Source organism: Amblyomma maculatum, chromosome 4, assembly GCF_055883805.1.
Source record: "Amblyomma maculatum isolate TAMU_Amacu chromosome 4, ASM5588380v1, whole genome shotgun sequence".
NCBI classification, from domain to species: Eukaryota; Metazoa; Arthropoda; class Arachnida; order Ixodida; family Ixodidae; genus Amblyomma; species Amblyomma maculatum.
Window position 1 is genome coordinate 168137628 of NC_139347.1, and position 288358 is coordinate 168425985.

At 47.0% G+C, this 288358-nt stretch overlaps 3 protein-coding genes and 2 long non-coding RNA genes across 9 annotated transcripts; 3 read left to right on the plus strand and 2 right to left on the minus strand.

Annotated features, from left to right (window-relative positions):
• Window positions 1–18679: 18679 nt before the first annotated feature.
• On the minus strand, window positions 18680–145851 carry LOC146193454 (uncharacterized). Its single transcript, XM_084600555.1, has 39 exons — window positions 145751–145851; window positions 144651–144775; window positions 141572–141822; window positions 131000–131234; window positions 130003–130047; window positions 128798–128906; window positions 126513–126616; window positions 121134–121282; window positions 120423–120542; window positions 118253–118466; window positions 115928–116051; window positions 113837–113921; window positions 113019–113109; window positions 107293–107354; window positions 105107–105238; window positions 102959–103049; window positions 102777–102866; window positions 97221–97352; window positions 90567–90726; window positions 83774–83996; window positions 81715–81816; window positions 78263–78465; window positions 77946–78040; window positions 74387–74604; window positions 74172–74295; window positions 73725–73878; window positions 71646–71720; window positions 65333–65583; window positions 62373–62430; window positions 60311–60345; window positions 56655–56719; window positions 54749–54937; window positions 40071–40182; window positions 39019–39089; window positions 30822–31353; window positions 27853–30270; window positions 23541–23588; window positions 22554–22692; window positions 18680–20004 (listed from the first exon to the last, which is right to left on the minus strand). Exons 2-39 carry the CDS (start codon window positions 144769–144771, stop codon window positions 19785–19787), a joined length of 7647 nt encoding a protein of 2548 aa, XP_084456681.1. The 5' UTR covers window positions 144772–144775; window positions 145751–145851; the 3' UTR covers window positions 18680–19784.
• On the plus strand, window positions 44895–48574 carry LOC146193455 (uncharacterized). Its single transcript, XR_014706839.1, has 3 exons — window positions 44895–45208; window positions 45291–45451; window positions 47019–48574. It is a non-coding gene; the product is annotated as an uncharacterized LOC146193455 (long non-coding RNA).
• Window positions 145852–145919: 68 nt separating the features above from the next.
• LOC146193456 (uncharacterized) lies at window positions 145920–154716 on the plus strand. Its single transcript, XR_014706838.1, has 3 exons — window positions 145920–146112; window positions 146850–146957; window positions 154582–154716. It is a non-coding gene; the product is annotated as an uncharacterized LOC146193456 (long non-coding RNA).
• A 12861-nt stretch (window positions 154717–167577) lies between these two features.
• LOC146193457 (neurotactin-like) lies at window positions 167578–202134 on the plus strand. Of its 4 annotated transcripts, none has more exons than XM_084602761.1 (9): window positions 167578–167904; window positions 183847–183888; window positions 184563–184868; window positions 185756–186773; window positions 189933–190096; window positions 191636–191784; window positions 194079–194150; window positions 197814–197995; window positions 199825–202134. In XM_084602761.1, exons 3-9 carry the CDS (start codon window positions 184564–184566, stop codon window positions 200260–200262), a joined length of 2328 nt encoding a protein of 775 aa, XP_084458887.1. In that variant the 5' UTR covers window positions 167578–167904; window positions 183847–183888; window position 184563; the 3' UTR covers window positions 200263–202134. The 4 variants fall into 4 exon arrangements, with proteins under 4 accessions (XP_084458887.1, XP_084458886.1, XP_084458889.1 ...); XM_084602763.1 differs by lacking the exon at window positions 167578–167904 and adding an exon at window positions 182408–182755; XM_084602760.1 differs by lacking the exon at window positions 183847–183888 and having other exon boundaries at window positions 167579–167904.
• Window positions 202135–203752: 1618 nt separating this feature from the next.
• Window positions 203753–234232, minus strand: Tsen2 (tRNA splicing endonuclease subunit 2). Of its 2 annotated transcripts, XM_084602764.1 has the most exons (9): window positions 233862–234232; window positions 232915–233009; window positions 227435–227982; window positions 225736–226082; window positions 219163–219216; window positions 215573–215708; window positions 210954–211108; window positions 208994–209074; window positions 203753–205335 (listed from the first exon to the last, which is right to left on the minus strand). In XM_084602764.1, the coding sequence occupies exons 1-9, from the start codon at window positions 234054–234056 to the stop codon at window positions 205273–205275; spliced, it is 1674 nt and encodes a 557-aa protein (XP_084458890.1). In that variant the 5' UTR covers window positions 234057–234232; the 3' UTR covers window positions 203753–205272. The 2 variants fall into 2 exon arrangements, with proteins under 2 accessions (XP_084458890.1, XP_084458891.1); XM_084602765.1 differs by lacking the exons at window positions 203753–205335; window positions 208994–209074; window positions 210954–211108 and adding an exon at window positions 213783–214058.
• Window positions 234233–288358: the final 54126 nt, after the last annotated feature.

The following is a 288358-nucleotide window of genomic DNA, read 5'->3' on the forward strand; positions in this document are numbered from 1 at the left end:
GGTCAAACGAACTCGGTACTTATCGTCTCCGACGGTAGCAAAGTCCCATATTGGGTTAGCTACAGGAGCACCCTGTACCGGTGCCGCGTTTTCAGAAAAAAGATCGAAGCATGCACGATTTGTCGTACACGCGGCAACCGTGCAGACGTCTGCCCAAACCCTCAAGTTCTCAAATCCTCGAGCTGTGGTATTGACGACCCTACCGACGACCACAAATGTGATCCCATTTGCGCAATATGCTCCGGCCCGCACGTTACTTCATCTACTGAATGCAAGCAGCGATTCCAGACGCCAGCGTCCCGTCAACAACACCAAAAGCAGAAGCCACAAACGACACAAAACGCCAACGCCGGTGACCGCGGAGACCGCTCTCGGACTAGATTCAACCTTGGCAGCCGGTCTGAAAGCCGCTCGGTCTCCCGAGGACGCCAGAATACAGGGAACCGAAACCGCTCCCGGTCTCAGTCCTTCCCGCCCCTGGAGAGCCATCCGGATTCAAAAGCCATCCTTTCACCGGGGGAGAAACAGGTGAGCTGGGCACAGAAGGCCTCCCGCAACACGCACAGTGACAACACATTAACTAGCACGCAGAGTGCAGAGCTGTAGGCTCTAAGGGAGGAAATACATCGCCTTAAACAACTCACTCAGCAACAACAACAGGAAATCGCTACCCTAAAATCACAAACTAAATCCTCCCCAACGGAGACCCCGCATGCACCCTCCCCCTCCACAAAGGATGAAGTACCGGGTGATCCCTTACCCCCCAAACGTAAAGCGCTGCCGACATCTAGTACTACGCCTACTCCCACCGAAGTATAGGAACCCTCAAAACCGCATTCGCGAAACTGACACAACAAACACAACTTCAGGTGCAGCAAATACAGCAGGAAACACAGCAACAAACCCAGCAGTTCCTACAGCAGTTGCAGCAATTAGTACAGCCAATTTCACAGCAAATACAACAACTGTGCTCGCGGTTAGATGGCCTAGAAACTAAGGTCCCTACTCTCGAGAAAAGAGGTTCAACACTTACTCTCGTCCAGGAGACTAGAGCGAAGCCATATACGACCGACCGCCGGCCTCAACACCAGCGAAATCGCTGTTGAACCCCGCTACACTTGACTATGGCTCCCCGCCAAACGTATAAAATCTGGCAATGGAACTGCAGGCGATATTGCCGGAAACGGGGGAACCTCCAGCAGTTCATTCAAGCATCCTCCGCTCCTCCGGATATAATAGCCCTACAGGAGACTCATGGCGCAACAAAACTTCCAGGATAAAAGGCCTATGCACCATCGGGCGCTATGAATTTCAGCACTACCCTCCTAATTCAACGTAATCTTACGGCGATCCAACATACAATCGAAGGCTCATAGAGCTATTACCACAAAAACGTGACCACCAAAGCATTTTTATCCTAAACTTATATAGCCCCCCACGAGAACAACAACGCAGATTTGGCACCCTCTTTTCAAGAACTCTTAAACTCGTACAGCACAACGGCCTAATTATAGTAGGATATTTTAACGCGCCCCACACAGCCTGGGGCTATTACAGCCCCAAAGGAAGGGATTTATGGCTACATTCGCAACAACTAGGCCTCACACTCGTTACTGACCTCCATACCCCGACTCGACTAGGTAACAGTGTCTCAGTAGATACAACCCCAGACTTAACTTTCTGCAGGCATGTAGACGTACAGCAATGGAGCAATACAGGGGAAAACCTGGGTAGTGATCACTTCCTTATATCTACTATCTTCACCTCTGGATTGTATCGAAGGAAAGGTAAACGAACTCTTCTGACTGACTGGGATAAATTCCGCACTTTTCGTGGCCAAACAGCCCCACCCAAAATCGAAAATCTCGATTAGTGGGTTTCCACCCTTCGTGAGGATATTGGCCACCACACTGAGGAGACCCCAGAAGAAATAAACCGCACAACGCCAGACAAACACCTCCTGCATCTGTGGCAGGCCCGAAAGTCAATCCAAACACGTTGGAAATCACAAAGGCATAACAGCGCGCTGAAACTGAAATTTCAGCAGCTTGATCAACGCATTGAGGATTACATCCTAAAACTAGCTCACCAGCAATGGGGACGAACTTCCTGCGGTACCTCCTAGACCCAGCCAACTGCAAAGCTACCCAATTTGATAGTCTGGCAAAGGTAATACACAAATACCCGGGAACCGACGCAGACCTCCTACGAGATTTACAAACTTTATATATCAGCTCCCATCCCTCGACCACCCTTCCGACGTATGCTGGGCCTGCGAATCCCGAACTTGATGCCAACATCATGGAGGCCAAAGTACGACTATCCATGACGCAGCTTCGCGTAAACTCCGCCCCTGGAGCAGATGGTGTCACCAACAAATTTCTCCGAAACTTAGACGATATATCCATCACAGCATTTACAGCTTTTATGAATGAATGTTGGGCGGAAGGCCGAATCCCGGAAGCATGGAAGCATGCGAAGGTCACATTCATACCTAAAACGGGTAAACGGCTATCCATTGAAAACCTAAGGCCAATTTCTTTAACATCATGCATGGGAAAATTAATGGAGCATGTTGTCCTCAACCGACTCCACGCCTATGTCGAGGATAACCACATCATGCCACCCACTATGCTTGGCTTCCGTTCTCGACTCTCAGCGCAAGATGTGATGCTGCAACTTTCCCATCGTGTTATACAACGCCCAATTGGCTCAGGTACCAAGGCTATTCTAGGTCTAGACTTAGCCAAGGCGTTTGACAATGTAGCACATGAGGCTATACTTACCAACCTCCACTCAATAAATCCCGGTCCTAGGACCTTCAACTACATTCGGGATTTTCTTACGGGCCGAACGGCCGAACTAAATTTTGGAGCCATCAAATCTCACACTATAACACTTGGCAGTCGCGGCACCCCACAGGGGTCCGTGGTGTGTCCCTTTCTCTTTAACTTGCCCCTCTTACCACTCCCAAACAAACTCAACCGTATACCAAATCTGTCCCATACGTTATACGCCGATGATAAAACACTCTGGGTGTCATCCAGTAATGACGGAGAAATTGAAGAAACTTTACAACTAGCTGTGGACACTGTTACGGAATGCGTAAAGAGTGCGGGCCTCTCCTGCTCCCCCACAAAATCTTAACTTCTTCTCAAGCGTGGCAAACCAGGCGCTGAGGGTTATCCCCAAATCCGGGTGTACGCTAAGGGACAACCTATACCAGAGGTATCTTCTATGCGGGTTCTTGGAATTAACATCCAGAACAACGGCCGAAACACAGAGTCCCTCAATCGCCTCAAGGGCACTGTCTCACAGACAGTGCGCCTTATACGCCGAATCGCCAACCGATACTCGGGCATGAAAGAAACAGATCTCCTCCGTCTGGTCCAGGCATTCGTCATTAGTAGAATTACTTACACACTACCCTACCTTAGCGCAACAGAAACACAACGTGTCGATTCCCTAATCAGATAGGCGTACAAGTCCGCACTCGGCCTCCCCATAAATACCCCAACGGAGCGCTTCAACGCGCTGGAAGTACACAACACCCTCAGTGAGCTAGCAGAGGCCCACCTCACTTGTCAGTACGAACGGCTAACCCACACACCGTCAGGACGCTTTATTGGTTACCCCGCAGCAAGGCAGGACAAAAATCCCTACCCAAGAACCTGTGAGCTCAATTGAAGATTCCACCTCTCCCGAAGAATATGCACCCTGAATTTCATTCAGACAGGCGAGTACAGAGAGCCAAAAACCTACACAAGCAATACCACTCCAAACAAGACACTGTCTATGTCGATGCAGCCGAACATGCGGACCGCAGTGCCTTCACGATTGTGGCTGTAAATTTCCAAGGTCAACTGCTCACGGCCGGCTCGGTCGCTACAAATGACCCGGAGGAAGCGGAGGAAGCGGCAATCGCCCTTGCGGTAAGCTCGACCTCAGCCTTACATATTATTAGCGACTCGAAAACCGCAATAAGGAACTACAGCAAAGGCAGAATCTCCCCTTAATCACTAAAATTGCTGCTTGCCTCTCAGACGACAAACCGTCCCATTCAGCTGATCTGGACACCAGCACATTCCTGCCTTCCGGGAAATGAGGCTGCCCACAATTTCGCCCGAGGACTCGTCAGCCGGGCAGTGGGACAACCCCTCATGAGGTCGGCGAGAGACCGTATGGCTTCATATCAAGAAATTACCCAATACTTTCGACAAACACGTAGCTTATACCCTGCGGGACACAAATCGCTCTCGAAGGCGCAGGAGGTAACCTGGCGGAAATTACAGACACATTCCTTCCCAAATCCTGTCACCTACGCCCATGCATATCCTGCATTATACACCCCATATTGTAAATTATGCCAACAGAGGGCCAACCTAGACCACATACCGTGGGCCTGTCCACGAGATAGCCCTCCGCGGGATCTGCAGCTCTCCACATGCGAGCAGTGGGAGGCCGCTATGCTCAGTTCTGACCCGCAAATCCAACTCCGGGCCATCGAGCGTGCAACCCAGGTCGCCAGAGCCCAATGACTCCTGGCCACCTAGAGCGGTAGCTATTGCTGCCTGACTTCTTCCTCGTCAAATAAATGTTTATCCTCCTCCTCATTTAAGGCTAGACCCAATGGCTCATGCTGTTGTTGTTGTGGCTGTAGGAAGAAGGAAAAGAAAATGCACGGGCCTGCTACTGGCTCTGTAGCTGAGCCACCTCCGCTGCCTCGTGTGGACAGAAGAAAAAATATAGAAGAAAGAAAAAGAATTGGGAGAGAAAGACGCGCGCTGCAACAGCCTGAAATTCGCCGAAAAGCGTCTGGCCCAGGCCGCGCTGCCGCGGCTGCCTCCTCCGCCCGGCAGCTGACGCCGTCTCCGAGCCGAGGAGCCCTTCCGGAGAATATGGCCGCTCTGCAAGCTCAGCGAGGCTACGATCCCGAGACTATGGCCTGGTCCACGGTCCCGGTTGCCCCAACCGAAGAGCTTCCGCCAGGATCAGCTCTTCCCTTCCAGCGACGAGCCAAGATAGCGTCCTCCGCCGCGTCAGCGGAGTCAGCGCTCTCAAATCAGCAAAATGGCGTCCAGCGCGCGGAGGCGTCCCAAGGCGGTTCAGCTCATAAGCCGACACCGAAGTGGAAACCCAGACCACTTCCAAGATTCCATCCGGATGACTATCAAGTCGTCCTCAAACCCAGCACACCGGTGGCCCTCCGGGATTTGTACCAATGCGGTCAGTTGGGAGAAGCTTTCAAGGCCCTACTGGGTGCGTCGGCAGCAGCTACTCTCACTCTGCTTCCTTCATGGGAGCAAAATCTCGTTGTCACGGGCACCCCGGTTGCCGACGTGGCAGATCGCCTCATTGGCGAATTTCAACTTACCTCTCCGAAAGGCTCCATTGCCATGCGGGGCCATCTTACCCAAACCGACAATGTTTCTAAAGGTGTCATCACCGTAGCGAGCTGCGAGACCACTGCGTCCCTGCAACAAAAAATTCAATGGCGAGCCGGAGAGATCGTCGACATCCGAAAATACGGCACCTCCAACGCGGCCCAGCTCACCTTCGCCGGGAAGACTGTGCCTCGGTATGTGCATTACAACTCAGAAATTGCCCTGGTCCGGGCATACAAAAGAACAATTCCGGCATGTGTGAAGTGCGGCACAGTTGGACACCGGGCGAACACATGTCCCAACCCGAATGGTGAAAACTGCGGCCTGTGTGGCCAAAAAGTGCCGGCAGTGGAGGGGGTGCGGGCTCCTCACGACTGTCAGCCGAAATGTGCCACATGTGGGTACGGGCAGCCAACAAACTCTCCTGAGTGCGCGGGGAAATTCCGCTCGCCCTCTAAGGCCAAGCGCTCGGGGCCTGCAGCAACACGGCATTCTGACGGGAAGCCAAAACACTCCGGCGCCACAACCAAAGACATCGCAAAACGTCAGACCAACGTCACAGCGAAAAAGCAGCAAGAGTCCCCGGGGCAGACGCCTCCGCCACCACCGAATGGGGGAAAGGGCCACAAAGCTCATACTAACAAGACGGATGGCACAGCTGACGCTTGGGCCCGTGCCATGAAAAATGACAAACAGGTGAGTGGCATGGGTGGGGTTGCCTCCTCTCCTACCCCTCCCTCCCTTTCTCACGTTGATATCGAGCTCCAAAAACAGATGGCAGCCATCCGGGCCCAAAATGAGGTGCTGCTTACCAAAATTCAAGCTTTAAAAACCAGATTGGCTTCTAGTCCTCCCAGCCCTCCTAGCCCGGAGAACATGGAGAGCGAGCCGGTGGCATCATCACCAGCCTTCGCGGCGGTCCTCGCTGAGATGGAGGCCCGCCTGACTATGAAACTGACCTCAATGATCAGTGCAGCAATGGAGCAGGTCCTGACCAAGGTCATGGAGACTGTTGACTGTTCCGGCTATGATTTCAAAACATGTCGGTGAAAATGCCCGCCTTCTCCGACGATCGGGACCCCTTCGGGTTGTCCTCTCGACTTCCCAAAACAAGCCGTCGAGTCATAGACTCGGACACCGAGGAAGCTGCACCTCACCCGGGGACCGAGATCCATGCCTTTGGGTGCTGGCTCTGAGGTAGTCGCTCCCTCCAAATTTATATTTAATCCTAATGATGGCGGGGCTCCCTAAAAGTAGGCGTTCTCCACCTTCAAACTCGGCTTCCCCATTTACAATAACACAGTGGAACTGCAGAAGTTTCCGTGCTCGCTGTAAGCGGGCCAACTTCCGTCTTTACCTCGCCACTTTTGAATGCTTACCAGCCGTGGTAGCCCTCCAAGAGCCAGGGATGGGCGCCGCACTCACAAGCTATACGACATTCCAACAAGACCCCTCGACTTGTCTTTGTGTCCACAATAATTATACAGGTAATCCTGTCGACCTCGACCTCCAAATTGTATATTCCTACGTGATGGTGACTCTCCTCCCTCTCCGCAAGCAGGACCCACCACTTCACATTCTCAATGTATACTGTCCTCCTAAACTGCAACACATTTCTTTTGCAGACCTCTTCAGCCGAGCGCTGAGAGTCGCGGGTCGAGACCCCCTCCTGATTGTAGGCGACTTTAACGCCCCCAGTCGGCTTTGGGGCTACCACCGTGAAGAAAAGCGAGGGCGCAGGTTGGCGGAGCTTGCGTCCACGCTGGGCCTCACTCTTCACACTGACCCCGTCCGCCTAACCCGACTTGGTAACTCCGTAACAAGGGACACCTGTCCGGACCTCACCTTTACTTATAACATCCAACATGCAGACTGGGTCAACACCGAGGAAACCCTCGGCAGCGACCACTGCATTATCAATACCACAATCAGAACTCGTCCACTCTCTAAACCCACAACACAAGCCCGTCTCCCAGATTGGACGAAATTCAGGCAAAATTTCGACAACACAACATCCATTACAGAGCAAGGGTACACCTCATGGTCCCAGCATTTGGTTTCACACCTTCGCTCCACCGAAACTCAGATTCAGCTTTCAGAGGTGGTAGCGGATGTGGACAACCGCCTACTCCACCTCTGGGAAGCTCGGCACGGCCTCGTCCGCCGATGGCGCCGGCAGAAACATAACAGAAACCTTAAAGCTCGAATTGCCGAGCTCACCCAGCGAGCGGCTGAGTACGCGGCCCAGCTCGCCGACTCTAACTAGGTGGATATATGCGCAACACGGCAGCGCGTCAAATATCCAGCCGAAACACATGGCGCCTCTTTCGCGCCCTCATTGATCCAACTCAGACCCGTAGAGAAACACAAAAACATCTTCAGCATGTAATCCACACCTTCTCTGGTAATACTGCACAACTCGCGCGCAAACTCAGGGACCGATATTTGTGCAACATACAGGACACCCGTGGACAGGTGTACTCTTATGCAGGCTCTGAGAACGCTGAGCTTGATCAGCCGTTTAAGCTCCACGACTTACGGGCAGCCCTGGGCAAAATGAAACGTGGTACTGCACCTGGCCGGGACAAAATCACTGTTAAATTACTAGCTAACCTTCCCGACTCAGCTTATACAACTTTATTGGACTACATCAGTGCAATATGGCGAGGAGATACGCCACTCCCCATTGTTTGGAAAACCGCTGTGGTCACATTCATACCAAAGGCCGGCAAAGCAATAAACACGGACAACCTTCGCCCCATCTCTCTTACCTCTTGTGTGGGTAAACTTATGGAGACGATGGTGCGGGACCGGTTGTCTGAGTACCTTGAGACACAACATGTCTTCGCGGACACCATGTACGGATTTCGCCCACACAGATCCGCATAGGATGTCTTGCTTCAACTACATCGGGAAGTCCTTGACCCCCTCGAGTGCCCGCATAACGACAGGGTCGTACTCGCCCTGGATCTTAAGGGGGCTTTCGACAATGTAACGCATGATATTATTCTCACTCATTTAAGTCAAACCAACTGTGGCCACCGTGCCTTCCAATATATCCGCCAATTCATCACAGACCGCCAATCTTACATCCGCATTCAGGATAACGAACACGGCCCCTTCCCTCTAGGTACCAGGGGAACGCCGCAAGGCGCAGTGCTTTCTCCCCTGCTATTCAATTTGGCCATGATGCGCCTGCCGGCCCAGCTGGGTGCTGTCGAGGGCGTGCAGCATGCTCTGTACGCCGACGACATCACCCTGTGGGCTACACAGGGCTCACTTGGAGACATTGAGGCCAGCCTGCAGCAGGCGGCGACTATAGTAGACCGCTATGCTAGCCTCTGCGGCCTTCAATGCTCCCCACAGAAATCGGAATTTGTGCACATCCGCCCCTCTCCAAAATGCACTACTAAAATTCAACTTACTCTTCAATCAGGTCCAATTCCAGAAACACAAGAAGTCCGAGTACTGGGACTCTTCATTCACCAACACCGCAAGCCACATTGGCTAAACTCCGCAAGGTGGGGGACCAGGTGGGCCGCATGGTCCGCCGGGTTTCCAATAAACGCGGGGGGTTACGAAGCAAGGATGCCTTGCGGCTGGCAAACGCCTTCGTAACCAGTCGAATCCTGTATTCGACTCCATATCTCCACCTGCGGAAGCAAGATGAGGATGCCCTCGAGGTCATTCTCCGCAAAATCATTAAGCGGGCCCTCGATATTCCGGTGAATACCTCAAACCAGCGCCTCATGGCGCTGGGAATGGTGAACACCTTCAGGGAATTGAGGGAAGCGCACCTCACAAATCAATATACGCGTTTGTTGCAGATGCAGTCGGGCCGCCGCCTTCTTGCCCGGCTCCACATCCAACATACGACACTTATGGAAGAACGAGCACGCATTCCAGCGCCGTGGAGATGCGCCCTCCGCGTACGCCCTCTTCCCGCCAAAATGGCACGCGAAGACCATGATGGCAGACGCCTGGCGCGGGCGGAAGCCCTGGCACACCATTATGGTTCTAAACCCGGCGTTTTTTATGTGGACGCCTCTGGCCCGCACCATGGGGGGTGGTACACGGCCGCAGTCGTCCACGAGGCGAAAACAGTCAACGGTCTTAGCTTCAGGGCCCGCAACATAACTCATGTGGAGGAGGTCGCCATAGCATTGGCTGCTTCCCACTCTATATATATATATAATTTCCGACTCGCGAGGGGCCTGTCGGAACGTCGAACAGGGCAGGACCCCTTATCTAGCCTACCGAATACTTCAACATAGCTCCTACATTGGGGACCCCGCTACCCGATATATTATTTGGGCTTCTGCTCATCAGGGGCTGGCTGGAAACGAGGCTGCCGATGCCGCCGCCCGCGCGCTCTCTCTCCGGGAAGTTTCTTCCTCCTCCCCCTCCGACCAGGACGCTGATCCTAATCCGGCTTATACATTCAAAGATATCGTAAATTACTACCAATCTAGCCACAGTCTTTACCCCCGCCCATGTAAAGGCCTTTCAAAGGCGGATGAGCGGCTCTTACTCCGCCTCTATACCAACACACTGCTGTGCCCGGCAGCTCTAAAACACTTCGACCCTGCTTTCCCTGGCAGCTGCCCGCACTGTGGGGTGGTGTCTTCGGACATCTACCACATGGTGTGGGCCTGCCCCTCAAATCTGGCTATCCCCCCTCACCCCAACCCAACCCGGGAGGACTGGGAGACGACCCTGCTCGGCTGCTCTGACCTGAAGGCCCACCGGGCCTTAGTTGGGCGAGCCCGAGCGGCGGCAGACGCCACTGGGGTCCCGAACTAGGGACCTCCACCTAGTGTTTGTGAGGGTTGACCCCTTTAGGGTCAGCTCATGCATAACCTCCTGTATTTGCATCCTATATAAATGTTTTCCACCACCACCACCAACAGCCGTCGTCCATCGCCGAAGCGGTGACGGGTGCAATGACGGCCTACAACAGATAAAAACTCGGTAGCTGTCTAGCCCCCGCCGCAAGCGGCGTTGACCTACCGTCCCAGCCCCGTAAGGCCAGGAAAAGCCACCGGCAATTGCCATCGTGGACAAAAAGTGTCCGCTTTTGTGGCGTTCTGATTGGCCGAGGCATGATGGCGTCATAGAGGTCTCGACCAATCTCAGAGCACCATCACAGTATGCGCGAATGCGTGCCTTATATGGTCATATGTCAATTAATGCCCAATTACTAATTAATGAACTAACTGTAGCGTCGCACCGACGCTCGGTGACTGTCGTAACGAAGACGAGCGTATGTCGAAAGACGCGTGCTAACAAATAAGACGTCAGATAAAGAAGACGACGCAAGATGCTCGCTTGCTAGTTTAAACGTCCGACCAGAACACCGACCTGAGATTGAACGTACCCTTCCTTACATTCAATTGTTGACTAACTAAGCGGTTCATTAATTAACCAACAATGATTAAATAATTAAGTACTTAAGTAAGTAATTACTCAATTACTAATTATGTAATTACTAATCAGTGCCAGGTGCGTAGCATAATGCGGCATTCAAGCTTTCACCTTTCACTACTTTAGTCACTAAAGCCCCTCTTAATTTTTGAGCGCCGCATCACACACAGCATAGGCAACCTGCAGTGGCCAGGCGGCGCTAGTGGAGCGTTTAGTGGAGCGCAGCGTTCAGCGCCGCCAACGGCAGTGCCGAGTAATCTGAGTAGGCCGGCGCGGTCGGGTTGCGTTCGCGTTGTACGGCTGGAAGCATCTCGGCTCTCATTTTCTGCGGTTTTAAGGCAATCGAATGTCCTCAGAGCTACTTCCGAAAACCAATACTGACGAAAGGACACCGCCTGTGCGAGAATGCTCATGTTTAAAACGTGGACGGTGTCGAAGTCACCGCGAAGCGTGCGCCGCTCTCGACGGAACACCCGCGCACACAGCTTTGAATTTCGTGTGAGTAGACGGAAATTTTTTTTTAGCGAAATTTATTCTCTCAGGGCATTAGTCGGATATGTGATGATGAATTAAGAAATAATTAAATGAATGAAAAATGTTGTAAACGTAGCTTTTCATTTACCTATTGCGTTCACACCTCATACCGAAACATTGAAAGTGCAGAGAGAACCTGAGAAGAGATTGATCGCCGTTTCTTCTTTTTTTTCTTCTTGCTGTTTGATTACACAGCATAATAATTTCGTCGCGGTTTTGCTTTACAGTTTAATACCATGACGAACACGTTCGTGGTGCACCTTTCGACAGTGCCGCGGAAGTTACAGGAGGCATGGTGCGGTACCCGCTACGGATATCGTGGCGATTGCAAGCACTGTGCGGTTGTAGCGTGCGTCATCAACGAAAACTGTGCGTGCCGGGGGTGGGGAGTAGGGGGTCTCCTACACCGTTAGAAAAATAAAGCTCTTAACAACAACTGGCATGGATTTTGTACCTCCGTACCTCAATCTTGGGGAAAGCCGGCGGGTATAATGCTGGCACTCAACGGCACAGCTTTCGTAAAGGAGGTCGTTAAGAGTTAGAATTTTTTACTGTTGCTACTAATGATGAAATAGTCTATAGCGTCTGGGACAAGAGACTCTTGAGCAGTCGGTGAAAGAAATATTTGGTGCGGAACGATAGAACGAAGTTCCATATTCTCAGCGTACGCAGCCACTTCGACTTTTTCAGCCCCTTAAGAACTAATTTACAGATAAATATGCTTATTGAAATCTGTAATTGGAAGTTTTGAAGATATTTTGGCTTTGTGGTTCCGAATAGACATCGCATTAGAAATCCGGTTCACAGATCCACGAACATTTTTTTTTATTTCGCCTCCGTTGAAATGCGGCTGGAATACGATGCTGCGGCTGCGCGGCTTTGTTGCTTTTCTGGACGTATACCACTCGATCTTGCACGCACAGCATATACCAGTACACGCCAAATTTTACAGCGCGTACTGAGTACGTGCCCCAACCTGCGTGCGACTTCCCGAGTCAAAAGTTGATACCGTTTCCTCCGCTCACGGGCAATCGTCTTATTTTAGCTTCTTGGCGCCTGTACGCCAATGGCCCCATAACAAAACGAATTTCAGTTACATTACTCTCTCGAAGTCAATATCTCCTCTCATCATTCTCCCCAGGTTCTCCCAGCAAGCGGTACGCTTAGGTTTCTTTCGTGATTGTGGCAGTCTTTCTCGCCGCCCTTGCGCTTATTTCTATTCTTGTTCACATCCGTAGTAGTCGAAGCATCGCACGAGACCACTGAAGTCACTAAATGAGTAAATCACACTCACTGGGATGACAAAACGCGAACGCAGAAGGAACACAGCGGCCGCAACATATACGGCGTCAGCTTCTGCGCCGCCTCAGTATTAGCTCCCGTCGGCCGCCAGGTGGCGCCACATGTCTCAGCAAACTCCATATGCTGTGCGGTGCGTCTGCTTCGATGCAGACGCAGTAAAGCAGGAATCAGCGGCTTTTGAAATTGGCTAAAAGGAAAGAAAATGACCGTATCTGTCACACTTCTTCGCCAACAACAACATATAGAAATGACGAGTCTCGAAGTATATCACGGATAACTTGGTCGAACCAAACACAAACAGCATCGTTGTGCATCAATCCTACACGAGAGTGGAATCTGCCCTAATTTTTTTCACTAGTTGTCTTTTGACGCGTTGAATGCCGCGCTCTACTCGCGCTACACACATTAGGGCCGTTTGTTTAACGTACACCTACACCAGTGTACAATAAATTTGGTCTAGGTTAAACAAATGACCCTATTATTAAGCTTATTAAACGTCTAGCAGTTTTGTACAGCTGGTGCTGCCATCTCGCGAAACCTCACAAATACTCAGTCGTCATGCACATATATCCTCCGAGATCCGAAACGATTTGCTTTTAGTAGGCGCGTTGAGCCACCACGGTCGAACGAGGTGCCGTCGCTCGTTTACTTTGACTGTAGCGGTGACGAAAATTCCTAAAACCCATCTTCAGTTTTTCATGAAAACAGTAACACGGATGACCAGTCGACACAATCATGTTATACTTATAAATATAACGTGTAATGTTTGTGCGGTGGCTGTGTGGTAGAGCTCCTGACTGTGCTTCTGTAAGTTGGTGGTTCGACTCCCACTTTATTTGTAATCCCCTTGGCGATGGGTGCGTGTTGCTCCGTGAAGCGCTTGCATCCTAATTTAGATAGGGGTACATAAGTAGTGTCCTTCCTAAAACATACGATGAGCGCCTTAATGCTCAGCGGTTACCTGGGGAAGGAAACATTTTGTTATTATGCATGTCGGTCTTTCTTGCCACTGCAAAGCTTGTTGCGCATCTCCAGCGTCTGCGTTTTGTACATCTTCCCCTTCATCGTCCGTTCCGAGATTATTTGTTTTCTAGGAGTGGTTCTCCGAAAGAAATGTCGCGTGTTGACATGTACAGTCAGGGACAAAAATTAGCGGGGCATGTGATTGGTTCACTTTGATCATAGCCAAAAGGCCGAGAACGTGTAAAAATATTTGTGACTGGGTAAATATAGTGAATGAATGCCGGATCATGAGGGGTCATGCACGCCCCATTCAGAGGAAAAATATTTCAGGAGAATCTAGGCGAGGCAACGAAGAAAAAAAATGTTTTTGAAATTTTTGTCTCCGACTGTACTTCCGTGCTATTTATGGTAACTGACGCGCACGTGGAGTCACACTCTGCTGTGATGTGCACGACAGCGGAGAGATGGACATCTGTAGCAACGAAATATTAGAGCAATATGTTACATTTTTGCTTCAATTGAACGCTGTTTTGTTGTTGTTAATGTCCTTTTCTCCTAATATTTTAGCAGCGTTACATATAAAGGTTGTTATAATTGTCTCGTAAGCATTTACACAATTCCCAGTAAAAAAAAAAAAAAAAATCAATGGGTCCAGTTGGGATGACCAGTCAGATTGAATTGCTTCTGCCAATCCGAAATGGTTTGTCCAATGGGTCCTGTCCAACCCAACTGGTTTCTTCACTCCCATTTAGGAAGCCCAATGGGTTTCTTCAATCCCAATTGGGATGCCCAGCTGGTTTTTTCACTCCCAATTGGGAGTGAAAACCAATTGGGAAAGTCATCAGTGCAATCCTTCACTGAGATATGCACATATATACATACATACCTCTATGAAGAGACAACAATGAAATATTTAAGTTCTTGTAAAAAGTATATGACAGTTAATCTTAATTGATTTTATTGTGTCCACTGTAAGTACAAGCATAAATAAATAAGTTAACTCTAAATAACAAACAACTGTCACTGGTCCCAGCAGCACTGTTCAACGAAAGGAGTATACAAGTTTCTGCAAAGTATCCTGTGCATATATACATTGAAACTGTGTTAGTTCCGTGTGTATGATGCATGCTTCTCTCTCATGATTTCTGTAAAAACTCACAATTTCAGTCCACTCGTATAAAAGTCTGTTCCCCTGTAGCTCCTCGGCAGAAAACACTGAAATTGCATCGCCATTCTTTTTTCAGCTATGCAATTTCAAACCATTTGGGCTCAATGGTAATGCCATTTCGAGTTCAGTTGATGAACCATTTGGTTTTCATGGGTGACCAATTATTCATATCAAATGGTCAGGCTTAATGGGTGACGAAAACACAACTGGTTTTTGGACCAATTGGAAAATTCCCGACTGGACCAATTGAATTTTTTTGACTGGGTTGGAATCTAACATGTATGCAATATAATTGTTGGTTTGTTTGGTTTATGGGGTTTAACGTCCCAAAGCAACTCAGGCTATGAGAGACGCCGTAGTGGAGGACTCCGGTAATTTCGACCACCTGGGGTTCTTTAACGTGCACCGACATCGCACAGCACACGGGCGCCTTGCTTTCCGCCTCCATCGAAAAGCTGCCGCCGAGGCCGGGATTCGATCCCGCGTCCTTGGGAACAGTAGTCGAGCGCCGTAACCACTGCGCCACTCCGGCGGGGTGCAATATAATTGTAACATTCATGAAAATGTAGAGCAACCTTACACGAGCATGTAGGCCCACTGCTCGTGATGGTACACAGCTTGCCCACTTTGCAAAGACCACAATACAGTACAATTCCATAATACAGCACAACTCCTGTATACTCACCTCTTTCTTGGTTGGTTGGTTGCGACTGTAAGAAGAATGAAGAGTGCCTCGTGTGGACAGAAGAGATTAAAGAAAGATAAAACCTTTCACAAATATCAGAGTCAAGCTTTTATATCCATCGCTGACAAGAGTTATAATGGCGAATGAATAATAAGCAAAAAATTCTAACAGAATATTAGGGTTGTGCTTGCATTCTACGGCGGGCATCATCTCAAAGCTCTAGTTGCAAATAAGTGTTATTGAAGAAGCATGGTTACTGGAAGAAAAAGGGCAAAAGTGCTGGGACTTAGTATTTGAAATATATATGCTATGTTGCTTTATAGTTATGACTGAAATGTTGCTTTTACGTTCAGAACACAATATTGAAACAATATTTATTTTTAACATTAAAATAATGTTTATGATGCCACATAAAACATATAACAACATTCAAGAGTCAATATTAGTATAATGTCTCCTTGAATGTTCTACTAATGTTTTTATGTAATAATACAGGCAACCTTGACAACTTAGATAACAATGATCGGTGCTATGTGGGTATATCTAGGTCTGCTTCATGCAATGCAGCAAAATGAATACACTATAGTCACCGAGGGCCCCACATATTAGCACAGAAGCAAGGGGGAACGTCCTTCTGGTCAATCTGAGTAAGCGCATTAGGTAACATTTGCTTTGGCCTGTAAAAATTTCAGGGGTGGCACACCATGCGCTCATCCCTTCTCAGTACTGCGAGTGATTTGTGCGCACGTTCGCCGGTAACCCCGGGGATGTGCCCACTGTCGTGAAAATGAAATTCTCTGATTGATCAGTATAATGTAACGTCAAAGGCTGCGACTAAATTTATTCAACCACAGTTGCGAAGGTCTTTCTAAGAAAAGAATAAGTGGTCGAGCAAGAATTGAACTATTAGAGGCCCTATGCGAATGCATCAACCTTTGAGTGGACAGCAATCACACGATTTGGCAACACTTTGTTAAAAACAAGTCCACTAATTAGAATCACTCATGTTTACTAATCAACTCTAATAAGTAGTCCTACTAACCACTAATGTAATCAAGTCCATTGCGTAGCGTCCATATGACAATGATAAACATCCCAGTCATCCGTACTCGAGTGCCTGTGCCAGCACTTTTCTGCTGCGACTTCCCACCATTCACAATCATAATCGCCATCATTAAATAAGGAGTATCATTTTGCGCAGAATTTGGTCAATATTTTTTTAATGAACTTTCCTTTAATACTCTAGCAAACTACATTTTTGGTTTGGCAAGCAATAAAAACTAAGATATTTTCACAAGTTTAGTAGCTCAAAGCATCTCCAGGTAGACAGTAAACAGACCAAACTTCTTTTCACATAACAGGGACACAAATATGGAAAACTAATATACTTCATACTAGCCTTATACATGAGACAACACTGCTTGAATTAAGCTTTCAAGCAAGCTGAAAGGTGGAGTGGCACATAAAAAAAAAAAAAAATCCAGAGCCCAGAAAAAAAAATAAAGTTAACTGAGCAAGGCTTTAGACTATAACACTGGCCCAGCTTTCAAAGTGAATTTTGGATGCTTTCGGCAGTCAGTGCCACTCAATTGTCTGCTACCAAATAAGTTTGACTTGTGCACCTCTTGTGAACGAGTCCTCAGGCATTTGGAAGTGCAATAAAGCTGCTCAAGTTTTTGGTCCCTTTAAAATAGAAATTCATTTAATTGTTCGGCTAAAACCGAGTAGACTTTGCAGTGTGTTATGAATTTCACTGTCGATCGGCAAAATCTTTTTTTGCTCTGTAGCAGTGAATGCATATTCTGCTGGTTGATCCGGATTGGGCTTGTGAGTTCCACTCATTATGGCAAAGTGATCTCTCTTGATCTGCCAAGCAGTGCTGGACTTAGCCACTACTCCAAGGGTATGGTGCCACCACTTCTGGAATGGCCAGACTGCGTTCTGCTTTTACCACAGCTAGACATTGTAGGTTAAATTTGAGCGTTTGACATTTCGACACCTTCTACTGTATTCCTGGAGGAGCTACCTTTGGCAGTTATGCTATAGTGTGCTATTGTTTCATCCCTTCCTCTTCTAGTTCAGAAGGCAGTTGAAGGTACTGTGAAAACCAGCACAAGTGATGATGGCAAAATACATGTCTGCTTAGAGGTATTTAATAAAGCAGTGTTTCTGAATGGCTCATAAATGAGCGAAGAATCACTCACTGCATGGATGCCGTAATGTGCAGCCGTAGGTCTGTTCAGTTTGGCTGCACTTGCTGCACCAGGCACATCAAGTTCTGCGGCAGTGTTTCAAGCATGCAGCACTATTTCCAGCAGTTCAAGTGAAGCATCGACACTGGCTGCTTCCTAAATGAATGGTAGAGTGCAGGCCTCGCCGTCTGCTAGCCTTGACATTACCAACACATGGCTGTGTGCTGCTCACTTTAACTGGTGCCAACATCCCCAATTGTGTGCAAATTTTCAAGTAGCACATCACAATGAAGTGTCCCCATGAATTGGACTCTATGCATGTGTATTTAGTGGCAGCTGGCGTGAAAGCACACATCTTTTACTGACGACCACTACTAAGTGTCCGCTTGCATAACGCCACATACAAGTTTACTTTTTAGACGTGGTGTGAAGCATGCGCTGCCATTTCATGGGCAAACTCGAGGTACCATTTTCATTGACGAGTGGATGAGCTCGAGTTCCTTCGTCGTCTATTACAATGCTCAAGCCATCATCGCAAAGTTGTCGTCTGCTTCCATATGATTTTTTCGTAAACTGAACCGTCGTTGAACTTTTTGAAATGAATGGAGTCATGCAGAGGGCACCATATTGCGCCACTGAAATGGTGAGATGCAGCACTGGAAAAACCAGTTCAGGTAGTGTGGCTTTTTGAACGGACCTTCTTTAGACAAAGCCGTATGCATACATATGCAGAAAATGCACTCACAGCCATTGTGCTGCAGCTCCAGTTGTCATTGATTGTGTACTGAAAAATGCAGCACCATGACTAGACATCAAGTGAGAATGTCTGTACGAACGCCAGACTTCCAAAATCAATGGCATATGGAAGCTTCCATCGAGTTTCGTGCATGTTTGTGTTTAGCTGATCAAGGCAGGTTCAGTCGCTGGTGCGAATTCAGCACCTTGCACCAAACTGACCAGTAGAAATTGCCACTACTGTAGCTTTGAAAGTATGATATATATAGGTATACAATGAAACCAGGTTCCACATGGTGATATCAACAGAATTTATTACATATGTACATCAAATTTTATCAAATTTCATGCGAGAATAGGCAAACAGCTTTATTGCCACACCTTCCAGGTTTTTGCCTCTCAGCTTGTAAGCACTATTTCTTAAAAACTAAAAGTGAAAAAATGAAGGTGACATTTAAAGTAGGAAAAAAAATCTCCACCAATATCAAAATGCCATGTTTGCCTGTACTAACCCTGCCATCAATCACAGCACCCCCTTCTTGTTAGAATGATTTTGTCACGTGCAGTCACTACGACAACCATGTACAACTCACAAACACACAAAAACTAAGAGCATCTCATCACGATTTGATGGCACGCAAATAAGCATCACAAAGTGCAGCGGCGGTGTGAAAAGCAGTAATAACAAAACCAGGTAAGGACGAAGGTACACAGCTCTGAAGAGAGAAAGCAGTGCAATAAACAAGGAAAGTTAAGAAGAACAACAAAACAAGCCCTTGTTCTTGCTTACTATGCTGCTTTCTCCCTTTAAAGAAAAATGAGCCAAACAGTTCTAACTGCTAACCCTGAAAACAGCTTCCTCAGTACCTGCTTCGGTAACTCTCAATGGCAACACACCCCTTGAAAGTGATGCCTCCCACTCGTCACTTCAAGCAGCCCCAACCTAGGGGCAGACACTTCTATGTTCAGTTTCCAGCTGTGTGTGAAGCGTGGTGCAACTAACTGCTCGGTGCCCAACTGCCATGTTCGGCCCTAACAGGGTCCTGAAACCAATGTCTAAAAAACCCAGCTCCCACTGAGCCTGCCTTGGCATTCACTGAGACACAAATGCCGGGAAAACAACCTGAAACGTGGAGTTCCATAACTAAGTACACTGCTTGAACGGCGAAATTTTTTTTTTTGCAATGAGGAGTAAGTAGGGCTGTGTTGATTTTGCATTTAAAAGCAAATGATCTACGTACATTTAAAATCCGTTCGCGAATCAAAGCCTTTTTTTACAAGAGAGCACTCAAGGCCATACACAGGCTGCATGTCTACAATATGCTCCTGCTGTAGCCTAATTTGGTCCACGAGTATGTGGCAGCAATCTGCAAGATTCTCAAAATAAAATGGTCACACTATTCATCCTCTTTTGTTCTCTTAGTCCTAGAAGTCCTGGTGGATGGTGAGGAGGTCGCTCGGTAAACTGGAACTGTTGGCTGCTTCAGCTTGAGCTTGTAACGAACCACTGGCTGCCTGGGCGTCCTTGGGAATTTTGTGCTGCTTGCAGCCGCTCTTCTGCCGGTGTTGGGCGTCCGCGAGAGCACGGGCACTATCACGACGCGCCTCTGCTGCTTCCTGCAATAGGCCGTCCAAGTCTGTAGCCCATTTGTCCGGCACAAACAGCACACAACAACGCTCAACGCCTGTGTTCAATGCACATGCATGCAGTGCAGACATGAGGTCAAGTGCATTCCAGTCAAGGGCTTCTGGCAACAATGTCAAGACGGGCCAGGTTGGGTCGGAGGGCAAATACTGCAGCAGAAAGCAAAAGAAGGGTTACTTATGATGTCAAGAGTTCTGCAAAGAGGCTAAACGTTATAATAAGCGTAGATGCTTCTAGTAAACACTCTCGGCAAACTCAGCTGAATGCAGCGCCACAATTTGGCCGTTCACGCTGAAACTAGTAGCGATGAAAAAGAATAAGGCATCCAGATTTCCACTAGAAAGGTATCATATGCAGGAAAATAAACAAGAGGACTCTTTATTGAATTTTCACATCATTTTAGGCGGCATCTTGCCCATTCAATTCTTTCTGGGAAGAAGAGGGGGGAGGGGGGGGGGGGGGCAGATTTTTCTCATGCTGCAGAGCTTTAAAGAATTCATTTTTGTTAATTTTAAAAATTTATTTGACATAGTCTTAGCAGCAGTTCACAAGTGGGTTACTTAAAAAGTTAATAAGTGAGCTTTTGTTAATTCGCTGTACTTCCAGAAGAGTTTTTAGGAATTTTTGTAGTAGACTATGCCTGTCACAGCTGGAAGTTTGTTACCAAAAACATCTTTTATTTCAAACGCCTACATAAGCACATTTTTGGAAGTGTTCACTGAAACAACCAAGTGCTCCTTCATAAGCTTCCTTTATAGATAGAGAAATGTCTGCCTTGGTTCTTGAGGTTTTTTCATTTCATCTGAATACACTTTCCAAGTGAGAGGTGGAATTGATTTTTTTTTTTTTTGTGCATCATGCAGACATAAAAAGGTACTCCTTAGGCACGCTAAGGGAGGCTTGGTAAACCTCAGTTCAAAGTTTATGCTTGACCTTGCCATCTGTCTTCATGTGTCCTGTTTTTTTCCACCTATGCATTTCTCATGCAGTCTCTCTGAGCTGCTGGTGAAGTTGCAGCACATACTCAAGGACAAAGGCTCGCAAGGCGCACGCGTTTGCAGCATGACAATATATCTCTGCATTGTGAAGCTTTGCTTCACAATGCAGTGACTCATTTCGGTGCACCTGGACTAGGAACTAGCTGAGTCCGAAGGGTTTACAAGGCAACTGCGACACAATTTCCAAGAAGGATCATCGCTAAAAAAGGGATTCTGCAGCAAATGACCTTTGCCAGCTAGTGTATCCATGAAAGAAATCTGTGGTAAAGGAGGAGAAACAGTCTTGTCTCAGTTTGTGTCTGCTCATGGCAATGGCAATAAAAAAAAAATCATGGGGGACATTTATTTAATTTCCGCCTTCAAGGGTATGACGCCGTAGCGCAGGCATATACCAGCCCACATATAAAGCGCCACTCTAACCAAACTGTATGAGGAGTAAGTAAGGCTGTGCTGATTTTGCATTTAAAAGCAAATGATCTACGTACATTTAAAATCCGTTAATTTAAAATCCCTCCTATGTGAAAGGAGAGGCCAGAGTTGGCAGCTCCTGCCAAATGTGATGTCAGGGAACCCTATGTCTAGTGAGTGCGCAGTCATATGTTAGCTGCCAGCTACCGCCTGCCAGCGCTATGCTTGCGATTTTAAGCTCACAACGGCAATGTTGGCAGATGGCCGCCGACACCGTATTTCCTGGTGAACAAGGCCTTTAACAATATTGTATTAATAACTTCAAAATCACTACTCATCTGCCATGGACAAATCTGAATCGCCTGCAAAGCGGCGGATAGCGACAACAGCGGCAAGCGTGCAGGTAACTTACATTGACCCTCGTCGGTGGTGAAGGTGCATGCACTGCCTGCCAAGCCAATTCTAAATTCGCACAACGGTGTCGAAGCAAACAAACATTCACTGCAGTCGGCATTAAGGTGGCCAGGATGCTCACCATGGTAATGGCAGTAATGCCAGTTGCCTCATCTCTTAGGAGGAAAACTGCACAGCCTATTCTGCAGTCTACCAATGAAGCATATTTCATCCACTCTGAGGCTTTTCAGTACCACTTGGCAGGCGGCACAGCCTGCATGCAGGAGCAGTTGCGTTATTACACATGGCAGTTTTTCTGATGCAGTGTTAAATGTGCGTAACAGTGTGCATCAACCTGGCTGGAACATCTGACAGGCGGCGAACAACCTGCTGTCACTGTGCACTGGCTCACTTCATTAAAAGCACAAGGTAGATTAACTATCCTGTAGCATACTCTGTGACACATAAGCAAATAAGTGCATGAGTGAGTGCAAGCAGTAGGCAGGAATAGGCCATGCATTCTTGACAAAATGCCACTACCGTCCTCAGTGCAGAATGCTCCTCCACTTCAGAATGTGAGGAGACGAACATGCATGCAACACTGCTTCCACGGAGAAGCAGGCATGAACGTGGGACGTTGGGCTAATTACCAAGGGTCCCAAGAAGGCAGCAAAATTAGCCCCATGGAAGAAAGGGCGAGAAGAAAATGTGGCAAGTCTCACGTTTTGGGCGTGTCCTCCTTGCTCATTGGCTGGGATGACCTGGCACTGGTAGAAGACTTCCCCTCAACTTTTTGCATCTGGCGGTGCCGCGTGACAGGTGGAGAAAAGAGGCCCGCAGCTGGGTTCGTCGTCTTGGAGCCTGCGATTCACACGCCCGGCCCGAATTATGTCGAAGCAACCTGCTATAACTGTCTGAGAATGCCACTCAACATCCCTCATGCCAAGCAGCGGCCACACAGCTTTTTAAGTGATCCGGCAAGCTGCTCTGCATGACAAAGTGCTTCCACCATGGTCGCCAAAACTGACACAGCAATGCAATTTCCGGGGCTGTTCAGATGCTGGTGCACTTGTTGCAAACTGAAAGCTGTGAGCTGGTAGCATCCTTTCAGCCGAGATGAAATGCAGCGCTCACAAGCTGCTGCAAAAAGAGGCACACCGAGCTGAGCCTGTGCATCTTACACCACCCCCGAGGACACCCCCTCTGCACCTACTTCCTGCCTTGTCAGTGAGCCATGCTCAAGGCAGCATGAATTTACAAGGCCCTACAGACTTGTTCCCCAGTTTGCAGCAAAATCAGCACGCAGAATGCAATTTCACTTCAGGAAGTAGAGGAATAAAGATTATAAACATCAAACCATTTCCAATTTATTACTTTTTTGTTAGGAGAGATTCACCTGTCAATGACAACTGGTTTGGTTTGTGGGGTTTAACGTCCCAAAGTGACTCAGGCTATGAGAGACGCCGTAGAGGAGGACTCCAGAAATTTCGACCACCTGGGTTCTTTAATGCCAAGGAGTAAATCTCACTGTGCACTTGTCAGTTATAAATATGTCTGCCATAAATTGCGCTGCACTGTTTGAAATGTTCTAACACAAGTAAGGCTATTAAGGAGTACCGATAATATAGTTGCAAGAGGTAAAAAGACTGCCATTCTCTTAGGCAAAAGTAAAGCATCATGCAAGAAAATGCTATGATGCCTAGACTGACCTTTATCAGTAGGTTTCTTAGATTCAAAAACCTCGAATCCTTCAGCATCTGAAATTGAAAGGTAAGCATAGTAACCAAATGTTCAAGAAAGTGGGGCACGTCTCAATCTTGACAAGGATTCGGTTTATAGGTTTTAACGTCCCAAAATGGCATGGGCTAAGAGGGATGCCGTAGTAGAGAGCTAAAGAAATTTCAACCACCTAGGGTTCTTCAGCATACATTGATGTTGTACAGTACACAGGCGCCTTGCTTTTCGGCTCAAAAAAAGTGGCTACTGCGGCCAGGATTGAACTCGTGCCCTCTAAATCAGCAGTTGAGCACCCTAACCACCAAGCCACTGTGGCGGGGCCAGCACCAACAAAATGGTGGTGGTTTGCTTCCTGTCATGAGGGAAGCTTGAGCTCAAGCTCTACTCTAGTTTTTCTATGTAAACAAAAAATGACAACAAGTGCCTCTGTTGCTGCATCAACATGGGTCCTATATTCTGTGCATACAGAAACAAAAATCCTGAGGCCTGGTGAGCATGTACTGCACTCTGGCAAAAAGCAGTGTGGCAACTCGGGATAAAGGAGTGGAGTATCTGACTAGTGTCTACTCAGTCAAAAACCTGCACTACTTCACCTCTCAAAGTGCACGACTGCTCATTGAACATATTTGTACGACTTGTCAGAATTTTGAAAGAATGTAAGAAATAGCATTACTGGGAAGCACAGTGTAAGAATATATTTAAGTGCTGACACTACACTTGGCAGCGTGATTGGATCTTGTTCGTAGCTCCATGTGCTTCTCTTGAACGTGGATAGACGGCGCCACACCACGGGGCCTATACCAGTCGCAGAGCTGCGGTGGCCGTAATGCAGGTGTAGCGGGATCGTACGGTACCCTGGTGTCTACGTGCGCTTTGATAAGTGCAACAAGGGCTCAGAAGGATTTAAACTGCCGTCACACATGTAATAATTTTCGGCTACTTTGTTATTTACTTGCTGGGACTGCACGAATGGATGGAACAGCAGCACGAATGTGGCCTCGTGATCCTTCGGAACATTATATTGAAAAACATTCATTACAAATGCCTTTCTTAATTTCAACCGCACAACCGCTAAGGCATGAGTTAACTACACCACCTCTTAAATATAAAAGCTGGGCCTCAACACACTTGTTCCCACAATTGGGTCAAAGTGCGCATTAAAACATCGTTTGATCAGCGTAATGAGCCGACGCTGTGAGATGTCTGCTGTATAGAGAATATGGGTAACTTCAGCCTCCCGAGGTCCATTAATGGGCAGAACCTTTAAAGGCATTTCTGCATTTCACCTGTATCAGAAAAACTGCCTCCGCTGCCAGGAATAGAACTCGTGCTGCTGTGCTGTGTAGCGGTATGCCTTCACAGTTCTATGTGCGAGTGCTGGGACCAAAAAGAAACCAAGCTTGCATCTGCGACGTTTTAGTGGACAGTTCACTATTTGCTATGCGATGCGAAAATCATGGCTTGAATTCCGCTGCATTTCTCCTGCCAAGCTCATCGTTTACGAGAACACTAACGACGCTGGGCGGTGCTCTATGTAAAATGCCCGACTCTGAAATGGAATTAGCGGATGCCAGTTGAGGATAACTTCAGTTCCTGTTAAAGCTATTTGCTGATGCAAATAAATTTTTTTTTTGGGGGGGGGGGGGGGGGGGGCCACGAAATTTTCCATCCAGCATTCTCGAATCCCGCAAATTATGCACCTACGTATTGTTATAAATGTTATCGGCAAATCTTCTGCCTTCCATACCACCATGTTTTGTGGCATCAAAATGTACAGTGAGTGGAAACTGGCCGTGAGATCGCCAAGCGAAATTAACCGATTCACTGCCATGGCATGCTCACCTTGTGTGTCTATGCAGATGCTTCTTCGAAAAGTGGTCTCTTTCGTATAAAAACAGGACCCAGAGCGCCATTAGCAGCTTCTGTTTCATTCCCTGACCTCGCGACTTCAAGAATTTTAAGCCCAAGGATACCTTAGTGATCAGGGAGCTCTAGTGCTGAGCCGGAAAATGCGAAACAATGAAAAAGGTGCCCGTGTGCTGTGAAGAATCCCATGTGGCCTAATTTTGATCCTTTCCCCTTCGATGCTGCGTCCATTAACGCCCATGAGTCGCTTCGGGACTTCCAACAGTAAAATTTATATCTTTTTGTTACACTGCAGCTGAAACAGCCGTACCGAAGAGGACAAAGCTTGCACTTGAGGAAGCGCCATCAAGCTTAATGGTGGAAGAAGGACATGTTCCTTGATTAGCTGACATGCATGACGTAGACCTGTGCACAGTTTCTTTTGATGGCTTGATGTCATACTGTCCGAGGGCAGAATGACATTGGCAGCTGCGGGCCACTTGCTTGGCGCATGTGTCTGCAGACTGTCATTTTCTAGAAGGCTTTCTTGAACTTGTCTGTTTAGTCAGATATTTCGGACACATGGGAAAAATACTGGGCATAGCATTCGCTGACAGCAGCGGTTTCTTCCTGGGTTATTTAAAAGTACATTGCCAATGAACTCTGCGTAAAATTATTTTGATATCATATGCTTGGGAAAGTGCTTTGCACAGCCGTGGTCGCTCAGTTATTATATGCTATCTGTTCTGGAGACTCCCCGCGCCACAGTTCCAGGCGAGCAGGGTTCGACGGAGTTTTAAAAACTGACACTTGATCAGGACAACTCTGGTAGCCCTATCTGCAGTTGGGTATGAGCACCTCTTACCAATATTACCGTCTGGTCAGCTTCTAGACCTGGTTGGATTTCTAAGGGACGTGACAACCAACAAATCACAGCCACCAAACACACAAGCCGTGATGTCGGCCCGCACCACAATGTGAGCTTGTACAGGGTCATTCACACTTAGTGGGAACACGGGTCCACGTGGCCACGTACGTGATTTGTGCCATTGCGCATAACCCGGTCCCAAATTGATAGAGTGGCGCACGAGTAGGGTGACCTCAAAGTGGTGCTTCGTGTCAACGTCCACGGTTTGGCGTGAAGTTACTGCTGGCTTGAGTGCAATAATGCTCCGCACGTGCGTGGCCATGTGGGGCCGTGTTCCCGCTTAGTGTGATTGACACTGTACAACGACCACTGAGGCTGGTCCCAAACCACAACACAGAAAACTAGTTACAGCAGACGTTTGTTCACGCACACTGCCTGCCACAACGTGGAAACTCGGAACCTAACATAAACATCTTGTGATGCACTCCAGCAGCGTAAAACACGGACAAACAGAGCCTAAAACAGCACCGAAAGCCAGCCATGCCGCTTAGCCACATGCGCCGCAAGCGAATGGACACCGACGCAGTACCGAAGTGCCGCTGCATTTAGTGCATGTACTAGAGGGCGAACACAATCCGTGTGCACTGTCCGCAGCGACGGGTGGTCAGTGTCAACACCTAAATATTCTTACAGCTTGATTGGAAGGCATTAACCGCAGGTAAAATGCCGCCACTTCAGGGGAAATTTTTATTGCCTGTAACTTTTTAAGTGTGGATTGAAAAATCATAAGAACTGACAATGTATCAAAGATGCCCTAATGTATCACCTTTAAGCTCTATGCATGGTACCATATGACTACATGTTTTTGCACCTGACTACTTTTGATGAAATCCAACCTTCCTTTTCTTTTTGTAACTGTGTCAGTGTCTGCTCCATAAGCCATGAGGTTAGTCTTGAACTTCATGCTTGCACCCCTGCTAAATTGCTGAATAGCCTTGATTCCTGTTTTTCATAGAACAGCTGCTAGCTTCATCAATGTTTTGAGAGCAATGTCATTTGTGTGGGCATATCATACTCCAAGACTACAGCCCGTAATAACCAGCATGTGCTAATCACACAAACTACCACCGCTCATGCACACAAGCATCTGTTCACTTAACATAAGAAATACAGAATGGGGAATCCAAGGTTGCAAGCATAGTGAAATGGTAAAAGTCGGGCAAAACAAAAACAGATGATGCATAACAATGGCAACCTATACTCGTGCATTGCCCTGAGGCACAACCTACGAGACGAACAAAACTTGTTTCACAGCCTGAAATAAAGTCTGAGACGGGGCCCACTTTCTCGCCCAATGACATGACAGTCAGAGCATAGCTGAGTGGACAGCTAATCCTTTCAGAGGTGCCTACTCAGCACGAACAAGTAAGCGAAGACTAGCCTGGTGCAAAGAAAAGAAGTTCAGCCAGACAGTGGCACTGGCAGAACGTTAGCAGCATGGCAATATGGCCACTCATGAAGACAAGTGTCACAAGTGGGACATGGCATGCAAGAAAGTGGGGGTAGCTCACCAGCTGGTTTCTTGGCCCGTTTCCTTGAAGCTGGTTCCTCCTCAGGTGGCGGGGACTTCCCACCTCTACCCGAAGGCTCTGTGCCTTCCCCGGCCTTGCGCTTAGCAGAGCCTCGGCTGCGGGGCACTGCTGAGGCTAGCTCTGCTTCTGCACCGGGCACTTCAGCGATTGTGTCCAGTGCTGTGGAGCCAGAGACCCGACGGCTGCGGCGCAGAGGCACCCTTTTCTGCGGTGTGCTTTGGTTGGGCTTGGCTGACTGACTTCTATTTCCCCTGCGAGGACTTGTCTCTGCATCACTTCCAGCACTATCATCTTCAGCGATTGTTTCGAGGGCATGCTGGGTGCTAGCTGCCGAGGAAGATCTGCGCCGAGAACCAGTTAACCTGGATGGCGTCAACGTTCGTCCTTCAGCGTCCTGTTGCCTGTCAGGTGTCAGGCGGGAACTGCGCCTGGCTGACGTAGGCAGAGGCATCTTCACAGGGGTACGCCTCGGTGTTCTTGATGTCCTGCCATCTGCCTTCTTTCCAGGCACGTCATCTTTGCTGGAACCCAGCTCCGGTGAATGTTCTTTAACGTCTGCAGAAGAGGAACGCAGCCTCAAAGATGTGAATTTCTTTGCAGGACTTGGTGCTTTTTCTTCGGCAGGGCTGGACATGATGGGGGATCCTCGAGAAGGACTCGGTGTTCGGGCAGTTCGCTTGCGGGAACTACGCTTGGGTGACACTTGTTCTTTGGGAGCTTCTTTCTTGTCTGGAGCCAGATGAGAGCTGTGTCGAAGCTCTGCTAGTGCTGGCTCTTGTACAGCACGGGCAGAAGAGGAACTCCCTGCATTCCTGCCCCTTTTTTTACTCAGTGGTGTTTCGTCCTTAATGGGACTAGGTATTCGCAGTTGTTCCTGCACTCTTGCCGAAGAAGAACGTTGTCGTGCTCTTGTTTTCTTTTCGGGGCTCAAAGTCTTGTCCTTGGTAGGACTGCGCACACGCGGTTCCTTTTCAGGGCTCGGTGTCTTAGCAGTCTGCTTCTGAGGACTGCGCGTCACTGGTGCCTTCTGCCGGGCTCTGCTTGTTCGAGATTGCCCCCTCACCTCCTGTGTTGTCTCCTGGTTTGCAGGACTCTTGGACTCTTTACACACTTTTGCTGCACTGGCAGGCGGCTGCCGTCTCGGGCTGGGCGTTGCAGACTGACCCCTGGATACCCCTGCCCTTCTTGGACTTGGCGTTTTTGACTTCTTACGAGGGCTGGGTGTGGACAACCTCTTGCCAGTACTCTGTGCAGATGCCAAAGTGGTTTTCGTTTCACTTCTTCCCTTAGGATTAGGCATCTCCAACTTCAGTCCTGGACTGGGTGTTGCTTGCTTGGGGCTGACTGTACCTGTTCCCTTGTGGGTCGTCCCTCTGGAAGGGCCCCGAGATGTTTTCTTTGCACGGCTATGTGCTGACACTGGTTCCTCGCTGGCAGCCCTTGCCTTCCGTGCTGGCGACGCCATGCTTGTGGGGCTCTCTTTTGGCTCCTGGCTGCGCCTGGTCTTGGTCGGGGTAACTGGCGACCTGTGAGGCGGTGGCACAGACCCACTTTTCCTTCGCGATGCACGTGGCGGTGTCACCGTTGGCAAACCACGTTCTTTCTCATCTGAAGTAGACTTGCGCCTTTCCCTAAGGTTGTAGGAAGATGCCACAATATTCTGCCACCAGAGTGGTTCACCTGAATGTTCAGGTGCCTTTTCAGCTTTCTCTGAGTCACTTTCATCGCGCCCAGTCTTGCGTAAACCGCGCTTCGGAGGTGACTGCTTTGAGCTTGCTGCCGGTGGAGATAGATGTGGAGGCATGTCTTGTACTCTTCTTGCATCAGCTGGTGGTGGCGAGTGATCCAATGGTGCGACCAGAACCACAGGCCGATAAATACTACCAGCGCCAGATAGATCTTTTTCTGTCGCCAACGGGACTCCTCCACCAGCTTCAATAAGAGGACTCTGGTCTAGAGCGGGAACAAAGCTGAAGGTCTCGGCAATCGGTACAGGCTCATCCTCGTCGAAGTGGGTATCTCTTGCCGGGGTAATCGGAGCATCTTCTGGGTGGCAACTGTCGGAGCTTGGGGTCAAATCTCCTCCTTCCAGAGGGCAAAAGGCATCACTGGGAAGAGACTGCTCAACCTGCACATGCTCTACGTCGGCTCCTGCTGGCGTCATCAGCCCTGCAGAGGGCCCACGTGCCATTTCGAGAGGTTCGGTTAATGGTGAAGGCTGCATGTTCCTGAGTTCGGCTAATGGTGCCTCAGTCTCCCTGGTGCCAGAGCTTCTCGACCAGCTGGCCCCTGGGCTTTCCACATGAGTGGGCTGCAATTCCAAGAGCGCCTCTGAGGAGGTATCTGACAAAATGACAACATCTTCCTCCTCCTCCTCTTCTTTTTCACTTTCTGAGGCTGAAAACAAATAAGTAACTATCAGCTCAAAAAGAAGAAAGAAACGACCAGAATGCAACAAACTTCCTCTAAAATAGCGGCTTTCAATCAGTGCTCTACCGAACTCTATGATTCCTTGGACAGATTCTGGGGTTCCCCAAGCCCTTGCTGCCATGTGTGCCTCAGCCCTCGCTTTAGATTCTATCCGATTTTTATATTGTAACTGAAAACAGCAAACCTTTTCACAATTCAGTCGGTCATTACTAGTAGAGTTTAGGTATCTACTAAGAGGGTCTGCACCTGCACGCTCTTTATTAGGCAGGATGGAATGGAATCAGGAACATACGAAATTCCCCAGCCCTCCTGGAAGAAACGCTTATGGTTTTAATAGAGGTTAACAAAAGATTAAAAACTCATGCTCAAATGACGTAAGGACAGGAACACAGAGCACTGCACTGAAACTCTAGAGCTGCAACTAGATCAGCATTCTGTTTTTGTGCACAAAAGAAAAGAAAACAAAAACATTTACTAAATCTTGCCAATGAATGAAAACACTGCTGAAACTCGCTCACCTTCAGAAGCACTGATGATGATTGTGTGCTGCTCAATAACAGGTTCGCCTTCTTGACCAGCAGCGGTCTGTTCTTCCTCCCCGACAGCAAATTCTGGCACACGCAGGGACACTGTGGATGCCTGAGAACACGCTCTGCTTGGTGGGTCTTCTACGAGCTCAGTGCCATCGTCATCGCACAGGAGAGTGGGCTCTTCAGCAGGTGTCTGAAAATAAGCACTGCTAACTTCTAAGGTGCTGAATCGAGCAGTGCTGATTTGCGTGGGGCCAAAGTGCGCGGTGCTGACTTCTATAGAGGCAAAATGGGCAGGGCCCACATGTGCAGCACTGGTCTGTGCATTGCCAAACTGTGCAGCAGCAGCAGAGCTGGGGATCTCCTCCTCCTCTCTCTTGGGTGGCCCCACAACACATCCTCTGCTCACACCGTCCTCCTGTGGTGGGCACTGTGGCGGACTCTCGCTTCTAGGCACCGCTTCCTCAGAGCTGTCCATGAGTGGCGTCCCATCCAGGTCCTCTTCATCTGACGGCTCCTCCTGAAAAGGGCACTCCTTGCAATGTTACTGCTTTCAATGCTGGGATAGGTAAGAAAGAAATATGCAAGTTCTAAGGAAAACTAAGACTAAAAGCTCATCACTGACACTGCCCACAATTTGACCCCCCCGCCCCACTGATTAGGTTTGATTTGGTTTATGAGGCTTAAGGTCACAAAGTGACTCAGGCTATGAGAGACACCTGGCAATTTCAACCACCTGGGGTTCTTCAATGTACACTGACATTGCACAGCACACGAATGCCTAACTTTTCGCCTCCATTAAAAAGCAGCCGCTGCAGCCGGGATTCAATCCTACGTCCTCGAGCACAGTAGCCGAGCGCCTTAACCACTGTACCACCAACCATGGCGGGGCTACTCCCCCAACTAATTGAACCCACTTGTAACAGTTATTTGTTGAAGCTTCATTAATAAAAATAATTTGCATAGAAAACCTTGAAGTCCAATTGCTACTTCGCACAAAGAAAGAAAGCCAGGGGCAAGGTTTTACATGTAAACTTTGCACAAAGACCCCAACTACTATAGCGAGAATGCCAGGAAGACTGCAACAGTTATTCCAAAAAAAGGTTAGTTATACATGCTTCCTTACCTGGGATTGTGCGTACGGTATTAGCATGCATGAATCATCACTTAGAATTTTGTTGATGAGCCGACTGCAGCTGGCAAAGAATTCATTTTACAAGGTACCATTACCGTAACTTTTGAAAAGGCCACTGCAGGCTAGTGCCCTACTCTGCTGGCTTCTTATCCGAGCCACACAGAAAGCAAAGCACAGGAGAATTTACCTAGTGCTAAAATTGGGGGGAAGGCACTGAGGGTATGATGCGATAATGCTACTGGCTCCTGTCTCTGGCTCCAGGTTCTCGTTCACGTACATATTGATACGTGGCAAGGTTAGTCCAGGCTGGCACAGCACGCAAAACACAGAAACACAGCAACGCCGACCTTATTCTAGCATCAATCGTTGCTACCACTTTGTCTTCTTCTGTGTCACTGTTGCTGATCGTTGTCATCTTCAACTTCCAGCGATGCAGGGCATATACAGTTGAACCCGGCTATATCGAATTTTGGTTATACAGTGAAAGCTCGTTAATTCGAACCTCGATAATTCGAATTTTCGGATAATTCGAACTGCACTACTTGGTCCGGCAAAGCTCCATAGAGATCTGTGCACAAAAAAGCCCGCTAATTCAAACTCAGTCGGTTCCGCAACAATTCGAACTACGCGCCGCCGCATATGGGCGGCTTGACGCACAGCACGTGGCAAAAAAAAATAAAATAAAATAAAATAAGATAAAATCCCTCAGAGAAAGAACGGCGTGGTTAGAGGCTGTGCGCTTCCAAAACAGAGACAGATGAAACCAGATAGAACCATGGATGAGTGGGTAAAGCCTAAATGGCGCCATGACCGGCGCGGCGGCGCCGGAGGGTAGGGGTTGGCGGCCGCGGCTGCGTACTCTCTTCCGTACAACATCCGAAACTCGCAATTAAATACTCGTTAATCGAGCCCTGTTAATTCGGAAATGTGCATAAGCACTGTCGGCGCAGTCCCAGCAAACTCCCAAAAGATGCTATGACTTCGGATGGGCGCTACGGGTTGCGCGCTTTTTTTTTTTTTTTTTCGAGAGTCGTTCACTTTTTCATCCATCGGCCCTCAACGAACACAGGCGGTGGTGGGCCGCGGTCATGACGGCGGCTTTTAGCATCGTCCGCTTCAAGAGGCGTTTGCTGCTATCGCAGCGCCCGTCCCCCGATCGCCTACGGCATGATAACGCGAACGTATTGAAAATGAGGTTTGCACAACCGGACAAGCGTTGGCACCCTGCCAAGTTCGCTCGCTTTCCCCCCTTGCTAGAGCCAACATAAAAAGAAAACATCGCTATGTTATCACTGAGCAGCATATCTTGGCGCACTGCCAAGATGTGTTGTGGACCGTGACGACGCGAAACGGAGGGACGCGTTAACGGCTGGAGCCCTTTTTTTTTTTTTTTTTTTTTTCGTGACGGCGCGGAACAGAGGGATGCGTTAACAACTGACGGCTTTTTTTTTTTTTTCGAATTCTAAGGTGAAAATCGCGGGTGAGCGGGTTCATTATGCGATCGAGTGGGTTGTTTACCCAAGTTAATACGGTAACTTTACGGTAATGCAGATGGTTCTTGTCAGTTTTTTTGAGGCCATTCGATAATTCGAACATCGGATAATTCGAACTTTTTTCCCGGTCCCGTGAAGTTCGAATTAACGAGCTTTTACTGTATCGAACTCGCGGAATATCCCCTTGAAAATCCCATGCAAAAATATAGGAAAGCCGAGTCATATATCGAACTAAATTTCACCGGTCGTTCGATATATCGAACTCCGCACCACGCATTGGAAAGTGGGCCTTCCCCAAAGACGATCGCATCACCCTTAGCCGTTTGCCGCGTGACGTTTTCAAGCCACGCGCGGAAGGAATGAGGGGACAGTTCGGCGATGGCTGCTCTGGGCAGCGCCGCGCCCATTCCCCAAAGGCGCGCGCATCTGCAGTTATCGTTTCCCGCGCGCCAGCACATGACGTTTGCAAGCCATGTGCGTGGGTGTGCCCATTCTTTTGCAGAGCTATCTCTTTCCTTCAGCACGTGCTACGCATGTGCCAAGCCAGCTCAGCCCGTTTTCAGATAGACGTCGGACGCTTTAGCGTGTGTTGCGAACCCCCTGCACACGGCGGCGGCTGACGTGGCTCTCTCTCTCTTTTTTTCTGCGAGAGTCATTCATTTTTATTGGTGTGCTGTACGTGCGGCGTAGCGTAAGATATGGCAGCTGCGGACGCTGAGAAGTGGCAGGGCTTTTTCTTTTGGCGGAAGTCGTCTATCCTTGCATGTATGAATCAACGAAAGCGCACGGTCAGCTGCTGCGATCATGATGCCCGCTCCAAGCGTGGCGTGATAAATCGAACCAGGCTTGTGCAATCAAGCCATCACGGGCACTCTGCCAAGTTCGCTCCCCGTCACCGCAGGAGCTATCAAAAGATAAACGTGCCATGACATTATCGCTGCGCAGCATCTTGGCACGCTGCCAAGAAATGAGCTGTGGATGAGAGGACCGAAACGGAGTGACGCAGTGACGCGCGCCATCGACATGCAAGCTAAAACGCTCGCGATTTCTGATTTCTGCCGCAGCGACACAGAAACCTTGTTTTAAGCTGCCGCGGTGGCTCGAGCAGCGAGAGGGACGCAGTTCCAAGTTTGAAAATTTTCGCTCTGTCGCTGCCGCATCGTCACTGAGATGTGAATGTGAGCGAGCTGGCCTTAACATTTTTTTTTTCTTCGAATTCTCGGGTGCAAAAGATAAGGGTGGGTATAAGAGTGAGTTGATTACGCGACAAATGCAGTATCATTTTTTCGCATCGTAGGTGCCGTCACAAGCCGATTTCTGTATATCGAATTATCGATATATCGAACTATTTCGCGATCCCCTTCGAGTTCAATATATCCGGGTTTGACTGTATGTCACAATATAATCTCTTGGTGCTTAGTTACCAATCTCTTAATCTGTGCCTCTAAAATACAGTCGACTAATTTCCCGCCCCGCTCTAGGGAATGCAAAAACAAAAAAAAATCAGGCAGTCCGAAAAAATGAATGCATGAAAAAGACGTACCATTTTACGAATATTTCTGGGATCAAAACAGCCAAAGATGCGGTATCAGGCTTCCGAAACACCAAAGCATGAAAAAGAGCCGTTCAAAACAACTGCTGAGTGACCCATGCCTTTTTGTTGGCTTCGTACAACACTGGCAGCGATGCCCCTTTAAAGCACCGCGAGTTCGACTTCCCAATTACAAGCAAGGGAAGCTTCTTGCTGCCAGACATGTTGCTGCCAATGAGAACGGTTAGCCACTGTTTACTGTGCTTGCCACCGTGGCATGGGTCACCAGCAAAAGCAAGCGTTCTTTCCGGCTACACCTTATAAAATAAGCCAGTTTCGTCGCAGTTGAACACATCGTCAGCAGAGAACTGCTGCAACAAAGACTGCAGTTTTCCGTTGCGGTACTGCTCAATAACTGCACTGTCGACGGCGCCGCTCTCACCACACACCTTGACTTGAGGTCATTCCGATGTTTAAAGTTTCTCAGCCACCCATCACTGAACTTAAAATCGTCAATGCCCATTTGAAGCGCGAGAGTTTCCGCTTTTTCTTTCAAGACGCCGCCAGAGACTGGCAGCCGCTTTGCAGTCATTGAATTAAGCCACACGATGAGGGCTTCCTCAAGCTTTGGGTGAACACCTTGGCTTGGATTCTTTTTTTTTTTTTTTTGGCACCAGATGGCTTTTCGGCCGCTTCCAGGATCTTGCCCTTGTTCTTAAGAAAATCCGGGACTGTTTGCTTGTTTGCTTTGAAATGCCGAACTCCTTACTCACGTCAGCCTGCGATCAGCCGCTCATTACAGTAAAAGCTCGTTAATTCGACTCCCGTTAATTTGGAAAATAGGATAATTCGACCTTCGCGCCTGGTCCCAAGAATTATGTATAGGAGTCTATGGGACGAAACTCTCGTTAATTCGGACGGATTTGACAGCACAACGGATAATTCGGACAACTTCGGGCAGCTACCGAGGCTCGAAAATGAAAATAAGACGAACGCGGCACTATAGCGATACCCAAAAGCAGCATCACCATGGACATCAATTAATCAACTTGGCTCGACTTGTGGCTGGATGGGCGCTTTTTCTTGTTTTTTCACGAGTCGACGTTACTGGCGGTGTCATTTTGTCGTTTTGCTGCTGTCGGTGCGCTACGCTGCTGTATTGAAGACTGCTCGCTTTAGTGCGGCTCATTGCTTCTCTGTTGTGCGCTGGTATCACCGCACTCGCCCCCGATGGCAACACCGGCGAAACGGCCGAGGAGCTACGAGGCCAAGGACTTGGCTACCAAAGTAGAAATTTTGCGGGCCCTTAAGAACGGTCTCTCCTGACAAGAAGCAATGAAAAAATATGACGTTAAAAGGAGTACTTTAAGCACATATGTAAAAAATGAAGAACAGATTCTTCAGGCGTTCGAAAGCGAGAAGTTCCAAGTGTCAAGAAAGCGTCTGCGAACAGCAGCTCATCCGGAGTTGGAAGAAGCCTTGTTTCGGTGGGTGGTCAACTCGCGTGATGCAAACCTCCCATTGAGAGGACCCCTCATCATGGCGCAGGCCGAGAGGTTTGCACTGATGATGCATATCGATGGATTCAAAGCGTCAGAAGGGTGGTGTGCGCGCTTTAGAGACAGACATGGTCTCGTTTTCAAGACTGTGTGCGGCGAAAGAGGTGCCGTCAACGAAGATGTTGCCAACAACTGGAAGAACGCTCAGCTGCTGGAACATACCGCAGCATATGATCCAAATGACATTTTAATGCTGATGAAACAGCACTTTTCTTTAAGGCATTGCCTGACAAGACTGTGACAATGAAAGGAGATCCCTGCATCGGAAGAAAAAGGAGTAAAGAACGAGTCACCGTTCTTTTAGCCGCAAACATGACAGGGACAGAGCGCTTGCCGCTTGTCGTCATTGGAAAGGCACAAAAGCCACGGTGCTTTAAGAACGTGCCTGCTCTTCCGGTGGAGTACCGGGCTAATAAAAAGGCCTGGATGACATCAGAAATTTTTCGCGGCTGGATACAAAAGTTAGACCGACAGTTTTCCGCGAAGAACCGCAAGGTGTCAATTGTCCTTGACAACTGTAGTGCACATAACAGTGCCACCGGACTGAACAACATTGAAGTTGTTTTTTTGCCGCCCAACACTACATCGGCCCTCCAACCGATGGACCAAGGTATAATTCAGTATGTGAAGACTAAATACCGCAGGCGCGTGCTGGAACGCATGCTACTGTGCAATAAAGTCGGTAAGCAGTACGACGTGGATCTTCTGAGTGCGGTCAACATTCTTGCCTACGTTTGGAAGAACACGCCTGCGCACGTCATCGCTAACTGTTTTCGACACAGTGGCTTCGTTTTGCCTGAGCCCTGCAATGACACAGTGGCAGAAGTGTCGCCAGACGACAATGCAGATGACTGTCCGGATTTCGGAGGTGTGCTGCCGGATGCGGCGACACTCAACGATTACATCAGCATTGATGACTGCACTGCTACAGCCGGCTCTCTAACTGAGGAAGAAATTGTCCGGGACGTACTGCACGGCGAAGATTCGGAGGAGGAAGAGGGGCTGCGAGAGGAGCAGCCTCGGCCCTCGTGTTAGAGGAATTTTGTTGGGGCACTGCAGATGGCATGCGCGCTGCTGAGCACCTGGAAGGACTGAGGAAAATAGTATCTGCGTGGGTTTCTGCGGGAAAGCAGACAAGCATCCGTGATTACTTTAAGTAATAAAGTGTATTTTGAGATAAAATCATGCATGCTTTTTTTGTTGTTTAGATAATTCGGACATATCTTACGGTCCCTACAAGTCCGAATTAACGAGCTTTTACTGTACTTGTTTAATAATGGCGGCTTTCTCCTCCATTGTTAACCGACTGTACTGTTTTCCACGCTTCGATGCAATCGGCGAGGATGACGAGGACGGAATGGGGGCCATCGCGGGCAAGCAAAATCCTCTTGTTACGAAGTGTCGAAGCACCTAGGCCTAGCGTAGCAGAGCACACTTGACACAATACATAGCATGTAGCAAAACCATGCACCAGCGTAGCGAAAAAACACTATGTGGTCTGCAATGAGTCTGCACAATGAAAAAGCGAAACAGTCGCGGCGTCGACGGCGCTTCCGGAAACTTCGGAAGAGGCGCTGGTAAGCATAGCCAGCGTGGCCAGACCAAATCGGTGTGTAACAGCTAGGTATGGCTCGGTACGGTTAGTTTTTCAAAGCTGCGACATGGTACGCAGACTGGGAGATAGCCAAAATGGCGGCTTTGTATGACGTAGTTGCGGTTTCAGACCTTCCGTCGTGTCAAAAAGTCCGAAAAATTGAATGGGGGGGGGGGGGTTTCAAATGCCCTTATACATTGATTCCATGGGGCTTGTGACGGTGTCGCGAAGACGTCCGAAATATCGGGCATGTCCGAAAATTCGGTCGTTGACTGTATTGTCCTAAGCCACCATGGTACCCAGCTACTAGTTACGAGTGACCACCCGACACAGATATAAAACCCCGCCTTAAATCCATCCATACAAACATGCCTATGTGGCTTAGGATCAGTGTGCCCGACTTGGCATCCAAGAGCACTGGAAGGCCGATTCCTATCTCAGGCAGGCAGTTCCCCCAATCTTGGTGATACCACGTCATCTCGTTAAGTCACACAATCCATTTAAAAATCAGTGCTCAGCCATAATTCACGTAATCACTACCAGAGCCATGGCCGTCATTTTAAAGCAAGACTTCTACTCAGTGCAAAAGTTGAGCACCGGAGGAGACTATGTGGCCTTCACCTCTGCTTCCATGCCAGAACTTTGAGCCAAGCCACAGCAACATGAGTGCTATATCGCTACGTAGCCTATGTTCCTTATGTCGAGTACTATTAGCAGCACACGTGCTTCTCGCTCACTGAATTTTCTGCACAGCAGTCTGTAATGCTACTGCGTTAAGATTATACTTAACCACATTAGGACACAAGTGCTCTAAATCTGGTTGAAAGCACTTACAGGGACAGAGCAGGGCACTGGACTGAGTTCTCTACTCACACTCTCAGCAAGGACTGCAGCTTCACGTGCTGGCTGAGGAGGGGACTCCTTCGCTACGGGCTGAACAGGGCCTGAAAGACAGGTTACAAGATGCAGTGAGGCCAACTTCCCCACGAGTTTCTATCAGCCAAGACAGCATGTAAAATGTTAAAAGGCTATGTTAATATCAAAAGCTTGGTTGCAAAGCAGATGCAATGTATAACAACTGGCTAAGATATAAACAGAATACAATAGAAAATAGACGGCACTGACAGGACTGATACAAATTTTAGGATAAAAATAATTCATTTTATTCCCCGGCCAGAGTGCATTGTGTACATACAGAATTTCATATGTATTAAACACTCTTTCATGCCATCAATAATGATATAAATGTGCAAGCCGTGACCATACCTCTGAGCACTAAATGATGAGAACAACGAGTCAGTGGTCTGAGCGGCTCAAGCTGATGCCGTGAAGTGGCTGCAAATTAATGAGAAAGTCTATTCTAATGTGTCTCTCTATGTTGCCCTGTACTTCAAGCAAGTCTGGTCCACACCACTTTAAAAGTTTGTGGCGGAGTCACAAGGCCGGCCTGTTGCCCGGCAGGGCAGACCAGCGAAGGGAGACACACGAGAAGTAACTTCACTGTCTGTTGCTAGTTTTCTCCCCTGCTGCATCCAACGCAAAGGGCTCCAGCTGCTCTACTCAGACCCTACATGACTACCCACTACAATGAGAGAAGGTGCTGATCTGTGCAAACACAGAATCTTCCCACCGTACATTGGCCATGCCTTCCCCAGAAGTTGATAATGAAAGCCGCTTAGAACAAGCCACAACACAGGAACTGCGTGTACACGCAAAGTAAACGATGGAACCTAAGGTGTGCTAGTTTCCACCAAGTTGCCCACAAGAATGACTCCTCACCCTCATCTGCTCCACCAAAACTTGAACCAGAGCTCAAAGCACTATTGTGAATGTAAACAGTGTGACATTATGCATGCTGGCAACAATGTCCAGATAAATGTCCAGCTGCCCCAAGACAAAGGCTGATGCTCGATAGATGCGCTCACCAGTCAAATCGGTCGCAGTGGGCGAGTGCAGGCACCTGGTTGCTTCCTGGATCAGGAACTCTGGCAGCTGTGCCCTGCGCACGGGGGAAGGTGTGCGACCACCTGGCGGCTCCTGGAATTACCAATGGAAGACTTCATGCATGCATGCATCTGCTGGAACCCCATTTCTGATAGCCCAAAGGGAACAACACCACGCAAATCGTTTGTACGCTCAAGTGGATATATCTTGTGTTTCCAGTCCCAGCCTCTTCCTTGTTCTGCCATGCAATGATAAACAAATAATTCTACTGACTGGAGAAACTTCACAAAGAAAAACATGGCAATTACAGTCGAACCCGGATATTTCGAATTTTGGTTATATCGAACTCGCGGAATATCCCCTTGAAAATCCCATGTAAAAGTATAGGAAAGCTGCGTCATATATCGAACTCAATTTCACCGGTCGTTCGATATATCGAACTCCGCACCACGCATTGGACGTGCGCCTCCCTCAAAGACGATCGCATCACCCTCGGCCGTTTGCCACGAGACGTTTTCAAGCCACGCGCGGAAGGAATGAGAAGGCACAGTTCGCGGACGGCTGGCCTAGGCCAGCGCCGCGCCCTTCCCCCAAAGGCGCGCGCATCTGCAGTGATCGCTGCCGCGCTAGCACGTGACGTTTGCAAGTCATGTACGTGAAGGAACGAGAGGGAACCAATGCAGCCGTGGTGTTCGGGAGGGGGAAAAATGCGATAGAGCGCAGCGCAAAGATGTGCCCACTCTTCTACCGAGCTTTATCTCTCCCCTTCATCTCTCTTTCCCGGTCTCGTTCGCAGCAGCACGCACTACGCATGTGCGGACAAGCCAGCTCGGCCCGTGGCAGGCGCTTCTCTAGTGTGTGTCGTGAACGCTCTGCGCGCGCGGCGCGGCGGCAGCTAGCTTGCGATGAGCAGCTCGTGTCGTCGTGCTAACGCGCGCAAGCTACGGCGGCCGCGGACGCTAAAAAAACGGCACATCTTTTTTTTTTTTCTTTTTTCTTTTGCGAGAGCCGTTTATTTTTGCCGTCGGGCTGAATGTATGCTATGGAGGCTGCGGAAGTTAAGAAGCGGCAGTTTTTTTTTTTCTTTTGCGAGAGTTGTTGTCGGGCTGAACGTGCGGCGCTGCGTAAGCAATGGCGGCTGCGGACGTTAAGAAGCGGCAGCTTTTTTCTTTTTTTGAGAGTCGTTCATTCTTGCATCTATGAATCAACAAAAGCACGCGGTCGGCTGCGGTCATGCCACCGGCTTTTAGCATTGTTCCAAACGGCATACTGCCAGAACCGAGACCCCCGTAAGCTACAAGCGGTCCCCACCATCGGCACGTTGTTTTTTCTTCTACTTTGTGTTTAATTATCTTTCCCCTAAGCAGATTACATTACTCATTTCTGCGATTATGCTCCGCATGGGGGCGCGCGCGACGCAGTTTGCCCAAACACAGCCAGACTGAACGCAGCGGCGCGCGCTCTTTTCAAAGCGTGCGTGCGTGCCTCCAGACGGGCTGTGGCCTGGCGAATAGCAGCATAACGTTGTTTTTGACACCAACATACTATTAGGCTCAGCGAACAGCATGCTGTCATGGGTGCCGGGCTTGTCCTGCGGCAGCGTGCACGTCTGGAAACGTTTCCTTTGTATGCGCGGTTGTCGCGCAGTGTGCGACAGTGAATCATGCCACGCTGTTTCGTGCCGGGTTGTAAAAACGGCTACGGTTCTGTGCAATTTGTTGGAGAGAAGAAAATTTTTTTCAGGCCACCCCGCAACGCTGAACGCCTGCAGCTATGGGAGCATGCAGTACCAAGGCAGGATAAAAAGCTTTCGAGCTCGTGTTCAATTTGCGACCTCCATTTCCACGATGAGGATATTTCGAAAGTGTTTAAGCACAAAATTTGTGGGAATTTGGTGACGATACCACGTGAAAAATGGGCAATGAAAGACGATGCCATACCTAGCCTCTTCCCAAACTGTCCGAAGTACCTTTCGAAACCTTTCGAACACGACTGAGAAAAACGCAGTCGAAAAGGGCACGAAGCTGTTTGCCTCGCAAATGACAACAGAGTCCACACGTGTCACATTATCATCGACCCTAGACACTGTCAGTTACCTATTCGACAAGGGCACAATTTACATATTGACCATCAATACTTATCCACGACCCATTGGGGTAGCAGAATGGCTTTGTTTCAGTTTGCCTTTAAAGTTACAGATGCGCATGTTTATTATATAATGCTTGTTTTCGTTTTCAGCAGCATTTTGGCGTGGCACGTTCACTTGGGGTGATGAATCCCATCCTACTGTCGTGAATTTATTGCAGATATTTCGCCTGCTGAGCTTGTACACATCTATAAAAACAGCACTGCGTGAAAGTGTTCAAGGGGAACTATAAGCGCTGTACTTGTAGGTGTGGAAGAAATATTGAAGACCGCTGAAAAGGCATATTGCTCGAACAGGCTTCGCAATAGCAAAGTGAAATTGAGGCTTGGTTGTTAGAAATTACTTAGTTTCCATTGTTCCTTCCTGAACAAACGAGTGATGAACACATTTTCTACAGAGGTTCTTTAGAGGAGAGTGTTGTATACTGCTTAGCTCGATATGTAGTATATAAAGCCTGCAAGCGCGCAGCTTTGGCAGCAGGACATAAGTTCAGGAGCTCCAGTAGTAGGTATACCGATGCATAATTTACCACATATCGGTGCCTCAAAGAATGAAGCCTGAGGCAACCCAGCAGGAAGATGCTGCACCTTATCAGAGCTGCAAATGAGTCAATTTTGCTTTCACATGATGAGGAAGGTCTCTGTGGCGACTTATTTTGGAAGGTCCTTGATGACTGTAGTCTAACGCGGCCGGGTTGCGATCAGCACAAGTACATGTTCCAACTCTTGTATTTTTTTTTTATCGTAACGCGCATTCACTTATATGCGAGGAGTGTGAACCGCCGCCTAGAAACCGTGCATGTGTGAGAGTCACCATCACAAGTAAGAAAGCTCGTCTGTTGTAAAGGGGTGTTCACCAAGTGAAATATGTTTGTGCGTTCTTTGTGCCTAACAATAAATGCGCTTACACCACTCAGAGAAGCAGTTTCCTTTGCTTATTTCTTGTTTTCAGCAATTACTGCACGCAAAGAGCGGCAGTGAACGTTTGTTCCAGGCAGCTTCGCCGCTCGTGCTTTCTCGAGTTCATTCCGCTCAATTATAGCCTCTCACCAATGTCTGAATAGAGCCCTAATGAGTAGCAAAAATATGCGCAACGCAATGCATGTCACATTGTTAAGGCAAACTATGCGATTTGCTAGGGAAGCCGTAAGCGTGTTGCGCTGCTCGGGGCGTCGGGCTAACCGTGGCCGCTGTGCCATCTGGTGAGAGGAAACGCAAAGGGGCCACGCATCGACGGCCACCGTGGAGGGAGTTTGAGAACTGGAAAGGATCTAGTAACGTTGGTCGTGCTGATGCAAGAACTGTGTTGTGTCGCTACTGTGGCTCGCATTTAATTGAATCGGCTTCCGTTCTTCAAAAAGCTGTTTCCTAATTTTATCAGATTTTTTTTTTTCTTTTCGTGCAAAGCGGTAGCGAGAAGGCACTCAATGGAGTCGGTGTTGTGATCCATTGGTTGGTGGTTGTGGTGTGCCTCAACAGTGGGAAAACCTGCTCTGTCAATTTGTTTGGAGCACTTAGTATGCTCGCCGATGCGTGGAAATCTGTAGCACCCACAACGCTTTGCAATTGCTTTCGTCACGCGGGATTTGTGCTGAATGACGAGCCGGCTGCCTTGGACGAGGAGAGCGTGGTCGAGCAGCTGTCACGCAGTGAGCAGCTCATTCACAACCTTCGCACTGCTGATGTCAAAATTCCATCGACCGTCTCGTTTTCAGAGTTCATAGACATGGACCATGAGTTGGAACTGTCCGCTGGGCTCACAGATGCAGGTATTTTTCGCCAAATGCTTGTGGAGTCTGAGAGCGACGACGACGATGACTCACTTGCGGCAGCGCAGCCGACGCAAGCTGAGCTGATGCAAGCGACATTCAGGCGAACCTGTTAGCACGGAAGCAGAGCGGGGTGCAGAAAAGCATTCATGACTTTTTCTGGCCTCAAAGTCAATAAGAGGCAATAAATTGGGCTTCTTTTGGTGCACATTTGTTTTTTCGGACTGCCCAATTTTTCGGACATTTTCATGGTCCGTTGAGAGTCCGAAAAATCGGTCGTCAACTGTACTTAAGAATTTTCTCACATTCCCAAACACACCAAAATTTTTCTAATTCACCACGGTTTCACTGCACTGCATGCTTCTCCTCAATGCATGATCGCAAGAATGTGCAGCAAAGCATCCTCAAAACATAAAGGGGCCATTTTGTGAAGAGGGCACCCCAACAGTGCACGCAAAGCTAAGCAGTTGACGAAACAGGGGAAAAGAAAAATCATTCATTGTGCATGTGTTCACCAGATACATGCTGTGATGCAAGCGGTTTTCGGCAGTTTTTAACACTCATTTGATAATTCAACATCCTGTTAGTTCAGAAATTTTTTCTGGTCTCTTAAAGGGGTCGTGAAACGTTTTCCGGAAATTTTGCACGGCTTAGTTAAATGGAATCCTTGTCCTGCATCATATAATATACCTCGATTCGTTTCATCGCCCGCGTTGATTTAATAGCGACAAAAACAGAATTTCGGTTTCCTAGCGCGCGTCCTCCTCAACTCAACAGAGTACGTCATAGCGCTAAGCCAATGAGAAGCTCCCGTTGCCGGAGCCTGCTGAGCCAAAGTTGACCAAGCTCGGTGTATTTTAGAGGTTCTTATTGTGCCCTACTCTACGCTATATTGCACTATATCTACGCTCACACAGGGTTTTTTAAGATGGCCGACGCCTAGGTTCCTTCCTGGGTTCCAGCGTCGCTGTGCTGCTATAGTGAACTAGAATATAGTCGCTACTGTTAAAACATGGTTACATCGTGGGCTTTGAGCCTTACGCCGACGCAACTTTTCGGGTGCCAGGTCGGCGAAGATGGACCCTGCGAGCGACCGGTACAGTAACACTTGTGTCGAGAGGCCGCGGTAACCGCGGCACAACTCCGGCTTGCAGAAGCCCCGACCGTCAGCCTCCCGATCCCAGCCGTTTCGGAACTACGCATTGGTATGTATGTCCGAGTCTTGCAGCCTAGCCTACGTTTGACCGTTGCGAGAGTGCGCAATCGCTAACCGAAGCTTTCGAACAGGTGCAGCTGCGGGCGGTGCGTGCCGATGCCGACTGCTCTTGAGAACATCTGGCGAGATCCCGGCGGCGACTACGTAGTTGAAGCAGCCGTCTGGGTGTTACAGATCATCCGCATTTACTCCAAATGCTTCTTGATCATGGACTGCTAGTCGAGAACACAAGGTAAGAACCTTGAGCGAAAGGCGACATAACTTGAACAAGCGGCACCTGTTTTTCATTTTCTCGAGCAAGAAATGCTGTAATGAAATCTATTGCGGAAGGCAGTGTTAATAAAATAAAGCTTCCCCTTTAACGTTACTTACCTGCGATCATCTACACTGTCTACAGTGTTGATATTGCGCCACGTTAGCGCGAACACATCGCTGGTTTTCATATTTTTCTTGTTTTCGTAGAAGCGCATGAGCATGACGTTTCACCATGCAAATTACTGGTTTGCTTAATTCCATGCACGAGTAAATGAGAAAACACGCATCATCTGATAGTGTGAACTTGCTAAATGGAAAGGGCATGCACATTGATGTGAAGTAACGAGGGGGGGGGGGGGGGGGGGGGGGGGGGGGGGGGGGCGGACGCTGTCCGGACAAATTTGCTTGTTTTATTAGCCAGTTATGACCTTCAGCAAGTGCAGCACTTCAAAACATAAATACATAAGGAATGCCACAAGAAATGCAGTAAATAAGTACAAAAGCAATCTCATTTCGGAGGACTCTGTGCTAAGTGAAATTGCATGCAGTGAAGTAGCCTGTCTCCTGCGGAAGCCGTGGGAAAATACACTAAAAAACGACACAGAAAAGAAAAACACACAGAGCAGGACTGGCTTCTGCAGACGATCACTAACTAGCCCGACAACTCTTGTTATAGCCTGTCCCCACTTGCTGCCAGAACAATCACCATACCAGCACTCAAAGTTTTATTTGCTAGTTTTTTTTTTACCCACTTGCATTAGGTGAGTGCTGTATAGTGTGCAAATATAATTAAAAAAATTGACTTCACTGATACCATCATCAACACCTGCACACAGTAAACCTCTCCAAAATGCTTTGACACTGACATTTTACATGTGCTGAAATGTAACAACCAAAAAAAAAAAAAAAAAAAAGAAAGACGTTCTCCCAAAGGCCAGTACACCGAAACTTCCACAGTTTGAGTAAGTGTTGGAAATTTTACAGTTAGCAAATGAAGTTATAGAGTAGTTTTGCGGCACTTGCAGAAAGTTTGGCACGTGCCGTGTTGTGGGAAAACAACGGAGAGCTGTTGACAGAAGTGCACTTGTAGTTTATGGCTCCTTCGAATAGAATGACTCCATGCACAGAGCTGCTTAATGCATAAGTCGCATACTTAACATCTTCGTGCTATGCGGATGATATCAGCGTGGACATTGACATCAGCCACAACACTAGTATAGAGGGTGTAAGACGACTACCAGGTTTTTTCAGTCAAAAGCTGCATTGCCTTCAGGCATTATTTTGCTGCAGTAGCAAATTGTGATTGCACTGGAGTTCTAATATTGGGTGGGTCTCATTCTCTCTCAATCACCTGCAGCAGAATTCAAAGTTTGCCATACTTCCAGGGAGAATAAATTGACAGTGAAAGTTACACTGTACAGCTTCTGTTAGATGGGAATTAATTGTACAGATGCATGAATAACTTTCAAATTTGTAAAAGACCTAAATCATATTTTCATTTTGCTATGCTGAAAAGTGAATATTGCTTTTTCTCTTGTCAACAGGAGGCACCACTACATCTGCTACAGCCAGCTTGCGCACTGGCTTTGGGGATGCCTCGGCAGACATCACAGTAAAGTCCTCCCTACTTGTAATGCAAGCCAAATAAGGGAAAGGTTTCCATCTGACAGTTACACTGGTTTCCAGTTTGTGCAAGGTTTGTAGAGTCATCACCTTATTCATTCTGAAACAAGCTGGAAAATATGAGAAGAGAGAATTGCAGGACAGCTGGACTAATAACTGGAATTTTACTAAAGGATAGAGGCAAAAGAAGACTTGCACAGAGATGCACATGTAAAAAAGGCCCCAAAAGACTGTTGACCGATTTCTTAGCCACACACACGTCCTTAGCCTTTGCAGTATAGTGTGCCTTTGGACTTGGATCTGTGGCTTCCCTTTTGTAACGAGTGGTTCTTGACCATAAGGAATTTGCTTTTTTTTAGATTTTGATTTTTTAGACCCTTTCTGCTTTCCACGCTTTCACTGCTTTGGGGGTTTTTCGTGCACGTGCATTTCTGTGCGAATCTTCTTTTGCCTCTTTCCTTCAGTAACATTTCAGTTGTTAGTCAAACTTTGTCTTGTGCTCCTCTCACGTGTTTCGTCTTCTGGCTGGTTTTAAGATGAATCAGTACCAACTCATCCAGTTGTTAGTCTTGTTGATATCACTAGCCTGACTGCACCCACTGCTGGGCAAATGCTTCTCCCATATCCATCCGAATAACCCGATCCTGTGCCAGGTGCATGATTCTCGCAAACTTCCTAATTTCATCTGCTTGCCCGAGTTTCTGCCGCCCCCTGCTAAACTTGCCTTCCCTTGGAATCTAAAAGACATATATAGGCTCACTTAGAATGAATTTTGTGTACTCACTCCCTTCCTTTACCTTTGATGGGTAGAATTTTTCTTCTTTTGGAACTGACCGCAGATACATCAGCTGCATCCATATGATCCCCGCAGACTTCCTAATCTCATCTGTCTGCCCGAATTTCTGCCGCCCCCTGCTACGCTTGCCTTCCCCTGGAATCTACAAGACATATATAGGCTCACTTAGAATGAATTTTGTGTGCTCACTCCCCACCTATACCGTTGATGGGTGGAATTTTTTTTAGCACTGACCGCAAATGCATCATAATTGTGCAGTTGTGTATATACCTGCTTGTATAGATGTCTCTCCCATATCTATCCAAATAACCCGATCCTCTGTCAGCTGCATCCATCTGATCCCCGCAAACTTTTTATCTGCCTGCCTGAGTTTCTGCTGCCCCCTGCTATACTTGCCTTCCATTGGAATCTACAAGACATATATAGGCTCACTTAGAATGAATTTTGTGTACTCAATCTCTAACTATACCTTTGTTGGATGCATTTTTTTTTTATTTAGCACTGACCTCAACACATCATGATTGTGAAGCTGTATATACACATTTGTATATTTAGGAGAGAGGAAGACAGCAAAGAAGCGTGAATAAAAGATGTCTTGCTCTAGGTCAACTTCCTTCTAGCCTAAAAATTTTGTATGTGCTGATGAACCTGCGGCTAACCAATAAATTATTTTGAAAGCAACATGTCTCTAACACTCATTTGGTAACATTAGATAATGCCCAAATGTACTACAAAGTGGTGGTCCTTGTGGCACTGACAAACCTAGATTTTCTAGTTGCCGCGTTCACCTTTACACGGCCTCGAAAAATAGTGGCTCATGGGGAATAGAAAAATCAAACCGTTTTCTGCAAAAGCTGCTTTGAAAGGTGGCCACTATTTTCAGCATTTTGCAGTCTCATTCAGAAGCAAGCCAGCATAATCTGCAATCTGTAGACATGCATACAATAATATGTGCCTTATACTTTGAAATGTACCAGACTTTAACCAGTCATAAAACAGCGTGCTGAAAAGGTATGTATAGTAAAGCCTCCTTCGTTGATGATACCCGTAGTTTGCATGAAAACATCTGCACTAGAACCTGCATGACGTTGAGTTAATTGGCCTGCTGGTTGAATATGCCACCAAAATGCTGGTAATACAATGAACTTTGTCGGTGCTGGGGTCAAGTCTAGAAATATAAAGTTGGGATGATTTAATTGTGAAACCTTGCTGCTGAATTCACTGCAGGCTAGAATGTAACAGGATTAAAGGGCAGCTGTAGACGTAAGGGCAGTCCACATTGTCACGGCATCTTATGCGTCCTAGTACACATATCTACATACCGTGCATGTTTTGCTAGTAAACAATGCATCCACAGATTTGCGAAGCTCCAAGAATGCTACACTGATGCTGTCTGAGTAGCTGCTTGTGTCGCTGAATATTGTGAAAGCCTTTTGATGGAACGAAAACTGCTTGGTGAATACTTATGCAGAGTGAGGTTGGTCAGGAGCGCAGGTGATATGTACACCCTCGCAATTTAACCATACAAGCACAGACTGTATGATACTCATACAAATTGAAAAATATAAGGGAAGGAATTGAACTGAAGACTTCGCGGTTCGACAGTCCAAACTTCTACTACATGTGCTTTGGGCTGTGTGTGCTAGCCCGCCTGCAATCTGATTGCCCGAGCCAGGAAAATGGTACACACCCATATGAGCACCACTCCCAGTATTCTTTAACATGTACATAGAAGTGCAGGTGCTTGGGATAAACCTTGGCTGCCGCAATGCACCTCAAACAATGGCATGTTAGCCAGAATAGCAGGTTGGGCTTGTTGGTTTTCCATCCTGAGGTAACAGCGCAAAATGTGGACGGGAGCACAAGACGAGAAGACGAGACATTGTGTCGTCTTCTCGTCTTGTGCTCCCATCCACGTTTTGTGCTGTTACTTCAGAATGTCACGTGCCTGCCCAATATCTACATAATTGTCACAAGAACCACTTTGTGTGTATTTACGACTACTTGCACAACACCATTGCCACCCACTGATGATGAGCAGCTGAACAGCAGTTTTTCACGTACACTGCGCTGCCATTAATTACAAATGCTATCACGCTACGACTTCCCATACCACCCCACCCAACCTCTGTGTGTAATGACTCAACCTTTGGTGCGTTTGCATGTTCTCGGGATACTGGAGAAATCCAAGATATCAATTAGTAGATTCAAGCAACTTAATCTGACATACATCTGGTGAGAATATTACAACTCCATCCATGTATACACAGATCTGTATCACCGCAAGCGTCGCCTACAATTGTGGTGATGCCGCTCAGAACATGACTCATCTTTTTTTTAAGGGCATAATTCTCCACAAACCGCTGCTGAGCTTGTGGCCCCTTGGTAAGAGGCTTTCCACATCTGTGGGAAACCACTTTAGAAGTGGTGTGAATTCACAGTTTCAAAGCTTGCATTACAAATTTTTGGAAGTTTTCAACACCACACCCTTACCAGCCTTTGGCACTACACATCACTGAGTTCCTTATATCTACTTGTCCTCAAGGCCACAAGGTAGTGCTTTAGTGGATCCATACCCACTTGCCAATTATATGCCATTATGCATGCTTTCTCCATAGACCATCTAAATGTGGTTTCACACACAAATATTTATACTTAATTGGACAGGCGGACTGCCCAGAATGTTCCACATGTGACATTACGGAGACTCTGGAGCGTGTACTAGTGGTGTGTCCCAGTATATGCGTGCAAAACAATAACTCGAGTTACTTCTTTGAAGTGTTTTGGCAACAGGCCTCTCTCAGAGGACTTATTGGCCGGTTGGCCAGAAATGGAAAGCTCTACAGGCAGTGCAGGCTTTCTGCTGCTTCTTGCATGACACAGGACTTGACTCGTGACTGTGGTGCAAGTTACTATTCCTGTATATATTTTAATCAAGTCATGACCCTCTTTGTTCTTCTCTTTCTGTAGCAGGTCAGATATTAAACTTTTAAGCCAATCTATCCGCCTTTCCAATCAATAACACTTGCGTGAATGCATTTCTCCTGGATGGTTGATCTGGTAATCACACCATCGTAATGCAAGGACATGGGGCGTATGAGCTTTTGAGGTGAACAATTTTTACCCTAGAAATGTCTTTTAAATGATGTGAAGGATTCTGTATATATTTTAATCAAGTCACGACCCTCTTTGTTCTTCTCTTTCTGTAGCAGGTCAGATATTAAACTTTTAAGCCAATCTATCCGCCTTTCCAATCAATAACACTTGCGTGAATGCATTTCTCCTGGATGGTTGATCTGGTAATCACACCATCGTAATGCAAGGACATGGGGCGTATGAGCTTTTGAGGTGAACAATTTTTACCCTAGAAATGTCTTTTAAATGATGTGAAGGATTCTGAGCTCTGCTCAACATGATCCTCCTCTGTGGAGTCTTCATCAGGTTCTATGGGACTAGATGAGTGCTGTGGAAAGAACGTGATCGAAGTGGAACCAAGGGGCCTGTTCTGGGTGGTACGATATGCTGGTAGGGGCACCTGTTGTGCTGGCCTCACGGTATCGCTCAAAATAAAAAAAAAATCCAAAATGCGCATATTACTGCTATGAGGGCAATCTGGCAGGAAACAATCAAATAGAACTGGTGGCTTCTGCGAGTCGAGTAGTTCTCAAATAAGCAGATCTGTAAGGCTACAAATCGCAACTAGTACGTGTTTACTGCCTTTATCACGCGACCTACACTTTTTTTTGCCAATGCACTGGACCAGCGGTTTTGCGTCGGTACGACGCATCGTTTGAGGTGAGCTTTCTTCGTTTCCGGTCCATGCCGAGGCTTCGAATGACGCCGAGGTTCATTTAGGACTTCCAGTAGAAAGTAGTACGAACACATGAACCCAATCGGTGTGCCAAAACTTGTGAAAGCGAACGTTACTTCCACTCGGAGAAGCCGTGCTGCAATCGATCGCGACGTACACGGTTGGCATAGCGAGCACTCAAACACGCACAACACGCCTAAACCCAGAACCTAACGGTGACAGGAAAAATAGGCGAAGTCTGAGCACTGTAGACGTTGTAGGAAGTATGCTTCCTCTTTTTTTTTTTTGAGAAAGGTTACGAGAGAGGCGTCGGGAAGGTGGGGGAGCAAAGCTGCGACAACGCGTGGGGTGAAAGGGCCACCCAAGTACATTGTAGCAACCTTTTTTTTTTTTTTTTCGGTTTCCGGCTTTCCGTGTAGTGCCATAGTTCAGGTCATCCGGCCGAAATAAAGGAAGCGAAGCTCTACACGCTATTCTCAGTGATGCAGCGCGGAGGCGAGCAACTAATATACGAGTACGCGCCGCGGCGCCCGCTCCTGAAACACTCCACCCACCACTCGGATTGAACACACTTGTCGATTTCTTTGACCTGGAACCGTATTTAGATCGTATCTTTAATGACGCCGAGAATAATAATAATTAAAAAAATTACAGCAGCGGCCGCACAACCAAGTTGTACCGGTGGTATGAGACTGCTCAAGACGTTGTGCTCCATCACGAATGTTCACAAAAAGAAAAAGAAAATAACAACAACAAATTAGATTGGAACCATTGTCATTTGGAGTACCCGGCGGAGCGAGGTATAGCCGTCGTTACCGAAAATCTGAACTTGAGCGTCACCTCTCGCTCTGTTCCAGAGCGCAGCGAGAAGCAGACACCACCCGTAAAGTGAGCTTTACCACCCGTCCTGCTCCGCCGCCGCCGCCGCCGACCGCGCGTCACGTGACAGTATTGTTGAAGAAATGCGTTTGCGTGAGCGAATAATTGATATAATGTATTTTTATTTGCTAACTTTAACAGCAACCTACTATTGTATGGGAAATAATGATTATATCTGCGTTTCCAAAAGGCTAAACATGACGTAGGCGAGTACTTCTAATTCCGGCCTACAGGGTCGCATGGTCGCTTCAGGAACGCAAAAATGCTTTGATTTCAGAATGGTATTATTAAATGCAGAAGCAATATTTCGACGAGATATTTTGGAATAGGCATACCTAATGTTTACTGAAGCAAGGAAAATTGCAACTGGGCTGCTACATTTTCGTTTCACGACCCCTTTAAAGGGACAGAACACTGGAATTTAGGTTTTGATCTCTTTTTGCCGCAGTGGAAAGATTGATGTCTAAAATGTTCGATTGCATAACGGTTTTGCTAGAATCACTGTAGAAAATTTTTACCGGTAATTTTTCGATCAATGCGTGCGCCCGTTTTTATGTAGTCCGATGCTGGAAACCATGAGCAGCGACTGCGATGACGACTGGTGGTCGACAAAAAAGACATACCGAAAACAAATATAACTTTCACTCGCCAGGCAGTAATCAGCCATTGTTTGCGTAGAGTAATGTCCTTTTCAGTTTCACACTCAATGCTGTTACGGCACAATCACGCACGCCCTCATCCACGAAAGTTTTAGTGGGCACTGTCATTGCTTCATTCACGAAATTGCAAACACTGTGGTGCCATCTAGTGGCAAAACCTGAAAGCATACCTCTCGTGTTGCGAAAGCAGGGGTGGTTTTTATTTAGGACGCACTGGAGAGAGCACAAAATATAAATTTTGGCAAGTACTTCTAGCAGAAAAGAGAACAATGTGCAGTTACGAAAATCAGCGATATTTTGCTGACATGTCACGTGGGGGGCTACACTGAAAGTACTAGCGTTTCTCCGCTAGATAGCGCCTTGGTTCTTTTTACGCGATTTTCAATGACAAATTAAAATTATAAAAGCCTCTTTTCTTTGATATTGTAGTGCTCGATCTGTACTATGTGAGGCAAGATCTTTTCATCTCCACCATAATCTCATGACATATTTTGGCCAGTGTTCTGTCCCTTTAAAGGCTGAATTAATGATTTTACTCTGTTCTGCAAGAATATTACAGTTCTACCCAGTCTCTTGTCACCAAAAATTCTAAAAGCACTGCGTTGATCAGTTTACAGCACATCAGCATATATAAATACATTTACACGCATATGCATGGCTTGCAAGCGCCACATGCTGGCGCGCGGCAAATGATCACCATATTTACACGCGCCTTTTGGGAAAGGGCGTGGCGCTGCCCTGTTCCTTTTCATTCCTTCCATGCGTGGCCTAAAAACGTGCAGCAAACGGCCGAGGGTGATGCGATAGTCTTTGGGGAAGGCGCACCTTCCAGTGCGTGGTGCAGAGTTCGATATATCGAACGACCAGTGAAATTGAGTTCGACATTCGACGTAGCTTTCCTATACTTTTACATGGGATTTTCAAGAGGATATTCCGTGAGCTCGATATAACCAAAATTCGAATTATCCGGGTTCGACTGTAGCGACAATGACAGCAAACCAGAAAGAGAAGAGTGCAGTCTAAACACTGCTGCCATATGGCCAAGATTTTAAAATAAATTTGCTTGCGCGTGGGTGCAATCCCTACTTGTATGCTCATTTTGGCTATCCAACACCAAAAAAAAAGATGCTTCATGCCTATACAAAGCTCTTAATTCAAAAATTGCACTTTTTCACACCCACATTAGCGTGCCTTTTGCTTGGGTTTATAGCAGACTTGACTGCAGCAAATGTAAGACGAACACATAACTTTGTTACAACGAGGGTCGACTGCACATATATAAAAAAACAACGAGGGTCGACTGCACATATATAAAAAAAATCCTTCAAAGCACACAAGCTTGACTATAGAATACATTCCACGCACTTCGAACAGCAACTGTGCATGCTGTCGTAAAAAATGTCAGGACCTCCTCTCCCGCACACCAGGTAAGCACGGACGGCACCACGTCTATTTTGCTGAAAAGACATGTCCTGTGAGCACACTCCACTCACTAACCCCCCTCACCAGTGCCTCATATTCCTCTGTGTCCTGGTCTGTACTTGTGGGCTGCAAGCTGGTCACAGGCTGTTCTGGCTGTGCAGAGGCAACCGGCTCTGCGGTGCTACTGTCTTGCAGATCAGTGGCCGAGTCCTCACTGTCACTGCCCGAGGGAGTCAGGAACTGACTGGACCTATCACTGGATCCTTCAGGCCCCTGGCAAAAAAAGTGATAAAGACCTCAGAGCATGAAAAATGGAATAGACTGCCATGTGAAGTTGTGGGCAGTGAATCAAATGAATTTTTTTTCTTTCAATGCTGCAAACGTGCATGCCCATGTGTTTCACATTTTTTTTTTTCTTTTTTGTCTATAGTTTCTACTCTGCTTAGGAGCACTCCTCCCACCTGTAACACCTTAGCACTGCGGTTCTTTGACAAATAAAAAAATAAAAAAGTTTTTCCACATGAAAAAACGCCCACATTCTCGACGGTCAGGAAAGTGTCAACTGCGTAGCTAGCCTTCCGACATGAACTGTGTTTGAATGAAGAAAGTCTGCATTTAACTCCAAAAGCATTTTGTACCACCCTGACAAGACTACATATAAGACACAACTGGAAAATGTTTGTTCCAGGCCACAATACCATGTAGCACATTGGAATCCATACCTTTATCTTTTACACAAGGTAATACCAGTGCCTGTTCACTCTTTAGCCTCAATCACGTGATCACTAAGAACCTAAAGCGCATCATACTTAATTCATGTGGTACAAAGATTAGCGCAGAGTCAACCTGACAGGTACAGTGAAAGCTCGTTAATTCGAACCTCAATAATTCGAACTACACTACATGGTCTGGTCAAGCTTCATAGAGATATGCGTACAAAAAAGCCTGTTAATTCAAAAGCGAGTCGGTTCCGCTATAGATAATTCGAACTACGCACTGCAGCATCTAGGTGGCTTGGCACACAGCATGTGGAAAAAGAAAACCTCTGCGAAAGAGCGACCTAAGGGCGGCGCACGTCCAAAACAGGGACAGAAAATGAAATCAGGTCCATGCAAGAGTGGGTAAAGCCGAAATGGCGCCGGAGAGTGGGGGTTGGCGATCTCGGCAGTGGCTCGAAAACTCGCAACTAAACACTTGTTAATTCGAGCCCTGTTAATTCAGAAATACGAATAAGCACTGTCGGCGTGGTCCCAGCCAACGCCCATGAAAGACTGACTTTGAATGGGCACTAAGGATTACGCAGGAAAAATGACTTTTTATTTATTTATTTTTTTTTCGAGAATCGTCCATATTCCACCCATAAGTCGTCAACCAAAGCATTCGAGTCAGCTGCGATAATGACGCTGGCTTTTAAACATCAGTAGCTTCAAAAGACGTTGGCTGCAATCCCGCGTGGCAGTGGACGGCGTCTGCCCCAATCGCCAGTGGCTTGATAAAGCGAGTGTGACAAGCGCTGGCACTCCGCTAAGTTCGCTTCCCGGCCCCTTGCTAGAGCTAGTGTGAAAAGGTACACACACCGTGATGCTGTCTCTGCGCAGCATCTTGGTGCACTGGCAATAAATGTGTTGTGGACCGTGACAGCGTAAAACGGAGGGACGTGCTAACACTGGCACCTTTATGTTGTTTTTTTTCAGAATTCTTAGGCAAAAATTGGGGGTGGATGGGCTATTTATGTGAGTGGGTTCGTTACGCGAATAAATACGATAACTTTACCAAGATGCAAATGGTTCTTGTCAGTTTTTTCGAAGCCATTTGATAATTCGAATACCAGATAATTAAAACTTTTTTTCCCAGTCCCGTGAAGTTCGAATTAACGAGCTTTTACTGTAGTACGAACTGAAACCAGACCCCTCTCGGCATAAGGGCATTCAGGCAGGGTGCTGGCCTTGGAGACAACACACTGGCATAGAGGAAGGAATCTGGAACAAACCTTTGAATGGCTGGCCTCCTCTACACTGGCGGCCCACTCCTCAGATGGAGACATCAGGGAGGAGTCTGCAGCAACACACAAACACATGCTGAGACAGCAAATTTCAGCTGCCCTCAGTGTCAGTGTACAAGCAGTCAAGTTCTGACACATATAATGTGCCACAGTAGAACCTCGTTATAGTAAACTCTGTTACAGTAAAGTGAAACCCAAGTCCCAGTTCATCTTCTATAGACAACTGTACATTTTTCCCCCTTTATAGTAAAGACATTGGTAAAAATTTGTTAAAGTGCGTCTGGCCATGGCGACCTCTTTCCACGAAATGACATCACTGCCCACACCTTACATAAAATCGCGCAGCAAAGAATTTTGTTTCCCGGAAACAAAAAAAAAAAGAAGAAAAGCGTTTCTTTAAATAGCTTTACCACGAGGCTTAGCAGCATTCAGGAGAGGCCAATTTTACGTACGCCTTGAAGTTGTGAGGGAAAGCATGCAGCGCATAGGAAAAAAAAAAGTGAGGCTGTCTACAAACGTGGAAAGAAGGCGGCGCGGTCCGTTCAGAAAGTTGAGTAAAAGTGCAAGGAGAAATAGGGAAGGGGAAGAAACGGGTGAACATTCACAGCCTCATGTAGCACGAAGCACGAGGCAAAAAGTGGAGGCGCAGTATGTGCGATCTTGCAGCACTTGACTGCCAAGCCCATTTATCATCTATTGCCTTTTACAAGAAAGAAAGGGCAGGAAATGAGTCATGTTCATGCGAGGCTTTGGTTTTCACCTAAAATTAAAGTTGACTGTATTCGTTGCCACATTGTCCTCATGCTTAAGAGGTACAGTACAACCTCGTTAATTCGAAGTCATCGGGACCGCGAGAAATCTTCGAATTAAGCGGGTTTTCGAATTAACCGAACGCACCAAGAAATAAGACTTAGGCAAAAAAATTCGTTGCAGGAACGTGTTACCTTTATTCGGCATATTTTGAATTACTACTGAAAGTAATCAGAGATGCTGGTTTGCCGCGTCCGGTAGTTTGCGGCTCCTAAGGTCATGCTCTCGAGTTGGTCAAATAGACGAAGCATCTCTGAACTTCCACCGCGGCACTCAACAAAACTGCGGATAACGTTCAGCGATCCGATAACTTCACCAAGAGCAGGTGCTCGGGGAGGCTCGTCAGTGTCGTCGTCGCTATCGTCGCTGTCATCGCGCATGTTCGTACCAGCAGTGATCTCACTCTCCAAGTCAGAGTAGCCAGTCTGCTCTTCACTCTCAATGTTGATATACTCGGCGAAGCCGACTGCGTTGGACTCATCCTCTGCGCAGAGCGCATTGATGCGGTCGCAATACTCGCAATTGTGGACAACGTCGAGAGGGGTACGCCATGCCTTTTGGCCAACTCGGTCTTCGAACAAGCGCTCTTGCCTGCTTCCTGGATCAAGCAGAACTTCTGCTGCAGCGTTAAAGTCTTGTACTTTGGCATTTCTGCACTGCTACGGTCACAAAGCTAGCACTTCTGCACAGTCCTGCCCAAAAAAACGGCACAGTAGCCGACCCCTAACCACAGCGCACAACACAAAGAAATGGCGCAGGCGAGACCGGCGCGGCGGTGGTGGTGGCGTACTTGCAGTGTCGGAGGCACGGGGGAAGAGTGGGCGAAGCACACCAAGGGATGGAGTGGGGGCGAGGTCACGTGATAAAAACTGGTATGCCCGCCGTGTTGCAGTGAAGCACGTCGTCTCCTCTGCAGGCGCGTGTTTCGGCGGTGCGCGAGGCGCACTGTGGACCGATTTTTGTGCAGAGAGTGCTCCGGCTGGGGCGCTTCGCCTATAAATCATCACCATTACTATGTGGCTTCGCCTCGCGGCTCCGTAGGGCCGTCGTTTCGCCGGGTTTGCGGCAAAACATGGATCAGGCATTGCCGCATAGCAGTCCAAATTTTCGAATTAACCGTGCTGGCGTCGAATTATCCGGCCAAATTTACATTGGAAAATACGGGACCGCAGGAAACCTTCGAATTATCCGGGATTTCGAATTAACCGAGTTCGAGTTCGAATTATCGAGGTTGTACTCACAAGATGTAAACAAAACATTTTATAACTGAAAAAATGGCATGAAGAGGTGATAGGAGCGAGATGGAAGGTATTTCAGAGTTTTTTTCATTAACCAACCAGACGTGTTCAGTAAACAGCCATTTAATTACCAGACAGCATCTTCAGAATGATGTCATCACCAAAAATTGATATAGTAAAGACCCTGAAATAGTAAAGATTTTTTGCTGGTCCAAGTGACTTTACTATAAAAGGGTTCTACTGTATAACTCAGGTTCAGATGGCCTTGTTTGTATGTATGACTGCTCAATGCCACTGATCACAACTATTTTAATCAAAACCTGGTAGCGCACATTTGGGCGCAACAAACCCGAACCAAATGCTTGCACTTCCAGAAGTGAGCTCATAAAGCACTGACAAGCAAGGAACCAATGTTTGGCATGCGCACATATTTTCGACCCATCCTCTGGCTAGGGTCAGACAAAGTGCAGCAGGAAGCAGAGGTGCTGATGGCGGCGCAATGTGATCAACACACAAAACGTCAATGGTTTTATTCAGGAACTCAAACCCTAGCACGGTCCCAAATACAGTTAAACCTCCATTTAATGAACCTCCATGAAGTAATATCCTTGATATTATAAAATTTTTCAGTTCCCCAATGCCAAGAGCGTGTATCTGAAAACTCCATATAATGAACATGTTGCGGTGGTTGACCTTGATATAACGAATTCGCGACGCCAATTATCTCTTAGCTAGTGATCGATAAATGGAAATTTGGCAGAACACCGTCAGTGTCAGGACTGTAAAAAGCCAAATTGACGTGAGAGGAACATACGTCTACGATAGCAGAGTGACCGCAGTTGATACAACAAATTGTGTTTCAGCGCCGACGACGCATCTATGTGGCAAAAGCAGCAGCCTCCACTGCTCTTGCTTTTGGAATGTAGCACCACAATATTACTTCATTCTTAAAAGTTGCAGAAAATAACGACACAAAGAAAAAAGACACAGAGCGAGCAGTATATAAAAATTACATATAATGAAAGCCTGGACATAATAAAAAATTGTGGACATTTTGCAACTTCCTAATAACCATATTTGACTGTACCAATCTCTGCGAGGGTTCCGACTGAGGCTGTGCAAATATTCAAGACTTAATTAGAACAGTCTCGTGAACAGCAATTGTTTTTCTATTCACCGTGTTGATCCCAACACATAACGAAGCATCTTTATATTTCCAAACGACAGCCTTTTGCACTTGTCAAAAGTTTGTGAACAATAATGTCGACGCATAAACTCAGTGTCAACCATCGAGAGCTGCATGGACACCCTGTAGCTTTCCGATAAAATCTACACATATGCAAATGCAGTGCTCATAAGCAGTCTTTCATTTTGTCCCCTAGCTTTGTTCTTTGCCTACTTGAGTGGGAACAAAATGTGCTGAAAAGAAACCATGGACGCGGACCGATGGGACATCAACATGCCTGCACGTTGCCATACACTCAAGTATATACAGTATTTCTTTTGAATTCTACCCACATTGACATCTATCCACAATAAAAAAGAAAGGAAATAATGGTAACCCTACAGTACTAAACAAACAACATGCACACCCACCTCCTTGGCTCTGGCCAGTGGTGTCAAGGTCAGGGCTGAAAGAAAACAAGCACAAATGAAAATATAAAACTATTAACAGCAAACCTGATTGCTCGATGTGTAAGGAAAAAGTTACAGGCATGCTCAATATTGCTATTCACCTAAGTACAAAAACCCTTGCTATCAAAACTTAGAATGAACTAAAGAGACAGTCTACTGCCGGAACGAGTATAAATATTGACACATTCTGGTAGTACAGTCGAACCCGGATATATCGAATTTTGGTTATATCGAACTCGCGGAATATCCCCTTGAAAATCCTATGTAAAAGTGGAGGGTGGGTTCATTATGGGAGTGGGTTGATTATGTGACAAATACGGTATCGTTTTTTCGCATCGTAAGTGCAGTCACAAGCCGATTTCTGTATATCGAATTAGCAATATATCGAACTATTTCGCGATCCTCTTCGAGTTCGATATATCCGGGTTCGAGACCTCACCAATTGGTGGCAGTATTGAGGGAAGAACTCATGGTTTAATTAGGAATTTATATTTTAATTAGGAATTTATATTTTAAATTGAGCAGGAAAGTCGAATTTTAGCAGACGGTGGCGCCACACTGCATCCTTTTGTTGCTACTAACATTTCATTTGTTTGGAGCATCAGAAGTGAATATACTATGTTTTATGACTATGCCCCAGCAACATACAGACAGGTATTTTTGTTCATATAAATTAAGTTAAGGCAGCTAAATTTTTCTGTTTAAATAAATTACAGCTACTTTTATTTTTTTAATTTCCCTTCATTCACTATTAAAGCATGTTGAAAACGGAAAACCACAACCAAAGATGCAGCCATACTTGTAGCAAGGCTGTCGTCAGCAGTGTCGCTGTAGGCAAAAACAGTTGTTGGCATCTACAGTAGATGTCACCAGGTTTATTTAGTTTACTTATTCATTTCATTCTATTTCAAGCTATTTTGGTACTCTCAATTATAGTTTTAATTAAATCTGCACATCTTAGTTAATGGCCAGTTTTGCATTCAGCTAAGGCAGTGAGGCGGTTGTGTTCATAGAGCTACAAGCCAGTGTTTGCAGACCGCAGACCACCACTGAGAAAAGACTACCATATGAAAAACTTTTTTAAATGGTTCTGCCGTGTTTCTCAGCTCCACAGCCGGGTATTCATTAATTTGGGGATGGAGCTTTCTAATAAAGCAAAAGAAAAATTGAAAAAATCAGCAGACTGCACCTTTTATGTCATCATAACATTTATTCTGTTTCAGCCACAGTTAGCCTTGACATTACATACACAGTAGATCCCGGATGTACTGAACTAGAAATGTGTTTAAGCTTTGCAGCTGTGCGAGGAAGAAAGAAATGCGTAGCAAATAGGTGTGTATGAGCCGCACCCATCAGTGCAGTGCTCTCAGAGCCTGTTTACTGAGGCAAAAGTTGCTGCTCTGAAAGAAACACTATCCTTATCAGTAAAGCATCATTTAAACATACAAAGACAATGTACTTGTGGTGCGTGGTCAAAAAATCTGAGGTTATACTTCGATCTTCAAGTCTATGGTAAGTCAATGCGACACCTATTGTGGCGAGTTGTCCCTCCTAAAGAGTTAAGCGATATCTCTGTGGATGTGCACTGTCGTAGACAGTGCCAAAGTGAGCACACTTCCAAGTATACAACCAGTCATGGCAAAGCCTTTTACGCATCCACAGGCAGGCAATGGTTTAGCAAAACACAAACGGCAATTCGCTAGCTCTTAGCAAGGCTAACAAGCTGTTTTCAGATTCACAATCACCACAATTTACCGAAGTGATTGGCAGCCGCTGTGGGCTTTGTTAGGGGAAGGATTAACTGTGCCACACCTTATCTCAGCAGTTTACTGTGAACCACTTTTTAGAGAGGGGAGAGTAATTTCTAAGGACAGGAAAGGTGGAGAGGTTGGCTGACGGCAAGGCGACTCTGACCTGCCACAGTTGTAGTAAAAGAAACAGCAGCCCTGCTGCGAAGTTTGAAGTTCCTTTCCCAAAGAGCCCTGCATACACACCTATTCTTTGAGCAGCAAAAAGCACCTACCTGCCTTCCGAACTGTTCGAGTCTGACATGGCAAATCGCAGCCTACGAACTGATGGATCTGATGGGGAAGTGAGAAAAAAAAGGGGGGAAATCAGAAGAAAGAAAAGCATAAACTGACACCTCAAACAAGTATCGAAAAGCACTAGCACATTTTTCCTATAAACCTCAAGACAAAGAGTATTATCACCCCCCCTCATCAACAAGCACAACCAGAGGAATTGAGTGGGAAACAGATGTACAGCAGAGTCCCATTAGGAGGAACTCTGCTAAGATGAGTTCTCGGTTAAAATGAACAATGCGAGACCGCTGGTTGGTTTCCAATAGGAAACAATGCAAAAACCAAAAACCAAGAACCACCAGCACAAACTGCTTCAAGTGCCCTTCGGTCAAGATTGCGAACCACAGTTACCTTCGTGCAAGGGCACTTCACAGGGTGTTTTCACAGCAATGTCGAGGAAAAAAAACATAATTCCGTGCAAGGAAGCAGACCACCACAAGACTGCTTCTGAACAAAAAGTAGGAGGGATGCAGTCAAGCTGGCTTGCAGGAGCTCCGTTTTTTAGGGTCAAGCTTACTCGCCGGTGTGGAGAAGACGGGGCACCATTGGGCCTGTGCTGGCAGAGATATGGCACGGCCAGGTCTGTGGGGTTGTCTTCAAAATGGAGCTAATGCTTCGGAAAGAAAGCCTCCCTGTTTCTTCAGTAAGCATTGCTGGGTTGCCGTCTCCTCACTGATTAAATTGCACTGCTCTTGTGTGCATTTTCGACAAGAGCTTATATTACGAAATCTGGCTATATCTAACCGTTTTACTGTTCTTTACATGTTCGCAACAACAAGATTTCAGTGTGTGCGGCCAGGGCCCCAATCAGGAACAAGAGGAGTTCCTTGGCAATCGAAAAAAGGTAGCAAACCAACCAGGTGAGAAGCGAGTTCTTTCTTGTAGTTTATACCAGCACAACACAGGAAATGACACAACAAAGGCAAGTAGACACAGAAGAGTTGAACTTCCGACACATTCGCTGGCTAGTTAGGTATATATGAAGCTTTAAGGCGCATAAGCAGCTGCGGCTATCATGTGCCAAACACAGGGTTAGACAGTCTGTTCCGGTACATGAATAGATATTTTGATATGTACAATTGATTTAAAACACTGCCTCTCTTGAGAAACATAAAAGCATGAAAAATCCTTAAGTACTTATTCACTTAAAAACAGTGCTGGATGAAGTGGAATATGTTCATTGTAAAACATTTATTCGGTAAAACTACTAGTTATACTCGGACTGCAAATATATATATATATTCTTGGTGAATAATCTTGTCAAAACTGATAACTCTGCATTTGTCAGGGTGGTTGAGGGCGCGCTAACACAGGTATCATGCACCATAGTTATTTTGGCAGCCTTGACAATCTCCCGCATTATCGGTCCAGTGCCTGCTGATTACTGAAGAGCTGGCAAGCTGCTGTGTGCACTGTCTTTCGACCCCGAAACCTCTTCTATTAGTAGTTATTTCATCCGATAAACATCAGTTGAAGGTTCAGCGCTCGTATGCCCACTTGTCTTTGTTGCGTCTCTTCCTATGTTGTACTGGTATACCTCGTGCAACACCAGCTAGCCTGCACTCGGTAACCCTAGCCTTTTCCGTGGCATCCTCCACTTAGTGCCGCACTGTGTGAGGTGACCAACAACTGCTGAGCCACAGTGAGCAACTGCAAATATATGCTGCAGTCTTTCAGGCCAATGATGATGTGTAATGTGGGACAACTATCACGATGGACTTGGCTTTGTTCATTCTCATCACGGCAGCAATAAATCCACACTTACTGCTTTGTCCCCAAAGACTCACAGGAAGAGGGCATAACCAAGCTTCATGACGTCCCTATGTAGAAGCCTCACACACTGAGGGTGGTGATCCCTAGAAGCCAACTGCGCCCAGACAGTGACTGTTCATCTGTAAGGGCTTACAGGATAAGCCTTATTGGGATGACATTCCAAGCTACCTAGTAGTCTCTGCTACACAAGAGACATTTTGTGGTAAACTGCTGTTAGTTGACAACCCTGACAACATTTACAGAGCACGTGTCCACAGCAACACAACTGATCTATTTCTTCAGGGCATTCCGAATTGTATGAGACATTTTCCAATCATGCTCGAGCGGCACTGAGAAAGGTGAAAAACCTGTGCACAGCTGAAGAAAGTGGGTTGCAACCTGCAGTTTCAACCAGCAAAGACCAAGACAACCGCCCGGTAGCAGAAACAAACTACAGCCCACAACAGGGTGCACGGCACAAACCCTTGGCTTCCTCTGAGTTGTGCCACGCAGCGCGAGGACATCGAGGGTAAACATAATATCGGCCCAGTTTTAAATGTTTCTGAGTTCTCTGCTCGGTTCATCTCCCTAAGCGGAGAACTTAGAAGTGCTGAACCTCCACAGTCAAAAATTATTTTCGTGCATTTCTCATACAGCAAAACACCGAATCAGTTAGCCTCCTGATAAGATGAATTTCAGGCGATGCATTTTGAGTGTGCAACTCCTTGGAAATCTCATCTCTCTGATTTTACCCTACTCAATACACCAAAGAAGCAATGAAACATGTTTTAGCCAAACTGGCGAAAGCTGAGTACTGAGCAAAAATGTTTGCGATATCTCTGATAACCTATACGCTCTTCAGAAGCCTTCAATGGCAAAAAAAGTTATTGCAGTCAGACCCTGCTTGCTACACAAAGGAGCATACTGTATGCAATCTGATCAGGAGACCAGCTGACCCCCTGTTGCTACCAAAGCCGCTGGCAGCATTTCATTCACAGAACCCTTGATGGCGCAACCTCAGTCACTGGTTGCAAGTATTCAGAATACAACATGCATCTATCATGCCTTCGGCCTACTACGCAATCTGGTATGTCATGGACTTGCAAGACCTTAATCCGATCACAAGGTCGAGTCCATTGGAACCACCAACCTGGAGTAGGGTGGACGCTCTCGCCGAGTTCCGTGGGCGTCGGACAGGTGCCAGAATCATCCTCCCTGGAGCCTCTACGAGGGACGACTGGCGTAGCAACCACAGACGGGAGGTCCACGGGTCTCCGCTTCAGGATGGAGGCAGGTGTGCTCGTTGACGGCTGTGATGTGAAGGTGGTGTTCCGCCGTGGGAGGCCTTCCCACAGGGTGATGGGGGGCGTGCACAGGATCGAGGCGGCTTCCTCCTCAAGCCTGCAATGCAGAAGAGAGACAAGCAACCTTGCTCCAGGTCTGCAGCTGTGAGGAGAACACCAGGAGATGCTTCATAAGTGGCCTTAAACCTCCTTCTGCTCATCTGTGTGAGTGAGATGAAGCAAGTTTGATCAGGAGAGGCTGACTATGTAAACACCACCTGCTCCAGTAATGGACAAGCACACTCAGGGGCACTTGAGCCTGGGGACAGAATGAAGCTTCTCGGTTTTTTTCTCTAAAGTCCCTTCCAGAAGCGACCGGTATGAACAAAGTATCTGTGAGGTTCTGACATGCGCATGTACAAATCAGTAGCAAGAACACTTATTTGTACAGAGAAAACATCCTTTCTCAAAAAGCTTCTGCAAAATAGGAAGAGGCAAAAGAAAAGAAGACAGTGCATTCACTGCGTAAGCAAATATAGTGCATGCGCGAGTTTCCACTCAGTATCACAGATGTGCTCCTTTAAGAAGACACAATCTCGTCGTAAAACCATCATTGCGATAACCATGGTAAAATGTGCAGCCTGCCATGAATGGACTTGCCACCAGGGTGCTGAACCAAAGCACACTTAGTAGTCCCACTTCACAAAGAAAGATGCAGTTTCAGTACAGTTGAAGACAGAAAAATAGGTAGTGATACAAAATGTTTTTGAGGTGTTTTGTGCTTCGCATCCTGCAGCTAAAGCACACACCAACAATAGCGACTATGAATTTCATATATTACCACCTAATTGCATGCTTTTTTTTTATATATTATGACCACACGGTGACTGCCTAGTTTTTCACTCTCTCTCAACAAAGCACGAAAAGGTAAAAAAAATTCAAACTTCACCAAAAATATCTATTTAACTTCTAATCAGCAGTTACGCTCTCGAAAGAGGTCGGCACTTTTATGCACACCCTGAAGTTTCAGGACATAAAATCTCCCAGTGCATCAAAAGTCGCCGGGGATTGACGGCATTCCTGCTTCCTTTCTTTTCCGTTACGCTCAATGGTCCGCTAAGTACTTATGTCTGATATTTGAAAAATGTTTGTCACGCGCAGAACCTCCAAGCAATTGGAAACATGCAAAAATTACCCAGATACCAAAAGCACAAGACCGGCTTCTTGTTTCATCATATAGGCCCATTTCCTTGCTATGTACTTGTATAAAGGCATTTGAACACATTATATTTGCACACATTTCTACTTTTGCTGAGCAGAACGCTATTTTGATAGCCGACAGCATGGCTTCCGTCGAAAACATTCCACGGTAACACAACTAATAGAAACTGTCCATGATCTCGCAGCAGCATTAGATAGGGGTAGTCAAGCAGACATATTTCTAGATTTTGAGAAAGCATTTGATCGCGTCTGCCATCAAAAACTGCTTTTAAAACTGGAACCTATCTTTAAAAATGATTCATTGCTCTCATGGCTAGCGGCATATCTTTCATTCCGGCGTCAGACTGTATCCATTGACGGAATCAGTTCGGATTCCGCGCCTGTTGATCCGGCGCTCCTCAGTCCTTAGACCATTACTTTTTTTGCTCTTTATAAACGACACTGCTTCCACCTCCTGTTGAGTCCTGCGCTCTTCAGTCCTTGGACCATTACTTTTTTTGCTTTTTATAAACAACATTGCTCCCGACATATCGATTAAAATACGCCTGTTTGCTGATGATTGTATACTTTATCACGAGATTTACAGCCAGAATGATCAGGTACTGTTAAATACGTTCCTGAGTAAAATTCAGGTCTGGTGCAAAACTTGGCAAATGTGCATAAACTACAAGAAAACAGTAGCTATGACTGTGACACAAAAAGTCAATCCGCTGAAGTTCTGCTACAACATCGATAACACATTATCTCGGGTAAATAATTACAAATATCTAGGAGTTATAATCACGTCAGATTTAAAATGGAATGACCACATAACGTACACTGTAAATAAAGCTATGAGGCAACTTGGATATTTGAGGAGAACCCTTGCTAAATCCCCAGCAGAAATCAGACTTCTTGCCTACAAATCTTTCATTAGACCGGTTTTAGAATATGCGGCAGTTGTTTGGGATCCGCACACAAAGATCAATGTCACCAAACTTGAAAATGTCCAGCGTAAATGTGTCAGGTTCATATACAGTTGTTATAGCTGGAAAACGTCCCCAACAGCACTTTTGCAAACCGCTAATTTAGAAACCCTGTAGGCAAGACGATGTCAAGAAAGATTATAAATGTTTTATTTGATCTACCACAACCAGCTTGGCTAGATAGAAATGCATACAGTGAAATCTCGTTGATACGATTCGGCTAAATACGCTTTTCGGCATAATACGTTTTTTTTTTCGTTCCCGGCCGATGCCCTATAGAGGTAATGCATTTTTTGTACGGCTAATACGATCGCATTTCCACGTCGGTTTGGATAATACGATCGTGGAAACGTCTTCCGTAAATCTCGCGCAGTTTCGATTTTCGCGCCAGGAGGCAGAAAAAGTGTCCTAGCGGGATCTGACAGTAGCTGCAGTGGTCGTAACTCCCCTAGCGCTCGTGGCCGATTTTCGATGTTGGACATGACCTTTGCTAGATACGTGTAGGAATCACATCTCTCCAACTGTGATGATGACATCAGAGCCAGTCCTTTGCAGAGGGTGGGCAGAGCTACTGAAATTATCGCATCGAGCGAAACTACAGGCACGGCGGACTGAACACGCGACGACATGCGCTTCGTATGCTCGAGGCTTGGCCTGACTCGGCTCGGCTCGAGTCCGGCCGTGCCTCAGCACAGCGTCTGCAGCAGTGTGGCGGCCTCTGGGAGCCGTTTTCCCAAGCTCGCACAACAAAAGCGCCGAAGCGCACCGAAGGTTTTTAGCGCCATCTATCCTAAGACATAGTAATCACGGTAAAATCATGTGACCAAGAAGCAGTGATTGGCGCATGCATTGACGATCCTGTAGGCTTTGTTGCCTTTGTGTTTGCCATTTCTCGTTGCCATTTTGGTTTTCCGAGTGTTCAGCTTGCACTTCGCACTTATCGTTTTTGTTTTGGTGCCGCGTTTCACCCGTGCGCTTCACCATGTCTAGGAAGCGTAAAGCGTTATCGCTGAAAGAAAAACTTGATATTCTCGTAAAAGTCGACGACAATCCGCAGAAGAAACGTGTCAACCTGGCACGCGAACTTTGTTTGCCTGTTTCCACGCTGAACACGACCGTCGGCAAGCGAGAAGAAATTCGGAAAAACATTCAAGTCTTCGGCGCCGGCGTGAAGCAAACAAGGGGCGCCCAGCATGGCAAGATGGAAGAGATTCTACTGGCGTGGTTCAGGGAAGTAAGGGCGGCGGGCGTGAACGTGGACGGGACAGTTGTTCGCGAGAAAGCTGATGAGATTGCACTCTCGTTGGGCATTGAAGATTTTAAAGCTTCGGGCGGGTGGCTCCATCCTTTTAAAACACGACATGGCCTGTCGTATAAAACCGTTTCCGGCGAAGGGAAGTCTGCCGACCAAGATCAGGTCTCCAACTGGCTTTCGACTCTGCCGGCGGTGATTGCTCAATACCAGCCAAGGGACGTGTTCAACGCAGATGAAGCTGGGTTGTTCATCAACCTCCAGCCCGAGAAAAGTCTCAGTATGAAAGGTGAGACGTGTCAAGGTGGAAAAAAAAGCAAAGAAAGAGTCACCGTACTGTTGTGCTGCAATGCTGATGGAACCGAGAAGCTCAAGCCTACCGTCATTGGCAAGTTCTGGAAGCCACGCTGCTTCTCGCGTAACCCACGCCTTCCTGTCGTTTACAAAGCGAATAGGAAGGCATGGATGACCGGAGCCATTTTCACAGAGTTCCTCACCCATCTGGATGCCCGGATGCGTGCTGAGAACCGTAGAATTCTTCTATTTCTCGACAATTGTGCCGCGCACCCTGTCGATACTTTGTGGCTGCAAAACGTCAAAGTAATTTTCCTGCCGCCCAACTGCACCAGCCACTTGCAGCCCCTAGATGCAGGAATCATTAGAAACGTGAAATTTCACTTTAGGAGCTTGTTGGTCCGACGCTTTTTGGCCAAGATTGACCGGAAATATGCCAGCTTGAAGGTGGATCTTCTTGACGCCATTCATTTTCTAGCGATGTCATGGGATCGCATCAAACCCGACGCCGTCGCCAACTGCTTCAAGAAGTGTGGCTTTTTTTGTGCATCTGGCGATATGGCGGAACATGGAGCTGACAGCGCAGAGATTGACATCCCGGACTGAGGTGACCTCGATGTCGGCGTGTCTCCGGAAGAGTTTGTATCGGCGGACGACCAACTGGCGACATGCGAATTGCGCACAGTCCAAGACATCAGCGTCCTCGTGAAGACGTCTGGCGCAGAAAAACAGCGTTTCACAGTCATGCTTGCTGTGACGGCTGACGGGCGGAAGCTGCCACCATACGTGATCTTGAAACGGAAGACTATTCCGAAGGGAAACTTTCCCCATGGCATCCATATACGTGCACAGATGAAAGGGTGGATGACTGCAGACCTGATGGTCGACTGGATCAAGACTGTTTGGGGAAGAAGACCAGGAGCATTTCTGCTTCCCTCGCTTCTGGTTTTGGACAGTTTTAGGGGTCACCTTGTGGACAGCGTGCGTGCCAAGCTGAAAGAGCTGCGCACGGACATTGCAGTCATTCCTGGCGGCCTGACTTCGCTGCTGCAGTCTCTCGACGTGTCTTTGAACAAACCGTTCAAGGACAACGTTCGACGACTTTATGCTGAGTGGATGGCGATGGGCCAGCATGATTTGACGCCGAGCAGAAAGATTAGAAGGCCATCCGTGGAGATGCTGTGCTCGTGGATCACAGAAGCGTGGAGCAGTATCCCCGACGAGGTAGTAGCTAAGTGTTTTAAGAAGACAGGCATATCTAACGCTTTGGATGGAACGGAAGATGACTTCCTGTGGGATTGTGAAGATGCTCCCAGCGACGACACTGCCGTTTCCGATGAGTCGTGCAGCAGTGAAAACGAGGATGGCGAGGATTCAGACTTTGATTAGAGTACTGACGAAAAAAAAATAAATGGGCATTGTGCACTCCATGTGATGCTTAATGTGCGTGTTTATTGCGAAGGTAAGCCTTACTCAGCTTTTATTTTTGGTAATCGAAATATATGTTCTAAGACGTCTGACCTGCAACTTGTTTGCGTTTTCGGTGCTCAAAAATTTTTTGTAGGAAATTTACCCCGCGTAATTATCGCACCCCGAAATTTGCATCAGTATTTAAAAAAAAAAGTGCGATCATTATGCGAGTAAATACAGTAAATAAATCCATTGATGATGGGCAGCCACCACTTTCACGAGACTGGCGCTGAAAATTGGTTGTAGTAACCAGGGCCAATAAGAAATCTCTGAGCTGGCAGCATGAGATTGCATGCACTTGGAAGTGGCCTGTGCAGAATGAGGGGCACCTTGCTCGTCACCAAAACACCAGCTGCTACAGCGTTGCATACGATAGTTAGGGCTGCAGTGCCTTTTTCAGTGGCTTCAAGGTCCACGCTTTGAAAAGCACTGCTGCTTTCTTCCACTTGCTGTCTCTGTGAAGCAGTATGCCTCCCATGTGCTTTTCCTGCTCTTTATGGGTAGCCTCGGTGTACCATATTCACGCCTCTGAGCTTATACGTGATGCACCGCATTATCAGTATAATAAACTAGTTTGTGCTCTCCTTTCGAGTTTGATATATACAGGGTCAACTGTACCAATACACGCATTGCATGGCAACATTTTCATTAGCAGCAGATGTGGGGCGAGTGCCAATAAGATCCTCAAATTGAGCAATCAGCTACAATTCCTAAGAATTCAGATGCTCTAATACATGAACTCTATGGGGCATTTAGCACTGCTGCGAAAAAGTGAACATAATTGGGCGTGTGCAAAAAAGTCAGAGGCACAAATTTTCGGCTCGCGACTGTACCCGATTTTCTATATTTGCGTCGCAAACAGAAAAAAGAAAGCACAAGTTTCAACAGATATGCCGGCTGATCCTTGTTTTTTATTCAGCCCGGCCATGTGAATGAGAAACCAAGCTCAAAACTTGCAAGCTCCATGCACAAACTCACCGACTTCGTGGGGTGTAACGGCTGCTGTCTGCCGCTGGCGTCGACGTTGGGGCCCACGATTCGCTCCCAGCCACCCTGAAAGAGAAGGCAGTCATTAGCACTATAGGCAAGATGCAATGAACCACTTCGTACACATCGGACAGACAATGTGACGAGGAAATGGAAATCAGTATGAAGTTACCCCCTTGAGTAAGGGCTGCAAACTAACTTGGCAGCTAGTAATTCGATTAAAAAAATAACGCAAAAGTGAGAAAAAAAATTTGGAGGACGCCTTCAAGAATGGAACGCGATAGCGTTATCGCGCCCCGTTCGCACCGTCTACTCATTTGCTTGTCGCACTTTTGAGTGACACAAAGACGTAGTTCACATGATACAACCCTCGTTAACTTGTCCAAAGCATGACTGTTTGGTAATTACTTGTCCTGAAACGTGCGAGTAGTATAAACTTTTCGCTACAGTTCGTGCGCACAAGAGACATCGTAGTGCGCCCGGCACTGGCAGACGCAACCGCTTTTATTACACATCTCTCAAGAGTGAGCTTATGTTCTGACGCTTCAAGTCCTAGCGGTGACGTCATCGCTTCCTCAAGCGGCCTCTGCGAGAGAACCTTTTGGCTCCAGTTCGCGCGTACAAGCTTTCCTTCGCTTCAATGCAGCTGAGCCGTGCACTGAGAAGGGAAGCTCCGTTTCGAATTCCTACATAGAGCAACTTGCTATACTCATTTTTATTTATTAATCCTTCTGGGACGTAGAAGTGCTGCCAGCCACCTTGCCGAAACGCGCGGGCCTCAAGTTGCAGTCGTAGTTCGTCGGCAACATCGTTGCCGATCAGAGCCGGCGCGATGAAGATCTCGGAGGCCATGCCCTGTCTATCTTATTCCGTGCGCCACATGCATGATGGCGCTACGTGCACGCCAAGCGAAGAGAAAGTACAGCGGAAAAGTAATTTGCCACTCGCTTAACTGCGTATTCTGCAATTCTGTAATTTACATGGTCATAATTATTATTATATGCCACAATACACTTCTCTTAGGGACATTTCTGAGACAACACCACAATAGACACGCCATTATCCATTTCAAACCATCTAGCTGGCGTGGCGGAGTGGTTAGCATGCTCGTCTTGCACCCCAGAGGCCCACGGTCGATTCCTCAGGTCGGCGATTTTTCCAACTCATTTTTATTTATTAATGCTTCTGGTATTTTTCACTCACGACCAACACCGGACAACACGGGACAGCGGCTGCCACCGACGACACCGACTTTTCTGCGACACTGGGCCCTTAACACTATCGCGTTAATAATTACGGCCACGTCATCCTGCGCACTAGACTCTGCCTGGTACCATGGACACACAATGCCCAAGTGAGGCAAATTCGGCTTGTGAGCTCAGCGTTTGCATCAGAAAGGACAAAACATTATGCTGTGCAAAAGCTAGAATGGGATGCAGGCACACTGGGTGCAAGCCAACGTGTAAGGGGTCACGAACAGTGCGCTTCTCGTGACAATGATCACCTGCCGGGTTCAGGCACCAGTGGGATATGCATGGTACTAGCCCAATGAAGCTAGGCCTAACGTGCATTCAAAGTGAAGAACAGCTGCCCTTTCCAACGAGACCAAGATGGTCATAATCACGTGTGTAGAGAAAGAGCTTAGAGCTGACTGCGAGTCTTTGTAGAGTGGCCTATTATGAAATCATGGTAAAATCTCTGGCATTTTTGTTATGACATCTTTTATAGTCAGGCACACTTCCTTTCAGCAATGCAAACTCTGAAAGCCCAACCTGAAGAAGGAGCAGTAGGGAACGAAGCCTTAGTTCGCGCTGATGAGATGCTTCTGTTGAACTTGGTTATTTTGTGCTTATTTTAAGCTATCTTATCTTTACACATGCGCAATAATAAGAAAACGTGGTAAAGTGCATACCTTTCTGACAAGAGGCAACTTTGACAATTTCTCACTCTAATCCTACAAGTAGATCCCGCTTTAATTTCTAGCCCTGCATCCACTCTCAAAGACCGATTGCCAGCCTCAGAATGGATGCCTGCAAGCACATAAACATACACTCAAGCAGAGGCACACACCTGTCAGCAGGAGTGGAGGGCATCATGGGGGGCTTTGAGGCCTCTACAGCATCCATGGTGGCCCTCACAGCAGCCATCCGTGTTGACAGCCTGGGAGTGGTGCCTCTGTGAGGCACACGGGTGGGCACCGTCCCCAGGTACTGCACCGGTACACCTAGCAGCGGGAGGAGTGAACACCCCTGTAAGTGTCTCATACCTCACAGTCCCTCTAAAGCAGTTTCCTCGTGAGGAGGGAAGAAGCGTCGCTGATACAAAGGGTGGGTCATAAACTGCGCTGCCCACCTGCGCCAGCTTACTTTCCTTTTTGTTTGATATAATAAGAGCAAGCGTTCCGTGCTGGAGCCCATTCACTGCACATGTTAAACTTCTACTGCTTGCAAAAATGACTTGGGAGTCCGGCCCTAAGAATAGACTGAGAAAGAACAGCAGTTCATCACCAGCCCTCACCTGACTGGTTGCGTCTGCGTGCGGCTGCATTCAACTGTGATGCCGGCAGTGGCATCAGCCGCATGAAGCTCTGCACGAGCTCCAACGTGCCAGACACTTTCTGCCGCACCTCGATAGGATACGCCTGAACGACACATCGGGAGAAGAAAAGGTGAGGGGAAGATGCCCTCTGCACTTCAAGCTGCAACAAGCCTGCCACCACCACTGAAGCTCACCCGCTGCGTCCTCCCCTCCTGGAACAGCTCCTGGAGGCAGCTGGTCAGTGGCAGGACAGCGTGGGGACGTCCGCACTGCAGGAAGTGCAGCACCACATGACACATCCAGGTGGGGTCGGCCAGCTCGCAGAAGAAGCTGACCAGCTGCTCTTCCTCAGCGGGAGTGAGCGGCACTTGCAGCAGCAGCTCCAGCTGGTCATGTGCTTCCCGCACTTTCGCTGCACAGCATAACAGGGGGAAAATAAAGATAAGATGAAGAAAAGTACAAAGAGTGATGCACATTCCTCCATCGGGAAAACATCACACTTGCTTCCCGGTGACCACAGGCAGCACCAATAAAGGTTTACACAGCAGTCAACATTCCACCAATGGCATAAAAGAACACCTTCTGTGACCCATACAGCACACTGTTTTCTCTTTTCAGCGCAACCCCAAGACATACATTGCTCAATGATGGAGCGGTGCGAGAGACCGCCACTGGAAAAATGTAACGCGATCCAGTGAGGGCCAAGAACAGCAAGGAACCACACCTCACTTAAGGGTTAAGCTTGCACTTGGCTGTTCGGCATTAATAGCGACTGGAATTCACCCCTGTTGGCACAACTGCAAGGTTTACATGGCTTCCAAGAATTATGAGGACTCTGTAATACTCAGACAACCCAAAGCCGAAAAAAACCAAAGTACTTGATGTAAAACATGCCAATGACACGCAGTACTGCTTCTTGGCGCCTTTAAGGGGGGACGCGACCTTTGAAAACCGAAAAATCGCGAAACAGTCGATTTTTGGAAGATTATATATTCCGGTAGTATGTCTTATAAACTACCATTTCTGAAATTATCAATGCCCAACTTGCCGTAGAAATACTCATAATTATTTAGCAAGCGGCGGCAGCCGCGGAGCAGTGAGCAAGCACTGAAAATTCCCAAACTTCGCGCGCGCGCCATTCCTCTCCCGCCGAACTGAGCGCCGCCATCTTGGTCTTGTTTTGTTTGTGAATTCTTGCGTTTTCTTCTGCCACCCTCGGCGGCTGCGACGGCAGCGCGGTCGAGGCGTGGCTTGCTACCGATTGAGAGCCTCGTGGCGACTTTCAAATTTCCCGCGCTCGAATTCAAGGCTGCGATTGGGCAAAGCGCGCGCTCCGCGAGAACGTGGGGATCGGGCGACTACTATTGGCTGCTGCGGCCGCTGACGCGTCGGTCTCCGCCTCCCCGCGTCGTCTGCTACGGCTCTTTGCTTGCTGTCGTTGTTGGCTGTCTTTGTACTTCGTACGTTCTGTTCGCCTTTCGCCATTTTTGCGATCGCCGGATTTACGATCTCTCGTCGTGCCCTCTGAACGGTTTCATGCAACGTGTTAAACGTTGCGTGGTCGCTCACGATGCCTCTAGGTGCGACACGCATTCAGTGCAGACTTGGCTAGCTTTTCTTTTTCGTTTCGGCGCTTATGCTACGGAAGATAACCCGGGAAGTCGCTTGTCGCGTTTGGGCCGCTCCTCGTTCCTCCGGCGAGATGCCGCGATAGATAAACCGGGAAACCGCTTGCTGCGTCTGCACAGCCCATCATGCTAGGGCGAAATGCCGCGGGGGAATCGGGAATGCCGATTGTCGCGGCTTGCAGAGCACAGGATCGACGGATCTCAGCATGTGGAAAGTGGTCCGCGGCACCAAGGCGTTCGCTGTAGCCGATCGGCTAGTCGCACAGATGTTCGCTGTAGCCGAGATCGACGGAGCGCCATAGCCCTAATGTATATTTTGACAGTCACACCGGACTTGTTCGTGATAATTGCGAGTGTCCGTCTTAAGTGGGGCCGTTATAAGTGGGCTCGACTGTACCTGAATAAATTTTTGAGGGCAAGGCAAGCCCATGTATTCAAAATATGTCTGGAACTTGTCATAATTAATTTAGTTAATCAACATAGGTCTAACTGATAACAAAAAATCCAATTCTATGCTATTTTTCAGCAAGAAAATTTAGAAAAAGGGCTTTGTCTTGCCCTGAGGAACCTATCTAGGAATCAGCATGACAAATTGCACAATGCCAGTGCCTTTCACAATTTCTCCAGGCTTGATATAAAGGACCTTTTCGAACCAGTTTGATATGCTTCTGTAACTTGAGAACTAGCGTGCACAATTCTATTAAACTTGGTGGTTTTTCATTTGTTAATGTCATGAGCCTGTCTTGAAAATTTCATCATGATAACTTGAGAAACAAAATAGTTATTGTTCTCTCAACCTTTGAGAGCCGTTTTCTCAGAATCAATTTTTTGCACGGTGTGGCTGCTAGGGAAAGTCATAGCTCAAGAACCGCTTATTGGATTTTCACGAGGTTTTTTTTGTTATATACCTAAGTAAAATTCTGAGGGCAAGACAATTCGTTTTTTTAAAATATTTCATGTGTAATTAGGGGCAGTCAATTAAAATATTGTTAAGTCAGGTGTAAATTTGAACACTAAATTTGGGGCTGTACTAAAATTTTTCAGAGAGGAAATTTGGAAAAAGGGAATTGTCTTGCCCTGGGGAAACTATCCAGGAATGACCATAACAAATTTCACACTGCTAGCACATTTTGCAAATTCTCCAGGCCCGCCCCTAGGGACCTATGTAAACTATCTTGATATACTCCTCTAACTTGAGAACCGATGAGCCCAGCTCCATGAAACTTGGTAGTTTTTCAAATGTGTGTACTATGAGCACACCCTGAAAATTTCATTCAAATACCTCAAGAAATAAAAAAGTTGGTGTTCAAGGGTAGCCTCCCTCCTTAACTTGACTCCCTTGAAAGACCTTTAGCTATTGCTGATTACCACTGCTATCATCATCACTATTATTACCCCTATCACTACTATAATCACAATTACACCAATATCACTTTCATATTACTATCACTATTTCAACACCACTACCATTGCCATCCTTTTACTATCACTAATTACCACTATATCATCACATATCACTACTGCCCTGACGTTATAACTAGCTGCAACTATCACTACTATATCACTAAGTATTACTAATATCACTATCACCACCTGTCACCAGTATCACTATATCTACCATCTCTGACATCACATCACTCTCTGTCCCTGTCAAAAAATCCTTACTATCGCTATCCATATCTATCATTATCTGTCATCATCACTATCTGTAACTGGTATCATTATACCTACTATCTGTCATTAAGTATTATTACCACTGTTATTATTTTGCTATCTCCATCATAATTATCACTTTCTAACCTTGCACTCAACTGTTACTGTTTCCATTACACCCGAAGATTTCTATCAATTTCATAGCTTAATCATGTACTTAATAACCTATCAATTATTTAACCAGCCCATATCGCACCACAAAGCTTATGTGCATGCATTTTTTTGCCGACACTGATTGCAGACACTCCCTTTCTAAAACAATCATCAGTCTAAAAAGGTTTGTGCCCTAACAGTCTAAAATAGCACGCACACACACCCACTGCCCTTTCGAGATCAGTGGCCAGCATTAACCAATGCCCTTGGAAGAGAGGATGCCAAAGGGACAAAGGCTTTTTTTTTCTACCCCACTCACATTTTCTGGCCAGTGTCACAATGCATCCAAGCAGCTGCTCCAGGCTGGACAGGTGGCCGTGTTTGCGGACCAGCTCGAGGGCATCGATGACTCGACTGCAAGCAGACAAACAAGGTGGCATTGGCTAGGGCCTCCTAATTTTCTGTGGGGAAACATAGCACGCACAGAACGACAGTGTAAGTATATTTTTAAAACATGCTGTGCACACTCCACTGCACTACATCGAAAGTGACTATTGCAGCTCAGCACCAGATAGTCATTGGTATTATGCAGTTTCATGCCGAAATCAATCCAGATCCACACAACCTAAAACCTACCAGTTGGCCAGCAGCACGTCCAGCTGCAGGGTCATCTGGTCGGGCGTGGATGCCCCCTGCAGGTAGTCGAGGCAGCGCAGGGCCAGCGGGGGCTGCTGGCAGTGCAGCAGCAGGCGCACCGCAGGGCCCCACAGGGCATCCACAAGCGGCCGCAGCCCAGCACTGGCCAGCAGCTGCGCCCGCAGCAGGTTCTCCACACCTTCCTGAAACACACCAGGCTGGTTGTCAAATTCCTGGGCCCTTATCCAGGCAAAGTGTTCGTCACCACAGCCAGTTTCGACTCGCCATCGTGTGTGCTGCCTGGCATTACCTCGCTGCTGTTCCTAGTGGGCCTTATGACTGACATAATGGCTCTCTTACATGCGATCAGGTGGTTCTGGCTGCGCCTTGTTAAAGGGATAGTCTACTGGCAGGAACGAGTGTAACAATATTGGCAAATTCCGCTAAGTACAATCTCGTTACAAGAGACATGGTTACAAGAGACACTCTGTTACTAAGGGCAACTTTTGCAGGTCCCTAAAGTAACTTATTCACCATTTAGAAGAGACACGATTACCCAGGTGAGCTCATGCAACACAGCTGACTCGTACCAACTCGTATCGCACATGATTTCCTTATCTAAATTCTGTTTCATATCGGTGTCCTGTTTTGTTGCAATATGCCAGGAACTGAGAAGGAGTGCCTCCTCCTGACTGGGAAGTCAAAATGTCTCTGTTGTTTCAGTCCCACTGGAATGTGATGCCAGTGCCTGAAACTTCCCAGTCAAGAGGAGGCACTCCTTCTTGGTTCCTAACATATTGCAACAAAACAGGACATCAATACGAGACAGAATTTAGGTAACGAAATCTAAACTGTCACACATACCTTTGGTAAGAATGTTTGGTTACAAGAGACCTTGGTTACAAGAGACACCTTTTTCGGGTCCCTTGAGTGTCTCTTGGAACAAGGTTTTACTGTATATCTTACCACTTGGTGGCAGTAACAAGGGAAGGACTATCGACTGAACCAGGAATTTATATTTAAAACTGATCAGGAAAGTCAGGTTTTAGGAGACGGTGGTGCCATACTGCATCCTTTTGGTTCTACTAACATTTCATATGTTTGGAGCCATGTTTTATGACTATGCCACAGTGTCATACTGACATATATTTGTGTTCATACCAAATTAAAGCCTACTTTTTTTCTCTTTCAACAGGTTAAAGCTACTTTTATTCTTGAATCTTGCTTGATTCGCTTTCGAAATGAGTTGAAAACAGAAAACCACAGTGACACAACCAAAGACATCTCCATACTTGTAGCAGTCATGCTATAAGCAAGAATGGTTGTTGGCATCTACAGTAGATGTCACCAGGTTTATTTAGTTTATTTATTCCTTTCATTCTATTTCAAGCCATTTTGGCACTCTCAATTAGAGATTTAACAAAATCTGTTCATCTTAGTTAACGGCCTATTTCGCATTCAGCTTAAATGGCGCGGTAGTCTTAGCGTCCATACAGTTGCATACAGTTAATATACTAACTATATGTCGTGTCCACAATATCAGCGTTTGCAGATGCGGACTACCAGTGAGATAACGAGACTACCATGCGAAAATTTTTAGGCAGTTCTGATGTGTTTCTGTTTCCCAGTTGGGTAGTTGTTACTTTGGGGATGGAACCTTCCAATGAAGCAAAAGAAAAAAAAGTGCTGAAAAAATTAGTATACGGTTGATGTTTGTGCACGAGGACATTGCGCACGTGCAGTGTGTGCTTAAGATGGCTCAAAGCTTATGAACTGATAATTACCTATCTAGCCTTCACTAATAAACAAATTATCAATAGCTTATTACCTGATTATCATTGACAAATTAACTAATCATCATTAACTAATGTTCATACAGCTACTACTATCTCATTGGTTGATTAACTATCAGCACTGAAACCATCCTAATCCGTCTGAAGGTGAGTGACAGCTGCTGCGGACCCATGAATGGACACGCATGCGAGTCATGAGCCATAAAAGGCTTTCGCCTTGATATAATGAGAACAATTTTCTCAACAGCGATTACTATTCTTGCCCAAGATGGCTACGACAGCTTTCACCACTAGACTCACGAGCTATTAGCAGAAGACAACTTTTGGGTGACCCCACTGCACTTAGGCAAAAGCTGCCAATGAACTTGGGAAGAGGCCAGCATGCACCGTTCAGAAATGGCAAGCACTGAAGCACTTGAGGAGGGTTGGAAATGTAAAAAGAGGCAAATGGTCATAGGACTTGGCAAGCATGAAACACCTCGGCAAGCAGAACAATCAAAGTTTGTCATCTTTGAAATATAGCTGTCCCATAGTTTTTATTTCACTTTTAAGCTATCCTGCAGATGCGATCAAGCGCACTCATGGACAGTCGCGCTGTTCCAGACAATGCTTGGCACATCACTGGTCATTTAGTTTTATTTTGGAATGGCGTCACACTGTTCAAACACCTACTCGTATATTCCTTCATGCATCCACATGCGCAGTTTCAACACCACTGCTACTGCGTCGCATTGCAAAAAAGGGTACCAAAAACGTTTAAGATTTTGAAGCACTCTTCTACGTTCCTGACAATATGCACAAAGCAAAGGAAGCGCTTGAGGGAACTGGGAAAAACCATCATCTAGATGCACTTGGGTTTCATCTCAAATCAGACAACCATTATGCAGATGTTGATCAGATAAATTTGCTGTGATGCAAATGGTTTTCGACAGTTCTTCAGGCCATTGATAATTCAAACTTTCAGTAAATTCGAACATTCCCTTTCTGGTCCCAGAAGGTCGAATTAACAAGGGTTTACTGTATTTCTTTTCTTTTTCATGAGGTGTCATTGCCATGTTATATTCACGGGCACATTATTTACGTGCAAATACAGTATTTATTTACAATCCTAGATAATTATCCATGTATCACACAGCATCAAACTCTACCTATTGCAGGCACTGTAGTAGTTTAGCACTTTAAAATTCAACAACATCAAAGATAATGTTTTGCTTTCGAACTTGAGGCAACGCATGCACTAAGCAGCCTCACAGTTTTTTCACGTTTGAATGCCAAAGCTTGAAACTTTTGTACAAATCAATGTAAAAACGAAGAAACATGAAATGCACACTGGGCAGAGGATTCTGTAAGCAGAGAGCACATTATAGACTGCAAAGTACCTCTGATCCACCATTCACAAGCTTAGCAAGCAAGACTAAGGTGCAGATAATAGGTTACAGGTGCCAAGCACTTGCTGCAGACCTTCCCAGCAGCCCCTCCTAGATGGCCAATGTCAGAGCACCATAAAGGAGAAACACATAAAAAATAAAATAAAAACTTTTGCCTGGTTCTCTTTTGTCTGCTCAATATGTTTTGTCTTGGTGGCATTTGACCATCACGGATCCCTAGCAGCTACCTCAAGTTTCCGCTCGTCTAAGATGCCCCTGCCATTTGTCGCACCTCGTAGTTGCCGTGGTCAAGATGCCAGATTCCTTCCACCAGGCTCTGCACATCGGTGCCCAGGTGGAATGCAGATGGGAAGTACTTCAGTTTCTGCTTCACCTGCAACATCACAAGGCCGGGGAGGGCTATGAGCAAAACACGCAACAAGTGGCAAGAGGAGCACAGCCTGAACTAAGAACAAACCTAGGTAACTTAGCCAAATTTGATTCAATTGGACTCAGTATACTAATTTATAGAAATTACTGTACACTCGTGTAAAGGGCGCACTCTTTTGATCAATTTTCTCAGGTGCAAGGTTACACAAATCAGCCCTATAGCTACGCATAAACACACTGTGGTGCCACTGCAATTACTGTCAGATAATTAAAAAGCTGGCAACAGATACGAGTATTTTATTTCATCATTCATCACCACTTTTGCACTAATTGCCATCAGACAAGCTCAGCTCATCGACGATTTCATCGCTGTCAAACAAGCTCGCTTCACTGGCATACTCCCAAAGCTAGTCGTCCTCTGTGCCACCCATGCCGTTTCACAGCTTCGCGATTCCAAAGCTCTTTATGACATGGTGCCCGCTGACAACGAATGCCATGCGCGCAGAATTTAAGTGCACATTTGCTGGAGGGATGCTCGCTTTATCGCCCTGTAGGAGTTGTTCCATGTTGTCTGCGGTTATCCACTCTGAGTAGCATTGCCACGATTCTGTCTTGAGGGCTGGTTGCGCAAACATTGAGCAGCTGCAAAACGCTTGCACTTGGACTGCATTACTTTGCAATGCTTCCCATTGAAAGCCTTACGGGTTTGGGTAGCCTTGGCGAGGTCCTGCATTTGCATACATCAGCAACGAACACATTTTTTGCAGACATCAAACTTGCTCCTGGCCTTCTGTTTACCGTATTCCTCAGCGTATTTTGACACATGAAGAGTGAAGCTTGCAGTGTACGACTCTCTGCAATTGCCCATTGCTTATTGTTTGCGCTCAAAAGCAGGCGGTCTGCCACAAGATGGCACACACAACATGACAGATTCTACGAACAATTTCCACACAATTCAGAACGCAGCCCCAGAGAACAAAGATGGCACTGGGCAAGACACAGTGAAAACTAGAAAAAAGAAGCTGCAGAATCATCATTATGACAACGATAATGATAACGGATGAGGTGTGGAAAAAATTAACTGGTGCCATCTTGTAGTACTTTATAAAGCTAGGTGCAGTTGTTTTTTTTTTTGTGCGGCCGAAAGCGAGAGGCGCGTGCTATACAAGAGGACGCCTTCTACATGAACATATATGGTACAGTTGACGACCGATTTTTCGGACACCCAATTTTTCGGACATGCTTGATTATTCGGACTTTTTGCCGGCCCCAGGACTATACTTTATAAAGTCGTATTACGCAGCTCAAAATTTCACACACTCTAAGGAGGGCTATTCGATTTTTCAGACATTTCAAGCGTCAGCCGGGCCAAACTGCCACACATTTTGAGCAGTGTTGCTGCCATCTTGTTTGTTTACTTTTTACCGCACTCGATGGCGGCACAAGTCCACGAATGTGTGCTCTTCACCAGACTGATTCCTCCTCCACCCCCTTCTTCACTTCCTCGCAGACGCATCGTGCGAGCCTTTAGCACAATCGCGAAAGGTTCCAACACTTCTATAACTTCGAATAATTCTGATTTTAGTATAAACACTTTCAAGGTGGTTTCCCTTGCAGTCAATTTTCAATCAATCTGGTTTTCGTTCTGCACTGTCCTTTTGAGTCTTCACACGAACACCGCATATAAAAATACCTGCATGTAGCAAACAATTGCGGACATTTTACAATTTCGTTATAACCAGGTTATAAACTGATTGCGGAGATTAGATTAGAACACTAATATACATTAGGTACCATCACAAATAATATGGAGCAGGCAGCTGCAAGAGAAGAATCATAACCTGCTTTTTCATGTTCTAATAAAGAACAGTCATTAATACAGCTGATGGGCATGAGAGAAGCAGTGCCCTTACTTTAACAAATAATTAAAAAGTGGTTCACCAAGAATAAAAGGCACATACCGTTGGATAGTCATGAAAGATGATGGCTGAGATGTCCAGCAGGAGGTAATAGGTGATGACATGTGGTGCCCAAGGCTTGAGACCTCGCATGAGGTAGACATCGGTGGCCTTCTGGATGCTCAGAGGGGGATAGCTAACTCGCACAGGTCCGCTGGGGTCAGCCGCGTCTCCCAGGGCTGCTTCCACTAACACATCCACCAGCAGTTTCCTGCCCAGGTTACTCCTGTGCAGACACACTCCACCATTATTGTATTAACCCAAATGCAATGTCAGCTCTTTAATGTGACAGAATTAAAGACACTGTTTTGCAGAAAATTCGACACTGGTGTTGTGAGCAAAAAATCACGAAGCATGCCTCTGTAAGGCAACATGGTGGGGCACAGTCTGATCAGTATAGGTTGCCTGATGTGAAAAATGAGCACGAGATAGAAAAGTTCGGAAGAGCTACCAACTTTGGTAGCTCCCTTTAGATGGCAGGGCTAGAAGGGAATCGGAACCTTGGGATCACGAGTCAGATATGCTACTCCTGGTCCACGTAGGCATATTCATACTACAAAGCGGATAACGTGGTACCTCAGGCTCCAATGTATTCCCATGAGTATGTGTAAGAGAACCGAAGTACCAATCAAAGTGCTAATAAGTAAGGTTAGTAGAAAAGTGCACGTACATGAACAAGCATAAACAGGAGGAGCCACAGAAAGGAGCCGTTAACGCAGTTTAATCACATCCTCAGAGGCGGAGCTTGTGTGTCCCCTCAATTTCTTTTTAAGGCGAAAGCCTTCGTACAGCGCACTGCACAATTACAGGTGCACTGTAGATGCTTCTCCCAGCTAAACTGCAGAATCCTCGCAGCTTACATTTCGCACAGAAATGGCATTTTGTTGTTAGTATTTTTTAATACCGAATTAGTTTGGTGCACTTGCCTGATTCAATCAGAAGCAGACGTTTTTATCATATTCGCCGACTGCAAAGCAACTACAGTCAAACCTCGTTATAACGAAGTCTCATTTTGCGCGGAAATTCGTTCGTTATATCCGATATTCGTTGTAAAAGTACACACAAATTCCTACAAAAAAAAATTCTGTTCATAAACCCAAGTAAAGGCTACCCTAGAATGGAAAGCACAGAGCTGAAAAAAAAAAGCATTTTTTTTTCTTTAAAGCGTGGTATAAGCACGCGAAACCTTACCTTTCATTTTGCACTGCCAAGCAAAAATAAGCACACAAATCGGGATTTAGGCCACGCAGAACTGATTTATTTAAAAAACGACGTAATCTTCATTTGGCGGCACTTCACACTATTCGATAGAATAAATTTCTCAACGAAATCAACACTGTGCAGCGCTTTCCCAATGTCAGCTGATTTGGACACAGGTAGGTTCTCAAGGTACCTTCTCAATTTCCTCGCCATATCGGCGGCCTCGGTGCTGCTGAGAGCTCGCTCTTCGCCTTCTTCTTCACCCTCATCGCTGCTCGTAGCATCATCTGTAGGAAGCAGCTGATCGACAATTTCTTGGTCGGTCAATTCGGGCGCCACAGCCAAGTTGTCATTGGCAGCAATAAAGTCCTCGAACGTAACATTCGGAACCACCAGTTGACGCCATGTCGTCTCGTCGAAATTGTCCGCTTCACCTTCAGAATCGTGGGCGACGTTGGGCTCAGTCTCGCTGGTGGATGGGGCTAGGCCAGCATCAACAAAGCAATTTCTTATTGTCGACTGTGCCACTTCGTTCCATGCACCGTACAGCATGTCCAGCGTAGTTTAGAGGTTTATGGCCGTTGATATGCCCCTGTCTATGTCAAATACGAGCTGCGTAACCAATCGCTTTCGGTAGCAGCATTTTAGTGAGCGAATGATGCCCCTGTCTAATGGCTGCAGCACTGAGGTCGAGTTTGGCGGCAAAAAAACTAGGTGGACCACTTCAAGTGGTACAGACACCTTATGGGCAGAGCAGTTTCCAATATAAGGAGCACCTTCCTGCGCTGCTCTGCCATGTCTTTGTCGAAGGCCTTCAGCCATGCTTCAAAGAGTGACGACGTCATCTGCGCCTTTTTGTTCGAGCGATAGTAAGCTTGGACATTACGGGCGTTGCGCAGGCACCTGGGGCGAGCAGATTTACCAATAACAGTTCGCAGCCTTTTATCTGAACCATCCATGTTGACACAAACAACAACGGTGACGCGGTCTTTGCTTTTCTTTCCTCCTCGGTACAGTTCGTTCTTCGCAACGAGTGACCTTTCCGGAAGCAGCTTAAAAAAAAGCGCAGCCTCGTCCACGTTGTAGACATCGCGCATCTCGTAGCCATCCAGTTGCATGCGGAAGCTTTCTGCCCACTTCTCGCAGTTCTCTACATCGACAGCTGCTTCTTCGCCCGACAAGGTGTGGCAAACAATCAGGTGGTGGTCTTTAAATCGCTGCAGCCAGCCACTGCTTGCAAAGAAGTCATCGTGGCCTAAGACGCAAGCGAGACTTCTTGCCTTCATTTGAAGCACGGCACCAGACACAGGCAGGTTGCGCGCTCTAACGTCCTTGAACCACGCGAACAAGGCATCTTCAACATACTGGTGGTGACAATACCTGACGCGCTTCCTGTCGTTCTTCACGGCGCCTGCAGAGTGCACGTTTTCTATCTTCTGCCTTGCGCTCAGTATGGTTGACAGAGTGCTAGGCGCAACGCCGAAGTCTGCGGCAATCTCTTTTTTCTTGCGTCCGCTGTCGACCGCCCTGAATATTTTTATTTTTGTTTCAAGAGAAACTGCTTTGCGTTTTGGCGCCGCCATGCTGCAAGACGACGGCACGACCTCGAGGAAAGTGAGCACACGCGCAGGTCGGCAAAAAGTAGGGGCAGGGGCACACGGGCGGTGGCTCGATCACGTGCAGGTCACATGCCAGGCAGCCGTTGATGCTAGATTCACTCGCGGTCCCTAGATGGCGTGGCGTGCGAAAGCGCGGGTGATTCAAACACATTTTAGGTGGAGGCGACGCGGGCGGTGGTTCGATCACGTGCCGGTCACATGCCAGGCAGCCGTTGATGCTAGATTCATTCGCGGTCCCTAGATGGCGTGGCGTGCGAAAGCGCGGGTGATTCAAACACATTTTAGGTGGAGGCGATTGATAAAACCGAAATTTAGCGTTTTGAATTTTTTTTTTTTGCTTCTTTGCGGATTTTGAGTCGTGTGAATACGAAATATGCTTCGTTATAACCGATTTGGTGTCAAATTTTCAGTTTTTCATTTCGTTATACAGATAGAACTCCCATAGAAATAAAGCACAGCCAACCAAACTTTGCTTTTACTTCATTATATCCGATAATTCGCTGTATCCATGTTCGTTATAACGAGGTTCGACTGTATCTCAGCAACTTAGCTGGAGCTATACCGTATAAACGCGTGTAAGGGCCGCACCCGTGTATGGGCCGCACCGTTTTTCCGAAGAAAATATTTAAAAAAAAAATATCCTTGTAAGGGCCGCACCCAAACTTTCCACGACCCACGCGGGAATAGCCTTCGCAATGCATGCGCACAGGAGCTTCCACGTGCTGCCTACAGATGACGCCCGAGGCCGCGGGTCATCATCATCGTCAACTTTTTCTCCCTCGCGACCACTATCCATATCGGCATCAGTATCACCAGCTCCATTTTATTGTGGCTGTCAAGGGCACGCGAGTTGTAGCGTGGCAGTTTGTTCTAGTTGTGGCTTTCGTGCGCTGTCTGCTTTTGTTCATGAACTTGCGCCCAGCGTAGCAACTTTAGCACGATGGGCAAGTACCTGAATAGCTACACAGCCGGCTTTAAACTGAAAGTAGTGGAGTTTGCTCTTGAACACGGCAAGCGTGCGGCGGGCAGAAAATTTGACGTGGACGAGAAGTGCGTCCGACGATGGTGCCTACAAAAAGATGTACTGAAGAACTCAAGTTGCAAAAAGCGCGCCTTCCGAGGCAAACCGTGCAAGTTTCCGGGACTGGCGAACGAGCTGCTCTGCTACGCCATGGAAGTGCGGAACAACGGCTACGCGTTAACCACGGACATGTTGCGGGTGAAAGCGCAAGCCTTGGCGCGTGCGAAAGGCATACCGCGCGACGACTTCAAAGCTAGTGCAGGCTGGATGCGAAGATTTTTAAAGAGAAAGGGCCTGTCCCTTCGGCGAAGGACCACGCTGTGCCAGCGGCTGCCGCAGGACTATACTGACAAGGTGCTCAGCTTTCAAAAATATGTAATCGGTCTGCGCCATGAGCACAACTACATATTGTCACAGATAGCGAACGCCGATCAGACCCCCGTGTGGTACGACTCTCCCGAGAACTGCACAGTTGACGTGAAAGGGACGAAGAGTCGTCGTGCGGACAACCGGCGCGGAGCGTCAACGGTGCACAGTTATGCTGTGCGTCACCGCGGACGGGCGAAAGCTGCCCCCTTATGTTGTGTTAAAAAGGAAAAGGGTTCCTAAAGACGCTTTCCCCAAGGGAGTAGTAGTTCGAGCCCAAGAAAAGGGCTGGATGGACGATGAGCTTGTACTCGACTGGGTTAAAAGCGTATGGCAAAATCGCCCAGGCGCCATGTTGGCCAAACGGTCGCTCCTCGTCTTGGACAGCTTCCGCGGTCACTTGACGTGATAGGGTTAAAGAACGCCTGCGCAGTATCGGCACAGACATGGCCGTGATTCCGGGTGGCCTCACCGGAATGCTGCAACCCCTGGATGTGAGCATTAATCGCCCTTTTAAGGTAGAATTCCGAAGACAGTACAGAGAGTGGATGGCAAGCGACGATCACGAAGAGACGCCGACCGGACGACTCAAGAGGGCACCGCTCGCAACTGTGCTTGGGTGGATTGTGTCCGCATGGAACTCCGTGTCTGCGGACATTGTATCCCGCAGTTTTAAGGTGACCGGAATATCCAACAGTTTAGATGGGACTGAAGACGATTTCTTGTGGAATGACCATGCATCAGAGCACAGCAACAGCTCGGAGTCGGAAGACTCCACGAGTGAAGATTGAGCCTAGAATAAATGCCGTACTGCTCGTTCCCTGATTGGTGTGTTTTTAGTAGAAAAAAAAATTTTTTTTTCGTATATTCCGTGCAAGGGCCGCAGCCCGAAAATTGGCCCTCGAGTCTGGAAAAAAAAGTGCGGCCCTTACACGCGTTTATACGGTAATTCTTTTTGTACTGCGATGCTGAAAGTGTAATGCATGCAATGTTGGAATCACATTTTTACTTTCACTTTCCATGTTTTTTATCTTGGAATTCTTATATAGTTATATAGTTCCCATGGCTGTGAGTGCAAAGTTCAACGAGCTGCTTAATCTCTAATATTCACTCAATCTGAAAACTGCTTCCAACATTGCATTCCTTACACTTTGTAGTATCCACCTGTATATTACAAATAAATTTCTGATGAGCATTTTTTCCTCTATAGTTTGGGCAGACAACAGCAGTAGTTTTAAAATACATTGCTAATAGCGCTCAAACTAATTGCCCCAGAAGGAAAACATTTGCAAATTTGAAATCAGTTGAAAAAAACTGAACATTTTTTTGGTTGGTAAATAAAATTAGGTTTAAGACCCATGTCCCCTCTTATGATGTCTGTTTGGTGTGAGGGAGTTCAAAAATTTCTTGAAGCAGTATGACCCATTTAGGCTCCTTGCCTCCTTTTCAATTTCAATTAGCAAATTTTGTTCACTTCATCCAACTATAAGGCTAAGTAAGTTGGGAGAAAAAGAATGATCAGGGTACATCAGCTTCAAATTTACTTCCGCTTTTCAAATTAAAACTGCTAACAGGAAGGAGGTTACGCGCACAAGGTCAAAAATGGAAGCCTGTTGCTCGTGCAAGATACCGATTCAGCTGTCGCATGCTCTGAGAATAGAGAAAGGCTTGCCCCATCAGAGAAGCTACCTAGTACTATCATATAAATTTAAACCAGGATATAATGAAACGGATTAAAACAGGGGGCTGTGGTTCTTCACTACACCCAGGTTTTCATTACATGCAAAGCCCATGCAAGACAGAAACCAAATTATGAGATGAATGTAGGCCATTAGTTATAAACATGGCGAAACATTCCGCAATCCCGGTAATAGCAAGACTGAGGTAGCACCTAACACGACCTCTGTTGCAGCTCACACGACACTGCTACCCCCATGGCCAGGCTAGGACAAAGTGCTGGGCCCACTTCACACTTTCTGCATGTTAATTCCCATTCTCGTTTGCCACACTTGGACCAGGCAAGGAACTCTTGGCTTTGCGTCAACGGAGCTCTCCAATGTACATGCTGGCAATACGCAAGAGCTATCAGCGCGATAATCATGCGAGCAACTGCGTGGCTTTGTGGGCAGGCAATGCTTGTCCCATGTGTTCTTTGCTGTGTCTTATTTTCCACTGCTTTTGTGCATGAACTCGGTGCCATGTAGCGCGACATTCTAAAAGTGAAAGGAGCGAAGACTGCTGCCTCTGCCATACAGATGAGCTGACGGCACAGGAGAAATTAATTCTGCAGTAGCTAACAGACAGTCTGTGTCGCAAGTTCATTATATAAGGATCAACTTCCACAACAGAAGCTGTGACACAATGTTATCAAACACGTCTCCACAAAGGTAGCTTCAGGGCTGTAAGGAACCTCTTCACATCGATGCACTTGCCACATGAAGGGCTGCCATACATCCAGATTGACCCTTACCACACGAATGTCTACTCAGCAGCTGGTCATGCCATGCAAAACCTGAACAGTTCCCTGCCAACACTGATAAAGAAAGAAATGCACTGCACAAAGCAGAGCTGATGCAAACATGCGCCAGACCTGGCCTCCTGACACCAGCTGTGGAGGGCGGTGTAGGGGTAGGCCAGGGCGCCCTCGCCCACTCGGTGGTCTGGCAGCACCCCAGACTGCAGCAGGAAGAGCAGCACCGACAGGTGACCAGACAGCAGGCCCGCCACGTCGTGCCACAGCGTCACCAGCTCTGCACAAGAGGCCGCATCTAGAAACCGAAGGACAACACACTCTCCGGTGGGACAGGCAGCTCACACAGACACCTCATTATGCATCAGCAGTGCAATAAGTGCAATAGAGTTAGAAGCTGTCCACGCCTTCACGCTAAGTTTTGCTTCCTCATTTCATGGTTGTGTTAGCAGACCCCTACACGTGTCTGCACATCAAGAGCACCTCTTCAGGACTTCTGGCTGGAAGAGTCGAACCTTGATATAACAAACTTCAATGTAATGAAATTAGCGATGTAACAATTTTTTTTTTATTTCCCGATCCCTGCCCCATTGAAAACTACGTATTTTCTTTTTTTCGCAATTTAACGAAGTCCTCGAGCATAGTGTGCATGTACCAGCAGCCACCTTGACAATCGAATGAGAACTAAAGCTGGCACATCACATTTTAGATTTGCCCTTTCACGTGCCAATTTTCCCGGCGATCTGGAATCTGCGAGCGAAACAAAATATGATGACTGCCGCACCATCCATTGTGTGCATACAAAACCCGCTTTGGGATGCGTCAGTCGGAACGACAAAGTGCTAACCGGAAATACCCTATTTACTCTCATAATGAAGCCATGTTTTTTCCCCCCATGAAAAATCCACGCGAGTTTGATAGGACGATTCAATACGCGGGAAAAATTCAGTTTTACTTTTTTACGAGTCTTCCATCCCAGTTATCAATCATCAATCAGCCGCAATCATATGCTGGCTTTTAGCATCCTTCGCTTCAAAAAAGGTGCTTGCTGCTATCAAATTTTTCAATGGTTTTGTGGTAGCGGACAGCACCCATGCCAATTGCTGCATGATACAGTGAAAGCTCGTTAATTCGAACCTCGATGATTCGAATTTTCGGATCATTCGAACTACACTACTTGGTCCGGCCAAGCTCCATAGAGATCTGTGTATAAAAAAGCCCATTAATTCGAACGCGAGTCAGTTCTGCTACGAATAATTCGAACTACACGCCGCCGCGTCTGGGCGGCTTGGCGCACATCATGCGGCAAAAAAAAAGTAAAGAAACACCTCCGCGATCGAAAGGCATAATTAGAGGCTGCGCACGTCCAAAACGGGGACAGAAGATGGGACCAGGTAAAACCATGGAAGAGTGGGTAAAACTTATATGGCGCCATGACTGGCGCGGCGGCCGGCGGTGTTGGAGGGAGGGGACGGCGGCTGCGGCAAGGTCAGCGCATGGCTGCGGCTGCCTGCTCTCCCTTCTGCTCAACCTCCGTAGCTCGCAACTAGATACTCATTAATTCCAACCCTGTTAATTTGGAAATAGGGATAAGTACTATCGGCGCGATCCCAGTCAACGCCCATAAAAGGCTATGATCTGGGACGAAAACTATGGGTTACTTTTTTTTTTTTGCTGTAGTCATCCATCCTTCTACCCATCAGTCATCAACGGAAGCACGATCATGACGCTGGCTTTTAGCACTGTTCGTTCCGATGATTGGAGTGGCAGTAGACGGCACCCGCCCCAATCCCTCATAGCATGATAAAGCAAACGTACTGAAAACGAGGCTTGCACAATCAGATAAGTGCTGGCACTTTGCCAAGTTCGCTTCCTCCCCCCCTGCTGGAGCTAAAGTCAAAAGATAAACACGCCTGCGCAGCCTCTTAGCTCACTGCCAAGAAATGTGTTGTCGACCATAACAGCGCGAAAGAAGGGACGCGCTAACGACCGACGCCTTTATTTATTTTTTTTTTTCAGATTCGTAGGCACAAATCGGGGCTGGGTGGGTTCATTATGCGAGCGAGTTCGTTACTCAACTAACTAAATACGGTATATTTACTGTAATACATAAGGTTCTTGTCAGTTTTTTCGAGGCCATTCGATAATTTGAACATCGAATAATTCGAACTTTTTTCCCGGTCCCGTCAAGCTCCAATTAACGAGCTTTTACTGTAAAGAGAAAGCACTTAGCAACCGGACCAACCGAGCAAGTCCTCTGTCAAAGCCGCTGGCACTCTGCCAAGTTCGATCCCCCTCCCCCCACCACTGGAGCTAACACACACAGTGGATTCTCGCTGCGTAGTTATCAGTTTACCAAACTGGGCTGCAAAGTCAACAGTTTCCAGGCAGTCAATTCTGTGATAAATGAGCAAGTTAAATTATGCGATGTGTACAAGAAACTGCAACTATTAAGCACCGCTTTGAAAACACCACGCAAATTCAAATGAACAAGAAATGCGTCACCCTTACGCCATACAGCCTTATACAGTCGAACCCGGATATATCGAACTCGGAGGGGATCACGAAATAATTCGATATACAGAAATCGGCTTGTGACGGCACTTACGATGCGAAAAAACGATACCGTATTTGTCGCGTAATCAACCTACCCTCCACTTTTGCACCCGAGAATTTAAAAAAAAAAAAAAGAAAAAAAAAAGTGTTAAAGCACGATTGAGCAATCTCAGAGACAGAGCGAAAATTTTCAACTTGTTGGAACTGTGTCCCTCTCGCCGCTCGAGCCACCGCGGCAGCTCGAAACAAGGTTTCTGTGTCCCCGGGGCAGAACACGTGAGTGTTTTCGCATGCATGTCAATGGTGCGCACCACTCCGTTTCGGCTTTCTCATTCACAGTTCATTTCTTGGCAGCGTGCTAAGATGCTGCGTAGCGATAACGCCGTGGCTGTTTATCTTTTGATAGCTCCTGCGGTGGCGGGGAGCGAACTTGGCAGAGTGCCCGTGATGGCTTGATTGCACAAGCCTGGTTCGATTTACCACGCCCTGCTTGGGGCGGGCGTAGTCCAATGCCACAAAACCATTGGAAAGCGCAATAGCTAAATGCTGTTTGAAGCGAAAAATGCTAAAAGCCAGTGTCATGATTGCAGCTAACCGTGTGCTTTCGTTGATTCATACATGCAAGGATAAACAACTCCCGCAAAAAAAAGAAAAAAAAAAGAAAAAAACTGCCGCTTCTTAACGTCCGCAGCCGCCATGACTCTCGCAAAAAAAAAAATGAATGACTCTCGCAAAAAAAAAAAAAGAGAGAGATCTGCCGCTTCAGCAGGCGCAGTTTTTTCCTTCCTCCATGGCAGGCGCCATAGCCACGTCAGCAGCCGCGCTCAGAGGGTTCGCAACACGCTGGAGAAAGCGTCCAACGTTCTGTCTGAAAACGGCGCATGCGTAGCGCGTGCTTCTGCGAACAAAGGCCGGGAGAGAGGAAGGAGAGAGATAGCTCGGCAAAAGGATGGGCACACCCTTGCTCTATCACATTTTCCCCCTCTGGCTCCCACCGGTCCTCTCTGGCTCATTCATGCGCATGGCTTGCAAACGTCACGTCTGGCGTGCAGAAACGATAACCGCAGATGTGCGCGCCTTTGGAGAATGGGCACGGCGCTGCCTTAGACTAGCCGTCGTCGAACTGTCCCCTTTCATTCCTTCCGCGCGTGGCTTGAAAACGTCACGCGGCAAACGGTCGAGGGTGGTGCGATCGTCTTTGGGGAAGGCACACTTTCCAGTGCGTAGTGCAAAGTTCGATATATCGAACGACCGGTGAAATTTAGTTCGATATATGACGTGGCTTTCCTATACTTTTACATGGGATTTTCAAGGGGATATTCCGTGAGTTCGATATAACCAAAAATTGATATATCCGGGTTCAACTGTACTACAAGGGATGGTACATTCAAATTTTCATCTCATTCGAACCATTGTTACTGAAACAAACTCGATTCCAAAATGTTTCCGAAGTGCCAATCAGAATGTTTCAGCAGAGGCTGGAAATGTTTTTCTGTAAACATATTTCAAATGTTTTTCCCACTCCATAACAGCCCGCAAGGCTTAACAGTATTGCAAATAAATTTATGTTCTGAACATAAAGCATATGCAATTTACAGAGAAAAGCTCACTGCATTGGGCAGCGTGAATTTTAACTGAATAAATTTTTGTTCTTAGAGTCCATGGAGTGCCAGAAATTATCAATAATGTCCCTTTTGAGCTAAACGAAAACAGCAGTGACTGATAATTCAGGATCTTAGTACAGCCGACGACCGATTTTTCGGACACCCAAATTTTCGGACATGTTTCATTATTCACTTTTTCTCGGCCCCAGGACATACCTTATAAAGCCAATGTATTACGCTGCTCGAAATTTCGGACACTCTAAGAACGGCTATTCGATTTTTCGGACATTCCAAGTGTCAGCCGGGCCAACTGCCCCACATTTTGAGCGGTGTCGCCGCCATCTTGTTTGTTTACTTTTTCCTTTGATAGTCTCAAAACCGGTGCCGGCCTTGCGTGCCGTTCCTCAGCTAAACTGACGCTGGATCGAGGCTATATTATTTTTCTAGCAGCTTTCGTTTTCGGTACAACATCACTTCCGTCGCTCCTTGCCAACGGAGTGCTTTTTTTTTTCTTCTTTTAGCGTGATTGCTTCGACTGTCTGTTCCACTGTGTTTGCCGTGCTTTTCACGTGCATTGCAGAGAGTACCCAGTAGGCCTAGCCGTGGTCGTGCTGATGCGAGAACTACGTTCTGTCGCTACTGTGGCTCGCATTTAATCGAATCGGCTTCAGTTCTTCAAGAAGCTGTTCCCAATATTTATGTTTTTCTTTTTTTGCTTTGTTTCTTTGCGTGCAACGCGGCAGCAAGAAGAACAGTGGTAGAATAGGCGACTCCACTGAGGTACAGCGGGCGGTGAAAACAGACCCCATTACGAAGGCCGACAGAAGCAAGCACTCTGCTCGAAACAAGGCATGGCTTCAAAAGGCGTTCGCTGCTACAATAAAACCTCATGAATTCAAGCCCCATTACTCCACAAATTCGAACAATTCAAACTTGGAGTGCAGTCTTAGCCAACAATCATGTAAGTCCAAAGTGTCAGACGATCGCTAATTAAGATGTGGGTAGGCTCACAATGCTTAATTCGGACAAAGGATTGTGTCGACATACGAACGACCTGCGCAGCCAGTAATCACTGAAATGTTCTAGCCATAACATGAAGTTTCCCCATGCTTACAAGGCATCCCTTGCGACCATCGCATGATCACGGTGTTTGCGACACACACGTGACATCGAACTTCGCACCTAGGAATGGAAAAACAGCGCTTTGCACGGGTCTTTCAAGGGCCTCTTCAGCCATGCCCTACAGGCGAATCACGGAAGCTAACTAGCATTCCCAGGGTTGCACTTTCGAGAAATGTGGGATAACAAATGTGTTTAGAAGTATCCAAGATGAGTTTCAACGGAAAGATATCTCTAGCAAGGAACTCTCGGCACATACTACAGCAGACAACGAGGATCGCAGAAGCACCGAAAACCCTTATAGTGCGCACCCGACGAGCGCTTGCGCCCGATGCTAGCGCAAAAAGGTGTGAGCACGGCTAATGCTAACTGGCAGCTCGTGCGTTCCTGTCTCACATCCGACTTGAAGGCCGCCTTCTGGTTTGCACCAACGGGAAAACCATGCGATTTCCGTGATTGCCGGGGTGAATGGGAACTGCTTTTCTCCTCACGATCGTGATCAAACGTGTCAGCGCGAGAAGGAAAGTCGTGGCACATGAAGACATTCATGACGCCTGAAGCAGGGTGGCGTCAGATGCGAATGCATATACGCCTTGTGGAGAAACTGTGAAACGTAGTGAAAATAAATACTTTTGTTTATCTTTCTTCACTTGCATTACACGCGGTTGAAAACTTTTTTCCCGTTTTCACTACCCTGAAATTACACCTCTGTATTATGCAGGTCTGTATTATACGCGGGCTTTTAGGCAATTTTAACATTTCTTATGGTTCTTTGAAAGCCATATTAACAAGAGTTTGCTGTATCAAACACAATTATTTTCTAGTACAGGAGGGCACCGGACCATTGCCATGAGATAAACCTGACATGCTGAACGACAGGCTTCCAAGAATATTGCCAAAAAGAAAAACATGCTGTGATGTCATCAGCGCATTTCCAAGTTCAGAGCTATGAATGGCTACAATGACGATGTGGCACTGAGGGATGCATTACCAACAAGTAAATTATACACACAAAAAAAAACAAGTCAGCGGGTGGGTTCATTACACAAATAAATACGGCATTTTTGGTAGTTCCCTTTCCTCTGGGCCAGGCTCATACCTATATACCAGTGCAGTCCCGCTGCTGCTATAAAAAAAAAAAACAGCCAATATCGTCATTATGGAGTCCAGCTAGTTGTCTTATTGTAAAAGAAACGGTAGTCCCATGCTACAGGACCACCTGTTCTGTTCCTCTGACACACCGTACAATATTCCCCAGCAGCAGCTTAGCTATGTCTATTCTAGGTCAACGATCTCTAACTAACCTGATCCAATCTCATCTGGCCATTCAACTTTCCCCAATAACTCCCTGGATTACTTTCTCTGGTAATGTGCCCAGCTGCGCCCTATGGAACCACCCACAATGTGGAGTACAACTCAGATAAAGTGCCATTCACATACTGAAACACCTGATCCTCAATACACAGCCACATGATGCTAAAGCTTGATAGCTCACCTCGTTTGGCTATTGCCATGCCACAAGCGTGCCCCAGCAGACGGTGCAAGATGTACAGCTCCTCGAGGTGGGCCAGCATACGCTGACCAGTCGTCGCCCCGTCCTGACCAGAGCAGTCAAACAGCGGCCCATCTGCAATACAAGAGAAAATGAATGGGAGTTGCCGAGTCCACAGGATGAATTCTGCGCAAGAACCTTTGCACATATAGCAAAAATGGAGATTCTGCCACACAATACAAGGGCATCATTCAGGATTCTTGCTGCATGGTAGCAAGAACAGAAAGATAGGGCCATTATTGCACTAAGTCACAAGACAACACGTGACAAAGTAAAATCTGCCACATTCTTTGCGACCATGACAGAGACTTTCCTACACAAAAGATAGTGTAGAAGTTGTAATCTGTGGGGACACTGCCAAAAACAAAGTCCCCTGAACTTGGCTTCTGATGGAACCTTCTTGAATGAGCACATCCTTCTTTACTACTGTATTTTACTTATGCAACGATACTGGGTATATTTTAACACATTCTTCACTGTTATTGAAAATTTACTTCAAAAAATGGAGCTCACTTTCCATAGTGCATCCCGCACTTTTGCACTGTCATCAGCAAGCTTTAGAAAAGGGTGACCCCATCGTTTAGGGGTAACCCCATTCTACAATTATCCAGTGCCGCAGTCCATAGCATAAACCTTGGCACTGTGCCAAGGTGATGTGCACTGACAACACGGCACGTTTATTTTTTGAAAAGGGTTTCCATCGATAATGCTGTTGGCAAACTTGCAGAGTGCCAAGACGCTGGGCGCCCCTAACAGAAGTGCCCACAGCAGTGGCTTGACCGGCATGCTTCTATGTGTCCCACTGTGGTTCAGCATGTTCATTTTATCTCACCACGACTGCCTGTCACCATCCACTATCACAAAATAAATTCGATCACACCATGATAACAACAAACATTTTTTGAAATGAACAATTGCAGGCTGAGCTGTTTATAATGTTTAAGCAGGTGTATACACCCCCCCCCCCCCCATGCGTGCCCTGGAAGTGGTTTTGGATTCGGAGTTTTCGCGACTGCCGTCATCCAATGTACTGTCTGCCGAGAGTCCCTTGCTAGAGACATCTTTCTGTAGAAACTCTTCTTAGGTACCATGGGAACCCGGTTTTCCCTTTCCTTCACTCTATGGCTCACCGCCACCACCCCACTGAGCATCAGGGCAACAAGAAAGAGGAGGTAGACACCTATCCACAAGGGAAGCAGAAATAGCAATGGGTGCGCCACCGAGATGTCTGTGCAGATTTTCGCGAAGACGACAAGAGGCTTCTGGATCCAGCCGGCAACGTGAGTGGTTTCTCCCGGCACCTCTCATGGAAGAGGCCAAGGGAAGGCATGCGACGCACATGGGGAGGACCCAACGTGTACAGCCGCCCGCTTTCTAGTTATAAGTTGTGAAGCGCCTGGTAATTACCGCATGCTCTCGCCGCCTCCCACAGCAGACGCCCTGGTATGGCTTTGTCCGAAACATGCGCTGCACACGATCTCTCAGCTACTATCTCGGCAGGTGCAAATGTTCGCCGCCAAAGTCGCACCCCTATCCCCCAGCTGAGGAGTCGGGAGCCCTTATTACATAGCCTCCTCCTTCCAAGGGTCGATGTTCTATAGCTAGATGAGCATGCTATGCATTACAGTAAAAGCTCGTTAATTCAAATTCCACGGGGCCGCCAGGCCAGTTCGAATTAACCAAAATTCGAACTAATGAAAGTGAGCAAAAATGAAGGCGTTTGATGCCCGGAGGGCACGAAAAACATTTATTTAGCAAAAAAGTCTGTTATCATCTTCTGCTTCTTCTCTCTGAGGGCTACCGTACTCACTCGGTCTTCTAGCATGCGAATGCGACGCAGGGAGTCTTCTTCCCCCTCTTTAAAGCTGAAGAAAAGGGGCGCGACATTCAGCGCTCCCATAACTTCTGCTGCAGATGGACGCACGGGCTCTTGCTCCTCGTCGTCGTCCTCGTCTTCTGCCTCTTCTGGGACAGACTGCTCCCCAACAATTTCAGCGACAATGTCCTCATCACTTAGGGCACCGCACACTGCTGCATCGCTGTCTACTCCAACGTAATCATCAAAACTGACGTCCTGCAGCACAGCACGCACAGCCGCAAGCAGAGGCTCCGGACTCCCATCGTCGCCACTTTCTTTTATACTTCCGGCAGCAAAGCCACAGTGGTGGAAGCAGTTCGCAATTGTGGACGGCGTGACCTGCTCCCATGCACGCACCAACATGTGCATTGCTGTGAGCAATGTGATGGTGCTGGTCTTCTGGTTTCCAGTGCACGAAGTCATGCGCTCGATCATGTGGCGCCTATAGAAATATTTGATGTTTCTGATCACCCCCTGATCCATCGGCTGCAAGGCCGCAGTCGTGTTGGCGGGCAAAAAGACGAGCCTTGTGGCTTTCAGCTCGGCGTCGACTTTGTGTGCCGAGCAGTTATCCACAATGAGGAGAACTTGACGCTTCCCTAGCTACATCCTCCGATCGAATTTCAAGAGCCATTTTTTAAACAATTCGCCCGTCATCCACGCCTTGCTGTTGGCGGAGTATTCCGTCGGCAGCGTCCTAATGTTCTTGAAACATCCAGGCTTATGTGCCTTGCCGACAACAAAAAGAGGGACCTTCTCCGTCCCGGTCATATTAGCGGCGACCAGAACAGTAATCCGCTCTTTGCTTCGCTTGCCGCCAGCGCAGCTGTCCCCTTTAAATGCTACTGTTCTGTCGGGCTGGAGCTTATAAAACAAAGCCGTCTCATCAGCATTGAATATATCATGTGCCGAGTAGCTTTCTAAGTACTGCTGCAGAGCACCGCTTCGCCACGTGGCACAAGTTTCTCCATCCACTTCTTTGGCTTCTCCAGACAACACCCGGAAGACAAGATTATGTCTGTCTCTAAAGCGGTGAAACCATCCTTCGGAGGCGACAAAATCTTCCACATTCAAGCGCAGGGCGAAATCGGCCGCCTTCGCCATGATAATTGGGCCGCTCAGTGGAATGTCAGCGCTTCTCATTTCTTTCACCCACGTGATCACAGCGGTCTCAATTTCCGGATACTTGGCTAACCGAAGCCTTTTTCTGTTGCTGGCGAAATCTTCGGCTTCATAGGCATCCTCGATGGCCTTCCTATTTCGGACGTACGTCGACAACGTGCTTGGTGGAATCCCGTGCTTTTTCGCGATTTCCACTTTGCTGGCCTTCTGTTCATCCACCTCGCGTAAAATAGCCACTTTCTCCTTCACCGTCTTGGCACAGTATTTCCCACGTGAACACATCTCGCGGACACAAGCTCACAACAAGCGGCAGCAAAACGAGGGCTCACGAAATGCAACACGAAACCGTGGTCGATAACACTAAAACGTCGTTCCTCGAAGGAGTCGCGGCAGGAAAGACTGTTTAGTACTTGTTCCAGCACCCTAGCGGCGCCCCGATGGTTGTGCCATCTATCGTTCTGCCGTGAAAGCTTCCAACGATGGTTTTTAACAGCGCCGCTTGGCGGCGCGCAGTTCGAATTATGGGTGGCGGCGCCAATTTTTGAGTGAATTAACGAGCTGTTACGCGCATAGACTTCTATGCACTGCGGACCGGACCACGATGACTATTTCGAATTATCCAAAATTTCGAATTAACGAGTTGTGAATTAACGAGCTTTCACTGTATTTGCAAGTGCAATAAATAGCATTCAAGTGATAACGCTGTGCTGTCCCAGTCCTTGTCCCTTTGCTTCCCCGTGGGTCACGAGCGAAGACATTGCAACTGCGGAGTGGCACAGGACGAAAGACTGCACCCCTCAAGCTGCCACAGTACCTCTAAACGTGTTCGTTGTCCCACATTTCTCGAGAGTGCAACCCTGGGAATACTAGTCAAGTGTCCGTAATTTGGCTCTAGGGAGCGGCCAGTGAGGCCCATGAGAGACCCGTGTGAAATGCCAAGTGCTGCTTTCGCCATACCTATATTGTGCGAGATGCGAGTGCCCTAATTGAGGTCGCATGGCACACAGTCAACTAACGCCACTGCTACATGGCGTCTCCTCTCGGCGCAAGCCTGGTGATGATGGCGCTGAATAATAATGAGAGCTGAACTTGTTCGGACCCAAAAATAACACGGTGGAAATCTGACAAGATAAAATCTAGAAAAAGCCTAGTACTAAATGCGATTTTTATGGTATTTGGTTCATCATAGAATTTTTCAATTTCTTTGCTGGCAGAAACCGTCCACATGGCATACGACGCCACTACACCAATCCACATGGTGCTGACATGTCACGCCCTGGCATGCTCTGTGCACCACAGTTTTACTGTCATTTTTCCCACCACACAGCCCTCCTCTCAAGCAACCACGACATCAGCTATGAATTCTCCCCCAAACATCAAAATGATACAGGAAAACTCAATTAACATCAACATATAATGGCCAGTGTGGTGGAAGAAGAGGTCGGTCAACAGGTCTGTGCCCATACTAAGTATGCTGCACATAACTTGGAAGCATGCTTTGATGATCTCTAAGCTTGGTTGGTGACTACTGCAACAGACACATCGCCGACAGACATGTGCACTTGAAAAAGGTCAAACGCAAAAGTGAAAACACCTGTGCGGGAAGCGCATTATGCCTGCCATACGAGGACCCGAACTCGAGACAAAGACAACATCAGTAATATATATATATATATATATATATATATAAAAAAAAAACTGACGAATGGTTGAAATAAGTGCTCCGTCGAAATTGACCTTCATAATCAGGACTAGCGACTATGGCCGAAAACGAATCTCAAAATTGCCAATACGGTATTGCAGGCACTCTACAGTGGCTTGCTTATAATAAAAGGCATTCTGCCTGTCATGAAAACCCAAGTTCTGATGATGTTATGATTGAAAATTTGGGCAAGGAGTGTGTTTTCTCGCAGGTGCAAACTTCTCACTTTGAAAAGCATTGTCATTTTCTACCACTTATCGTCTTAGTGAAGCCATACATCATCTCTCTCATGCTTTGCTGCTATAACTTTGAATTTCAGGATGAAAGGATTCTGCACTGATGAGTTCTGCGAACTTTACTATTACTCAAGGTTTCTGTATGGGGTGACATCTAGAAACATTGTGTTTGTAAATGCACATACATAATGTGCAATCCTGCTGAGAACATCAGCCCCAGACTTTAGGAGTCTCCTTTCTAGCTTGATCTTCGTCTTAATTGATCACAATTATTAACCTCTTGAAGTCCGAATTAACGCTGTTCGATCATGCATATTATGTGCAGGCTTGGTAATTGGCAGTACTACAGCGAGTGCGAGTGGAGTCCAAAAAATTGAGCAAACAATTGTAATGCACCCAAAATTTCAGCCACTCTTATACATCAGCTCTATTAGAAATGTCACTGCCACAAAGAAGTCCGAGGACAATCAAGCAGGTGTGAAAAATTAGGGGTCCGAGTCTATGGTTGGCGACTGTATTAGAATTTCCCGACATTTGTGCAGCTCTGCTAGGATGTGGCAATAAGACCAAGCACCACTCACAGAGAGTGTCGAGGGAAGACTTGACCTTCTTGACTTTCTTCCAGGTCCACTCGAGCACAAAAGGCAGCAATGGCTCAGCAGTTGGGTCACCTGCACGTGGCAAGGGAAGAAAAGCCCCACTGCACTTTGCCGAAACTCCAGCTGAACCTCTGAGGAACTGAGTGGCTGCGAAGACCACTCACCGACTTGTTGTGTGTGGCCAGTCAGGCAGTTCACTAGGAAGCCCACCAACCGATGGTCCAGAGCCAAATCCAGCAACACCTGCTGGGCAGCCTGTACAGTGTGCAAGGAACGGAAAGCGAGACTTCAGCACTCTTTCAGGCAAGTGCTACAAACACATCATAAGTTACCCTCGCTTAGACAGGAGACATGCCACAGCCACTGGCCGATTTTTCCGACTCGGCAGGGCTTGGGAGATGATCCGAAAAAACAGACAGTCCGATGAATCCATGCACTTATAAAAAAGCATTTTTTCTGCAAAAATCGGCAGCGAATAATCTTGAACTTCCCAGCTCCTTAAGTTTCACTCGTGAGGTGACAACAGAATGTGATCTGTTTACTGTACTTTACTTCCCCACACCACCTGCGCACACGCGCTATTGTAATCCAATGTGGCTGGCAGCAGGTATCCGCGCTGCTGTGAAGTGGATCACGCTTGTGTGTAAGAGACATCCTTTCATCGTGTCTGCCCTGCTTCACCTCATGAGACAGTATGGTGCGGCTGCAAGTCATGCCGTGAACAAACGCACACGTTGCAAGAAAGGATAATGACCCGTTTTACGGGTAACAATAGTAGCGAAGACTGAAAGATGGAACTGTCCGGAAGAAAGCAAGAAAAATGACCACCTCTAAATGCGCAAGCACCTTTATCCTACCTGTCCCGTGCACGGAGGCGGCGTGTAAAACCGCCAAATGCTGCACTTATACCGTACTCAATGCAATGGTGCACTAATCGCAGGCAACCTCAATGACAATGAGAAGTATACCGTTCGTTATTACCACAACTTCAAATGGAAACGAACAAATAGCCAAACTAGTGTGTCCGAATGACGCCATTTGAATCCAAGAAGACTGCTTTCATGGCCACGAAGAACCGGTCAGTTGTGAGAGCAACGCCTGGTCGCAGCTATACCATGCTGAAAGAGCAAACTTTTGTCCACAAAGTGATTTTTACAGTATTACAGGTGCCTATCTTGATTCGACAAATTAACTTTTCGGACTTCACAGAGTCCGAAATATCACTCGTGAGTATGTACACATTCTTATGTGGCGCATGACAGTTCCCAAATGATGTCCGAAATATAGTGCAGGTCTGAATTTTTGAAATCCGAAAAATCAGTTGCCCACTGTATATAGAAAGCCGCAAGCAAAGCAATGAACTCCTGCTTGCCTTTGGATTTCCGAGCTGACTAGCCCGAATTGAAAAGAGTGTGATGCATTTCTTACACCTTCAACACTTTAGTCTTTAGTTTACTTTTTCCTCCTGTGAAAACCAACGAGCTGTTAGTTTCCTCATGTTTCTTAAACACTGTTTCTTCATCTCCTCTGCGTCCCAGACTGCACTGTTCACTTCACACAAGCCATCTATAGTCAGATTTCTGGCAGACTTGAGCTCAACAAGATACCGCAAGCATATGCTTCAGGCACTCTCTCCAAATGTGCGCCAAAGTTAGCCACACAGAAATAAAAAAGTTATGCCACAATCTGACAGTGCCCTTCCCCCACTATATGCCTTTCATAATGGCTACTGAATTACGTATGATACATTTCCCTTATCGCCCCGCCGGGGTGGCGCAGTGGTTACGGTGCTCGACTACTGTGTCCAAGGAAGCGGGATCGAATCCCGGCCTCGGCGGCTGCATTTCGTTGGAGGCGAAACGGAGTAGCGTCCGTGTGCTGTGCGATGTCAGTGCACGTTAAAAAACACCAGGTGGTCGAAATTTCCTAAGGCCTCCACTACGGAGTCTCTCATAGCCTGAGTCTCTTTGGGACGTTAAACCCCGCAAACCAACCAATTTCCCTTATCAGAGGTCAGTGCCTCTATATATATACACGCCAAAGGCTAGCACAACCATAACCTGTGCATCAAGGACAGTCAGTAGTAAAGCCAGAGAATTCTAGTAATGCAGCAGAGCTTTACCTTTCTCCTGTAGACCACCAGATCTCAACACAGAGCAAAAGAATCCTTCAACACTACAGCTGTGGGCAGAATCTGTGGCCTGCCTGAGCTGTGGTCTGCTCAGAGCTCAGTGCCACAGCCTGACCGGAAAGGCCTAAACCACCTCCGTTGTTACGGAGGCTGTATGTATACAGAACAGAGGGGTACTCACTGCAGTGTTTGCGTGCCACAGGGAAGGAGAGCGGTGATCAATGCTAATGAGACCAGCAAAGGAAAAGCAGATGCAGAGTTCGCTCGCTTTGGCCAGACACGTCGGTCCTTCCACGTCCATGTTGTGCAGGAGCTGGGTAGTGTGCGCAACACCAGATTTCACAATCACTCCCTCTAAGCAGGCTACACACCAGCCTGCAAGGGGATGAGGCACAGCAGTGCAGGGTGACAAAAACACAAATACCATGCAGTATTGCCACCTATCTGCACAATGTCACGTGCCTCAATGATTCTAGCAGTCCGCAGTTTTCCTTCTTCCTGCCTTTGGCTGCCGCAGAGCACAGCTTTGAGAAATGTCCATGCGTCTTGCACACCACCTCTTCACATAAAACCATTCCCTACAACGGAGGACACACTACTCACCCTAACTAACCACCTAAAATGCGCTCAACTCTTTGGCATAACTTTCTAACAATTTTGAGGGCAATAATTACTACTGAGTTGGCATGTCTCTTTTGCACCAAGCAACGCTTGCATTCAAAGGCCACGAGTATCAACTGCTGTAACAGTCCACATTACCTGCAGCTCTACAATGTCTGAGTAGAAACTGACCACACGCAGGAAAAGGAAGACAGATATGCCCATCTCTGAGAGGGCCTCGGATGTACGACAGTAAAAGCTCGATAAATCGAACTTTCGGAAAATTAGAACTATCCTACTTGGTCCAGCTAAGCTCCATAGAGGTCTGTGTAAATAAAAAAGCCTGTTGATTTGAAAGCTAGTTATTTCCGCTACAGATCATTTGAACTATGCGCCACCACATCTGGGCAGCCTGGCATCCAGCACATGGTCAAAGAGACGCCTCCGCTATAGGGAAGCATAGTTAGATGCTGCGAGTATTCATTAAGGAGTAGATAAAGCCTAAATGGCATCTCGACCCAGTAATTTGACCCCATTAATTCGGAAATACGGATAAGTGTTTCTGTCGGCGAGGTCCCAGCCAATGCCCAAGAAAGGCTCTGACGTCAGTTGGATGGGGTACTGTGGGCCTCCAAATAAAAAATCAAAACATTATGTGGGCTTCTTTTTTTTTTTTTTGGCGACAGTCATCTGTCCTTTTACCCATCAGTAATCAACGAAAGCATGCAGTCAGCCGCGATTATGATGCCAGCTTCTAGCATCGTTCACTTCGAAAGGCATTAGCACTATCACGCGTTCCAATGACTGTGTGGCAGTGGACGGAGCCCGCCCCAAATGCAGCATGATGAAGCGAACGTACAGAAAATGAGGCTTGCGCAACCGGACGAGTGCTGATACTCTGCTAAGTTTCCCCCCTCCTCCCCGCTAGAGCTAATGTCAAAAGGTAAAGCACCCCTCTCCTAACACACACAAACACATGCTAAAGGTGAGAAGAAAAAAAAATTGGTGGGGTTTAAGTATGGCTTGAACCTGGTGATAAAGCAAAAGCTGTCTGCTGCAGTGATAACCCCTGAGACACTGCCTTTTCAATCCTTTTTTTTTTCGTAATTTTTCTTTAGGTTATAGTTTTGGGGAAAGGAAGACTCCTTACGCCGGTAGACAACATGAAATGGTGAACACCTGCACCTAATCAAGTCAAGGTCAAATTTTTCATACATTTTCTTGGAAACAGTTAATTGATTTATAAAGCGTTGGCAGCTGGCGATTGAACATCGCATCGAACACAACTACCGTTTCTTTGAACGCATCAAAGGTCACTGGCGTTCTAGGCAGAATCCACTTTCATGCCCTGCGCATGCGATGCTGGCAAACGCTTTCCTGCTCCTCTCGGACAGTTCTCTACGGTGGGGCGCAGATGCGCAGTGCGGAAGTTACCTTCTCTTCTCTGCGCCGGTGCGCACATCTTCTAGTGTGGCGCTACCCTCCTACTTCTCTCTACAGCCAGCGCAATGGCGGAACACCTGTGGAATGGCGCGCTGGTTGCTATGGTTATGGCGCATGCACAATAGCGGCTTGTGCCATGCACACAGACCTTGGCTTCACAAGACGTAGTGAAGCATTCACTTCAAAAGATCAGGGCCTCAAAATGTTTGTGATGGCGCGCCTCTTTTAAATAGCCCTGTATGCAAGAAATCCAGCACACGAAAGAGAGAGAGACGACATCAGTGGGTTTCCAATGAAATCCACACGTGGCTGGAGAGGGCTTACCTGCTGCTGCAATCCCAAGTATGATGCACTGACAGCGCCTTCTGCAGTCATGCAGATGCATCCTAGAAACAAGGAGAGAAAGCATGAGCAATTAACTGCCACAGGAGGTTTGGTTTGGTTTGGTTGGTGGGGTTTAACGTCCCAAAGCGACTTAGGCTATGAGAGACGGCGTAGTGGAGGACTCCGGAAATTTCGACCACCTGGGGTTCTTTAACGTGCACTGAAATCGTACAGCACACGAGAAAATGTGCTGGGTGAATTTGTACATGTCAAATCTCTGGGGGGTGTCTATGAGGCCAATTTAGGTGGAGGGCTCCAAATTAACTTTGGCCCCTAATGGGACCAAAACCTTCCTCGATCAAAATGCGTACGCTACCGTTGTATCCGTAAACTCAGTTCTACAGCCAAATGCCATAGCCACTGGACCATCATGACGGATGAGCAAGTTGTAGATGCTTGCATGCACATGCACGCGCGCACACACACACACACACACGCACACGCACACACACACACACACACACACACACACACACACACACACACACACACACACACACAAAAACCAGTACTGTGCTTGAATACCTAACTGAGAGGCAAGACAAGCCCTAGAGCAGTCCAGAATAAGAAGAACTTTCCATACACTTGGTTTGCCACGCTGTCTATGCCATTAGAGGGTATTATGGTACGGTAAATGGGTGTTGCCAATTTCAGCTTTATATATCTGAAAAAGTGTAAAATATTTAATTTTAATGTATTAGATTTATTACTCATGCTTGTGGGCTTAAAGCAATGCAGTGTGTTTCCTGCACCACTGTTGCCCGTTTTAGCAAGCATTATGCTAAACTCAACCACCCACCACATGCTAAATTATAACCTGACTAAATTTCAGCAGGGCCAGATGAGCAGCTGCTATGAAAAAGCATGTCAATGTTGAAAAAATCATCTTGTTGAAAATGGTGAAAATACATCGAGAAAATTGCTTTTTTATGTTTTAAAATTTACAGCAATAGGTTCTTCAAACATCAAGAAAAAAAATTTTTTTTTGCTTTCTTGGAGTTTTCCGTGAACATTTCTTAAAAGCTTTTTTTTTTTCTTGCTCCTTACTGTTGTTCCTTACAGTCTGAGGAGCTGTAGAGCTCGCTCAGTGTTCTCTGGATGCTCCTTATCAAGACAGTTGAAACAAATTAAACAAAATACGCCGGATGTGATGCAAATATTTTGAGAACAACAGATAATGCTTCCTTCTGACTTGTGTTGAGCCACAGCACCACAGGAGGGCACTCTTAGGGCGTTGTCCTCAACAAATGCTTTAGTGCAATGGCCGCACTTCATCTTCGGTTGTTTCACAGATTCAGTGGTGTTCTGCGATCCCACCCCAGGAACACTTGCTATTCGAACATCATCTATCTTCGAGGAAATATGCCCCAAGGCTGCCCTTAATGAGGCTGCATTTACACCCACACCATAATGACGCTCCCCTCGGGAAAGCTCATTTGGCTTATTGCTCTTATCTTTCTTCGAAAATCTTTCGCTGCTAAAGTAAGTAAATAAGTAAGTGAGCAAAGTGCCAGTCAGGCTCACAGCCAGTTGTTGACAGTATAGTGGCTAGAAACGCTGATGTGCCGCGTGGTGCCACAGTTCGTTTTGCGACCCGTCTCTGGATGAGCGTCAGCGCATTATTGTGTACAGGCTTTTCCCTGTGTCGTAGTCTCTCTTTTGAAAAATTAGGCCAGCTCGGTTGCGTGACAAGTGCAGGATGCAGCCACCTAGAAATGCCACAATGTTTCACAGCCTAGATAGATCAACTAGAAATTCACATAATCTGGCATTTAGGAGGTTTGTAAACCTCCACAACTTTTCCACGACTTTCAACTATTTGCGAATAGTTTGAATACTGAAAGCGCAGAAACAGGAAATGCTACATGAAAACTATCTGAAATTTCAAATATTTGTACTTTCCTAACATTTTTAGCCCTCAAAATAGCCTGTGAATAGAAGGCCTGTACGGGCCATTCGATAAAAATCGGCCCAGTAATTTGCACCTTTTGTCCACTTTTCTGAGCACATCCAGAACATTCCACAAATTCCAGCCTCTAGGCTCAGCAGTTACCGAAAATACTGCGTCCCTCCATATGACACACAATGCAGTGGTAATTTCTAGCAATGCTCGAAGCTTGCTTTCACACTGGCAACAGGCAGCTTCAGGTTAGACAAAAATTTCCAAAATGGCTTTTCTTGCGCTTGCAGGCGCCCCAAATCCCAATCAAAATTTATCTACATTTCGAAGGATGCACTAACTGCACAAAAGTTGCAGCCCAGAACATACCACCACCAATCTTTATGCAACTGTCTGCTCTAGCCTCATTCCACCAACATGAAACACAAGGCCAACACTCTTGCTTCCATATTCACATTTGGTAAGCAATTAACTCTTTCCCTACCGCGCCCATTCAGCATCATTAGCCCGCTAACGATGACTTCGTGTGCCGATTTTAAACTCTTCCGCGTTGCTCACGAACACGCTACAATATCTAGTGCGTAGTCGAATAACTGAAGTGTCGATTTTGATGCTGTTTACATTTTTGCCGCAAGGCAGCTATTTTTGAGCGCACTCCAAACACACGGCAGCGTCTAAGTCGCACGCGAGAATGGCGGCATCCGCATCGCCAAAGCGAGATTTGAAATGTCGCAAATCTGACGACTACGCACTATCTACGATCGATTTTATCGATGACCTAAGCAGAAGCGACTCTGAAGATGCTGCCAATTATCGTCAGAATTCAGTTCCGGCCCCGATGACGACGAAAACCAGCCCGGAACACCAGCGGCCGCATTCCGGCCCGCTAACGATGACTTCATGAGCAAATTTTGAACCTTTCCGCATCGCTCGCGGACAAGCTACGCCATCTAGCTTGTAGTTGGATAAATGAAGCTTACATTTTATTGCTGTTTACATTTTTCCCTGCAAGCTAGCTATTTTTGAACGCGCTCCGAATATGCGGCAGCATCGGAGTCGGATGCGAGAATAGCGGCATCTACATCGACGGCGCGGCATCCGCATCGACGACGCACGTTTCGAAACATCGCAAATCTCACGATTCCACACTGTGTGCAACTGATTTTATTGATGACTCGAGCAGCAGTGACTATAGTGAACTAGCAGTGACTCTAAGATGCTGCCTTATCGTCAGAATTTAGTTCCGACTCCGATGACGATAGAAACCAGCCCGGAACATCGGCGGCAACACTTTGTTGGAATGTTTTGCATGCGTTTGGGACCGCTCTGGATGTTTTGTTTGTGTTGTTGGTGTCATCTCATTCTCAGGGTGTCAACATCATTTTGGCACGATATCTTGCCCCCGACAAAACAGGGAGTGGCATTCTGCCCAAGAAGGAAACCGGGCAACCGTTCTGGCATGGCGCTCCGCAGCGGCCCTCGTTGATTGCTCATTATACATCAAGAACACTATTCAATACTGCACTTTTATTTTTTCACAGGAGTGGCCAATATAATGCTCTGCATTTGGTATATCTTGAAACATTTTTAAAATTTTTATTGTTTAATTTACAAGCGCATTTCGTCAAGTTTTGTTAAATTTTTTTCTAAAATCTGGCTTTTGGCAAATTATATTGTATGTTGGAACCCACAACTTCATATTCAAAGTTGTATGCCTAAAAAGCAAATCTATTTAGCTTTCTTTTCGTATATTGCATAAAATTTTAGACATAATAGCTTTTACAGAACAAAAAAATCTACTGAAACCTACAGAAAACGGCCATTTTGCCCACGTAGGGAAAGAGTTAAGGGGGGAAAAAATTGGCACACTTCAAAGTGCACTGAATGATAAATATATGACAAAATTTTACTGAAGTATTCAAAGCATTTCCTACAATATAAACTTTTATGTGCTTCTTTGTGACACTAAACTCATAGAAAGCCTGCCGTAGGAGCCTGCACTCGAATTTAGTCTTACACAAAGGAATAGTTGATGCAATGATTTTATTGAAGTCCTTTCCTCATCCTGGTATTGTTTTTCGCATGGTATGCTGTATCTATGCTCACATAATGTGCTGTTATTACTCTCATGTGAAAACCGTGGCCGGGTAAAAAAGAAAAGACAAAGCATTTAAAAAATCAGACAAATCCCTCCAAAGGTCACAAAGAACAAATTGCATAAACATCTATTGAGCAATTGTCATGCTACGCTTTCTGCAAACAACGCAGTCAGGTCTAAGAACACAATCTGAGAGAACTAGCCCCGAGAAACCGTTCATGTTCATGGACTGTAATGCTTGGCGTCTTTGGCTACGAGGGTCTTTTTATACCCTATCTTCTTTGTTTGTTTTTTTCAGCATCGCATGATTTAACTCTTAGTATTTCTTTTTGGCAGTCCTTTACCTCAAGAGTGAATGACAGGAAACTTGTGCCTCATTGCCGTCATCACGCAAAGTGAATCGTAGACGCTTTGCTGTAAGCGGTTTCCAAGGCATCAAAAGCTGGTTACAAGTGTCCCTGGGCAATGCAATGCAGGTGAGACTGAAACTTTGCATGCCTCGAACCATGCCATTGCGTTCGCTATCTGGAGTCAGCTTCTGATGGCACATGGGTGCATAACTTCACTGGGTAAACCCATGCTGCCTCACAATCTAGTCAGCCAGCATTGGTGGAAGCTACTCTGCACTACAGCCACACTGCAGTGCCAGAAGAGCACACAGGATCCCAGTCACTTTCACCGACATTCTCAATTTTTAGCCTTTGCGAGGGATCGCACACAATGCTGATCCTTTTTTGTCAATTAAGAGCCACCTCGCTTTGCCCAACTCCATTTGCTCAGGGCCGCTTGCTCTTGTTTGGAACAACAGGCTCACCTTTCCCTTTTCTGCAAGCATGTTTTATTGGAAAAGTGCGACGATTTAAGGCTAGCACCCAGAAAAACTTTGTACGGCAAAAGAGTTGGTAAAAAATATCACAGAATAGCCACAGAGTCGCAAACTATCTATCTAGACTATAAGAGACTCGAGAAATGGCACGTTCTGCAGCAGCAGCCACTAACAATCCACACCGAGCACCATGTGACAGGCCAGTCTAATCAGTGCCTAGAAGTGGCACTGTAGAGACAGATGCTGGTCTCATTTAAACGTTTCTGCCCTTATACGGTATTTTTGATCCCAGATGTGCCGTTTCAACGAGAGAATGACAGTGAAACAATCTCTTTAGTGATTCAAACTTGTCATGAGTGGCAGTGCAGAAGGGGGTGTAATGCACTCAGAAATGGGCCATTTTCGCTGAGATTTCAGCGGATTTTTAGCTGTTACCCACGGTTACACAAACGTTTTTTAAGATCACACATTGGTCGTTTTCAGAGGAAATTTTTTGATGGGAATGAAAATACCTCGTAGATTCCAAACAAGTTCTTAGCAGATTTCAAATGACTCAATTTTTTTCCAAGATTTCTACAATTCCTGCATCCCCCCTTAAACACAAAGGAAACAACCACCACTTATGCTACTCCAATGCAGCACACTGCTGGGATCTCAGTGTCGTGCCAAAGTGGCCTCCACACGTGACACAAATGTCTCAGCGGCAAAACATCTCTTGACGTAATGTAGTAGTCAAGTTTAAGTAGAGAAAAAAAAAGGCAGCTGCACCTTATAATCCGAGTTTTCAAATAAGATAGGAAAGGATGTCGCAATAAAAGAGTAAAATGCACACGACAACTCACTGAATGCAAGTGATGATGGGAAATGTGTCTGTTCAATCATGGGGTCCAGCAAGCAGGACCTCTTGATCGAAGACGGATCCACCCAGATGTCCTATAAAAAGAAGAAAAAAAAAAAAGCGGAGCAGAAAGCACACTTAAACGAGCTGTTGCATAGCACATGATGAAGAGATCTGGCTGCTTTTGCTACTACATATATCAAAACCAAAAATTTCCTCGCCACCATTTCAAAACGCAAGCAACAACGTTCTACACTTCACAGGTACCACACACCGCACAAGTTTATGCAATTTTTGTGCTGGCAATTCAATTCTTCACGAATGTTTCGTAGACTGCCATCTAATGTTCAACGCAGAGGGTCTATACATGGGTGCCTTACAACAGTAAACGCATGCCTTTCACAGGCAACATTTCTTGCGTCATCCATTTTTACCATATCTGCACACGGCTGAAGAAGCCAGTAGGAGCCCAACGAACGCCAGATCCGGCACTGCTCCATACGCTAAATGTGACTGCAAAAGCGCCGTTTGGAAAAGAGCCACTTGCTGCGGCACGCATGCCATTTGGCATGTCTAATGTCCGCTTATGGGAATACAGTAAATGTGTGGCGTAGTGCTATACTTTTGCGTGGGTATTTCAAGAGGGTTCTTTTGGCTTTTTGATACAAGTAACAATAATTCAGTGCAGCCAGGATAAACTGTACATGCCAGCCAAACCCCTGTACAGCAAAATACTGAAACTTACACTACCAGTTCTAAAACACCAACGTCAACGAAGAAAGGCAGGCGAGCAAAAATACTTTTGTAAAATCGATGACTCACGAGAATTGTATGGCTTCCACATTTGGCTGCGGCTTCACCCAGCGAAAACAGGCCAATGTAAGAACACAGCTGATGACTGCTGCCCCTGCAAGAAAGACCAGAGCGTCACGCTGTCTCCTACAAACAACTTTCACCTCTGCAGGCATCTCACCTCAGGCACAGCACAAATGACTACACGAGGAACCACAAGCAGTTGATACCGTTTCATTTGTTTTGCTTTGCGATTAAGTGTATTTGGTCTACGGGTGTGTGGTTGGTCTTGCATTTGTGCATTTGGTCTTTTGCTGTGTGTGGCTGAATTTGACTTGCATTCGTTGCTTGGTTGCTACGTGTAGTTGACTCGGATTTGGTTTGTTAGTTGGTTACAGCCTCATATAAGAAGTTTGCTAATTTCTTTTGAAAGGAGAAAATTCCATTGTTCTATAGCCTTATTAGCCAGTAGCAGGCCCGTGCATTTTCTTTTCTCTCTTCCTACAGCCACAACAACAACAACCTTTATCAGCCGGTTTAAAAACTGTTCAACAGGCGGCACTAGCCAGCGGAGCCCTGGACTGAGGGCAACCGACCATTGTACAGAAGTGGACGAGGTCGACGGAGAAGACATAGAAGAGTGTGCAAGAGAGGTTGATGTAGATCATGTGCTTGGGTGTGAAGGAAGAAGTTTGAAACATTCTGCTCACAATGGAACGAAATTCTCGATGTAAGGAAATAATTTGGTTGTCATAACTTCGTGCCTATAGAACACCACATATTTTAGTCTCAGTGCCACGAAGTAAATTTGACCATACTTTCAATGTAGCGAAATTTCGTTGCTGCTATGAAACTAGCGGAAAAATTTTGACATGAGACAGGTCGAGCGGCGCGCATACCGACGCGTGCATTGGAGCGTGTCTGTGAAAGTGCACCGCCCGAAGACATAACAGCACATGGCCGATGCAAATGTGGGGGGTGACGAAGCGCCCTGCCTGCTGCGCCATCTGGGGCTCTACTTGTCAAGTTCGCAAACACAGTGTTGGGGAAGACCGCTAGACGACATGAGCATCTGCGCAAAGCGTAAGAAGCCTACATCTTGTGCCGCGGCGTACAAAGCGCAGCCAGCGATACCAGACGCAGCTCCAGCAAAAGTCGCAATCAGTCACAATCCTGCCCAAAACAGGCACTGAGTGCGATGAAGTGCCTTTGCTCAACGGGACCTGTGCTGTGATCGTTGCGTTTAACCACAAAGCTCGGTAAAAAAAACTGGAACATTACTTTCCATTCACATGCTGTGCGTTTGCAAACAATGACGTGCACGCTCGCACTTGTGACACAAAGCGACAATCGTCCTGAAATGGGTTTCAGCTTATCAGGCGTGATGAAGTGCAAATTTCTGCTGTCGCTGACTTGGAGAAAATGAGCCGAAAAAGCTGGTGCAGCCCACTGCCGCCAGCCTTCATTTCTCCGGATTTTTTGCAGCTGCAGTGGCACCGGCACCAACTAAACACATCGTCAAATCGGCGACATCATCGGAAATTCAAAGTTCAAGTGGGCGGCAATGATGGTAAAATAAAAAATATACATCCGCTTCGCTTCCATCCTGCATATAACGCCAAATTCCACCATAATTCAAAGCTTTCCTTCTGAACGGTCTGTGAAATATTCCGAAGGGTTCTCTGCATGCAAAATAACAAATTTCGATGTTGCGAAATTTCAATTTAACGAAGTGGCAGTTTTTACCGACTTCGTTGTATCAAGGTTTAGCTTTAGTTGGCATTGTACTCTTTTGCTGTAGTCTCTCTTCATGTTGTTATTGTTGCGCCGCTGTTCATGGGTAGGCTCTACTGTATGCTGAAATTTATTTTGTTAGTTTTTCATTTGTATATCCATGCTTATTTCAAATTTTGATTCCCCTTTCCCCCAAAGTTCATTTTTATGCGTACAAAAGAGAACAGAAATAGCTCAATAAAAAAATTTTTTCCAATGCCCCTCAATTTTTTTTTCACGGTTTAGAAAAGTTAAGGCTTCCTCTCATCCTTTATTTTACCAGCCTGTCAATAGAAAAGATGTCGAAGTGTTATACACAGGCAGGAAAATGATGCTATTTGGCCTTACCTGAAAGCATGGGGCATTTGTGCTCTGTACCACTGGTTGAGGTCAAACACGGACAGATATGTTCCAAGCACACGGCCGCCTCGCATCAGCTGCCAAGACAACAGCAGCAGGTCTTCCACGCGCTCTGCAAGTCACGAAATACAAACGGAACAGCAGCTTTGGCAACACTTGCGTGACGTGGTGATTAGCAGCTACTCAAAACTTTGTGCAAGCCTCCCACTATTACATATGCCCCTTCCCTGTCAAAGGACCTACCATATTGAAAGCAGACACGACAAAACCGACTGCATATTTACCTCGTGGTAAGGTGAGTCTCAAATTTACCAGGCTTTACCTTCCCAAATCTCATAGCAGTAACAAATCCACACCAGTAGTGAAGGTGAGGCATTTTAACTAATTAGCAGTGTCACTTGAGGCTTGCTTTTCACAGTCACGGTGCTCATTTTCAGCACAAATTTTGATAAAGAGGTGCAGGTAAGAAAGAGCTAGCTAACAATTTGCTGCAGCAGTTAGCTAAATGGTGCAAGGTGGAACAAAAAAAAAAGACAGAACAAAGACAGTGTTCTACATTTGCATTCATTCAAAATCTGGACAGAATATAGTACAGTCGAACCCGGTTATATCGAGCTCACGAAATATCCCCTTGAAAATCCCATGTGAAAGTATAGGAAAGCCGTGTCATATATCGAACTTAATTTCACCAGTCATTCGATATATCGAACTCCACACCACGCACTGGAAAGTGTGCCTTCCCCAAAGACTATCGCATCACCCTTGGCCGTTTGCCGCTTGACGTTTTCAAGTCACGTGCGGAAGGAATGGGAGGGGACAGTTTGGCGACGGCTGGTCTGGGCAGCGCCGTGCCCATTCCCCAAAGGCGCGCGCATCTGCAGTTATCGTTTCTCGCACACCAACACATGACATTCGCAAGCCATGTGCGTGGGTGTGCCCATCCTTTTGCCGAGCTATCTCTCTCCTTCAGCACACGCTATGCATGCGCCAAGCCAGCTCAGCCCATTTTCAGACAGGCGTCGGACGCTTTAGCGTGTGTTGCGAACTCTCTGCGTGCGGCGGCTGACGTGGCTATGGTGCCTGCGGACGATAAAAAGCGGCAGCTCTGTCTTTTTTTTTTTTTTTTTTCCCCGAGTCACCCTTTCTTATCGTTGTGCTGTTCGGACGTTAAGAAGCGACAGTTTTTTTTTTTTTGGCGGGAGTCGTTTATTCTTGCATGTATGAATCAACGAAAGCACGCGGTCAGCTGCTACGATCATGACGCCCGCCCCAAGCGCGGCGTGATAAATCGAACCAGGCTTGTGAATCAAGCCATCACGGGCACTCTGCCAAGTTCACTCCCTGCCACCACAGGAGCTATCAAAAGATAAACGCACCCCTACGTTACCGCTGCACAGCATCTTGGCACGCTGCCAAGAAATGAGCTGTGGATGAGACGACCGCAACGGAGTGACGCGCGCCATCGACATGCAAGCGAAAACGCTCACAGAAATCTTGTTTTGAGCTGCCGCGGTGGCTCGAGCAGCGAGAGGGTTCCAACAAGTTTGAAAATTTTCGCTCTGTCGCTGCCACTTGTCGCTTGCATGTGAGCGAGCTGGCCTTAACGCATATTTTTTTTTTTTTTAAATTCTCGGTGCAGAAGTGGAGGGTGGGTTTATTATGCGAGTGGGTTGATTACGCGACAAATATGGTGTCGTTTTTTCACATCGTAAGTGCCGTCACAAGCTGATTTCTGTATATCGAATTATCTATATATCAAACTATTTCGCGATCCCCTTCGAGTTCGATATATCCAGGTTCGACTGCATAAACTTGAGCACAGCAGGGTGACAATGTGGTCATGCAATCTGCACCTGTTGACAAATCAATAAAACCCTACAAATCAAATTTTTTGCAGCATTTTGTGAACACATAGCGAGTCGGTGAGTTAAACCAATCCCACAAGGACATTACGTACAACACAACCATCTTTTCCACAATAATAGAAACACGGGAAGATGTGAAATCTTTTGAAGCTCGTCCTCGCACAAAAATGCCAAATTCAGAGCTAGCAGCAATGGCTGAGGGCCTAAAGTCAGAGAACAAGGTCCGTTGTTGACAGCTGACTGCTTTAGTGTCAGCTGATGGGCACTGCTGTGAATCAGTGGGAACTACTGATTGCTGTGACTATTTACATGCACAGAGTGGCGGCAATGGCTAACATTAGAGCTAGTGAGCACAACGCTGCCCCGGGAAGCTCCGAGTGGCCTTTGTGCTGGGCGAGCAAAAGAGTAGATGCTTTCATGCAGGTCCTCTCTCTTCCCTCAGACTCACCATAGCCTGTCCTGGTGATGCTGGATGGTGACGAAGGTGCTTCACTGGCCGGGCACGCTATGCTAGGTGAAGGTGCCGTTCGGAATGAGAGCACACGTGATCCCAGGGTCTCTCCATCGTCCAGCGGTGCCTGTGATCGCCCCAGAGCTTCCATGCCAGGCACCATTTCGGGCACCAGCAGGTACTCAAACACCAGCCGGGAAGAAATCAAGCCCTGCACATATGGATTCCGGGTTCATGCTGGTTTTAAGCCCCAAAATTCAAGGATTTTTAAAGACTTTCAAGGATCCACGACAATTTTTCTTCAAGGACCAAAAAACACAAAATTTTGTTAAAGAAGCATTTCTTACATCTCACGTCTAACATTGCTAGCACAAGAGGCTTCTCACAAGACCAAGAAAGCTGATTTCCTCCTCATTAGTTGAACATTTCATGAACGCTCAGCTTTCTTTCTTTGAACTTCCTTCCTCAATCCACATTATGTCACTGGTAGCTTCTGCCTTCCCGGCATTGGTGTCCGCAAAAGCATTCAACTCGACAACAGCCGCTTCCAATCTCCAATTTTTTTTCCTTCTTTCGATAACTTCTCAGAGACCTCGCTTTTTATTCTGCTGCTGCTTCACACTTTTGTCTGCCTGCTCCTTTTTAGCTTCCAGAAAAGCACGGTAATGCTGTCTTGCAGAAGCCACGGACATCTTCAACTCTTTTCAGAAGTCCACGTGAGCAATGCTAGCTGCTCTTTCCCCAGCATTACACCAATCCGCTGGGACATATAAGAAACATCTTTCAGATTTTCCATGCCCCAACTTGCCCATTCACACTGAACACTCAGTTCACACATACCTGCCCATGCTGAGAATAAACAATAGTTTATCAACTCTCTAGAGCTCCCTGTAGCATGAAGTTACATTCAACAGATCGTATCACTAAGGTTCTGCTGTACTGCAATCCTAAAGACCTGGGGCCGAATCCACGAAATAGTTTGCTTTGGAACGCGTTCACTTTACCGTGACGTCAATTTGACGTAGGCATCGGGGGGAGAAGGGCAGGATGGATGCTGGGGGCAGATGGGTGGTCCCATCTTGGTTGCTCTGCCTTGGCGCAGGCCTTCTCCTCAGCAGTCGAAGGAAACGACACAAAGTTTTTCTCTGTGCCAACACGCACGATTGCCTGAGCGACGGCCAAAATTGTCCGGCTCACAGACGACTGCGGGAGCCGTATAGTTGCCTCGCTGCCGACTGCCGCCTGGAAGCCTCCAGTAGAAAAGAACCGCAGCGCGCAGAGTATTTTCCGCTCTGTTTTGAGCGCGCTTTTGCTCTTTGGGCCAAGGTGGAGTTTTAGCTCTTCGCATAGCCGGCGTACAAGCCCCTTCGATAGTCTGAAGTACCTTAGGAAGTCGTCGTCAGGCATGTCGAAAGGATCGTCATGTGTGTGCGACCACCGAAGCCACCGATCACATTTGCTGAGCACTGCGAACAACAGCGGGGCGACGCGGGGCACGTACGGCATGATTCTTGCGCTGAAGCGAAAGGCTCTTACCAAGTTCCACACACAGTGACTGAACGCGTTCACTTTCATTTGATTGACATGTCTTGTGACGTCAACGAAATCTGTGGTCCCGTCTTCGTTCAACGGCGTCACCGCCAGTGGTGGCGACACACGACCAATGGAGCGAGGCGGCGAGAGAGAAAGCGAAAGCGTTCCAAAGAGAACTCTTTCGTGGATTCGGCCCTTGAGCTGCTCTCCTCCTTCCTCTGGTGGCATTCGTCATTAGACACAATTGTGCTATTCCACTCACTAGGGGCAGCTGAGCAGCACACATCCTGCCCTGACCTGAACCCCTCCAAAGACGTTCCCCACAGCTAGTTTCCGATAAGAATGCAGAAGGGAAAACAACAAGATACCAATATATCTCAAAACAATATTCCTGAACAAAGCATTGGTAATGAGCAAGTAAATAACAGCACTCCATGCAATGATGTCATGAGGACATAGTACGATGAGCCCTGACACAGTATTACGAGTAGTGGTTACACCTGCAGGTTAGCTGAGCCAGGTGCATAGCACTAGCGCATATCCCAGACAAATATGGCACACACACTTCAAGTACATGCCACTCACACTAGGAGCCATTTCACACAGGGCAAACCAAGAGGGAGGAATGACTGACCTTGTACCTGTGGTGCCCATCTCGACCGGGCTTTTTCTTCTGGAAGCTCAGTGTGTGCAAGGTTGCGGAGGAGAAGGAAGTGGCCCTGTTCGGAAAAACAAAGAGGAGGTAACTTGCTTCCTACCTGAGAACAGAGCCTCAAGACTGGCAATTGCGAAACTTACACACGCTTCCTAAAACTCGGCTGTTTCAAAAACAGCACCGAAGACATATGGAAGCAAATAATGCACTACTGAATTAAGGCTTCGCAGTGACTGGACAGATACGTAAAAAATGAAAGTTAAGGTGAGTCGTGGGTCTTAGAGCGGCCGGAAAAGGTTAAGAAGATCAGTTTTGAACAAATTTCATTTTCTAAATGTTTCTCCTTTCAAGCACCTGTACTCTAAAACCATAAAATTATAAACACTGAATTTGGTCGGGAAAATGCGATTAAACAGGCTTTAAAAACATCCACCGCAGCCACAAAATGCGTCCCAAAAGAGGATATCTGTTTGGACTTGCCACGCGTGCCATGGCGTTGTAGCCAGCCGATAGGCGCCATCTTGGTCTTGGTTTGAAGGCTTTTTCCTTTGTGCACAAATTTGCGCAATCTGCTTTAAACCGTATCGCAGCTCTCATAGCCCATGCCGCCCCCTGAACAGCTGCCAGTACATGCTTAGCGCATGCCAACAGACTGCCAGTAGTGGCCAAGAGGCCACAAGCTCAACTCACGAGGTGGTCACAAAGGTGCCGGCGCTTGCAGAGACGGTTGCAACCATGAGCCACCCACAGGTAGCAGCAGCAACGGGGATCATTCTCAGGCTCCTGCAATGCCAGGGCCACTACTGGAAGGTCTGTCGCCCGGGGGTTACCACCAATCCCTGCAAAGAGGCGGCCCACGCTACTTTAGCTCATCCCGCACAACTGGTTCCCAAGTACATCAAACGCACAGAAATGTTATGTAACTGCTAAGGCCCTAGTTTCCAGCAATTCAGCATTTCTTGCACGACTATGTTAGCGGCCGCACAAAATCTGTTTTTGCGTAATGAAAGAATGATAAATTTACCATATTGGCAATAACTTCATGAAAAGTGGACGCGGAGATCACCCAAAAATGTTTGAAGAAATATAACAATTATAAACTGATATGCAACTGTTCAAGTCAGCCACAGCAGAAACACTCATCAAAAGAAAGAGAAACAGCCCCCCCCTTTTAATAAAATCAGCTGTTTCAGAGCCTTAGTTCTGTTAACAGATTATCCTGCCACCTTTTTCCACATTTCTAGCTGCCCTGACCCCAGCATTGCAAATCACTTTTAGAAACTACGGCCTGTGGCGCCGCTAGGGTCCCCCCACACTCGGGTGCGGTACACACATGTACCAGTCCCAACATTAAAACGGCGTGGAGTCTCTGGCGTAAAGCAAGGTATGTGTTTTCAAGCACTACACACAATAAAGAATAATTTGTTATACGAGAAGATCACACTTGCCAGTCAGTGTCTCAGCAGCACCAATGCATGCATTTTGGAGTCTTTACACAATTCGTTTCACCTCTCTGCCCCTTCCTCTCTCTCACTGCACAGCTGCAACCCCCCCCCCCCCCCCCCCCCCCCCACCCCCCCCCCCCCCCCCCCCGAGCGCTGCATCCGGTGCGGACCGCACCCCCTGCATCCCCCTCGCGACGCCCGCCTGACTATGGCTCTTCCCTATCCAAGGAGCGCCACAGATGATACAAACGCCCCCATCACACAGTTCAGGAGCAGGCCCTAAAGGATCTAAACTTTATACAAAGGCCACACATTTTAAGCACATTAGCCAAGTTAAAAAAAAAAAAAATCGTTTTGGCATCTCTTGCACAACACAACACAAGTTAATACCCCCGTCACACGGTCATTTCCAAAGGTGATTGAGTCGATAGCCTTTGAGATTTTCAATCGCGATTTGAACTCGAAGGAGTTGTGCCGCTGCTACACGGCAAAACTCGAAGACTATTGAAATAGTTGTGGTGTTTGGCGCCAAACTTTTGTGGGTGGCACTATCGTTGCTTTCGGTTTTGCTTAAAAAACTAAAATCTCTCTATAAATGCAAAATAAAATAGAACTTACCTTTTTTGTTTAGCAACTGCAGGTGTTTAGTTGCTATTCAAGGACAACTTTTGTTTCTTTTAACGCGCTGGCATTCATATGGCTGTGTTTTTCATTGTGTTTGCTTTTCTCGGCGGTGCATGTTAGTGATAGAGAGTAGAGAAATAATGCGCCTTAAAAAAGAGTGATGCTATTTAAAATTATTATGGATATTAATATTCTACAGTGTCAAAGATATAAAATAATAATGCTCGTTCATGCTTTTATATCATAAACGCGCTGTGCACGTGTGTGTGTGACGCTCCTCGGGTCAACACCAGCAACGTTGCGCGACGTTCGAAGGCCTTCGAGATTTCGATAGTCTTGAGCTGTTCCGTTGGCTCGATAGACTATCGACTAATGTCTATTGAAAACGCCCATGTGGCAGCTTTCGAAGGCCTTCAAGTTGACAGACAGTTCGAGGGCCTTCGAAATGACCGTGTGACAGCGGTATAAGATGGGAGTTGGTTCTTCTTAAATCATTTTCACTGTTGAATTGCCGTTGTGAAATCTTTGGGGTATATATATTATATTGCACGCAGATTCTAAATATAAGTGATTCAACTTTATGCAACATGCTGTGTGGGCTTTTGTGCAGGACGTTTTAAATTTTGTTCCAGACAAGTTGCTAAAATATTTGTCTCCCTTGACGTCAAGAAATGCCATAAGAATAAACTGCTCACCTGCCTATAATACAACCTATGCTACTGAGTACTGAAGTTGCCACATTATAGAAACGCAAGAAAAGTTTGTGTTCCTGTTTTGGAAATGGCAGCTTCAATATCCTAGATCACCTAACGCCACTTCAGCACTAGGCAGGGTGATAATTTTACCTTTTTTGAATTCCTTGACATCAAGCAAAACAAATGGTATGCATTTGGAGCAAGCTGTTTACAGAAAAATTTCTTAACACTTTCCTGTCCGCGCCTACTCCCATCGATAGCCCACTATCAATGGTTTCATGATTCGAATTTTTCTGCTTTCGATGGCTTCACAATTCGAATTTTCCTGCTTTCGAAGCGCTCCTTGACAAATGGCGTCGTTCAGTGGGAGATAGAGCCCTCCTATCAGTTTTGCTTTTGATTTAATTTTTCTGCCGGGCCACGCCCATCCAGATGGTTTCCGGAGCCAGGTGATCGGCGCTTCTAGTTTACATCATGGCGTAGACGTGGCACGCTCCTGCTGTGCGAAAACGGGTGTTTCCGCAAAAGTTGACGCATTGGAAAGCTCGTTTTTGGATGCGAACAGCAGCAATGATGACTCGGAAGACAAATTCAGCTCTTCAGACTATAGGACTGCCATATTCTATGCTGAGGTATGTAAAATTAAACAAAAATAAAGAGCCTCTGCCCGTGCCACTATTGGACTGACAGCGAAACTATGTCAAACCAACCCGGAACGCAGACAGCCAGGCCTCGATAAGTTTTCCGTTCACTCCTCAAAAATTTCCCCTTTTGCTGCGCGCTGATCGGAAGAGATAAGTGTACTGAAGGTCACAACTGTTATCTGCAGGGTGACGTCTTTTAGGTAGTAGCATTACTTGCCACCGGTAGCGTAGGGAGTCGTGGTTTCTGCTAAATGACAGCCAGGAGCTGACCTCGGGGTAGTCGACCTCGACTACTGCTTTCTTTCCAAACTCAGCAAATACTGTACACAGAAAGCTGGAATTTGCTGCAATGTTGCATTGGTCCCTGTTGTAAAAAAACGTATATTTTGAAATTTTTTGTTTTATTTGTATCAAGAAACTTTGATGCTTTTGTGTTGTTTTTTATTACAATGTTTTGCTGATAGGTATTTTTTTTTCCCCCACTTATTCAATGAATATGTTGAGTGTCACTAAGACCATTATGAAGAAGAATTCCTCCTCTACAGTTTGATACTAAACACTCCTGTACCAAGCAAGTTTTGCTAAAGAAGAAAAGTATTAATGACACTACCCAAAAACCACCCTTTTTCCCGCGGACAGGAAAGTGTTAAAAGCTTTTCATGAACACTTGCATTACATACTGCATAGGTGCTCAAGGAATTGTTTCATGCCAAATTATGAGACATACTGACAAATGACAACCCAGCTCTGTGAAACAATTTGTGTAATACAGTTTCAATCTAGCAGTCTGCATGCAACTACCACCCATGTAGCAAATTCTTCTACATCAGCAGTTCTCAGCCACAAATGTGTGGGGTCCCCTTATGGATTGGTGGAAGTGATGGGGCGGGGTGAAGGCTGTGGGATTCGGGCTTGCTGCGGCTGCCCTTTGCGCGGCCGCCGCTTGCTTCCCAGTTGTTCTCCTCGTTCCCTTTCTCCCGCCTGAGGCGGCGGAGAGGGGCTCGGACGACTTGTCACTGTCGTTCGGGCCACAGCTCCGCCCTGGCGTCCCAGTGGCTGTTCTCATTGGGGCCTTTTGGCGGGAACACGGCACCGCTTCGAGGGCCGCGCTCGCGCGACCCTCCGAGCGGGGCCCAGAGAGAGACTCCTCCGAGACATCGTAAGGTGCGTACGCTACTGTTCTTGTCTGCCGGCCTTTGTCCGCGCAGACCAGTGTGTACTCGAGTTCGTCTGCTCCGGGTCGTACCTGAGAGCGCAACTCGGGCCTGTCGATCGTGATCCAACGATCCGCGACAGGCGTACCTTGCGGTGGTTGCCCACTTTCTCTCAAAGGAACCCTCTGGTCACTGCGAGAGAGAGATCACAGCACGCCCTTGCGTGCTTGCGGCGCACTCCGTGTCACTTGTGCGTTTTGTATATTTTGTGTGTGTGTGCGTGTGTGTGTGTGTATGTGCCGCTGGAGGATGGCGTTTCAATAAACGTCTCCTTCGTGAACTTGGAGGTTGGTGTCCTTGCAGCGAAGTGCTCTCCTCCCGGTGGAGGTTGAATGCGCGCTGCGGTGTTTCAGGGTGCGCGTGGTAACGGCTGATCGGGGTTTCGGCTCGCGCGACGCTCGAACCCGCGGTGGTTGGTGGCTTATGTCCACGTAGGAAACCACAAGACGAGGTATAAATTATCCGCGAACACAGCACGAGGTGTGAAACAGTACCTTTCATTGCTTTCTTGCAAGGAATGTTCAAGCAAAATGCCACGTCACTTCAATCTGCACATTCTATCAATGCATAGTGCAGCCACACTTAGAGTTTTAAGTCCGCAGCCATATTCATCCTGTTTCCATATTTGCTTTTCAATTATACAAGCCCGGAAAATGCATGCTTGAATGCATACTTTGTGGAAATCAGCATGAAAATTTTTACAGCCATCTCGTGGAGAAAGGGAAACATTTCTGCAGTCCCTAACGCAGAATGTCTCATGGCTTGCGGCAGTAAACTTTGCATTCATTGCGGCTTCCCTCAAGTCCACCAACTAATGGAATGGCGAATGATGTATAATGCGTCAAGTGCTTGCGGCATGCGCCATTCCATTATTACAACCACAGTGTGAAATGCAGAATATTTAGGTTTGCAGATCGTTATTGGAAAGAAATGGCGAAAAGTAGATTTAAGAGGTGTGCCGTCGACGTCATGTCACTGCTTCATATCATCTGCAATTAGCTAAGAAGCGCCGACACTCCACAATGGCCCAATAGCAGTGTAAGGTGGTGGCACTTAGAATGAAAGCGAGAAGAGCACATGATCTCCTCTAGTCTGTTCCTGTAGTGTACAGGCAATGCAGATGATAAACAGATGCCTAAGCAGCGTTCATAGGCACGGCAGATTGAGCCTTCCAGCAATTGTTGGCGGCGCTGTGGCGGCCACGAAATGCTGCCTGGCAACATCCAGAATTGCGAAGCTTCGCGACCTAAGTCAGCCAGGTGAGACTGCATGGCACAGTCACTGATGTTAGTCAAAACTCTGTATAAGCTACGCAATATGCAGATGCCGGCAATAGGAGACACATAGTTCTGGAAGGTGTGGGGAAGAGGAAAAGTTGGTGACCATAAAGCCCCTCAATGAACTAAAAGTACAGTTGAACCCGGATATATCGAATCTGCCTTTTCACAAGGCTGCTCTGCGCATGCGCGCCTCTCCCCCTGGTTGAAACCGAACCACCAATCCCAGTTGCGCATGGGCAGTTCTTGGCCTCCACGATCGGCGCAGCCGGAACTGATGTCAGAGGCCATGTGCAGTTAATATCGTATTTACTCGCATAATGCTCGCACTTTACGTGGAAAATTAATGCTAAGTTGGGGGGTGGGGAAAATTTTTGAGCAAATGTTTTGGAGCGCTAAAAGCAAATTTAAATAGGTGCGGATTGGGATTCTTAGGTCAGCTATTGTATATGCAGTGTTCTACAACTTCATCGGAACCGTCTTGGAGAATTTTCCCGCCTCGACTAGTGGGAAAATTTTCCAAGACTGTTCCGATAAAGTTTCAGAACACTGTATAACCAAAGCAAAGTACAGGGTCGCCAAAAGCACAAATTGCTAAAGAAAAAAGAAATTATGACACAATTATATAACATCACTTTTCCCACGGACAGGAAAGTGTTAAGTGGGGCCATTATAAGTGGGCTCGACAGTACAGTCGAACCCGGATATATCGAACTCGAAGGGGATCGCGAAATAGTTCGATATATTGATAATTCGATATACAGAAATCGGCTTGTGACGGCACTTACGATGCGAAAAAGCAATAGCGTATTTGTCGCGTAATCAACCCACTCGCATAATATACCCACCCTCCACTTTTGCACCCGAGAATTTGAAAAAGAAAAAAAAAAGTGTTAAGGCAGCTTGCTCACATGTGAGCGATTGAGCGATCTCAGCGACAATGCGGCAGCGACAGAGCAAAAATTTTCAAACTTGGAACTGCGTCCCTCTCGCCGCTCAAGCCACCGCGGCAAGGTTTCTGTGTCGCCGCGGCAGAAATCAGAAATCGCGAGCGTTTTCGCTTGCATGTGGATGGTGCGCGTCACTCCGTTTGGGTCCTCTCATCCACAGCTCATTTCTTGGCAGCGTGCCAAGATGCTGCGCAGTGATAATGTCAGGGCTCGTTTATCTTTTGATAGCTCCTGCGGTGACCGGGAGCGAACTTGACAGAGTGCCCGTGATGGCTTGATTGCACAAGCCTGGTCCGATTTATCACGCCGCACTTGGAGCGGGCATCATGATCGCAGCAGCTGACCGTGCGCTTTCGTTGATTCATACATGCAAAGATAAACTACTCCCGCAAAAAAAAAAAAAAAAAAAAAAGTAAAAAAAAGAAACAAGCCCTGCCGCTTCTTAACGTCCACAACCGCCATATCTTACGCTACGCCGCGCGTACAGCATACCAATAAAAATGAATGACCCTCGCAAAAAAAAAAAAAAAGAGAGAGAGAGAGAGCCACGTCAGCCACCGCGCACAGGGTGTTCGCAACACACGCTTAAGCGTCAGACGTCTGTCTGAAACCGGGCTGAGCTGGCTTGGCGCATGCGTAGCGCGTGCTGAAGGAGAGAGATAGCTCGGCAAAAGAATGGGCACACCCACGCACATGGCTAGCAAACGTCATGTGCTGGTGCACGGGAAACCATAACTGCAGATGCGCGTGCCTTTGGGGAATGGGCGCGGCGCTGCCCAGAGCAGCTGTCGCCGAACCGTCCCCTCATTCCTTCCGCGCAAGGCTTGAAAATGTCACGCGGCAAACGGCCAAGGGTGATGCGATCGTCTTTGAGAAAGGCGCACCTTCCAGTGCGTGGTGCGGAGTTCGATATATTGAACAACCGGTGAAATTGAGTTGGATATATGACGCAGCTCTCCTATACTTTTACATGGGATTTTTAAGGGGATATTCCACGAGTTCGATATAACCAAAATTCGATATATCCGGGTTTGATATAACCGGGTTCGACTGTAATTACAATGAATCCAGGTTTAACTGCAACAAGATGGCACACTCCTGCCAGTAGCAGTTATGGTGGTCAGTTTTGAGGGCGGCCTGAGAGAGGAGAAGTCAGGTGGCTCTGCAGGCACCTGCTAGCAGCGATGGCCATGCCCGGAACGTGAAACCATGCGTGTGTGTGTGTGTGACTGGATGAAAGAAGAACAATGGTAACATCAGGGGAGATCAGCATGTGATGAGTGCTGCCCTTGTCTATTCACGCTTGCAACGAGACTAGTGAGCGTGTTTTTCTAGCTCCACAAGTGGCAAGCCGTGAAGCAGCTACGCAATATGTTACACGAGATTCTTTCCAGCTGCAAGGTGCATCTTCATTTCACCCCTTTGAAAGAAGGTTTCTGCATCAAGGTGTCCAGCAACCGATGCCACCAAGAGCAGCAGGGGCAAGGTCGGAAAAGCAGACTCACCTGGAGGAGGCAGTCCGCACATTCCAGAGGTGTACATGTCCGGAGTTCAAGCCAATGCCAAGGCAGGACAGCTGGGGAAACCACTGGAGGCATGTCAGCTCCACCTCCTCTGAGTGCAGGAGAAGACCAGCCACGATGGTTGTGTGACAGTTAAAAGGCACATATGGTCATCATAGCAAGGTAAATGGAAGCTTTTAGCTTTTGAATCAAAATAATAAATTAAAAAAATTCTATTATCACGAAGCAGCCAAGTAGTACATCTAAAATCCTGGAATGGCAATAACCACAATAATACTAATTTAGCATTTCATCCTGGTGGGCCAGACATGCATAGATATGGAAAAAGCTCTTTTTTTTTTTCTCGAATAGGTGCATAAAATGACCAATGGTGCTGAACATTGAAGTGTCAGCAGAAGCGCAATGGTACGGTGCTATAAATTTGTGGAGATCTCTACCTGGTAAAAGACTCAGCAATAATCTCCTCTAAGGGGCCGCAACCCGAATGATTGTTTAACCTTATGATCGTTTCTTGTTGACTACAAAAGAAAAACCAGAGCAGCCACACCCCATGGCAAGGTGGGTGACAGCACATATGAGCCATGGCATCCAAGATCGGCATCAAGGCAAAGTTGTTGAACTTGCTATGTCATTCAGTACTGGAGGCAACATATGAGAACTATGAAAGTTGTGGACCACAGAGCGACACTGATCCAACATTTTTAGCAACTTCCACGTGCCAACTGCTTCGCCTTTGAGAATCTGCGGTATATTTTCTATCTGCTCAAGACATCACAAACAACAATGGCCTCTTGATTCTAATCAATCTTGAATTGAAAAGCATCCAAGCTTGCTGCCCACTTCTTCAAAGAACTCTCTGATTCCGGCTCTTTTTGAAGGTTTAACCGTATGTGCCTGGCCTTCCTTCAATCATGTAGTACCCAGTGTTGTACAATCCCACGGCTCCCATATCATGCTCCACCCTACAGCCCACATGCCTCATACGACTAATTAGCCGCTCTCGCCTTTACACAACTCAAAGGGGGTGAGAAGTATGCAGTTTTCTTGGCCGGAGAGAAACATGCAGCTAACCAGACTCAACATGAAAGCTCAATGACTGAAAAGCCACGCCACATCTGCCCACCTAATGTGGGCATTTAAACACACTGCTCTGAGGCGTGATAAGACAAGGGGGAACAGACACTCACCCTCCATCATGGACATTCCATTTGTGTCTACCAGGTCATCCAGGCCTGGAAAAAAAAAGAATGTCATAAGCAATTGCCATTTATAATGCAACAAACTATGGATTGAGTGAAATAGACCTTTCCAGTAATTCCGCCGTGCCACCAAGCGGCCGTGCAAAGCCCTCCGGGAAAGCGGAGCGCTGCCGTGCTCATGTCTCGCCGACTCTGCCAGTTCTCAGGCGAACTTTTCTCTGCCATCTCGACATCCTTGCTGCGCATGCTGCTTCCCGCAGTTTTTTTTAAATTACACTGAGCCCACCATTCCTTTGCATCGTGTTGTACAGTTAGGGGTTGCGTTCTAAATTTACGGGTCATCAGCCGACACAAAAAAGTCCGGTGTTCGCCCACTGCAGCTCCCCGTGGCAGCGCGCGCATGCGCAGTGCAAAAACAACCCTTCTCCTCTCCGCTATCTCCGTGCCGACGCACGCATCTGGGGCCCAGCAGCACCCCATGGGCAACCCGAGCAGTGACTGGAGCAGCTCGTTGCCATGGTTGCGGCACGTTCGCTGTAGCGGCGTGTGTCACGCATGGCGATCTTGGCTTTACATGGCATAGTGAAGTTTTCGTTTCAAAAGCCACGAAAAAATTGCATAAAGACTAGCAGTTAACCATCAAAGCAATACAGGGCTTGCTGCATTTTGCAAGGAAGCACCAACAATGCGCAAGAGAGGACGCATGACAGCAGAAAGCAGCGGCACAGTACGACAATACGTTTGCCAGCAGCCGAGGCGGGTGGCGATCGCTCCGTTCTCCCATCATGCTTTGTGCGGATCCGCCAGGGGATAGCGCGGCGCTGCGATTTGTGAAACGGTCTATTAGAAGCCACACTGCTGAAAGTGTTCTCTAGCAACAAGCTAGAGAAATCTCATTCCAAGCCAGCAATTCCAAAGTGCAGCATTTGTTCACCCGTTCCCAGACCAAACACGGCCCCAGGGAAAAACCAAAGTGCATACGCACTGCACAAGTGCACGCAGCCGTGAATGCCAGCACCAGAAGGGAAGCCCAGCTGCCTGTCGCAGAAAGCACTGTCCAGGTGCAGGAGGCCAGCAGGTTTCCGCTCGTGTGAACGGTGTCGATCACTGTCCAGGCATAAGTCCAGCAGCAGTAGGGAGCGATCTGCAGTGCCCACGGCTACACAGCCTCCACTCAAGCTCCCCAGACCCTCGGCACTCACTAGAGCAAGGTGGGTGGCCTGCGTTCAGAGAGAAGAGCCAGTTTTCAATGCAAAGGCATATTTAACACCGTCAAATCTAGCCATGAACCTCGTGCAAAGCCTCCGCCGAGCTCGGGCAACACAACCCGTCGAGGCTGAGTTTTGTTTTTTTATTTATTTATTGATACTGTTGGCCCAGGGTGGATATATATACATAAACGTAAAGGAGGTGACACACGGTGGAAAAAACAAAACTTTAATCCGACGTTTCGGCCGGGGTCCGGCCTTTGTCAAGGAATGTAGGAATGTCTACATTCCTTGACAAAGGCCGGACCCCGGCCGAAACTTCGGATTAAGTTTTGTATTTTCCACCGTGTATCACCTCCTTTACGTTTATGCCCTACCAGACCCATTAGAGCTTCAACCCCCTCCCTATATATATATATTTTTTTTTTTCCCATGATTACACTGTGCACTCATATCTCAAGCACGAACACAGAAAAGGGGGGGAGGGGGGATACACACGCTGTACACAACACATAACAAACCGCAACATAAGGCATAAAGGGCATTTTGAATAAAACATTTTGCATTGCAAGGAAAAAAACTGGAGTCGCAGAACAAATGTAATGCGCTATGAACAACAATTTTATTACAAGATAACAATGTGAAAAAGTGTGAACAATCGGGGACAATTCAATGTAGCCTTTTCAAGTTGATTTGGGATTCAAAACCAGGAACTCCTCGTGGGAAGCAGTGCAGAACCTCCTGCTTACTGAGGCAGCCCATCATCCCAAGTTTTGTTACGAAAGCAACATTACGCCAGGTGTCAGCTCGCCGCGTATGCCGCGGATGACCTTGAACAGTCGCAAAGATGAAGACGATGAAGAAGAAGGCGAAGAAGAAGAGGAAGAAGAACGCTTGGTCACTCGCAGCTAATGCTTTTGCCCCACATTCGGTTCAGCAGCGTTGAACCCTTCTACTTTATTTTTTTACCTGCAACGCATATGCTGCTGTGCATTGCACGTTGTCATCTCCGTCAACTTCTATCTATGCAGAAAAGCTTTCACACACTCCACTCGGCTTAATGTTAAAACACTACCATTTTTTTTTCATCACTGAAATACTTCACAGCCGGCTGGCTTATGCCATCATCAAGTACTGTGGAAAAAAAATTTATGATCACATGCGGCTGGCACACTTTTGCTGCGGCACCCAAATGTGGACCTCAAAGAAATGTGCCGTCGATCCTGGACATAAACGTTTAAAAGGAACTGTGAAGCACTTCAGTAATTCATTATGTGAACTGCGATATATATAAGCTTGTCAACCTGGATGCTAGAATATGGTGCCTCCATGCTAGCAGTGCACTTAGTGAAGCGTATGCCGATGCACTGGCCCAGCCTGCTTCGCATCGAAGCCACAGTGGCCAGCGCTTCGTGGCCAGCCACCACTGATCATAAGAGATCTAATACCATTACTAGTAAACCATCAAAATAATCAACTCGTAAGAACATTAATGCACAGTTGATTTCTGCCATGCATTAGGCAATAAAGCAGTCCTGATAAAAGCCGCCGTCAGCCTTCAATCGACAAGATTGGCCGCATCACACGGCAGCGATAACGTGAAAAATGGGCAAGCAAGGTTGACCACTAGAGTTTTAAAGAATTACACTAAACCCTCGTTAACACGAACTCGCATATCTCGGAAAATCGGCGAAGTCGAAAATTTTTCACGCCGCGCCTTCACCTCCCATAGGTGCTATGTATTAGCCAACAATTATCTCGAAGGTATTGCGGATATCTCGAAATTTTGACCGAAAGGACCGAAGGCAAAGGTCATGGGGCTCCGAGCGAGCGCTTTGCTCCTATACTAAGTGCCAAACGCGGTCATGTTCGAACACAAAATCCCCGCGGACACAGCCTTTCGCCTTAGGAGTAGTCACGTGAGCGTCCCTCGTGCGCGGGGGCAGATGGATCTTATCGGGCAGCCAGTTCAGCGTGGTTCGGTCAGCTGCCCTCTGCACGTGCATACCGGCAAGAGCGATTTTTTTCTTTTTTTTTTTTTGCGATGTTTACTGCCTCAGGGCATTTTGCATTTCAGCGAGTTCGTCGCGCTATGTGCACGAAGCGCTGACTTTGACTTTTGTTGTGCATGTGGTGTTCGCAACGCTTGCTCCACAACAAAGTTGAATGCAGCGGCGGCGGCCAACGGCTTAATGCTGTTTCACATGATGCGACATGGACGAAAAATTTCAGTCCAGTTGCAGTGTCGTTGCGGCACCAATCGCAATAGCCCTTTCACATGCTTGCAGCGCCAGCGATTTCTGTCGGTGCGGCACGAGCGGCGGCACCATCATATTTTACCAACAATAAAGGTAGAACAAGCATAAGATTAAATGTAGTATTTGTTTTTTATCAAAATAAAAAGCACTTTATGCATAATAGACATTTTTAACTTTTTCGTTTTGTACGCTACTATGTACAACAATCACATCAGGCTGAATTCCATTGGCTGGCGGCTGTCTCGTTCGCAACGATCGCTGCGACGAGAGCGGCGTGCGACCAACATGTTGGAAGTCTGTCGCAGCCGCTCTGCAACGGGAGCGTCGTGCCCTTCTGTCGCTGTGAGGCTGAAATCGCACACTGCTGCAGAGAGAATCGCATCATGTGAAACGGCCTTTATGCAATGCATTTAGCAGCTCGAGGACGCTTTGTCGGGCCGAATGCCAACGCGAAGCAGGCAAGCAGCCTTCCTTCAAAAATAATAAAATTCAGTTTTTCGAGAATTCTTTAGCGTTTATTACAAATGCTCCCCTTGTGCAGAGGAGCGTCGACGGGCGCGGTGGGCCGAGGACCGCCAAAGCATTTTCCCTTGTCGCTGTCGCGCTCAGGTTTTGGGCTTTTAGAAAATTTCGCGTGTCACCCAGATGCAGCTCACGAGGCAGCCAATCGTAGAAGGCTTTGGGCTACTCAATTTCTGTACTGGCTTTCTTTTTTTTTTTTTGCGAGCGAAGTTTGTTTTCTTAGTTCGGTTTGAGCGAAGAACCTCCAGACGCTCACTTCGTCTGATCCGTGCATATATGAGTGCATCGATACAATTCAGTAAAAGTTTGGCAGGGTAGTAAAGGAGAATAAAAATGCTAGTGTGGCTAGATATTGTTAATTTTCTAAAGGAGCATGAAAAAGTCACTGCTTGCAGTCTGCATTGCAGTGTAGCAGCACTCTGCTGTACTGCGACAATTTTTTTTTTTTTAAACGTGATGTGGTACAAAAAATTAATCAGTGTTATTATATTTCAAGCTGTGTAGTGTTAGGAACGTGATATAGTGTAACTGTACTCCCCTTGACCTAACGACAACGGGGCGCTAACAAAGCAGCGCTGAAAACGCACCTCTCTGTTGCAGAGTCCCGTCACTACGTGCGGTGTGCACCAGCGGCAACGACAGGCGTTGGCGGCGGCAGCGCGTGACAGATCGCCAGGGATTGTCACCAGAAATTTTCGGCATTTTGCTTAACTCGGAACTCCGCTTATCTCTAAATTTTTCCCGAATTTTACAACTTCGAGTTAACGAGGGTTTACTGTATACAAGTGACTAGCACTCTCAGCAGGTGTATGAGGCCCTGTCTGCAGCAGATCCAGCTCTACAACATGTGGAAGGAGACTGCAGAAGGCTATCCAGAGAAAGGGTAGGTGAAGGCCGCATGCTGCCTGATGTGTCTAACTATGCCACCCAACAGAAGTTCAAGAGATGCGATCACATCATTATGCTGTACTACTGCATTAGTAATTGTAAGGCAATGTTCTGAATATTGGATACTAACAATAATTAAACATATCCAGTCCTTGATCTATCCACAGTAGACTACCTTTCCCTTCTGCCCTGTCACGTCGAGACAAGCGCGTGAGCACAAGAGCTGCGCTGTAGCACCACACCAAGAAAGCCGATCCCAAGCAGATTGCACTATACTAACACTCTCCACTGAAACATTTTTCCAGATGCGAGCTTTGCTAACAGAGCTGGCAAACAAGGCTGAGAGGACAGCATCTTAACGATAATCAGTTCCTTTGTTCAACATGTGTTACAAGTTGACAGTCCCAGCATGCCATCAACCAAGCTTTCGCTGCTTGAGTAGCTGGCGAGTGGGACAAAACCAAAGTGTATGGTGATGTTAGCAATGTCCACGTCATCAGGCGAAACAGCGTCAAAGCTACACTTAAGCGCTGCTCGACGACAATATTTCCTTGCCCGTGCAATCACAAGCAAACAAAAAAGCACTACCCACATGCACCATTAGACTGTGTCCAAGCGATCACCAGTCTTGCCAGAAGGGGCACTTGTGTGGCATTCTCGCCTCTTTTAACAGTGACGCACGCTCGTGCTCTGAGAGATTGAAATGGAAACTGACCATGATAAATGCCTTGATAATTAATTGAGCTGTGCTGGGGCTTCGTGGGTTGCAGTCCCCGTTTTGAACTATCACAGATCGATTAAAGCAAAAATACCAAAACGGAAAATGTGTGTCTCTGTACTTTAAGAATAACTGCCGATGATAACTGCCCATGCCGTCTTAAGATAGACAAGACATACGATAGTTTCTGTGCCATACATTCACATTTTTTCCACCCACAGGTAAAATGCTTTTTGCACAGCAAAGATGAGCCCAGGTTGCCGAGGTTGGCTGTTTTCACATCACCACTTGCTACATGCCACTGTGGACCCTATTCCCAAACAGACGCAGATTTGACAAAAAGATAATGTCTCTTACCGCCAGGCATGCCTCAAAAGTGGCAGCTGTGAGAGGCACACTGGCACCATGCCCATTTGGCCAAACGTTCGCCAAAAAACAGATGTAACTGTAAACAGGGACTTCCATCTTATTGGTTATAGTTTCAAAATCACTACGGATGACTGAGCTCATTACAGTGCAATCAAATGGAAGTATGCAAACATTTCTCCACTTTACAGTCACAAATGAACTAAAGTACTGACTAGGCACTAAAACGGTCTGTGTCCACGAGTACCGTATTTACTCGCATAATGATCGCACTTTTTTTTTTTAAATACTGACGCAAATTTCGGGGTGCGATCATTACGCGGGGTAAATTTTCTACAAAAAATTTTTGAGCACCAAAAACGCAAACAAGTTGCAGGTCAGACGTCTTAAAACATATATCTCGATTACAACCAAAAATAAAAGCTGAGTAAGGCTTACCTTCGCAATAAACACACACATTAAGCATCACATGGAGTGCACAATGCCCATTTATTTTTTTCGTCAGTACTCTAATCAAAGTCTGAATCCTTGCCATCCTCGCTTTCACTGCTGCACGACTAATCGGAAACGGCAGTGTCGTCGCTGGGAGCATCTTCACAATCCCACAGGAAGTCATCTTCCGTTCCATCCAAAGCGTTAGATATGCCTGTCTTCTTAAAACTCTTAGCCACTACCTCGTCGGGGATACTGCTCCACGCTTCTGTGATCCACGAGCACAGCATCTCCACGGATGGCCTTCTAATCTTTCCGCTCGGCGTCAAATCATGCTGGCCCATGGCCATCCACTCAGCATAAAGTCGTCGAACGTTGTCCTTGAACGGTTTGTTCAAAGACACGTCGAGAGGCTGCAGCAGCGAAGTCAGGCCACCAGGAATGACTGCAATGTCCGTGCGCAGCTCTTTCAGCTTTGCACGCACCCTGCCCACAAGGTGACCCCTAAAACTGTCCAAAACCAGAAGCGAGGGAAGCAGAAATGCTCCTGGTCTTCTTCCCCAAACAGTCTTGATCCAGTCGACCATCAGGTCTGCAGTCATCCACCCTTTCATCTGTGCACGTATATGGATGCCACGGGGAAAGTTTCCCTTCGGAATAGTCTTCCGTTTGAAGATCACGTATGGTGGCAGCTTCCGCCCGTCGGCCGTCACAGCAAGCATGACTGTGCATCGCTGTTTTTCTGCGCCAGACGTCTTCACAAGGACGCTCCGAGCACCCTTCTCGTTCACAGTTGTATTCCGGGGCATGTCAAACGTCAGTGGAGTTTGATCGGCGTTTCCAATTTGCGACATGAGGTAACCGCATTTTTCGCGAAGCCTAGTGACGAAGTGATGGAAGTCTATCACTTTGCTTTCATACGCGGCTGGGAGCCACTGGCACAACGACGTCCGCCGCCTCAGGGAAAGTCCATTCCGTCGCATAAAGCGAGTCGTCCAACCAGAGCTAGCGCGGAAATCCTTTGCGGCGATTCCCGGCTTCCTGGCAGTTGTGCGCGCCTGCGTCTGTATCATTTCTAATGACACTGCACAACCATCTTTGCGCAGGTCCCTCACGTATTCTAGGACCGCCTCCTCAACACGAGGGAACTTGCCCGTTTTGGGTCCACGGAAAGCCCGCCGTGTCTTGTTCGTAGCCATCAGCTTCTCGCACTGCTTCTTCCAGTAGCGTATCCTCATTTCGTCCACGCCGAAATGCCTACCAGCAGCGCGGTTGCCATGCTCCAGTGCATAGTCGACAGCCTTGAGCTTGAACGCGGCGGTGTAACTGGCACACCGCCCCATGGTGAAATGGCGTAAACTCGCACAAAAACACAAAGCACGCTACGACGCTGCCGAATTGCAAAATGGCGAACGCCGCAAAGCATGGAATCTTGGGAACTCCAACGTTACTAGACTAGGTTGGGAACTCGTCGGAATGCGTTCGCTGCGGGATGACTGCAGATCAACCACCAGGCGGCTCCATGTTCGGGGTGCGATCATTATGCGGGGAATTTAAAAAATGGAATTTTGACCTCAAAATTCAGGGGTGCGATCATTACGCGAGTGCGATCATTATGCGAGTAAATACGGTATCACTGCCCAAGTCAAAACACGACTGCCATCAACCACCACCACATTGACACCAATAATAGAATCCAACTTTCCCTCTATAAAAATTGAATCTTATACCCCTGTCACATGATAATTTTTAAAGGCGATTGAGTCAACAGCCTTCGAGATTTTCAATCGCAACTGAACTCGAAGGAGTTGTGCCGCTGCTACACGGCAAAACTTGAAGGCTGTTTAAGTAGTTCTGGTGTTTGGCGCAAACCTTTTGTGGCACCACTATCGTTGCTTTCAGTTTTGCTAGAACTGAATTCTTTTTATACATGCAAAATAAAATATAACTTACCTTTTTTTTTTAGTAACTGCAGCATTTTAGTAGTTATTAAAGACAACTTTGTTTTTTTTTAACGAGTTGACATTCATACATCTGTGCTTTTCATTGTGTTTGCTTTTCTCAGCGATGCAGGTTACAGTGGTAGAGAGTACAAATATAATGCACCTTAAAAATGAGCGGAGTTATTTTAAATTATTACGTACACTAATATTTTGCTGCGTAAACTAAAGATATAAAATAATAACACTTGTTCATGTTTTTGTATCATAAACGTGCTGTGCGCGAGAGCACGTGGCGCTCCTCGGGTCAATGCTAGCAACCTTGCGCGACGTTCGAATGCCTTCGAGACCTCGATAGACTATCGACTCAAATGTCATTGAAAACTCCCGTGTGGAAGCGTTCGAAGGCCTTGAAGTCAATAGACAGTCAGTTCAAAGGCCTTCGAAATGCCCGTATGACAGCGGTATTAGGCTCTTTGTGGCTAGGTTGTGGGTTATTTGGCAGCAAACCTCCCTGCCTGCCACAATGTGTACGGAGAGCGTTTAGTGCAATTTTCTGGAGCAAAACATTGGAACACGTTGCCTATTAATGTGAAACTCGCAGTTAACTTTAAAATGAGTTGCAAAATGTTCTTTATTAACAGCCAAGGAGAGTCATGATCCCCCTCTTTTTTTGTGTGTGTGCGCGCGCTTGCGTTTTGTATTACCGTATTTACTCGAATCTAACGCGCACCTTTTTTTCGATATATCGTGTCCAAAAATTGGGTGCGCGTTAGAATCAATCTCCGACATCATATCGCCATCGGCATTTCAAAATGGCCGCCTGGTATGCACTTCGAGCCTACTAGCTGGTCTAGCTGTCTATGCCTAGCTGCAGTAGCGTCCTTCGTGTGCTTTGGTACATATGCTTTGGTTAGCCTACCCGTTTTCTGCGATTGACCGACCAGTATGGACGTGCCGAAGATTCGTCGAGTTCATCATGATGCCGCATTTAAAAGGAAAGTCATCGTGTGTGCAGAGACGGACGGAAATCGGGCCGCATCACGCGCATTCGGAGTTCCGGAGACATGCGTGCGGGACTGGCGCAAGCAGAAGGAAAAGATTTTCGGCAGCAAGGCTACACGAAAAGGTTTCAGTGGACCGAAGCAGGGCCGGTTCACCAAAATAGAAGAGCGGCTCGCAGAATATGTTCTAGAGCAGCGAGCGGCGCAGCGGCCAGTGACGACGGACCTGCTTAAAGTCCGGGCGATGCAGCTAGCCCTACAAACAGGGCTAACGCGGAGCGACTTTAAAGCGAGCAGGTGCTGGCTGTCTAATTTTATGAAGAGAAAAGGCTTTTCTCTTCGAAGGCGGACAGGGATATGCCAGAAGTTACCTGAAGAGTACGAAGAAAAGCTGCACAGTTTTCAGCGGTTCGTTCTAAGTTTGCGCCGCAAGTACGGCTACCACCTCGGCCAGATTGAAAATGCCGATCAGACACCGCTGTACTCTGACATGCCTGCCACCACAACCGTTGAAAAGAAGGGGGCGAAGCAAGTGCGCGTGTTGTCTTCCGGCCACGAAAAAACACGCGTCACCGCAATGCTTTGTTGCACCGCGGATGGACACAAGCTGCCCCCGTATCTCATATTCAGGCGCAAGACGCTCCCGAAAGGAATCGTGTTTCCGAGTGGCGTGATTGTGCGCGCCAATGAAAAAGGTTGGATGACAACGGACTTGGTCGCCGACTGGATCGATAACGTCTGGCGCAAGAGACCCGGCGGCAGTTTGGGCCTGCGTGCGATGCTTGTGCTCGACGCTTTCAAGTGCCATCTCGACCAACGCATCAAGGACAAGCTCGCTGCGTGCAACACCGACCTTGTCGTGATACCAGGTGGCATGACATCGCAGCTCCAGCCGCTCGATGTTTGCTTGAACAAGCCAGTAAAAGATAGGATTCGGGCGCTCTACACCGAATGGCTTGTGAGTGGCTGCCATGAATTCACTCCCAGCAACAGAATGAAGCGTGCCTCGCTGCAAGAGTTCACTGGATGGGCGAAAGATGCGTGGTGCACGATACCGTCTGCCATGGTCATCAAGGCCTTTAAAAAATGTGGCATATCGAATGCCATGGACGGCACCGAGGATGAGATGCTTTGGTCTGTCAGCAGGCAGTGACAAGGAGTTGTCTGACAGCGACGACGAGTGAACCTTGTGCCGGCATAGTGACAATCTTGGCAAGATAAGCCGTTTCCTTTTGTGTGTGTGTTTTTTAGTGCACCGAGATTAAATCTTTGCTTTTCCAAACGCGACGAAGTTGTATTGCTGTATGAAAGCATTAGGTGCGCGGTACTCTTTTTCGCGGAGAACGGGTGCGCGTTACAATCGGAGCTTTTTTTTTTTTCGGGGGTGGGGGTCACGAAAAACGGGTGCGCGTTACAATCGAGGGCGCGTTAGATTCGAGTAAATACGGTACTCGCCTATGAATTGTTTGCTGAAATGCATTTTCCTTCGTGCGTGTTGATTCTTTTTGTCTGTTTGTTTTATTCTGTGTGTGTGTGTGTGTGTGTGTGTGTGTGTGTGTGTGTGTGTGTGTGTGTGTGTGTGCGTGTGTGTGCGTGCGTGCGTGCTCATTACGGCTGCCTGATCAAGTTTATTAGTTTATTATGTACTGGACAGTCTACTAGCCCCGCGGCTAGCGGTCCAAATATTCTTTATGTATTTCGCTGCATACAAATAAAGATTACTTTGATTGATTGATTGATTGATTGATTGATTGATTGATTGATTGATTGAAAGGAAATTGCTACTGCTTGATTTCCTCACATTTAAAATGAAACATTCCTATTTCCCGCCTCTCAATTAAAACCTGCTTGATCACTGTTTGCAAGTGAATGGTTAAAATTCTCTACTGCCACTGTGCCGACAAAATTAACAAATAATGATAGCAATGCCAAATTTCATTTCTTGGCCTTTCCTAGACTGTAGAAAGCTCCTTATTATTTCACTAATCTGTCAACATAATCTCACATAATTTCACACTAATCTGTCAACATAAGGAAACTTTGTATTCAGCATTCTGCGAAAGTTCAAACTACCACGACCAGTACTGCACAAAGCTCGCCCCACTACCACAGCATGACCAAGAATCCCCTTGTGCTGCAACACAATAGTGGCGGAGGCCCTCTATTAGACAGGAGGTGATAGTCGAGAACTCGTGGCAAAGATTGCCACAGATACACTCACCGGTGCTGGCAGTTGGATGGCACGCACAACGTGACCATTGAATGGCTGGCAGACACACAGCAGAGAACCCCCTGAGCTGCCTTGGAGCGCCACCACGATGTAAGACGCATGGCCCCGCACCAGCTCCACGAAGGGCCCCACGAGTGCTTGCTCGTGTGTCCCCCCAAACCACAGCTCGGAGTACAGCTGGCCGGTGGCTGTCTGGTAGACCCGAATCCATGGGCCCCCACACAGTGTCCCCTTTGTGCCACCTGTGCTGACAGAAAACAAAGGTGAGGAGAAAGACCCACACAATGACGATGCATGCATGCATTTAATTAGGCTTTCTTTTCTTCATTCATATACACTGTACCCTAGTTAATCTGAAATTGCTTAATCATATTTACAATTCAGTCGATTATTACTTTGGTTTCATTAAAATCAAGTGCACTGACGGGGTAGTGCTTCCATCGATGCAAATGATGAGCCTTTAATGATTTCAAATCATAAGAAGTAAATTGCAAACAGGAACTTCACAGCCATACCAACATTTCCAATCGGAGCTGAATTTCGAGCATGCTTGACGAAGATCGTGGCTACACTTTCCCACCTGGTCAAAGTTAAAGAATTGGCATGCTACATGCTAGCTGGTGCTGTTCGCATAGTTTGAAGCTCCCTATATCATCTCTCAAAAGTACTAGTGCCACTCTCGGCACTTGGTAGCACCCTGCTCCCCGTAACGCTTCTTAGTGATCTTCCAAAGTCGTCCAAGCATCCTCCACTTTCTTATGTGACAAATTGTGACACATGAGAGTAAAAATTTGTGTTGTCCTACAGATGAAGGGCACATTTCATGCACTATTTTCAGTCTTTCCAGCACATGCAAAAGCCATTCCCATGCCTGTGTGACACAACCACCCCATGTGCAAGCGGAAAACTTGCGAAAAATGCTAGCTGACTCAAAGATTAAGGTTTTAAGGTCTCTGGTCTCCATTATCGTTTTAATGAATCTGAGTTATGGCCAGCAGTGCAACTCTCTCAAGCCTGCACTGTTCTGACATCCCAGCAGACTGTAAAAGCTATTTAGAGCATTTCAATAAAAACTGGGGGTGTGCAAAAAGCATTTTGTCAAACCAAATGAGATGTAAATAGTATAGCTCTCCCATCGCGTATGTGCCTCAACAAGAGTAGTTCAACTAAACACCAAACTGCATATGTATCAAATAGTGAGAGAACTGAACCAAATCAAACGTTTTTTATATTCAGTAGATAAGAAATCAGAGCAACTATCAAGCTTCGCCTGAAGAGTTGACATGAAGCGCCTTAAGCATTGCCTTTTCATTCCACAAATACATTTATATATATATATATATATTGTGAGGCACCGCTAGAACAAGTGTCTTTAACCATAACTAGAACTCTGCGCAGATCTTCAGAACACCAGCGAATGATGACAATGATGCATATGTACAGGTGAAAGTCTGCACATCGCGCTCACACAAATGCCCTAGCAAGAAAGAGGACACGATGTTCGCTGCTTAGATGGAAGCGGGTCGGTGGGTGTACAGCTTCATGCGCAAGACGTGAATGACCTCTTCTGAGCTTCGACGCCGATCGGCGACAGTATGCGAGGGAACAATGCGTTAGTTTACAGAAAATGTGACTGCACATTTCACAGTAATAGCAGACAGGACGGGAAGGGCACCAGGATAGTCGATAACAGGGTGGCTGAGAGCATGCTGCCATAACAGCCACATGACCACACTGGTGCCGGAAAGGGGGATGGTACAGAGTAGGTGGCCACAAAACAATTTCAGCGTAGGTGGAAAAGCGGCAGGCAGTAGCAGACATGCCTGGTGCCATGGTGCAAGCAAAAGCGGCCAGTTCATCTCTGACAATGCTGCGTAAATCTGGTGTAGCTGGCGGAAGATTCGGGCTTCCAGGAACTAAGCTTGCTTGACAGGAGAGCTCCTCTTGTATAATGACATGGTTAATTGAGCGCAGGTTACTGTCAATGAGAACAAAGTCACAGATGGTGTCTTGCCAGAGGCACCATGACTGAACTTCGTCCAGGCGTTGGCACGTTGTCGTAATGTCCGACACAGTGGAGGGGTTCTGAGCCAGCAAGGCATTGAAAGCGATGGTTCCGATTTCCTTAAGAATGAAGTGAAGATGTTCCGATTCCGTCATAGCAGCATCGACCTGGCGGCAAAGGGCTAGGATATCCTCAATGTAAAAAGTTGAGACTCACCAGGCTGCTGCAGGCAGGCAGCGAGTTTCTTGTTAGCCAACTCAGAACAACCAAACGGGGTACCGAAAATACTGTGCAGATGCTCGGTGAAAACTGGACAGTCGAGAAAGTGTTCCTTGCGATTTAGAAACCACGTTTTTGTGGCATCGGTCAAAGAGAATATCACGTTGAGCAGCTTGTGGGAGTCATCCCAGTGGTTTAACGCACTGACTCTGGTGTAACTGTCAAGCCAGCCATCGACATTGTCGCTGCGAAAGCCGGCAAAGAGCTGGGGATCGTGCTGGCAGCTGGTGATGGTCTAGGCCGGCGTAGCCACAGCAATAGGTGTAGGTGCCGACAGTGCGCGGGTTCCATTGCCATCGTCCATACCGAGGGGCTGTGAGTGCAAGCTAAAGATGGTACAGAACTCCAGGGGGGACAGAAAGAAGCATCCCCACTCCCTGAACATGGAATAAAAATTCTATTTCACTCTGAGCACACAAGCACCTCTTTGCAACAGCCCTCAAAGCTTGAAGAGTACATGTTCCAACTGCATCATGAATTGTATACACACTATTGCTTGTCCTTGAGAAAGGCTGTCTGACACTGCACGCAACAAATCATAGACTTCAGACACATTCCAAAAACCTTGCTCTATGTTACAAGCACAGCCTCATACAATATAGGCTTTTTATGGGAATTCTAGTTTCCTTTTTCTGATCTTCCTTGGGTTACAATTGGTGATACAAGTAAGCGAAGTTAGCAAGCTCTTCAGTTGCCTTCGTCGATGTCATAAGGCCTGCATTTAAAATAGAAGTTCAACACTCTTCATTCCTAAAATTGACAAAATAAAAGGAAAGCTGCTCTCACATGAGCTGATACATCCTGTGAGAGTATGCTCCTGGTGCCCTGGTGACGTGTTGTCAACTATGGCCGGCCAGAGGGGTACCAGCTCCGTGACGGTCTCGGGGGGAACCAACGAATGCGGCATGTTGCTGAAAACAGGACACAAGTTACAGCTGTGCAAGGGTGCAAAACCCCCAAGGTCTGAAACAAATACGCCAAGAATGCCTAGGCTTATAAGTAGGTCACACCACCTCACGTGGGGTCACCCAAGCACTTATGGAGGACACCCAGCCGCTATGCAGAAAGAAAGAATATAGCACATGAACTACAACATGCATCCTTGCGCAGACGTTCCACATACTAACCTCCCAATGTGCTCGTCTAATTAAGAGCAGCAATTTACGGATCGTGTTTAACGTTAACCCAATCGGTACGAAAGCCGTGACACATTGAAACTGCAAATTGCAACAGTTTCCAAATTACACCCAGTGTCCGACCAGAGTGAAAGCGCAATCAGAATATTAAACCACATACCCCACCCCCACATGTTGACAGCTGCATCTCACGCGCATGCACAGCCAAACGAACACAAAGTTAGTGAAGCCACAAATGCGGTCGTGGTATCGCCTATGCGCGTCTGAGGCAGCTACGAACGCACCCTGTGCCCGCCTTCGGACGCGCCAGTATTCAAAGAACGCGCTGCCAGGTTGGGGTTAAACGGTCAGCTTTAACGAGGATTTTAGACTCACGTATAGCAACGCGCAATTCAGTATTCAGCAATTAAAGCGCCACAGATATGCCCCGAAGGCTTTCAATGAAATATGTGGTCGAAACAAAACTTGCGACTGGCAAACCACCGGCATGACCACCAACGGAGATGCTGTAGGTAATCTACGCATGCAATGCAAGCCAAGGAGAACAGCTGAATGGAAATTCTACTCTGCAAAATAAGCTCATGAGTTGCTGTGTAAAATGAGCTACCGCGTGTTATTTTTAGTCCGTTTTATTAACGCGACATAACGCTCTGCAAGGAAGTTCGCCAGTTTGTAATGCACAATGACCGCCTTTTCTTTTTTTCCATTTCCCTCTCTTGCAAAGCGACTAATTCAATTTCAGCTTCTTACCTTTGATTTTTCCGTCTACCCAAATGTCCTCGCGCTGTTTTGTAACGGCACTAATGTGAACGCGAACATCTTACTCAAGACCACATTTTGAGCTGCGTGCCAGGGTTGCCAGGTCCAAAAAACGAAAAGTAGCCACAAAAAGGCGCCGTCTGCTGCGACCCGGTTGCAGCAGCGAAATGCTTCCTACAACCGGGTTGCAGGAGCAAAATGCTTGCTGCAACCCATGACGTCTTATCCGGTTTAAGAAAAACGTCACATCCGGCTATTGTTTTGTGGGTTTTGTGTTGCTTTTAGTAGCAAAATGGCTGGTCGTCGTCGTCCATGGTGGGAGCCGTGAGAGCTGGGTGCTCTCGTGTTGTACGGTACGTAAGCAATTTTTTCTATTCTTTAGATACTTCAGTATGCATGTATTGAGTCATTGCCCGCTGTCTGGAGTTCTACATTTAGTTTTCAACTTCCGTGCGTCCGAATGTTCTGTTGACGACCATTGAGCCTGCTTGGCCGGCAGTGGGCCCGAACGGCCCAAAGGTGTATTATAGAAAGTTTCAATCGAAAGCTCAACGTAGTTCGACACCAAGGAACATACGGTTAAATACCGTTTATTAGGCCAACCGCACGAAAGTCTCAGTCATGTAAAACACGCCTGACTACCAGTCTTGCGTGCGCCTGAAAACGGCGGGAAACTTGGGTAAGCTTTCCTCAGCGGTCTGGATGAATAATTAATGATTGTAACGTCTTTGAGCTGATGGAGGGACTTAAGGAGATACTAGGACATGACAAAACAACGCGTAGAAGCAGAAAAGGTGAGGATCACACAGGCCTGTGTGGGAAGCTTTTGTTTCGGTGCACCACGACGTACTAACCATTTGTGCGACGTGACCCTTTGTGTGACCCTCATTGCTGTGACGCGGTGTAGAATAATGATTTAATACCTCATTTTATGACTGCGCACTGTCAAGTGTATGCAGGGCCACTTTCCAATTGCGGTGAGGTAAGCGATTTCGCCTTGTGTTTAAAATGCATCAACATGTACTTGTCTTAATTTCTTTTGTGTGTGTAAACATCGCTTATAAGCTGACGTCTAATATTTGGTACGCAGGGATCATCCTGATATGTGTTTTGGAGTCTAGCATGGGCTTGCTGGTTGCTGAGGCTGAACAAATGGGACTATGAAAGGCGGAGGCAGCCTATGCTCCAACGCCACAACGTGAGCCCTGTACTTAATTTCAAAACAATTGTTGTGCCACCGGGACTGGTCATTTGTTTTAACTTTTACATGGGGAACATGGCACAGGTCACCAGTTCGCATAGAGTGCATGAATGAATCAAGCAAGCAAGCATTCCTGCAGCTTGTAGTTTGCAGCCTTTTTTTCTCAGTTGCAATCAATGCGTTGCAAACAGTGTGCAATGTAACAGTTGATTCAGACTAAGAAAACCAGACTAGCTCCAAAAACAAACAAATGTTTGCACGAGATGGAAGATCAAACCACGCTTTATTGTCTTCTCAATTTGCTGTGAAAAACTGGCAAAGCTGCCTTCTTTAACGAATGATATTCCTGCACAGATTGGTTGTGTCGCTTTTTTGTGCGTGTAACAAAGTTGCTGCAATAACTTTATAGCTTTGGAAACCACTGTGAAAGATAAAATGAGGTCTGCAAGATTGGCATCAATGGCTTGCAAGACAAGCAGCACAGAATATACACCCTGCCAATTCTTTAACAGTATCGCTTGAGCGTCGACTGTCCGAGCAGAAGCAAAGTGGAAATCAGGAGAGGGAACAAGCAGGGAGATGTAATCATGCTGCTTCAGCGAGTGTTGTCTGCTTGGCTGTTCTGCTCCATTGGCAGCAACCCCTTGAATCAAGTTTCATATCGGAGTTCTGGGAGCGCTCTGCTATGTGCTTGTGGCTTCAATCTGTGCAAACTTGTAACGTTCCAAATATTACACTTGTCCCTGGTTGTCTCAAGGGTTTCTTTTTTTTTTTTTTTTCTTTTCTTTTTTTTTTTTTTTTTTTTTTTTTATGCAATGAAAGTACCGATACAACAATTTTTCAAAAGTATCGATGGCAAGAGTTATGGGGCATGTTGGATTTTTTATCGGAAATGTGTGTACTTTGGAGATATTCGCATGATATGCAGATACTATTGCGGCTAAAAACAAACAATGACAGCTTCTCCGGGCACCGGCATGCCTGCCAGCCAATTGTGGCAGGGTTGCTTCACATTGATCAAAGCAGCGTAGCAAACGAGGTTCACTGCAGCAGCAAGAATTGTGAGCACGCCCTCGCACTCTATTACTTTGTCATCTCCTGCATCTTCCGGCGCAGCAGTGCAGGGCAGTCGACGGTCGCGTGGTACTGTTAAAACATTGTCCAGGTGTACACTGCCTACGGTGGTGTCCATTTCGTAGCAGAGGCAATGCCTGCCTAATGTATATCCTCTTCACTTGACGAGCAAAGAAGCATTCTAGTTTCCCTTGCTGAGAATGGGGAATGCAGCCCAATGTCGAACACTTTCTTTCCGCTCATCAGAGATCATCAGAGATTATCCTTTTATGCCAGGGGCCTTGGCGCACAGCCCGCGGAGCTGCGTGCTGCAGTCCGCCAGCTCAAAATTTTCAGCTGACGTTTTGAAAGCATTGCCACCAGCCCTAATTTCCAACTAAAATAAACTCAGATTTTGTACCAGTTAGTACGCATTCATTTTTGAAAAGGCGTTGACCACTTAATCTGCGTGAACTTTCATTTGACATCACTATGCCTTCAAAAGCAAGGAGCCAGACATCCTGCCTTCTCTTTTATTTCTAAGTGTTCTTTTTGTTTTTTTGTTTTTTTTTTATTTTCTTGTTGAAGATTATAAGTGTGATATTTATTAACAGGTGTACCATTTCAGTACCTCTCTCTGAGCGATCCTGAAGCTGCTTTTGTCCGGCATTGAAGTGGAAACAGCACACATTGCTTTTCTTTTGCAATAATAGGAGCGCTTGGTCTGACAAAACGAAATTTTGCTTATTTTTGTTCATTTTATTGTTATTTACTGTACTTTGTTTCCTGTTGTTTTATTACTTTCTGGCTCCTGGGTCATGAGAGAAAAAGCTTTCTCAATGCAGCCCACGTAGCAATATGAGTTTGAGACCCCCTGCTCTATGCCCATAATGGCGTGGGGATCAATGGATAATTCATAATTAGTTTGTCTGAAAGGTAATTGTTTAGCAAAAAGCGACTATATGCCACTGGTCGGCCCAGACCCACAACCTCCGCATCATGGTGTTAGAAGTGTGTGAACGGGTCGCTCCGCACCGAACAGTAAGTGGCAATACCGATGCTCTGATTTCCGTAGGCTGCCGAGAGACTGCGTTGACTGTTGGTGGCCGCGGGTTCGCTGGGTGCCGCAAGGATTGCCAGTCAGTTCTCAACTTGCATCGGTGCACATTTTGTTTTTCTCGCTGACGCCCCCGCTCCACGCCTTTCTTCGATCACGGTATATTCTAAGTTGTAATGTAATGTAATGTGGAAAAAAAAGTGCATTGTTCACCACTGCAATACAGGCTACGTATTCTGCAATGAAAAATGTCAGCTTTCTTCGGTGCGAAAAGATGTCAAACGACTTCAGCTATGGTGGCCGGCATACCAAGAAAGGACCGAGCTATACAGCCACTGTTTGTGAGGGGCGCTTGGAGCCCAGGTTTGTGTCCAAAACATGGACGACAGAGTTAAATGGGCATGTGCTGCAAAGCGTTGCGCGTTGGTAGCAAAGGAAGCGGTCCCCACGATATTCTCTGCCTGCCTTGCCTACCTTTCAGGCATCGAAAAGTAGAAAGCGACCCACTGAAAGGCAGCCCCAGGAACCGAAAAAAATAGAAGATCGTCAAACCTTCTGTAGAAGCGTCAAGTGAAGGTAGCACGCGCTTCACACGACACTGTGTGGGCATGGACAGGCCCAAAAGCTGGGTGTGGCCCAACCCACGGCCCGTCTGGGCCGACACATGAACATTTTTGCTGGACTCTGAGTGGGCTTAAAGGTACGGGTCTGAGCCGGATTCGGGCTTGTACACATAGGGCCGATGTCCTTTATAGTCACTTTGTCAGAGTAAAATACACATTCGCAGCGTAGCTGCAGCGAAATGGATAAAATAACCATGGTACGCTCCGAGAAAGAAGTTTAGTCTTCTTGGCTTATTTATTTACTTATTACGGCACCGCGGTGGCTTGGTCATTAAAGCTCTCGAGTACTGAGCTGGGATACCCTAGTCTGATCCTAATTGGGAAACAGCATTTTGGTCGAAGCTGAAAGCATTGCAGGTATATACTTAACGATGGCAGTTTCACTGAAGAATCCCAGGTGGCCGAAGTGATCCGGAAGCCTCTGCTACGGCGTCCTCACACTTTGAGCCGATTTGGGACCATTGCTCCAGAGACATAGCCCTTTTGTTGTTTTTTTGGCGTCATGTACACTTTTTTTTTTTTTTCTCCACGTGAAAAAATTCAAAACCAAATGTGGGTATGGTTTTCATTTTAATCTGTTGATTGGAACGTCTCATAACTGAAATAGCCGCAAAGGCTTGATAGAGTTTAGAAATCTCCTTGATGATGGAATAAGATAAATCTTGAATGAGCAATTTTTAAATCGAGTCAGAGTCGTAAACAATTAGGCGTGCGCCGGCCACATTGAACGATACGAATGAATATATGAAATTACTCCCCTCGGTTACTAAGGAGCAGCAGTCAAACACCGCTCTTGCATGTTTTAAAGCGTAAAATGCCATGTGCGGGTTACGCTGGTGTGGTGCAGCGTGAAGTTCGCCTAATAAATTAGTGCCAGGTGAGGCTGTTTCAGCTATCAGCGAGCACAGACAGTCTGGTCTGCAATAAGGCACTTCTACATATGGTCAGTTTTATACAGTCGTGCCTCGCTAATATGGACACTTTGGTTTCCGACCAAAACTGTCCATAAAGCGAGTCATCCATAATAACGAGTCATGAATAAAATGAAAAGAATTTTATTGAGAAAAAAAGAATTGTAATTAATGACTTCTTTTGTAGATAACGGTGTGCACTTGACACAAAATTTGACAGAACACCGGCAATTTTGAGTGCATTATCCTTATCATTGTTGTCTTCGAAAACTGGTAGTGGAGACTGAAGCGACTCGCGTACAATGACACACGTGATGGTGGGCTTTGTGTTGGTTTAACTTTCGAGCATGAATCGGCGTCCGATTTTCTACTCACCATCACTTTCAAAATGGGCTCGGCATTGAGCAAAGTAGCCGCTAAGTAGCTGCTTGAGATTCTTCTGAGGCGAGGAAACAGTCGAGCTGTCGATACTAGTCCCTCACGGCTTAGATTGACTGAGATGGCTTTTGCTGCTTGTGTTCACAGATTGCTTGCTTCGCGCCGACGTTCAGCTCTGTTCTTTTGCGTTTAATTCCCACCATGCCAAAATCCAGACTCCAGTTGAGGGTTACAGGCTCCTGATACTTTGCACTTTCTTGCTTAGTTAACCTTTCTGCCTTTCCGTTCTTCTGATTCTTTCTTTTTTGCCTTGTACTGTTTCCGTAAGGAAGCGAGAGAGTCAAATTGGCAAGCTGCTATGCGGAGGCTATAGAACATCCCATCTTCTTGGCGCCGTTTCTATGTGTTCGTGTAAGACAAACACTGCAAGCTGAAGTACAGTTTAGAACGACGATTAGCCGACTACGAAGAGCTCAGACCTTGTCAAGGCCGCATCGTTGACTTATAGCGAAGCCGACATGCGGACCCGCCTCAGGTGCAAAATGTGGCAGTTCGGCAGCAACAGGAACGAAAACCAGGAGCCTGAGAGGGAACCGCGCCCAGGACGGGACGCCCGGTCTCGGTTGCATGCTCGTACATCGCCTTTCTTTTGTCGCCCTACTTTGTGAGTGTGTCTTAACTCTCACCGAAAAGAGTTTACGGCTTCATGGAACACATACTGTGCTTTGGGAAAGAAAACTTCAGTTCCCACCACCACTGTATGCACTTTTCTTTCTTCCTGTCATTTCTTTCTTACGCTTTTACTGGCCTCTCTGTTCACGTCCAGCAGAATTTATTGCAACCACATGTTGCTGTTTTCCCGACTGCGGCGGCACTGCCGCTGCACCCAGAAATCTCCTGGTTCTCCCCTTTCAGGGTCTTTCTTACGCCAACCCTCGGTTTGCTGTGCAAGTTCCTCTCCGCTCTTGCGCCCCACGCTCGCTTTTATTCTTTCCAACCCCACAGGACTCGTTCAGGCATCCGGTTGTATCGGCTGTTGCGTAGGTTCGCGGGCGGCGTGCCCTTATTTAACTTGCGTTCGGACTCCTCTGCTTTTTTTTCAAGCACTGTCCATATTACCGAGACAAAAATACATGGGCCCAAGTGGGCCGTGTACATTCTTCCCCTGTCCATTGTCCAGACAGCGAGTTTCCATATTAATGAGGAATAACTACACTGAAAAAGTTTCGTCCCCAGAAAAACTGTTCATAATTCGGGTCGTCCATATTAAAGGGGGAACGACTGTATACCACTGGAGGCTAGGAACTGGAAACCTTATACAAACCACTGGGAAGGGCCAACATTCGAACGCTTGATGAGGTGCAATCTTTTTCAAGGTTGGTGTTCAACACTCGTGACGCCTCAGCCACAGATACAGTCTTGCTGCCGCAGCGGCGCCATCTTCTACATGCAGAATCAGCGAAGAGCATTGCAGCCAGAACACGTGCCGGCCCTGGCGGCGGTGCTGTTGTGAGCTATGATATAACGGCACCGCTCGCACACCACAGGACGGGCACGCCACCTGAGCTTCTTGTCTTTCTTCTACCGCCGTCACCTCCAGTTCAAGATACATTAATTCGAGAAGAATATTGGCTTCCTCTTTCTTTGATGGAGGTGGTACCTACGCTTGACGAATGGCAGTTTTGGCATGGCGTGAAGGCTACATACGCACGCTATTGGCTACTTTGCGTTTCCTCCTAACCTTTCTACGACGGCGCAAGAAGTCGCAGGGCGCTGATGCTCCGGACCAGGATGGGGGGGGTGATGATGAAGTACCAGCACCTCCAACCAAATGTTACGATACGGCAAGCCGATGAAAACAGGAGAACACAGGACAGAGAGATGGTCGATGACAGTGAGATGGCGTTTAATGAAAAATGTTGCCGGGCCTAGCGCGAGCGCTCCTGTCCGCGCCACTGCCCGCTTTTTCTTCTTTGATGTCGTCCGTAACAATATCATTTGACTTTAGAAACGTGCTCTAAAACAATTTGAATGCTTCAAAACTTCCGTTTTATAGCTTCAAAGTGCTCGAGCCTGCTTCCACCTCTCCAAGTTGGTTTGTGGTTCAGGTCATTATTGACAGTTCTGCATGACTGAATTGATGTCTTCAGTTTAGAGTTTTGGGGAGGGTTGCATCCATTGGGAAGAGGGAAAAATGCTGGCTGAAGATAAGGAACGCAGCATTATGAAAATTCCGATTGCTATTGGGCAACCATCTCGTGGATGATGGCACTTGAAAGCGTTTTGACTGGAGGTACCCGCACTGCTTGGGCTAGGCCAGTGCAGCACTTCATCTTACAGGAGCATATGCACCTAATCTTGGTCTCATTTTGCTTGTTAACGACATGCAAGACATTGCTCTGTACAGATCATCACCTGATTTTTATCTTCAACAGCTAAATAATCTATTATTGATTTTTTGTCTTATCTGTTTCAGGGTGTGTATACTCCATTAACACACTGAATGTTGGTAGTGCTGCTACTGCACTTAAAGTCAAGTGTTGGTCTCTGTTTGCAATATTTTTTAGCTGCTATGAGAAGTAAGATGCTCGTGGACAGCCTCCTTAACAACATGAACTGGTGTATTTGTGATGGAGACCGTATATCAAAGACAGCCAGAGGTTTTATGATGCTGGCATTGTAGCAACTGTTGTGGTGCTGCAGTTCGATGAGGGATTTGGCCATCTTGTGGTTGTTGCCTGTTTGCTGTGGCCACCCTCAAAGTAAATAGCTGTGGTCCTGTCACATAGTTTGAGAACTTCTTGTTACTTGTATGGAAACTACTGTTTGGCACAAAATGACTTGTGGCTGCCATCATGTGCGTTATAGACATTTGGGTGGAACAGTTCCTCATTCTTTTTCACGGCCCATAGGAAGGATTTCGCAAGTTTAGGAAATGAAAAGTCCACAGCTGAATTAGTCGCGATTCTGGAATCATGCTGTGTAGTCGACAAACGCTACAATCCGAGAGCAATGCATGTCATCTAATGAACAGTGCAAGCGAAACTTCTTGGATGCAGCAGCAAATGAAAATGTGCACACATGGTTTTCAAGATGTCTCAACGTTTATTTATATGCTTCACAACCTACTAAAGCCTGCACGCTTGCGTTATACCAAAGCACAATCAGCTGTCTGTTCTGATGTCTGTGGCCAGTATTGATAACTTCATATCAGTTCTTTACTACCCATGGTGTCCATTTCTGCTGTGCATGTGCACTGCAGTGATACATTGTCACATGCATGCAGAGAGCACTAGTACTGGCCTTACTTAGGGTAACCTTTTCGCTGTTTTGGCTTTTCTCGTTCTTGAGCTATGCTACAGGGTGCACACTTTTCTTTTTGTCTGGTTCCTTTGACGAGTCATGAATTCAGCATTCGTGCTTCTTTCCTTTTTGAGGGTGTAGTGACCATATGCAAATCCACTATTAGAATATATGAGCTGCTGCATAGTCTGCAGTCCTGTTATCTTTTTATTTAAATTTGGTACGTCTCTGAGTTTCTCTGGGTGTTTTGTTATTGTTCTGAGCTTGCATTCTTTTGTTTTTTCTCCCCATGACAGCCGATCCTGCACGTGACTGATACTAGCCGAGAGATCACAACAGCTGCCCACCTTTCAAAGCACGGCATTCCCTGGCCCAAGTTGACTGCTCCGTGTGCTACTGGCTCAACAGTGTACTCACAAGTCTGCACTTCACTTATGAGAGTAATGGCAACACACACACGTTGGCCATAGCTTCTGTGTCAAAATAAAGTATTCCTACTTATGTGCCTTTTCATTCATTATTAACGCACATGATTGGAGTAATAAACACTCCAGTGCCAAAACACCATGTTGACACACTCATTTATGTTTAGACTGCCAACCTTCTGCATTACTTCCCTTTTGTAACCTACCTAGAAAGGTAAGTATTTACTGTATGTGTCATAGAACCACATGTATTTGTTATTCCTTTTGAGACTGGAAATAATCCGCAAAACCAGTGAAGTAAGAAAAGTTCACAGATATGTTTCGTAGACAATTTTTAGAGGTAAGCCCAATGAAGATGTTTCGAACTGCAGGCAGGGACTGATGATAAAATGGCAAAGTGGGCGGTGTTTGTTGAATTGCATAAGATTGGTTTAATTCAGTATTTTGCAGATGAGCAGCAACTTTCTTAATTGCAATGCTTGCTTACACCCATACTGTCACCTCATGTAATGCTCAAACATTTGGCAGTGCTAATCACTTTACTAAAATATTGAACTCTTGGCCCTTCAAAGTGAATTGTGTTCAGTAGCGAGGTGACATGCTTGTAGCAATGAGATCAGATCTAACCTTGGATACCCGCTTAATACACTATTGCTGTGCCTCTTATGCTACTGGGATGGTGAAGCAGCATACTAAAAGGGCATAAAAAATAAGCGTGTGCAGTAATTCTTTACATGTAACAATAGTTCAAGCCCTCGCCTAATTTAATTTGACTGCATTAAAAGGCCATATTTACCAAAAAAGGCAATTTGAGCGACAAGGATGAGTGGCAGATAGTATGACTGGATGGACTGGTCTGTGTGATGTGAGGGCCATGGTATGGTCCAGCTGCCTACCCAAGCAGCTCCTTTGACATGAGAAAAACTCATTGCCTTTCAGAATCCCGTCAGATGTGTGAGTTGGGAGTTCATTTACATAATGTGGTAATTAGTAATTTTACAAATTGGTATGTGTGATAAAAGTGCAAACAAAGATTGGTGAGTCAACAAGTAGCCAACTAAATGTACAGGGATGAGGATACAGGAGTCGTAAATGCTGTGGCATGTTTTCCTTAACAGCGGTGCTGAAGTGCCCCCGAAATATTAGTTGCATTTGCTCAATTTATGTGTATTTCAGTTTCTGGTATAACCTTTCCCACACCTTTAGGCACAGTAATTGTAAGTAAAATTGGCAGTTAAAAAAATAGCATTGTCAAGATGACAGCGTTCCAAAAAATGGAGAAATAATAATTAAGGTACGTATAGCAGCAAAAGTTGCTACACTGTACCATCAGCATACACGTGTGATCCCAGCCATTTTTGGAACCATAAATGCAGTATTAACATCAGTAGTTTATCAATTCAGTTTCGGACTATCCTCATGTTTGACAAGATTTTAATGATGAAACCTTCAGCTTAATGCCTCCAGTAGCCTGAGTATTCTGAAGCATAGCATTGTTGCCTTACTTAATTGCTTGGCACACTTTCCAATTTTGCGGTGAGAAATTTTCTTAAAGCCTAAAAAAGTGAAAACTTTGGTAGTACTCTGTGAGGGGCAAAGCAAGGTTTTGAAAAAGGAAAATAGAGTAGATGTTTCTGAGTGGACACCCCATGTGCACTGTGAATGAAACTAATGAGCAAAAAAAAAAAAGAAACATGCTTTCAAGAAAAGTATTGCAATGCTTAATATTACATAGAATTCCTCCTGGCACACATAGATTTCATATTTCAAGCTGCCAGTTTCCATCATGCAAGGACGACATCTGCTAGTTTCTATACAGCACCTTCGTGCTTTTGCACTGGCAAGCCATGTTTTGCGAGAGGGTACCTTTCTAAGTGGACTCAGCTAGGCTTAACCTTATTTCCATGAAATATATATGGAAGGGTGCTTAAACCAGATGCTATCAGGCTTTAAGTATACCTGCAGGTAAGGGCCCTGCCAACTACTATTTTTAATAAAGAAAATTTGATATATCTAGTCGTCACTTAGTGTTTGTCGTATATACTCCCTCAAGCACAATTAATAGTGGTCTAATCGAGCTGCTTGGTTGATACTAAAAATGAAAACGCAGCACTGACACCAAACATGGATGGGCTACTGCTCAATTAAAACGCCTGGAGAGAGTGCAACGTAAATCAACTTAATCGCTTTCACTTCTTTCTTGTCGACTGCGACGGGGGAGGGGAGACTGCAGAAGACACTGTTGCGTTGTTGGGTGCTTGGTTTCGGCCGCGGCTGCTACGTTTTTGTGACATGGCCATGCAGTCCCGTTCCACCTAGCTTCCACTGGGTCATTGCAATTCAATCTCGACCTCCTATAAAATCGCAACCATGCAATTCCTGGCACGAAGTCGCCTCCTGGTCGAATTAGCATGGCTTACCCTGCTCGAGTCGCCAGACAGTTCGTTTATACACGCTGGCCAACAAAGACGTACGGGATCTGTTGGCTCTTAAATGATCACAACGGAGCACTGCAATGCCGATCGACGCCACGTACACGCTTACGGGCGGCATGCAATTTGTTGCAGCCTCCGCTGCTGCGGGTGCGAGTCGTGAAAAAAGAAACTATGCCAGGACTGCGGGCATTGCAGAATTAACATGCAGTTTCACGGGTTGGTTCGGCTGGAGGCTTTTAATTGTGCCCGTGTATGCGGTGCGATTTCTGCGGTGGTGTGGAGCAGGCAATAGGTAACACGTGGTAACAATTAATTAAGCATGGCGCTGGTATATAACTAATAATACTTTTTAACCAGTCATGCGCACTAGCGCCTCATTTACTAACAGCTATAGGTTTGCTGAGGTCGCAATTATAATATCTATATCAGTTTTTTAATTTTTGGAAACACCATTATCGTCCCCGCTTTTAGCACATGAATTTAGGCCGCGCATGACAGAAAACGAAACCTCTCGGTTGAGGATAATTTAGTATGCGCGGCATATATATGTAAGGGTGTACGTTGTACGGTCGCTTCGCTAGCCATTCCTCCCGGGCACTCCCGAATATTATGAAAGGAGTGACACCCGCGGCGGTGCGTGGCGCGTATTGAGTCGTAAAGATCAGCATGCATGACTAGCATAGCGATTTGCGCTCACCCGCTGTATAGTTTCGGTTTCGCCTGTGTACGGCCGAAACTACCCGAGCAGGTAGCGTAGATGGCAGCGTACTGCTCCGAAGTTGTCACTTGCTCCTTCGTAGCGCCCAGGAGGGACGGCAAGCTTCGAGAGCAAGGTATACCCGCATATATGAAGCGGGCTCATAAGAGAGCCAGGTCATAGCCTCCTCTATTTCTTCGAAAAAATAGAGGAGGCTATGGCCAGGTACGCGCTCGATCATCACAGTGGTTTCAATTTAGCCCGCGCATCAAAATTTCTTCCGCTAAATACGTCAACAGAATTATGTTTTGGGAAAGTTTACACTGATATAGATACTGACATGGGCGTCGGCATGAATCCCTGCATGGTGCCAACAGATTCTTATTCACTGAAACTGCATTGTCAGAGCACTTAGTGACATATTTTCTTCATTCTAGAAGGACAAACTCGTGGAAGTTTAAATTTTGGGGCGTGTGTTATTAAATTAAGGAAAAAAGTATAGGAGATGGAATAAACCCCACCCTTTACAACCCCCTTTACTGATACATTATCACCAGGTTTGATTTGGTTGTTTAATCTGATGCAAAAATGCATAAGAATAGCAATAAATGGACAGCAGAAGACAATTAAGTAGTTCAGTTTGGTAGTTAAAATCTTAAGGGTCACTGTATCAAATGCTTTTTGAAGATTAAGAAAAGGTAGCTAAATTTATTTGAGTTGAACATGCCCATGCTTCTCATTTAGTGAATCAGTATATACAAAGCATTCCTCATCACCTGATGGGCCAGCTCATCAAGACACTTACAGTAATTGCTTAACTGTGGCTGCTTCCTCTTTGTATGAAATAAAAAACTAACTTGAATTTGAGGCAAAAATTTCTAAGAAAGGAAAAGGCGCGAGTACTGAGTCATCAAAAGTGCCTTAAAATTGAGATACTCACTTAAAATCAAGAGACTTAGCTGCAGTATATGCAGCCAAAGAAGAAACAGAAAAAGGCTTTTGAAATGTCAAAACAAGTGATTTCAATAGCACCCCCAAAATTCAGCAAGAGTACTGGGCAATTTGAGAGTGTATGGTTAAAGCAGAATTCATTTTACCCAAATTTAATACTCAACTTGGCTGTTCTGTCAATGCCAAATTTTTCTAAAAAATTGCAACACTTAGAAGCACAGAAAAAGCCTAGCCCTGAAGGCTTTTGCTTTCTTTTCTAGAATGCATTCATACCTTCAGTTAGAAATGTTACCGGTATAGAAGCACGATCAAAAGCGACCATTCAGAGCTTCATTGTAACTATCCAAAATATCAGTTATGAACTGCAAAATAAAACGACCCAAGTTTAAGGTCTAATTGTGTTTTTTAAGTTTCGCTCTCAGCTATGCTGGTCCCTGTAAACCTTTCCTCAACTCTTTAAACTGTACTTCAAGACCTAGTAGAAGTAGTAGTAATAACCTTTATTTGGCTACAAAAATGAGTGCCAAAGTGGTTTGCAACTTGTAGAACCAGGGCCATCTGTCACTTCGACATGGAGGACTCCAACCAGGTACACCAATTAAAAGGAGGAGAGTCAAGATGAATGGGGGACTGAATGGCAATGGTGCAAAGGAAAAGCAGTGTTCTAGGTTAATGCAAATGAGAGATATAGTTGGGACAAGATGCTTTAGGTGGAAACGGTAAAGAAAGAAATGCACTGGGAGGAGGAAGAAACTTTAATGACACGGAGTATTAGGCACCGAGAATGTCCTGAGTACGGGTCACCAAGGCCAACCAGTCCGTCAGCTGATGCAAGACTAGCCAAGCCCACCAGGTCGGGAAACAAAAGTGCGGAAAATGAAATGTGCCGGGATGGTGAGAAAGTTCATTCCCATTATACGTTTGACATGAGATTTAGTGACAGAAGAAAGGAAGAGGTGTCAAAAGAAGAATGAGATAATCTCGAAAATGCCTGGAAAGCAGCTTCATTCATCAAATTGACAGGTTGAAAGAAGCCGGCTATCCGGAACGTGGTGTCATCTCAGTTGCTGAAGGAATTTATAAAAAAATGAAAACAAACAGCAAGGAAGCTATGCCTAACACAGCGGACAGAATACAACAACAAAATCTGGTTGCAATACCCTATCTGCACAGCATATCACATGATTTGAAACGAATAGGCAAAAAAGTAAATATCGAAGTAGTTTTTACAGCTTCGGAAAAGTTATCGAAGCTTTGTAGGACCACTCAAACTTGTGGTGTGCAGCGACGTGCATGTAGCATAAAACACCCGACTTTATTTGTACCCTGCAGCACAGGTGTGGTGTATGAGATCCCATTAAGCTGTGGGAAACATTACATTGGACAAACAGGTAAATGCCTCAATGAACGGCTCTGAGAACACAATTATACCTATGAAAAAACTTGCAAAAAAGAAACATCTGCGATGGAAACGTTGCTTTGCACTGCAGCAGGTGCACAGGTTGTATGCCCTGGCTTCTACAGAGCTTAAAGCCAGGGGGTGTGTCAGAGACCCCCCCCCCCCGTAATATTTAAGAGGGGTCCGAGATCCCCACAAGCTTGAATTCAAGCATGAGGACTGTAAGAATACAAACCAGGTAACCATTGTTTTGTTCTTGTCAGTGGTGTAATTGGAAGATTTCTTCTCTATCATTTTAACAGTTTCACATTGAGTATTAAGTTGGTTATTGAGATTATTAAGTTGGTTAAAACCTCAAGGCAGAATATTAGTTTAAATAGTTTAGTCACACAAACAAAAAAACACGGGAAAGAAATTATAACCGAGTTTTTTTCTTGGTTGAAGCGCCGTACAGGGGAAGAAAGTAATCATATTTACACAGGTGGAAGCAGGCTCAAGCATTTTAGAGCAGCTCAGGGAGCAGTAATAAGTAACTTCGGAGCAGCTTTGAAGCAATAAAGCGAGAGTTTTGGAGCAATCACATTATGTCTTGGAGCAAGATTCTAGACTCGCTTTTAATAATAGAATTCTAGCTTCCTCACTTAGATCTTTGACTGTCGAATATTCCGAAAAAAAAAAAAAAATCACCTCCAGTGTCGAACTATTTCAAACGCTATGCGTTTAGCGCAATACCCGTACTGCAAAAACGCCGCGGGACGGCATGCGGCCGCAGCACTTGTACGGCAAAACCAGTCAAAGGGTTAAATAGCAGCAAATGGAATGCTGCCTTCTACACTTCATAATTGAAGATCGTTTAACTAAGAGATTTATACTGTTTTGTAAGATTCAAAGGTGGACTTCACCACTTTGATGCACTCAAGTATTGCCACTAGTTCGAAGTTCACATCAATGAACAGTACATTTCTGCTTTCTATCTTGTGCATATTCTTTTTGATCCTGCGCCTGTGCCGATAAATTTCTGGGTACTGGCCAGTAACGCCTTCAGGGAAGATAGGTGGCACTTTAAGTATAGCCTTTTTCCCCTGCAAATTCATTACTTTATGGCCCTCTGTGGCTGCTCAAATTATTGCTTGAGCTATCTTAGTTTCACCACACTGGCGATAGGCCCTGTATGACTTTCCAACACTTTTGAAAACACATTTAGTGACTGGCACCTAATTGGCATCACCTCCATAAGAGTTCCAAGTGTGCTTTTGTCTGTCGTAGGCATGACAGGCTAGATGGTGAAGCACCTGCTTGCATTCACAGCAGAATCGCTAGAAACAAACCGTGTAGTTCGTTGCAGCTGGACAAGTTTCCAATGGCTCGTAGTCATCATCATCGGCCCGACTATACCAACTGCAGGGTGAAGGCCTCTCCCATACTCCTCTACCTGTGCTAGCTGCATCCACTTTACTCCTGCAAACTTTTTAACCTCATCCGCTCACCTAACTTTCTGCTGTCCCCTGCGACGATTTGCTTCCCTTGGAATCGTTTATTACCCTAAGCGAACATCGGTGGTCCTCTCTACGCATTACATGCCCTGCCCATGCCCATTTCATCTTCTTGATTTCCACTAGAATGTAATTAACTCAAGTTATTTCTCTAACTCACTCTACGTGCTTCCTATTTTTTAACATTACACCTACCATTTTTTATTCCATAGTCATCTGCGTTGTCCTCAACTTAAATAGAACCCTTTTCGTTAGCCTCCACGTTTCAGCTCCATAGGTGAGTAAGTGTAAGATGCAACTGCTGTATACCTTCCTCTTGAGCAATACCGGTAAGATACTAGTCATAATCTGAGAATACTTACCAAATGCACTCCATCCCAATCTTATTCTTCTAGTTATTTCCCTTTCATGATCTAGATCTGCGGTTACTACCTGTCCTAAGTAAACATATTCGCCTACCACTTCCAGTGCTTCGCTACCTCGTAGTAGTTTGGTGCGCCTGCTTCACTCGCTGATCTCATTTCCCTCACCACAGGCGATTCAAAAGGCTGGGAGTAGGTGCTATATCAAGTGCACAGAACATTTTCCGTAACGAATTCCTCAAATTTGCTTATAAGCAAACATTATGCTGCATACTTTTCTAGTATATTAAAATTTTATACGTATTAGGCTCGGGTGAGATGCATTACACCTCTGCTACCGGTGTGCTGCCATCGTTTTGACTACACCAGCCACATACCCTGTATACAGAACTCGTAACAGACCATTGCCCAGCTGCGCTTCTCATAGTCGCTTAACTTAATCGTCTCGGATTGAGGTTCTTGCTGTCAATACCAGTAATGGCCCACTGTGCGGCAAAACCGTGCTCCACTAAATTTAATGTCAGAACATTGATGCAGTCGAGTTGGAGCAATTTTGGAGCAGGGAAAGCAGGCTGGAGCAGAATGAAGCAAATGGAGCAGCACTTCCACCCCTGCATTTAGGATGAATGCAAAGAAAGGAATACTGCAATCAAATTCTAAGTTCATTCTAAGTTCAAAAGGCAAGCCACCATGTCAGTGTTATAACTCAGTATCCTAATTTCTAAGTTCAATATCACAGGAAAGACAATTGTGCCAAGCTCAAGCTTAACACCGTTCAACATGATCCAGTTACATATATATATATTCCTGCCGAACATAATCACAGTTCCCATATTGTAAGGAATCTTTATCAACCATGCTTTTATTTATGTGTTTATTGATACCTCAGAGGTCCTAATGCGAGACTTTACAGAAGGAATGGGCTTGTGCACAGTGATAAATGGCGACAGGCTAGTGGTATACATGGCTATGATTAGACAGGTTCTTCGATGGCAGTATTGAAGCTTACAGGATCACTGATGAGGGATGATTCCAGTTGTGAACAGTGCTTGCGAAGATTGACTCATGAAATGTAGTTGTGCGGGCATGCGGTGAAACGCCACTTTTACGATGACCTGTGCGAGGTGTTCTATACACAGGTTAGCCGAGACGACTGCCATGAGGTCTTGTATGAAAAGCTTGTGATAAAGGCAGGGGCATGAAGTACAGTGACGAGAACAGAGACTGTAACAGATTTCATGGCAGAGATGCTGAAGGAGTATTCGAGGGAATGAAACTGGTGGCATGGTTTTGAACAGGCTCATAAGGTTCAGTAAAGTTACAGTAGTGTGGATCAACTATATGATTGGTATATTAAAGTTGTGATCACACAAGGGTTTTGTAATCTAGTAATTTTACACAAGAAGGTGCCAGCCATGGGTAGGTTACGATAGAGGTATCCAACAGTTCTATTAGAGTAATTAGTTACATGGCTTACAAGGCAAGACAATGTTAAGCCATTAGTGAGGTGAACACCAAGGTACTTAAACGAATTCTTTGAAAAAGTAGTACTAGTGTTAATTTTGTAAGTTGGATGTGTTGTTTTGGCAGTGGTGAGAAGAAATCAACAGTCTAAAGCTTCTCAGGGACGGAGGCCACACAGCACATCACTATTGTATGCAAATTAAATATAGATATAAGGCAGAAGCGTCGGACGAGTTGGTTACAGAGCAGCGAAGTACACAGTCATCAACTAAAATGTGGATGGTAGAAGTTACAGAAGGGAGATCGTTAAGAGTAAGGGACAGTGCTTTGTGGAACACATAGCTGAAAGAAAACTTTGAAGATGACTGGGTATTAGCAGTAACAAACCGCGCGCGGTCGGTCAGAAAGCCTTGGATCAAACTAGTGGATAGAGGTTTGTTCAATTCAGGCAGCTTCAGCAGAATGCGGGCAACGTGAAAAATGCGTGCAGACAGGCGACGCAACTTGGGAAAAGCGGTAAAAGAAAAGCGAGTTCCGAACCTGCTGGATATTTTTTTCGAAGTTAATATTGAGATATATTGAGGGCGAAAGGCACCACTTAGGCTCCATCTCTGTGCGATTCAGGGAATGTAGGAACGGGTGAATGCTAAATATTTTTTGCACACACTCTTGCACACTACGCGAACGCGCACGCCTCGTGAATAACGCGAAATAGAAGCGTCCTTTCGCTAAGGCAGTTCAGGGAAAACTGCTCGCAGCTTCGAAAAGACCAGTTTTATCTGGAGTGGGCATTGCAAAAGAAAGAGCACATAAACGCCCTTCCAGAATCAGCCAAGCGATCATATACGGTGATTACATAAACACCGCAACCTTCAAAACGAAAGCCAAGACCACCTACACGTTGAGAATATTCTTCCATGGCAGCACAAACCAAATCACGATCCCCATACACAGGCCTTTTACATACGCTCTTGGTTTCTAGTATGCCACACTGTGCACCATTCATGCTTCAAAAATAAATCCAAGACGCCCTGTTTGTGAAGCACCACGCAAATATGATTTGTTGCAGAATGAACGAAGAAACCGGCGGGGTCCACAGGTAGGAGCACTCTTTCAACTTCCGTGGATGCACGAAGCCTCTACTGCGTCTATCGCCTCTGTCGTTACTAACGTAATCCATGAAGAAACTGCAAGATGAGCACTGAGGCACGAAATGTGCACGGCGCAAAAATCGCGATTCACACGACCACACATTCCAAACGTCGTTTACAAACACACGACACGTGATCTGCCTTGGGCTTTCCTGCAAAAACCCCAATCCGAGAATAATAAACAAAGCCAAGCCAATCCATGGGTTGCAATAACGATTTGCTTATTTTCACCCGGTTGCACCAAGCTTCTAGCTTATTCCAACCGGGTCGCAGCAACGCCGGCCCCACAAAAATGGGAAAAGTAGCCAGAAAGTAGCCAACCAGAGGAAGAGCAATAAAAGGTAGCCAAAAAGGAGCCATGGGGCCATGCATGGGGCAGTAAATAGAGCGCTCACTGCAAAAAGACAACCAAAAACATTCGTTTAATAGTCGTTTTATTCCAACGCTCGTGAAGAAACAAATGCCAGTTGCGTCTTATAGCAACTCACATAGAAAAGTTGTCCGAAAAAAAAGAAAACTGGCTGCGTAACACTGCGATATTATATAAACAGACATAAAACTAAACTGACCAGATAAACACACATGTTATCAGAAACTTCTCTGTGATGATTAGAAACAGTATAAAATGCATAAAATTATGTCCACGAAAATGTAAGTATAAAATGTTAGTGGAGTTGGACGTCTCAAACAATGGCTACAAAAGGAGAACATGACGAAACGAAACTGCAACCACTCAGGTGCGATGTTCAGGCCTGCCGTAAATAGTTGAGTTGACCTTCTCAATCATGGTTTGGGTTTATCAAGGATACGGCCAATGTGCAAGGGGTGTTCACATGTTCACACACACTTCTTTTTGATCATGACTACTAGGCGTTGGACGGGAACCTTCGGTTTCTCAAGCATAATATTACATTATCGAGAGGCGTTTACCTTGCCTAGAGATATAGAAATCATTCTTTCATAGGTATACCAAGTATATTCGTAAGCTTTCTTGACACCAGTGCCTAATAATGTTCGGCGAATTGCGGTCAATGAATGGTTGTCCGCGCTCCTTGATCGCAATGAAAGTGCGCAACTGTTTTATTCAGTGAACAAACTAGAGTGCAAAAGCCACTTTCACACTGATGAGACAAACCTATGGACGGAAGATGCACTCATGACTAATTTATTGTCAGCGGGTGCACGCTAGATAAGACCTACTGCACGCAAATATGCACGGACAAAGAAAAACATTTCGAAGCAGTTCGTGGTAAGCCTAGTTAGTGTGTTAGCTCTGTTGTGATGTTTATCTAAGTTTGGCTAGCTAGCATAATGCGTTTACACTTGCCCTTTGTTGGCCATCTGTAATGCAAAATTTGGCTTTAAGTGCAGTTAAATAATTAGCACTAATTAATTCGGTTCGATAACTAGCACAACTGATTTGCATTCAACCTAAGCTTTCGAAAGGTCTATGACTCGGTATATTAAAGGTATATGGTTTTGATTGCATATAGCTCACTAACGCTAATATGGATCGCTAATTCAGAGCATTTGGATTCATCCTAAGCTTTTCAACGGTATGACTTGATCGTCTAGCTCAAAGTTAGGTTTTATACAAAATAAATATTTAACGCAGATTAATGAGGATCGCTAACTACCATAGTGTCATTACACTTGGCCTAAGCTTTCAAACGGTATATGACTCGATGCTGCAGTGCAAATTTGGGTTTCAAGTGCGGTTTACTAAATATCATTTAATTTAGCCCGTAGTTGGTCAAAATAATTGTATAATTAACCAATGATCCAAACTAAAGGTTTATCACGTGACATATACTATGCTTAGCCAAGATAGCTTGAAAGTAGCGAAATAGACTAAGCGGCCGCTTTGACTTTCTCTGATCTTAAAGTTCAAAGCACCAGCCTGGGTCGTTTTCTCGTTTTGCGAAGTTTTACCGCGGTGACAGAGTTCACGCTAAAAAAAACAAAAAAAAAAAAAAACAAACACAGACAAAGTCAGAGGCAGTACTAGATCCTGGAGCGCAGACCTGGACCAAAAACGCGCGCTTCACTGACTGCTGCGGCCGGCCGGCGGGCGCCAGGTAGAAAAAGCGTGTCGTGCGCAGAGCTCGTAGCCGCCCCGCGCTAGGAGAATTGAGGAGGAAAGCGCGGCGCGGGGGAGAGTGTCGCTACTTTCAAATTATCAAGGGGTTTTAGTGGATGGATGTTAAGAGCGTCCCCTTTGAAACAGGGTGGGGACAGTCGTCACCATGCACAGTTGGTTGTATTGCAGCGCTACCGTTAATAGATTTGCTATCTGTCTATAAAAATGAGCATCCTGAACAGCGCTCAAACGGGCTCGTTGGAATAGGTGAAAATTTTTCAAAGTAGCCAGAAAGTAGCCAAGTAGCCAACCGAAAATATTTGTCGCCAGGCGGCTCAGAAAGTAGCCAATTTGGCGTAAAGTAGCCAAATCTGGCAACCCTGCTGCGTGCCTATGAAGCCGCCATTTTGCATTACGAGCGTTGTCACGTGCAATACATGTTGCTGATGATAGCTGCTTTAGGACTAGAATTTTTATAATACATCACGACTTTGATTACAGTCACAGTGCCACTTTCTCTATACTGTGTAACATTATATTTTTTCTGGCGGTTTCTAAAATTTAAACCACTTAAATGACGAAGAAGGAGAAAGCGACGCTGGCGACGCATGGTAGAAGGGCGACGCGATAAAGAAAAAAGAAAAATAAAAAGAAAGATATAAATATATATATATATAAAGGAGAAGGAAAAAAAAGTAAAAGCAGGGGAGAGGGCTTACGGCATAGGCTTGCCATGAAAGAGGCAAAAGAAAAAAAAGCGCGCGAGTAAGGAAGAAATAGAGCGAAAGAAAGAGAGGAGGAAATAAAGCAGTGGTGAGGAGGACTGCCGCCGCAGGATGCGCGACGTTTCGGATATTTGGGAGATGACCCCCCGACGCAAAAATGACGTTACTGAAGCCCGGTAGGCCGGACTCCGTTTGAAAATCCAGACGCACGCTTGCCGGAGCAACGCCGAGTTCTTTGCGGGTCGTGTTGTTGATACGCTCGTGGGGGGCAAGTAACATAGAAGAGACACAGCGACGCGAAACTGACGTTCGTTTCTTAGTTAAGCAGATCGTGAGGGTGTGCGCTGCATTACTGGCTTTCATTTTCTCCTGCGAGTGTCTCCGCCGCCCGGTTCACTCGCCGAGCAACTTGGACCCTCATCCTATTCACCGAACGAGTAAGATGCTCCGGTTTCTTCTCATTTGCTCATTGAGCATTGTGCCCCACGTGTGCGGTAAGGCTGAAGTGACCTAACGTAGCGGTTGACAAAGGGAAACCCGACGACCGCCGCGTCTTGCAGTGCGGCGCTACTTTCTCCGCAGTGCAAGATGCGATGGGGTCCGCTCCATGTCCGCTCCGCTCCTCAGAAATCGCCATCGTACAGAGCGCTGTCAGGCGACGATCATGGCACATGTCTGAGCACTTCCGCGACTCACACCATGGAATTGTAAATCTGACTCGCCGCCAGTTTGGGGAACAATGGTGTTTTGGCGGGGACACGCGATTTCATGTTCGTTTGTCATTTAGGCCTCCCTGTAGACCGACTGCGACGACATCGTTCGGGAGGTTCTTTACAATCTTTAGTATACTTTCGGTCTTATATATTCTTTGTCACTTCTACTGAGATTCGCCAAAGTGCAGTTCGTGGAGAGAGGTAAACCTCACTCCATGCTTAAAACATGATTAATGTCAAACGCGCTCTTGACACTTCGATCAGTGCATACATTTCGCTGCTTTTGTCGCACCTATTCCAAACCTGGCCCGTTTATTTTAGAACATTTTTTATTTCTTTGGGGAATAGGGAGAGGGGAGGGGGGGAAGCGATGAAAAGGCGTGCCGCGCCTTCCTCGACTTGCATACCTAACGGGTCGTTAGGGGAGGACCGTTACATGGCGTGTCAGTGAACTGCGCATCGTAGGGAACTGGTTTCTCGAAGCCTAGCTGGTTTGTGTATTTCTTGAAGAAACTTGATAAAAGCATCCAGTGCGCGACGTAGCGTACGAAGTGTGCGCTGTGTGTCCAGCCTGCCAGGCGTTCAATTGTACTCCCGCCATTGCCGATTTCATTTGTGTTTGCACTAGGAAAACTGTTTTTGCTTTAACAAGAAGCTCCTACATTTGTTCCTCTCCTGTATTAAGATTTGCTGTCTCTCTCACGGCATTTATTTCCAAGGCCTGCTAAAAAAATGATGCAGACGCAGGAAAAGATGCGATAAAAGCACATGCGCCGCGTCCGGTGTGTTGTAACGGCCGTCGAAGTGTTCTACACCTGACAGTCGCTGTGCGCGGTGCGCTGCAGGGTGCACGCCCAATTTCGGTCAAGCGTTCGGGGGACTGCACAAGCGACGGCGAGAGAACTCTTCGCCCCAAAACGGTGCCCACGATGGGACCCCGACTTTTATTGTCCCTGGGTTCCTGATCCCTGGCGGAGGCACGCTTGTTTTGGTGGGGGCGGCACGGCAGCGGTGGGAGGGTGACCGATAAAGGGAAAGTGAGGTCGATGATGGCGGCTGGGGAGCATGGAGCGCTCCATGGATAGGAGTGCTCACAAGAAGAAGACTGAGCCGCGAGTGACGAAGGGGAGGAGGAGGGCAACGGGAGGGGAGAAGTTTGTGCGGTTTGTGTGCCTGCTGGCGGAAACTGCGCCGCTCCCTCCTCCTGGAGCTGGTGTCGCGTCGCTTTCACAATTTTTCAAGGCAAGAATACTGCAATTGAGTGAATTAACGGCAACTTGTTGTAAAGCAAACATGTTGCGACCAGTAAAGTTGTACGTGCGTGCGTGTGTGCGTTTGCTCTTCGGTCTGCATTCGACCAATAAACCTTGCAAATTTGTTGCGTATGGGGATCTGCTAGCATCTAAAACCATCAGTGCAATTGAATTTTTCTGTTTCCTACTGCTCAGACCAAACATTAATAACCATATATAACCAGGCTGCCTTTACACCAGTAAAGTCACATCATCTCATTGACAGGAGGACGAATGTCAGCTGACACGTGTTCTCTCAACATCCTGTCTCCGCCCTGTATTCTTAATTTGATTTCACAGATCAGTGCACCTATGAATTGTCATCAGTTTATGAGGATTTGGAGCTGCGAAGTTGGCGAGTAAATGATAACAGAAGTAGTTGTCATGTTCTTGCATGCATTCTACATGGGAGTCTGTATTTATAGTGTCACTATTTATGTGTTAATCGAATGGTATGCCATCCATCTTTCTGCCGAGCGAGTTCAAATTTTTTATGTGAGCTGTATTCCAAATAAAGAAAATTAATGCTGCAAGAGAAAGTACCATCATCTACCTTACTATATGTTCTGAACTTTAGTAATAAAGTTCAGGATTTGAATCCTGTTACTTCTTGCTGCCTGTGTAAAAGAATAGTTGCGTGTCTTAAACTGTCACTTTGCAGGCTGTTGCTCATGCTGCTTCATTGTGTATTGTTTGGTGATCTAGACACCTGATTTGCCACAAAAGGAATAGAAAATGTCATACCAGCTATTACAAATATTGTAGTCATTGCGGCCTTTAAAAGAGAAAGGTGGGGGAATGAAGACAAGCAGGCTGATATTATCTGAGTATGCAGTAAAGGCATGGTAAAGGTGCCTATTGAAAGTAATGAATAAAACGTTTTGCCGCCTGATAGGAAGCTGTTACTAACAGACTTGCACGCTTTTCGGCGTGTCGAGTGGAGACGGCAGATTCTTACGTGAATGAGTTCCTTGAACCAAATAAAATGGTTAATTTGGGCGAAATTTCTCGATTAAAAAAATCGTGATCTCAGGTCTTGATCTGTGTTGGGACGAAAAATTGTAGCGAAATGTGGTGTAGAAATCCAGGAAAGTCTTTCTTTTTTGTTGTTAGGCATATGTGGCCCCAATGCCACATTTGCGACAATAAAAAAATAGTGCAAGTCATGCTGCGACCTGATGGTTGTGTCACGTGATAGCCAGAGAACCTCCTTGGCGAACAGGTGGCGCATTCGGAATGCGTGTGCGTCGTCTGCCACGGCCTCCTAGAAATAAACGCCTGCTCAGGGCTCAGGCGGCCTCTTTCTGCTTCATTGCGAGGCGCTCTGTTGTTAATTTTTTGGGCTCTGGTTCCAACGCAACAGTAGCCGAGGCGGCCGTCGCGCTGAGCTTCACTGGAGGTTTTTTTTTTTTAATAATTTTACGGTGTTTTTGCCACAAATGTGGGTGAAGAAAAAAAAAAACTTTGTTGCTTTGCAAATGATCTTCTCCCCTTTCTCGCCTCTCTGTACAGGACCGGTTATGAGACATTGAAGATGTCAGTTTTCCTACCAAGAAGTTTAACCTAGACTTTGACCACTTTTTTAATTAGACCGCTGTTATCAGCGTATAGCATTGTCAGAGGTGGTGCGCATCAGAATACAGATAAGACGTTGATATTTACCTGCGTAACTATTGCCGTTAGGCTCTTTATTGCTTGAAAAGCTTGAAGGAAAATGTAAATAAGGTCCGTGTGAGTTTTTTTGTTTTTTTTTTAACACTTAAAAACACTCTTGTTCTGGCCGGTAAACGCGCGGAATTCTGGGGCTTCGCTCGGGCGAAAGTGACACTGCGGCTGAAGGGAGTGCAAGCCATGCCTATCAGCGGCGGCTCGAAGAGGGAAGCAATTCTAGGGCCTTTTTTTTTTTTTTTTTAATTCACAGTAGCTACGCTATTGGAGCAAAACACCATTGGAGGTGTTGTAGTTTTCCTACACTGGTGTAGCAGGTTAAAAGAAATGGTCCTACTGTTATTAGCATTCTTGGTGAAAATAAATTTTTGAATGTGTTCGAGGGGAAAAAAATGGAGACTATTAGTTTTCGGACACGCCTCGTCATATTAATAACCTGAGAGAGAAACTGTGGCAGACAGCTTAAAATGACGTGCCGTTCCGAAGTCTGTTTAAGTAACGAACATAACTGTCCTGTTAATTCTAACTCACTCATTTCGGGCCACTGGTTTGTTTGCTGGAGTGCCGTGGACATGACGTATGAATAGGCTACTCGGAAGTTGAATTTGAATATGAGCGAGTTTTCGGCCTCCATTGAGGTGGTCCCGTGGTAGGAGTTGACCTCGAAGGAAAATTACGTCGCCTGCTAGTTAGCTGAGATCAGTAACTTAATGGCATCCACGAAGAGAGAGAGAGAGAGAAAAAAAAAAAAGCACTGTCTGTTCACAGGTACACTGATCGCGCCCGATGCTGCTTCGGTTATCGAACGAGAAACAGGCTTTTTCGAGAGGCTTATCTACTGTGTTTGGCTCCCTCGATGCAAAACAGCAAAAGCGTGGACGCGGGCATCCAGGCTGAAAGAGGAGCCAGATCCTCCCCGCCCCCTTCCCCGGTGTTCTACGAGGGTTCAGAACCCTGTGACGTAACCTATCTTCGTTTCGATAATATTGGCTATTGCAACGACGCCGAATATATTTTACGTTGATGATGCCCACAAGACGAAAACAGGCATGAATTAAAGCTAGATTGAAGAGGGAAGATTTTTGCTTATTGCTTGTACTGTTTGCTTACGTTTCGGCTTATGGGGTTTGCCGTTCCAAAACGACTCCGGCTATGAGAGACGTCGTAGTGGAGGACTAGGGAGTAATTTCGACCACCTGGGGATCTTTACGTGCGCTGACATCGCACAGCACGCGGACGCCTCTTCGTTTCGCCTCCACCGAAACGCAGCCGCCGCGGGCGGTATTCGGGGTAGGCCCAGTATTGCAGTGGCAGTTCGAGAGTTTTAACCTGGCGTTTTGTACTGATCCGAGGCATACGGGGTCAGTTCCCTGTGAGGAGGACCACTCGAAGCCCGCAAGTACTGGATGGAAAAAACCCTGGATGGCGGCGGACATGAGGTCCACCCACAGCGGAGGGCGTATGGTCGGCCACGGTTGTTGGTGCGGCAACTTCGTTTATATTTACGAGCGCGAACGACGGAAACAGCTCCCTCCTACTCGACGAGGGGTCCTGCGGAACGGCGGGGGAATAGCCAGCGTCGAAAAATAGAACGAAGTGTCTAAAGGTACGTCCGACGGATCCATTCGATTCTCGTAAAGATACGGCGGACGTCGATATACAGGCTCATGGCTATATGCACGTCGAACGCGGCCCCATTCCGCTTGCTGCGCGTGAATGGATCTCATCCTCTATGATATCAGCTAGCCGCGACTCTCGATGAGGTGCTACGAAGAGTGCATCCGTTCTAACATAGATCACGGTCTTCACTTAGGGTTGTGTACGGCAAACATCGCTGTCAAGCACATAGCTGCAGGCGATATGCTACGTACTGCACCAGCTCCACCAGCTGGCATCGAGATACGCACATTCACGAGCAGCTTTCGCTTCGCACTAAACTATCACCTCGATCTGCCCGTAATGCAAGCGAGCTATTCCTAGCATTTACGCTGTCTTAGGTCCTGCATCGACCTCTGAAGATCTAGCGCCGGCACAACACACACACACCTCGTCGTGCAGCTGAACATTCGGCAGTCCAAAGTATGTATGTGAAATGGCATTATGCTCGTTCCTCACATGCAGACCGAGAAAACAGGATGTTTTTAGCTAAATTCTTCGTTTAAATTCTACCTCAGAGCCGTGGCAGAAGACATGCCGAATCTACTAGAGGCCTGCACATCGACTCGTCGAGGTGAAGACCTACTGCACCGCACCGCAAGAGTGCACAACCGGAAAGCCGGAAGCGTGAATGATCCGAATTCCCTGTGAACAGCAATGTTCTTTGGTATATAGGGGATTACTAGACTAAAGTGCTTAGGCTGCATCTTTTTCTTGTCGCTGAAGTTTGCGTACATGTAGTTTAAACCCCCGCATGCTCGAGGTTAGCGTGACCCGACTGAACGGCCGCGCAGCTTTGAAACGATCGGGATCGATATGCATGCATCGCCGGGCTTAGGTACGCGGTAGAAAATGTGCGCTGCACATTTCGTTGAAGAAGCTGACTCTTGGAATTTTGCAGAGTGTACCATGCAAGCGATCGTTGCTACAAGCACGCATCCATGTTCCCACGGCTGGCCTACCCCGAGGCGCATAAATGTTCAACCGTGGACGTATCAATGATCGAAGAGAGGACAGATTTTCACAATATTGGGCGCGAAATCGATAGCTACCAGTGCTCAGTGTTAGAGAAATTCTGCCTTGATCATGCGCAATTCAGTGTTTCAGGTGTGGTCAGTAGCTATATAAGTTTGAACAGTTCGCCTTTCAAGTCAGCGGCGCCAGCGATGGATCGGCGGAGCGATTTTCCACGCTACACCGCTGTCTTGCTAGAAAGCCTATCTAGGCGGCGTTTGACATTCACCTGCTTTTTGTTGGCCCCGTAATTGAAAGCAACGCCTTCAGAAACGCGTTAAATGTTCAAAAATGTATTCTCTTCAACAGTTTCACTCCAGGCTGTCAAAGCAGGCGGACGTTGATAAAACAGTTGAGCACTCCAGTCTTTAGAAATCTGTACAATCACCTTCAGTTTGTAAAATTATTGGAATAGGTCACTTTCCGATCGCTGGGACATAGGCCCTCATGACAGCGCTGTCATGTGAATAAGGACCACACCAGGCCGAAAGCTTGTCTCATATAACATAGCTAACCAAGGTATACCTTACAGCATTGTGTTGATTTTTATGGTGCCTAAGCGACTAATGCTGCCATGCACCAAGAACAAGGTTTAATGTATTTATTTTGTGTGTAATGACTAAAATGTTCTTTAGGATGTAGCTTGTTTAGGAACATTTTAGGAAACCAAAAATGCAGGAAATTTGCACGTCTCTCCTAGGATCATGCTGGGATGGAAATGGATCTGTTGGAAATTGTACAAAATGTTTCCTCTTTTCTCGACTCTGGCGCATGTGTAAGATATGGTTTATTGTTAGTTCATCTCCACACTCCTTGCATATTGGTTTGTCCTCTTTCATAAGTATGAAGCTGTGTGTGAGGTTTGGGTATGTGTTTTGTGAAGATGACCTAAAATGTCCTCCATGTTGTGTTTTTGATTACTGCATGATTTCCATTCCTTAATGACAGGTTTGACAAGTATAGTTTGTAGTTTATTTCAATGTTTCAAAAATCCTGCCATTTCACTCTCACTTTTCTTTGTACAAGCTTCTTGGTATCTTCATGCAGCATATTCACCCTCTGTAATTTAGCATTGCGTCAAGGTAACCTGGTTATTTCTTTTCATCACCTTTCAAGACTACTTTCCCGATTTCATAAAGTTTCTGACGACAGGAACTCCTTGGAAGTCATAGAAATAAATTAGATCCACAATCATCAGCTATCTAGGGTATGCATATACATGTCCATCGCTCAGTGGAATGGCGTCAGTACGCTGTTAGAACAGGTCTTGAGATAACAACAACCATTGTCTGAGGTGGTCCTTTAATGGGCATTGAAATGCTATGTAACTACAGGTACTGATAGAACTCTTGATCATGTTATGTGATGATGCGATCCTTGCATGAATATAGGTATACATTTCAGAATCTGCAGTGCACCACTTACTTGACCATTTGCCACCAGTTTGTGTGAAAATGTATTTTTCATGCATGTTAACCAGTGTTTAACAGATGACCCCTGTGCACAAGCCAAAAGTGCCACGAGCCAAATGTCACGAGGCCACACGACATGGCAGGAGCTGTTAAGCCAAGCTTACAAAGTTATATTTGAAATATTTCAGCTTCAACGTTTCAGCTCCAATTAAGAAAGGTTGAGGCTTACAGAGGTCTATGCCAGGTTGTCTATCACCTAACAGGGCAGCCTACGACCGTATGCTAATGAGTATATCTGAGATAACAGAGACATGAATTAAGGAATTAGTAGTAATGTTTGTAGCAAAGGGCATGTAAATTAACGAGAATCCACAGTGGGATCTGCAGACAAGAACCATTAACGCTGGCACACCATACCCTTACAGGTGGAGATTAGGAGTCTCCCTAATTTTTTGTCTGCTCAAAGCTTGTCATTTCCTTCGTTCTTCCAGATGAGGAAGATGTGAAAATGATAGCATCTAAAATGCCAGAGACCATCGTTAACAAGGATGCTGATCCCAACAGCGTAAAAAGGAATTTCAGAAAAGATGGGTGACTAGTAATGCTGGCAACAGTTGAAACTAAGTGGAAAGGCATGAAATTGAAATGCAACATATGCAGAGATATGTTGCGAGACGACCAGTCTGTGGTGTGCGACATCTGTCTCCGTTAGTTCCATCAAGTGATTGGCCAAAGCAGATGGGGCTTGTGGTTTTGTGATAAGCACAGTGTAGTAGCATAGATGCAACCTTGCCCATTAATAATTCGAGTGGAGTAAGTGCATTGTTTTGTTTTGTTCATGGTTTCCATGAAAACATTATGAGAAATTTTTTCCTAGAGAATGTTTGCTGAAATGTGAATATAATGTGCAATAAAACTAGTGTTTTCTTGCTGTTTACTTTTCCTTGTATACATTAGTTCTGTGAAGAAAACCACAGGCTAGAAAGAAATGTAATGGCATGCATTTTGATACTTGGCCCCGTTGTGCTGGCTCAGTAGTTAGAGTGCTTGGCTGCTGAACCCAAAGATGCAGATTTGGTTCCAGCCACAGCAGGGACATTTTAATAGAGGCGAAACAATAGGCCGTCATGCACCGTGCGGTGTCAGTGCATGTAAAAGAACCCCATATGGTCGAAATTATACCGGAGCCCTCAACTATTGTGTTCCTCATAGCCGTAATTATTTTGGGATGCTAAACCAGATATATATCACATCATACTCTGAGTAAGATGCTATTCATGGTCAGTTAATCATACACTAAATGATCAATTTTTTTTCTGCGTGGTACAGCAGCTGTTGTACAATTTTACTTTAGCCTTCATGAAGAATATCACACTGGCTCCACATGGCCTTCTGTTGACCCTTGATATGCGTCACAATCACACACCCGAGTATGTATTTGTCTAAAGGCACCTATGCATGCAAGGAGGGGACCGTTACTTTCCACTTGTCAGAACTGAAATGCATGATCCAGATCATTTCTGTAATTCAACTGCTTGCTATTTGAACTGTCCAGCATTGATGCAAGTTTCAAAGAACTGCAATTAGCAAATTAATCTAAGCAGCAAACCATGCCAAGAACTGCTTCGGTTTCATCTTTAGCAACTGTTTGGGAACTAAAATTAGCCAAATGTTGCAAAACATAGATGAGAGGTTACAAAATCTAAAAAACAATGCAGCCTACCTGTGGCATGTAGGGTTTCACATCCTAAAGTGACATATGTAGCTATGAAGAATACCGTAGTGGAGAGCTCCAGACTAATTTGACTGCCTGGGCTTTGTACTTTGAATTGACATCTTGCAGAAAACAGAAGCATTTGCATTTCACCTGCACCAAAGTGCGACTGCCATCACTGGTATTAAACATCACGACCTTGGGGCAAGTAGCCTAACGTGCCACTAAGATGTCGCAGCGTGTACGTACATGCTATACATGTCAACCTTTCTAGCATTAAAGCTGTCACATGCATGGCAGATATTCATGTTCAGCTTTGGACTGACAAGTTTAAAAGTGTACTATTTGTGTTTGTCTAGCATGAAAAACAAAGGAAACTAAGGAAAAACGAAAAAAAAAAAATGAACATAATATGTTGAAAAAGCATTAGTCATTAACACATAAAGCATATTCGTTCCTTTATTAATGATAAAGTGGCCTTCAACAATAGTACAAAGCCTGAACATTTAGAAAGGTGCTGTGCCAGGCAGCTATTTTACAGAAACCTGAACCATTTCACCTGTAGTAATACGCATCCCGGCGGTGTGGGCTGGGCACTTATTTTTCGGTCCACTCCAACATGCGAAAACTGCATCGTGCATTCCCATTTTCCGAGTTTTGAGCTCTGTAGTACAGGCTAACAAATTGTCGATGACTTATTTTCGTCTGATTGTTGCACAGCGCGTGTAAATAAATTACCACTGCACCTAATAAACACTGACATGCACGTGCAACATCGCCGATCATAAACGGACACACTGATGTCCGTCCGGACATCGGCGCACTCATCACAGCACTCTTCGTAGTCTCACACAGCACTCTAGTAGGACGTAATCCGTAATCACAGCATCTCACGGTAAGCACAAACCACGCCTCCAGTTGTACAACAAACACGAATGACGCGATGCTTGGGCTAGAGACACGCCGGCGGTGCCCAGCTTTTTCAGCGCCGCTTGTACTACGTAGAACTTGCAGCATCAAACCTCAATGCGAGCAGAAAGCGATGCGTTACGTGACGAATCTCATCACAGATGGAAGTGAGGAAACTTTGAAGAATCAAAACTACATAATTACATAACGACCGTCGTAGACGTTAATCCACATAATAACGAGGACCAAATGAGCGGGCGTGCGGGCCGCGGGCTGGCCGTCAACACCGCGATTACATGCGCTTGCGCTCTGGTCGTGCTTGCCACCCTGCCGCGGTCCAACTCACGTAAACCTATCATCATGACATCACGTAGTATATCACCCATTCTAGGCACTATTCTTGCCACTGTACTATTCTTTGTAATTTCACATTTCACGCATGCAGTATGTAGTACGTACTTCTTACACCTCGCATGCGTACACCTCATACCAACTTCGATTTGGCTACATATGGCTACCATGTTGTTGCTACAACCACATCTGAGTCCGGCTTTCCCGACGGATCCCAAGGCCCATATCGGAGAAAAATGCGTTGGGTCCGTCGGAAGAACCCTACCGATCGGGTCCGTCCGCCGTACCTCTGAAAAATATTTCCCGGATCCGTAGGACGGATCCCGAAGAAAAACGCACCGGGTCCGTCGGACGTACCTTTAAGACCATTGATCGGGTCCGTCCGACGTACCTTTAGCCACAGCCAAAATAGAAATATGAAAGGAACAGAGGGAAGAATAGGGAGGCGAGCGAAGCTTTGTTGTCGCTCGGCGGGAGAGAGGGGAGTCGTGTGCGAGGCCGCCCTCATCCTCTTTGTGGAGCGGTTGTTTCTCACGCTCCCCGACGCCTCGAATTCCGATCGCGTTTGCCTCATCGTCCCCCTTTGCTTGCTCCACTCCCCACTCCCATTTCTTGCTGCTTTCCCCCTCGTGTTCGATGAGGCACTGGGCCACGGAGATAGAAGGCTCAACGCGCCGGAACAGGGCGCTCGAAGACTGAAGATAAGGACGTGGTCGCGTTTTCTGGACGCACAGTGGCAGCATGGAAACCTGCCATTCGTGTATTTGGCAGCAGGGAAATATGCCCACGGAAAGCTGCCTCGCATACATGTGTACCACTCGTGGCGCCTGGGTCACGTGACCGCCACATTTCGACAGAGCTAAAGGCACCTGTGTGATGTGCCATGTCGATGCGCGGTAAAGAATCGCAGGTGGTCGAAAGTAGTCCACTTTCCTTTGGGTGATTGTCTACGTTGGATGACCCTTCGAAACCCATGCGGACGTTCGTTGTGCAAAATACTGTTCGCGAGTTGTTAAACCTCAGACAGTGTTTTGAAAATTGGTTATATCGACCGAAGGTGTTGCCACATGCATGCAGCGAAGCGACGGGGCTCGGCGACAGAGAGGTGCGTTTTCAGCATCGCTCTGTTACCGCCGCCTCGTCGTTCGTCGATAAAACACTGATGAAATGTCTCGTAACCCATCGTATTTTATAGAGACACAGCGCAGCGGTGCTCTGCTATGCTGTGATGCTGACTTGCATTGCAAGCAGTGACTTTCTTCCGCTCCTTTCTTCTTCTTCTTCTTCTTTCTTTTCCTTTACTATCCTATCAATCTCGATGCGCACGAATCAGACGGTAGTGAGCGTCTGCAGGTTCCTCACTCAAGCCGGACTAGGAAAAATTAACTTCACTGGCAAAAAAAAAAAATAATAATAATAACGGGAAGTTCAGTACCCCAAAGCCTTCTGCGATTGGCTGCCCCTGACACGCGAAATTTTCTAAAAACCCAGAACCTGAGCGACAGCGAACGGCAATGCTTTGGCGGCCCTCGGCCCCGCGGCGTGTCACCGCGAATTGTCGCCTCGTGCGGTTAGCGCTTAAAAGACAACAGTTTTCTGCCTGTTCGGGTAAAGGTTTCTTTCACCTTTGTGAGCTTGGAGGGTCAGCTATCGCCGCGAGACTGCCTCAGATGCACGCCGTATGCCTCCCTGTCGTTTTGCCGCGATGTGTGTCATGAGACATCGCGCGAGGGAAGCGATTTCATTCGGTGCCGTCCAAAGGTCGCAACGGCGAGGGAGTCGGTCCGAAAACAGGAAGTAGCTGCCCTCGGCACCGCAGTCAGGCTGACAGTTTCGTCAGATGCGAGTGTCGCGACCGGAACCGAACGCCATTCCTGGGGCTTGCGGAACTGCGTGCCGTAACCCGTGGGGATGAACTTCACCGATCGACGCTCATTTGGTCATGTTCGTTGTCAGGAATTATTCCCAGGTAGCACCGAAACATTGCAGTGAGGTAACATTTTTGTTTCGGTCGAACTTCGTTTTTTCTAACGCTTTACTAATAGAGAGTTTTAGCAAAGCGCGATCCGTTACCATGATCCACCATTGCGCATGCCCACATCGCCGTGCGCCCTCGCGACACGCGGTGGCGGATCGCGCTGTGCTAAACGCCTATGACGTCACAGCCGTCACTTCATGGAGGAAGGAAACAACTTTGGAGGGGCCCTTGTCATTCCCAATGCATTGAAGAAAGTGTGGCGGAAGTGACGTCAAAATTTAGGGTTAGCCAAGTTAACACCGTCAACACCTGCCAAGTCGGGCCATTAGCAACGGCGACGCTGTTGCTATGAGAACTCGGGCCACTAGCAACAGCGTTGCTAAGGGCCCTAGCTACGTGAGAAAGAAAATGCGGAGGAGGACAGACGTTGGAAGTCCGGTCGCGGAACGGCCGCGCCGGCTTCAAAAAAATGACGTCAGGGCCTCTCCTAAGTTCTTTCCTTCCTCCATGCGTCGCTTGGAGTCTGAAACCAAAGCCGTAACTGCGCGAGAAGGGAAAAGGAAATCAGTTTTACATTATTTAACTGTGTGTGTGTGTGTGTGTGTGTGTGTGTGTGTGTGTGTGTGTGTGTGTGTGTGTGTGTGTGTGTGTGTGTGTGTGTGTGTGTGTGTGTGTGTGTGTGTGTGTGTGTGTGTGTGTGTGTGTGTGTGTGTGTGTGTGTGTGTGTGTGTGTGTGTGTGTGTGTGTGTTTGCTCGCGCGCGTACGCAAAGGTCTTGCGCACTGTTCCAAAGACAAAAAAAGGAAACGCGCATTTAACATCTTAAACCTATTTGAACCTCAGAATATTCGGAAATTGCTGTATTTTTTTGTTTCTCTGCGCTGGCGGCCAGTCATCGCGGGGTTTCAGATAGGGTTCGCTGATCGCAGCATGCAATTTCACAACTGTTCCATCAGTTGCCTGGCTCTTATTTCGTGTATTCGACAGCCAGCTTGTGCGGTAATGCTAGTTCGGCCTTGCAAGAAAGCGTTGCTTTGCTGGCAGTTTTGAGCCAGTGTTGGAAACCCCACGTGGTGCAGCATCACGCCGTAGCGTTGCGGTACGACGCAGTCAACAAGTGGCGATAAACACGTCGGCGAAGAATGCGAACGTGTGCCAATGCCGCGATCATTTTCGACCGCTGTACCGTGGCAGACGCGGCACCTGCGGTTCTAACACGTCCTGGAAACGTCGAGGAAAGGACAAGGCCGCTGCACGCGTACGCTTTATTCCTAAACTATTTTTTTTTTTTTTTTGCAAAGTTTGGTTAATTCGGAAAGTTCGAACCAGTAGTGGGGCCCGATGTTTGTTTATGACGTGTGACGCTCATTTATTCCGACATGGGCGGGGACGGCGCGTCGAAGTGCGACCCACGCAGCCAGCGATCACCGGAATTGATCCCCCGAACTTGAATTGCTCGAAAAATTGGTTCCCGCACAGTTCTTGTGTGTCATGGCAGGCACAGCGACAATGTTTCCGAAATACAGTTCACTCGCATAGTTTCGCTTTCCAACCTCGTGCCATTTCGCGGCTAGGATCAGGCGCGCTGCTTGGCGTGTCTCTCATCGATTGCTTCGGGATGGCGTCACGCCGTCGCGTATTTCTCTCTCTCTGGAATGCAATACCTCCTCGGCTCTTGTACGCCGACCCGTCGTGGCTTGAGGATGCTTCACCGCGTCGTCCTTCCGTCTGCGGCGAAACATCCTCAAAACGCGACGGGGCCGTTTGTGAAGCGGCGCCACGACTACTGCATCGCACTGCGATAAGGACTGTGGAAGACACGATTTTGGAGCGATTTTTCGATATTCTGCGTACTCTTAAGCATGAGTGTGTCCCCTCGAAATTTTGAGGCGCGGTGAAACCACGGCGGCAATTCCAGCCGTATACTAACCGAAAACGCCCACTGATAAGAAATGCACCATCGGTATAATGTGATGTAGCTTTATCTTTCGTTCATATGGAATTGTGTTTCGTATCTTAATTATAAAATAATTAGTTTCGCGTTGGGGATTGCCGCTGAAGCGTTTTGCCCGCCTTCAAACTTGGCCATCAACTGCATGCACCGACAGTTCGCGTGGTACTGGGCATTATAGTACGGTCCACTGTTAAAGGGAACGTGCGATCGCGCGTGCCGCCGCCAGCTGGTGAGAATGGGCGGCACCACGTGGCACGTCCAGGATGAGCAGCTGTCGGCGACCTCGCGAGCGCGTTATGAAGCGTGGCAGCCACTTGGTCTTAACAGTTGACCATATTGCTCTTCAGCGTCTCAATTTGTGGCTCTGGTGATAGGCACGTTGTGCGCGCCGGCAAAATTTGGTGCGATACTGGCGACAGCGCGCACACTGCAGGCGCGCACAGCGAGCAGGGCTGTAACTAGAGCACTATAGCTGTAACTGTACCATTCAGAGGCGATTTTCATTCACCTGAAGAGTAAGCACGCGTACGGGGAGTGCCGGAAGCGCTCGCGAGATCTGAAACGGGCACAGCTCGTGCGGCACGGACCATCCGGAACTGGGCCTCTGCTGCCGCCGCTTACACAGCACGTACGTAGACGGCTGTGGCGGTCACGAAATGTGACGCGCGGGAGCCGGTCGAGCGCCACCCGTGTGACAGCTGCTGGCGCGTGAACTCGCGCGCGCAGGCGTGCCGGGGCGTCGGAACTTTTGCACGTTTCTCTTTAAACTTTCTTTTTCGACGAACCTGACCCAGCGCGCGCACGCCGCTGGGCGGCCATGCGCAGCGCGGGATGCTTCTGAAAGCGAAAGCGGCGGTTTGGTGATTCGCGTTGACCGTGCGCGTGACGGCGACCCGACTGCAACTTGCACGCTCGCAAGTAGAGCAGTAACTACTGGTGTGGGGCGGGAAAATTGGCCGTGACTACCGGGGCGATGCGAACGTGAACCGAAACTTAGCCGAAGCGTTGCTCGAACATGGTTGTTATATCAACTGCATCTGTTGAAGGGGTATGCACTCACTGCAGACGTTTTGTTGCGCGTTTTCTCCCTCGCGGTGGGGGCCAGTCGGTGCTGCAATTGTCAAAAAGTTTTGATGGCTGCCCTGTAAAGTGTACGCGCGGAATCAAGAATCGTCAGTTTTTGGACTAGACAAAATTTTCATTTGGAACCAACATTAGAATCCCGATGTGGTTCAATTTGAGGTGTACAGAACTATGACACCAACAAAAATTTTCGTGTGCAGAAACTGTTTTGACATAATAAATTAGCAGTATATTTTTATAACTAAAATTAGTTACTTTTGTTCTTTACACGTTGTGTTGAGTGACGCAAGCTCAGACTACCTCAAACGACTCATTTGACAAAAGTAGCCTTCATTACAGTCCACTGCATCTTCATGCTTGAGTGCATGCTGCGTACCAAGCACAATAAGAGTGGCGGTGCTAGCAGTGTTCAAAGTGCGTGTGCTGCCCACAAGTATGTTTTTCCTGTCTCCCAGAATGCGCACTCATAATGAGCTGCTCGCATTGTTTATGTGGTTAAGCCATCCTTACATGGACAACACCACCTGTGAGGGCAGGCCTATTTTGGAGCAGTTATGCTTCGTCTGCGTCGATATTCCCAATGACTTGCAGTACAGTGCGAGTGAACTGTGAAAATATTCATCTTTTGTGCCGCAGGTGGCCATTGCCTATTTTGTCATCAATTAAATTTGCTGCAGTGTGAGTTAAGTATTATTTATTTGTTTACTTACTTTTTATTCCTTTCTTTATTTTTCTATTCATGCATGCATATACCTACATTTGCTGCAGGGGCATTACAGTCATTACAGGGGCATTACAGGCATTACAGATGTAATACAAAAGTTTTGCTTTGCACCGAGGAAAACATATGCAGAACAGGGGAAGTGACAATTCAAACATTCCAGCAAGATCATGTTAAGCCACAATAATGTAGCTCTGAGAATTCAAGCTTCTGATAATTCAGACAAAAATCTCTGATCCCTTGAAGTTTGAATTAATGAGAGTATACTCTCAAAGGCATCTTCTTTCTCAACTGTACACCGTAAAACTTGGAATTGAAGACCTTTGGTCATCTGTTGTCATGGTGAGAATGGCAAGTTATTTATGCCTTTGTTAAGGTGATTCGTAGGTGCCTTTATTCCGGACATACACAACCGCGCTCAGTGCATGTTCTGGCTTTAATCCGAAAAATGGCAGGCTGCGAGAATTATTGTTACTTACACTGAAAATGGCCCAAAGAAAGTGAGTCTCCACTGCCGTGAATGATGTTCGTGCAGTACAGTGCATACGCACATGTGAACCTCTTGCGTAAGTGCAAAACGAGACGGGAGGAAGCTGTTGACGTGGCACAAATGTGTGGGTCGTGTCCGCAGGATGACGATTGAAGTTGAAGGAACGGAGCACCCCGAGACCGCTGCCGCGTCCCCAGCAGAGGCAGCTGTCACCGCCCAGAAAGGGAAAAGCTTCGATGAGCTGGTGGCTGGATTTGGCTCGACTGACGAGTTGAAGCCCATCGATGGTGTACCCATTACTGGTGAGACAAAGCCTGCAAGTGCCGACTCTGCCCCACAGAAGCAGCCAAAGGAGCTAGAGGAGCTGGAAACAGTCGAGGAGGATGTCGTGAAGGTTGAACCTTTGCCGGATCTGCCAGAGACACCTAAGACTCGTTTTTGGGCAAGGTGAGTCCATTGGCTTCAAACACAAGTCAGCAGCATTGCACACTCATAGTTAAAAGTTGATGGTACACTAGAACACTGGGAAATATAGTTTTAGCTCTGCTTTTGCAACCAAGTTGGAGTAGATGCATGGGGCTCAATTGCACAGTGCAGCTGAGTGCAACAAAGTTAATTTTGTTTGCTATAGCTGCATCCCATAGACATATGTTAGTACATGTATACATGTCTGGTGGTGTGTCCATGTAGCGACCTCCATATTGGAGCAGCAGGATGCGTAAAATGCGTGCACTCTCATTATATTGAGCAATAGGACCTTTAAAGGCAATCGCATCTTTCCCACTGTTGGCATTCAATCCTTATGTCTGTAGCTTTTTTCCAATGTACTGTCAGGAAGTAAAAGAGTTAAAGGAAAAAATGCAGTGGCACATTTTATTATGATAGAACGGTGAGGGTAATCCAGTTAGGATTTTTTTTTTTCATTGTTTTTAACGGCTTGTTTAAATGGCTACTGTGAGCACTCCAGCAAACTCTTTTTCTATCTTCAGGTCAGTATAAAAAATGGTATGGTTTTACACCTTACTATAAGCTGTCTTTTAATGCACCAGATAAACAGTCTAGCATGGTACATAGGCATGCCATTCATTATGGCCGACCCACAAAATAAATTACTTTAAAAAGTCAGAGTGCCACTAATTTGCCAGCTATATTTGTCGTTGCTACACATCTATTAGGATGTCCATAAATTTACATATAAACTCTATATATGTATTCATGGTTTAATAAATCTGTTTCAGATTTATTGTTGCAGTTCTGGACTTGTCTGCAGATGAAAAAGTATATAATGTACTGACAGTTTGGAACACTCATAGCTATTATGTTGGTTTTCCCAGGTTGTTCAAGAAGGGCAGCTTCACACCTAACTTCGGCAAGCACCGCTCCGATGAGACGGAGATGAGTGAGAAAGAGACCCCTGATGAGAACCAGGGCAAAAAAGACGAAAACCACACTGGTGGCGAAAATCACAAGGACAGCAAGGACCCCTCCGCTAATGGTGATGGCAGCATAGAGCAGGGCAAGAACGACGGTGATGGCCAGAATGTCAAGTCGTCTTCCAGTTCCACCGACATCACTATCCCCATTGGTGACTCAGACACTGCTGCCAAGCCAGATGAGAAACAGGCCGACGAGAGTGTACCCGAGAAGCTGCCATTGCGTGAGCGCCTCGCTTTGTACCGGCGCAAACGCTATGTCCTTGTTGGGGCAGCTGTAGGCGTCTTGGTCTTGGTCACCATAATCCTCGTCGGAACAGCACTCTCTGGCGGAGGGTTCGGCTATGATGATGATGACTGGAACATCCCAGTGGCTGCCACAGACTGTGGTCTAGTAGAGGGCCACATAGAAGAGGGTGCATTCGTTTTCCGCGGCATTCCATACGCTCTTCCGCCTGTTGGTGAGCGCCGCTGGAAGCCTCCAAGAGCCTTCCAGAGGATCAGTGAGTGTTGGTCTGGGACAAAACAGGTGCACAAGTTTGCACCCCGATGCCCACAAAAGAAGATGCCAGGCGTGCATTTCAACACGAGTGAAGACTGCCTGTACCTGAATGTGTACACACCTTCCATGTCCAAGAAGGGTCTTCGCCCTGTCCTGGTGGTGGTACCTGGAGGGTCGTTCATGGGCCTGGCAGAGGAGGACATCTTCCTGGAGCCCAGTCCTGGGCTTGCGCGTGTCCACGATGCGGTGGTGGTTACGTTTGAGTACCGGCGCAATGCATTTGGCTTCTTGGCCCTGGAGCTGCTTTCCAAAGGTGTAAGGCCGCCTACGTCTGGCAACTATGGCTTCCTGGACCAAGTGGCCGTGCTCCAGTGGGTGCAGCGCAACATACGCCAGTTCAACGGGGATCCCAACAAGGTGACGAGATACCCTCAGTTCACACTTCACATAGATTGAGTTTCATGAATGTCTTCATATTACTGTTAGACAGTTCATTGCTCATGAACTGTTGTACAATTCATGAGTAATGTTTCTTTCGAAAAATCTCTTGGTGTGTTCTCCTCCCATTTTGAAATCAGTTCAGTGGTGTATTATTGGCCCTAGGAATCTCGAACAATGAACATGTAATACCTACATCCACTACTATCAAAAATGCTAGTGACTACTGAAATTGCTATCACTGGCTATCAAAATGCATTTTTCTACACAGTTAACAAAAGTGCCCGCTTTTAGCCTGATAGAGTTCACACTGAAACCGCAATTCTTAGAAGCACTTTGGCCCTCGAAGTAGCAGGCACGCTTGCATTGCCGTATTGTAATATTCCATGTCACACCCATCTCAGAACGATGCTTTGGACAGCATAGGGAAAATGTAGTTGGTCTGATTCTTTCTTGGAACATTTTGTGACGCATGTGGTACATGTCGCTCTTCTGAGATTCCGCCAGCACAGCAGCACTTTTACTAGGCATTTTCACTACTAAGATGGAAAGAGGTCAGTGTGTTAGCCTGCACAGAGCAACTTAACTTTAATAAAGGAATGACTTATTTCTGTCACATCATCATCAATGGAGCTGGCAAGAAACTGTGCCAATCAAAAGCCACCTCGCAGCAAAGGGCGTCGATTGCATGCACATAGCCTGAGGCATTGACAAAACCATTGCAGGCAGTCAAACGCCCATCAGTATGTGCACGTTACCTGTGCATTCATCCCAATTCCGCAAGAAATGCTAGCGTTGTCGTTGAAAGTTGAAACGGATTTTAGCAGCTGTTCGGTGCAAAAACAAACAAGGTATCGAACTGTAAGCATACTTGAACATGCAAAATATAATAAAATCTACTGCATACTTGCAAAAGGGTTAGGTGTAGTGCAGCCTTGCTCCGAAATTTAATCCTTGTTCTTTGTCAGTTACTTTGTTGAGGCAGAAATTTTATTGCAGCAGGCATGTTCACTTTTATGGTGTGCATCTGACTTACCTAGCTGCGTACCCACCACTAAAATCATATTGTCCCTCCCTATCTCTCTATTAATGCAACAGCTTGAGGGCTGCCATCTGGTGGAAAACACAGCACCAGCTTTGTAGTAGATCTCGGCATTGTGAGCGAAAAATTGCGAGTTTTCTCCTGGAAGGTGGCAGCGGGCATGACTAGGCACTGTCGGATCTGCGGGGTGTGTAATGTCAGGTGACCGTATGTCATGTCCACATTGACCCAATGAATGTAACCAAGGTTTTATAAATTGCAGGGAGCCAAGCCTAGTGAAACCAGTTCAAAGCTGTTCAGAGTCGCCTTTACTAATCTAGCTTTTTTTTTTTTTCGTTTAGGAACGTTAATTAGTAAAGACTAGTTAAATCATTTTAATTACTACTTTGAGAGTACATGTGTTAATGCAAAGGTTGTAGATCTTTTGGTAAACTGCTAGCTATGTAGTTTCCATCAAGCTAGCTGGTCATGTGACAGCATTTCTTGAAGACCTATAAATAGAGCTGCGTAAGACATAGCGTGATGGAAACAATTCAGTTGTTTTTTGAGGCTGTGTACAACTTCTTCATTGTGACTTTCTTCCTCAGGGCAATAATTTTAAAAATCCTAATTAGTCATCACTAATTAATTAACCTTGGGAAACAAAAAAAATACTGCAGATTAGCATAGGCGACCCTGAACAGCTCTGAATTGGTTTCGCTAGGCTGGAATTTACCATACTTTCTAAAACCATGGTTACGTTTAGCCATATGTTCCCCAAGTTTTTTCACATGCATTCCTGTTAGCAACGTCCTTTTATCAATGAGTAGCAAGTGATTTAACGTAATAATACTGTGGCAAAGAACCTGCACTTTCTTAGCTTATTACGAAGCATTTGAGGATTCTACTCAGGGCGTAGTAAGCATGAAGTAGGTGCATACTCCTTCTGTCATACGACATCGTTGAGCCAGGCACACTTTCCTCAGACCATCACCACCTTGATAATGAGGTTATCTGTGTAGTCTGAAACCTTCTCTAATTTGCTTGTTTATCGCTCATTGGCCTCTCCTGGAACTCGAGCTTGAGCAGTTGGCACCCCATTCATGATTCCTTGCCACTCTCGCTCTGACTACCAGATGTGTGTGTTGCCTCATGCCCCATCACGTGTTGCAACTTCACCACCATCACTGTTCCACAGTAGGGCACTTGCCTGTAAAACACTTACAGTAGACACTGTGTGTAAACTGGCTTTTCTTTAGGCATGCGTGAATGTTTGAGAAGAAAACATTTTTAGTACAGGTGAAAAGATGAAGTTATGTGATGTGAGGAAGATAGTGAGATAATGGAAAGTGTGGCGTGAAATGGTCCATAGGGTCACGAAGAGTCGGACACGACTGAACGACTGAACTGAACTGAACTGAAAAGCTGAATAGGGATTGCACCTTGAAAGAGTTGAACTTCATCACCCTGCATGTTCTGAGCAGTCCTGACCAGTTAATATGAGGTCTCTTTGATTTGTCATTCTGTAAACTACCTTAGCAGAGCCCAGAGCTGCTCTTAGGCTTTAATCATAATCATGAGTGTTGTATACTTGCACTCAGCTTTTTCTTTGCTTTGGAATAACCTTCATTTAACATAGTCTGCGCACCAAGGATAAACCCCTTGGTGTCATTCTATTTGAAAAACCACCATGATGCCTTGTGCAGTAAAATCACACCCGTAAATTTTAGTGATGGTGAAAATTTTTGTATGCATCCTTGCTATTCACGGACCATGCATGGCTTCCCCCACATATTGGCCGCTTCCTGTAATCGGTGTCATCATTCTCATAATCAGTGTGCTGAAATGCTCTAAATTATTGCTGCATCAGCACTCACTACAGAGTGCCTTTGGCTTGCCGTCCCACTGGAGTAGATGACAGGAAGAGATAACGAAATGGACTTTTGAAACTAGTGCACCTTACTCAAGTGCCATAACAGTTGTGGAAGGAAAAGGACACACATATACGTTTGTTCTAGATACTGTGGCCCTGCATGACACACTTCAGCATGCAGCAATAACTGCCGCATCAGAAGCTTTGCGAGTTGTTGTTGAGCAGAAGTATTCCTTTGGGGCAGGTGACTGTGTTTGGCCATGGAGCTGGAGCCACATCTGCACTGCTGCTGGCAACATCGGCAGCAACCAAAGGCCTCCTGAGCAGGGTCTGGGCTACGGGCGCCTCTGTCAACTTCCCCAACCAAACGGTCGAGGAGGCTGCGCGCAATAACCTCGAGTTCCTGGCGTGAGTGCGAGCCATGCAACAGCCTTGCATTGCCTGAGCCATGCTTTCATTTTTCATTGTTGCAGCTTGTTTGCTGTCATCTCATGTCCACAGTTATCAAATAGAAGCCTGTTCTTACTACAGTAAAATCTTGTTAATTTGAATAATTCGAACTAGGAACACGGTCTCAGCCAATGGACGCCCGCCCTTGTGAGTCTATGGCATCAGGCACTCATTAAATCGGACATAGACGAGCTAGCTCCAGTTGATGCGGACGGTAGATCGCGTTGAGATAGAACCCGCGCAGCCAGGAATCACTGAAATAGACTTCTCCAAACCTGAATAGCATAGAACAGTGGTGCTCGTGCACTCTGTGCGCGTCATGGCAGGCACGACGACAATCAGTATGCCATTTTCGAAACATAGCTCAGTCTCTTAGTTTCGATTTCAATTTTCTCAACTTCACGCCATCCCATGGCTTCGATCAGGCATGCACACTGGCCAGTCACGCCGCTTTGGACGCTGTGCAGCACGTCCAAAACTGTTTATTTCCTCTTTTGGAATGGATTTGCATTGTTATAACACTACGCCTATGTACTTCATGTGCATAGATTTACTGCTTCCAGTGCTCTGAAAAAAACTGCGAGCTGGACTGCGACAGGACTGTCTCACGGAGGTGTTACGGCTACTGCATCACACTGCAAAAAGGGCAGCAGTGACCTTGACGACTTTGGAGAACTTCAGAGTTTCCGACAGTGCGCGCAAAGCAAAGCACTTGACAAAACGGGGGAAGCTGTCATTCTTTCTTGGGTGTCATCTTGTATGCAAACAGCCATCATATAGGTGTTGGCTAGATAAAATTGCTGTGATGCAAACAGTTTGTGGCAGTTTTTCAGGCCCATTCACTAATTCAATCTTTCCATCGAGTAGGCTTGGCACTGTGTTTCCGTACGCCTAACAGTGAACCTGCCCTCAGGCAGTGTCAGTTATTGTTATTGTCGAGATTATAATTTTCTTACACTTGTATATGTAATAAGTGCAGCAAGGTTGGCAAGTTACATGCCACGTTTCATTAAAGGGCTTTTGGTATGTGAAACAGTGATGTTATGATATGCAACACCTGATGGTTTGAAAGACTGATAACCTGTTAGGAAGTTGTGACAAGCTGGTAGTTTTGTAGCCCAAAAAGTGATGTCATGTGCAGGGCCTGATGTTTGGAAGGCTGTTAATCTGTAAAGAAAGCTGTTAAGCTGCTGGTTTCATGATCAGCGGCATATTGTCATTCTGTGTTGTGCTTCAAGGGACCCTGCTGCTTCACCGTGAAAGGGAGTATTGGAGCTACCAGTAATTGAGGAAATGCTGCTAGTTTGAACCGGGAGGCATAACTGCCTAATAATTAACTATTTAATACGGTGAAAACTTGAGAGCCACACTCGCAGAGCAGAAAGTGTCGTAAACGTGGACGCAGAAGATACCTGCAGTTAATGCGGCTGTGGTGTGCCATTCCTGTAAAAGACAGTTGGAGTGCTCCAGCTTAAACTTTTTTTTTTTTTTTTTCAGTCGGGTCAACTGCAGCAGCCTTGCTTGCCTCGAGCAGAAGACGGCTGACGAGGTGGTGGCTGCTGTGCCAGTGTCGTGGTTCGATGATGCGTCTGCACAGCTGCCACGCAAGAACGAAATGACCGCTCCAAGCCTGGTGGTTGTTGACGGTGAGAAAATCAGGGAACCTTGAGCAGCATCACGTGTGTTTATGAATTGCTTGCAGGAGAATTATGAAGCATGCCCTTTCTACTCCAGTACATACTATGCTGCTGTGGTCTACATTCAGCACAGCATTTTATTTTTATTTAAAATGTTTTTGTTCTTCGGTGTCCCCAGTAATCAATGGCCATAAGCACTGTAAAGTAGGACCGGCATTTGAGCTAAATGGTACAACATTTTGAAAGCACTGTGCACCCAAGATAATGGACAAAAAGCCCTTGTAGTGTCTTTCTTGTTCATTCTCTTGCGTGCACTTGAGAGCTGCGAGATGATGGCAGTTGCCTGCTGCTATCATTGTCATCTCGCAGCTTGCATTGCTAATATTCAGATGACTGTGTGAATGCCAATGGCAAACCACAAAGTGATGTCGATAGAACGACTAAGAAGAGCCTCACCTGAACTCTTCTACTCGTTGATTTGAAATTCATGGCATGCAATGTTTCTTGTCATTGATGTCAAAGTTGCACCAGTCTGGAGTGCAATGAGTGGAAACATGGGTGACTTCATTTATGAGGATGTTGAGGAGCCAGAAACATGTGGTGATACAGTCAAAACTCGATTTAACGAATTGTAATTGCTCCTCAGACCCCCATAGGATCTAATGCTTTGACTCACTCGAAATAACAAAATCAATTCCGTGATCTGCCCCGATTTAACGAACCTTTTTTCAAAAAATGAAGGTGAAGATGAAAAAGGGGCTGTTTTTGGTCTATTTTGCAGGGAGCACCCTAAAATTTATTGATTGCGAGCCCACGGTAATAGTGCGGGGCACCTTCGTCCCGCTTCTTTTTTAAACTGCGCGGCGCAAAACGTAAGTGGTAGTGTTCAATTAAATTCTCCGGGTAGAGCCAGTGGTAAAAAAAAAAAAAAAGAAGTCTCATGTAGCGTTCCTAGGGGCGATGTTGCTGTTCGTTGCCTTTTTTGTGGCGTGCTTCGTGTGGTTCGTTCGCCATTGTGCTTCTTCGGATATTTCCCCATGCCTTTGAGTGCATGGGGAAATAGCTCAAGCTCAGCTTGTTAGGCCTACAGTGCTATATGTAGTACTTCAGACCTATGAGAAATCAGTGTGGTCATTGCTCACAAAGCGTGCACTGGCAAAGATCACAGGTTTTTTTCGTGAAAAATAAATTTGTAGTCCTCTCGGGCTCTTCTTGATGAGTAACAATTTTTGTTTCTTGTGCGCTAGCTGCGCCGGTCATTTTCACTGGCCGCATTTCATTTTGGGATCATTAAGGCTTCGCAAGTACAATGCTGTGCTAGCTTTTTGGGTGCCGCCGCACTTTATAATCGAATTTGCCAAATTATAGGACCGAGAAATGCCTCACTCGATTTAACGGAAACGTTAAGTCCCAATTTAATGAAATAATTCACGGCTTCCTTCAACTTCGTTAAGTCGAGTTTCAACTGTAGCGGTAGTCATGCGATGAAAAACCGTGAAGGTATCTTCAACAGTGCACCATATAAAACTTCAAATTGTACGTTGCAAAGGGTAGTTTTCCTGGAATATGTTATTGAAACGAACGGGGAAGAATAAAAAAAAAATGGCTGTGAGTTATTTGCACACCCACCATAATTATTTCTTTTAAAAAAAGTGCAACATTTGGGCACATATTCTTGCGGTAAGGGTGTTTTTTTTTATATATATATAGTAGTATGTTGGCACAAAAACATGCCTGCTTGGCCCACGAATATAACTGTAAACTGCATCACTATAAGGGCCCTGCCGTGATTGTTCATGGAATGTACAACTAGTATATGATGTGAACTGACATGCTTTTTCTCATAAGGTAGATTTTCGGTTGTATAGAATTCTCTTTTTCATTTCTGTTACAACTTTTAGTTACAATCAAGAGATATATCTTGCTCAGCTAGTAAGCACCACTTGCCATAGCAGCTAGGGGCATAGAAGTATATACACCTACTAGGTACTAGGTGACCAAGCTAAACATAATCACACTATTAAGCTAACAGCTGTCATGCTGGTTTCAAACTCTATAAAGGCTTCATGCAGACTTGGAAGGGATATCGCTTGGTCAAGTTCCAGATGGCCAAATAAATGATCACATGTACAATGACCACAGGATAATTTCTGTACTCCTCTGGGATATCTGATCTCTCATTCTGAATGTCTGTGGGACATGTATGGGACACCTTTTTTCTCTGGATTCCTGTTTTATTCGCGAATGCCAGGGTGAGATACTTAAACATGCAGGACAAAAATTGTTCTTGTGCACCATTTCAGGTGTCTTCATCAAGGATTTTGTCTACAACCTGTGGGCAGCTGAGAATTTCACACGAGTTCCTGTAGTAATAGGTAAGTCCCCAGGCTTTCATATTTGTGTGCTTTCATATTTGCTTTTGCCTGTTTGCAGATCGCCCATTGTCAGTGTAGTAGTGAGCGTAGTTGGCTTAACTGGCCACCTCCTATTGCTGGCCGGTGGCAGAGGAGTCCCTCCCATTTAGAGGGTGACAGAAGAGGGAGAGAGTGTTAAAGACAGCGGGTGTCTTTAGTGGCTTAGGGGTGTTATGGCAAGAGCAGGGGAATGTGTGACGGTAAAGTGGCTACCATGCGGTAAAAACCCGGACTGTGGCTGCCGTGAAAGGGAGAGGTTGTGATGAGAGCAAACTGAGGGTGCTGCAATAAGCTGAACAGTGACTACCGTGGCAGCAAACGATGGGGTAGGGGGGTGGGGGGGGGGGGGTGATGAAAAAAGAACTATCAGCAAAAAGTGGCAGTTAAACACGCAAAAGCATCAAAGTTTCTTGATACAAATAAAATATTAAGAAATTTCAAAATATGCGTTTTTTACAACAGGGATCAATGCAACATTGCAGCAAATTCTAGCTTTCTGTGTACAGTATTCGCTTAGTTAGGAAAGAAAACAGTAGTCAAAGTCGACCCTTGGCTGTCCTCTAGCGAAAAGCACGACTCCCTGCGCTGTCGGCAGCAAGTAATACTGCCCAAAAGACAGTGTCACCCTGCAGATAACAGTTGTGACTTTCAAAACAGTGATCTCTTCCGATCAGCGCGCAGCAAAAGCTGAACTTATCGGGGCATGGCTGTTGATGTTCCGGGTCGGTTTGACGCAGTTTTGCTGTCAGTGCTAAAGTCTGAAGAGCTGAATTCATCTTCCGAGTCATCACTGCTGCTGTTCACATCCAAAAACGAGCTCTCTGATGCTTCAGCTTCCGCGGAAACGCGCCGTTTCCGCTCAGCAGGAGTGGGCGATGTCGGCGCGATTTTGGGAACAAGAAGCGTTGATCACCTGACTTCGGAGACCATCTGGACAGGCGTGACACGGCGGGAAAATTAAATCGAAAGCAAAACTGAAAGAAGGATTCCTCTATTTCCCACTGGATGAGGCCACTTATCAAGGAGCGCTTCGAAAGCGGGAAAATTTTAATCGTGAAACCATCGATAGGGGAATAGGCGCGAACAGGAAAGTGTTAAGACAAGGTTGATAGGGCACGGCACTGCTGTCAGTAGGTGTTATGGAAGCGCCACACTCATTTAATAAAGACTGGAACAGGCATGTCAGTTGTAGGATGGAGAAGGTTATGTGCAGAAAATCTGCACATGTGTTTTTCAACAGCATATGTGAGTGAACAGTTGCAGACTGTACTCTGTATGCAGCTAGGGCTGAAGCACAGAAAAAAAAAAAAAAAAAAAGTGTCTAAATTCTTGTTTTTGCTCTTACTAATTCGCCATACCAGAGACTGAGCGCTCACATCTCACTAGCACAACAAGCACCTTGCCTTGCAGAACACCCGTCCACAATGCACGGTAGTCCATAAGAGGTGTTGAAGCTAGCCCATCTTTATTGGGAATTGAGCAGATAGGATGTCCAACATATCAATTTTTTAAGTTCTACCTAATTAGCAGTTGAGTCTGAAAAAAAGGCACGTCAAATCTATTAGAGGCCTATGCTAGTAACAGTGGCAATGACCGGGCATGTGAGCCTACTGAGGTGGCAGCAGCATACTCCCCTGCAGTGCACGGGCAAACAGCAGGCAAGTTTCCAAACCGAATGGTCCGCTTCTATGCAAACACTGACATTGCTTACGGAAGAACTAGCCAAGCGCCCGGCTAGGCAACTCTGGCTTAAAGCCCCTCAATAAACTAAAAGTAGCGCCAACATGTGAAGTTTGCCGCCCGCCTCCTCTCCTGCGCTCTCCTTCGTCGTTCGACCCTCTCATTGGCCGAGCGCCGTCACGTGCGCGCGCGCGCTTTTTTTTTTTGCTGGGCGTGCAGCTTCCTCCTTTCCAGCGGGGCGGGCGGCGCGCGCGCGGCACATATCGCCGTGTGTTTTGCAGCCACGCGGACTGCTACTAAATCGTTCCCGCTGGCTATTTAATTTTTTTTTTTCAAGTATGTTGCGCTCTTTGGCCGGCGGCTGATAGAAGCACGGTGGTGAAGGCGAGTTCAACCAACGCAGACATCGCGTACAAATGGTGTCACGCACTGACAGTTGAAAACGGAACCGTTTCAGCGCAAAATATAAAAAAAAAATCTGCTACCACGCTTCTCAAGTTTCACGGTAGCTTACAATTCAGTCCAACCTGCAAAGAAACCACACAGACTGCAGCTTCCGCAGCCTAGTTAATTTTTTTTTCAAGCATGTTGCGCACTTTTGTCAACGGCTGATGGACTCAAGGAGGTGAAGGCGAGTTAAATCGACGCCAAAATCGTGTACGTATGGTGACACACCATGGCAGCTGAACGCGGCACCGTCTCAACGCCAAATATAAAAAAAAACAACTGCTACCTCCCTCCCCAAGTTTACCGGTAGCTCACAAGTCAATCAAAGCTGCAAAGACTCCACACAGACTGCAGCTTCCGCCGCCTGTAGTTAATTTGATCTGCAGCTGAAGTTGAAAATACATGGAAGACAGCTGCTGCCACACTTCTCAAGTTTACCGGCAGCTCGCAATCCAGTACGCGCTGCAAAGAAACCATACACAGACTGTTCCAAAATTGTTCCTGTCCGCCGCCTAGTTACAAATTTTATAAAGCATGCCGCTGAGTGGCCAAATGTGACGAACTACGGACACACGGAGATGACGGCGAGTTGAACCAACGCAGAAATCGCGTATATGTGGTGTATGACACTCACAGCTGAAACTATTCTGGCGGGAAATCCCTGTCAACATTCGGTAATTATGTTTCAGCAGTGAGTAATATTTTAACCTGAACACATTGCGACAAAATGCAAGGCTCTGGTGAGACCCGGCGCACGGCCGCCTCGATCGGCGCGCGCGCGGCGCTGATCGAGACGGCTGTGAAGGGCGCCTGCTCCGGAGAGCGCGCGCTAGTCACGCACCCCGTAGGTGGAGCCACGGTCGAAATGCGAGAGGAGGAGCGGCGCCACCGGAGGAGGAGAGAGGAGATGGCGCTACTTTTAGTTTATTGAGGGGCTTTACTCTGGCTCAGCCTGCAGCACCGCCAGTGTTCTTGTGAAAGTTTGCAAGCACAGAATTTAAACCCCCTTGGATTCAAGGTCAGCATGAACCAAATTACCCTCATTCGGCTAATGCCACACCCAAGCAGAGATGCTGCGCATGCTTAACTTTAAGTGGCCTGAATCATACAATGTGGTGGGTGTGTCGCACCTGTGATGTCGAACCTGCAAGAAAATTTTTGGGATACGGCATCCGAATTTAGAAAACACTGACTGTGAACCTGTCCACAACACACTCAAAGCGGGGTTACAGGCTTCATCCAACATACCTGTGGCTACAACCTTAATAAAAAAAGGGTTTACATATATTGTTATCACTACATTTTAAGAAGGTGCAAACTTCATGTAATTAGGTCAAATTTCATGGCTCGATAAAGTGCGGTTTAGTGTGAGTCAGCTGCAGTATGCATCTTCTGAAGGGTAGGCGGCGTGACCAGTGATTGAAGAATTCGCGCTACTAGAGCTGGTCGAGGGTGGGAGGCCGCACAACACCGACGTTGCTGTCTGTGCTGGTGCAGGTTCCAACCTGCAGGAGTTCTCATCACGGCGTGTCCTGCCCGAAGCCGACAAAGTGGACAGCTCGGAGCTGAGCTCCCATGTCAGGGATCGGCTGGGCACCATCGACCCCAAGCTGGCTGACCAGGTGCTTCAGACGTACGTGCGTGAGGACGCAATGCCTGCAGAGCAGCTGCACACCATGGTGAGTGATGTCCCCCACAACTGGAGTGGTTTCTCAGCCCTGGATCAGCGTGTCTAAACAGTTGTGCCAAGGCTTCAGGAAGGAAACAGAGAAAAGCACACAAGCGGTGAAACGCAATGTCCTCTCCACTGCTCTTTAGTTCAGTTGTGAAAATCATGCAAATAAGGGAGAGGCACAGAACATACCTAGTCATGGCAGTTGCTCTGTTACCATCAGTGATGCACGAGACAAATAACTGTGACTGTTGCTGCATTAAGGTGTTCATAGTGCTTGCACAAGATCACTGCCAAGATTTCAAGGTGTGTTTTATTTAAAGCCTGCCTTCAGTGAATGCAACCGAAGTCACTCTAAATGGTGGCTTTAGTTGCCTGTGTGGCATGAAGCACAAAGCAGTAACTTTCTGTCTGATGGTTATCTGATATGCATCCCGGCTTTAGTTCTGAGCTAAGCTTCTTCCTTGCCTTGCGCTGGATGATGCCATATGAGGTCAGCTTGCATTTGCATGCGGTGTCCGACCCGGTTGGTCATTTCACCTTCTCCTGGGTGCTGGCCGGTGGATGGGAGTAGTTCTGATCATGGAAGACAGTTGGGCTAGTTGGTGTGTATTCATTAATGACTGCGACATTGCAACTAGCATGAAAAAACACAAAGGACAGCGACAAAAGGTGCCGACGGGACAACACGCTAGACTTCAACTGACGTTTAATGCACATATCACACAATTTATACACTCGCATTTGGCGCATGCTCAGGAGACTGTTCCCCCCCCCCTTTCTTTATTAAGATGCATGTTGTCATAATAAAGAGTAAACACAAATTGACGCGCTTGTTTTGAGCTGCCGCAGTGGCTCGAGCAGCGAGAGGGACGCAGTTCCAACAAGTTTGAAATTTTTCGCTCTGTCGTTGCCGCTCGTCGCTGAGATCGTTCAATGGCTTGCATGTGAGCGAGCTGGCCTTAACGTGTTTTTTTTTTTTTTTTTTTTTTTTTTTTTTTTTTTTTTTTTTTTTTTTTTTCAAATTCTCTGTGCAAAAGTGGAGGGTGGGTTCATTGTGCGAGTGGGTTGATTGCGCGACAAATACGGTATCATTTTTTCGCATTGTAAGTGCCGTCATAAGCCGATTTCTGTATATCGAATTATCGATATATCAAACTATTTCGCGATCCCTTTCGAGTTCGATATATCCAGGTTCAACTGTATTACATTCATAGAACTTGCTAGAATTTAAAGTTTCAAGTCCTAAAGCTCGAGCTAAATTTTCCTTTGACAGCGAACTCATGTTAGACCGATGAGAAACAGTGCTGTACTGCTTCAGCTGAGTAGATGATATTGTTGAATATTCCGGGTACTGCCTTCGCGGTCTTCACGGCACGACATCTGGGCCATCCCACTGACTCCGGGGGAGGGACGCATACGGACTGGAATCGCCCGTTCTTCACCGGGGGTACGGCTGTGTGCGCGTGTGTTGTGGTGTGTCGGTGGGTCGCGCGCGAGAAGGACGCTCGTGCGCGTGCTCCCTTCAAGTGACAGACACTCAGCGTTTACGGAGCAGTGCGGTGGGTCATTGAGACGCTCTCCGAACAGTGTCCATTGTGAGTGCTGTTTGGAGAATTAAAATTCATGTTGTTGTTGTTTAAAAGTTCTCCCTAACGTATTTGAATAACGAACAGATATTGCATTTGACAAGTGCTCTGTGCACATACCGGCATCTTGTCCCTCTGGTCAATGGTGTCTTGACATTACTGAAAAATTGGGAGAACTGTACCAATTCTATGACAAGGCTGCTTATCTTGCATCTTTTGCCAACATTGCCGTGCATTCATCATGCAGATCTCGGATGTCCGCGTCACCTGCCCACTGCAGCTCTTGACGGGCGGTTTCGTGAACGCCAGCGAAGGCGCCAGCTCGGCACACTTTTACATCGTCGACTACTCGCCAAATGCATCACTCACATTCTCCGCCAACGCCGAACCAACGAGGTTGGCACAGCACGGACTGGATGTGGCAGCCATCTTTGACAAGTTGGAGTCTGCTGCAACAGAGCCGTCACAAATGACCCGCGACGACTTGCAGTTTGAGCACAACCTGCAGAAGCTCTTCCATAGTTTTCTGCACATGGGTGCACCATTGCTCGGATCACAGCCCCTCAAGGAGAGTCCGTTCGTTAACTACATCAGTGCTAATGTGCGCAGTCGCGCGTCTCAGCATGAGGCATGCTCTACGTGGGATGAGTATGGCATGTTCCCCGAGTATGCCAAGAAGAATTGATCTCACTCTTTGTATAATTTTGTTTTTCTTTTTTTTTTTTCTGGATTGTTCGGCATCGTATGTAACAAAACAAAGGTGCCCAAGTTCATTAGTTTTCCGAGGCAGGGAGAAAAGCTTGAACTAAATTGATTGGAATATATGTGCCACTTCCTGCCAGCTGCTGATGCTTTCGGGTTGCATCGAGGCAGCTTCGAAGTGGCGTGTCTTGATGACTACCAAAGCACCACCACCACATCGTGGCATGAACATTTGATACACTGCCAGATGGAGATTTTCGAATCAGTGTAAGTGTGGAGTGACTGCATTGCAAGAACTCCTTAAATCAGTGTTAATATCAGTTGTCACTATATTATTAAAAGGCCGCTGCAGCAGCTACAGAGAATAGTATATAAACTCACTCTATCACCAGATATATCTTGTCATCAACATCTGATGGAAATATTACACTCGGCGTGTTGCAGAGAAATCACAGCCACGCCCAAAAGTTGGTAAGCCCGTTCCAGCAATTTTTTCGAATTCACGCCTTCCTCCAAATCGCGCATTTGTGCATGTCGGTTAAATGGCAGCTATTGGTTAAAAGCTCTGCCACCCGCCGAATTCCTGCACGCGTCAACAGTTTGGCAGAGCGGAACCGAGTTGGTGGGGCCAGGGAAGAAGTGCCAGCCTTTGCATGTGCAAGGATGGACAAAAGCGCAAAAGACGCAAATTCAAATTCTGACGGCAGACAGCTTGGCTTCTGAGAGGTGCATTCTAAAGGTCATTACCGTGGAATAGTTAACACTTGTCCAAATAGCTAAAGTCTCTGTTGGAACAGTCTTTTCCTAGGGCAGGCTCAAAGCGCAAGGTGTGCAAAAACTAAGTTGAAAGCTGCCGCACTTACACAGAAATGCGCTAGAAATAAGCTTGGGCAAACAGTGCAGGGTATTTGTAGGAGATTCGATCTGTTGTTTCTAATGTTTTGCTCATCATTGGTCATTCTTGGCAGTTCCACTTGCAGTGGGCCAACGCCAGTTCTCCCCAGTGTCATAAGCAGCATGTATGGCTTTTTCTTCAGCTACTTGAGCTCGCTGACATTACTTGGCCGTGATGTGCGTGGGTCATTATGTCTTGGACCATTACATGAAGACATGTAGAAATGAGGCCGCAAGTATGGAGCTGATCAACTTCAGCCACCTGCTTTTGTGCAAGTAGCCACGCAGCATTGTGTACATTTTCTTTCTTGCGTAATTTTACTGTACTGTTGCAATGAATGTGTGACGTCTTTGTTTGCAGACTAGATAGAGCAGCTGCCACTATACGTGTTTCGTTTTTTCTTAGTTCCGTTTTGTTATTGTAAGTGAAGACAACTGCGATGGGAAGCATCCAAGATGGATGCGTGTGAAGCGAGAGTCAAAGATGCCATGTGTGTTTTTGCGTGTTGACGACCATGTGGTGTCATGTACAAGCCAGCCACACTGCCAAAGGTTTGCGTATAGGGGCAAACAACCACTGTGCATGCTTTTGTTTCTTTACATGTAGCCACTTGTTTTTGTGCCGTTTCTTGTCCCTTCATATCAGCGCTCTTTTTTTAAATTTGTGTGTGCCAACTTGTCAAGGAAAAAAAGAAATGTTTTCTTCACAGATCTCACAAGTCAGCATGCGGTGTATGCATGCTGCACAGTAGCAGCAGCACTGCCCTCGTGTTAAATTCATGCTCATTGGGAAGAGTGAGATGTATAGTTTCTTTATTACGCCTGTCCTTGTTGACAAGTCTTTTTCTTCATTCTTGTGTTTTTTTTTTTCTTTTGTTTTCATATAGTCCTGTCTGCATTCACTCTGCTACTTACATTTTGTATGAACGAAATAATAAAGACCAAAAATAAGTCATCTGTATCACAGGTATCATTGTCAACTTCATCCTACAGTCTGTCCGCTGTTTGCGGCTGTCTCCTGCTCACAATATATGTAGCATGTGGTGCAAATCACTGCAGTGCAGATTGTGCCTATGTGTCCAGACATTTTGATCACTGCTTTTCATAAGGCTCATATACTAGAGCAATTTGTGGCATGAGCACCATTGGCCTCTGCGGCATAATCAGAAGAGCAGATGAGCACAGCAGAGGGTGAAAGTACGTTGACAGCAAAGAGAGCAAGATAAAAGCTGAAGAGGAGGGCACAGCAGGAATATGCAAGACTAGGGCAAGAGCAGCGGAATCTGCCATGCCCCGCTGCCAGCTATTACAAAACAGTCATTAATCAGGTGCACTGCCAAGTCCTTTGTCATGCAGTGTTCTGTGCATGTTTGCCTATGTGAATGCTTTAATAGCTGCACTCAGTTTTCACATGACTGAGAAGCATGACCGTTGCCTAATATAAGCAGTATGCACAGTGACGTAGAAGCAAATGACAGAATACACTTACAAGTGCGATAATTGGACCTAGTTGATGATACATCTTCGAGAACCGTGCTAAAGATTTTACGAGAAAAACAAACTGAACAAAGGCTCAACACACTGTGTTGTGGCTTCGTTCAGTCTGTTGCTCGGAAATAGTTTAGCACAGTTCTTCAAGAATACACACTGCACTTCAATTCAAGGCACTATTTCTATGCAGGCAAGGTGTCTGAAAGGAGAAGGCTTTGTGCCCAAAATAATGATGGCCGTGAAAATGAGACAAGACTTGGCAGTTGCAGAAATATCTATACTATTCCTTTCAAGAACAGCATTGTAGTGTGTATTGTGGATACCTTTAAGCTGTCAACCTGCAGAACAGCGAAATACTGTGAGTACGCCCCACAGCATCTCAATTTGGTCGCATCTCTTTGCTGGCGTTTTAGCAGTGCAGTGAACAACTAATGTGTAAAGAAATACACATCACAGTGGTGGAGTTTGCATGGTCTTGTAATTTATTTTGGCCAAGTCAAGCTGGTAATATCCACTACATCTGAGAGGACTGTACTGGGACCTCCTACGGGATGTAGGTCCCAGTACAGTATTTTCACTGTGGGACTTACTTTTGTATTTATTCATTATGTAATATTATCATGTGTGCACAATAAACTTGACTGACTGACGGTTTAAAAAAAAAAAGAAAATCAATTTTTTTCCGTCAGCTGGGATGAACTCTGCTGGGTACCTAAACCAGTCTTTACAATAGCCTTCTTTTAAAAACCAGAATGTCGGTGGAGGACAGAACTTTTACGTGAGCCATCGCGTGTGTGCAGTGCACAGTGAAGAGATAACCCTTAGTACATCTGTGCATATTCCTTTCTTGTGGCCAAAATTCTCAGGTCCTGCAAGAAAGTACACACATGCACCAAAATTTACCCGTAATATGTGCATCTTGATGACTTCACGCTTCGCCACTAAAAACAGTGTGCTATGCTGGCTGCCTAGCTTAGCACCGTATTCTGGCCAATCCTGCCGGTCATAAATGGCATTGATGAGGTAGCTGATCACTTTGGGCAGAGTCACTTCATTGTTTTTTTTCTTTGCTGCATGTCTTGAGGTGTGAGGGGGGTCTCCTCAAACAGAGTCAACCGGAAATGAAGCCATAACAAAAACGGTAACATGCGCCGACCAAAATGGTGTTACAGACACTAAGTTTATTTATTGCTTCTATTCTGCCACTGAAAGTATTCACGCCACATGGTCAACCCCTGCCTCGCTCGCGCTAACACTAGGCGGAAAGGCAGCAGAGCAAAGCGGGAGGCCCTCCCATTTAACAAGTGTGCCTTTTCTCCAGCATTAACAGATGGGGAGGCGTTCTTTCTAAACGGCCACAAAAATGCATGGCTTCGTCAACGCTATGTATACTACTAATTTATGGCACCACTCAAAGGTTTCCTGCGTGACGAACACTGAACAGCTGAGTTACAGCTTTGTCACACTGGTAAAAATACAAGCAGTGTCATCCCTCTATTAGAAGAGCTGTAAATTACAGTGTAGCCAAAAGCCTGTCACAAAAGTGTGCCAGTGAGTGCCGTCATCGAATCATCGCTATTGCAAAAGAACAGCGTGCATGGCTTTCTATAACTAACACTGACTGATGTGCTCGGGCAGTAAGCTGAGCTCTGTGAAATTTGTTCTGTCTAAATAATAGTAAATAAATACAGGCCTCAAGGAAGCCAGTTAATCATAGTTGCAGAGTAATCAGATTGAGCAAAGTCGCTTGTGAACAGCTTTTGGAGCAGCTTAGCATATGCATTTTATCAAAAAGAAAAAAAAAAGGAGTGTTTGGCATAGAAATATACACAATATTTTTTGGCGCATGAATTTCATTTCTTTGTTCGGGTTTTTTGACGGTGTAATACATTACGATCAAAGATGACACACCATACTGCAGCACTGCTTGCTGCTCTAACAACTTTGTTTGAAAAGAATATCTAGGTATGCAAAAAACATTGTGACGTTTTCTGCATTTGCTCACGCCTTACACCGTTCTCGCTCAACATAGCGCCGCTTGCAGCTACAGAGGTTGAGGGCTGTTGAAGAATTGACTTGTTTTCTGGAAACAATGGATGAAGTTTTCCTTGGTGTCCCCGTAAGTTAGCTTTTTACAGCACAAACATATCTACCGCACATTGCACAATGCTTTCGTTCTACTCCGTGACCCCGTCATCCTCCATGAAAACCGCACAGCTTCTCAGGCGAGCCAAAGGCTGACAGCTGCTGCAACCAGAAACTCTCAAGTAACACAATGGTTGCATAATCACACCAGCAGGTTACAAATGAATGCACAGAGAACGTAGTTTATTGAACAAATATCCATGATATCACAAGGAGTTGAATTGAACGAATGTGAACTAGATATATACAGGCACCAGTTGATGGTACATGCAATTCTCTTTGCATGCTTCTTCTTGAAGTGACATTTATACAAAATGAGTCGCATGTTACTGCATAACCAAGAGAGTTCTTCTGCTACCGCGACTTAGTCGACGCGCGTTGTCGTGAACAAAACCTGGAAGCCAGCGCAGACCATCTTAAAGATGGGAGGCTGAAGAACCACTTGTGTTCTGTCTGGAGCCACCTATGAAGCATCATCACGCTTCTCCCGTTCCTCTGAAGTGATCCACCGCCGCATCGATAACTCCTGCAAAAATTCACCAAGAACTCAGTCTGCTGGACAGTGTTTCTGCTGCGATAGTCCCACAGAGTATAAACAGAAATGCCAGAGCATTTATGACAGCAAAAAAAAAAACATGCGCCACAAAACAGCAAGTGACGCACTCAATACATGCAAAGTTGCCATGTCACGAAGGGAGGCCACGGGCATCAAAGAAAGCACAGGAGATTTCTTTTCGTATGTGTTAATAAAGGTGAAATAAGAAGGCAATTGTGAAGACAGGTGATGAGGAGGTAGACAGAAAAAACCAACCATATGTCGCTGGTGGCATACAAGCCATTAACTTCCATTTCTTCTCCTGCTTTCACACAGGACAGCTGATCCAGTAAAGCTTCCGATGCCATAAAGCATAACCGTCGCTAACCAACCGAGTTCAATACTGTAATGCATAAGCACTGAAAATGCAAAGTAAAAGCTACAAACCTCCAGTACTGTCACTAGTGGCCCTGCAATGAAGCAGGCACAAAAAAAAAAAAAGAAAAAAAAAAGATAAGAAGGGGAAGAACTTAATATGAACAAGGAAAGAAGGTGGGGCTGAGCACTCAGAAAATAACGGCAGCAAAAGTGCAGTGAGGGACAAGGAAGGAGGAAAAAAAAATGATCAAATGTTCACAGCACCATCTGGGTGGTTTTGTTGGGCTTGACTGTGTTGAGCGCATTCCTTAACTATTGTCTCTTAAATGACACTAAGGTTGTGAAAGAAAATGTTGTGTTCATGCAAAGTTTTCGTTTACACATGGAATCAAACTACCCCCCACCCCTAGCATACTCGTAGCCATGTTTATTTGCGCAAGTGAAATACTCCTGTAACACCTGGAAGAACACAATAACTGCAAATTAGTCATTATCACAAAATTTGACGTTAAGAGCAGGATCGAAGGCACACTCAAAGCATTGTGTACAATAAGTAGCCGATTACGAGACAGCGGCCACCCTCAAAACCATGCCATCATCAACTGCTAACACAGTGAAGAGACCGATATAGTAGTAGAGGTTTTTGCTCGGTCGAGTGACTTTACCATGAAGAGTCTTTACAGTACTACTTTTATCAAAAGAAGTATGGTTATTGCATAATGCATATTGTGAGCCACCACTCGAACAAACGTCTTTATTCCAGCCACAATCTGGAACGCTGTGCGTGATATTGCGAACACTGGTGAATGATGACGATGCTGCGTATGTACAGGTGAAAGAGGTGAAAGTTCTGGCACAGCGCTCACACAAATCCCCCTGGAAAGGAAGCGGCCACCCTGGTTACTGTTTAGATGGAAGCGGGTCGGCGGGTGTACAGCTTCATGCGCAAAACATGAGCAACTTCTTCTGAGTGCCGACTCCGATCGGGGACAGTATGTGATAGGACAACGCGATAGTTCACGGGAAATGTTTGCTGGAGCACGGCGTAAGGACCCATATAGCGATGGAGGAACTCCTCGCACAATCCAGGCATGCGGATCGGCGTCCAGAGTAGCACTTCATCACCGGTTGAGAAGGAGGCAGTGCGGTAGTGCTGGTCATAGCGATGCTTCCGTTCTTGCTGGGCGGCTTCAATGTTGCGGCGAGCAATTTGCCGGTAATGAGCCATACGTGTAGAAAACTGGTCGCTCAATGATGCAGATGGCGGGGCAGGAGCAGAGAAGAAGGTGGTGTATGTCCCAGTTCTTATGGTCAGGACTAACATACATGGATATCATGTCGGACAAGGTGCGGTGAAAACGTTCGATGAGGCCATTGGTCTGAGGATGATAACTAGAAGATGTCTTGTGGATGGCGTTGGCAGCGCGGAGTACTTCCGCCAGGACTTGTGAAAAAAATGTCTTCCCACAGTCGCTAATCAAGATACTGATAAGGAAACGCGATATGGGCGGCGACGAACAATGGTTGATCCCTCAGTCTCTATGCGGTGGGAGGTGGCACATGTTTGGCCTAAATATGACGTACACACATCAAAATAGTCTTCGTGTTTCGAAAGGACTCTGAGCAATGCCGCCGACTCTTCAGAAGTTAGGTCAGTGCTGATGATCAGAGCTGAAAGTCGCTGAGGTAGAGCATCAGATGGTGAAGACGCACAGGAAAGTGTGGCGAGGGGAACAGGATCTTCAAAAAGAAAGCCAACAGTTCCTCCTTTCAGTAAAAATAAAGGCTGGGTATGAGTGTTCATTGCCGCGACAACTGCGCAACCGTGGTTGAAACAGGTGAGGCAGGAGGGAAGCGCTATGCCGCCGGAGGTCCACTAATTTTACTAATTTTTAAAAATTAGTAAAATTTCTAAGCGTGTAAGAAATGCGGTTCGTCTTTTGACCTTCTTTTAGAAAACACCTCACCACCCTCACTGACGCCTCTTCCCTTCGCTTCTGAAATACTGCACTGCAACTGCAAGCTCTTCCAAGTACTGTCTGCTGCTCATGAGCCTCTTCACGTTCGACACTGCTTGTGAGGACACCCCACAGGTAATGTGTCACACGAAAGGTTTCCCATTTGGGAGGGTTCTGCTCCGACACTTGCCCAGAGTAAAAAGTTTCATGGAACTGTGACAAATTATCATTAGCAATCGGCTGTTATCCCAGAAGCAGACTGCCATTGCTCAAGTTTCCACCAAATGAAATTACTATATATCAAATAATTTTTCTGGCCCCTTAGAATCCCGATTGACGGGGTTTTATTGTACATTCAGAGTCAAAATTCAATACTTCTTTCCACACTGGAGGCTTCCACTTTAACCGTGCCTTGAGAAATACACAAGTTTGAAAAGACTGCTTCTGCCTCCTAATGCGAAAGTGAATTATACAGTCGAACAAAGACATATCAAATCTGGATACATTGAATTATTGTGAAGCAATTCAACTGGGCCCAAACACGTTCTCTGCCCTATCGGGGAAAACTGCTGTTGAAGGTAAAACTGAGACGTGCACACGCAAGCGTGGTTCTCTTCAAGAGGCTCTCACACAAAGAAATCTCACAAACTCAAAGTAGAACCACATTCCACGAATACAAATTTTACTCTGAAACAAGCAGGTGTGCAGGCCCATGGCAGCAGGACACGTGGTTTGTATAAACACAGACAAGCGAGTCCGCGTTCATGGGAGGTGGGAAGGGAGGGAGTCGTGAAGTGTGCACGGGACCAGGAAAAAGTTCGAATTATCGAATGGCCTCAAAAAAATTCACAAGAACCATTTCCATTACGGTAAATTTAACGTATTTATCTGCATAACGAACTCACTTGCATAATTTACCCACCCACCCCGATTTTTTACAAAGATTAAAAAAAAAAAAAAAAGGAAAAAGGCGTCAGTTGTCAGCTGTCTGTTTTGGGTGTGTGCAGCACCTAACTATGGCACTATTTCGCGAAGGATTGTTTTTGTGTGTATGTGTATGCACCACTGCAGCAGGGCTGTCCCTTGCGCGGGTATGTCATATTCACGCTTCTGCATTTAAAGGGTCTCATCTAGTGGCACAATTCCTATACAGTACTATACGATATATCTGGGTTTGGCTTTATAGGTCTATATCAATAAGTAGGAATACTCCATTTTTGCAGTCCCCACTGTACGTGACACAGTGTTCATTTCAGAGATCAGATACTAATGGTGTAGAGCAAATCTGTGGTAAGAATTAACAGATCAACTACCTGAATCTTGAACGACCGCAAACAGTGCGGTGTGGAGAAGTCAGCATCCCTGGGCATGATCACGTAACAGATTAGCAAAGTCTGCAAAAGAAAGAGGAAAGAAAGGCTACAGAAGAATGCAAAACAATGACGACCACAATGTACACCAGTAAAAAGGACTGCTACATATGACAATAAATTTTAACAGTGCTTGCAACTTTTAATCATAACAATTCCTGTTTGAATCAAGACTGTGCTGGCTCATTTTTGCATAAATACCACTAAAAAATGTTTTACCATAAGAGTTCCTCATGTGCATACTCTATCACGAAATTGTGACATACTGTTTGCACGCCTTTCACCCATTATTACGTGAAGCTAGCATAAAAGCTTCTACGTCAAAACATTCTCAGAAACCAGTACTTTCAATGTGAAATGTTTGGCATCACTGTGAGCAAGCTGTGTGGGAAAAAATGGCATTTGAATGTGCAAATTCCTGCCAGCCTCCAACAATTCTTTGCCTCTAACTTTTTTATAAGTGGATAACTGTTGCGGGATAGTAGAAAAGCATTTGTACGGTAAAAAGCTGTTTTTGGTCTCTGGGCCTTTTGTTTTGTCTTCCACCTAACTAGGATTAAAATTCCACCTAACTAGGATTAAAAAATGGACTAAGCATGACTATAAAGGTTATCTATGGCTTGCAAAAGTGTGACAGGCACTGCTCTCATCATGAAACAATTGCCAGCAGGGTAATTCACCCGTTTGCCACTCGATCGTGCATTAACCTGCAGCGGTAGTTTGCATCAACACTGCACAAGTTGCTTTCTTTAGGGTTCAAGCTCGATGAGAGTTCATGTTCAAGCTTTCCGACTACTGCAGAATGTTATGGGTATTCCCTCTCTCCCCAAGTATTTCCCTAACCTGAGGGCCTCTAAAGGGACCATGAAACAATATTTCTGCTGATATTACAATGCAACAAATCTACAGAGGTGGTCTTTACTAGTATTCTAGGTCAAATTTGAAAGCTCTGAATGGGCTGCATAACCTGCAAATAATTTCTAAAGAAGGCTCCTGGCCACCTCACAGTATGTTCGTAGCCGGCCCGTTGCCGTTGGCATCAGCTGGGCTGTCTGGGTGCACCCAAGTCACATGGGTGGAATAGGGTACAGTGGGGTACTGTCACAACCTGTTTTCTTTATTTCTTATTGCATGCCGGCATGCATTTAGATGAATGGGGAGAAGGAGCATTACTTTTGTTTGCTGATATCCTTGGCGTTATTGAAACTGGCTTAAAAATTTTTGCATCACAGTAAAGACTGACAAAATGCCAATTGTTTGTGCATGTTTTCGAGTTGTAGCACCTAAGCAGCTTTTCGTGATTCCTTTGGGGGTGTACAAATAATGGCGACAAAGATGAAGCCAGTTTTATTTCACATCACCTGTTGGCAGTGCACCAGTGTGTACGTAAAAAGGAAAAATGTCACTGCGTAAAAATCAGAAGCTAAACTACATTCTCTAGCAAATACAATTTACATTACAATTAACATTGCAAGCATGATACACATGTAATACTACAAGTGCAGGGGCCGTATTCCGAGTTTGCGTCATTATCGAAGTGTCGCTATCTCACGTGACCTCGAGTCATTTGATTGGTCGAAACGACGAAGCTGGGTGTTGCCACTATGGAACCGGAAGAGGTGGCAACATCATGTTCCGGCGTTTCGACCAATCAGATGACTCGAGTTCATGTGAGATAGCGACACTTCAATAACGACGCAAACTCGGAATACGGGCCCTGGTGTTCTGCACTCATAAGCGCTAAATATACAAGGATACAGTATCAAAGATTGGTTGTGGCAGCTTAGTATACTAATCTTCAGCCCTCTTATCAGTACTAGCAGGAAGCTTCCTACATTAAAGATATGCCTGGAGGTAATCACACAGATCATACAAGTGGTGAGCAGATCATGTCAATGCTGACCTTGGAGGCATTTGCATTCACCCTGATGAGGCCCGACAGTGCAGGCCAGCTTTGCACTCGACGATCAGGAATCTCTTCGAGCGTGTCGGCCCAAACACCACGCACCACCACCGAAAAGCTGGCATGATAGAATGCTGGCCCATCCTTGTAGAGCACTGGAAGGGACAAAAGCCAGGTGCACAACACATCAAAGACGAGCTAAAATTTTAGAAACTGAAACCCAATAATTGCGAAAAAAATTTGGTAGATACATTTAGGACTGCTTAGGTGTGATATGCACCCAAAAGCGCCGGTGCAAACGCCATTCCTGCGTTTATTCAAACTGGATTATAGCGGTTGGTGTCACATTGATGACAGAATCTATACTCTAAATACACACACGTTTCTTCTAAACATCGCACATGCTAACTTGGCGTTGCGGGTGTAGGGGATACGCTGCAACACGCGGCAGAAGTGCCACAACCCACAGACGTGTGGAAGGCGCCCGCCTGCAGACCAAGCCGATGTGGATGGTCCACTCTCCTGGTGTGCACTGACACGTGATTGTGAGGAGGCACACACAAGCACACACATAGAAAGTGTTCTTAGCATGAACGCCAGACAATGACCTTACGCTCTCGAGTCTCGCCACTACTCTCCTCGTAAACATGCTTCGAAGGGCTACGTCTCGCCCTTTCCATATGTGGCCGTTCTCTTTGCACTGCTGCCAATGAAGAGAGCTGTGGTATAGGGAAAGTGGTAGCATCAGTAAAACAAGCTTTTGGGCGAGTTGGTAGTTTACATTCGACATAGCCGCAGCGAAAAAAACACAATCACAGAAGGAAGACACGTACAATCACAGAAGGAAGACACGTACACAAGGACCAACGCTGCTTGCTAAGGTCCTTGTGTACGTGTCTTCCTTCTGTGATTGTGTTTTTTTCGCTGCGGCTATGTCGAATGAAAGTGGTAGCAGCACGCCAAGAGCTCTTTCGACCAATGGGGCTGGTAAAGCTTTTGGTTTAAAAGAACTATGCCCAACATGCTAAAGGAAGTGCAAATGTTTCAAAACCAATTTGGTCCCCTTTTCAGAGGTGAGAGAAGAATGCAATATGGTCCTCTGTAAAGGTCAGTCATGTGTAGGCCCTCAACTTTTTGGCGCAGAAGAATTTAAATATGTACTATGAAGCAGAAACCAAAGAATTTGCAGAATTCCATGGGAAACACAATATGGCAGGAAATAATTATAAAAGCGTATTTTTAAAACATGACTCACATACCCCAAATGAGTCTTCTAATAGAAGTGATTGCAGGGGAGGGAACCTTGTGTGGACTGCTGCCGCAGTTCCAAGAGCAGGTCATGAAAACCGGAATTGAGTAGTCAAGGCAAACTGGCCTCTAAAAAAGCTCACTACATAAGCCAGTGCACCACAGTCTGCAAAGGTCATAGGGAAGAGGCGACACATCTGCACCGGTATGTATGCCACTAGAAGGGATTCGAATCCTCCCAACGCCACACTGCTCACTCATCGGACACTCGTGAAGTTCTGCATTGTGCCCTCGTCTAGCAGCGCAGCCACAGTTCAAGTTTCACCGACGTTAGCATCAACAAATGCCGAAGGCTCCCTCTCTGTTCTGCGCACGCACTCTCCATTTCTGCACTCTTCTCACGTTTCTTTCACTCTGAGAAACTAAAGTTGGCTTTGAACCTCCGTCTTTTTAATCCTGCAGAACAACCCCTAGCCAGAGCACAACTATCGCGCAATCTTTCTTTCCTTTTGTAGACGTAGGCTTCCGGACCCTGAAAATCACTTTGCAGACCCCCATTAGGGAAGCACTACACAAAAGTTCTTTTTTTAATGCAAATTATTTGATCAATCAAATGACATCCCTCCGAAAGCTCCATTGCATCCTCCATACCTCCTGTGGTCACTGTGCCAAAAAGTGGGCAAAAACCCTCATAAAAGTTTGCTCGCCCAACTGCCACTAACTCTACTTCTTGGCCTCCCTGATAGCTGCAGACACAGGAAGCCACCAGAACATTTGCTGGGCGTTACCAAAGCTTACTAGGGTGTTATGGACGTTTTTTTTCTCAGTGCTATGAACCTTTGCTAAAAAGGATGCGAGCATCACAATTCTCCCCTTGGAACGGTGAGAAGTTATTGCCACAGCTGTCATGTGCTTGGTGCACCTGCCTGCTAAGGTGGCAGAATGGGGCAAGACTTTCAAGATACCCACAAAAGTTAGTTCGTAACTAAGAATCAAGTTTCTGACAGAACACCAGAGTCTAAACAACCACACTCCCGGTTTGCAGCAGTCACAAAAACGACCCCTTTCATTGGAGGGATGGCATACAACCCATAGATGTCGATGTGCACACAGCCGCAGCAACGCACTCCGCTGCACACTATAGCCTCATACAATACCACTTATCCTGGTTGCATTTCGAGCAAGGAAATTTTGCAAAAAGGAAGCTTTACAATAAAACTTTAACAAGGCAATGTCCATTGAATGTCACGTTGACGTTGCAATGATGCAGTTCAATGAACAACATTGCAGCACAAGCTAACTAAAGTGCAATACAGTGGAACCTTGTTGATATGTTCCCGGTTCATACACGATTTCCTATTTCACGTTTCATACACTCAAAATCGCAGGCAGTAAAACATCCTCCATAGAGTTACGCTATTTTTCTCCCGGTTAATGCATTCCCAGGTAATATGATTTCCCAGTTACTACATTCAAAATTTCGACAAATTGTGGTCATATAATAAGTTTCGCGATCAACCAGATGTGTGCTAATGAGCACTCGTAACATGAAAAAGTGATCAGCGGCGCTCACCCACCACAATTGCTTTCCTACAGTGCACAGGTGAAAAGGGACAAAGCATCAAAGAATGCCAACGAGACAACGTACAAGGCGCGAAACATGACTTTATTGGGAGCAACACAGTGACTTCTTTGCGGTGCCTTAGTAGCATAGGAGTGAACCATTTGATAGCTACAACTACTCGCTTGCATACGAGAGGGCCGAGTCTGGGGGATGCAGCCTGAGCAAAAACACGAAGATTGTAAGCCATCGCGATGGCTTCTCCACACATCACTGGTGTAAAGGGATGAAGCATCCTGAAACAAGGAAGCGATCCCGGCTCGTCATTGCCTTCTGCAAGCCAGGTTTGATACTAATCTCTTCGCACTTAGGGCAACGCAAATGTGGATTGAATTCTGCGAGAGTTAAATAAGGAGCTGTGCCTACTGGATGTCTATAAATGCCAACCTACGCTTTTATACTGTGAAAGTCTCATTCCTAAACGTCTTTGTATCTCGTTCAGCAGTTAAAATTCTCAAAATCAGGTAGGTCAGTTTATGTTTTCCACGATAGATATGTTTGTTTTCCCAAATTAAAAGAAAAAAACTGTATCAATGACGTTTTACTAAAGTGATATTGAGAAAACTGGCAAGTCTGCTCTGACTGTTATAACAAATTATTGTCATATCTGGACAGGCAAGAAAAGACACGCAGGTATTTTCCATGCATGCAGGCTTGGCTACCTACCAGCAATGAGTGAATCGGGTCAAACAATGCGAGTAATTGTTGACAGCACTGAGCACTATACTGCACAATACATATATAATCATAAATTAACTTTAGTATGCTTATAAAAGTCAGAAATTCAAGCTTGCTTGAGCAGCAGCTGATGATGACAGTCTGCGCGCATCGGTTCCGGCTGTAGTACGTATGCTGGCAGCAGTCCTTTTGAGTGAGCCATAATGATCAGCAATTGTATTGACTGCAGGACACCCTCCTTGATGGTCAGTGAAATCAGCAATGTGAGAGCCCACATTTGCTTTCCTATACCCTAACAGACCTGTTTCACTTCGAAAAAATATTGCCTTGTGCTTGGTCGGTGCCATTGTTTAACGCACAATCGAGTGACAGTGATACGGCCGCACCCGTCGCACAGTGGCGGCTAAACAAGCACTTCCCTTCCCCTTACGCGACTGCGATTATGATAGTGCTCATTTGCTAAGGCTGCATGCAACTATGCTGACAATCGCAGTTATACATGGATTATTTTTACATAGGGGCAGCAGAAAAATTGATGAATCCAATCAATTTGATCGTTACAAGAGATATATGATTATATCTGGCATCGTTATAAGTAGATTACAGTGCAGTAAAGCAACTGTGAGTAAGCATGCGAGAAAGAGGAAAAGGTTGGAACCGGAAATAGCAGCGGCAAACAATTTTCCCATCATCCTCTGCACTGCCGCTGAAAATGCACCTCATCCGTTTATCCTCTCTCTTTAACTGTTAAGATTAGAGGACGTGCTGATGGGTGCAATACAGAGCCCAGCACACGAGCACATGACCCACATTTTTTTCATGAATATAGGCACTATCATGCTGAAGAACAAGCACGAGTAACGCGCATAGCAGCCATCTTATGTAGGCGAGATCATGAAATAACTTGCTGCACGAAGTGCCAGACATGTGCTCACGTGTTCCCTTTCATAGCAAAACAAGATTGCACACGTGGTGTTCAATGCATAACCGGGAGACGGTGAATCGAACAAACAATTCCAGCAGAACCCATCGTCAGTGGGCTTCAAATGAATGCGAGTGTCTCAGTACGCACAGTAGTCAGCTGCAAACTTGCAGCCAGACCGGACGACCCAGCCCTTGCTGCGGAAGTGGTGGTATGCCGCATATCGGGCGGGAAAGTTGTCGTGCAGGCCACACATCTTCTGCCACAGCTTCAGGAGGTCCAACTCCTGCGGTTAATGCATGTCAATGCACCACAGGCATCGTTGTAGCACTTGGCAGCAATGTAAAATGCTGCAGCTGTTCAAAGCCACTTTCGTTCTGCACACACAGTGAGGAAGTAAAAACACCACACAAGGCTATACGCAGTTCGAAAGATAAGGTTACGATAGCTAAGATGAAAATTCCAGCTCACCAGAAAGAGAGTAAGGCATCATCATGCAATTACTACATATATGCTACAAGGTAAAGAAGTCTCTGGGACATGAGAGCAGTACCCGAATCTCATAGCTGCGCTGCGCTGTAGACTGCTTAATAATGTAGGCTGTGGGGGCTGCAAAAATCTGCACTGAAAGCAGTATTGTGCTATAAGCAAAACATTATACTTTTTCAAGTCAAAATGCAAGCCATATGACTAGCTTTCCCTTCCAAAAATGCCCCTTAATCTGCTAATGAATGAGGCTTTTATTTGAAGGAAGGGATGGCTCTCGGCCGCTGTTTGGGTAATTAGAGAGTTAGGAGGGATTAGAGTGTAGCTTTGTCTTCACGGTTCTTCAAGCTGTTGCTTGTTGCTTGCCATGATCTTTGCCCTGTAAGTCGACCTCTCCCACTACTCGAAGTAGGCCGCTCTCACTGCCGTATGTAGCAATGGAATGTTGTGTTATGGTGCTTGATAGAATCTGATCGGCTAGGGTGGGCATGTCGTTGTGTGGAATATGCGTAATTTTGTTTCTTCCTCGTGAAAACAATGGACATTGCCATATAAGGCGTTTTAGGTCTACTGTACACTGTTCCTGACAGTGGGTGCATATGTTCTGTTTGAGTGTTTCGTGTCTTCCGAGAAACCACTTGTCAAGTATGTGTGGTGTGTAAGCAGCGTTTGTTATTACTTTGTTGAGAAATATCTTTTGGGGTCGAGTGAGCCCTTTCGTGTTATCAAGTACCGGCGTTGGTGTCACTTTATATAATCTAAGCTTACTGTCGTGTTTTATTTTGGTGCGTACATAGTGCATCATCGATCTGCCAGAGGAGCATTTAGTGAGCATTGTTTGGTAAGGATTTAGGTCTATCAGATTAGGCATGGAGTTAGGGTGTGGGGCATTGTACCTTTCAGCAAGCTCACCCGCTTGCGCGGCGCCAGCTTGCACGTCTGTGTTTCCCCCGTCCGTGCCAGTATGTCCCGGCGTCCATATAATTTGAATTTCTTTTCCAACTTCCCGCATTCACTTCAGTCTCTTTCTGATGTCTTTGGCCACTGCGTCGTCTGTAGTTCGTGCCGTCAGCTCTGCAATCGCTGCATATGAGTCGGTTAAAATTTGATAGCCATCGAAATTATCTTTTCTGGCTGTAGCTGTGGTAATGGTGTTTATGGCTCCCCATATGGCAAGCAACTCTGAGTGTAAAATTGCTCCTCCAGGTAGGTGGCATATGTGCTGTCCGTTGTGTTGGGGTGCTGGCACACACACCCATGCTACACTCACCCTTTTCATTTGTCAGCGTCAGTGGAGATGTCTACTGTATTCAGCGGTCTTGTGAGGGCAGTTCTCTGCTCTAAAAGGTGCCTAGCCACCCCATTCCGCCTACTAATAGGTCGTTGTGGCCTTGGTGCGATTACAGGCGCCTCCCACGGGGGTGAAGTGTCTGTCCCCAGGGGCCTCGGAGCAGTGTTGATTCGGTTGTCCCATGCCATGACCTGTAGCCCTAGCGTCGTGTTTTCTAGTCGGGATAGCATTCTTATTTTTGATTCTCTTATAATGTCTTGTATGGGTGGTATGCTGACCAGCTTAAAAAGCTCTTGATTCCTCGTGTGCTTAGGAGGCCCAGAAATGAAGCAAAGAGTGGCCCTGTGTAGCTTTCCAATGTCTTTTAAGGTCGCGATCAGAAAACTCATGCACAGGTGACCCGTACTGAATCCTGCCGACAGAATGAAAAGCAGCCATAAGTTAGATTAGTTTATCATAGAGTGTGCAGCCCAGTCCCGCGAAAGCAGTCGCGCTAACCTCCGCAGCTGTGCTGCATGCATCATGCGTTCCCATAGAGCGCAAATAGAGCGTTCCCATAGAGTGCAAGTCAAAGGGAGCTAGCCGAGTGTCTGTATTCGGAGGCGCCGTGACGGTTCGTCAGGACACCTTAGTCCACCTTCAATGTTCTCAACAGTGCGCATGCTATAAAGCACTGAAGGAAATGAAAAGTCACTGCCATGCAGCTATTCTTTATTCAATGATTACATCGCTTAGCCCGAGGGCGCTACAGCAGGGGGGTTACAGAGTGGAAAAAAACACATATTCATTTATGGAGCACACTTGATGACCTGAAAGCAGATTCCATTCACTGATGGATCGAACAAAAAAGGAACTGGCATACATGTTAGTTCTGGCACGGTATTCCAAAATTTTTAAAACAATGATCTGTGCGAGCAGAGACATAATGTGGCCTATGCAAGTATATTTCATTTCGAATGCCTGTTTTGTTGTGGTATATTTGGTACAACAGTTTAAGTCGTAATTTCCTTCTTCGAGAGAAGAGGGTTTCCCATCCTAATTCATTTTTCATGACGGTGCAGCTATCAGTTCTCGAGTACCGACACAGGACAAACCTTGCTGCTCTATTTTGGATGTTTTCAATTTTATTGCTCAGTGTTGTTTGCCAAGGGTCCCATACGGCACAAGCGTATTCGAGCAGTGGTCGAACGTACGTTAAGTAGGCTATTGATTTCAAACAAGGCAGAAGGTGTTTCAGATTTTGCTGTATAACGTTTAAGGTCCTGGCGGCTTTTGCAACTATGGTATCCACATGTGTATTCCATGAACAGTCGACTGTAAGTGTCACACCTAAGTATTTATGCGCCACTTTTTGTGTCACTACAATACCGCTGATGCAGCTATTGCAGATAATCTTTGACCAAATAAATTTACTATGATGCAATTGATCCTTTAGTGTTTTGGGGGCTCAATCGATAATCCAAACTTACGGATAATGAGAACATTTATTCACGTCCCTTTAAGTCCAGATAAACTAGCTTTTACTGCATAAGAGCACTACATAACAGGCTCTTCACAGTGCACTAAAAATTAAGTGCATTATAAAGACACTCGTTTTTTCTTGTTTTTTTTTTCTGCCTTCAGTAAAATGCAGAGTTGCAACAGTTTGTATGAATGCAAACTGAAACTGCACACTCAGCAGCCACACAGCACCCGAGACAAAAAGAGCTGTCGCGTTAGGGAGTGCACCCTTGGCACAGAACATGAAAAAAAAAGAAGCATGCAATGACAGCATCCAGCAGCAGCAGCAGCTAGACAGACCTGTAAACTACGACAGTGTTCACAAGCATTAGTGCGTTGCTTTACCAAAGAGAGATATTGCATGAATAGTGGCAAGCATGAGGGGGAAGAATGAAAGATCAAAGAAAAAATCAATGACGACAAACAGCATCACAAGCGAGATGGCAGAGCAGAAGACACTCACCTGATCACCATCCTTCACTATGAGGCACCCCAAGCCATAGGACAAGAAATATGCCTGCAACACCAACGAGCCAACCAAAAAGAATATCAGAGACTACCAAACTAGGTCTGGGGCGCACACGTGTGGTGGACGTCCTCTGATCAAACACAAGTCAGTGAAACAAAGGCAAGGGACAAGGGAATACAGCACATTTGCCAGACTTCTTTTTGTTTTGCCAAGTAAAACTTTCCTCCAGCACACAAGATATTGAAAACATGCTACAGATTACCATGTCAAGCATCTCAAGTTGTATGTGCACAGTGCCAATCACAATGCTCGCCCTATCATGTTATTTTGCATAAAGGTAGTTGGGCAGTAAGGCTGAGCCGAAAGACATGTACTACACAGTTTAGACGAAATAACAGTTGTTACGTGCCAAGGCAATGCCAAGGTTTGACAGCCATATCATAGTGGAAGGCTCCCAACCAATTCTGACCACCAGGAGTATTTTTAATGCACACTGAAACCTCAGTAACACAGAATATCATGTATTTTGTCCCCACCAAAATGTGGCCACTACTATCACCAAAACCATCTGCTTGCGCTCAGCAACCACCTTTCGTCCGTTTTCCTCAGAGCCACTATTCATTTGTTAGTCACCAAGTCACAACGGCAAGTGGCGAGGTTTATGCAGCACACATCACAGCATGCAGTGACATGAGAGAGCAGCACCAGCAAGCACTGTGTGTGAAATCTGAATGTGTCACTTGAGTGATTTGTTGCCAAGTGGATTCAAAGTTTTTCCAGCAAGCTTCAGCGTTCCTAGGTGTGGACCTGCTTACCAGACTTTGAGAAGAAATACATATCTCTACTTGAGAACAAAAGACTAATGTGCAACATTTCAGAAACAAACAATAGTAATGTCTGATGGAAAAACATTTCGACTTCAGCATCTTTCAGAAAAAAATTAGAAGGTCGTGTAATAGCTTTTCATGGTTATGCCACAGCTTTTCTGTCATGAAGGAAAGAAGCCAACAGCCGGCGAGGCCAAGGAAAGCGTTGGGGATGGTACATTATGTATATATATATTTTTTAATGCTTACTTGGATAATCACAGAAATTAGTAATGTAATCTGTTTAGGGGAAAGATAATTAAACACAAAGTAGAAGAAAAAACAACCTGCCGATGGTGGGAACCGAATCCACGACCTCCGAATATCGCGTCCGGTGCTCTTCCAACTGAGCTACATAGGCCGCTGTCCCCCCTGCTACTTGCTTGGGTATTTATGTTGTCTGTATACGAACCTTGAGAGTGTTCACCAGTGCCACCCTCAACCAAAGCGGCGGACGTGGATCGTCCTTTGTTACCGCCAGCGTCATGTAGAACGTGATCAAGTGCGAGGGCGAAAGCTGTGCTAGAACCCTCTTACGCTACCTACGGCTTCAAGACTGCCAGAACCGAGACCCCCGTAAGCTACAAGCAGATCAATTAAGGGGAAATGAGGGTGCCATGTCCGCCGCTTTGGTTGAGGGTGGCGCTGGTGAACACTCTCAAGGTTCGTATACAGACAACATAAATACCCAAGCAAGTAGCAGGGGGGACAGCGGCCGATGTAGCTCAGTTGGAAGAGGTTTGGTTCCCACCATCGGCACATTGTTTTTTTTTCTACTTTGTGTTTAATAATCTTTCCCCTAAACAGATTACATTACTAATTTCTGTGATTGTCCAAGTAAACACTTAAAAAAATACATAAAGTACCATCCCCAACGCTTTCCTTGGCCTCGCCGACTGTTGGCTTCTTTCCTTCACGTATTATAATGAGCACCCTCATTTCCCCTTAATTGATCTGCTTGTAGCTTTTCTGTCAGCAACACCAGATGTTTGGGTGTTTGCAATAACCGCCCGACATAGATATAAAGCATCAATTTAGCCAAGCCAGATGAATGTGCCAACATGGTCTAGAACTAGCTTGCCTTACTCAGCATATCCAGGAGGACTGGAAGGTTGATTCCTATCCCATCCATCTACATCAAATTAGCAACCAAATTTAGCCGTTCCCTCCAACTTTGTGACAGCACGTGGCATCGTTACCTCACACAACCCATCGACAAATCAGTGCTCTGCAACGTTACCTGTCAGCTACCACGATCATTCACAATCCGACGCACTCAAATCTTGATCCACGACTACTGGCGAGACAGAGGCTTGGCAGCTTCTTTATAAAAAGTGATCATATGATCTCCAAATGTTGTGAACCAAACAATCCTTACACGTAGTCTCTGTCTTGATGACGTCCCCTAAGGTTAAAGATCAAAGGGCAAAGTCATGGGGTTTACACTGTTATTGTGGTTTGACCTTGAGGTTTACTGAAGGTCAAATGCCTGGCGCAACATTAAACTCTGCTTTTGTGTTGAGTATAGCCATCACTATAAAACAGCTATTAAGTAATAAACAGCCCTGAAGCGCTTATCGCCACATAAGCACATGCACCAATCTGTGGAAGCATTCAGAGTACCAACTGTGCACAGTGCAGTGGAAGCTATAGAGATGAGGACAGAGAAGCCTGCACCACTCTCAGATACTGTCCCCCCTAGTTCCTATAAGTGCCACGAGGTGATTCTTCACTCAGCAGCCAGTGATGCAGTGGACGGAAATACTTTCCTATGGGGAAAATGCACACTTTGAAGGCTGTTTTCTCGGAAACTCTTGCTGATGCAGAGAAGAAATTATGCTTGCCACAATGTTTTTGCATAGCTTCGCAATTATTTTCAGTATCGTGAAACAACTGCTTCGTGTAGAAGGCAATGAATTCCAGTGCATTATTTGAACCAGCCACATAAGCAGGCTCCACCTTGATCAGAAAGTACCTTGATCTACCTTGATCTACCAGATCTACCTTGATCAGCAAGTATCAACAATTGACCATTTCATTTGTTATCTTGACTGTAGGTTAGTGCGCTAGTTTGACCCCTCACGTGTTCGCCCGCTACACACCCAATCGTCAGTTTGCTAGTTAGTTTATTCCTTAAACCATTCCAGCATTCTTGCTTTATTTGTATACCCCACTCATGCATACTATCTTTCAGTCGCTGATTAGTGTTCACTCACTCGTTTGCACAACTGCGATTTGAGATCTATGTTTTCTGCGAGCCTACAATAGAGCAACCAACCATAATTCAATGGTTTGGTGGCATGCTCTTTCCTCACTCCTCTTCACTGCAACACCAGAATATCAATTTTCCGCCTCACTACTTTGGCTCAGTAGTCATAGGGCACTGGATTACTGAGCCAGGAAAACAGGGTCAGATCCTGGCAGCAGTGGCTATGCTTCAATGGAGGCAGAACCCAAGGCACCCGTGTAAGGCATGACATAAGTGCTTGTTAAAGAAGACCAAGCAGTCATAGCATCCCTTAGAGCCTAAATCACTTCGTGATGTTGAACCTCATAATACAATTCAATCTATTTTCTCTATGTTGTAATGAACAAAAAGCCCAAATAATACATTTTTAAGACAAGCACATTATTGTGATCTTTGGTTAACAAATAACAATGCACCCATGGACCGCTGATGAAGTTCACAGCTGATAGCCGTGCCAGTGCCGTACAGTCTCAACCTAATACAGAGCCCACCTCGGAAATAAAAGCTTTCATTTCACGTAACCCAGAAAATATAAGATGTACAGGTGGCAACAAAAGTTTATAGAACGCAAAAATTAAAACAAAGATGTTTTTCAGAAATCTAAGCATGTAGTGCGAACCTGAATGGTGTGGTCAGCACTTACCCTGTGTGACTAATAAATCCATCCCTCAAAGCCTTGCAGAGCCTTTAGAAAGCAAAGAAATTCACGATTTTGTTGTTTTCCACATTCCCGAAACTTTTGTAAGCACTTGTGCCTTATACATATGTTAGCATATGTTGCTGATGCATTCACTTATGAACAGAAGTGACCACCATATTTTCTCTATGGAACACATCAAAAAATTTTAAACGCCCGAAACATGTTCGGTAATGTTTTGCCTGAAGATGTACAATTGCATCTGGCTTGGTTAAAAACACTACAAGGATGCTGCTGGTGACAATGCAAGAGCAGTTGAAGCTGTACGAGTGGCTCGTGTGACAGAAATGAGTCACAAGCATAAGTTGCTGCTCCACATCCTGAACTCCTGTTCCCGATTCTGCCATAGTAGGTGACCAGTGCATACTAAAATGTGCTAGCTGAATTCTTGTTATTTGAGATATTTTATTCAGCCTCTGCTTTCTGATAGGATGTAGATGCGGGAAAGGAGGGAGGTTGTATGGGGCTTGGGAAAGTGTTAATGAGGCAGTAGAGAGATCTAGCACAGTGAATACATACTCACGTACGGGCATTAGAGAGACTTAGCACGATGAGTACATACTCGCATAGACGTAAACCATTTACCAAACACCTCTTGTGCACATGCCCACATGTGCAGGTGTGGCTAATACTTGGCACAGCCGGCATCTGGTAAGCCAGTTTATGCCTATGCTGAGATGTTGGTTTGGTTGGTTTACAAGGTTTAACGTTTGAAAGCGACTTAGGCTATGAGAGACGCTGTAGTGAAGGACTGAGGACATTTTGACCCCCCCCGGTCCTTCGATGTGCTCCGACATCGCACAGCACACAGGCGCCTTGCTTTTCACCTCCATTGAAAAAAGCTGCCGCAGCCGGGATTCGATCCCACGTCCTTGGGCTCAGAGGTCGAACGTCTTAACCACAGAACCGCCACAGCAGGGCCGTACGCTGGGGTGTCTCCACCTGGCTGTCTCTATTTAATAGCCAGTCGGCCAAGCCAGAATCCCACCTTTCCACTGCCTGCAGTGCTTGGTGCACCAGGTACGACGTGGACTATTCAAATGGCAACAGCTGTTCCCTTAAGGGAAAGTTGGATGGCTTTTCTTTTTTCATTATTTTGTGTTACTCATAATCACATTCTCTGTATACCCTGCCTCCGATACAACAAACCATTATTAAAAATTTTTATGTAGACCAGTTTTCAAAAAGGAAAAATGGCAAATCTAAACTGAAACTGATTTCATGGCGAGAAAAGATGTTCTAGTTGATAAACGATGATATCACACAGACTATTGAGAAAACGCTCACACGCATGTTAAATAGACCTCGTAAAAGGCCGATTCACATGACGGACCGTCAGTCAGTGGGCCGCGCTTCACTTGCTCATACATGACTGCAAACTTGTCTACGGTCTGATGCTGTGAAGTGAACTTGGCGGACCAAAAAGGCAGACGACGATCTGGGCGAACCTAAATTGCCAGACCACTTTAAATCGACTGGCAGCGTCGGGAAGCAGCAAAGGAAGAAGACGAGCCTTTGTCCACGTGCACCTCAGTCTTATCGACCCCCTACGCAGAGTTGACGAACCACAGGGCACGACTGCAAAGGGCCATCTCCTGTTGTCCTACGACTATAAGAGTCCCAATCTGCAAGCCTGTGGTGAGGGAGTCCATTTCCGGGAACCAAAGCATTGAGAACGGTGGGTTCATTGCCGCACCTAGCGACAACAGCTTCGTAGCCCGTTGCTAAACCACATTGAAGAAAAGGCATTTCACATTTCTTGCTTGACCAGTTTGCAGTCTGACAGCGTGCCTCACATAGTAGTGATGTGTGAACATGTAATGTCCACCCCGCGGTCTGACGGTCCCTTGTGTGAACTGGCCGAAAACAACCAAGCACACCAACGGCAGAAATAGAGACGTTTTTAAAAAGCATGACGCACTTCATAAAATGCCTTAAATGGCTTAACACAGGCCTCAAAATTTATTGTTCATGCGGGGAAAGAGGGGGCAATAACGCAAGTATATATCTGTAACGTCGCAGGTGCAGTATCGGCTGCAGAGGTTAATCGAGACCACAAAAATAGCACATTTTAAAATGTAGTGCATGAGTGAAGTATCGCATGGCTCCCAAATTCAGTACAATGTGTCAGGATGGTGAGGAAAGCATACAGTAGAAGCTTTGTCAAAAAACACAAATGTTAAAAAGCCTCCTAAGCTGCCCTTTAACTTCGAAAAAATATGTGCAGTCCTCGTTATACTGCAGAAACTTCACTGTGCCATACATGTTTCAGAAAAAAGCGTCAACTCCGTAAATGTAGGAGGCATGCACACTTTAAGACAACTCATTGCAACTGCTAGCGACCCTACTAAAACATCCAGAACTTTATTGGGCAAATTGCTGCATTGGTAGGCAATGGAATAATTTTGAATTTTCTTGTTTGTGTGTTTGAGCGTGCATGCACAAGTTATATTCTCAGTTGTAATTTTAATTGTGCAGTAACTACACCTTCAGGAATGGATCAACCAGTTCGTTACACCTTTCCAATGCTGGTCAGATAACTACGAAAGGGCAAAAGTTTATCAGTTAAGCTCATCCAATTTTTTCATTGAGCATCTGACACCAAGTGCTAGCACTCACAGTCTGCAACTAACTCCAACCCTGATGACTCTTTGAGCATGGCTAGCATTTAAATCTGACCTCATTTATGCCACTCCTGAAGAAATGTTGAACATTGACTGTTAGCAGTTTGGGCCTAAACACAGCCCCAGACTTGCCTCTTCGAAGAAAAGTTGCAGCGACTCGACGAAAGGCCACGGGTCTTCTGCAGCAAAGAGAGGTTCCTCACTGTCAGCGGCACTTAGCACATTCCTAAGCATTTCAATCTCATCTCCATCACTGGCAATGCTTCCATCTTCCTCCTCTGCTTGCCGACGTTTTTTGCCTCCTTGGGAACGCTTTTGTCTTCCTTTCTGCTCGCCACCATGAAAGGTTTCGTTGACAGCATGGCAGACCTCAAGCAGCCCCTTCTTGGTGTCCTTATCTTCTATATCTTGACTCTGTACAGCCACCTCGGACGAATCACAGCCACCAGCATCACCTGTCACCACTTCACTCCCGGCAGCTGACAAAAGGAGATTGCATGGATGTCACACTGTGATCATAATCAAAGCATTTATTATAACTTAGTTCATTCAATAGTACTCCCAACAGCACGTTTACGCATCAAAATTGTTGGCACTCATGCACCGCAAAAGGGCTAAGCAATATTTGATTGGAGATGATCGGAGCCTTATGCAAAATTTACCCTTTGCTGCCCACAGGTTATCTTATCTACACTTCTTTGAAGACCAGTCTTATTACTGCTCATAAAAGTGATTACATGACAGGAAACTAAGAAAAATAGCAAGCTTGTGCTACAAGTCTTTCATAACTTGATCCACATACTACCGGAGTGCTGGCTACTAGCAGGCAAATTTGCCAAGAAACAAATCACAAGCTCGCAGACTTTTCACTTCTGCCTCGAGTGATGAAGTGGTAGCGACAGCTCAAGAGCACTACATACCCCACCAATCATGGTTGCACCCAGCACCACCTGTACCATTCAACCTTGGCAAAACGTGTTAGAATAGTTATCCCACAGCATCTCAAAACAAGTGGTGGCTAACACAAAAGATAAGCACTGAAGATGGGGCAGACTTCGTCAGACAGAACAGGCACAAAGCTTCAAACTGAATGCTGACGGTCTGAGCCAATATTTGACTCGTGGAATCTTTTTGTTCAGGTTTTTGCCCGGATGCTAGTTTCCACTAGTCCACTAAACCTCATCATTAGAATTTGCTGTTTACATTTACACAACTGTAGTCAGCAGAGCTAGGTGGGGTGAGACGAGATCAGAAAACTTTCGGAGATAGGGTTAGCTGGCGCAGGACAGGATTAACTTGGGAGGTCAGCCTCCCGCAAAAGTGAACGAGTATAGGTTGACGATGATGACAAATTTGCCCTTAGAAAGCAGATCCGTAACCATATGCCGCACAAGCTCAAGAGCACTTCTTACGGTCCATGCCTTAGAGGCCAGGCTTACCTGACCAACGTTCCTTATTAGCCAGCAGGTGGATGCCAGTTTCTGAACAGGGCATATATCATACACTGTGACATTACACAACAATGTGCTATGTACTAAAGCACGCTACATATTTCAGAAGTCCCGTAGACCTCGTGACACTTCAAGAATTAAGTTTAGTTTACAGAGTTTAATGTGCCAAAGTGACTCTGGCTGAGAGGGATGCCGTAGTAAAGGACTCTGGATGAGTCGAGCACTTGAAGTTCTTCAACGCGCAGTGAAATCAAACAGTGTATACGGTCGCCATGTATTTCATCTCCATCTAAATGCAGCCACTATGCTGCAAAAAAGTGACTCGTTAAAATAATGCAACAATGCCGACGATAGAGAGATTCTGTCATTTCCACTCCTACCTTCTCTTTCTTCTGCCTTTTTCTCACTTGTGGAGGGTGCCTCTTTGTCCTCCCCAGCCACCTCCATTCCCGTCTGGCTGTCTACTTCGATGATGTCATTGCTGCCATCGTCCATGCTTTCAGGTCCTGATGGTGCTGGTTGCATGTGGATTTGTTCGCTGCCCATGATACGCTCACCCGAGGAGTCACACTCATAAACGTCCGGCCCTCCGTCATCTGCTTCGGCCCTCTCCGCTTCTTTCTCATCAGCAGCTTCTTCACCCTCTTGGCCACTGGTACCTTCCCTGCCACTGTCTGCTCCCCCCTCAGTGTCTTGATTCCCCGCACATTCTCTCTCATCACGCCTTGACCTATTGCCTCTAGCCAAGATTCTGGGCACTGGCTTACGAAGGCCTGCCGTTGCGACAACAGTTACATCACTGCCTGACTCCTTGCTGTCTTCACTTGGCATCTTTACCAAAATAATCTTTGGGGAGTCTGAGCTGCTACTTGGAAGATGATCCCCTTGTGCTTCAGCTTTCTCTCGCAGCTGCATGTGCCTCTGGAACCTGCGGGGGATAGCCATGAGCTCAGTGCAAATATGTAAACTCCAAATAATCAACACCAGTGGCTGCAATTATCTTTCTTAGGGCTGCTAAAAGATGCTAGTGAGCCAAGAAACTAATCTGCTTTCAATACAGTTAATGTAAGCAAAGCAGCAATGGGGCTAGTTGGTTTACCATTTCAAGAATTTTCTGTGTATATCGTAGCGTGAAAATTCTTGAAACAGTTAATGTGGTGGCCACAAACTACTGTTGCTACCTTCAACCTATTTCTGAATGGTGTAATGACTCATTGAAATTAACCAGTTTTGTAGCGAAAAGCTACACTATGCGGGGCAGAGCCGAGTTTCGCGTGAGTCTTGGAGGCGAGTAATGCGCATGCACGAAAACCAAGTGACGTCACGTAAAGCGCAGGTGCGTCGCCTTTTCGCCACAGCCAGTCGCCGCCGCCGGCACGCGTGCTCCTTTCCGTCACGTGACCTTCAGCCGGAAACATGTTTACGACAGCTGCGTCACGCACTACTGCGCATGCGTGTATATAATGTGCTCGACGGAGAACAGACGGGCGCGCTCGGCATGGAAGCCAAGAAGAGTTTAGCTGCTGCTGAACGGCACAGAAGACTGGAAAAATTAACTTCTGATCCTGAGGTAGTTGCCTGGCAGTTGGCCGCTGAGAAGACGCCGCCAAGAAGCTGAACGACGTGCTATGGCCGCTGCTGCAGCCACTAGTCAACAGCAGCAGCTTTTCGCTCATATATCCAGGCATAGCAGAGCTAAGCCATCAGCCTAATTTTTTTCGTATTTGACAATGCATCGCACACAAACACAAGAGGCCCACATCTACCAATACAGAAAAATTATAACAGCAAAAGAGAATAATTACAGGCTGGCAATGTTTACGTAAAATTTCCCTGATGTTCTTTAGCAATGTGTTTCACCTATGATGCTTTCTTTTTAGCACGAATTTAATTGCTTGCTGCCAAAAGCGACTTCAGGAATCCTGATTATATTTACTCCCATATTAAGTCATCACTGAAGACTTCAACAAGCCCAGAAGATCAGAACAAAGTTACCCAGTCAAGCTGCATCAGTATACCTGCATGTAACAAGTGAAGTGTATGTGGGCACTTTTTTCATTAACAAAATGTTATTACTTTCGAAAAAAACAATATGCCCGCCACTTTCCTGCATCAGCAGTAAAAACTGCATTTTACCTCCAGAAAACAGTGCAACAGTGTCTCTACCTTTCTTATCAGTAAGACCTACCTTCCCAGATGACTCATGATTCTTGCAGAATATGAAACCACACTAAATCTATGTGATATTTCAGACTATGATGCCATTATTCGAACGCAGCTTGTAACAAACCTGCAAAACCCCTCATGAAGTACCTAACTTGCATATTTCTGGGCTTAGTTCTTTCAGTTCTTTATTCTGTATGCTAAGATAGTTCAAAAATCCTATCCTTCATAATGAGGCGGCCATTATATACCATGATATATAAACCCATACAAGGTGGGCCCATAAAGCAAAAGCAAACTCCTAAAGAGTAGACACACTAAAATGTGGTATCTAGACACCTCCCCAGTGTTTTTAAACCGCATTTCACAAACAACATGATGCAAAATGGAGAGGCATTTTTAAGCTGTGTTTCACAAACAACATACAGCGCAAAAAATGCATGGCAGTGAAGGTAGATAACGCACTTACACATTCCTGACCTAAGTGTTCTTTCCCTATCTTCATGACGTTCGTAAACCACACTGCTAACCAGCCCAAACTGCTGTAGTTCTTAATGAGACCTCTGGCACCTCTGCTGCTACTGAAGAAGGGAATAGCTTGGGCAGGTTGGTAAACCACTGTAAATTAGGAAGTGTAGTGTAGGAAGAACAGAGACGAAGACAAGACGAGACAAGCGCTGACTTTCAATGCCACGTTCATTGCGGAACAGGAGTATATATACATACGCATCTGATTCTGCTGAGGGAAAGAAAGAAGGACTTAAAATATGTGACAAACGTGCCACATGCCATCATCCAAGGAATTCAAGCTCGTTCTCCAATACCGATACAGACAGCCTACTCAGCCGCTTCCTTGATTTCTCTCGTCAGGTTGTTGCAGTGCCGATACAAGATGACTGTTTTATCAAGCAAGGGTGGCACGGCGGGTTTTGCGTCACATTTTTTTGCAATGGGCCGCCAGATGGCAGTCCATGACAATGTTGCCCACTTTATTGTGGTCACGTTCAAACATCTGTCTGTTTGGCCTATGTAGTGCGTGCCACATGAAGTGGAATTCTGTAGACAACCCCTTTCCTGCAGGCCATGTAGAGTTCTTTGTGTTGATTTCTACATTAAGGTTTCCGCATTCGTGTTGGACAGCTATTTTTGGACACACTCTCAAAAGCTTTTTTGGCACTGAATGCCAATTTGACGCCAGAATGTTGCCCTACCTTCCTTAGAATGTGGAAAACCTCATGCAGGTAGGGCATCCCGGCTACGTTTCCTTTCTTCTTTCTTAATTTTCCTTATCTCTTCTACTTCCTGTTTGCCACTCAGTGATGAGCTTTCATTCTCCAATGCAGACCTTCAGCGACTGAAACAGTAACTTGTTTAGGATAACCGGTCGCTTCCAAGTGCTGTACCTGCGTTTTTGCACTTTCCTCCATGGCATGTTTGCATGACTTACAGAGAGCGCTCGATAGGAAGGAAACAACATTACTTCGCTTTACCAGCTTTGCATGCTCAGAGCTGTACTGCAAAGCAGGCTTGTTAGCTCTATGTTCATACAACCAGCACACATGATCGTGGTTAAAACACAGCCGCAGATCTGAAAGCACAATACTGTCCTGCACGGCCAACTCATGGGTAAAGGTAAGGGGTCTAAAGAATGCATTAAAAGAGTCTAGAACATGCAACACAATAGGGTCAGTAGATATATCTAAAACAATGAAAAAGTTATCAATATATAAAAACATTAAAACCATAAGGTCACCCAGCCACTCAAAAAAAGGCTTGTCACAATGAGCTAAAAACAAGTCGTTTAAAATGGGCGCAATACACGATCATATGCAAACATCCTGCATTTGCAGGTAAATGTTATTGCCAAAGGCAAGAAAGGCCATCATCAAATACGATAAAAGCTCTAATATCCTGCTGTACTCATACCACTGACGTCATGGAAATCGACAGCCCCACATACGTCAATAGCGACCTCGACACAGGATAACAGACCTTCATGCGGCAAAGAATAAAACAAATTTTTTATATAAGCAGAAAACGCTCTAACATTTTTGCGATCACTAGATACGATAAAGCCAATAACGGCAGAAGAATCTTTAGTCGGGAACAGATCAACCAGGCTGAGCAATTTCAAGTTCCCTTCCAGCTTCCTTTGCCGTACAGCTCTGCAGCTAGTAAAGAGAAATATTGTTCTTTCCTTCCTCTCGAGTGCTCTCTGTAAGTCGTGCAAATACGCACCATGGAAGAAAGTGCAAAAAAACAGGTAGAGCGCTAGGAAGCGGCCAGTTATCCTAAGAAAAGTTATTGTTTCAGTCGCTGAAGGCCTGCATCGTAGGATGAAAGTTGCATCGCACATGAGTGCCGAACACAGAGCGAAAGAGAAAAGGAAAATTGAAGAAACAAAAAACAAAAGGTAGCCATGATACCCTACCTGCATAAGGTTTCCCACAATTTAAGGAAAGTAGGGCAATGTTCTGGCATCAAAGTGGTGCTGACGGCGCCAAAAAAGCTTTTGAGTCTGTGCGAAAAGAGCTGCCCCACACGGACACGTAAACCTTAATGAAGAATGAAACACAGAGATCTCTAAAGGCCCGTTCACACTTGCGACTAGCAGCGGTCGCGCGACCGTTTTGGTCGAAAAGCGACAGTCGCAAATGGTCGCATCGGTCGAAAAGCGACTGCCGCGGGCCGACGGACACTGCTCGAATTTCTAGTTGCGCGACTACTAGTCGCAAACCATTTCACCAATCAGCGAGGTCCCAGAGTACTCGATCGAGCACCTTATCAATGCAATTAAAGGATACCCCTACCTTTTCAACAAACGACATCCGGAATTCAAAGGCAGGGAGAATGATATGGCCTGGGAGGAGATTGGAAAGATATTCGGACTATCCGGTAAGTACTATGAACTTTTGAGAAATGGGTTTTTCACGCAGGCGCAACATTTTATATTGACACCGTCTATTCATCGTCGGCGTTCTCGCCTGAAAAAGCTGAAGTGTCTGGCAAGCGGCTGCTACCGACGTTCGCTATCATCGCCCTGCAGCTTTCCTACTCCCAACTCGTTTTTCGAGAAGGCGACAGTCGCAAGTGTGAACATAGCTCCTCTCCTCTGGTCGCGCAACTACCAGTCGCGCAACCTCATCTAGTCGCAAGTGTGAATAGACCTTAAGTGTCCTGCAGGAGGGGGGTTGTCTACAGAATGAATTCCATTTTCACGTGGCAAGCACTAATAGGCCAAACGGGCAGATGTTTGAATGTGCGCTTCCAAGAGCAAAACAACTAAGTGGACACCATTGCCACACAAGGCCAAATCTGGTGGCTCATTGCAAAAGATGCGACGCAAAACCACCTTGCCACCCTTGCTCGAAATCAGCACCACAACAACCTTACGGGAGAAATCAAGGAAGCGGCCGAGATAGCACGAGCAGAGGATCAATCTGTTAGCAGGCCGTCTGTAGTTTTATCAAGGAAAGAGCCTGAATTCCTAGGATGACAGCATATGGCATATTTGTCGTATATTTTATGCCATTCTTTCTTTTCCTCAGCAGAATCAGATGCATATGTATATATACTCCTGTTCCGCAATAAACGCGGTGTTGAAAGTTACCACTTATCCTATCTCGTCTTCGTCCTCCATTCTTCCTGTGCTATGCTTCCTGATTTACGGTGCTGCCAAGGTTTTTGAGCACAATACCTGTGGTAGCTCATAGGTCTTTCACCATCAGTGTCTTCAGTGTCATGATGGAACCTTGGTGCTGAACGAGACAGGGTTCCTTTCCCAAAGTATCCCTAAAATACAAGGACAGCATGAAAATAAGAAACAATAGTGAGTCACTTTGTAATGTGTACGCCTGCCCACTACTGCTGGCTAAATTAAAAATGCAGCATTGCAAAACCAGACTTCAAGCATAAAAATACAGGAATGAAGTTCAGCCGAACATGAATATGGAAAAAAATAATCAAAAACATCACAATCGGCGGAGTCCTTGAGGGCTGAGAATTAAGCTAAATATGTGGGACGCAAATGCTACAACACAAGATGATGTGCAGGCATGTGCTCCTCCCCTTTCACGAGGTCAAAGGTTCGACTCCCGGACGCAGCAGTATCTCATCTAGACGGAAATTGCACCACGCGGCATGCCTATTTATGCAGTACGTACAGCTTAGGACCACAAATGGCACCAACGCCAATCAAATAAAATGAAATCTTTATTCCCACAATGTTCTCAACAGATAGAGGACTGCAGATTGACGAGTACGAAGCCCCATATATGTATATAAGGCGGCGCCTGGACAGCACCAAAGGATAAACAATGGCAATAAGCAAATCAAGACACTTGATCAGAGCAGAACAAAAGTGAAACATTAACATGGTGACCATTTGGGCTAGTTGGTGCGAAAACACAAACACAAGAGAAGTACACGGGACAGCGCTGTTTCTGTGTCTTTCGCTGGTTCAATATGTTAACAGTGAAACATTTCTCTAAGCTCAGCACTAGAAGAACTAAATAAACTGAAATTAACTGACTGACAATAGTTTATATGTAATGACAGAGAATAACACAAACGATCAGTGTTCACCGCGTCTAGCAGCATAGCAGTGCTCATTATTTGTAAAAATTGTAAAGTTGGCTTACGCACCATGAAATACAGGTTTTTCATGTCTTCTTGCGACGTCACCTCCACACCGTCGGGCTTGAGTACGCCACGATAAAACTGCCATGTTACAATGTTCGACTTGTCAGACCCCAAATGGAACACCAGCGGAAACGGGGACTTCTTCGTCGACGGACTCCGATGCTTTTTCTTTATTTCAAACAGCACCGTCGCTGCCATGCTGTTTCCTTTCAGCGAGGGGAACTAGCAGTTTCAAAATCGTGTGCGCTCTTTGCAGAAGGTAGCAACGGCGCAAACCGGCAACAACACTAGCATTGTTGTTTTAACACCACGTGCATTTGTCGTCGTTCGCGTCGTAGATATAGTTGTTGTTGTACTCATAAATTGGCCCATACTCGCAAGGGGGATTGGCGCAGACCGATGGCCTTGTTGGGACCGTTTTCAAGCTGAAAATAAATGGAAGCGAGCATAAAGTTTCTAAATATTATTATAGTATTAATTATTAATATAATAAGAATGTATGGAAGGCGGAGTTTGTGATGATGCGATCACGTGGATGATGCGATCTCCTGCCGGCGCGCGCGATTTAAATGGCGTCGTGTAGGCAGAAATGGCAGAAATCCTTCCTCCATGGCAGAAATACAGCCATATAGCGTTGCCGCTGGAAGTCAGCGGCACTTCTTACACGCGGGGGCGAAAGGAGGAAAGAAAAAATTGCCGACGAGTACGTTACTTCCTAATGCGAAATTTGAGTGCAGCTCATCAGCTCTTTCACCTTTTCGATAGATTGAGGAAAAGATTTCGAGCAAGACACGTATGTACAATTACAGACAATTTTTTTTTTATTTTTCACACGTATTCCTTCAAGAAATACTCCACTAACAGTTCTTGGCTGTCATGAAAGAAACTTTGTGGTTGGAGAAATGAAGAGAGCAATTAAGTTACCCGGAGGTTGCGGGAGGCAGCGCGTGGGCCCATAGGAACGTTGCGCGACGAGCAGATAGCGCCTAACTGATGCATCTGACGCCGCTTGCGAGTGAGAACGGGATGCACGCACCGTGATCAGCCGGCGTTTCGGTAACCGTAGAGCACCCTCGCCGCCACGCAGGAAGAGGGGGGACCCCTTCCTCCTCTTTCTGCATGGCGGCGACGGTGTTCTACCAGTTCTACGCAGTCGTTACCGTGACTCGCTAGCGGCTTCGGCGGCATCCGTCAGTCGCTTCTAGCGCTGTCTCCGGCAACCCCCCCCCCCCCCCCCCCCCCCTTATTTCCTCGTGTCCTCCGGTTGCTACGCGCTCTTCTGCCCCCATCGTTCGCCTCTGAGTGTACCCCCCCCCCCCCCCCCCCCCCCCTCTTCCTGCGAGGCTCCGGTTCCCGAAGCGCCGGCTCGAACTGCATGGGGGATGAAAAGGGGCGCAGCCGGTTACGAGGCCGACGACGACGACGCGAAACCCAGGAACGGGCGCGTATTTGGGTTTGCTCGGTACGGTGGCTCCGCAAGATAGAAAACGACAGAAGAGACGAAGAAAGCGGGCTGTTCCGACTAGCATCTACCGCTCCCAGGAGCGGAGTGACCTAGCGATTCGCGGCGCATGCTTTTCCAATGGGCGTCATAGACACCATAGTCATGATGGCCGCGGCACTGCCTTGAGAGTGCCAATAATAATAATAATAATAATAATAATAATAATAATAATAATAATAATAATAATAATAATAATAATAATAATAATAATAATAATAATAATAATAATAATAACATTGTTGTCATTATTATTAATAACTGGTTCACATGAAGGGAAAGGCGCAGTATCTGTCACACACTGTTTCTCTGTACACCTGAACCGCTTGCGCTACCTCTTGGGCCGGTAGATGCTAGTCGGAACTAGTCGGAACAGCCCGCTTTCTTCGTCTCTACTGTCGTTTTCTCTCTTGCGGAGCCACCGTACCGAGCAAACCCAAATACGCAGAACGGGCGCCAAAGAGCTGCGCTCTAAAATCTGAGAGGAGGACGGGAGAACTTCTCCCTCGATTGCGCCTAAATTTTGCCCTCGCACTGACGGCGCCGCGACTCCGCTGCGTGGCTTGCTTCGTCCTCGCGTAAACCACTGCAACCGTTACGACTCCGCTAGTTTTGAACGAGAACCGTAGTCTGCGTTGGTCGTCTGCGTAGCCTAGCGCTGTGTATTCTCGGCGCGTTGGCTTATCGGCCAGTCGCGATTTTTCGTTGCGTTTTTTTTTTACTCTGTGCATCTCATTCCTGCTGGCTCCCCGCCCGCTGGCTCCCCGCCCCTTCGTGAGACGAGAGACGCCTGCGTGCAGCTCCAGTTCCATGGACCCATCTCTTCTGCTGATTGTGCTGGCCATTATAGTCGGCGATATCCGCTGTGGTTAGTCTTGTTGAACTTGTTACCTTCATGTGCTGTGGAGAGACGTAAGTGCACTTCGAAGACGATGGTTCTTCCAGGAAGGGTAGCATAAATTTTTACTCATGTATTTTGGTTATGTATAGCACGGTAACATGTGATTACCTTCATCAAATACCAACCATTACGTAACTAGAACGCATGTATTTGCTCCATGTTTCTACATTGCTTTGATGGTATGGAATGCATAGAATGAATATGTGCATCATTTATTTAATTTCATATCAACTGTACACATGTTGTTGTTGTTGTTGTTGAAAACTTTTATTGTCCAACAGAGAAGGACCACACCGCCTGGGCCGCTCTGTCTCACCCCCCTGTAAGGGGGAGGGGACTTATCGGCCCAGCCGCACGGGATGGTCGCATTAGATGCTGGCCGGTTTGGTTTCGCCGGCGGCCTCTGCTGCCAGTTGGACGGCGGTGAGTTGGAGCTCAGGGTCCGAGCTTCGCAATAAGGTTTCCCAGGCTTCCCTACTGCTAATGTTTTGCGCCGTGCCTGGGGAGTAAGCGCACTCCCAAATTATATGGTCGAGGGTTCCTCTCGCCCCACACTTTTTACATTTATCGTCCTCGCAGTCCGATCGGATATGTTTATTTAGTACTGGGTTTGGGTATACTCCAGTCTGCAGGCGTCTCCACGCCATTGCCTGACCTCTATTTAACGCCGTGTTTGGTGGGGGGAAACGCCTCCGGCATTGCCTGTAGTGTTCTGTAATGTCTTGATACGAAATTAATCGCCCTTCTCTATTATGTTCTACCTGAGCCGAGCCATCCTGTACAGCTCGGAGGTAGAGATCTCGAGCTGCACTGTGGGCCGCCTCGTTACCGCTGACAGATTCGTGCGCCGGGGTCCTGATGATGTTGATCGTCCTATCAATCACTCCTTGTGTTAAAATTTTGGTGGTGAGGGGGTTTACCCTCCCCCTACTGAAATTTTGGATTGCAGTTTTACTGTCGCTAATAATATATCTAGCTTTGGTGCCAACGCAAGCGATCGCTATCGCAGCTTCCTCCGCTATCTCGGTTTCTTTCCCTAGTATGGTAGCCACCGTGATGAGGGTGCCTCCCCCATCTACCGCCGCTATGGTCATGTATCGACTGTGTCTGTTTCCTGCCGCATCTACGTAGGCAACTTCATTTGGGGGTTTGCTCCGATATATTGTTTCTATCGCTTCCGCCCTTTTCTGTCGCCTTTCCCTATTAAACTCAGGGTGCATGTTTTTGGGTAGGGGAGGGATTCTTAGGTGCGCCCTGATTTTCCTGTCAATGTCAACCCTTTCCTTTTGCCCCCTGTCTGTGGCTATTCCAAGGTTACTTAGCGTAGCTCTTCCCACTCGCGTCGTGCTGAGTCTTTCAAGTTGCGAGGTTTTAACCGCTTCCGTGATTTCTGAAATCGTATTGTGCAGTCCTAGGGCCAGTAGCTGCTCCGTCGATGTACATGTTGGGAGGCCTAGGGCCTTTTTAACGCATTTTCTGATGAGCGCGTCTATCTTTCTCCTCTCATCTGCCTTTAGGTTCAGATATGGCGTGGCGTAGCCCACTCTGCTAATGATGAAGGCTTGTACCAATCTCAGGAGGTTTTTTTCCTTGAGGCCGCCTCCGTTACGTGAGACCCTCCTGATGAGGTCTAATGTCTGGGTCGCGTGGTTTTCTAACTTTTTAATGGTGATCGTGTTCCTTCCGTGTGTTTGTAAGTGGAGTCCCAATATTCGTATTGTCTCTACTCTTGGTATCTCCCTTCCTTCCACGTACACCTGTGAGTCAGAGGGAGGTTTGTTCCTGAGTGCCTTGTCATTATACACGAAGATTTCTGATTTTTCAGGCGAACATTTAAGTCCTCTGTCCGCCGCGTACTTAGAGATGACATCTGCTGCCGCCTGCAGCGTTTCATTGATCTCTGCGTCGCTCCCTCTGTTGATCCAGAGATTGATGTCGTCCGCGTACAGGCTGTAATTTAAGTTGTAATTCCCAATTTTCCGCAATTCCTTCGGGAGCCCTCTCATGGCCATGTTGAAAAGGGTGGGTGACAGTACCGATCCCTGAGGTGTCCCCCTGTTACCTAGCCTGATCACCCCAGATTGTATTTCCTGGAAAGTTATAACCGCCGTGCGGTCCGTTAAGAAATTTCTGACATAGCGATAAGTTTTTAGCCCTATTCCTGCCTGCTGGAGCCCTTCCAAGATGGCTTCGTGCTTGACGTTGTCGAAGGCCCTTTTTAGGTCCAGTCCCATGATGACTTTCGCATCTTTGGTTCTGGAATTAATTATGTCTTGCTGCAGCCGCAGCATGACGTCCTGTGTGCTCAGATGGGGCCTGAAGCCATACATCTCGTCTGGCCATTTCTCTTTTTCCTCCATATAATTTGAAATTCTGGTCTGAATTATGTGTTCCATTAACTTTCCTACACATGACGTGAGCGATATAGGCCGGAGATTTTCCAGTTTCGGTTGCTTCCCGGGTTTTGGGATCAGGATCATGGTAGCCTCTATCCACAGCGGTGGGATCTCCCCTTTTTCCCAGCATTTCTGCATGTAGCTGGTAAGGGTCTCTATCGAGTTGTCATCTAAATTCCTGAGCATTTTATTCGTGACTCCATCTGGCCCTGGAGCTGACTTGGTTTTGAGTTTCGCTATCTCCGCCCTTACTTCAGCTCTCGTGATGGGCGCATCTAACTTCTCATTTGGAATTCCCTGGTAGTCGGGTAGCTCTCTAATTTCGGTGTCCCCTATGTATGTCTCGACGAGTTTCTTCATGAATATGTCATCGTCCTGCTCTTCGCATGCGTGTCTAACCTTAGCCATTTTGACTCGTGCTTGTGTTTTGGACGTTTCAGGGTCTATTAAATGTCTTAGGATATTCCACATCTGCGGGAGGTTCATATTCCTTTCCATGTCGCCACATTTGTTAGTCCAATTTTGTTCACATAGTTTAAAGGCGTAATCTTCTATTTCTTTGTTATGACGCGCCAGTCTTCTTCTGAGATTTTTGTTGTTTCTGCCCTGCCTTTTAAGTCGACGTTCCATGCCCTGTTTGGCCTCCCACATGTGTAGGAGTCGGGCGTCCGCTATTTCCGGAGCTTTTTCCCCTTCTAGCGTCTTAGTTGTTTTCCTGGTGTCTTTCTTTACCGCTTCGCACCAGTCCTCTATATTTCCTATCTCTGTTAGGTCTCTGTTCCCCCTAATCTCTCTAAATCGGTCCCAGTCTGTGATTTTCGTCCGGAAGCACTTTTTTCCTTTGACTTTACTCCTGATTTCAACCGTGGTTTCCACTATTGAGTGGTCGCTCCCCAGGTTGAGTTCCGTATTTAGCCATTGCGTTGTTTCTACGTTTTTAATCAAGGTCAGGTCCGGTGAGGTATCGGCGGTAACGCTGTTCCCCGCCCACGTGGGGTGTAATGGGTCAGTGAGCAATGTTATCCCCAGGTTATGCGTGTCCTCCCACAACTGTCTCCCCTTTGCGTCTTCCTTAGTGTACCCCCACTCCGGATGATGGGCGTTAAAGTCCCCCACTATAATTAGCGGCTGGTTCCCTGCTACCTTAAGTGCCTTGTTCATTATCGCCCGGAAGCGGACCTTCCGTTGTCTCGGTGGGGTGTATATATTGAGTAGGAAAGTGTTTGATTCCTCCTTTTTTCCTGTTAGAATTTCTACAAAGACGTTTTCTATGACGTTGTCCTCTAATTCGTGTTGGATTGTTGCTATGTTTCTCTGCACCAGTGTTGTAACTCTCGATTTGTCCCCTTTCCCACTGTGGAAGGCGCGATACCCTTGCAATTTGGCCGGGCCGCCGGTCTCCTGCAACGCTATAGCAAGGGGGGCTGATTCGCGGATCGACAGCGACCGGTCGCTTGCGTCGATACCCGCGACAGTTCCACGGCCAAATTTGGATGTTATTGGGCGGTCTGTCCATTATTCGACTTTGTTTTGTTCTCCTCAAGTATAGTCACTCTCGCATTTAGGTTGGCGGTTTCCCCCTTTAATTGCTGGAGCGCCTCTGTCATGAGGTGAAAGTGATTTTGCATCTGTATCTGCATATGTTGAATCTGATTGGCTAAGTCCTCAAGTTTACTGTCTCTTTCCTTAGCGAAATTCTTAAGACTTCTGTCCAGTTTCGCATTTACTTTCTCTAGCTTTTCATCCACTGTTAGATCTGAGCTACTATCTTCCCTAACTTTGCGTTTAGATGGGGGTGGAGAGGTATCCTCGACCAGCATATTATTATCCGCTTCCTTGTTGTCGACTTGAGCTGTAAGATGTTGGCCTTCGATTTTGTTGGGCGCCCCTATTTCAGATCCGCCTGCTTTTGTTTGAGATTTAGTCGCCACTGTATTGCGCTCTGTTTTTAAATTTTGTATTTCCTCCTTTAAACTAAGGATCGTTGCATTCATGCTCTTAATAATGCTTGTTAATTTTTCTATTTCCTCGTCTTTTTTGTCCTTCTTAATATTTCGGCCCTGGGTAACCTTGCCTGCGAAGCTCACGCCTTTGCTCTCACCATTCTCGGTTGTTGGTTCGTCTCGGTCTCGACTGGGGGTCGTGGCTCTCGAGCTTGACAGTCCCCTGGATTGGCTCCTCCGCCTGGAAGAGCTTCGTCCCCTGGAGGCTGTCCGCTGCTCCTCTCCTAGTCTAGGGAAGGAGCTCGTCCTGGGCTTGTATCCTTCTTTCTCCCCTTCTTGTCTGGCTCTTGGGCGGCTCTGGTGTTCTTGGGTTTTTGCGATTTGGTTGGTTGCTCCCTCCGATTCCGCTTCTTTCTTCATCTTCTTTTCCCAGATTCTCTTTTTGATTTCGTACGGTGTACGATGGATCAGCTTGCATTTGCTGTCCCCCAGCATGTGCTCTTTCCCGCAGAGTTGGCACTTCAGCTTGCAGGTGTGGTCCTCTGGTGGATTTTCCTGTCCGCAACCACGGCACTTGATGTTTGTCGGGTTTGGACATACGTCGATTCTATGGCCTAGTCTTCCGCATGCCTTGCATACTTCATTTTTCTTCTTATACAGGTAGCGTCTGTGCGGGGCTCCCCCAAGGATGACGGTCCTCGGTACTTTCTCCTCCTTGAAGAGTATTAATATAGTCGTGGAATCTTTCCAGAGTCTTCTTACCCCGATAGCCTCCGGGTTTGCCTTGTGCCTTAGCATTTGCATGATGTCCTCTTGGGTGAAAATCCTATCCACCCCGTGCACCACTCCCTTGCCACACCCGTCCGGAGTGCCCACGTAGGCGAAGACTGCCACCTCTTCTTCTTCCCCTAGCTTAATTCGGTTTATGCTCGCGTATTTCATTTTCCTTTCCCCACTTGTTGTAGCGATGAGAATGGAATGTTGTTTCGTGTTGGGTATCACGATGTCCTCCTCTTCCGTTTCTTCAATATTTACGCCCGCCGACGCCCTGATCATTCTTGTTAAATATGCGGCTCCACGTTTAAGGAGTCTATCTAGTCCTCCTTCGGGTCGGAGAATAATCTTGTCCGCTCCCTCCGGGATTCTTGCCTCTTGTCTTTCTACAGAAAATGCTGCCAGTTTTCGTCCGGCCTGCTTAAGCCTGAACTGCTCAGCCTCGATTTCCTTCCTGCTCTTTTCAAGCGGGACAACCTTCTTCCCTCTGCACTGGAACCACTGTCCCGGCACCGTGAACTCCTGCGGGTCCACTTCTTCACCTTCAACCACCTCCATGGCTGCACTCACTTCAAATTTCCCGCGCGCTTCGTGCCGTGCTGAATTTCTTCGCCGCCGGTGGCGCTGCTGCACCCTCGGCTCCCCCGTCGGGGCCTCGACCACTTATCGTCTGGGTTAGGCTTAGCTCGCTTCGCCCCAAAAATCCTTGATGATTCGAGAAATCGGACTCACTTGGTGGAGAACTTGTTATCCACGTATTCCCAGCGGGTTCCGACATCCGATTCTTCACTCGTTTTCAGTCGATGGGCAGGATTTCTCCCGATAACAGCATCAAAGCACTGAGCTGTGCGGAGACGCGTCCGATCATGCCGGCACCGCCCTGTACACATGCTGACAGAAGCAGTGGCGTCAAACTGGGTCCATCTGTAGCGATAAAGCAAGCATGCGCAAGATTGCAATGTTAGCGCGGAACACAGAACACTACTGTACACTTCTGGCTATGTAAAGTGTGTGTGTGTGTGTGTGTGTGTGTGTGTGTGTGTGTGTGTGTGTGTGTGTGTGTGTGTGTGTGTGTGTGTGTGTGTGTGTGTGTGTGTGTGTGTGTGTGTGTGTGTGTGTGTGTGTGTGTGTGTGTGTGTGTGTGTGTGTGTGTGTGTGTGTGTGTGTGTGTGTGTGTGTGTGTGTGTGTGTGTGTGTGTGTGTGTGTGTGTGTGTGTTTCCTGCCGCTTCGGAGAGCCGGCCCGCGAGGCGCGCAGGTGGAGCGGCGCCGTACCCAGGGAGGGGGGACCTTTTTCTTGTTTTTGTTTACAGCGTGAAGTGTCCCTGCGTGTGCGCGTTGTCTGTTTTATGTCTTTCTTGAGGGGCGACCCACTGGACATTACAACTCCTCTGGATGTTCTGCAGATGTCCAGGATGTCCATGGGATGTCCACTGGTGTTGTGATGCCCATTGGGGAGGGGTCTCGCGCATTGAAAGGCGCTCGGCCGTTCGGTGTTTGGCCTGGTAGTTAGCGCGCGAGGCTCCAAACGCCATCTGCGGACCCGTCGGGCGCCCGTTGGATGTTGTTGTTTTTCTTTGGTATGTGTAACAGGCAGCCGTAAATCTCGTGCGCGTCCTCGAAAGTGGAATGCCAGTGGTGGAAAGGCCGCGGTTGGGACGCTTCGGCGAACTGGACCTCGGCTACGATTTTCCACGAATCTGTGTGAACAGGGGGGACACCAAGGACGTTTTCACGGAAACGTGGGACCGCGCGAAAACGACGAGGTGCGAGGGGTGGCCCGGGAGTTGCGGCCCGAGCGAAGAAGACGGACGTTCTCCCGTACGCTCGCTTGGGACGACGGACTGTCCTAAGCCGGAGGGCGACCCAACTCAGTGTCTCTTCTGTTCTTTATTTCGACTGTGGTGTGCTTTTTTATCCAACCAACCTATTATTTTAATTAAATCAGTTTGTTAATTTAATTTGGCCTATTGCGGTTCTTTCGGCGAAGCAAGGAGACGGGACTACCACCAAGAAGAAGAAGAAGAAAAAAAAAGGAACTTCAAGAAACAGCAAAAAGAAGTTTACTATTACGTTACTTCGTAATGCGAAAATTGAGCGCAGCATCAGCTGTTTCACCTTTTCGATAGATTGAGGCAAAGATTTCGAGCAAGACATCTATGTACAATTACAGACAACGTTTTATTTTATTTTTTTCACACGTATTCCATCAAGAAACACTCCACTAACAGTTCTTGGCTGACATGAAAGAAGCTTTGTGGTCGGAGAAATTAAGAGCAATTGAGTTATCGGAAGGTTGCGGGAGGCAAGGCCTGGGCCCATAAGAACATTGTGCGACGAACAGATAGCAGCGACTGAGTGATGCCGCTGACGCCGCTAGCGAGTGAAGCGGTGAGAACGGGATGCACTCACCGAGATCCGCTGACAGCGAGCCGGCGTTTCGACAACCAAAGAGCACCCTCGCCGCTACGCAGGAAGAGGGGGGACCCCCTCCTCCTCTTTCTTCATGGCGGCGATGTTTGTTGTTGTGGCTGCATGTGGCTGTAAGCCCCGCTGGGGTGGTGCAGTGGTAAGACGCCCAACTACTGTGCCGGAGTACCCGGGTTCGAACCCGACCTCGGCGGCTGCGTTTCGATGGAGGCGAAACGAAGAGGCGTCCGTGTGCTGTGCGATGTCAGCGCACGTTAAAGATCCCCAGGTGGTCGAAATTACTCCGTAGCCCTCCACTACGGCTCCTCTTTCTCTCTTTCCACTTTCACTCCCACCTTCCTCCCTCCCTTACGGCGCGGTTGAGGTGTCCACATAGAACAAGTGAGACAGTTACCTCGCCTTTCCCTTCCTATAAATAAATCAGTTGTGGCTGTATAGCCCTCCACTACGGCTCCCCCTTCTCTCCACTTTCACTCCCACCTTCATCCCTTTCTTACGGCGCGGTTCAGGTGTCCACATAGCAAGTGTGACAGATACTGCGCCTTTCCCTTCCTGTGAACTAATTGTGGCTGTAGAAAGAAGGAAAATTTCGAAATTACGCGGGCCTGCTACTGGCTCTGTAGCTGAGCCACCTCCGCTGCCTCGTGCAGACAGAAGAGAAAATAGAGAAGAAAAGGAAGAGGGAGAGAAAGATGCGCGCCGCAACAACAGCCGTCGTCCACCACCGAAACGGTGGCGGGTGCAATGACGGCCTACAACAGATAAAAATTAGCTGTGGCTTAGCTCTGGTCAAGCCTGAGTGACCTCATGGGGGATTTCTCGAAGGATCGTATGCACTCGTTTGCTGAGTTCACCGCAAACTCCCGCGCTGAGCGCCTCATCTATCCGTCACCCCACCCATCCCTCACTATCAGAGAGCAGTCAATCTGGCGTCATCTGCAGACACGAACTCTACCGACACCAGCTCTACTTTCGAAATTTCAGCCGGTATCCCCCATATGCACTTTGTGCTCCCACCCCAAGGCCACTCTTACCCACATTCTTTTATCCTGCCCTGCGTCTCCTCCCCCCGCCGGGCCGGTGCCTCTCCGAACCTGGGAGGACTGGGAGACCTCACTGCGATCAGCGGACCCGGCCAGGCAGAAGATCGTCGTCAGCCGGGCCGCATACGTCATGGATAAACATAATATGAACGTTTAGATCGTGAGTGGGGTCGTGCGGAGACCCAGGAGGCCTGCGTGCCTCGAATTCTTCTGCAAATAAAGTTTTTCCTCCTCCTCCTCCTCCTCCTCCTCCTCCTCCTGAGTGATTGAGAAAGCAGTACCTCCCTGGCTGCGCTTGGCTCTGCTGGTGGTTTCACATGGCTTCGCCTTTTGTGCAACTAAAGGATTTACTCTGTAGACAACATGGTTTCTGCTGTTTGTTTATTCCAATGAACACGCTTTGGTGGTCCCAAATGTAGTGACCATTGGTCTGAACACTGGTAATTACAGAGTCGTCCGAATGTCTATACATCACCAAGTCTAGACTGCTACCCCATTGGGTAGTACTCTCGCTCTGCACTACTCATAGACGATTCTTCGGCATTCAGAGAGTCCATGAAACTACTCTCGTTCACTGACGCCTTGTACAACTCCGCAGACTCATATGACTAAGCGGAGCGCGCCTGCGGCGCCCCGTTTATCCTCTCCTAGCGAGCGCCCTCACGCGGCGGGCAGAGGAGGCCGTCACGTGGCAGCCACCGCGCCGAGCGAAGGAACGACTACGGCCGACGAAACGAGTTGGGGGCCCTGCTCTCATATGGTCGTGACGTCACGCTGTCACGTGGTGCGCCGGAGTGAAGGAACGACCTCCACCGACGGCAGAAAAGGGCTATAAATAAAACTTCGCAATAAAAAGTCTGCGGCAGGCTAGCCCCCACTATACCCCCGCCGTAAGCGGCGGTGACCTAGCTGTCACAGCCCCATCCGCGGCGACGGTGTTCTACGCAGTCATGTTGTTTTGGCTCGCTAGCGGCGAGCGGCAGCATCAGTCAGTTGCTGCTAGCGCTGCCTCCGGCGATTCCCTCCCCCCCCTTCCTTTCCTAGTGTTCTCCGGTTGCTGCGCGCGCTCCTGCCCCCATCGTTCGCCGCCGAGTGTAACACCCCCACTCTCTTTCTGCGAGGCTCCGGTTGCCGTAGCGCCGGCTCGAACTGGGGGAATGAAAGGGGGACGAAGCTAGTTACGAGGCCTACGACGCCGACGCGAAACCCAGTAACGGGCGCCAAAGAGCTGCGCTCTAAAAAGGGAAATGATATCTGCTGTTCTCTGTGCCATATCTGGCCGCTGTCGGGTACGCTTGCTCGCGAGCGCCTGCGCCCTCGAGAGCGCTGTGCTTGTGGTTTTAGAGCGCAGCTCTTTGGCGTCCGTTCCTGGGATTCGCGTCGGCGTCGGCGTCGGCCTCGTAACCAGCTCCGCCCCACTTTCATCCCCCCAGCGCTAGGTGGTGGTGGCGAAAACATTTATTATAATACATATAGGTATGTACACTAGGTGGGATGCCTAGACAGGCACTCCATTGGCGTTTGCCGCAGCCCGAGCGCGCTGCGTTAAGACCTTTTGGGCCTCTAGGGTGCAGCAGCCGGACAGGGTCGCCTCCCAGTTCTCTCGGGTGGGGTTGGGGATAGGGGGCAAAGATGGGGTTTTCTGGCAGGCCCACACCATGTGGTAGATGTCAGACACCTCCCCACAGTGCGAGCACAGCCCGTCGAATTGCGGATCAAAATGTTTTAGAATAGCCTGGCACAACATTGTATTGGTGAGCAGGCGCAGGAGCACCCGCTCGTTAGCCTTCCCCAGCCCTTTGCACGGGGTGGGAAGAGTTTGGTGCGTAGATCTGTAATATTCACATATTTCTTTAAATTTGTACACTGGGCTGAAATCAAAATCCCGGTCCGCGTCGGGTCCCGTGGGAAATGCCCGGAGAGAAAGCGCGCGGGCGGCGGCGTCGGCTGCCTCATTCCCTTGGAGACCTTGGTGACCTGGAGCCCAAACGAGAGATCGGTAGCGGGATCCGATTCTCAACTGCAATTTTTGTATATGCGGTAAGCTAGAGGCGCAGTCCACCCTTGCTGGACGTTCCGACAAGCCCCTCGCGAGTCGGTTATGATGTATTTGGAGGAGGAGTCAGAGGCTGCGAGGGCGATGGCAACCTCTTCTGCGTGTGTTGGTGACTGGGCCTTGAACGTAAGACCATCTACTGTTTTGCCCTTGTGGATGACCGCGGCTGTGTACCAACCCCTAGGGTTTGGGCCGGAGACATCCACATAGAAAACTCCTGGTTTTCTTCCATAATGGCGGTCCAAGGCTTCCGCCCGCGCCAGGCGCCGACCATTATGGTCCTCTTTGGACATGTTGGCGGGGAGAGGCCGCACATGGAGGGCGCGTCTCCATTTTTCGGGAATGCGACATCTCTCCTCTGTGAGTTGGGTGTGTTGGATGTGAAGTCGGACAAGAAGACGGCGACCCGACTCTGTCTTTGTTAGACGCGTGTACTGATTGGTGAGGTGGGCCTCCCGAAGCTCCTTGAAAGTATTCACCACACCCAGCGCCATGAGACGGCTGGTAGAGGTGGAGACCGGGAGGTCCAGTGCTCGTTTCACGATTTTACGGAGGATAACTTCGAGAGTATCCTCCTCCTGTTTCCGCAGGTGGAGGTAGGGAATCGAATACAAGATTCGACTGGTCACGAATGCGTTCGCCAGCCGCAAGGCGTCCTTGCATCGTAACCCACCGCGCTTGTTGGAAACCCGGCGGACCATGCGGCCCACCTGGTCCGCCACCTGCCGGAGCTTGGCGAGTATTGTGTTGCATCGTCTCTGGTTGTGTATAAAGAGCCCAAGAACTCTGATTTCCTTAGATTCTTGAATGGGACCGCTTTGCAAGGTGAGATTGATTTGAGTCGAGCATGAGCGCGAGGGGCGCAGATGCACGAATTCAGATTTCTGCGGTGAGCATTGGAGACCACAGCCGCGGGCATAGCAGTCCACTATGCTAGCAGCCGTTTGCAGGCTTGTCTCCATGTCCCCCAGACGCCCTTGCGTGGTCCAGAGGGTGATGTCGTCGGCGTACAGCACGTGCTGCACACCTTCGACCGCACCCAACAGAGCAGGCAAGCGCATCATTGCAACGTTGAATAGCAGAGGGGACAGCACTGCGCCTTGCGGAGTGCCCCTCGTGCCGAGGAGGAGGAAAAACTTTATTTAGTCCTATATTATTTGGCGGTTTTTGGACGTCTTCAGAGATGTCTGCTTGTTGTATCCACAAGAGTCTTCTCCGTCGACTTCGTCCACTTTTTACAATGGTCGGTTGCCCTCAGTCCAGGGCTCCGCTGGCTGCTGCCCGCGCTGCTGCCCGAGCAAAAAAGGTCCGTGTTCTTGATCCTGTATTCGGATATAAGACAGTCTGTCTGTGAAAAATTGTTTGATGTAGTTGAAAGTGTTCGTGCCGCAGTGAGTTTGACTCAAGTGCGTGAGTATGACCTCGTGTGTTACATTGTCGAATGCCCCTTTGAGATCCAGGGCGGGGACGATTTTGTCGTTTCTTGTGCATGTGATGGGGTTCAGTATTTCGCGGTCGAGTTGAAGCAGGACATCCTGTGCGGATCTGTGTGGGCGAAATCCGAACATGGTGTCCGCGAAAGTGTTGTGTTGTTCAAGGTACTCAGACAGCCGATCCCGCACCATCGTCTCCATCAATTTGCCCACACACGAGGTGAGAGAGATGGGTCGGAGGTTGTCCGTGTCGACTGGTTTCCCAGCTTTGGGAATAAAGGTGACGAGAGCCGTCTTCCATTCAATGGGAAGGGGCGTTTCCCCTGTCCAGATTGCATTGATATAGTCAAGAAGGCACTGGTGCGCCGTGTCAGGGAGGTTCGCCAGAAGTTTAACGGTGACCTTGTCCCTGCCTGGCGCAGTGCCCTTCTTCATTTTGGCCAGACTGGCCCGCAGATCGTGGAGCCGGAATGGGTTATCCAACTCCGAGTTTTCCTGCCTGCATAGGAATAGGCCGATCCACGGGGGTCCTGAATTGTGCACAGGTAGCGATCGCGTAGCGCCACTGCCAGCTGCATTGTGTTTCCTTGGAATGAGTGCATGGCTTTGTGTAGGCGTTTTTGCGTTTCCGTGCGTGTCTGTGTTCGATTGATGAGGGCTCGGAAGAGCCGCCACGTGTTGCGGCTCGACATTTGCCTCGCCGCCGTGTTGCAACGGTCCACCCAGTTAGAGTCAGCGAGTTGGGCCGCGTACTCTGCTGCCTGCCTGGTGAGATCCGCAATGCGAGCTTTCAGCTTCTTGTTGTGTTTCTGACGCTTCCAGCGGCGCGTGAGGCCACGGCGTGCTTCCCAGAGATGCAGGAGGTGGTTGTCCACGTCCGTAACTACCTCTGTGAGCTGTATTTGTTTCTCATGGGAGTGAAGGTGCGCCATGACTGACTGGGACCAGGTCGTGTAGCCTTGCTCTGTGATGTTCGTGTTAGTTTCTGTTGGGAAATTTTGGCGAAAGGTAGTCCAATCGGGGATGCGGGCTTTCGTTGTAGGGCGCTTCAGGGGGCGTGTGTAAACGGTTGTGTTGAGGATACAGTGGTCGCTACCGAGGGTCTCCTCGGTGTTGATCCAGTCTGCGTGTCTTATGTTGCGAGTGAAGGTGAGGTCCGGGCATGTGTCTCGGGTCACCGAGTTGCCTACGCGGGCGGGAAATGCTGGGTCGGTGTGGAGGGTGAGGCCCAATGTGGGCGCCAGTTCTGCCAGCATGCGTCCACGCACTTCCTCCTTACGATAGCTCCGTAGCTGGCTAGGGGCGTTGAAGTCACCCACAATCAGCAGGGGATCACGACCCGCCTCTTTAAGCGCACGGCTAAAGAGGCCCGCGAAGGTCACTCGCTTTATTTTCGGGGAGCAGTATACGTTAAGCACGTGCAGGGCAGGATCCGATCGCCTAAGAGGGAGGATCCTCACCATCATGTATGAATAGGGTATGTTGAGATCGAGGTCAATTTCGGTGGCTGTGTATGATTTGTGCACGAGGAGACACGACAAAGGGTCATGCTGGAACGTCGCGTAATTAGTCAACTTGGCTGCCGCTCCTGGCTCTTGGAGGGCGACCACGGCGGGCAAAGCCTCGAATGTTTCGAGGTAGAGACGCAGGTTCGCCCGTTTCTGCCGAGCCTTAAAGCCTCTACAGTTCCACTGCGTTACGGTTATGGAATTGTGAGCTTTGGGAGGAGAGGAACGCGTGTTAAGCCGTCCTGCCATTATTAGGAACGGAAATGATAGATGGGGGGTTATGAGACTCCGACCCAGAGCCAGCACCGGGTGGGGGTGCGGGTTTGGAGTCCTCTGATTTCGCATCTGTGGGACTGACGACAATTTTCTTGTGCCTGTTGAAGGCTTGGATGCAGAAAGAGAAGGGGAGGGTTCCCCCCTCCCCTGTTCCTGTGTGGCGGATAGGGTGCTCTTCAGTTGCCGACGCGCCGGTTATATCACGTAGGCCCCGGCACGTCGACGAATACGTGACCACCTTCCCACGGCTAGACCTGGTTCTTGGCGCTGCGGAAGCGAGGGTATCATATTGTTTGCGTCGGCATCGGCGGCGTTGTCCCTGAAACCAACTCCGCAGCTGGGGTTGACTCACTATCGGCGTCAGCAGCATCAGTCAGTCGCTGCTATCTCTTCCCTCCTCCTTTTATCGCGTTGTCCGCTTGCTGCGCGCGCTTCTGCCCCCATCGTTTGCCGCTGGGTGTACACGCCGCCCCCCTCCCCCCTCTTCCTGCGAGTCTCCGGTTGTCAAAGCGCCGGCTCGAACTTAATTCCTTTGTTCGCTCCTCCTCCAATGCAACCCCTGTGCGGTGGCAATCAGAGAGCCAGATCGGTGGCGGCGGATCTGTATATGTGCACCGCCCGAGCCGAAATTGCCGCTGCCGTTCGCCACTGCGAAATTATCTGCCAGTTCTTTCTGAGCCATGAGTGAGACGACCGGTGGAAGTCCTCCTCCTCCTCCTCCTCCTGCTGCTGCTGCTGCTGCTGCTGCTGCTGCTGCTGCTGCTGCTGCTGCTGCTGCTGCTGCTGCTGCTGCTGCTGCTAAACGAGCTGCCAGAGCAGAGGCCCAGCGCCGTCGCCGCCAGAATCGAGAGCAGTAAGCGAGGCTGAAGCAGAAGCTCATCGCCGCCGCCGAGAAGGGAGTCTTTGTTAAAGGAATACGTGTGAAAAAAAAATTCTGTGATAGCGCATACATGTGTTGCTCGATTTCTTTGCCTCAATCTATCGAAAAGGTGAAACAGCTTATTTGCTGCGCTCAAATTTCGCATTAGGAAGTAACGTAATCGTCGGTAATTTTTTCTTTCCATCACACTGTTCCTGCCGCGAGCCGGTCGCTGAGTGGCGCGAACGATGGCGTCTTTGCAGTGCATTTTATTGTTTTTACCATTGGCCACTGCAGCGCTCTATTAAGGCGAAAGCCTTTAATGTCTCATGCTGTCATGGACAAAGTGTGTCTCATTTTGCAGGCGTTCCGATTTGCCGAGGCGGGATGATTAAAAAACAACTGATTTGTTTATTTATAGGAAGGGAAAGGCGCGGTAACTGTCTCACTTGTTTTCTGTGGACACCTCAACCGCACCGTAAGGGAAGGGAGGAAGGTGGGAGTTAAAGTAGAAAGAGAGAAAAAGGAGCCTTAGTGGAGGGCTATGGAGTAATTTCGACCACCTGGGGTGGTGGTGGTGGTAAGAACATTTATTTACACAAGGGCCAGGAGGTATGTTTGGATCGGCCCATAAGGGACCGGTCCTTACAAGCACTAGGTGGAGGTCCCTAGTTGGGGACCCCAGTGGCGGTTGCCGCTGCTCGGGGGCGCCCGACTACGGCTTGTTGGGCCTGTAAGTCGTGGCAGCCTAGCAGGACCACCTCCCAGTTCTCCCGGGTTGGGTTGGGGATGGGGGGAATAGCCGGGTTGGAGGGGCAGGCCCACACCATGTGATAGATGTCAGAAGACACCGCTCCACAGTGTGGGCAAGTTCTACCATGGTGTGGGCAGCTGCCACTAAAGGAGGGGTCAAAATGGTTTAGGGCTGCCGGGCACAGCAATGTATTGGTGAAAAGGCGGAGAAGGAGCCGCTCATCCGCCTTTTTGAGACCTTTACATGGGCTGGGGTAAAAGCGATGACAATTTTGATAGTACGTCGTGATGTCTTTGAAGGTGTAGGCCGGATTAAAATCGGGTTCCTGATCGGGTAGGAAGGAGAAAACAGTCCGGTGAGAGAGCGCGCGGGCGGCTGCGTCTGCTGCCTCGTTTCCTGCCAAGCCCTGATGAACACGGACCCATATAAGGTAGCGGTGTGCGGGGTCCGTATCCCGTATGCAATTTAAGTAAATTTTATAGGCTAGTAAGGGAGTCCAGCCTTGTCTGACATTCCGACAGGCTCCTCGCGAGTCGGTTGGTTGGTTGGTTGGTTCATAGGAAGGGAAAGGCGCAGTATCTGTCACACTTGCTCTGTGGACACCTGAACCGCGCCGTAAGGGAAGGAATGAAGGTGGGTGTGAAGGTGGATAGAGAGAAAGGGGAGCCGTAGTGGAGGGCTACGGAGTAATTTCGACCACCTGGGGATCTTTAACGTGCGCTGACATCGCACAGCACACGGACGCCACTTCGTTTCGCCTCCATCGAAACGCAGCCGCCGAGGCCGGGATTCGATCCCGGGAACTCCGGCACAGTAGTCGGGCGTCTTACCACTGCACCACCCCGGCGGGGTCGCGAGTCGGTAATTATGTATTTTGAGTCGGAATGAGAGGCCGCGAGAGCAGTCGCCGCCTCTTCTGCGTGTGTTGTACTGTGGGCTCTGAAGGTGAGACCGTTAACCGTTTTGCTGTTGTTAACTACAGCGGCCGTGTACCATCCCCCGTGGTGAGGGCCGGAGGCGTCCACGTAGTATACACCTGGTTTGTTGCCATACTGTCGGGCTAGGGCTTTCGCTCGTGCCAGGCGCCGACCATTATGATCTTCGTGTGACATATTCGCTGGCAGAGGTCGCACGCAGAGGGCGCGTCTCCACAATTCTGGGATGCGAAACGTGTCTTCCATGAGTGTGGTGTGTTGGATATGGAGTCGAGCAAGAAGGCGGCGACCCGACTCCGTTTGCGACAAACGCGTGTACTGATTTGTAAGGTGCGCCTCCCGGAGCTCCCGGAAAGTATTTACCACCCCAAGGGCCATAAGACGGCTGTTTGAAGTAGTGATGGGGAGGTCCAGGGCACGCTTGACAATTTTGCGAAGGATAACCTCAAGGGCATCCTCCTCTTGTTTCCGTAGGTGGAGATAAGGTGTCGAATATAGAATCCGACTGGTCACGAAGGCGTTTGCCAGCCGCAAGGCATCCTTACTTCGCAACCCCCCGCGTTTGTTTGAAACCCGGCGGACCATGCGGCCCACCTGGTCCCCCACCTTACGGAGTTTGGCCAATGTAGTGTCTGACCGTCTGTGTTTGTGTATGTAGAGTCCGAGTACCCGTATCTCGTCAGCTTCTTGTATGGGACCACTGTCTAAAGAAAGAGTGATTTGAGTTGCGCCCTTTCGCGAGGGGCGGAGGTGCACAAATTGTGATTTTTAACGCGGTAGCGTTAAGGAGCTTGTGTCGCAGAAAAGCCGGTGTCGTCAGCGTCGGCGGCGTTGGCCGTGAGCGATAAATCCCGGCATGCACTTCATAAATAAAAAGCAACTTCCAAGATCGGCTGGATGGGAATCGAACCAGGGTCTCCGGAGTGTGAGACAGAGACCCTACCACCCAGCCACGAGTTTTGTTTTCTTTATTGCATGAATTGGTACAAATACATCAGTAAAAGATCGTGACTGCGATGCCCCTTGGCTGACAACCGTGTCTAATGGACTTTCATTACCACAAGTTCGCCCATCAGACTCAAGACCTCCTCCGCAGCGTCTTGCTGCTTCAAAATTTCTTTTAGTTTATACACTTGTTCAACAAAATAATCACATACAGATCGTGCATCGACATCACAGTGTCTATAAGCCATCCTACTCCTCCAAATACTGTGAAGGCCCAGTAGCATGATGAGGTCATACTGAAAATCATCATTAATAGTTGTCAAGTACCGAATTCCACGTGGCGTCAATGGCAGGTCTTTTTTAAGTGTCCTTTGTAACACATCCCAGTAAAACACCCCATCCCAACAATCCAGGAACACGCGCTCAACTGTTTCAGGTTTCCTACATAATAGACAGTTTGAGCCCCAAGGTACAAAAAAGGCCCTTTTCTTCCATCCATGTTTTGACTGGAAGGGTTCCTTTATGCAATTTAAAAAAGAATGCTTTTACGCCCGGTGCAACAGTCATGTTTTTAACACGCTTGAGCACATCTTTCCCTGGGAGTCCCATTGGACAAATACGGGAAAATACGAATTACTGGAATAAAAAAGGAAGAAATACGGGAAAGGACGAAATGATGGATGGGACGTAACCTCTCTATTTTCGCCCGTGCGACTGTATGCAATACCTTTTTGGTGGCAAGAATAATGTATTTACTTCAAGTAATGTATTGTGCTCGAAGCAATATACAAAAGTTCCATCGTGGTCGTCCAACTGGGAACGAATTAGCAGAGATCATCTCTTTCGGCAAGTTAAAGACGGAGGGTTGTCTCTAATGCATCTATATGTGCGGCAGATGGTTTTAAGGTTTTTTTTCATACGTGAACAAAAATATGCATTCCTGAGAACCTTTATGCAAATCATGCTATCCAGCGCAATTCCAGAGTTTATAGTATCATCATGCTCTGCTCGGGGATACACTGTGTCAGGCTTCCTGCGAGAAGTGGTGTGGTCGTTCAAGTTTTTGCGCGTGAGGTACTCTGTAGAGTATTTAGCGACTCAGCCACGAGTTCGATGCTTGAAAGCGGTACAAAAGCGCTTCTAGTGAATGCGGTGTTGCCTTATAAACGTGCCGTAGAATGTTATACTGCGGTGTATATCGGTAATTATGAGCATGTTACAGAAGTCGCAGTTACATGAGTAGCGAAGTACGTTTCCGCTACATTTCTTCTGCGCTCTGGGCACATGCAGAGCCATCTTGCGGCAAATGCAGAAGAACCCCTCCTCGCAATGTGCGGCGCTGCCCCGACACGTGGCGCGCCACTCGCCCCTGACGTTTCGCCGTACACCCTCACGGGTTGTAGAATCAAGCGTCTTTCCTTCTTTAGATCACTATCTTCGCTCACCCGCTTCTCCCCTTCGGGCCGCGCGGGTACCGATGCGAGGATGCCCCAATACCCTTGCGTTTAATAAGTTTTCTCAACGAGGTACAATAACGCTATCGCGTTCCACTCTTGAAGGCAAAGCTTAAGCGTCCTCCAAATTTTTGTGGGGAACACTGAAGACCACAGCGGCGGGCGTAGCGGTCTACTATCGTCGCCGCTGTTTGCAGGCTGGTTTAAATGTCCCCGATACTGCCATGCGTGGCCCACAGGGTGATGTCATCGGCATACAGGGCGTGCTGCACACCAGTGACACCATCGAGCTGGGCAGGCAGGTGCATCATAGCCAAATTGAAGAGCAGCGGGGAAAGTACTGCGCCATGGGGGGTTCCCCGCGTGCCGAGTAGGTAAGGACCATGCTCATTATCTTGGATGCGAATGTAGGATTGACGATCCGTCAGAAATTGCTTGATGTATTGGAATGTGTTGAGACCACAGTCGGTCTGGCTTAGGTGGGTGAGTATAATCTCGTGCGTTACATTATCAAATGCCCCTTTGAGATCTAAGGCGAGTACTGCCCGGTCATTATGGGGGCATTCGAGTGGTCAAGGACTTCCCGATTGAATTGCATTAACGTGCGCTGACATCGCACCGCACACGCCTCTTCGTTTCTCCTCCATCGAAACGCAGCCGCCGAGGTCGGGTACTCCGGCACAGTGGTCGGGGGTCTTAACACTGCACCACCCGGCGGGGCTGCCGAGGCGGGATGCGTCCGGCAGCCCCGCCGGGGTGGTGCAGTGGTAAGGCATCCCTGCTATCTGCAATGCCACACTTGAATGCGCGCCAAGGAACGCCACGCGACAGGAGCGATGATGTACCGTCCAAACTCACACTTGCCGTAGAAAGTGTGATAGATACTGCGCCTTTCCTTTCCTGTAAACTAATTATAATTATATGTAGCACTGCAACGAATGGCGACAATAGGTTAACGATGGGAGGCAAATTATAGGAGAGGAAGGGTATACGCTTTCGCCATTCTCCTCTTGACATCTAAGAGAGATTTTAATTTTTTCAAGCTGGGTTCGTGCCAGCGCTATTCGTATTTGCGGTGGCACATGTCATGTGTGTGTACTAAGTATACAGTCAACTCTGTTTTTTCGACAGCTATGCGCCACTGCACGAAGCTAAGCGCCTCACTGATCCTGGCATGTCTGCCATCTCAGTGCGATTCTCAGCAAACCTCTGTAGTTTGGCTGAACGACAGAAAGCGTTTAGCCTCACTAGAGGCGTTAGAGGTGTGAGAAGTCGTAAGTGTATGAAGTTCAGGCCTCATGTGCCAGAGGACATCGTTTCAGAGATGAGAGGGCATGCTTAGTGAATGGATGGCCCACCATTAGACTTGATGAATCTGACTATAGCAGGTGCTGGAGAGCGTGCCAGCCCTGTGCATAAGTTCAACACAAGTCATCTTGGCTGCAAAATAGAATGTGCAACTTGATAGTAAGAAGCACCTTTGCACCTCTTTGAATTACACCGATTTCCACTGGTCGATTGGAGCTTGGCGCCCGAACCAGAACAGAGCGACTTAAACCACTACAGAGTAAATCAGCCTTGCTCGACCAGCGAAACTTGCAAAGCGCGCGGCGGACGTGTAATGCTAATCTGGTTCCGAAAGTTGAAGTAGCATCCTAGCACCAAAATATTGCCACCTGGCGGTTTGAGGTAGCGCTTGAAAGACGAAGAAGTTGGAGACTCTCGAGCGCTTCGGCTAGCTAGGACTGTGGACTCTTGAGCCTGTGTCTTTGTGTTACCGTTTCCCGTGAACCTGTCTTGACTGTGTGTACCTGCCCCTGTTGCCGATTCCCATAAATCCCTGTCTTCGTAACAGTTTTGGTGGAGGTGCGGCGTACTTGTCCTCTCAATGTCGCACACCCCTCTGCGAGCCAACGACACCGAGCTTTTGCCTGTGGACATGCCAGTTCATCGCGTCAGCCGGAGGAACCTGGGCCTTCCTCCCGAACACGGGCCCGTGGAGTCCACTTCAACAACGAACCTCCGGCCAGCCACGCAAAGCCCTACGTCGGTCATGCAAGGTACTCCTTTTGGCAAAAGGTAAAAGACTTGCGCAAAAAGTAGATGAAGAAAGAGACGTGACAACAAGACAGAGCGCAAACTTCCAACTGGTTTTATTTAGGAAACGGTACCTACTTATATAGACAAGTGAAATCATATCATATCGATCAAGAGTAAACACGTGAGCACACAACCAGCGAAGATCATCTACCAAGCAGGGCAAAAATGACTTAAATCTCATCAGATTATCACTGAGGCCAAAAAAAAAATGCTGTGTAAGAAGGCTGAATGATGTATGCAAGGTATACCAGCAAACGCAGACAGATACACACACATATGCAAGACTGCGCGCGCGCGAACAACACACACACACGCACACACAGAGATACACACACAAACAGACAAGCACACGTAAAATCGTAACAACACATTTCTATGGCTAAGCCAAGTCAGACCTAAAAACAAAGTAAAACAGGCAGTCGCAAACTAAAACCGATAAAACAGCCAAATGGCTGAAAACCTAAGTGAATAAAATCAAATTTTCTAGGCAAAAGCCGCGTCAGTCATAAAAATCAACAACAAACAAGAAGCAGTGTAACAGCAAGTAACACAGCAAATCACACATGTCCTAAAAAGGCTAGCTCCTTATCTAGGAGTGTTAAAAAGGTTGAACTAATACATTTTTCACCGTTTTTCGTTATTAAAAAGGCCTCAATGATCTCTCTCTGCACTTTGGTTTTGCTACGTGCGAGAATTACAGTGCCCTCATACACAGGTTTGCAATTATGGCAGACAATATGGTCATACAGGTTGCCAGTTTTAAATCTTTCCACATTCCACTTATGTTCAATGATTCGGTCATTCACACATCTACCCGTTTGTCCAATGTATAGGCACCCACAAGTGAGAGGCAGGCTGTACACAACATTGGTGGAACATTCAATGAACCTGGTGCCATGCTTCTTTTCACATCGCTCACGTTTCTTGGCCAGAACGGTACAGACGCTTGACAGCTTCGTAGGCGCGGAAAAGAGAACAGTCACATCATTCCTGTTGCCAATCTTCTTCAGGTTATGGGAAATTTTATGCAGATAAGAGATGACTTGAAACTGATGTCTTGGCCGAGGCACAGTCGATGCTTTCTTACTGTCATTCCTTTGGGCTTTATGCAGTAGACTTGCTGTTACACTGTGGATTACGTTGGCGGGATGCCCTGCTTTTTCAAGACGATTGATCTGGATGGTGACGCTGCTTTTCAGGTTGTGTGAACAGCTTCTGGCAAGTGCGGCTTGAAGAAGACCAGCTATAATCCCACGTTTGATGAGCTTCGAGTGGTCGCTTTCATAGGCCAATAAGCTTTTCTTGCTGCGTGGATTGTATTTGAAACAAGGGCCGCATCCGGAATCGCTGAAGGTAATAAGCAAATCAAGGAACTGAATCTCCTGACGATGTGATAATTCCCAGGTGAACTTGAGGCCTTTTGCTTCGGCAGTGAACAGCCCTACAATTCTGGCGACAAGGGCATCCAAGTCGCATCCAGGCGTCGCTTGAAGTATGATAAGGTAGTCATCCACATACCTCAGAACTTTCAGAACACCCATGCCTGTCAGGAAGTCACACATTCGTCGGTCCACGGCATACAAGTACTCAAGGCAGACTCTTGATCGATATGATATGATTTAACTTGTCTATATAAGTAGGTACCGTTTCCTAAATAAAACCAGTTGGAAGTTCGCGCTCTGTCTTGTTGTCACGTCTCTTTCTTCATCTACTTTTTGCGCAAGTCTTTTACCTTTTGCTAATATGAACCAACTCGCCCAGAAGAAAGTACTTATTGAAGGTACTCCTGTTTACCTTCAAAACCCCCGAGTACCGAAATCGTTCCTTGGCACTGCGTATGAAGACGTTGAGGATTGGCTAATTCAGTTCGAACGAGTCGCATCCTTTAATCAGTGGGACGACAACTTAAAGCTACCGAACGCCATTTTCTGCCTGGAAGACCATGCTTTGACATGGTATGAGAACCGAGGAGGCACATTAACATCCTGGCCTCAGTTCCCCCGTCTTATCATAGAGGCGTATGTCAGCCTGGTTAGGCGCGAACGAGCAGAACGTGCTCTACAATCTCGGAAACAGATGCCAAACGAGTCCGTCATGATGTATGTTGAGGACATGACGAAACTATTTCGACATGCGGATCCCAACATGTCTGAAGACAGAAAGCTGCGCCACCTGATGCGCGGGGTTAAAGAACAGCTTTTTGCTGGTCTTGTACGTAGCCCACCAACTACAGTAACCTCATTTTTAACATAGGCGGTCACCATGGAAAAGATGCTACACCAGCGCTCGGCGGTCTACGACAGCCCAATTCTACGACTGCTGCCGAGCCTTTTACAGCTGCTGTAAGCAATACTGATCACCTCCGAGATCTTAATCGTGCAATTGTACACGAGGAACTGCAGAAGGTTTCTGGCACGTTCCAACCTAGGGGTGATTCTCTCGCACATATGATCCGCGAAGAGATTCAGCAAGTCACGCAGCCATCGCTGCATGTTGCTGAAGCTCAATATACCCCTGGTGCTGATTATTCTCGTCCGACTTACGGTGACATTCTCCGACGCCCAGTTCCCGTCCAAGCTCCGTTGTCTACGTTACCACCAACCCAGTGCATGCCCGTCCAGCAGCCAACGCAATGCATTATTGTACAGCAGCCAAAGCAGTAAGTGCGGCCACCGCGGTCAAACATTCGACGAACGGACGTCTGGCGGGCCCCTCGGAGCAGCCGCCTTTGCTACCACTGTGGGGAACCTGGTCCCATTTTCCGGTGGTGCCCTTATCGGGAACTCGCACCGGAGGGTTTTTACACCAACGCACCTAGACGCATGTTCGGTCAACTACCTCGTGACATTGGAGACAACCTCGCGCAAGAGAGCCTCCGGATGGCGCGCCGACAATCGAGGTCTCCATCCCCACGTCGGCAATCCCCTTCAACAACTACAATGGCTTCCCGCGAGCACCGCCTGGTCGCTCGCCAAGCCCCCACCGGGAAAACTGAGTAGAGCGACCTCCAGGGGCGGGGCCGCTAAATGTCAGCCAAAGAAGTCCCCCCAATGAGAACAGATATGGATTTTGGAGCAGAAACGACAGCATTTGATTCACGAGACCGGCTATCGCTGGACATCCCTGTGTGCATCGATGGTCATTACGTCAACGCTTTAGTGGATACCGGACCAGACTTTTCGATTTTGAGTGGGAAACTGGCAGCGCATCTTAGGAAGGTTATGACACCATGATGTAGGACGCAGATACGCACGGCTGGGGGGCATGTAATTACTCTTATTGGACAGTGCGCGGCTAGAATCCAGATTCGTACGTCAACGTTCGTTGTCAGCTGCGTCGTTCTCGGTGTGGATTTCCTGCGGGAATATGGCACCATCATCGATCTCCGACAGCAAACGGTCTCGCTCTCAACGGAGAAAGCGGCTGCCAGCCCCACCGATGGCCAACGTACGTGCGCCTTACGAGTTTCAGCCGAGTGTGTTTCAGTGCTTCCCCGCTCCAGCGTGCTTGTAAGTGTTGTGTGCGACGGGCTTCGTGACGGGCCGATAATAGCTGAAGGCAACCATTCGCTTTTATTTTCTCATGGCATCTGTGCAGCTCGAAGCTTAACTACTCTCAGCAATGGTCACTCTGAGCTTCTCGTCACGAACTTCACGAATGAATCTCGCCACCTCTATTGCTCTTCTGCCATCGCTTTCGGCGAACTGTTAAAGGAAGTTTCTGAATGTTTTGCGTCTGACATTATTGATACTCCCAGTGTTCTAGACCACATCGATGTTAGCAGTGACCTTTCTTTCTGTCAACAACGCACCCTGCGTGCCTTACTGCTGGAGTACGCCCCATGCTTTGCCTCATCATCGAAAGTCCGGCAAACTTCTATCACCAAGCATCGCATCTTAACGTCTGACGATGCCCGACCTATTCGACAGCAGCCGTACCGTATTTCGGCCAAAGAACGTGAGGCAATTCGGACACAAGTCCAGGAAATGCTTAATGATGATGTTATTCAGCCGTCTAAAAGTCCGTGGTCGTCGCCAGTCATGTTGGTTAAGAAAAAGGATGGCACACTGCGTTTTTGCGTTGATTACAGGAAGCTGAATGGCATCACAAAAAATATGTATATCCGTTGCCCGTATCGACGATTCGCTCGATTGACTTCGCAACGCCAAGGTCTTTTCCTCCATTGATTTAAAAAGTGGTTATTGGCAGATAGAAGTGGATGAGCGCGATCGGGAAAAGACTGCCTTTGTGACACCCGATGGCTTATATGAATTTAAAGTATTGCCTTTCAGTCTGTGTTCAGCACCAGCGACGTTCCAGAGAATGATGGACATCGTACTTGCTGGTCTTAAATGGCAAACCTGTTTGGTTTATTTGGACGACGTCATCGTGTTTTCAGAAACGTTCGACCAACATCTCGGCTGCGAACGGTATTGGACGCTCTTCGCTCGGCCGATTTGACACTCAAACCGGAAAAATGTCACTTTGGATATCAGCAGCTGAAATTTCTCGGTCATGTCGTTAGCGCTGACGGTGTCCGGCCTGATTCTGACAAAACAGCCGCTGTAGCCAATTTTCCCATCCCTACCACGAAGAAAGCAGTCCGACGTTTCTTGGGCCTGTGCGCGCACTATCGCCGTTTCATTGCCGATTTTGCCAAGATTGCAGAACCTTTGACGCGCCTGACACGTGATGATGTCCTGTATGTCTGGTCTTCCGAGCAGCAGGAGGCATTCACTGAGATGCGCCAACGAGTGCACAACCCTCCCGTTCTTGCACACTTCGATGAGGACGCTGCCACCGAAATTCACACCGACGCCAGCAATGTCGGTCTGGGTGCTGTTCTGGTTCAGCACCAGCAAGGCGAGGAAAAAGTGATCGCTTATGCCAGCCGCACCCTTTCTCGGTCAGAATTAAACTATTCAACTTCTGAAAAGGAGTGTCTCGCCGTCGTTTGGACCACAATGAAATTCTGACCTTACCTTTACGGCCGTAAATTTAAAGTTGTGACTGACCATCATGCTTTGTGTTGGCTGGCTAGTCTTCGAGATCCATCAAGACGTCTTGCACGGTGGAGTCTTCGTATGCAGGAATTTGATTACTCTATCGTTTATAAATCTGGACGTAAACATGAAGATGCTGACACACTGTCTCGATTACCCGTGGAGTCGGCCCATGACAGTACGGATGAAGACGCCCATTTTCTTGGCATTATCAGTTCCTCTGATTTAAAGGCCCGGCAACGGGCTGATCCAGACCTCAAAACTGTGATCGATCATCTGGAGGGTTTCGATTCTACAGTATCTCGACTGTTTGCTAAGAACTTGTCATCCCTCTGTACGCGCGACGGAATCCTCTACAAGAAAAGCGCCGGCAACTGTGACCGAGCCTATCTTCTAGTCATCCCTGCAGATCTGCGCGATGAAATCCTTCATGCTTGCCATGATGAACCCACCGCTGGACACTTGGGCTTTGCACGCGCTCTTACCAGAGTGCGCCAGGCCTACTACTGGCCCAAACTTACCGCCACCGTTCATCGATATGTTAGAGGTTGCCGCGAGTGCCAGCGACGCAAGACACCGCCATTGAAGCCAGCGTGTCTCTTGCAGCCTATTCCCCCACCGCTAGTACCGTTCGACCAAATTGGTATGGACTTTCTCGGCCCTTTCCCTCTATCGTCAGCTGGCAATAAGTAGATTATCGTGGCTACAGATTATCTGACACGTTACGCAGAAACTATGGCGGTGCCACGTGCAACATCCTCCGAAGTGGCACAATTTTTCATGACGCAGATTGTCCTCCGCCATGGCGCCCCTTCATACGTCATCACTGATCGTGGCAAGGCATTTACCACGCGTCTTCTTGAAGAAGTTTTCCAACTAAGCCAGACACATCACCGAAAGACTACTGCTTACCATCCTCAGTCTAATGAAATGGCCTTACTGAGCGACTAAACAAAACAATAGCGGACATGCTCGCCATGTATGTAGCGCGCTTCGGCTAGCTAGGACTGTGGACTCTTGAGCCTGTGTCTTTGTGTTACCGTTTCCCGTGAACCTCTGTCTTGACTGTGTGTATCTGCCCCTGTTGCCGATTCCCATAAATCCCTGTCTTCGTGACAATATATTTCGTTTGAAAAATAGGTACGAGTGCGGCACTCTGCAACTTGCTTTCACAGAATTTTAATGCTGTAGAAGGTTTTCAATAAACGCACTTCGATATGCGCGTGCAAAGGAAAGGGGATGCCCGGTGTGATCTGCCAATATCTCTGAAACCACTAGAAGCAACCAAGAAAATTCCAGTAACCTCGTGACATCACTGACTAGAACTTCCGGCTAGATCCGACTTTGTCAGCGCATCAATCTAGAGTCCCGCCTCGAGTTGCTCAGAACGACGAGCGGAAAATTCGCAGCCTATCTTGGTCGACCAGTGGAATTCGAAATCGTCATTCCGGGGCAAGAAAACCTGCTCCGAAACGACCGATGCAAATCACCATTAGTTTTCAAAATATATTTTCGTTTTCAATCTTCAACATAGGCAGGACCCGGAATACGCAGCATGTTCCCCTTCTCAATTTATGTAGCGTGATGACGTATAAAAGTTCTCCTAATATTCTCTTTGAAGTGCATTTAGTGCATGTTTGGGGGTCACCGCAATTCTGAGTCATGGCTAAATTTGTGACATAGGAAACACTGAGGCATGCTTGAGAGGTATTTGGAAACATGTATTTATTCATGTCACACTCCAACAGATAGCCAGTGTTGGAGGAAAAAGATTTGATGCTTTGTTGATAATTATATTTGTAATTCTTTCACATTCTAATTCAGAGAGCATATATGACTAAAGACCGGATTTTAATAATAATAATTGGTTACCCCGCCGGGGTGGCGCAGTGGTTACGGCGCTCGACTACTGTTCCCAAGGACGCGGGATCGAGTCCCGGCCTCGGCAGCCGCTTTTCGATGGAGGCAAAATGCAAGGCGCCCGTGTACTGTGCGATGTCAGTGCACGTTAAAGAACCCCAGGTGGTCGAAATTTCCGGAGTCCTCCACTACGGCGTCTCTCATAGCCTGAGTTGCTTTGGGACGTTAAACCCCACAAACCAACCAACCAACCAATAATAATTGGTTCACAGGAAGGGAAAGGCGCAGTATCTGTGACACTTGCTCTGTGGACACCTGAACCGCGCCGTAAGGGAAGGGAGGAGGGTGGGAGTGAAAGTGGAAAAAAAAGAAAGGGGAGCCGTAGTGGAGGGCTGCGGAGTAATTTTGACCACCTGGGGTTCGTGCGCTGACATCGCACAGCACACGGACGCCACTTCATTTTAGGCAAATGACTTGTTTTTGCGCATTGTAGGCGCACTATTCTTGCATATGAGCATAGTTACGTATTGAGAAAGTTTAGTACCAGTTTTATAGGGCCTATAAATACCTATATCCGACGTTCATGCTAACAAAACGCCCTATTTTTGCTAATTTGACTGAAAATGAAGCGCACGGGAAGACGCACACAAGAGAAGAAGACACAGGACACGCGCTAACCAAGTCTTTGCACAAGGCAGCCGCTTTACCCTTCAATCTAGTGGCGCTGGACTTTACTTCCTCGAAATTCTTGGCGATAGCATCTTGCGCTCTCCTGTGGTATTCCTCTTCAGTCAACACCACAAAGCCTCCTTCCTTGTCAGACTGAAGCAGTCGTAACTCATTATGCTGGAAGAAGGAAACAACCTTCCCCCACCCATCCTTGGAACGGCCCGCGGAGGTCCTGGCAGTTTTCATCAGCGCGTCCACACCATCAAGAAGGCCATTAGACGCCATGCGGCTAATCTGACGGAATTCCTCTGGGCCCAGACCTTGAACCAAGCCTTGCAATCGACTGAGGGCAGGCAGAGCTGTGTTCGCCGGGCTACTGATGTGGCAGTGGTTGGTGATGCAGTGTTGCCGGGGGACATTTCCAATATTTTAAGCAAGGGTCCCAAATTCTGCCAGGAACCAAGTGTACCGGGCCATGAATTGCTTGCGCTCAATCGGCAAATAGCTAGGAAGGCTGCAGGAGAAGACCAAGAAAGATGCCTTCTTGATGGTGTGGACGCGCTGATGAAAACTGCCAGGACCTCCGCGGGCCGTTCCAAGGATGGGTGGGGGAAGGTTGTTTCCTTCTTCCAGCATAATGAGTTACGACTGCTTCAGTCTGACAAGGAAGGAGGCTTTGTGGTGTTGACTGAAGAGGAATACCACAGGAGAGCGCAAGATGCTATCGCCAAGAATTTCGAGGAAGTAAAGTCCAGCGCCACTAGAGTGAAGGGTAAAGCGGCTGCCTTATGCAAAGACTTGGTTAGCGCGTGTCCTGTGTCTTCTTCTCTTGTGTGCGTCTTCCCGTGCGCTTCATCTTCAGTCAAATTACAATGCACCATCTAGCCCAACTTCAAGTTTTGTTAAACTATTTTTGCTAAAATAGCCCTGAAACGTTGATCATGTTAACCAAGTGATTAGAAAGTGCCGAAACAACTGTTTTCCTATTTCTGACATTTTAATGTCCCAGCTTCTAAAATTTCGCTGGTAATTGGTAATCAACCAGAATGCGCTGCATTTAGGAAAGTAATTTGAATTCCCGAGCAGTTCCCAGTTGGTTCCAGTTGCAGCTAACTAAGAAGAGTTGCAAAAACTGGCTAGAACTATTTTAACTGGCTAAGATTTTGACTATCCGGATATCTTTCCTTATGTCAGCGGCTGAATGTTAGTTCTCATCCAAAGACATTTGGAGGCAATCCGTATAAGCACGCCACACTGGAAAACTGCCAGTTGCTTGTGCAGGGTGTCGAACAGGAATTTTTCAGGTGCTGTTCAGTTTCGGTTTCGGCCCAGGAGACACATTTCGTTCCGGTTCGAACCGGTTCGACCCTGCCCGAACCAGTGCCGGAGAACCGAATTAATTATCTCACTCCTGTGACCGATACGCGATGCGTTCACCATCTTGTTGCGCGTCATGTTTGTCTACATGGGTGCGCTATATACCTTATTCTAGGACCAGTTTCAGGCTAGATTGCGATGTTTAGTCTCATAATTTGCAACAAGCATCACATGACATAATGGCTGCACGAATTATAGCTTAGTAATGATGTCAACTTTTTCATTTGCTAGCATAGAAAGACCGTAGGAAGAGGACATTGTCGAGGATTGTTGAAGTAATCTGGGTTCGATGAGAAGAGAGGATATAGTTTTGTTCAGAAAATGCTCTCTCGTAGCTTACTTGTGTAGATGGCACAGCAAGCGCTACTGTAGCCAGCGAATACAGTTCTAGACGCCGAAACTTCTCCTCCTTCCAAAATTTTCGAGTCTACTTATCCTGGGCATCTTTTTAAGTGCGTAGAGCAGGCTCTGTACTTCAATTTTAAGAAAACTGCCGCTGTCTCCGAGTCCTTGCAGGCATTATTCTTCTATTTCCATAAGAAACACTTCAAGCTCATTCTTAGGTAGTAAGCTCTTAGAAGCCGCTTCCATGCTGTGACCAAATGCTATTTTGCTCAGAACCTTTTATCGCTGGCCAACGAAATGTGGTGTCGAGGATCTCACGCTGCAGTTCACCGGTTGCACAATTATTGTCATTCCATCTCCTGTTTTTTTTAGTGCATAGCACTAACAGCCGCAATTACGAATTTCGTCGATGTCTGTCCGAAGCAGCCCTCTCTCTTCGTGAACTTGAAGCGGAGAAAGAGGTAGTGGCGTCGCGCGGTTCAGCATTGAGGAGGCGGGGCGGCCGCATAGCTGCAGCAGAAGCCGCTCTCTCTCTCTCTCTCTTTCTTTGTCCACCCTTCTCCCCGTGAACTTGAAGAGGAGGAAGGGAAAGCGGCGACGCCCGCATCACGTGACATGACACTGAGGGTGCAGAGCGGCCGCACAGATGCACCCAGTGAGAGAGAGAAGGAGCGAGAGGCGTCGTTTAGTTTTTGAGTTTTACATGGTTACATATTTATTTATCTAAATATGTAATAAACTTACGAATTATCTATTTCACTACCTAGGAAGGCTCTCGATTGGGGAAACTTTCTACATGAGCGCGGCGCCATTGCGCAGCGCAGCGGCTATCCATATTCGGGACGAAACGATATCAGATATTGGTGCTTGCATGTGGAAACATATCTTCCTTTGCTCTTGTCATTTTTCACGCGGTTCAATATTTTCTTACGGCTGTTATAGCGCTGCTGCCTCTACTACCTACTATTTATTGTCTTTGTAGCAAACTAATCCGACCGCAACAACGACCACTGAGCTCTAGCGACTAACATCATCATCATCATCATCATCGTCAGCCTGACTATACCCACTGCAGGGCAAAGGCCCCTCCAATATTCCTCCAATTAACCGAAACTAACAAAGGGGTGGCGAAACAGCAGAATAAAGTCCCATAGTCACCGAACATTGCAGCCAAGAATCCAATGCAGTCATTTCGCCGCACGCAAGCGAACCATCAATCATAGCACAGAGCTTGTGGCACTGCTCCCGGCTGGCCATATAGTACTGCTCAGCATTAAGATGACCACATATCTCCGCTGGCAACCATAGATGTTGCACGGTATTTTAAAACATCCCATCGCTGGCACCCAGTTGTTGTAAGGTGCTTGGAAACCCCAAAGGTATACCCCTGGCTTGGCGGCCCGGAGCCCAGCAAAAAGCATCAGCAGGTCCCGGCAAAAAACGGGGACTCTCCTAACATGAACAACGTTTAACCTTGTATCTCATAATAATGGCTAGAGAAGCAGCCCAAGAGATAAATGAGACATATTACTCCAGCAGGTATCTCGGCGACAAATATCCTTGGCAGGATGTGACCATCACTTATATATTCTCACACTCAAGAGAGAAATGAGGAGAGGGTCAAAAGTGCGCACATAGCTGCCTGCGGGTCATGTCCACTCTAGCATAGCCTAGTCAGGCACGATGACACCGGTAAACCTCTTCTTATTCGGGGGCAATGACTCTGCCCCGAGAGCCGCATTTCGACAAGTGTTACACACACACGTGCGCGCGCACGCACGCACGTACCCATACATACATACATACATACATACATACATACATACATACATACATACATACATACATACATACATACATACATACATACATACATACATACATACATACATACATACATACATACATACATACATACATACATACATACATACATACATACATACATACATACATACATACATACATACATACATACATACATACATACATACATACATACATACATACATACATACATACATACATACATACATACATACATACATACATACATACATACATACATACATACATACATACATACATACATACATACATACAACTTGATTAAGCGAGGCTGTGAATTCTAAGTAGAGTGGCCTTTCGCCTGCTAAAGTATGCTGAAGAGAACCTGGGATATGTTACAACAACAAATCATGGTATTATTGCTTCAGTACAGTTCAGTCGTTCAGTCGTGTCCGACTCTCCGTGACCGTATGGACCATGTCACGCCCACGCTTTCCGGTCTCTCACTATCTTCCTAACATCACATAACTTCATGTGCAGTGCCTCGAGGATGCCATCTAACCATCGCGTTCGCTACCTACCTCTTCTCCGGCGACCCTCAACCTTTCCCAACATCAAATCTTTCTCCAGCGACTCCTCTCTTCTCATCAGATGACCAAATTTGTGGCTGAGCTTTAACTTTAGAATTTGACCCTCCAATGAGCAGTCAGAGTTTATGGTCGACAATATCGACTGATTTGATCTTCTGGCAGTCCAAGGAACTCTCAAGAGTTTTCGCTAGCACCACAATTCAAATGCGTCAATTCTTCGGCGGTCAGCCTTTTTCACAGTCCAACTCTAGCATCCATACATCATAAATGGAAAGACCATAGCACGAGTTATACGGATCTTGGTTCGCAGACTAATGTATCTGCTCTTTACTAGCCGGTCAAGGCTAACCATTGCTCTCTTTCCCAGAAGCAGGCGTCTCCTAATTTCATGCCTGCAGTCTCCTTCCGAGGTAATCTTGGAGCCCAAGAAGAGAAAATCTGTCACAGCTTCCACTTCTTGTCCATTGATACTCCAGGACTTGATAGGGCAAGGCGCCATGATCTTTCTCTTTTTAATGTTCAGTTTAAGCCCAAACTTCTCACTCTCTTCTTGTACGCGCATCAGAAGTCTCTTGAGTTCCACTTCACTTTCTGCCATTAAAGTGGTATCATCCGCATATATAAGGTTGTTAATACGTTTTCCAGCAATCCTCACTACAGCTGAAGACTCGTCCAGACCGGCCTTCCTCATGATGCACTCTGCATATAGGTTAAATAGGTAGGGCGACAATATGCAGCCTTGCCTCACTCCTTTCTCAATCGGAAACCAATCTGTAAGACCATGCCCAGTTCTTACTGTGACCTCTTGTCCTTCATACAGGTTCCTGAGGAGACAGATGAGGTGATTTGGAACTCCCATCTCTTGGAGAGCTTGCCAAAATCTGCTGCGATCTACGCAGTCAAACGCTTTCGCATAATCAATAAAGCAGAAGTAGATGGGTTTCTGAAACTCTCTTGCTTTTTCCATGATCCAGCGAAGGTTGGCAATTTGGTCTCTAGTTCCTCTGCCCTTGCGAAACCCAGCTTGCACGTCCGGAAGCTCCCGATCCACATACTGCTGTAGCCTTCCTTGGAGGATTTTCAACATCACCTTGCTAGCATGCGAAATAAGCGCGATCGTGCGGTAGTTGGAACAATCTTTGGCACTGCACTTCTTTGGAATGGGGATGTAAACTGACCTCCTCCAATCCTGTGGCCACTGCAGGGTTGTCCAAATCTTCTGACATAATGTATGCAGAATGTTAACAGCGTCATGGTTGAGGTTTTGAAGCAACTCAGCAGGAATGTCATCAATTCCGCTAGCTTTATTCTTAGCAAGGCTGGCTAAGGCCCATTCAACTTCACTCTTCAGGATGCCCGGCTCGAGATCAGTAATCACAACCGCCTTATGTTGGGTTTGCACATTCGGGTCCTTCTTGTACAGTTCTTCTGTGTATTCCTGCCACCTCTTCTTTATCTCTGAGGCTTCAGTGAGGTCCTTGCCTCGTTTGCCCTTTATCACGCCCAGCTTAGCACAGAAGCTTCCTTTGATATCTTTGATTGCCTTATACAGAGCGCTTGTGTTCCTTAATTGGCTGTTGTCCTCAACTGCTTGGCACTGTATGTTCAGGAAGGCATCCTTATCTCTCCTTGCTATTTTCTGAAAATCCGCATTGAGAACCTTGTATCTTTCTCTTCTTCTCATAGCTTTTACCACCCTCCTTTCCTCAGCTATTTGCAAAGCCTCTTCAGATAACCAGTTTGCTTTCATGCATTTCTTTTGCTTTGGAACTACCTTAGTAGCAACTTCTTGTTTTATATCACGAACATCAGTCCACATCTCTTCGGGCTCTCTGTCGTCTAGATCTAATTCTTGAAATCGATTCCTCACTTCCACAGCATATTTTAATGGAATTTGATCCAGATCATACCTTAAAGGCCTTCTAGTTTTCTGCGTTTTCCTCAATCGAAGCTTAATTTTGGCAACAAGAAGCTGATGATCGGTGCCACAATCGGCCCCAGGCCTTGTTTTTACTGCTTGTATAGCGCTTCTCCATCTCTGCCGGCAAATAATATAATCGATCTGATTCCTGTACAGACCGTCCGGTGAAGTCCGTGTGTACAGGCGCCTCTTGTGCTGTTGAAAATGAGTATTCGCTATGGTCAGGTTGATTTCTTGACAAAACTCTACTAGCCTCTGCTCAGCTTCATTTGGCTCGCCAAGACCGAACTTGCCTATAATTCCGGATATTTTTTCACCCCCGACCTTAGCATTCCAGTCTCCTATGAGAAAAAATGACGTCTAATGATGGAGTGCGGTCTAAAAGGCATTGTAGGTCCGCATAAAATCTCTCAACGTCAGCTTCTTCAGCAGTAGTGGTCGGTGAATAGACTTGGATAACTGTTATGTTGAAAGGGTCACCTTGGATCCGAAGTGAAATCATTCGGTTGTTTTTGGAGTTGTACCCTAGCACTGCTTTGCCAATTCTTCTGTTTACTATGAGAGCGACCCCATTCCTTCTCTTGGATTCGTGCCCACAATAACAGACACAATGGTCGCCGGAGCTAAATTCTCCCATTCCGGTCCACTTGAGCTCGCTGATACCCAAGATACCAATGTTCAATCTGTCCATTTCTCGCTTGACGACATCCAGTTTACCTTGCGTCATGGATGTTACATTCCATGTTGCTATGTGATATATCTCCTTGCAACATCGGACTTTCCGGTCGCTTCCCGACACATCCACAACTGAGCGTCCTTTTGGCTTTAGCCCAGCCACTTCATTCGTCCTGGAGCTACTAGGAATCGCCCTTTGTTCGTCCCCAGTAACATGTGGGACGCCTTCCAACCTGGGGGGCTCATCTTCCGGCGCCATATCTTTAATAGTATTGTGATTGGCCATAAGGTTTTCTTGGCAGTAAATACTGGAGTGGGTTGCCATTACCTTCTCCAGTGAATCACGTTTTGTCAGCACTCTCTGCCGTGACCTGTCTATCTTGGGTGACCCTACGCAGCAGAGCTCACGACTTCATCGAGTTTAGCAAGCCCCTCCGCCACGACAAGGCAGTGGGAGTACCAAACCCCATGGACGGTAGCAAGTATCTGCAAGGAGAGCCGGAAAACGGGAGCCATTACGTTGTAGCGTCATATCCTTTAGCCGGAGCTTAAGCGCCACCCTATTTTATTATGCGATGACATATAAAAAGCACAAAGACTCAAAAGGTGACGTGGGTATTTATTCTTGCCGATGCAGGACAGCAGACTGTCAATGAACAGTCTCCTTCTCCTGGGCATAGATTTTCCAGATAAAGCCTGCGAGGCCCGCGCTCATTTCCTGGGCTTCCCATTGCGGCCAACGCATATTCCTTCACCCTCCATGAGGCTTGTGGTAACCGCTGTGTATAAAAGCGATGCCGCGCGGTGTTTATTACACTTCGTGCGTCGTTTGCTGCCAGGCGCATCGCCTGTCTGGTGCTTACCGGAACTCCCCATACCTCAGCCACGGACGTCATGAGAAGAATAAACTACCCATTTTTTCTTATGTCCCGCCTCGGCCTGTCTGTGTGTCTCTCAGAAGCAGAGGAATCGCTCACAAACCAAAAGGCAACCCTCCCTCTCTAGACAGGAGCCGGACCAACATCCCGACAGATCATTCCTGGGAGAACCACCAAAATACTAGACAGACCAATGGACGTCGTTCTCTTCCCGCAATGCCCAGCTAGAACTTATTCCGGAAACCAAATAATAAGCTGTGTGCCCCAAACTTTCTCCTGGTGGCGGCGGGTAGAACTTAGTCAGAGCATTTTATTATCAACTTTCTTCTCTGTTGCAACATATTACGCCGGTAAATTGCTTTTTAGCTATGTCATGTGGCCTTACAAATTATGCGGTAACTTTATTTATTTAGTTATTTATTACAGATTCCTTCAGCGCCCGAATGCATTATTGCAGGGGGGGAGATGACAAATAACATTGCTAGAAACGCCAGTAGTAAAATAAAAATACATACAAATGAAGAAAATAACACGACACAAGTGATAATGAGAAACATGCATCTAAAGGGGGCAACTGCGCGACGAACAAAGTGATGAAAATACTCAAAAACAAAGTGATGAAGGAAACACACGCAAGAGAACTGAGCGCTACGTCACAAATCTGATAAAAAAGCCCGAAATAAATTTTCAGTGCTGCACTCAGTGATGCCAACTGGCAGTTGGTTCCACTCATTGATCGTCAGTGGAAAGAACAAGGTTTTATATACATTTGTTCGGCATTTTATTTCTTGATTCTTCCATTGAGGATCAAGTCGTCTAGATAAAAAGTGACGTTGAAGCAGGTGCCTGTCTTTATCAATGTTGAGCTTTTCAAAATAAATGCGATACATGATCTGCAATCTGAAATGTTTTCTGCGGTGAGCTAAAGATTCGCAACCAACTGTATGACAAATATTGTATTTTCCTGAAACAATAGAGGCAGAGATTAAAGGACATGGTGACGCGAACCAGGTTCCGAATAGGAATTCGCTGACGGAAATCGTTAATGCTACCGCGTAATTCCCTTATTTTTCTTTCTTTTTGCAATACTTCTACGAAAACCTACATGCAAATTCACCAAACCGTGCCACCAGTAACTGGTCAGTGCTTCCTGGCAGTCCTTGTCGGGGTAAAATTCTCTCAGCAGCATCATACATTTAAAGGCGAGAAAAATGTCCTCTTACCCCCCATTTTTTCTTGCGAACGATGCATTAACTCCGGCGCGCTAAAAGCTCCCAGTCTTGCTCGAGCCCGTCTGCAAATTTCTCTATTAAAATAATCTCTTCACCACCTTACAACAATCGCTTCGTGGTCCGCCAGCTCTTTGGCCGTCTAACGTGAAAACGCCTGTAAATCTATAGAACGCGTAAACGGTTTAGGACCGAGGTCTCGAATGTCGTTGCTCTCGTGTAAACTTTTAGAGCTCAGCTAGTTTTTATGCGCCAGTTCATCGGTTGAGCCACGAGCTTCATTCTGGACATAATGCGCGTCTAAGCCAGGACGGTATGATTAAACGCCGTAGACCCGTTGTCCCCCTTTCGCTCTTTCTGCCTCCCCGCTTCCGCGCTCGCCTCTCGCCTTATTTTCGCTTTGTGAAAACATTTCGACAGATGCAGTAGACGATATTTTGCCTGCATCGACCACGCTACTCACAGCGTTGCATCCCAAATATAAAGCATCTGTAAAAGTCGAGTAGTATAAACAGTTTCAGCTAGTTTGCCTTTTTTCTGTAGAATCCGCCACGCAGCTGGTGGAAATGCTTCGTCTGCCGCTGGTGCTAAAAGAACTGCATGAGCAGAAGCTCAGCGCCGCCTCGTTTTTACGCGCCGCCTAGAGGGTCCTGCTGTTCCGCAATAACCCACAACTAAAGAGCTGTCCACAAATTTGGCTTTATTGAATAGCCTAATCATCCTAAGATTTTTTTCAGCCTTTCTCACATAGCCACAGGCTGTTCGCTGTCGAACCATGTAGGAGAGCCCATAGGGAGCTCTGCAGCTACCGATGGACGGATAAGATTCTTGCGAACTCTGTGGGTTGGATATATTTGATCAAGGTTGCACGTAGCGAAAGCAACAAGAACTTCCGAGAAAAAAAATGTACCCAGCGCTCCTTAAATTGCATGATTTGTGCATGAGTGATGTGCTTTAAATATTGATTTCTCTTGTTTTCATTCTAAATATTATAGGTACTGCAGCACCAAGCAGAGGGCAATGCCAATAGATACAGAATGTAATTTACATGGGAAGCATTGTATCTAAATTCTCCAGATTAGAAGCAACCACAAAATATCGCTGCGCATTCCAGTGAGCCAGTTTCTTCGCCCTTATTGTGTAGTGTACAGGAACGGAACAATGCCTGAAGAGGAAGAAGACCGCAAGACAATCGAAGCGGTGTGCCATCACTTCGTTGCTCCTGGTACAGAATATCTGCGAAGGAAACCACGCTGCACGTCTCTCAAAAAGCCCCGCATCCACCCCCTCCCTTATGCCCAAGAAACGGAAAACCAGTCGTCGAGGGAGCAGAACGAAGTCGGCGCCGGATAACGCCAACGAACGCAGAGTGCTTCTTCAAGAAGAGCCCATCGCAGGTACCGAGAAAGCACCGGATGGCCGTGAGGCCACATTGTCGGCGGCACCCAATGTCCAGCCTTCGCTAGGAGCAAAAAGCGTCTCCATCGACGAGTATGCGATCGCTAAACCAGCGTCCCAAGTAGAAAAAGTGTCCGGGCAGAAAGCACAGCTCAGCCAGCATGAAGCCGCTGAGGACGAACAGTCCAGTCCCCAAGGGAAGCACCGCCAGAGGAGACACCACCGACGCAAGCAGCGCCGCTCCAGGAGGAGATCTAGCGCAACATCTGACCCTGATGACTCGGATGACGCCTCAGACGAGGATGCAGACAGTGAAGAAGATGAAATTCAGAATACTAGCAGCAGGAAGGGGTCCGTTTTCTGGCGTCCGTATCAGGAACAAAGACGTGACCGTTCGAAATTAGTTGACGCGGCAACCAATACTCCGCCATCATCCGAACTTCTGGGGCCGAACACTACAGCGAGGATAAAACGAACCAGTTCAAAGTCCACTCAAACAGGAGACACAATTTTAACACCTCGAGCGGCAAAATCATGTTCCTTGCAGCCCTCTTGGAACACTCCCGACAGGTCGAGGACTGTGAAAGAGGGCCTCGCAGCAGAAAGGGCCAAGCCGCGGATAGCCAAGTCGGATACCATCGTTACCACGGAGCTTCGAACGCCACAGGGAACATTTTCGAAATCTCGACGTCAACGAACGATTTCAGCCGAGGAAGACGAAACATCGTTCAGCAGTGATGATTTTAGCGAAGATATCATCTTGATGTCTCCTCCCAGTAGTGCTACACGACATTACCAGAAAAGTGACGCACCAAACTATATTCGTGAAATATTCAGTCCTCGAATAGACTCACAGAACATTCGCCCGGTCAAAGGAAGGAGACCTGTTTTGGAAGAGGATTTGGTCAGTGCTCCCTCTAATTGGCAAGAAATTGGCAACAAAGATGAGTATGTAACAAGTAGTGCCAACAGAAAATTTTCTCAGACCTGTGAGGAAGATGAAGCTGTCAACAATGGCGAGTACTACATCGATATCAGGGAAGAAATTGAGGAAACTAGCAGCAGCCTTGACTGGCAACAAGAGCCGTCAAAGCAAGCAGCACGTGATACCTTGGTGCTGGCAGACTACAACCTCCCTGAAGAGCTTCCGCGCTCTCAAGAAATACCAATAGAGTCGAGTGGTTTTCGTGATGGCCAAGCGCATGCTGGTGCCCCTAACGTGCCGACAATGTGTTCCAGTCAGCCGTCCCCTGTTGCACCTCCGGACGTTGGCGTAGACGCCACAACAGCTGCGAGGTCGCTCCAGTGCCAGCAGTGCGGCGCCCAAAACTTGCTCGCCTCGACTTCGACTCTCCATAGTCAACCTTCCATCAAAGGCGAGCCATGTGCATTCCACAAGGCCATGCTTCAGGGAGCTCTGATAACCCCTATGGTCATACACCCCTTAACTCGCCTCCCGACAGCTGTTCAATCCACCTGTAGCATACTGGGAGCATGTAATAGTTGGCTGCGCTACAGCAATCCATTGCAGCTTCCAAGCCAGCCAACAAACTCCTGCAGGTCACCGGTCTTGTGTGGCAGCCAGAGCTGCGTAAGCTGCCAGCCTTGCCTGGTAGATCACGGTCATCAGTGTCATCTGGCATCATCTCGAGGCAGCCTGCATCAACGTTATTCTGCGGAGGTAGAAAAACACATCAAGGACAAAGGGCGTGGGAAGCAAACCACACGCGGAATACGGACTCAACGCAGCGACTCTCCATCTAGACATTCTGGTCGCCAAGCATCCGCTGGCACATCTCGTAGCCAAAAGCGGATTCCGCCTCAAAAAGCGGTTGCTAAAGGACAAAGCAGAGCCCCACGTGAAGCTTCATCGACATCGCTGGGAAGGAAGAGCGGAAGAACGGTAAAGCCGTCGTCTCGGAAGTCGGCGGCAAGACGAGTAGGGTCTGTGGGTAGCCGATCCTCCAGAGACCGCAGCAAGAACGATGTGCGGTCAACTCCCAGGAAATCCGCGGGAAAAGGAAAGCTAGCTACCGCGAATAGCCACGAAAGCTCTACCGCTTCTTCGAGCGTGCGCCGCTGCAAGCCGGTCCGTAACTCAGCCCAGTCAGAAGCCGGGACATCAAGCACTGTGCGCGGTCGCGATCAGTCTGTGAAATGCGCTGCCCTAATCAGTCGTGATATCTAAGCTCATGTGCTGCGAGGATAATGTTTAACTCACTATTTCGTGTTAAACGAAATGCCCTCCACTGTTTCGTCAGTTACGAATACTTGCTTGACTATGTTAACGCAGCACATTTGGTCGCTCTTCTGACATTTTGGATCCTTAGGGCACAAACAAGCTCTAAATATATGGTTCAGTTGGACAGAATTTAGTTATACAGATGCAATGACTTACTGCGACTTTTCGACCTGCCAACACTTGTAGGGGGTCTGAGGAACTCGTCTTTTCCGTCGTGCGGAACTGCTAATCAGCTAATGAGATTGCAAGATGTGCAGAATTGGCGTACAGCTCAGCTATATTCTATGTTTACGATTTGTAATGTCTGCGCGCCGCACTGTGTCATTCTATACTGATAATGATATTTACGGAGGAATTTCAAAATCATTACGGGAGAATCGAAGAAAAACTGACGTCTTTCGTCAGTTCGCTGCTTCTATACGCGATGGCGAAGAGCTCCGGATTAAACAAGCATGTACTACAAATGTGGACTCCGAGAGCTGCAGATCTATTTATAAAGCCACACGTATAGCATAAAATTTCGCACTCAATTTGAATCTTTACGAAAAGCTTCTGCGGTGTTTGAAGTGCTAAGGTATACGATGCATACTGCAGAATTCATATGATTGCTTTGAATTTTTACATATTTTTATTTATTGCTACGCAAAGGGTCCTAGAAGATATAAAGTTATTAAAGATAAATGTACTGGCCTAGTGCAATAATTAAAAGGAGAGTCGCTGTGTCTGTCGCACTTTTTCTATGGAGACCCACGCCGTAAGAAAAGGAAGATAGGAGTGAAAGTGGAAAGACCGAAAGAGGAGTCGTGGTGGAGAGCTACAGATTAATTCCGACCACCCGGGGATGTTTAGCGTGCACTGACATCACAATGCACACAGAGTCCTCTCTGTTTCGCCTCCATCGAAACGCAGCCGCCGGCGGTCGGGTTCGAACCCGGGTACTCCGGCTCAGTAGTCGGGCATCTTAACAACTGTGCCATCGCTGCGGCGCAATGCATTAATCAGCGTAAGCTTTTAAGAACGAAAGCTTTTACTACTTCCCTTCGTAGCTTCGCCGTATACGCATGTTGATTTTGAGCCGAGGAGAAACCACTGTGGAAGCTATGACGTCACCCGGCCACTGCCGAAACAAAGGTAATCGCGCGCTCGCCTCTGCCTAGCCACATGAAAACCACGACATCGCTCAACAGCAGCTACGCTCGAGCTGTGGTGCAGGATCTATCTAGGTGGTCTTCGGTGCCTCCTAGGCAGAGCTAGCGGATTGCACAACTATCGACAATTTAACGGCAGCAGTCACCATGGATGATCCAGGCGAGACTCCTCGTGAACCGTCTGCGTCTCGGAGGTTGCGAAGACGACTGGCCGAATCCGATCATCTAGTGCAAAAAAATTACGAGTGACTTTAGCGACTAAATTAGTGAAAGGCGAAAGCCTGAGTGCACCATTCTGCTACGCAGTAGGCCCTAATTAGTAATTAATCAATTAAGTATTCATAATTTAATAATCAACCACTAACCCAGTAATTATTTAATTACTCATTATTAAGCTAAGGAATAAATTACCAAATTAGTCATCACTCAGTAATTAATTAGTAATTGGTAATTGATTAAAATATGACCATATAAGGCACGCATTCGCGCATACTGTGGTGGTGATCCGTGATTGGTCGAGACCTCTATGACGTCATCCAGCCTCGGCCAATCAGAGCCGCCACAAAAGCGGGACACATTTTGTCCACGACAGCATGAGCCATTAAAGGCTTTCGCCTTAATAGCTCTTCCAGAGGCTGCCGCTCAGCACCACCTCAAGAGATCGCGGATCGAGCGAAACATGCCTCCGCTTTCGCTTTTATTATACTTGAGCTACCTTTGCCTAATTTTTTTGGCAATAGCGGCCAATAGCGGTACCTCATGTAATGTCTCAACCGAGACCTTTGAGGAAATAAATAAATAAATAAAAAAGTCTCTAGTGGACCTACCCTTTTCTTGCTCCCTATCGCTCACCTCTTTGATTTCCTCTACCTTTTCTTCGCTATCCCTTTATTTCAGCCGCCCCAATTCAGGTGCTTCAGATATCAGATAGCAGATGCCGGGACTGGCAAACATCTTTTCTTTCCATTTGTATATGCAAAATAACCACCACCAGTCCTGCCTTGGCGTACTGCACAGGCTTCCGGCTGCTTTTTCGTCTCACATGCTTGTTTTAGCCGCTATGCTCACGCGCACATTCATGCTCACGCGACAGCGTTAACAGTCTCAGAAAATCCGACGTCGCCATCGGCATTGAGCGAAAAATCACGGCGCTGGAATGTGGTTGCTGGCAGCTGACATGGCCGCGCATATACTGGACGTAGGGGCCGGTTGCCTGACTTGTGTCTCTCCTTTCATATGAGAGAGTGATATTAAGATCAGTCTGCCAGGACATGTGCATTCACTTTGCCCCCAGGCCATTCAGCACGTTCATACTGCTCGGTTAAAGCGGGTCTTTATGTGTGCGCTGGTATCCTCGTTATTGCGTCATACGTACCTCTGAAGGCAGAGTTTAAATGCACCCTAAATTTTTTGCGGTATTCGCTTCGACCGCGATTTCAGCACATTTCACGAACTCCGCATTCATTGCAACACTACCCTTCCACTATCCTGTACAGAATTCATGTCAAACTGGCTGATACGCATCAGTGCCGACGCGCCATGCTACCAGTCGATCCTGTGGTTGTGTGACATCATGCCGAACAAGTGACTCCGGCACAGTAGTCGGGCGTCTTACCACTGCACCACCACGGCGGGGCGAGAAAGTAGAGAAGGAGAGAAAAGGAAGAGGGAGAGAAAGAGTGGTACCCTACGAGGGTACCTAGTAGTACCCTCGCGTCCCTGGTTTCTATTATGGACGCGAGGGTACACTAGGTTTAGACCTGACAAACGTAAAACACGCGGCAATTCTTTCTGGCCTCCAAGAATTGGGGGTCGGAAAAAAGGCATACGACTACGTAAAAGACTTCCTGTCGGGTAGAACGATAAAGTTTCAGGACATTGAATCCTCTACCGTCAAACTATATATAAGAGCTTACTCACGTGACGTCATTGCAGCCTTTCTGGCAACCATGGAACGCATAACGCAACATGAGAAAGAGAGAGAGAGAGAGAGAGAGGACTTACGGCGAATCATGGCACGGCGTTGGTGAAATCCAAGCTCTGGTTGGACGGCGTTCCAAACGGCATCTCAAGTATACCGACAAAACTGAGCAAGGTGGAAAACTTGAAATTCAGCATGTACGCGGACGACGATGAGGGGCTAAAAATCTTCTACCGGATCATACGTGCACCCCCAAATGTGCACTCTGTCAGGGGCAGCACCCCCTTGGGGACAAAAACTACATCAAGATCTACAGGACCCCATACATAGTCAAAAGGAAACTCTGGGAAAAGAAACTGAAAAAGCAAGATACCGTCCCTAAACAGGGGCAAATTCCTCTAAAGAACAAGTTCGAGACCCTCAGAACTAAGGAGGCATGCTCCATCTCCCACTCCCGCAGCCGCTCGAAGTCTGCCACCTGCCAAGGTACTTTTCTGCTTGAGGCCCCATGGGTCCGCCGGGTAACGTATGAGTGATCCGAGGTTCGCCTTGGCTTGCTGTGGTGTTTTGCGTGGTCAGTCCCCTGCTCCGGCGCTAAGTTCCGGCCCGGGTGTAGCGTCTTCCTTCCCCAGTATGGCGATCTTGAATGCTGGCCAGTATGGCGATCTTGAATGCTGGCCAGCATTCAAGATCGCCATACTGGGGAAGGAAGACGCTACACCCGGGCCGGAACTTAGCGCCGGAGCAGGGGACTGACCACGCAAAACACCACAGCAAGCCAAGGCGAACCTCGGATCACTCATACGTGACAAGGCGGACCCATGGGGCCTCAAGCAGAAAAGTACCTTGGCAGGAAGTAAGGACACGCAGGTAATCGGATCAAGGGAATCTTGAAAATAAAATAGAAAGACTAATCAGGGAGAATCAGGCACTCGTGCAGAAATTAGAGAAAATTGAGCACGAAAATGCAGAGTTGAGGAAAGGATTGATTAAGCTCGAAAATCGTGAGATGAGGGAACTTCCCTCATTCGAGAGTTGAAACAAACCACAACGAGAAAGTGGGCCCCCCAGTAGAAAGAGGACCAAGCCTGAGGACACGCATCACGACAAACTTGCCGTAGACATAATGTCTCTTTAGGAACTAATGGAGAGGTCCAAATATAGGCAGGAAAATCTGCAGTTAGGATACTACACCTGGAGGGCAGCCTAGGTAGAATGGAGCAAACCCTTCTCGCCGCAGGCATAATCGCTACCAACAAAGGCTGGCAAAATGGGCAGGGGACATAATAATTCCAGAAGGAAAGATGACGTAATGTGGCAGTGGAACTGCAGGGGATCCGTAGGAAAAAGGGCGGTCCTTTAGCAGATAATACAGTCGAGTGAGGAACCACCCTTGGTAATTGCATTACAAGAAGCCAACGCCAGGAATGTTGGCCTCAAAGGATACAAATGTTTCCGCAGCTCGCTGGGGGACTCGGCTCGGGTGGCTACTCTGGTTGAGCACAATACAGCGGTTACTCAACACGAGGTTGATGGGAACATTGAAGCAGTTTTGATTGCAGTCCATTCAGGAAATAAGAAAGAGAATCTCTTTGTGCTCAATGTATACAGCCCACCGAAACAAATCAATGCGAAATTCTTACTCTTATTCAAAAAATCACTAAAGGTTGCCGGCTGCGAACCACTTCTAATCTGCGGAGACTTCAATGCTAAGCACCAGGAATGGGGATATGATACATAATGCTGGAAGGGGAAGGCGGGCCTGCTTGAATCCATATTATCCAATGGGCTGTCTCTAATAACGGATTCGGCGACACCCACGCGCATGGGTAACAGTGTCTGTAAGGACACTATGCCCGATCATACACTAACTCACAGGTGTGGCCCAGTTGAATGGTGCAACACGGGAAAAAACTACGTACGGCAGCGATCATATGGTTATAGAAATTCGGCTGAGATTTAATCTTCGAGATACCGTATTACGAGCCAAAATAATAGATTGAAATAAATTTCGCTCCATCAGAGGGGCTGCAGGTAATAAGTCCTGGTCTTCTCTGACTGAGTGCCAACAAGAATTTAATCGGCATATAAGGAGGCCACGGAAGAACAGGCGACGAATCTCCAAGTCCCAAAATTAGACAAACACCTCCTACATCTCCCTAAATCCAAAACAGAATTGGAGGGAAGGTGGAAACTAAAAAATGGAACAGAATTTCAATCTCAGAAGAGGGGTTGCTAACCTCAATAAGGAAATTGAGCGGTATGCAGCCAAACTGTAAGAAAGGAGCTGGGCCGAGGTGTGTGATGAGATGAACTTCAACATGAGCCTTCCCAAGACCTGGGCTATCCTCCGCTACCTCATCGATCCCAATAACACTAAGAGACGGACCAGATAGACCAGATTAAGATCAAGCATAAGTTCCAAAGGCGAAACGAGGAGCTGCTAGATGCAATCAGGACAACATATACATTTCTGGATCCCGGCCCCCCTCTACCCTGCTAGACCGGGCCCGAGAATAAGGTCACAGATGCTTCAAATGAATTGGCAGAAATTAGGGCGGTCCTGCAGGATCTCAAAAAGAGATCTGCTCCGGGGCCAGATAGTATCACAAACACTATGCTTAAAAATCTGGACACTTCATTTGCGAAGTAATGAATAAAATTTGGGAAGGGCCCGAAATCCCAGAGGAGTGCAAAATCTCCAGATTGGTCCTTATTCCTAAACCGGCCAAGAAACTTGAACTATCCAACATGAGGCCCATATCTCTCACCTCTTGTCTGGGAAAGCTCACGGAAAAAGTGGTCCAAATCAGGATCTCTAGGCATATGGAAACCAAGGAACTCTGGCCAGTGTAGATGGTAGGGTACAGGCCGGGATTAAGCGCGCCGGATGTCATGCTCAGGTTAAAGCACGACATCATGAACGCTCCCGAAGACGATGCATCATATAGAATCATCCTGGGACTTGATCTCACTAAGGCATTTGATACTGTTGAGCACAGAGCGGTTCTCAAAGGCTTCAACTCGGCTGTAGTGGGAAGCAAGGGCTTCAACTATGTCAAAGATTTCCTAAACTGCAGGAAAACTGAAGTTAGCCTCGTGGGACTTAGATCCGAGCCCATCAGTACCGGTGGCAGAGGAACGCCCCAGGGATCTGTCCTCGCCCCGGTACTCTTCAATTTTGCAATGAAAGATCTCTCGTCCCATCTTAATAAGGTAGAACGCATCAAACATATCATCTATGCAGGCGATATAACAATCTAGACCAATGGAGGCTCCAGCGCCGATATATCGCATAGGCTGCAGGAAGCGTCGTATATAGTTGAAAACTACGCCCTATATAGAGGACTATCTTGCTCTCCTCACAAATCTGAATTTTTCTCAATGTGCAGCAAATCACAACTAACCAGAGAATACTACCTACCGCACCTACACAAACCAGTGGAGGTATACGTGGGAGGGAGCAAGGTACCGATAGTCAGCACCATTAGGATCCTGGGGTATCTCCTACAACAGAATAGGAAAAACATCACCATCCTGAAAAAGCTTCAGACGTATGTCGACCAGGTAACGGGGATATTCAGACGAATCTCTCAAGAACAAAGGCCTCAGAGAACACTGCCTAATAAAACTGCTTCGTGCCTTTGTAATCAGCAGGATAGCTTATGCCACCCCCTTTCTCAATCTCAATCCTGGGGAAGTAGAGAAGTTAGAGAAAATGATCAGAACATCATTCAAAAGGGCTTCAGGCATCCTCCCAACTCGTCGACAGAGAAGCTTCTAGCTACGGGAATGCATAATACCTGGGAAGAGATTGCTAAAGCAGTCAGGGAGGCCCAGATTTGGCGGCTCAACTCCACTGTAGTGGGCCGAAAAATACTGCAAGAACTACAGCTTCAGTCAGGTGAGCCACCCTATGTCGCTGACCTCATGGAGCTTGAGACGCGGAAACTATTCGAAATTGCATCGATCCCTAAGAATATGCACCCGATTCATGAAAAGGAACGAAGACAGCATAGAGCAAAATTTATTCAAAGCAAACTAATAAACGACCCTCCTGGGGAATCAGCCTATTGCGATGCTGCCTGCGGGCTAAAAGGGGTCGCGGTCATAGCAGTGGTAGATGGTAACCACTCCCAGAAAATAATTGGATCTATTAATACGCGTAACGCTTTAATAACTGAAGAAGCTGCGATAGCGCTAGCATGTACAGGCACTAAAGCCAGAACTATCCTTTCAGATAATAAGGCGGCGGTTAGGAACTTCGGCAAAGGCCTAATTTCCAAGCAGGCGGCCAGTCTACTGAGAAAGCACCCGCTAAATCGGGAGGTTTCAGTCATCTGGGTTCCAGCTCACGAGGGTCTACCAGGCAATGAGGCTGCCCATCGCCTCACCCGAGATGTATACACCCGAGCGGCCATAGAGACCCCGCTACCTGGAAACAAAGATCCCCTCATCACATACAAGGAGCTCTCTGAGACTCCCAGACTAAACCGAAGGATCTATCCACCACCAGATAGGTCCCTAATACCCTCAGAATGCAGAGCCTGGCGAAAAATTCAGGCCAATTGTTTCTTTCCTCATGTTACTCTGCATAATGAGTTGACAGGGGACCCAAAGGCTTGCAATCTCTGCAACGTACCTCTGAGTCAAAATAACCTAATCTTGCAATGCCCCGATTCTCCGGGAGCTAAAGAAACTGATTCCCTTGATCAAATTACCTGGGTGTCTTACATCCGCAGCCCAAATGTGGATGAACAAAGGATCGTTCTACGCCTGGCGGAGGAGGCTTACTTTAAGACCTTCTCTGCGGCCACGGCACAGGAGAGCCGGCAAAGGGGCCCTCCCCCTGCCGCGACGTCCATGTCGGTGTAAATAAAGTCTTCTCATTCATTCACTCACTCACTCACGTCAACCTGTGGGTCATCCAGGGGAGTGACGCGAATCGAGGAGCGCTTGCAGGCGGTGGCGGACACCGTGGTGTCTTACGCGGCCAAAAAGGGCCTCTCGTGCTCTCCACAAAAATCGGAACTGTTTATCTACAACCCGAAGGCGCTCAGGTGCAAACACCATATAAACATCAGCAGAACAGTAGACGGCCAAACAGTGCCGAAAGTCGAACAAATTAGGATCGTGGGGCTGTTTCTACAAGCAGATGGGTACAACGATACAACGGTAAAGAAACTGAACGCGTACGCCACGCAAGTCACGGGTCTGTTCAGGAGAATCGCACTCAAGGGTCGGGGCCTTATGGAACGAAGCCTCCTGAAACTAATGCAGGCGCACATCACTAGTCGCATATGTTACGCCACACCATTCCTAAACATCAGATCAGACGAAAAGCAGAGAATAGACGCACACATCAGACGATGCGCGAAGAGGGCTCTGGGACTACCCATCTCGACCTCGACTGAACGCCTCGTCGAAATGGGGGTGCACAACAATTGGACGGAACTAGAGGAGGCTGTGCGCATGGCGCAACTAGAAAGATTGAGCAGAACCACCACGGGAAGAGCCATCCTCGGTTGGATGGGACTGCAGTCAGATGGATTGAATTGGAAAACATTTATTTCGTCGCTCAAGCAGGTCTAATGATAGACGTACTAGATATACGCTAATCCATGGCTGGCGGCGACCTTATTAGCCCGCTCGATGACCCGTAGTTGAATCTGCGGGTCCGAGCTCAAGAGCACGGCTTCCCACTGCTCGGGAGAAGGGAGCTGTATTAATTCCACCGCAGGTGGATCATTTGCGCAGTTCCAGAGAATATGATCGTATGTCGCTCTTTCGCCGCATTTACTGCAGGTTGGATTGTACTGGCCTGGGTACATCAGGGCAAGCACCGCCGGATTTTGGAGAGAGCGTGTTTGTAGTCGGCGCCAGGTAACTTCCCGTGCCGTTGTTAAAGATTTGTCTGGGGGGGGGCGGATATGTGTGCCTTTCCAGCCTGAAGTGATGGGTAATGTCATGAAAAGAAATTAACCCGTCCTTCGTGAAATTCGGGTCGGAGGGCGCGCTCACTGCCCGGTCGACGAAACCTCGGCTTTGCGCGTGAGCCGCCTCGTTCCCCGGATTAGACGAGTGGGCCGGGACCCAGATTAGTTCAATTTCCCTAACCGGAGTAGGGGTGCTTTGGAGGATGCGGAGGGGGGTAGACGTGATGCGACCCCTCGCGAAATTGCGAATGGCTGTTTTAGAATCACTGAATATAATATCGGCGGACGTGTTTGCAATAGCTAAGGCTATGGCCGCTTCCTCCGCCGTCTCGGAGGAGGTGGATGCGATTGATGCGGCCGCCAACGGGGAACCGTTCCCATTCACAGCGGCCAGTGCGAACGCTTGTCTCTGGGTGTGCCGATATTCCGCCGCGTCCACGTATGCTGCATTGACGTGTCGGCCGTACTTGGCATGTAGGGCGCGAGCCCTCGCCTTGCGTCGGCCTTCGTGGTGCGCGGGGTGCATATTATTGGGCAAGGGTTTAATGAATCGAGCTGTCCTAATGTGTGTAGGTAAGTGTGTTTTCGCGTCCTTCTCTGGAAGTTGTTCGCACATGTGTAGCCTGTACAGGATGGACCTTCCCGCGTTCGTGCGAGTGAGTCGTCCGAGCTGGGAGACAAGGTGTGCCTCGCACAGCTCCGAAAGTGTGTTGTGAACCCCAAGGGCCACTAACCTTTCCGTAGACGTGCTGTGCGGGAGTCCAAAGGCAGCCTTGTAGGCCTGTCGGATTAGGCTCTCGACCTTCATTCTTTCCGCGAATTGCAGTTGCAGGTACGGGAGAGAGTAGACAATTTTGCTCAGTACGAAAGCCTGGACTAATCGACAGAGATCTTTTTATTTCATTCCTTTTCTTTTGTTGGCGATTCTTCTGATAAGTCGTACAGTCTGATTCACCGTGGCAGTGAGTCTGTTGATTGTTTCGGTGTTTTTGCGATTGTTTTGTATGTACGTGCCCAGTATGCGCATGGTTTGAACCTCCCTGACCGGTTGGCCTCTCACACATACGTGCAGGGCGATCGGGGGGGTCTGGTTTGTATTTCTTCCTCGCGGCTTGGCCCTGAAAACCAGCAGTTCTGATTTTGCATGCGAGCATTCAAGGCCCGCTCCCGACGCGTAGGTTTCGATTATGTCGACTGCCTACTGCAGCGTATCCTCTATTTGGCCGTCATTCCCCGTGGTTACCCACAGGGTGATGTCGTCCGCGTAGAAGGTGTGCTGCAGCCCCGGCAGGGCAGCGAGCTTGGGGGGAAGTGTAATAAGTGCAAGATTAATAGAGGAATAAGCGACAAAGTGCACATTGTTGTTGTTGTCGTGGCTGTAGGAAGAAGGAAAATAAAATGCACGGGCCTGCTACTGGCTCTGTAGCTGAGCCACCTCCGCTGCCTCGTGCAGAAAGAAGAGAATTGATTGATTTCTAGGAAGTGAAAGGCGCGGTAACTGTCTCACTTGTTTTCGTGGAAAGGATTGATTTATAGGAAAGGAAAGGCGCGCCTCAACCGCGCCGTAAGAGAAGAGAGGAAGGTGGGAGTGAAAGTGGAAAGAGAGAAAGAGGAGCCAGAGTGGAGGGCTACGGAGTAATTTCGACCACCTGGGGATCTTTAACGTGCGCTGACATCGCACAGCACACGGGCGCCTCTTTATTTCAGAGAGAAGAGAAAATAGAGAAGAAAGAAAAGGAAGAGGGAAAGAAGACGCGCGCCGCAACAACAGCCGTCATCCACCACCGAAGCGGTGGCGGGCGCAACGACGGCCCACAACAGACAAAAATTCGATGGCAGGCCAGCCTCCGCCGCAAGCGGCGGCGACCCACCTTCATGGGGCTACCCGGCAGCGACACCAAAAGGCAGAAAACTGGAAGAAGTAGTGACGCAAGAAGGGTTATCGACCCTCACCGATCCCACTTACCCTACGAGGCTGGGAAACAGTGTCAGTAGAGATACGTGTCCTGACTTGACGTTCACCAAGAACCTACAAAGCGCCATTTGGAAGAATACCGAACAGCACCTGGGAAGCGATCACTTCATACTCTCTCTGGAGATAAGCACAAATGCGTGCAAGCGCAAAATAGGTATCGCAAGAGTTACGAACTGGGACAGGTGGAGAAAGGCCCAGACATCTCCTGCAAACCCTATTACCGACCTAGAGGAATGGGT

What these genes read in the sequence shown, in the direction of transcription:
- LOC146193454 (XM_084600555.1), bottom strand. Translation starts at nt 144,771, where the DNA reads ATGCCGCATTCGTTGGTTCCCCCCGAGACCGTCACGGAGCTGGTACCC. An exon ending in AGGAGGGGAGGACGCAGCGG is followed by an intron (nt 74,296 to 74,386) that starts GTGAGCTTCAGT and finishes TGTGTCGTTCAG; the next exon opens with GCGTATCCTATCGAGGTGCG. An exon ending in CAGAGGAATATGAGGCACTG is followed by an intron (nt 40,183 to 54,748) that starts GTGAGGGGGGTT and finishes TGGTAATTCCAG; the next exon opens with GAGCCGCCAGGTGGTCGCAC.
- LOC146193457 (XM_084602761.1), top strand. Translation starts at nt 184,564, where the DNA reads ATGACGATTGAAGTTGAAGGAACGGAGCACCCCGAGACCGCTGCCGCG. An exon ending in AAGACTCGTTTTTGGGCAAG is followed by an intron (nt 184,869 to 185,755) that starts GTGAGTCCATTG and finishes TGGTTTTCCCAG; the next exon opens with GTTGTTCAAGAAGGGCAGCT. An exon ending in AAGCCTGGTGGTTGTTGACG is followed by an intron (nt 191,785 to 194,078) that starts GTGAGAAAATCA and finishes GCACCATTTCAG; the next exon opens with GTGTCTTCATCAAGGATTTT.
- Tsen2 (XM_084602764.1), bottom strand. Translation starts at nt 234,056, where the DNA reads ATGGCAGCGACGGTGCTGTTTGAAATAAAGAAAAAGCATCGGAGTCCG. An exon ending in AGACCTATGAGCTACCACAG is followed by an intron (nt 227,983 to 232,914) that starts GTATTGTGCTCA and finishes TATCCCCCGCAG; the next exon opens with GTTCCAGAGGCACATGCAGC. An exon ending in TGCGGTCGTTCAAGATTCAG is followed by an intron (nt 205,336 to 208,993) that starts GTAGTTGATCTG and finishes GAATTTTTGCAG; the next exon opens with GAGTTATCGATGCGGCGGTG.